The following is a 288358-nucleotide window of genomic DNA, read 5'->3' as shown; positions in this document are numbered from 1 at the left end:
CCTGTGCCCAGGACATTTAAAAGAAGATCACAAGAACAAAAGGCAGACTGCTGGTGCAAGTGGGCTGCAGCTCTTCGAGAGGCCGGAGAACCGAAATAAGCACTTTGGAGCTAACTGGCTCATGCAGTAAGCAGAACAGGACGCAGAGAAGATTTCACGTTGGAAAGCCAGAAGCAAGAGCAGTGCTCCTGGCCAATCACCGGTGAAAGGACACAGAAAGAAGCTTACAGGAAAGCCGCGAGGAGAAGAGAAGCCCACTGAGTGCCACGGGAGACTTTGAAAGCAAAAGCTGAGCAGCATGAAGGGGAAAGAATCCAGTGGCTGTCATGGGCGAGCCACAGACAGAACAGGAGACACCACGAAGAGCCGGTGAGTCCACACTGGGATGAAGGGAGCACCCGGGTGTATTGGCAAATACGCCATATGTTAAACATTGAAAAAAACAAAGTCAGAGAAAGACAGAAAATTGTTTCTTGATACTGAAAGTAAGACGTTAAAAGTATGTTTGCCTCAAGAATTTAATGGACAATGCACATTAACCAACACTGCTAAGGTGGTGAATGATTGGAAGTGCAAGCAAAACACTAATGAAGAAATAGACTATGGAATAATGGAATTAGCCAGGAAAGCTAATGTAATAGACTATCAAAGTTGGAGAAACAGACAATTACAATAATACCTGGCAGGAGAATATACCAGGCAGTTGCAAGTGTATGAAACAAGAAGCCCTGGCAGGAGTGTATACAGGGCAGTTACAAGTGTGTAAAACCAAGAAGCCCTGGCAGAAGAGTATACCAGGTAGTTGCAAGTGTGTGAAAAAAGAAGCCATGGCAGGAGAGTATACCAGGCAGTTGCAAGTTTGACAAAACAAGAAGCCCTGGCAGGAATGTATACCAGTAAATCTCAAGTCTGTGAAACTAGAGGAACCCTGGCAGGAGAGTATACCAGGCCAAAGATAGGCATAGAAGTGTCTTTGATAAGAGGAAAAGACAAGAGTTATTATTGAGAATGGGAAGAAGAATCCAGGGTAAGGGTGACACCCACTGGATTAAAGAATTATATCTATAAGAGACTTTATGCTGGAGTTATTTATTTCTTTTTGAAGACTTTGGAAACGCTGAAGGCCAAAGATATTACCCGTTTCACCTTAAGATTTATTTCATTGGAATGTAAATGTCAGAATATTGTTTTGGACACAGGACAATTTTGTTTTGGACACACTGACACTGACAGATCCTTAGTTTATGGTTTTAGTACAGGGACAGAGAGGCCTTTTCCCAACCCCTTTATTTTTATCAATAAAAGTCTTTAGCCAAAACCATGTCTAATAAAGTGTGTCTGACTTTCATTCTTGATCCTTCACAGTGGACACAGTGAAGTACCTGCCTGAAGCTGCTGTCATGCGTACTGCCTGTATTCTTAAAAATGGGCTCAGTAAAAAGGGGTTTCATTGTGGCCTCCACATACCCCAGGACTGTGATGTACATCCAAAAGCTGTGGTCCCGCATGTCTAGTGTGCTCAAAACAGATTCAGTAAAGGTGCATGTCATTGTCATACCACATCCCCTGGACTAATATAGTGTTTTCGTGTGTGTAATGTCCAATGCCCCATGAATATATGTGATCAAAGAAATAATTTGTAGTGTATGTGTTTGGAGCTGTACCTAATGGTCTGTCATGTCATTGTTTTACATTATACCCTTGGCATAGGATGTTGTGACCTGATTCCCCTCCCAGGGCTTGTGCGCTCTCACGTGTTGGTGACTCCTAGGACACCATGTGATGGTCCCAATTAAAGGGGCATACGGCTTCGCGTGCACCAGTTATCAACTTAACTCACCGGCTTCTGTGTTGTGCGCTGTGAGCAATCTGAGGGCATCCTCACATATACTCCCCTTGGATCTTTCTCTCAGGTGGCCGTGGAAAGGCCATCGCTTTTGGATCCTGACCCTGGGGGTGGATATGCGAGTGAGGCTCACCTGGGTGGAGGGACCTCGGGGAGTGGAAAGAGGATGTCTGCAGGTAAGACATGGTATCCGCTTTCCCTGACGAGAATGAGTCCTACCCTCCCCCTACCTGCGTAGGGTATTGTAAGTCACACACAAACACACACACACACACAGTCCCACCACCATATGCCTTTAAGACTGGGACGAGGAAGAGGCCACTAGGAGTAATGCACACTTCTGGTCAATTCCAACACTGTGGTGCTGGGACGAGGAAAAGGCAACTAGGAGTAATGCACACTTCTAATCAATTTCACCACTGTGGTAATGAGATGTGGAAGATGCCTATGGAGGGTCAGTCAGGTCCAGTTAATTGGTGCAAGTGGAGTCAGGTAAAGTGCTTGCACCTGCAACCCATTGACAGCCCACAGGTGCTTAAAAGGAGGGTGTCGCAATGTGGAGAGGAGAACCTGCCTGGAGGGAAGACAACAGCAGCAAGGCGAGGAGTAGGCTGGAGCGGGGCCAGCAGAGAGAATGCTGTGTGGTGCCAGGGAGAAGGAAAGGTGATGCGACCTGAGTGGGCTGGTGAGAGGACCAGTGCCCCAGAAATTCCCAGAGCCACGTGTTTGTAGCTGGGACTGGGAAACACGGAAACCTCCTAACCACTGCAGGAGGCTGCTAGAATGTTTCCAGAGAGCGAGCACTGCTTGCTGGATCTCCTGACGTGTACGCAGCAGGAAAGTGGAAGACTGAGCACAGACAGAAGACGCGTTTGAGTGCGAAAGGGAACACTCGTACCGGAGCACTCTAGGGGCACGTTTTGGACAGTTAAAGCTATTGATCGAGCAGAAGCTTATGAGGATGGGTTTTGGAACCTGAATGAAAGAACATTGAATAATGAACAAGTGGACAAGTATTTTGGGAAACACAACAGTGCATATTCACAATGGCATTTTCATCCAGGTGTTGACCCAGGTGAGTATGTTGCCATCGACCTTTCTTGGGCCTTGAATCTTTAATTTGAAATAAGCTGTGAGCCCCCACTGGCCCAGCGTCCCCGCTTGCCACCCCGTTCCCTTCCACTTTCTTCTCCCTCCCGCCTCCCAGCCCACCCACCTACCCATGGCCTTGGTTCCTTGTGTGCCTAGCCTTGCTGCCAGCACATTATTCGCTCACCATTTCCCCCAGGCGTCGGCCCAGGTGAGTGTGTTGCCCTTGACCCTTCTTGGCCCTTGAATCTTTAATTTGAAATAGGCTGCAAGCCCCCCTGGCCCCAGCGTCCCCGCTTGCCTCCCCGTTCCCTTCTGCTTTCCTTCTCCCTCCCACCTCCCGCCTCCCAGACCACCCACCTCCCCTGATTGGCCACCCTGTTACACTAAACAGACCCTTCCAGGGCGCCTAGAGGTGGCTCCAGCTAGTGTCTGCAGGTGTCAGCAGGGGAAGCCAGTGGCCAGCCGTCAACCAGCAGCGACTAAGTACAGTAGGAGTGGCCATGGTTAGGAAAAGAGACTTGACTCTACCCTGAAAACCTGGCCACATAGCATATTCTCAGAGTTAGGTGTGTTTTTCCTACATTACTTGCATTGCACTGTGAACGTATTTAAAATTGTATTGCGAAACCTAGGCCTTTTTCCCCACTATATACGACTCTCAGACGTAGGTGTGTTTTTTTCCTTTGTTATTCAAATTGCATTGTGAAGTAGTGCTGTTCTGTGGTTTTGCCTCCTAGCAAAGCATTCATCCAGCAATCTTTTCTACCATTCCTTAGCTCCTGTTGTCATGTCCAATTTCTCCTACTGTTTCCTCTCTCTGTTCTCGTCTGCTTGCACCCCTCCCTGTGTCCTTCCCTAGTGTTCTCCCCGCCACCTCCCCCAGCCCCCTCCTACACATTTTGTCTTCTCTCCTCTCTCTACCTACTCTATGGTGCTCTATGTCTCTCCTATCTTTTCTAACTGCTTCTCTACCGACTAACTTGATCTCCTCACTAAATCTGGTACCAGTGCTTCCTCCAGACAAACCTTCACCGACATCATCTTTGTCGTTCACTTGCCAGACCTATGGACTCGGCATGTGGTCTCTGTGCTCTCTCCTTTCACTTCTTCTCCCATTAATGGTGGCACCTGGGGGGCCCTCCTGTCCTTCTTTCATTCATCTAAGATCATCCTTAATGTGTACTTAAATGGAGCCGTCTTGGTCCAAGGCCCTCAAGCCAATCTTCTCCTCTTTGATAGATGCTTCCCGCGCCTCATCAATTTCCTTTCTTCTGCTTTCCCCTCCACGGCTTCCTTGCCTCCCCCTGCTGACTCATCCTTGGCTAACTTGCCCTCTCCTCCTTCCTCTTCTGCCCCCCCTCTGGCTTCTTCTACACCTCTACAAGGCGTACCTCTGATTTGTACCCCTACTCGGAAGTCTTTCAAGGACGGCAACCTTCTCCATATTGCCACTCTAAACTCTCGGTCAGCTGTCAAACACTCCTCTGACACCTGCCACCTTCTGGAGGAACTTGACCTCAATGTTCTCGGTCTCACAGAGACATGGTTCCCAGCCAGCTCTGTCATGAGCTTGGATGCTCTCCTTCCAGATGGCTACAAGATCCTCTCTGCGCCCAGATCCAATCGTTCTGGAGGTGGTGTAGCCCTGGTCTTCCCAGAGTGGATTCCTGCCTCTGTCATTCCTACGTAGGCCTACTCATCTTTTGAAAGACTCATCTGCAGGCTCTCTCTTTCTCCTGGCCATTCCATTGCTTCTCTTTCCTCTCTGAGTGGGCGGACCTCTCCTCTTCTCTGCTGGTCTTGACCACTCAACTCCTCCTTCTTGGAGAATTTAACATTCACCTGGATGCATCCTGTTCTTCCACTGGACTGTTTTGCAACTCTCTCTCACTCTCGATTATCCCCCCTGGCCCGACTCACTCTGCAGGGCACACTCTGGATGTTCTGAACTCCTCTGACCTTCCCCTTTCAATCCCTCTCACCACTCTTCTCTCCTGGAGCGATCACTTTCTCCTTTCCTCCATCTCACCCGATCTACCCCTCAGGCCAAGCCAACTCCAGCACTGCCACCTACCTTCTCGGTTATCGGACCCATGAAGCGTGCTCTATCTGGCACTCTCAATGTTCTTGCCCCTGTCATGAGGATCCGCTTGAAGCCCAAATCCAAGTGCAAGTGAATCAGACCTTGTCACCCTTAAGCGCAAGTGCAGGGTGGCTGAGAGAAAATGGCGTGCTTCTGGGACAACCTCTGACAAACTGGCTTGCCGCCTGCTTCAAAGGTAATTCCGGCTCTCTGTCCGCACCAAGAAGAGAGCCCACATCCAAGCCCGTGTCTTTGCGGCATCTAACAACTCGGCCATACTCTTTAAAATCTGCAAGGAGCTGGCCAATCCTGTCACAGTCTCTACCTCTCATGTCCCCTCCCATGCCCCCTGCACGCCGCTGGCTTCTCATTTCATCTCTAAAACTCAGCATATCCTGTCCTCTCTCTCTTCCTCTCCTCCTCTTCCCTCTACTCCCTGCTTTTCCTCTGACCCCTCTTCGGCCACCTCTCCTAACTCCTTCTCTGCCTTTCCCCTGTTCTCCCCAGACAAGGTTTCTAGAAAATTCAGGTCTATAAAAGCCTCGTCAAAACCCTGTTCCTCCAAAACCATCAAGGACCACATTGACACATTGGCTCCTCCTGTGGCTGACTTCTGCAACCACTCCTTCGCCACTGGAGTCTTCCTTTCCCCCCTGAAGCACTCCATTATGCACCCTCTTCTTAAGAAACGCTCTGCCGACCCTTCCTGCCCGGCTAACTATAGCCCAATCTACATCACTCCTTTCCTGGGCAAACTCTGGTAGAAGCTGGCCATCTCCCAGCTTAATCTTCACACTATTGGTTCTCTCCATGGCCATCAGTGTGGCCTCAGAGCTGCCAGAAGCACGGAAACAGATCTCCTGAACATCTGTGAAGACCTGCTCTCCAACCTTGATTCCAACACACCCTGTGCCCTGTGTCCTCATCTCTCTTCTGCCTTTGACACAGTCAACCATGCCACCCTGCTCAACCATCTCTGTGATAACCTGGGTATTACTGATCAGGCCCTGGCCTGGCTGACTTCTTTCCTCTCCGATCGACCCTCCCAGGTACAACTTGGGTCCTTCTTCTCCTCTATCTCTATCTCTATCGCTATCTCTACATGTGGTGTTCCCCAGGGGTCTAACCTCTCCCCCTGGCTTTTCAACCAATACCTGGCACTTCTCGCCCACTGCATTGCTGCCCTCTGCTCCAACTTTCAGTGCTATGCGGATGACACTCAGCTCATTTTCAGGCTACCCTCAGCCACCTCTTCTCCTTCTCTCATCTATGACTGCCTGTCTACTATCCAGGAGTGGCGTGCCGACAATGATCTCTGACTTAATGCCAGTAAGACTGAGATTCTCCTCATCTGCACACCGGCCCCCTCCTTTCCAGTCGCTCTCTGGCCGGTCTCTCTTGGCCCTCTTCCTGCTCCCACCTGTGAGGCAAAAAACCTTGGGGTCATCTTCGACTCCACACTTTCCTTCTCTCCTCACATTTCTGACGTTTCTAAGAAGTTACACTACCAGCTGCACCTCCTCAGAGGTATTCTTCCTTTCCTCTCCTTCCCCCAGAAGGTCACTGTCTTCAGAGCTCTGGTTCTTTTTAGGCTGGACTACTGCAACAACCTCTTTTTTAATCTACCTGCCTCTACTCTCTGCCCTCAGCAACTCATCCAAAACAGGACTGCGAGACTTGTCCTTGGCCTCAAGCCCAGGGATCGCATCTCTCCAGGACTGAAGTCTCTGCACTGGCTCCCAGTGGCTGTGAGGATTAAATTCAGAACCCTCTGCATTGTACACAAGGCCTTCTGGGGTCTGGAGCCACAATACCTTCAACTCTCTCTTCCTAAATATCTTCCTTCTTGAACTCTTCGCTCATCCGCCTCCAACTCCCTCAGGGTTAGTCGCTTCTCCAAGCAAAGAGTTGGGGGCAGATCTCTTTCTTTGGCTGTGGCCTCCCTCTGGAACAGCCTCTCGGCCTCTCTGAAAGTTGAGGAGAACCATCTCCTGTTCCGGAAGCACCTCAAGACCTTCCACTTTGCTTCTACCTTCTCTCCTCCTCTCCCCTGCTGATCGCCCGACTGAAACTGTATCTGCACTGGTTTCCTGGCTACTCTCTGCTCTCGGGCCAGGTCCCCTCCACATCAGTTGCACACATGCACTGCCCCCCCCTGGAAAACCTTGCACTTGGGGACTGTTTCTGTATCCATACAGCCCCCTAACAGGACTTGACATTGACACCTGAGGTCTGCACTTACCCTTGCATTTGCCACCAGCCGGCCGCACTTTTATTTATTGCCTTATTTATGTTACTGTCTATCCTATGCACAGCACTGCCCCCTCCCACCTTCCCCCTGCACTTGTCCCCTTCCCCCCTACCCTGCACTTGCACAATCTCAATGTCACCTGGCTTAGTAAGATCGTTCTCTCTGTCCTCCCTCTGTTTCCCCTCCCGTGCCTTGTCGTCCCTTGAAACACTTGTGTATAGGCACGTTATAAATGCCATATCATATCATATTGCATACCCGACTAAAGAGAATATATGGAAATATTGTGAAATTACAGCACTAGTGGAAAGCAAATGATGTGCTATGGTGAAAGTAATGAAGTCTGCAAAAAAGCACTGATTAATAAAGTGAATGCCTGTAATGAATATTTATGAACTAAGTGAAAAGCAAGTGTGAAAGACAAGTTGCTGAACTTGAATGGATACAGTGAAAGCAAGGTGGTGGAAGAGGATATGTAGCACAGAATGAAGTGAATACAAGTGGTGGCCAAGTTGTGGCAAAGCCAAAGCAAATAATATCACTAACATTGATAACTGGCACAGGTTCAAATAGAGGGGTCTATGCTGAACAAAGGCTTGACAGAGGGTCTGAAATTCAAATTATATCAAGGCAACACAAGGAGACTGATAAGAAAAAGTGGCATTAAGTGGTAATACATGATACAGGTTGTCAGAGAAGATACCCAAATTAAGGACCAAGTATCATGGGTCATCAGTTGTGTGACCTGTAATGGGTGAACTATGTGGTTCGACAACTGCGCCTAGACCGAGGATCCGCTCTCATATTTTGGAACGAGCCAAAGGAAACTAAGAGCATCACAGAGCATTCAGAGTTATCGGTTGTGTGACCTGTGATGGGTGGACCGTGCGGTCTGACAACTGCACCCAGACAGAGTAGCCCAAGAGCCAAGAGAAGTCAAAGAAGAATGCTGTGTGGCATAAGTGCTGAAGTGAAAGAAAGCATTTGTGTCGAAAACTATTTTTTAAGTATGAGGCCCACCCCACCAGGACATGTGGGGGCGGGGCCCTCCACTAAGCCAATGCTGTCAGCCTCTTGATGCATCTCACTGGTGACTGTGGACAATTACAGATAATAACTGAATGACCACAGAACTTGGGCCCAAGAAGGGCCCGCTGAAGAAGTGAATGACCAGAGAACGTGGGTCCCAAAAACAGGCCTCTACAGTAGTGAATGACCACAGAACATGAGACTCAGACAGAGGGTCTCTGGGGTGAGCGAATTACCAGCAAACGGAACATATGGCTCCCAGACAAATGGTCCCTGCAGTTAGTGAATGGCCACAGAACATGCATATCCCAGACAAAGGCACCTGGAGAAAGTGAATGACACAGAACATGTGGGTCCCAGATAGAGGATCCCTGGAGTGAGTGAATGACCACCAGACATGTGGGTCCCAGGCGGAGGGTTCCTGGAGTGATGGAATGATCACAGAAGACACAGGTCCGAGACAGAGGGACCACAGAGTGAGTGAATGACCACCAAGCATGTGGGTCCCAGACAGAGGGTCCCTGGAGTGAGTGAATGACCACAGAACATGTGGGTCCCAGACAGAGGGTTCCTGGAGTGAGTGAATGACCACCGAACATGTGGGTCCCAGACAGAGAGTCCACAGAGTGAGTGAATGACCACAGAACATGTGGGTCCCAGACAGAGGGTCCCTGGAGTGAGTGAATGACCACCGAGCATGTGGGTCCCGGACAGAGGCTCCCTGGAGTGATTGAATGACCACAGAACATGTGGGTCCCAGACAGAAGGTCCCTGGAGTGAGTGAGTGAATGACCACCGAACATGTGGGTCCCAGACAGAGAGTCCACAGAGTGAGTGAATGACCACAGAACATGTGGGTCCCAGACAGAGGGGCCCTGGAGTGAGTGAATGAACACTGAACATGTGGGTCCCACACAGAGGGTCCACAGAGTGAGTGAATGGCCACAAAACATGTGGGTCCCAGACAGAGGGTCCACTGAGTGAGTGAATGTCCACCGAACAGGTGGGTCCCAGACAGAGGAACCCTGGAGTGAGTGACTGATCCAGGATCTCAAACCCAGCTTCTCTGGGCGTTTCAGAAGACATGGACATTTGAGAATTTCCTAAACCAGGCCTCCACCCATATCTATGTAGTGCTTCATGCTGATGTATAGGCCTTGTACATTGTTGGGAGCTGTGACAGTTTTGTATTGCTCAATAATACAATCTACACTCACTGAAAAAAGTGTGGGTAGTGTTTGGCGTCCATTATAATTATAATAATTAATATATACACCACTCTCATTATTGCCGTATACTTTTAGATAACACTGAAGCACAGAGGCAGACACCTACAATGCACACACACAGATAAGGAAAAGGGATACACACTAACCTGCTTGAAGGGGAGGAGAAAGATAAACATGGACATTAGATAACTGTGTTCCAAACATACGACCCATGCTAAAATAGTAAGAGAAATGTGCCTCCAATGCAATTTCTATTTCAGCCACTAGTTTATAATATCTTGTTCCCATGGAGATACAACACCCCTGCGTCACTCCTCTTCATCATAGTGCTATAACAGAGAGAGGTGGAGTCTGCCACGACAGACACCCACATTAGCAAATCCGTGCTGTTCATTTATTTTTTAATGGTCCCTGTAGCACGTGGCCTTTGTGGGAGGTACTGTAAGGGACTCTTCCACCCCCATATCCCGGCTATTTCAGTCTGCCAGTGTAAGTGCAGTCCAGACTCCCAGCTAAGGGGTGTGCAGAAGCAACGTACGGGACTCTTTGGTGGCAAGACCTTCTGTCTAAAGGTGCAGGCGCTTGTTCATGGTCACCTTGCTAGACATGCAAGGTGTTAGAAGTTCCTGTACGTGCAGGCCTGGAGCAACCCCAGATGTTTTGTCGCCCCCCCACCCCCTCCACGATTTAGTTTCCAACAGACAAGAAGTTGCAGGTTAAGTGGCTGTATGTTGCCAGAATTGCTTTTGCTCTTGGGATACTGTATGCTGCTGTCTTCTCTACGCTTGCCCCATTACTGTCCTGCCATCTCAAAGACTCCACCTCCTCCCTAGGCACAATCCCCTAGAGGTGTTTCTCCTTAGCTGTGACCCCATGACTACGGTGTTGCAGAAGTATAGGGATGAGTAGGGACTAATACCTCACACTACTACAAAGCAACAGTGATGCCAATCATACAAGTTACCTCAGCCCAGTTACCTCAGGGTTCGGCGTGTGGTGTAAATAAAGAAACTAAACTAGACTAAACAAGTGAAAAAAGCACAGCCAAGAGCTGCACCTCCTTTACCTTTTATGGTCTTGTGGGCCGCGGGAAGTCTATACTCTTGAAAGGGGTGCATAAGGGTGGCTTATCTGTCACTATGGTTCCACAAATGGACCAGAGTGTCTTGGCCTCTGTTCTTTGGTGGTTCGAGAGCATCGACCAAGCTTCCATGGCACTGTTATTGTGGGCCAAATTGGGTGTAAGTGTAGTGCGTCTTGATGATTCGGGCGGCAAGCCGGCATCTTTGTGGTTCAATGGTGCGTTCAAGCAGGTGCAGCTCGAAGAGTCCGCCAGGAGCGATTTGATGTTCGAGCTGGTTCAAGATAATGGGTACCGCTGGATAGAGCTGGTGAGTGATACAATGATTCCAGCGTTTGAATTGAGGTTCGATGCAAATGTTTTGTGGTTGTTTTGCTTGAAGACGCAATGGTTCAAAGACTTCCACAGTGGTGAGCTGTTGTTGAAGCCAAAGCAGCAATGACAGCTTCGGTGTGATGCAGTGTCAAGTCAGTGCAATGGTTGCCAGCATCAGTTCAAAAGTCGACATGAGTGACAAAGGCAGCAGCATGGGTTTTGAATCTTTTGAAGGCTTTGAAAATGGTTGAATCATTTTGAGTAAAGTTCAAAGTAGTTGAAATAGGGGTTTGGTCATGGTGCTGTGAGTCCCACTCCAGGTACTCAAGGACAAGTGAGCCCTTCTTACTCTTCTCTACCAGTCCAAAAAACCTTCACGTGCCCTGAAGGGGTTCCTTCACCTCACCTGCAGAGCCTGGTCCAAGTACAGCTGGCAGGGAGGCAGGCCTTGCTTTAAACATCAGTCACCCCAATGTTCCCTGGGGGTGGTTAGGGGACAGAGCTCCCCTCTGACATCAGTTGCAGTGAAGGTAAAGGAACCCCCGTCAGGTGCAAGCCAAGCTCTCTGGCAGAGGACTTCATAATGGACAGGACTACCAAGGATTCAACAAATTCGTATCTTACAGAATGTCCATAATGAGAGACGCCTTCCTTGTAACGGTTAAAGCGCACAGGCGCTGCACAAAAGCGTGCCTGCTGTAAGGGATCATATCCCTGTGACAAGTGACCTTTGCATTCATGCATCATAACCAGAGTGTGCTTTTCTACAGGAAGTGCAGGGAACAGAAAGGAATGAGATCCGCACAGAAAAACAAGATGCTGAAACCGTCCTCAGTTCCCTTCTTCATTATTTGACTATCCTTATCCCACCCCTTCTCAAGTCTGCAGTTTAAAGGCCCCTTGGTATGCAACACCCCAGAGTGGGACAGACCTTTGTCATGTGTGTGCCTATTTGAAGTACAGTTCCCAGAAGATCTCCTGGCGAGTGCTCCTGTGCAAGAAGGAGTAGTTTGTTTAGGAATAGTTTTGGCCTATATGCACCACCTAATAGCCAAAAGTAAAAGTAGTACTCTCTCAATGTGAAGCTCTGCCCGGGACCTGGTGGGTCAAGACCAGGGCCAGGTGCTATCACACACTCTGCTCGCCAGATCTGCGGCCGGAGAAAAGGCCCAGACGAGAACCGAGAAACCCCAGAGCCGAGCATAGGCAAGGACCGCTGCAGCGGGATCACAGTGTAGAGTCTGTGAGGTCACCGGAAACAGTCATGATATCCAGGGACGTCATTTCACAAAAAGGCCAGGGGTAGCAGAAGTGACATCACACAACCCCTGACCTCTCATGACATCACAGGAAATTATGTAATTTGGCCCCACCCAAAGTGACATCACGGAAAGCGATGAATCACAACCTTTCACCCCTTTAATAAATTTAGCAATTATTGTATAGAATTCCAGAAAGACAGATTATTTGTAATTCCTATTCTTTCTTATTTAGAGCCACTGCACTTGTGGAACCCCTTGTTTTTTAAGAGGCCTGAACTAAAAAGCCAGCAATTCCAGTAACAAAGAGCCACATGGCACTGACCACAGTGCTGGAGCTTCAATTTAAAAAAAAAAAAAAAGAAAAAAGAAATTGTGATCGCAAGGGAGACCACAGGAGTAGCAAGGGAGACCCCAGTGGTTGCAGGTTTAACCCCTGGCAACCCCAAATGACGTCCCTGATGACATCATGTGTGATGCCATAAACAGTGCATAGCCGAGTGGGGGGCAGCTGTTGGAGTGAAGTTGCACAGCTCACAAATTGGAAATCATTCCATATTTTAGGGGGAGTCACAGACACTAAGGTTAAACATATTTTCTTTCCTCTTTATTTCTCAGTGCAGCAGGACTCCACACAGAACTCTGAATATGTTTTAAACATTATTTCTGCCAGTATCTTCACGGTCCTTGAAAGGGTCTGCCTTCTTTGCAGCTGCTCACAGCGTTTGCATTTCCCAGGGGTGCAGTTTCCCTTGCATTTTCCTCTTTGCATTTAATCTGCGACATATACATTTTTGGTTTTGGCAATTCTGTGTTGCACAAGCCATACGTTTGCTAAAACCATTGTTAAACGAGAAGCAGAGGGAAATGGGGCTCTGAACTGAGAATATCTGGTTGGCATAAAAACCAGGAATGAAAAGGCCAACTCAACAAAGTTTATTTTTCAGAAATCCTTTGTACTACCCAATGAGGATCTCCCTAACAAGATTTGCTCCAATCAGCAGCTTTGTAAGAAGCAAGTTGGGTGCCTGGCTTTCCATTTCCCAGCTGCACAGTGACTTCATTTCGGCTATTTTGGCCTATTTTTCCACAGACAGTTGCACTGTTTTTGGGCTTCCTTTGATGGCAGATCTGTTTTTTGTCCTCCTAAAGCTACATTTCAACAAACACCCAACCGACTAAAACCCACTCTCTCCATCCCAACCCCACACTCTCTAATCCGTCCACCCTATCCTACTTTCTGTACCCCTACATACCCCACCCCAATTATGTGAGCTGTTTGGGCTACTTATGACAAGTAATTCCGAGTCGGCTTTGTTCTTCATGTTTTTGTACCCACCCAACTTCCATTACCCACCCTATATTCACCCACTCTCTCTACCCTGACCCTAACCCCACCCTCTCTACCACCCCTAACCTCACAATCCCCATCCACCAACCCTACCCCAAGCCTCTTTACTGAGAACCCACCCACACAAACACCACTCCCTCTACCTGCATACACCCACCCTACTCCTACTTTCTTTTCTCCCAGATACTCACCATACCCCCACTTTCTATACCAAAGCCTCACTCTCTCTACACTGACAGCCACTCTCTACCACTATCTCAAACCCACTCCACCCCCCTACCCCCACTCACTCTATGCCCACCCACCCTACTCCCACACTCTCCACCCCATCCACCCCACCCCTGCTCCGTCTACATGTAGCCACCCACCCTACCCCACGCTCTGTACACCACCAACCCACACTATCCTACCCCCACACACCATACCCCCACCTGCCCTACCATCAATCTATCTAACCCCACCCCTCCTCTCTACCGCCACCCTCTTTATCAAATAATAATAATACAGTCCTAGTGGTGTCTTAGTCAAATACAAAGGGCCTATACTAAAACACCTATTGCCAATCCTTATCGTTATGCTACAAAATATTGTAGGAAAATGTTCACAGGAAAAGAAAGAAGTGCTCTCGAAATGATCAGGATGGTATGGCCGGGGTCTCCTCTCCACACATTGTTAGCACAGGACAAGGCGGGACTCTTGTGCAAAGCACACTCCTCGGCTTCTCCTGCAAAAGCTTACAGTTTGTTTACAAAATATCAGGGCCTTCTGTGGCCACGTCTCATTCACACAAAGTCTCTGTTACCCATTCATGCAATGAGGAGCGGACGCTATGCATGTCTTAAACCTCTTTATTCCTTTACAAAACTGCCTTCTCTCACGCTTTCCCATCCCTTCCGCCCGCCCCTCCGTCTCCCCCCCTTACTTATCATGGAGGTTCAGGGCCTACATTTCTTCAATGAGGCGGGTGGGCTTCCTTGAGACTTTCTGGGGTCGACCAGGCGGGCTGCCCGTGTCATCATCCAGCGCCTGTGGTGGGGGGTCCTCAGGCAGTTCGGGGGGTGTCTCTTGGCTTTCGGGTTCCTCATCCTCCAGGGGTACATCTTCTTCCGGGTCCTCCTGGAACATCTTGAGAAAGAAAGATGCATTCTGTGTTATTTCCCTGTGCTCTCCCATGGCGGTGATCATTGGTCCTTTGACTTCCGTCACCACTAAGAGTTCTGGCCTGTATCGGGAGTCTGTTTTCCTGTTCTGGGCCTGCTTGAATAGCACTATTTCACAGATGGGAAATTGGGGTTCTCTGGCTCTCTGTTTCTGTTCTGCCCATTCTTTGGCTTTCCTTTTTTTTGGCTTCTCGCTTTCTTCTTTCAGCATCCTCTGCTGGGGTGTAGTCTTCCAGTTGTGGTAGTCTGGTTCGCGGTTTGTATCTGATCATCAGTTCTACTGGGGTCCGGCCTGTCGCTTCATGGGTCGTGTGTCTATAGCTCCTCAGCATTTGAGAGATGGCTTGAGGCATGGACGTTTGATCGGCCAATGCTTTTTGGCACGTCCGCTTGATGTTTGCCATAAAGCGCTCCACCAAGCCATTGGCTTATGGCCAGTGGTGTGATTAACTGACGGTGGAACCCGTGGTGTGCTGCGAAAATCCCGACCTTGTGTCCTTGGAAAGGTGGGCCATTGTCGGTTTTTTCACTACGTTGGGGACATCCAATTTGCTGAACAGTTCATCTACCACAGCTACGACTTGATGGAATGCCATAGACTATACGTGTTTCACTAGGGGGAATCGCGTGTATTCATCAATCGCCACTAGGAGGTAGCCTCCTTCTTCCAGTGGGCTGTAGAAATCAAGCGCTACTCGTTGCCATGGTCCCTCAGGGAGGGGGACTGTCTGGAGTTGGCATGGGGGTGAGCTTGCCGCGTTTATCTGGCATGGGTCACAGTGTCTCAGGGTGTCCTCGACTATGGTGTCCATGTGTGGGAACCAGACCTGGTTACGTAATACCTTTTTTGTGTTGGATATGCCTCAGTGTCCCTCATGTGCGATCTTGACAAGGGGTCTCCTGAGGCTCTTGGGGCCGACTAGTCGATTTCCTCTCAATAGCATTTCTTGGCGTGTCGTAGCCAGTTCTCTGTTTATCTTCGCCATTCTTGATAGGTCTCTCCTGTCTGCTTCCCCCTCTCCCCCGGTTCAAAATGTTCTGTGGCTACTTGCCGCCAACGGTTGGTGTTTGTTAGGTGGACGGCTGCCCTTATCGTAGGGTCAGCTCGGCTGCGCTCTATGAATTGTTTCATTGTGATTGCCGGGGGGAGGGCGTTCAGAGACAAGTACGCAATATATTCTTCTGCTTCACCCTGCATCTCAGAGTCTGGGGGCTTGTCTGGGTATCTCGATAGGTAATTGGCTGGATTTGCTTCGCCTCTGGGTTTGTAAACGATGGTATAGTCATACTCTTGGAGGAGGATGCCCCAACGTTTTATGTGTGGTGGCATCTTTATCTTGGGGTTTCAGAACAGGGCTAGCAGTGCTTGGTGGTCGGTAATCAGCACGAAGGTCCTGCTGATTATGAAGTGGTGGAATTTTTAACACGCCCAGACTGCCGCCAAGCTCTCACATTCCGCCTGGGAGTAGGCTTGCTCCACGGGTCCAACGCCCGGCTGGCGTATGCGACCACACGTGTTTCAGTGTTCTGTTATGGGTTGGTCTGGGCCAGTATAGCTGCTAGGCCCACAGGGCTGGCGTCCACCGTTATTTCCGCGTCCCACTGTGGGTTTAAATATGCCAGCTGGCGGTTGGTCGCTAGTTCTTGTTTGATCGTCGAGAATGCTTGTTAGCTCCCAGGGGAAGGGTTGATCTTTCTTTAGCAGTTGCCTCAAGGGGTTGGTGAGTGTCACGGAGTGGGGGGAGGTGCCGTGCACAGTACCCTGCCATGCCTAGGAATGAGCGCAGTTTGGACACGTCTTTTGGGCTTGTTAGGTTGACGATGGCGCTGATTTTGTCAGGGTCAGCCCTGATACCTTGGTCTGAAAATATGTGCCCAAAGAAGCACAGGCTGTGTTTGTTCTCCTCACACTTGAGGCTGTTAAGGGTGAGACCGGCCTCTTGGAGTATGTGGCATACTTGCTTCAGCGCCTAGTTACTCCAAAGACCAAGATGTAATTAATGCGTTGGTCACCGGGCTGATCAGTTTTCAAATGGTTTCTTGGAAAATTCCGGCTGCTGATGAAATTCCGAAATTCCGCCTTTTGTAGCGGAAGAGCCCTCCATGTGTCATGAATGTTGTTATTGGCCTGGATTCAGGTCGATCACCAGCTGGTGATAGCCTTGGTTCAAGTCCAACTTTGAGAACCTGGTGGCCTGGTTGAGTCTCACCAGCATGTCTTCAATGTTTGGTCCTGGGTGTCTCTCCCATTGAATAGCCATGCTGGGAATTCTCATGTCGACGCAGTGGCAGATGCATCCGTCTGCCTTGGGGACAACTACTAGTGGGGATACCCACAGGGTGGGACCTTCTGCTCTCTCGATGATGTCATTGTCGAGTAGTAGCTGTAGGTCATGCGTCACCTTGGCTTGTAAGTGAAACCCTATTCTTCTGGGGTGTCGCGGTACGGGCCGCACAGAGGGGTCAATATGTAGTTTTACCACAGTGTCTTTCAATTTGATGACACCTTTAAATAGGTCGGGGAACATGACTCTCAATGTCTCAAGGTCGAGCGCCCTCTGGGATATGGCCCGTATGGATTGGGCTGTTGGGGGGAATCCTTGAATCTTCTCCGACTGGTCGTAGCGGATGTCTATTAGGTGTAGCACAACGGCTGTCTTAGAGCTTAATAGGGATCTCCCTTTTACTGGGCTGTGGAGGATGTGTATTGTCACTGGTGCTCTTCTGACTCGGTGTACTAGATCACACAAGAACTGGCCCTTGGAGGTCAGTGGTATGGTCGCACCCCATTGGAAGATGTGGGCCTGAGATGGCCGTAGGGATATGTTTCGGCGAGTGCTTCATATGTCTTCTGGTTCATTACATTGACCGGTGTCAATAAGAAATGGTGTGTCGAGCCCTCCCAGCTGGACTGTTACTCTTGCTGATGTGCTGTCATCAGACGAGTTGGATATGAGCCGGACATATTCTCTGTAGTACCGGTCTAATCTGGGTACTGCTCCTTCTCCGTTGGCTGCTCCTCGATCAGAGGGTTTTCGTATGGGTCACAGGCATTGAATGCCCTTCTTGGATCTTCCTCGGGAGCGGTCTGCACCTGGTAGATTTGCTCCAGGTTGTTGTATGTTTCATTTACTGGCTCCATTTGCCGATTCTCTATGGCTCGGATGAATCCGGGGTTCGTGATGTTTCTGGGAGTGTTGTTTCTGGTGGTGTCCCTTTTGGGGAAGGGTTGCATGTTGGGTGGTCTTGGCAGTTCATATTGTCTGTTTGGTGCCAGCTGAGTCGGGGGCCGGTAGGTGTGAAGGACCGGAGGGGGGTGTCTGTACTTCTGCTCTCTATATGGTAGAGGAGAGGCACAGAGGACCCCAGCCAAGATTCTCTATTACGGTGGCAATGGACGAGCAATCAAAGCCTGGCTTCTCAGGAGGGGATGCGGGCTGGTTCTTAAGGACAGTGTAGTCCCCAAGCACCCACAAAGGAATGTCCACACACTGTATTAATTAAAACACAGTCTTTCTATAATTAATATTCAAGGTTATGTACAATATCACGATAACTCACTTTGTACTCAGTTATCTAGAATGGCAAATATACAGTTCTACGTGGTACCACAATTACTATTAGATCTCTTTAAAGTGCATCAACTGTATGGTTAAATGGCACACAAATCAGTTTGTAACGGAAACCAACAATAGATATAAGTGGAAACAATTGGCAGAATACTGGCCCGATACCTAGACACAGTTCTGTGTGGAGATCCCCCCACCTGGGCAACCTGTAGAATAAAGGTATATCACAAGCCCAGTCCATATATTGTTCACATGAGACTTTCCAATAGTTCTCCAACCACAAAGTACCTGGCATTGTAGCGTTCCTCGTCTGGGAATCGATGGCCCTACTTAAGTGCCCTCCCTTTAAGGCAGGAGTCACGTGTCGTCGAACCTCCGACGGAGAACAGAGTGACCTGCAGCGGTGAAGTGGCAGCTTCTTTCCTAGCAGTGCTCATCGACGGGGAAGCGTAAACGTTCTGCAAGGAAGAGGCATGCAGGGCACCTTGATGTTGATAGTTCTGGACCGCAAAGCATTTGAAGAACTGTGGCCCAGCAAGGTCGTCATGTCGTCGGCGTCTCTGTGGTCTTTGGGTGGCGGGAAACCTACCGGCGGTTCCTTCTCAGCACGTTGATTGCCTGGCCTTCTCCAGCGGGGTCAGACGGGCGATGATGCAGACGAGAGCGTCCTTCGATCAAAGGTTCTTAGGCAACGGGAGCATGGCAGCTCCAGTCGGCGACGGTGGTCGTCGACAGTGGCGGTCAACAGTCCGGGCGCTTCTCTTTGGGATTCCGCAGCAGTCCCCATCTCCGGTCGGCAGCCTGTCGTAGGTCTGTCTACCAGGGAGCTTTGGCAAAGATCAGCTGGTGCACGATGGTCCCTCATAGCTCGGGAAGAGGGTGCATTACCAGGTCCTCGCTGGATCAGTCTTTGGAGACACAGCAGCTTTCAGATTGATGAAGGAGAGCAACAGCAATTCTTCTCTTCCGGCAGGGCTTCAAGGTCAAGCGTCAGTTTCACTCCAGTTACTCTTCGTAGTTTGGACTTCAGCTCTGAACACTTCTGAACACGATTCCTAGCAGTGAGAGGTCCCCAGATATACTGTTGATCTCCCATTCATTCCGCTGGGTCACACTCGAGCATCCAATCACTATGAAGGGCATTCAGCAGTCTGTCAGCCAATCAGGCGCACAGTGCATTCAGGCCATTAACTTCTCTCCAGACACTCACAACAAGTTATGTGTATTGGGACAAGTACCACGCCATTCAACACTACACACTGCATTCATTCCAGTTTCGGACAGGACTGTCTCAGTGTTTTGTCAAACACCAGAAACCAGACATGCACAACAAGAAGTACATATTCGTCACACACTCCATTCACTCAGGTGCCACCCACAGGTGTAACCACACCCGACCAGCAACACACACTTCGCGTTATTCTGCATCCAGCAGCGTAACACTCACCGTGCCTGCAGCCTGCATCCAGTTTTCTGCCACGCCCGCCTCAAATCCGGAGCTCCTAAAACAAAGAGGAAAGAAAGGGACAGGGTTAGAAAATTAACTTATTTCTATTCCACACCTGATTCTGGATCCATCTTGTCTCCGGACCTGTAAAGAACATTATTTCTGCACGCGCCGCACCTCCAGCTGCAGTGCCGCACCATACTCACCAGTCTTCACAGCATCCTTCGGGTCGGCGCTGCCTCCATCATTTTTTTGCCGAACTTCGGCACCTAGGAGACAAAAGAAAACCACAAGGTGAGCCGAGGGAACCAACAAATATAATTCTTACCACCATAGACTTACCTGATTTACCACCGGAGGCATCCTTTTGTGACTCTCCATATTTTCACATGCCACATCTGTAAAGAGAGACAACACGTTTTCCTCGTGCAACATTTACTGGACAGCGCTGGGTAATACAGACTCTTACCTGAGCGCCACCAGCTGCCACAAGAGCATCTTTTCACGAGCCAGCTGCAAGACAAGAAAGGAAGGGGGGAACAAGAGTGAACATCGGACATATTGTACTCTATGAACATAATACTTACTGGTCCTCACCAGGAACCTCAGAGTCAATACTCTCCGGAACTCTCCCGAGCCTTCAAACCAGTGAAGTAACTGGAATCGACACACCCCTGCAAATCCACGCAGGATGGAGAGCTCATCTTTCAAGAATATAAGGTGAGATTGCTGTGAGGGCATTTCGGAGGTGATTAGTTGGGGAGGACTGTGGGGGTGCCATCACTTGAATCCACAAGTGGCTAAATCCATCTCTCCACTTGCAGGACAATATTTCTACGGGTTAAGCAGACAAGATTAGCAGATCCAGTCAGTCATCGCTGCACTACGCATCACGTGGGTGGAGACCGCAGCTGTCCGGGTCCCACCGACGCCCCTGTGGGAGCCATGTGAGCGTAACAGGTAGGTAAGGGGAAAAGGTGTCATAAGGACTTATATTCTTCCTCATAGGGGGATTGGTTTGTTTGTTTGTTTGTTTTATTCACTTATAATGCGCACCAGACCCGCAGGTATCCGGTGAATTCGTAAAGGTGAGATTTGTAAGGTTTGTGAAATGAATAGGGGGGATGGTGTTTGCTTAAAGCAGAATGGGAATTCGTAAAGTAATAATCAGACGGATGGGGAGAAAAATGACTGGGAGAACTCAGGTAGGCAATAGGAAAACAGGGATGCTGGGAGATGTTTCTCACAGCAATGGGGTTTGGGTTCCTAATGAGTTTACTATAGGCGGAGGGGTTGTTGGATTCTGGTAAGGGAGATTCATTGGGTGGAAGGGAGGTAGATTTGGAACAGCCTACAAAAGCTTCAGGGACTTCGTCCTCCTCACCTTCTTCCACCGGTATAATACCGCATCTCACCTGGGGCATTCCCCCGAGCATAACCCCGGGTTACCCTACCCAGGTGATCCTCCCTCGCTTGTCTACCCCCATGGTTGGGATCTGAGAGAACCAGCCTATCGCTAACCACCTGAATTAGGGATTCTCGGGAGAATACCCTCAGGTTTCTCACACCACCCACCCTTCACCCACTCTCTCTACCCCTCAATCATGGTACCCCACTCTCTCTAGGCCCCACACACCCTACCCCCACTCTATCTAGCACATCACCCACCATGCCCCCATTCTCTATTCCCCCACCCACCATACCTTTGCTCTCTTTACCCGACCTGCCCACTCTACCTCTGCTATGTCTTTCCCCACCTACCAACTCCTGCTTTCTCCACCTCAACCCCCACCAAACCAGCTTCTCTACACCATCCACCCTTCCCCAACTCACCATACTCCCAATATCTCTACCCCACCCTCTCTACTCCCATCCTCACGAATGCACCCACTACCCTACACCCACCCACCTACCCTATCCCCACTGTCTCTACCTACACGCTATGTAAATCATCCCACCCTACCCCCACTCTCCCCCCTGAACCCCCACTCTCTCTACCCAATTCATCCATCCTACCCCCACTCTCTCTAATCCACCAGCCCACCCAATCTCCGCTCTTTCTACTTACACTACCCACCCTACCCCACTCTTTCTCCCCACCAACTCTCTCTTCCTCTACCCACACTACCACCACTGTCTCTACCCCAACTACCTACCCTACCCCACTTTCTCTACCCTCACCACACTATCCCTGCTCTCTCTACTCAAAGCCACCCAACCTACCCCATTCTCTGTACACCACAAACCCACACTGTCTTGACTCTTTCTACACCCACCCTACCCCCATTCTCTCTACCCCCACCCACCCTAGCCCCATTCTCTCTACCCCCACCCACTCTACCCCATCACTCTGCCCACCCCACCCATCTACCCCCCCACCCACCCTCTCTACCCACACCCTCTTTACCTTCACCCTTTTCTAAACCCACACGCCCTACACCCACCCTCTCTACCCCTCAATCATAGTATCCCTAGTATCCCCACTCTCTGTACCCCCACCCTCCCTAACCCCACTCTCTCTACCCCCACCCACCCAACCTATCTATCTATCCCCACTCTCTCTCCACTCTCTTTAGCCCCCATCCACCATACCCCCATTCTCTCTACTGCCACCCACACTACCCCCAGTCTCTCCAATCCCCACTCTCTCTACCAAGACCAACCACCCTACACTCATTCTCTCTACCCCAATGGCCAACCCTACCCTTGATATCTCCACCCCTAACCACCCGCCGAACCAACTCTCTAAGAAACATCCACCCTACCCCCCACACACCCTACCCACACCCACCCTACTCCCACCATCTCTACCCCCACTCTCTATACTCCCATCACCACAACCCCCACCCACTGCACAACCCCCACCCACCTACCCTACCCCCACTCTCTCTACCTACATGCTCTGTAACTCAACCCACCATACACCCACTCTCTCTACTGAACCCCCACTATCTACCCACTCACCCATCCTACCTACACTCAATCTACCCCACCAACCCACTTTATACTCATTGTTTCTATCCCACCCAACCTACCCCCTCGCTCTACCCTCACCCACCCAACCTACACCCACACTCTCGACCTCACCCACCGAACACCCACCCTGTCTACCCCACCCTCTTTACCCCATCCTCTCTACCCCTTCCCACACTACACCCACTATCTCTATACCCAATTACCTACCCTACCCTCACTCTCTCTACCCCAACCACCATACTCCCACTCTCTGTACCACACCCAACCCCAACCCCAACACACTCTACCTCCAGACACCCATACTACCCCCAATCACTGCAAGACCCACTGACCCTGCCCTTACTCTCTCTACCTCAACCTGGCCACTTTGTCTACCCCCACCCACTAGGCCCTCATTTCTCCATCCCCAACTATCTACCCTAATGCTCTCTCTACCCCATCCACCCTACCCCCACTCTCTCTACCCCCTACTCACTGTACCCAGTCTCTCTCTACCCCCACCCACTGTGAGAAACCTGAGGGTATCCTCACAACTACTCCCCTTTGGTCCTCTTCTCAGGTGGCGAGGGAAAGGCCATTGCTTTTGCACCCTGACCCTGGGAGTGGAGATGCGATGGAGGATTACCTATGTGGAGGGTCATTGGGGGTTGGGGAGAGGATATCTACAGCTGAGACATGGTATCCCCCCTTTTCTTGTGAGAACCAACCTTACCCTCCCCTTGCTTTATAGGCTGTTGCTAATCATTTCCCCTCTTTTCCCCTCATTTGTATCACAATAGTACTGGGACAAGGAAGAGGAGACTAGGAGTAGTGCACATTAGCTTGTCATTTCCCCACTCTGGTACTGAGACGAGGAGGAGGTCTGAGGACTGTTTTGAGGGTCAGGCATGTCCCAATAACTATGGTCAGGCAATTGGAATTAGGAACTCACACCTGCAACCTATTAAATGGTTGCAGGTGTATAAAAGGAGAAAGAAGCAGAGAGATTCTGCTGGGCAGGAGAGCGCAGCAATCCGAAGTGGAGCAATGCAGAATATGGGCCGGTGAAAAGGACGCTGACTGCAGAGAAGAGAGGAAGACACTGAGGCCCAAGTGGTCCGTGAGCGAGTCGGGAACTGAGCAGAGCCCCATTGGATTGCTGTGTGTTCCCCGTTGGGAGTGGGGAACACAGCGATTTCCCCGATGCAGCCAACCACTGCCAGAAGGTCTGGAGGAAGCCAGCGCTGATCGCTGCGCCTCCTCAGGAGTGAGAGTGGAGCAAGTAAGAATCTGAGAGCGAAACCAGAGCACCCAGAGAAGCAGCCACACACTGTTGAGTGACAGGGATACATCACTGAGGCCGGGGCATCCAGGGGCATGGTGTGTGTAACAGAGATGCAGATCAAGCAAAAGTATATGGAAAAGGGGTCTGAAGACCCAACGTGAACTATTGAATTCCGAACAAGTTGGCAAGCAAGTAATGAGTTTTGAATGCTGACAAATGGGTCTGAATACCAAATATGAACTATTGAATACTGAACAAGCTGTCAAGCACATAATGAGCTGTCAATGCTAAACTATGAAAGTTGTGAAAATATCACATGAATCAAACGGAAAGTGATGGGCATTTGCAAACGAGATGAATTTAAAGAGACAGCATTGGCAAACAAAGTGAAAGAAGTGAAAAGCAAAACTCTATTGAATAGTTTGAAAGCAACGTGGTAACAAGGAGAAATACCATGAAGGAAAGTGAGAGTCACATGTTGGTCAAGGCACGAAACTGTTCAAGTGAACCAGAAGCATATGCAGACTTACAACACAGATGCAGAAAGGAAACCTGTGCTGTCAAGGAAATCCTATGAGAAAGAAATGAACTGTGGTAAAGTGCCATGGGTTATTGGTTGTGCGACCTGTGATGGGTGGACCGTGTGGTCTGACAACTGCACCTAGACCAAGGAATGCTTACTTGGAGTAAATCAAGGGTAGTCAAGAGGCTGAGGCTGGTCGGCCTAAGATTGTTCAAGTGAAAGACAAACTAGGCAAGTTGATTTGATTGTGAATTTGAAGCCAGTAGAGCTAGCTACTTGGGGAAAGGAACCCTAAGACCATGTTGTGTAGAACTGTGTTGAACTTGGGTAAGGGAGCCCAGAGATGGAAGAAGCTCAGAACTTTAGTTTGAACATTGTTTTTTTGGTTACTGTCATCCCTGCACATTGTCTAGCTTTAGTTGTTTGGGCGAGTATAGGTTTTGAACACAGACAGACTTTTAAGTTGAACTTGCTGACTCAGACTATCCTTAATTTATTTAGGTGGGGAAATCCAACCTTATTACAGGGCAAGTTAGGCCTTAGACCATCTTGACATTTGGGTTAATAAAGATCTTTAATTTGAACTTTTAATCTGTTGTCTGTGTATTGCTTTGTGATGCCTTTAAAACACCCTACCCCCTCTCTCTATCCCCAGTACCCCTGCACTCTCTATCACCCTACCCCTACTCTCTCTACCAAGACCCAATCATCAACACATGCTCTCTCCACCCATCCTAACCCACCATCTATACCCACATCCCCTCTACACCAACCCTTACTTCCCCCACCTACTACCCTACACCACGTACCTACCCAAACCCGCTCACTCTACCCTCACTCCTTCTAACCCCACCCACCCTACCCCCGCTACCAACCCATGATCTCTCTAGAGGTAACCTCCCACCCTACCCCTACTCTCTCTACCCCACCTACTTTAACACCATTCTCTCTATCCCCGTCCACACTCTGTACTCCTGCTCTCTCTAGCCCCACTCCCCCACTCTACCCCTGATCTTGATATCCCATACTCACCCACCCCCACTCCCTTTACCCCCACCCACCCTGCCCCCGCTCTATCTAACCCTACACAACTATCCTACCCCTGCTCTGTCTACCTCCATCCACCCTAACACTGTTCTTTTCTACCCCCCTCCCATTCTAATCCTGCTCTCTCTACCACCGTCCACCCTACCCACACCCACCTACCATACACCCACACTCTCTACCCCCACCCACCTACCATACCCCCATTATCTCTACCCACATCATTTTTCTTCCACCCACCCAGCCACCTTACCCCCTCTCTACCAACCCCCACTCTCTCTACCCCACCAACCCACTGTAACCCACTCTCTCTACCCCACTTACCCACCATACTACCACCACCTTTAGCCCCACCCACTCTACTCCCATCTACCCTAGTGCCACTCTCTCTACCCTCACCCATCACCCTCCCTACCCACAGTCTCCCTAATACCACTCATCCACCACCCTACCCTACTCTCTCTCCTCCAGACCCCTACCTTCTCTTTCCATAGCTGCACTCTCTATCCCCATGCTCTCTACCCTCCCCCACCCTACCATCACTCTTTCTACCATAACCCCATTCTCTCTACCCTATCCACCCAGCCTACCAACTCTCTCTACCGACACCCACCCTAACAACTCTCTCTACGCCCACCCACCATACCCTGAACCTCTATATCAACACCCATCCTATCTTCTCTCTCTCTCCACCACCCACCCCCTATCTCTACTGCCACCCATATGACCCCCATCTTTCTCTACTCACCCTACCACCGCTCTTTACCCCCACCACCCACCCTACTCCATCATGCCTCCTCTATTCCCCCACCCACCCATCTTTGCTCTTCCCGTCCCCTCTCACACCCTTGCTTTATTTCTTACCCTCCCACTCTTTCTTGCTCATATTTCTTCTTGCCCATCATCAATGGCACCCTCTAACAATGGCTTCCTGCCCACTCTGTTCCCCTTTTATTGCACACGTGCATCCTCCTTTGAAAATGTGCACTCTCCTGCCTATAAATGCAAAACGCAGAGAACAGCAGTAAGTGGCAACACTATTGGCATTGCCAATGCTTGTTGTTTTTCTTCTCGTATTATGAGTGCTTAACATACCATGAAATGCTTGCAGTCAACTACTTGTGTCTTATGCCTTCCTCATATTGTTCCCACTTGTTGTTGTGTGCCCAACTGGAGAATCCTTGCCTTGCTGTCATGTCGCCCATGGTTCCGCCATCATAACGCTCATGCTATCATATTAACCCTTTCAGTGCCCTGCAGGCCTCTATTTCCATCTAAACAGAGGTCTCATGTGATCGACAAGATGTGTTTGACGTGTTTTAAATTTGGTTGAGTTGGCCCCTCAGGTTGCAAGAGCCCGGGGAACCCCTTATTTTTTGCCTGGGCATTCTGGGCTCCTGCAGGGCGAGGGGGGAGGAGGGTCAGGCACCTCCCCCCATTCCATTGCCCCACTGGATACTGCTTGTGTTCAAATGCACGAGATGATGCCATGCCCCTCTGTCCAATTTGACTGCAGCTCATTACCATGTCCATGTCCAAGCTTTTCCTTGGTATTGTGGAAAAGGCCTCATTTCCAGAATGTTCCAGAGTGATGCATGTTGTCATGAGTCTGACTGCAGTGAAGTGGTGCAGCACCTTTTGTTCCCAAAGCCCCAAGCACAGTCCCCTTTACTAAATGAACTCCCCTGTGGTAATCCCCATTACAATCTTCCCTAATCGCTAAAACAGGAAAGGGGTTGTTTTAATGGTAATAACTATCATTATAATAATTGCTATTACTATGCTGGCGCCTTTGCCTCAAGGGAACCCCGCGCTTTAGAATATTGCTGTGATAATGATGTATTCTCAATTTATTCAGTAATTTGAAGTTTTCAATGTAGCCACTGTTTTAGTATTTATAGCTTTTAGAAACTTACTTTTTTATTTACAGTTTTTTATAGACACTTTTTATATGGATGATTTTTATGGTTTGTAATATATGTGTATTTATTTATTTTAAGCTATACAATATGTAACTGTTGAAATTGACTAAAGGTTTGCAATTAACAGCGCTAATGAAAAGAAATGTTGTTTTACCAGTTGCTTGGCCGACATTTGCCAATCAATCTATCTGGTACCTATCTGGTACCGTTCTTGGTGTGACGGGTAATTTACATGCGAGTAAAGCCTTCAACTATTTCTATTGCTATTTTGTTATCGCTTCTGTACTTTGCCACATGTTTGAAGCTGGCCCCGCTGACCCATACACACATTCATTCAGGCCTTACTGTCGCACTGGGAGAAATGGTTCTTTATTTTCAGCTTTTGTGAAGCGCTGCATGCCTGTGATTGAAGCCTCCCAGTGCTTTGCATTGGGGGACAAGTGGGTGGGGTTGAGTTTACAGGGCAATTGCTCATACCCACAGTAATGTCCAAATGAAGTTCCGAGGATGTACTCCTGGTTTCCCTGATTGATCACCAAGAGGGTCACTGGAAAACCCTTGAAGCTAGTCATCTATGATATGATATGATAGTTTATTTATATAGCGCCTATACACAATGTGTTTCAAAGCGCTTCAAGGCGAGGGAGGGAACAAGGGAAAATACAATGACATTCTTACAGGCCATGAACAGTAAGGATGTGAAATTAACTATTGCACTCGGCCTGACAACATTTCAGATAGTGCAAGAGCTAAGACATAGATAAGGAAGGGAGGGGGAGAGTGGGAAGCAAATCGAAACAGACAAGCGACTATCACACTCGGCATGACAACATTTCTGGTAGAGTCGGTTAAAAACAAAAGGTGAGGGAGAGGGGTGCAGAAGGGGAGGAACAAAACAAGCGACTGTCATACTCGGCCTGACGACATTTCTGGTAGAGCCGGGGAAAAACAAAAGATGAGGGAGAGGGGTGCAGAAAGGGAGGGGAGGAACAAAACAAGCAACTATCGTACTCGGCCTGACGACATTTCAGATGCAGAGGGAGGGGGATCAAACAGGGGGAGTGGGGGAGACAGGCGAGGTTGCTATCATACTTGTTCCAGAGACAGTTCTGATTGAAGCCAGTCATCTATGAGGATAGGTCATTGATGGGCCGCTCTTCACCAACTGACAGAGAGGTTTCTGGAACAGAAAGGATGGGCCAGTGGGTCCAGAATATAAGACCTTCAAGAGTTATGCATGTGATAGGCTACTGGGGAGAGTTGAGTCTTCGGGGTTCCTCCAAGCCATAGGAAATCGTTGAGTCTCTAATGCTGTGCAGAGTGCGGACACATAAGTGTGAAGAGATAAACCCCAGCTTTCTTGCATCTGGCTGGATGGCTGGATTTCAATCAGGTTCTGTGATCCTAAGTGTTTGGAGCCTTGGTATGGCTGGAAGACCATAGACGGAAAGCTTAGGGGTGAGCAGTCTGACCTTAACATCCCAAGTACACCAGAAAAACAAAAGCCAGCTGTAGGGATTTGGTATTATCCTGCATCCTAATGGAACCTTTGGTCAGTGTACTGATTGACAATGGAGTGTTAAGGGTTAGAATGTTTATGTGTGACTGGGGTTCTATGTGGTCAGTTGGGAGATGTAAGCCTACCTGGGAGGGTGCAGGTGTATGTTGCCCTGAACCCAGATGTACCTGACATTATATGACCATCATAATGTACTGGAACTAAATAAAGAAGTTACTGAACTTCACCTGAGGTCATGGTCATCTGTGGGGAACAAGGACTTCTACACCAGCCCTATCGAAACACATGTCTGTTCAACGATGTGGGGGACAAACAGGAAACTCTCAAAGTCCCCCTTGTAAAAGGCTGATACAACTTTAAGACCTTGACCCCAAAATGAAAAGAATGATTTTGAGGTGACATGGGGCAGCAGGTCCATGTAGGCATTCATGGGCCAGAAGGATACATTTGAAGTCAATGTAAGCTTCAATATGAGCACAGTGAGCAGATGTCTCTTTACGGTGGACATGAGGTCACACCGGTGAGCAACACCCACCAGTCTGACTACATCATTTGGTGCAATTGGAAACCACAACATGCATCTAGTTTCATTCTCTGTATCTATGGCGATGCAGGAGTCCTGGTGAGAATACGCTAAGGTGCTCAAGGCATATCATCCTCCAGAAATAAAGCACATCATATATCTCACCCAGTGGAGTTAGTCCTTGAGCATGCAGTGCCGTCCTGAAGTCGAACCTGACACCCGAGATCTTTACTGATTCCTTTCATAGAATGGTTACAGGGTAACAGTCTAAAAGGCAGAATCTCTGTGGCAGCTGGCGCAAGGTTGTCGATCTTCCAAAGCATATCATATATTTTGGCAAATCTGTGCTTCAGACATGTGGTGCTTATCTGTTCTTTAACCCCGGCTAGATAGGCAGTTGGACTTGGCTGGCCTGTCCTGTCAGAGAAAGCCGAGTGTCATCTGTATTCGAGTGAAAGGCTACGCCAAGTAAAGATGGACGGTTGTGTAGCAGACACATGACAGTGTTAAACAAGATCAGGCACAGAGGTGACGGCTGGCCTGCGCCATGGGTGGACATGTTCTCTGCTGACAAAGGGCCCTCAATGGACAACATTGTGACCTTCCCTTCAATCAAAGAAAGAAAGCACAGCAAAATTCCACCCCGAAACAGCTCTTGTGACCTTCAACAAAGGAAGTCTATGGTGTCAAAGGCCACCGTGAGATCCAGGCGGACAAGTAGGACGGTGATAAAGGGACAAGATGGAAAAGTCTATAGTGCCAACGCAACAGAGAGATCAAGGAAGACCAGTAGGAAGGTACAAAAGGATATGATGGACATAATGGAAAGGTATATGGTGTCAAAGACCAGAGCGAGATCCAATAGGAAGGTGACAAGAGGACATGATGGATAAGTCTATGGTGTCAAAAGCTACAGAGAGATTGAGGAGGATCCATAGGAAAGTGACAAAGGGACAAAAACGGAAATGTCAATGGTGTCAGAGAGATCCAGGAGGGCCAGTAGGAAGATGCAAAGGGACTCAATAGAAACAGCCATGGTGTCAAAGGACACGGGGATAACTCTGAGGAGCGGTAGCAAGCTGACAAAGGGACACAATGGAAAGGTTTACGGTTTCAAAAGCTATAGAGAGATCAAGGAGGACCAGTATGAAGGTGACAAAGGGACAAAATTGAAAAGTGTATGTTGTCAAAGGCCACAGAGAGATGCAAGAGGACCAGTAGGAGAGTAACAAAGGGACACAAGAGAAAAGTATCTATGGTGTCAGAGGGGCCCAGGAGGTATCCCAAACATCTTAAAGGGCATATGATGTGCCATGGTGAGATCTAAAGCCTAACTAAGGCGAGACAGGTGGTGAACCTACCAGTGAGTTTGCAATGTCTATACTATCTCGTCCCCAGGTCTGGTGTTGGTCAGAAGACTATGGGTGAGAAATGTGTTGGCGTGCATTGTTGGGCATTCTAAGGTTTTCTGAGTAGAGGTTGAATCAGTCTTCATTCATTAAGGAAGCAATAACCTACTTGTAGGTATGTATGCTGCCCATCATTAAACACACCATTTAGCAGGCAGAGGCCTGCAAGGCCTAGGCAGGCAGGGTTCCACTACTGATTCCAAGGGATTTAGAATGGGGAGTTCCAAGCAGTGCAGGCAGCATCCCCCGAAGTGGAGCTGAAAGGGACATCACAATCAGGATTGATGAAGGGGTGCAGAGCAATTCAGAGGACACCAAGCATATCAGTTATGTCAATACCATCTCTTTTAAGGTGCATTTGCTAAGGAAAACCCCATACAGTCCTTGTCAGAGATAGCCTCAGGCTTGGGAGAGACTACTTGTAGATATGTAGGCATTATATGTTTCAGAAGTAATTGGGAAAGCATGCAGGGATGCTACTACTCTGAGAAATCACAGCCTGCCAATGCTCGGATACCGTAGATAGCTTTGAGGCCTATTGTAGCGTTTCCTCTAGCTTCTATCAGAACATCTGCAGCAACTTTGGAATGATGGAAGCTCAGAAGTAAACCAAGGGGTTTGGTGGGTTTACAGTCAACCTTTCTTGAAAGGTCTTCCCAAGTTCAGTGTGGCAACGACTAAGTCAACCCAGTAACCCAGAGTCTGTGCTCATCCCTAACAAGGATATTTGCTAATGGGCATAGCCCAGATGTCATTGATGAACTTGACCAGTAGTGACGGCAATGCGAGAAAGAGGAGGGAGAATCCTAATATATACCTAGATGACATGCTCATCCTAGCGGCAGACAGAAGTGCACAACAAGAGCAGGTACGATAGGCTTCAGATCGTCTCGTGTCGCTCTGGTTCCTCATCAATCAAGAGAAATCAGACCTGGTGCCAATAAAGAGAATAGCGTTTGTGATAGATACCACAAATGTGACACTGGAACTGCCAGCACAGAAAATGAGGACAATAAAGAAGAAACTACTAGTAGTTGTCAGGAAGCCAGTGATTTCACTCCTGAGCCTAGCGAGAGTATTGGCATTGCTATCGACCTCCATTCAAGCTATCTTTCCAGAGCCACTGCATTGCAGAGCACTACAGAGGGTGAAAATCAGACACCTCCCGGTGGGTCTGAAGTACCATCAACTGGGGCACTTAGACCGAAAGGGAAAGAAAGAACATAGAAGCATGGAATGGACGTGCCATTTACGGGGACGTTCCGGAGCTAGTGATAGAGTCACACGCAAGCAGGTCAGGTTGTGGAGCCAGGTGCGGTGCGCTAAAAACAGGTGGCAAATGGTCACAGGAGGTGCTGGTCCTGAATATCAATTGCTTAGGGCTCTTAGTGAGGTCATTTGCAGGGAAAACCTTTGCGATGAACAGAGTGAACTGTTGTATCCTCCTCAAGACAAGATGGGCAATTTATCAGTGGTGGGGTATATCAACAACCTAGGAGGTACAAGGTCCAAAATGCTGGTAGAACTAGCAAAGTATTTCTGGCAGTACTGCCTGGAGAGGCGAATATCCATCACAGCGCAATACCTCCCAGGAGTGCAGAAAGTGGTATTGGACGGGAATCCCTGCTAACCACTTGATTCCAGCGACTGGGTGCTAAGCAAGGAGGTTTTTGCAAGCAAAGTAAAGTTATGGGGTGCATCCATTTGCCTGCAGGTTAAATGCACAGACTCTAGATTTTTCAACTGGCAATTGGACCCAGAGGCATTGTGCATGGATGCATTGCCGCAGAAATGGGGAGGTGCAGTATGTTACGCTTTCCCACCCTTCATTATGCTGGGCAGGACGTTAGCCAAGTTACGCTGAGAGAAAACAGGGGTGGTGATAGTAGCACCTGACTAGAAGTCATAAGCGTAGTTTCCAGTTCTGATGGAACTTTCCACTGATACATCCCCAGCGCCAGGCTTTCCTGACAGACCTGACTGGGCGGTTTCAACCTCTTATGACTGAAAGCCTTCCACAGCTGGCCTGCATGGTATCCCCAGTAGACGGAATCTGCCTGGAATTTCGGGACAGGCTGCCAAGTTTATCAAAGAATCATAGGTCCCTTCTATGCTCCAGAGCTATGACGCGGCATGAAACAAATGGGACCACTGGTGCAAGTGGCAGGGTTTTCATTCCATTTCAGCCCCTGAAGCGCAAATATTGAACTTCTTAGAGTCTCTAACAGAGGAAGACAGAGCCTTCAAAACTAAAGGGGTATATGGATCAGCCATACTTGTGTATAGGCGAGTTTTAAATGCCATATCATATCGGCGGGACACAAACAAGTAGACAGAGCATCAGTTGGAGAACACCCAGCAGCGGTGCGGCTACTTCGGGGGTGAAGCTCTGAAAATCACTATTACCATTTGTGAGATGCCAACATAGTATTGGACCGGTTTGTCAGATATCCGGTTAACAGTGACTGTCTGTACAATAACTGTAAGCAGTGGTCGAAGTGGGCGGGAGCGGTCGGGAGCGGTGCTCCTCTACTTCTTTTAACGAAGTTTTACCGTTCCTATACTTTTATTTTAAAAAGAAACTGTTCCGGAATGGTTTTGTTTTAAAATAAAAGTGTATGAAGCAGTTGAAACTTGCACTTTCAGTGCAGTGCACTGAACAGTCCCTTAAACTGCAGGTGCATGCATTTGGAGGGTTATATTGTGCATGGGAGAGGGTGTGGCGATGGGGATGCTGGGTGCGATGTGGACCAGTAGGGAACATAGCTCCGCTTCTTCTTTTCATACACTTCGACCACAGACTGTAAGGTAAGTTGGCAATGCTGCTTTGCCTCGTATCTTGCAGGAGAGTAGCTGATGCGAAAGCGCTAGATATAGACAGGAAGTGTATTATCCAGAAGGAATAGCGTTTACCATTGCAAAAAGAACTAAGTGTACTTCAGCCATCATTTTATATCCTCATTTTCCAACACAAACTAAACTGTGTGTGGCCAACTACATTAAAGTATATGAGCGAATGACAGAGGAAGATAGGCTACAGGGTGTGACTCAATATCTTATAGCGCATAGGAAGCCTTTTAAAGCAGTAGCAGCAGCAACAACAGCTAGATTGGTGTGAGAAGTGATAACTCTAGCCGGCACTGAAATGTCATTGTTTAGGGCACATTCGGTGACAGGAACTATAGTTTCCAAAACCTTTATGACAGGAGCAGGCCTTCAAGACATCTTGAAGTCGGAAGACTGGTCGAACGACTACCTTTAAGACGTTTTACTTCTAGCCGATGTCAACAGTTGCAACTAAAGTATTAAAGAGCTTTGAACAAGCATAATGCTTGCCTCCAGTCTTGCCATAGAATAAAGATTACCCAGGCTTACATCTCAGGGATTCTTGATTCTATTAAAGACACAGAGGCAAGCATTATCCCAACTGAAATACACAGCATGTGTAGTGGGATTTGGAGTTACAGCAAGATTGTGCAATGTGATCACAACATTGTTTCTCCCACCCTAACATACTTTTTATGGTTTATAGTCATAATGTCGACAAAAAAATGTCGACAGACAAAAATGTCGAAAAAAAAATGTCGAAATTAATAATGTCGACATCCTATACTTATAATGTAAAAAGTCATTTTTTCGAAAAAAAAATGTCGACTTTTTTTTTAGACATTATGACTATAAACCCTTAAAACTATCAACACCTCACCCAACACCCTCCTGCAACCCCCCCACACCCCTCACCACCACCCTCCCACCCCTCATATGTAACACATTCTATTTATATATTTATTTATTTATTCAATAATTAAATAAATAAAAATAGTATCATTTACTATGGGGGGTCCCCTCCAACCCCCCCCTCACCCAACACCCCCCTGCCACCCCCCACACCCCCCCAACCACCCCTCATACTCAACACATCTTATATATATATATTTATTTATTTATACAATAAATTCAAAATTTCGAAAAAATATCGAAAAATGTCGACATTATTGTTTGTCGACATTATTTTTTTCGACATTTATTTTTCGAAATTTTGACTGTCGACATTATGACTGCACACCACTTTTTGTCGGCATGCAGGTGAAGAACAGAAGAACAGGTAAGATATGCAAGACTCAAGGAAGATGAATGGTCAGATTTTCAGATGTCTTGCCAAGAGCTAATAGAAAACTGTCTGGGTTTGCAATTCGGTTCAGCATGGATCATAGGCGTCAGTCTCAGTTGCTAAAAGGGACTATTAGCTTTGAGGTGCCAGTTTCAGGACATCAAAAGTAGAGGAAAGGACCTGGGCAGGAAGTAACCATGATCGTTCGTGGGAACCCTGAGTGGTGGAGAGGCCACAAGAAAGGGTTCTCGGACCCACAGCAAGTAACATGCTTCCTCCAGAGCAATGTCCATACTTACAGTAACTGGCAGGAGAGTATACCAGGTCACTAGAAGAGAATTTCATGAGTCTTGGGCCCGCACCATTTAGTAGGAATGGCCTCCGAAGCATTCTTTAAAGTCACATTACCTGGCAGGGTAATGAACAAGGTGGGCGGTGAGGATTGAGAAAGGCGGGGGAATAACCATACACACTGGCGTGTTCAACAGTGCAAGCCTGAGAAAGGCCAGGAGAAGAGCCATAACCCCAGGCATTTTGACCTGTGAAAGCCTGAGAGAAAGCAGGCAAATGGGCATAGCCCAGAGGTTGTGACGGGACTTGGAACCCATTTATAATAAGCCACTGTAAAGGGGTTGGGAACCGGCAGATAAAGAGAACCATTATAAAGGGGTCTGGGACCAAAATAAAGAGAGCCAGGGGAAGAAATTAATTGTTGCTGGAGTTTGTCAGCATTGTAATAACCGTCTAGATAAGGGAGTCATTCTCTTGGCATTGCAAGAAGCCTAACGAGAATCAGGGGAAGAGAGTCATTCCCCCTGGGGCTTGCAAACATTTTGAGAGACCTGAGAAAACCAGGAGACATGAGTCACTCTCTTCGTATCAAGGTTTTTGAACTGTAACTTTGCTTTTGAATGAAGACGTTTTCAATCGGGAACTCTGTGTGCTGCATTTGACAAGTACTGCAGCCTGGGGAAGGGAGTCTTTCCGCAGGGAGAACCCCTTCCTGATTACTGGAACTTTGATTTTGAATTAAGACTTTTCAATCTGACTTTGCTTCTGCATTTATTTATTTTGTTTATTTATACATTTGTGGGGGAAGGAGAGTCAGGGAAGAGGAGGAGCGCAGTGGATGGGAAGCCACTTTTCTGGCAATGAGAGTGTTGAGGTAGGAGGGTGCAGAATTGTGTATGCATCGATTTTGAAGTTGATGCGTGCATTAATCAGGACCCAGTGAGCATTGTGACCGGCTTGAAAGATGTGGTCAGAGTGTTTGAGACCCAGTGCAGCGATTAGGGCTTTGTTTTGTAGCAGTTGCAGTTTGGTAAGATGTGTGCATGGTGTGCCTATGGGGAGGGTGGTGCAATAGTCTAGTTTGTTTCCGATGATGGCCCTGGGAAGTGTCAAGCAGTTGTCGACTGAGGTTAATGAGCTTGGAGGTGTAGGCTGTGAAGGAAGCTATGGCATTCACATGTTTGGTCATGTTAACCTCAGAGTCTTAGTAGACGCCAAGGGTCTTGACATGTGAGGAAAGCATCAATGACGAAAGAGGCACTGTTTTTGAGGACATTTTTACTAAGGTATGCTTGAACCTGAGCATTTTGGTAATGTTTTCGTGGGGTTGTAATGCTGTTGATATTTATTTTCCTTTTTATTAATTGATTGTAACAATGTTGTTTTTATGATGTTTTGTATTTTTGAAATAAACTTCTGACTGAAGTAGCTCTGTTTTGTCGTTGGTGAGAAAGAGTTAGTGATTGGCCATCCAATTTTATATGGTGTCGAAGATCTGGTTAGTGGCAACAGAGTCACAGGCATGGTGACTGTGGTCTGGGTAGGAGAATGTGGGTGTCATCAGCAAAGTTGGTGCACAAGATTCCAAGGTGATCAAGGCAGTCAAAGAGAGGCTTTGTGTAAATGTGGTAGAGTGTAGGGGAAAGGCACGTAGCTGGGAAAACACAGAAGGGAACAGGGATGGGATTGGCAGCAGCAGCATCACTGATGAATACTCTTCAGGTATGCTCACTAAGGAATTAATATATCAAGGTGGCAGCATTCTTTGAGAAGTGGAACCTGGTAGAGAGGTGTTGGCAGAGAATGTTGTGATCAACAAGGTTAAATGGCCCAGAGAGGTCAAGGAAGATAAGTATGGCAAGATTACCCAAGTCTCGAATGTTGTCTAGCTGAATTCTTTGGTTGAGGAGGGCTGATTCAGTACTGGGCTTGGGGCAAAAACCAGACTGAACAAATACATAGTGGATTACAAATTTTGTATAAACCTCAAACATTTATTTAGGCTTAATCACAGCATGATTAAGATTATTCTGTGAAAAGCTAGACTTAGCAGAGAAGTTGTCTTTCTTATAGTTCATACGGGTAGTTTTTGCAGCAAGACAGGAAACATGATTTGTTGCTAGTTTTTCTTTTTTCGAAAGTCCTTCTTGAGGACCCGAAGAGAAATAGAATACCATTTATTGGTTTTATTTTTAGTTAGTCCGATTATTAAAGGGGCAATTCTATTACAGACATTACGCAGTTCCATCATGTTTGATTGGAAATAATCCTAGTGTAGTAGTTGGGTTGGAAGAGACAAAGGTGGAAAAGAGATCCTGTCCTGCTGTTTAGATCATTAAAACTGCACCAGACATGGCCGACAGGGCACACTGTTTTAATGGTTCTCAAAAGGTAACGTGTAGTAAATATCCCTGCAAAGTGGTCAGACCAGGTGATCGGTAGGTTGTTAAGATAATTGAAGTATTAGGTCCAGATAGTCCAGATAGTGTCCCTGGCGATGAGAGGATGATCAAACAAGCAAAGATATGCTGTGCGTATAAAGTGTGACATTTAATTTAACCGTACCAGGATTGTCTTGGGCATCACCATACATTTGAATCTCCTAAAATGAGTTGACAAGGGCTTTCGTACAGAGGAATTCCTCTAATATAACTAGAAAATGTTTAGCGGAGCCTGGAGGCTGGTAACACAGTATGATTTAAAAAGAGCAGTTGGGGATCAATGCAAATTAAAAGTACAGATCTGTGATAATTCATCACAGGTCTGAGATCCAAAACCCATTGAGGATGGGGAAGACTTAAGAAGGACTGCAACTCCTCCACCTGAGTGGGTGTCACCCTTGAGCCACTTAATTTGAAAATATTGGGACATAAACAGATGGTATGGAAACAGACCTTTCATTGGACGAAAGGTTTGGTGATGAAAGTCATGTGCAAATTGTGAAGTTCAACAAAGTCGGCAAGTGCTCTGGCATTCCGACGGGCGCTAACTAATGCAGCGTGTATATCACAGCTAAGCTGTTCTAGGGCCTTTATGGTAGGAGAAATGACAGTGTGATTTTCTAGAGATCGTAAGTAAAGGAACCTTGATTTGCGCACCTGCCTGATGCAACCCTTTCTAGACCGCAACGCTTGATAGTGACAGTATAATGCAGCAACACAGAAGACGTCGGGGGTTGTAGTACCCGCTATATACACTTGTAGGTTAAAGTGCAAGCAGTAGAGACATAGAATAAACAGAATGGCAAAATTAATACTAAAAGTGCTAAGAATTGAGACCCAAGTAAGAAAATTCAACTATTCACTCAATCAGCAATTCATATTACAGAAGGATTAAGAAGTACATATTTTGGAGTGCTAGATGGCGGTTCAGATACATAGGGCCTCATTACGACTTTGGAGGTAGCCATGGTACTATTGGCGCTATGGCTGCCTCCAAAATCGGGTCCGGGCTCCCTGAATGGGGAATTACCGGCCCATTCCGAGTTCGGAGGGCCCGGTAATTCCTCCTACAGGGAACCCGGGCCCGGACCTTCCCCATTCCCATTTGAGCCCCCATAGGGCTCAATGGGAATGGGTGCGGGAGCTAACAATGGGCCGATTACGACCGGCCCATTGTTATCTCCCTGGACCCCTCGTGGGACCGCTATGGACGTCTTGTTACCAGACGTCCAGATTGGGTCCTGCGAGGGGGACTCGTAATATTGCGGAATGGGTTTAACCGCGCCGCCACCATTAGCGGCGCCCGTTAACCCATTCCGCAATAGTTACAATGGGGCCCATAGTAGCAAGCTGCAGGCAATGAAATGCAAACCAAGGTTCGCACTGACAAGACCCTTTTCAGGCCCAAGGCACTTGCCATTGATGTTCCAAGGCAGTGACGCAGATGAAATTGAGAGTTGTAGTACCAGCTATATACAGTTGTAGGTTGAAGTGCAAGAGGAAGAGAAGTAAAATAGATGTAACAGCTAACTAACTAATATTAAAAGTGGATTGGTATCCAAGAAAAGCCAATCAACAAGTCAACAATTCATTCAATCTGCAATTCATAGGACAGGAGGGTGTAAGAAGTATATATTTGCGAGTGCAAGGCTGTAGTTAAGATACAGACTAGTAAGTCCTGTGCAAAGGAAATGCACAGACCTTTGACCGCACGTTATTAGCAACCTGAGTAGGCAGTGAAATAACTTCTGCCACACCTGGAGGTTTCCCTTAAATAACAGTTTCGAGCACATGCAAGGAAAACACATCAGGGTATAGGCGGGATTCCATCAAGCAGGGGCCATGTTTAAAGGCCATGTATGGTAGCAATTTTAAAGAATGCATGTGAATTTGGAAGGATGAAAATTTGGGGGTAATTCATAGAATTCAGTGCACAAGTGACGCACGCGGCTGGTGCACAGTGTGCCCGTGCGACAGTCTGCTCCAGCCGTGTGCGCCAAAATCCATTTCCGCGCACAGTGTCTTCATGGATTTTAACATCCATTACCAGCCGTTTGGAGGAGAGTGGCGCAGCGACCCTGCAGCAGCGCCAGCTATGCCCCAAACCCCTCCCGTGCGTCATGTACAGCGCACAAATCCCGTACATGGCGCACAGGCCCCCAACCACGAAAATGCCTGTAAAACTCCCCGCGCACCCTTCCGAATACACGTACCCCACTGCGTGGGGAGTTTCACACGGGATTGGCCCAGTGCGAGCGGGGTACGTGTATTTCAGGGGTGCGCGGGAAGTTCCACACGCGATTGGCCCTGTGCGAGCAGGGTACGTGTATTTCGGGGGTACGCAGGAAGTTTCACACGCGATTGGCCCTGTGCGAGCAGGGTACGTGTATTTCGGGGGTACGTGGGAAGTTCCACACACGATTGGCCCTGTGCGAGCAGGGTACGTGTATTTCGGGGGTACGCAGGAAGTTTCACACACGATTGGCCCTGTGCGAGCGGGGTATGTGTTTTTTGGGGGTGCACGGGAAGTGTCACACGCGATTGGCCCTGTGCGAGCAGGGTACGTGTATTTCGGGGGTACGCAGGAAGTTTCACACACGATTGGCCCTGTGCGAGCAGGGTACGTGTATTTCGGGGGTGTGCGGGAAGTTCCACACTCGATTGGCCCTGTGCGAGGAAGGTACGTGTATTTCCGGGGTACGCAGGAAGTTTCACACGCGATTGGCCCTGTGCGAGCAGGGTACATGTATTTCGGGGGTGCATGGGAAGTTTCACATGCAATTGGCCCTGTGCGAGCGGGGTACGTGTATTACTGGGGTGCGCGGGGAGTCCCACACGCGATTGTCCCTGTGCAAGCGGGGTACGTGTATTACTGGGGTGCGCAGGAAGTTTCACACGCAATTGGCCCTGTGCGAGCGGGGTACGTGTATTTCGGTAGCACAGGAAGTTCCACATGCGATCGGCCCTGTGCGAGCAGGGTACGTGTATATCCAGGGTACGCGGGAAGTTTCACACGCGATTGGCACTGTGCGAGCGGGGTACTTGTATTTCAGGGGTGCGCGGGAAGCTCCACACGCGATTGACCCTGTGCAAGCAGGGTACGTGTATTTTGGGGGTATGCGGGAAATTTCACACGCGATTGGCCCTGTGGAGCGGGGTATGTGTTTTTTGGGGGTGCGTGGGAAGTTTCACACGCGATTGGTGCTGTGAGAGCAGGGTACGTGTATTTCGGGGGTATGCAGGAAGTTTCACACGTGATTGGCCCTGTGCGAGCAGGGTATGTGTATTTCGGGGGTGCGCGGGAAGTTTCACATGCGATTGGTCCTGTGCGAGCAGGGTATGTGTATTTCCGGGGTACACAGGAAGTTTCACACGCGATTGGCCCTGTGCGAGCAGGGTACGTGTATTTCGGGGTGCGCAGGAATTTTCACACGCGATTGGCCCTGTGCGAGCGGGGTACGTGTCTTACTGGGGTGCGCAGGGAGTTTCACACGCGATTGGCCCTGTGCGAGTGGGGTACGTGTATTTCGGGGGTGCACGGGAAGTTCCACACACGATTGGCCCTGTGCGAGCAGGGTACGTGTATTTCCAGGGTACGCGGGAAGTTTCACACGCGATTGTCCTGTGCGAGCAGGGCACGTGTATTTCGGGGGTGTGCAGGAAGTTTCACACGCGATTGGCCCTGTGCGAGCAGGGTACATGTATTTCAGGGGTGCACAGGGAGTTCCACACGCGATTGGGCCTGTGCGAGAGGGGTATGTGGATTTCCGGGGTGTGCGGGAAGATTCACACGCAATTTCACTGTCAGAGCGGGGTATGTGTATCCAGTGGGGTGTGCAGGGAGTCCAACACGTGAATTGGCAGTGTGGGTCCTCCCAGGTGTGCCCTCTACCCCCTCCACGGCCCCTGCACGCAAACCACACCACAGGGGACTACCCTGCACCCCTGGTCATGTCCCTTAGGCAGCCCATCCAACATGGGCATGTCCCCCAGCACCACCACCCCCAGCAGTGAGGGGCACCTGCCAGCAGGCCCCGACTCATATCCCCCAGCACGCCCACCCCCCAGCCGTGAGGGGCACCTGCCAGCAGGCCCCGACTAATGTCCCCCAGCACCCCCACCCCCCAGCAGTGAGGGGCACCTGCCAGCAGGCCCCGACTCATGTCCCCCAGCACCCCCACCCACCCAGCAATGAGGGGCACCTGTGGTTGCCCCTGTGTGTCGCGTACCCCTTCAGAGGTCATTGTAGGCTGCGTGTAACACGCGGATGCTTATTTATGTGTTTCTGGGTGCCACAGCATAGTGCGGGTTTATTTTTCCATGCACGTGGTCTACCAGGGGTTGCGTGCATGTGTGCTTTTGTTTTTGGGGTGCCTGTGCGTTGTGTGACCCGTCATCTTCCCACAGGGGTCACATACAGCGTTTCTAGAGCACTAAGGTATGAATTCCATCTAGTACTGTACCCCTTTCACCCCAATTGCCCAGGACAATTGTTCACTGCAACTCCCATACGCACAACAACATCAGTGCCATAGTTGGGAGGCGACCAAGCAGTAAGGGAGGCAAAGGTGGCCGACCTCCAAAAGGTTGGCGTGGTGGGCGCGGTAGGGGACGTGGCCAGGATTTGCAGGGTGCCCCTAGAGCCTCATGTGTGGAGGACCAATCGGGGACACCCATGCCCCCCCAATGGTTGTGGGAAACGTAGCTGACACCATCCCAGCTCAGCCCTTGTTGGACCGGCCCATTTTGGCACCTGAACCGGCACAGGATGACTCCCAGGATGACTTCCAAGTCAGCAAGTCTAAGCCATGTGTGGCGGTGACAGTTGCTATCACCAGGCCACGTGGATCTGGGGCAGCAATGTCATCTGCTGCCCCAAGTATGCAGGATGGGGAGGCTGCAGGGGCAGCTGCAGCTCAATCCACCCCAGCTCCGAGTCTCCCAGCCAGGACATTGTCAGTCCAGGTCCATCAAACCGACGTTGGCCCTGCCAACATCACCCTGCAGCCAATGCCTGCACCAAGACCTAGGGTCATTGTGCCTTTACAGGTTTCTGTTACCCAGTCCACCTGCGCTTCTGCCCCTACTGACCAGATTGGCGTAAGCCACTCAGGATCCGCACCACCTTCCAAGAAGAAGAAGAAGGGTGCTCTGGCACTACAGGCTGAGACCCCAGACATGGCTACACACTCCGGCACGTCAAGGAAGCCTAGTTTTAATGACGCGGAACTTGATGCACTTGTGGCCTATGTGTCGGCACATAGTCGGGAAATGGTGGTGACTGCAGGGTGCAAGACCACATCTGATCAATTTAGGGCACAATGGCAGACCATTGCAGACCACATTAGTGCCCTTGGATTTGTGAGGCGCACAGCTGATGATTGCTACAAGCGGTAGAATGACCTGAAACGCAGAGCAAAAAACAAGCTGGCTTCCAATCATGCCTCTACTCTGGTGACTGGCGGTGGGTCTCCACCAGAGGACAACCAACTCACTGAACATGAGCCTGTTGCTGGAACCTTTGTCACAGAGGAACATATCCAAGGCGGGAGACCTACCAGATTACGAAGAATTGTCCGGTGAGTGCCCATGCATGTGTGTGTAATCCATGTGTATGTTGCATGGGTGACGTGTTCAGATTGAGTGCCAGGTGAGGGTGTGTAGTCCTGAGTGGTATGGGTCACCCATGTGCTTCCTCCAAAACATTCAGCGGCCTTGGATTTGTGTATGACAGTATCCCTTCTGACCACAGTAGCCAATTAGCGCAACATTACTGCAGTTGCCCTTGAACTGTCATCTTGCAACAACATTGTTCTGAATTTTTCAGTGTTCATTCAGACTGATTGTTTCAATTCTCCCATTTTTGCAACACATTTTTCAGCCCTAATGCCACATATGTGACATGCTTCTGTCATTGATTACACCCCACATTGGGCCACATTTATTACCTTGTTATGGGAATGATTAGACCATTCAAGCTGATTGAAGGGCCTACTCACAAACATTTTTGGGGCCTGTTTGAATGTGGAACATGATAGTTTTTTCGTGTCATGTTGAAGTGACCAACCATTGATGTAGCCATCTGCATCACTGTATTATTGTACACTGGATGTGTTGCAGTGTGTGGCACATGCGTATTTTGTCACACTATTTTGCATTTTTCATCTCATCATGTCCATCTCACATGGATGGGTGACAGTTCTCATTCACTGACATATGGCTGTACTTGTCAAATGTACCATGGCTATGCTACATGCCATCTATGTCCTGGCATGTGTCATGTATGTGTATTGGATATGCCACTCACATGCTAATGTGTGATGCCAGTGCTACCCAGCATGCAGAAAATGTATTGCTTTTCCATCTTGGTGTCATCAGTGTCTGCTTTTTGCCTCCCCTTCCAACTCATTGACAGTGCATGCATGCCAGGGTTATAGTCATGTGGGACATGTGTAATTCATGTACTGGATCTCTGGCTTGTCAGGCCTATGTGTGTGCTATGGTGTTAATGCCTGTTTCCATTTGTTGTCTTTCATGTGTTTGCAGGGGATGACGCACTTGATGCTGTTGAGGTGGAGGAGATGGTGCAGACCCAGGAGGAATCTCAGCCACGACCGGGCACCAGTGGAGGACGTGGTGTGGTGGTGGGTGAAAACCCAATCTTACTGCAGACTATACTGTCCAGGGGTGTCTCTGGTTGCACCTCCCCAGACCTCTATGATTCAGGTGCTGAATCGGATGATGAGACTTATGTGCTGTCGCAGGTGAGTGTTTCTGGAAGGGATTCTGTTCTGTCCAACCCACCTGCACCAGGGGTAGGACCCTCTATGGGGATGTCAGTGTTGGTAAGTCTGCCTTTGGCGGTTACAGATGCAGGGTCACACTCCACAACATCTGATAGTGTTCCTGGGCCAGCAGATCAGAGGGGGAATGCAGTCCTGCAGCCTCAGGCAGTGCCAGCACAGCAACATGCAGATCCCCTTGCCCCAAACAGGTGTGGTGCCCACTGACGCGGTGGCTGTACGTATGCCACCAGGCAATACTGTATGGGAAAACTCCATGTACAGTATAGCAGCACAACAGGGAGCATCGGTTAAAATGATGGCTCAGGCAATGGAGAGGGTGGCCACTTCCATTCTCCCCCCTGAAAGGCAGATGTAGCAACAACAGCAGGCAAGAGACTCCATTTGCCAATCACACAGGGAAGACATGTTGGCGTCCAACAGGGACCGACGGGCGGCACTGGACACTCTGCGTGAAGCCATATCTCTAGAGTCCCAGGGCTACAGGGAAGCCCTGAGCTTAGAACTCCATTTCCTCAGGGAGAGTCTGGTTGAACTTGAGGCTTCCCGAAATTTTAGGGCAGAACAGCAGCTGGAGCAGCTCACACGTTCGCTCTCATCTGAGCTGCAGGCAACCCGTGAGGAGATCTGGGCATCACATGAGGCCATGCGTGCAGAAATGCAGGTAACCCGTGAGGTGCTGCATGGGGATCTCCGCACTATCATCCTCCAGAATCAGACCTTCAACACCCGCATGCTTGCTGCCATGGAGGGCCATACCAGGGCTTTGCGTGGGCTGCCTCCCATAGCACCACCACCTCCTGATGCAGCAGCAGAGGGTGAAGAGAGCGACAGCAGTTCTCCCACATTGGCGTAGCCGTGCAGGCCATGAGCCCATGGAGGTATTTTGTTTTTTCGCAACATACACGCAGGTGGGTGTTGGTGTGCACCCTGTCCTCGAACCTCCTGTGTGGCCTCCCTCTATCCCCCTGGCCCCCACGTGGGATTTTTGATTTGATTTTTTTTTTTTAACAGTGTGTTGCCTTATGTGGCTCCCGTGGGCATCCACTGTGTATTCCAGCTGGGCACATGCAGGCTTGTCCTGTGTTTGAGTTAGATGCTTGGGTTCCTGACAAACTCACCCCTCCTGCTTCCCCTTTCCATGGGCTTGCAAACAGTGTGACCAAGTGACAGTGACTTACACAGTGACATTGGGCTCCCATGAGCTGTGTGGGCAGTCTGTAGTCAAAACTGTGTGTACATCCCTAGTGGGGATTGTTGTTGTATTGAACACTACATGGTGTATTGATATGTGCCTGTGCATCCATGTCTTCCTCCTTATTCACAGGTACCTTCTTCATGTCTTCACAAGGCCGTCTCCTTTGCAGATGCAGGTCATGTTGTATGCAGTACGCTGACACATTTGCCTGACAGCAACACTCTGCAGTTGGAAGGGGTCGATGTGCTGGCTTATTCAGGTTGTAAAACTTGCACTTCTTTAATTTTGTACTGTCATATTTTGGCAATGTTTCATCCTGTGTTGCTGTATTGTGTTGCTGGTAAGTATTTGGTCATGTGTGCTGTTTGTTATTGATTACTGGGAGCATATTGTCTGTGGCCTGTTTCCATTTGGGACAGTGCACTTTGTGACACTTGTGTCATGTGTTGTGCATTCCTTTGTTTGATTTCACATTGCATGACATGCCATGTTGTGTTGGGTAGCGGAGATGGGGAGAGGTTGGGTGATATGGCGCTATTTTCATGTTGTATTGTGCAAGGGGGTAGTCATTCATGCAGCATAAATGTGTGTCTTTTTGTGACACAGCATTGGTTGTCTTTCGGTAGGTAGGGATGCACACAATGTAACACTTCCAGGTGACCAATCCTAGGCTGGTATGGTTGTGACAGTTGACTGTCCCTTATGTCATCATGATTGATTGTCTGCTCTTATGTGCCAGGACTGTGTGCACTCCACAGGGGTGTGATTTTAGGTGAAGTAATTAGCCACCAGCTGTGTACGGGATGCCTCGCCACGTGCCCTTTCCCCTCCCATGCGCAGTGGCAGTGCATGTGGTTGGGGATGTGGGGGCACTACCATGTCCACCGGCAGGCCCCGGCAGGGTTGCAACGCTGTGCAGGACACATGCTGCCACTATGATCCTGCACACTACTGGGGGCGCGTAGAGCAGCTGCCCACCAGAGTGGTCAAGGGAGCGAAAGTGTGACTTGAGCACTCTGAATGTGCGCTCCACTATGCCCCGGGTTGCAATATGGGCTGTGTTGTATCTTACCTCGGGTGGTGTGGTGGGGTTCCAAATTGGCGCCATCATGTGGGTGCTCAGAGGGTAGGCACTGTCCCCTGGTGAGGTGATGATGGGTATCATTAGTGAGGTTGTGACATTACTCAGTATCTGACAAGCATGCATGTGCAGAGGCATTTATACTCACCAAGCAGCCATGTATCGCCATGCCGCCCAGCTTCTAGGTCCCGGTTTAGGGTTGACATTCTGTAAATGAAGCTGTCGTGGGTGGACCCTGGATAGTTGGCATATACTGAGGTGATGATTCCCTTGGCATAACATACTACCTGCACGTTGATGGAATGCCAGTGCTTGCGGTTTCTATAGATGTGCTCCGTTGCCCTGGGAGGACGTACAGCCACATGGGTGCAATCAATGGCACCTAGCACTTTGGGGAAGTGTGCCACCCCGTAAAAATCCTGGACGGCAGCCTGCCTTTCTGCAGGTGTTCTGGGCAGGTATATGTGCCTGCGGACTGAAGAGCGTGCAGTCATGATGGCCAACACCTGGTGCACCGTGACTGCGTGGCCTGTGACACCACCCCGACTATGGCACTTTTCTGCTGACATGAACCAGTGGCCAAGAAATGCAGTACATTGAGCACCTTTTCCAAGGGGCTCAGTGCTTGAGAGTACAGGGTGGGTGATGTGAGGTCATCCTCCCACTCACTCACCAGGTTGAGTATTATGTGAGGTGGAAATCTGGACCTCCCATACACCTGGTCATCAAGCATCCCAAAAAGGCTGGTCCTGGGTGTAAAAATTCTGGGCCTGACTATCATCCTCTTCCTGCGGTGTCCCATGACCACTGCTTCAAGGAACGGTATATTCATAGTAGCGTCTCAGCTTGTTTGTTGTTTGTGTGCACTTTTATGCTGCGCAGGGCCGCGTACCCCTGCTTCCTGCTGGCGTACGTGTTTCCGGATTAGCGTATCTTTTTTGGCGCACGCATTTCCCCTGTTCGATTCCATGAATACGTGTTGTAGGCGCGCGTGTAGGCGTTCCACGCATTTAGCTCCTGTTCTTCCCCGTAACACCCACATTTTCACACGTTGTTCCCCATTCTGTGTGTTACGCCCCGTGTTACGCCCACTTTTGTTGTGTGCGCATCGCTATGTGTGCTTTCGCTGTGTGCCTAGCACACGCCATTTGATGATGTGTGCGCCCGCGTGCGCCATGCAGGATTTTAGCGCACATCCCTGGATTTACACGCGCACAGACTTCCATGAATCAATGTGCGCGGCTTTCGCACGCTTGCGCTGCGATTTTCGCACTTGCGCTGCGATTCGCACGCTTTGCCATGCTTGCGTGGAGATTTTCGGCACACATTAATTCCATGAATCGGCCTGTATATGTGCTTGCCCATCCACCAGGTCATGGATCATGGATTGAGTCTTAGCAATCAATTTCAATTAGATTTTTGGTACAACGCTGACAAATACCTTAGTAATATCACTTGTAAAGAGAACAAAGTGAGAAGCATGCATGTAAAAATGCCCTCAATTTCAATCATCAATGACAACTTTAAATTCTTGGATGTCTACACCAAGCCTAACCTCCCATCTTGGCACAGCAATAAGGCCTCATGTACAAAGTGTCTGTTCCATCATGTGGATGTCTCCTATGACACAGAAGCCGTAGTCAAACATGTAATTTAAAGCTAAAGATAGATCTGAATTCAGCAAGCTGAATAACACCAATCACATTCCTATAAAAAGGGAATATTAAGATGTATGAATCATTTATAAAATTAACAAATACATTCACATATGTTAATAACTCTGGTATGCATGCATCACACAAACATAATGGATGTCTCCGGACTTGCAAAACTGAATATATAATTCTTAGTAATATCGCATGTCCATGCTAGAGAATATAAGGGAAATAGGTATTCAGTCCAATCTTGGTTTTACTTTTCTGAGGGAAGGACTAACTCATGATTGCGCATCCCCTTATGACACAAAGTATTCAAAGGCTCAGTCAAAGCAAGGAGTATACTAATGAAGGGAGCCTATCACAGGCACTGTTCAATCCATGGAGTATATCCATGGAGGATGGAGTACACTGAATATTTAAACTCAAGCACATAAGAAGAAGGGAGCATTTTTGGGAAAGCACGAACAGAGAGACTTTTCCACAAGAGAATAGCAGATTGGGGCTCTAACTGGAAGTATCTGCAGTAAATTCACCTTCAGAAGGTCTTTTCAGATGGAAATGAATGCAGAAGCCTTTCTGTAGACATAACCAGATTACCGGAGAAGGATTTTGGGAGCAGGTGGACAGACACAATGGGAGAGCCTATCTGGCCGAGATGCAGGAAGCTGGTTGATATACCTACCTGGCCTGCACCTTTGAAAGACAAACCATAAGTGAGTATAATAATCCCTGATCATTTAGATAAATGAGACAAGAATTAATGAAATACCTGTTGACAAGCTATGTCACACAAGGTTGGACTTGGCCTTTAAATGAAACTGTGACCGTATATTTTTATTTTATTGTCTAAAGGCGGACCTAGCTCAAGAGAAGCAGAGTGCTGTACAGAATGTGGGTAGACAGCATTTGGGCTGGCATTTTTGAACAGTTGTGCAGTACTATGACGTCTGTGCGTTGGTCTGTACGTCCATTAGAATGTGTCCTTGGTCAGGTGTTGTTGAATGAGCCATGTTTTGAGAGGTTTGCAAAATTGGAGAATTGTGGGTGCATTTCAATCCGGCACCAGGATCCAGATCCAGACCCAGAGGGTGAGTGTATGACAAGAGAAGGATTGTTTCTGCGTCCTGCTCCCATACTCCCATAATAAGAAGTGCTGCAGCGTGGTGAACTGCTTTTAAGGGAGACAAAGGAGCAACAGGAGAGCATTTCCTTCATTGATGTCCAAGACCACAAGGGCCTGCACTACGGTCCGAAAGTCCTGCAGTGAGATGATAGGTTTGATTTTTCAAAGGGTAGACATTCTGAGCAAGGCTATTTGGGGCTTCTTGGCTATTTATTTTTGGAAGGACAGATTGCTGTCAATGATGAAGCCTAACGATTTTGCTGAGTCTGAGAGCTGTAGAACAAATCCTTCTAGGTGCATATCATTGAGCAATTGTTGGAAAAGTTGTTTTTAGTGGGCGTACTGATGAGGACAAATTAAGTCCTGGATGGGCTTAGTTTAAGGTAGGCAGTCAAAATCCAGGACTGGATGATGGCTAGGTAATCACGGAGATGAATTATGTCCTGCGTGCTATTTACTCTCATGTACAACTGAGTATCATCTGCATATTGGTGGATGGCTATGTTGGAATCTTCGAGGAGAGTGCCCAGAGGCTTCGTGTAAAGGTTAAAAATTATTGGTGAGAGGATGGAGTCTTGGGGGACTCTGCAGGAGACCTATAGTTGGTTAGAATGCAACAAGATAATCTGGTCAGCCTGGTGTTTGCCTGAGAGGTCAGAGCTAAACCAATTCAGCAGAGTGCCAGAGAATCCTATCCTGTCAGCAAGGAGGGCAAGAAGGATGCAGTGGTCCAGGAGGCATGAGTCACCCTTATCCATTATCTGGAGAGCATCATCCACCACCTAGATAGTGTCTGCCTCAATGCTACCCTTTGGGCGGAAACCTGACTGATAGTCATTTAAGAGGTGAAGTGGTTCAATTCTGGTGAGCAGTTATGTAGCAACTACTTTTTCCAAGATTGTGCCAATAAGCGGGAGATTCGTAATTGGTCTGTAGTTGGCTAGGTCATCTGGAACTAGGGTTGGTTTTTTCAAAAGGGGTCGCATGAGAACAGTCTTGAGGTTGTTCAGGAATTATCCTTCTGGAGGTAGGCATAGATGATGCATTGAGCACCGGGCCCGTCAACTGTGTAATTATGGAGGCCGGAAATATATTGTCAGAGTAAGAAGTAGGAGGCAATCATTTTTATGAGATCCGGGGTACAGAGATGAGAGAATTACATCCAGAGGGGCAGTGTGTGTGCCGGGGTGTAGAGGATGCTAATACTGTGGGAGGTTGATTCGATGGTCTCTAGTATTTTGTCTATTTTTTCAATAAGAAATGTGTTGATTCTGTCTACTTTTTCCTGAGTTGCTGGTACCTCTTGGTCTGGAGAGGGTGTGGTACAATGCTTTACTACTTCAAAGAGGGATTTGCTCCTGTTAGAGGCTGCTGCAATGGTAGTGGAGTAGCAACCAGCTTTGCCCTTGGTCATCAGAATCCTATAGTTTGTGCAAAGAGATTTGAGTTTGGTGAGGTCTTTCTGGTTATATTTTTTGCACCGCTGTTTCCCTAGGGGTTTGATTGAGCTTTTGATGGAGGCTAGCTCGGAGGTGTACCATGAGGTGGAAAGTTTGGTCTTAGCCCAGCTGGATTTCAACATAAGTGACCACCAGTTTCATAGCAAGTTGCTGAATAATTCCAGACGAAAAATCAAAAACAAAGAGGTGATGACTGGAAGGTTTAGAATGAATCTTAACCACTAGCATTGCTCTGGGCCAGGAGGCCTGAGGCATTCACTCTGTTAGGGATGTCTTCAAAGTTTGCTCCTAGCTCATTGACCGGGACGTTTTTGAATGAGCACCACTGAATGAAGGGGCATTTAGCCTTACCTTTGTGAGCTGTAGTTTAGTGGGTGACGGATAATGGGATGGTGGAGTGGTCAGACCAGTCAAGTGGGATAGGGTCTGCACAGGTGATGCAGGGGGATGATGTGTAGACTAAGCCCAGGGTGTTGCCTTTGTTGTGCATGGGAGAGAGTACAATTTGCCTAAGGTCAATGAAAGCAGTCAGTGCAAAAGGCGTGCTTCAAATGTGGTTGTCTGTCTGTGACTCAGGCACGTTAAAATCACTGAGAAAGACATTATTTGAATGTGCTAATTTGGCACAGCAGAGTAAGTTGGAGATGTCTGCAATGAAAGAGTCACTCCTGTAAGGTAGTCTGTAGATGAGGTGGAAGGTGACGGATTGCTTGTGTGATGGAGGAAACCAGCAGGCAAGTAAATTAAATGAGCTTGTTCAGTGAGAGAGGATAATGGCACATGGCCAATCGCTCTTGTGGATGATTTCCACATCACCTTCTGCCCTTCCTGCCCAGTCGGGATGTTGGAGGCAGTAGCCTTGGGGTAAGAGGATGTCAAAAACATGTAGGGAGACTGGGCAAACAGATTGTCATAGAATCTACGATTGTGCTGGCCATATTTGTCTCTGCCATTAACACATTATAAATTAATGCCCTGGGTTGTCATAGAAGTAAATTGTATCTGTGTTTGCAAGTAAGGTGTGCAATGTATCTCATAGATTTTCAGAGATTGATAAACAGCTTAACCTGTGAAAAACATAGTTTATCCAAAATAAAAACCCTGAATAGAGATTTCTAACCTTCAATCAAAAAGGGAAATAGCTCAGTTCTTCCCAGTGATTCCCAAGAAAATAATGTACATTCAAATACCAACATCATTTTTCCAAACAGCAATGCACAGAAATTAGTCTCCTAATACAGAAGGAAACCAGAGCCTATTCCAAAGGTCCTGATCATGGTATTGATGTAAAAACATTTGCTCAGAAAAATGATTAAGAAATGATTATGTGAGATATGAGAAACATATCTCTTTATTATTAGACATAATAGGAAGCTGGTATAATTCCCTCATGTTATGGAACTGTGTATTTTGCTAATTAAAAAGAGAACATGGTATTTAGTTTTGAAAATCAATGGATATTTTTGTCTAGAATAGTCACTTATATTTCATTATTAATAAATACGTTTGAATGCAGGTGGCATTATGAACAAGTAGTTTGCTATGGCATTGTGAATGGCAACTTAAGTGAGACAGCAGAATGCAGGTTGCATTTTCCTTTGTGTAGATAGTCTGCCTGTATTTAGCATCTTTTTTTTTAATTAAATTGAATGTTTAGATTAAAAACATCTTGTTTCTTGCCCCAGATATTTGGGTGGGATTGTCACAGTGGGGAGTGCTTTCTCAGGGATATTTCTCAGTAAACAAAACTCACTAGAAAAGATAGAAGTCGTTACATGGCCTTTTATCTGTTATTTCCATTATTTGTTCAACCACTTTTAGATATATTTATATATTTTCTATTTTAATTGTTTAAGTTTTTACTAAAATAGTATTTTATACACCAAATTGTATACAGCAATTGAGTTCCAATCAGGCCCAATAAAATGGATAGTTACTGTGAAGGTATCATGAAGTAGACATAGACAACTGAATTCAAGCTTTTGGCTATACACTTTTATTCAACAAAAGCAGGTTGGAAAAAGGCCTAACTTGCCTTATGATAAGGTGGGAATTTCCTACCTAAATAAACTAAGGAGTGTCTGCATCAGGAAGTCCAAAGTAAAAGTCTGCCTGTATCCAAAACCTAAGCTTGCCTTCCCAGCTGTTTGCATACAATGTGCAGGGATGCCAGAGTCAAAACAAGAAGTGTTCAAATAAAAGTTCAGAGCTTGATCAAGCTCGCAGATTGGAAAGGGTTTTCCCATACCCAAGGTTCAAGATCGCTCACAATTCAAAAGGGGTTCCCTTCCCCAAGCTTCAAGATAATTCACAATGTAAAGGGGTGCCCTTCACCTCGCTTTCAAGTCTTTCAGCTTTTGCAAAACACAGTTCTTTGTGATCCTTTTCACCTCTTCTGGTGTGGTTACCTTTCACCAATTGCACAAAGTACAGTTCCTTAACTTAAGTTTACACCAAACTTCCTTTATATTCAAATCCAAGCTTCTGTGCAGGTATTTTAAGTGTCTTTAACATAGGTAGGTGTCATCAGTCTAGGTGCGGTTGTCGGATCACATGGTCCACCCATTACAGATCACGCAACCAACACACCTGTCTTATGATATCATATGATAGGTTATTTATAACGCGCTTAATACCTAGACATTTGTAAGCACGGACCCAAGGATCGAACATGTGGTGCTCTGTGTTGTCTTGCTTCGAAGGCGAGCACGTTGTCCCTGAGCTATCCTCTTGCCTCTTCTACCTTTTATACATGTTGCCACTGTTTCAGCTCTACAGTGGTGCTTGGCTTATTTCCATTTCACATCCTTGTGAGGCTTTACCATTGCTTGTATCGCCACTATTGACTTGTTGCACTTTCACATTTTTGTCTGCCTTTTGCCAATGCTTGCTCTCTCAATTTACAAAGTTCCTTTATAGCTTTGGAGTTCACAAAACAGCTTTTATTCAATTTGGTATTCAAAAAGTGCTAATTTACTTGCTTTCGTTCTCTTCTTCTTGGCAAGGCTTACAACCTCCTTTAGGCACTTGACAAATGATTGCTTAAACTCACATGTTCATGTAATTCACACTGGAGTTATGCTCGGCTCCAGGTTAGCCCAGGTTAGCCTCTTCATTTTCATCCCAAAACCTTTCACTCAGTTTTCATGGCAGTTTCATGTCACCATGAGTATTCAGTAATTGCAGTGAGTTCAAACTTGACTGGCATTCATATCACCCAAACTGCCTCTCGCTCACTTGTGAGCAACCCGACCTGCAGCAACCACGCTGTCTAGACCTCAGCATTCCAGAGTCACTCAGGCTTCTCTGACTCACCGGGTACGCTGTTTCTAGGTGCTCTTTTCCATGATGGTAGGCTCACTGTGTCTGTCGCTTCTCCCAGTTCAGCTTGTATTTCATCCAGGGATCTCTGACTCAAGGAGGTGTGCAGACCAGCTCTGCTACCAGAGATCTCTCGATTGCTCCTGCTATGATCAGCTTCCGCTGCAACGACTCTGCAACTTGTCGGCACTTTGGGCACACGTCTCTCTGGCTTTACTGCTAGCATCTCCAGCAGGCGTTCCACTGATGATTTTCTTAGCCTCAACTGAGAAGGCATTTATACTGTCCCCTTGGCTTCATGTGTAAGCAATGTTCATTCATTACATTGCGATCTTGCTTCTCAGCAACCTGCTTCTTCGTTCCAGTACCAGAGTGGTATTTTTTAGGGAAAGATTTTTGTGAAAACCATGGAAGGGTCTGACCACAGCCTATAAAGGATTGGAGGACATTGGACTCATGGTGAAAGGGAAATCAGGAAACCATGTCTCACCCAAGGGTGCCTCATCTCCACTCCCCAAATCTCTTCCATCCAGGTAGTCCTCTGTCGCATATCCATCCCCAAGGTCAGGATCCTAAAGCGACTGCCTTTCCCTGGCCACCTGAGGGGAGTATATTTTGGGGAAAGAAGTGAGGACGCTGACAGATTCCTTACAATGCATACATGATGAATAAAGTCTCCCATAGTTCAGCTACCAGACTTTGTAAATTGGCTTGACCATGGTGGACCAAAGGAAACCAACCATGAATCTTCTGATGGATTGGCACATGCTCATAGTTCTTCAGAGAAAAAATAATTCTAATGATATAATATGATATGACATTTATAACGTGCCTATACACAAGTGTTTCAAGGCGCGAAGAGGCAAGGGAAGGGGGATCAGAGGGAAGACAGAGACAACTATCTTACTAGGCCAGTTCACATTGAGATAGCGCAAGTGCAGGGGAGGGGGGAAGGGGAAAAGTGAGAGGGGAAAGGGGAACGGGCAGTCCAGTACATAGGATAAACAGTAAAAAATAAAACAATAAACAAGAAGTGCGGCAAGCTGGTGGCAAGTGCAAGGGTAAGTGCAGACATCAGGTGTCAAGTGCTGGTAGGGGACTGTAGGGAAACAGAAACAGCCCCCAAGTGCAAGGGTTGCCAGGGGGGCCATACTTAATTGCTTTTAAAGGAGTAAAATCATGGACTACGGAGGAGGCCACCAGGAGGCGAAGGCCAGATGGCAGCCTGATTCGTATGCTCCCCAGATGACCCCGGGAAATCAGTGAAGTAAATCCATCTAATGGAATGTGACCCACCTCAGCCTACGATATTTGGAAGGAGGACCTGTTGAGGAGCCTGGAGGTGTTGGAGCGGCCCCTAGGGGGGCCCCCAATAGGAAGATAGGTGCGTGTGGTCCTCGGAGCTTCCCCTCCCCCACGCGGCCCTGAAACACTTGCAGCCTGAGGACCGCGACGCAGCCTGCCGCTCCGCAGGGGGAGGACACTGGCGCGCCATCCACGCTGCTTCCTTACCCACTGTTGAAGGCCCCCAGTACCCTGCGGTGGATCTGAGCCCATCCCCCGTGGGCCCCCGATCCTTGAGGACCCGGCGGAGAGGACCCTTTTCCGTCCCCCCTGCCATTGAAGGTGAAGAGACCTGTGAGGCGCCACTGGGAGAGGCGGCGAGCGGAGACGCTGCGCAACCCGCCACCAGCCTGGGGGCCTGCGTGGAGTGAGCGCTGGCGGCAGGGCTTCCCTCGCTCGCCCGCCTACATCAGTGGACTTAATTGCTGACCCGGGCCGAAGCGGGAGCGTGCCCGTGCCCCTGGTTCCTCCTTCTGTGTCTCTGCCCTGTGGCGTGGGATATGCGGGGCCTACACAGCTGCAGTGGGGGCCCACCCTGGACGATTTAGGGAGGGGCGACGGTGGCGGAGAGGTGGTGGAACCACAGCCCCCGGAGAGACTGCTCTCCCCCAGCAGTCCCCACGGCAGGCTTGGGCCGATGCGGGAGCGTGCCCAGGCCCCCCGTCTACTCTCACCTGCACAACTGAACATTCATCTGCCGGGAACCCGTCCCATGGAGGAGGTGACCACAGGGCCCCAATCCTGCACCACGGGCCCACAACAGGATTACCAGACCCCAACTGCTCTGCCCTGCCATATCGACAGGGGTCGGCCTCGACTGCCCACCCGCACAACTGAATCTAGGTGAGCACACGGAGAGCCCCCAGCCCAGCGGGCCCCCCAGCCCAATCTGTACATTCAGTGGAACTTTGCTGGAAGTGGTGCCCAGCGCCGGGCGGTAGCACAGACAGGCCCCTGGAAACACTCTCCTTCCTTTCCACATTGGGGAGGCACAGGGAAGACGTGCAGAGTGGTCTGGATCAAGGAAGAGAAGTCTGACCCCAGTCTCTGCGGCGCTAACAAAAGACCACCTGGGCCCCTGGGTGGACTACCAAGGAGGGTACCAGCTTGCCCCCAGGGCACCGACCCACAAGTACCATACCACTGGCGCTCAACTTGGGGTTATTAGAGAAGCAACTTGTAAGGTGGGGTCCAGGGACTGCTGCATCCGGAACACTTCAAAGATCCGCCCCTCACATATCCGTATAGACAGACCACGGCGGTGGTGGGCGAACATACCTTGACACCAGGAGGACATCAGAGAGCACGCTGAGAAGCCACAGTGACCTGGGGAGAGTGGAACCTTATGAGTTGTAAAGAGTCCCTCGCGAGATATCAGATATGACAGGACATTCAGAGATGGAATCCGTACGCCCCTCCATGCCAGCCCCAGACATGAACACCATTCAAAATAACATCCAGACGATCCTTGACAAAATTAGAGGAATGAGGACTGACATGGGGGCCAAGCTGGCCGATCTCACGGCCAAGGTCTCCACACTGGAGGACTGGATGGAGGGGGTGGAAAACAACCAGGTATCAACGGACCTCCTCGAAACACAGATGGAAACAAGGTTTAGGGAACTACAACGTCGTGAGGAGGACCTCCGACTCAAAGTCGACGACATGGAAAATCGGGAAAGGAGAAACAACTTTAGGATTTTCGGCCTGGCAGAGACGGAGTAGGGAGACCCCAGTGGCCCTGCAGGGTAAAGTTCAAGACATCATCAGAATTGTCCTGGGGTCTGACTCTGGAGAGACGCTCCTGCTCGATAGGGTCCATCGGGCGGGCAGTGGTGGGAGAGGTCCCTGTTCAGTGCTGGTGAAATTCCACTATTACAGAGACAAAGCCAGGCTTCTGGAAAGGGCAAAGACCCTGAGAGACATACAATATGGAAACTCCAGGGTGACAATTTATCAGGACCTATCAGCACTCACACTCCAGATGAGAAAAAAATACAGGGCTTTCACCAGATGGATACAGGAAAAAGGGGTCCGATACCGCTGGGGGCACCACTTCCACCTGGCGTTTGAATAGCAGGGAGAAAGATACAGCTTGTTACAGAGGAGGACATTCAGAGAACCATGGGTGACCTGGTGGGACTGCGCCCGGGAACATCCAGAGATCAGAACGGAGACGACAGGGATCTCAGCCGAGCCCCTCAAGGCCCGGATCTCACCTAGGGGAAGCTTAAAGTCAAGGGCCCTCGAAAGTTCCAGAAAGCCAGGCATCCCCCAGTGGATCGTGGAGGTCCCACATGAACACACTGAAAGGGTTGAATGCTTAACCATTGTGCTGAAGTTGGTACACACAACTCTCTGGGGACCTTAATGACCGGGGTAAACTGCATGTTATCTTATGTTCTCACAGCGGTGGGCGGGTTTCTGTTTAAAGGACATGGTTTAAAGTTATTGAGTTGCCTGCCGAGAGGCTAGTTTAGTGGCAAATGTCGGGTGCCCCTCTGTTTCGCCCTCGAGAGAGGTGGGGGCTTTCGGACCCGCGCCGAATGATATTCGGCAGGGGGGTCCCACAGCTGTGAGGAACGGATCATATATCATGGGCGTGGGGGGGCGTGGGAAAAGGGCCTTTATTGCGACCGCGATGTTGGCCGAAAAGGGGAAACATTTTTGAGTGCTGGGGTCAAGGGAACGTCCTATATTATTGCATTTCCCGGGGGCGGGTTAGCAACCTTGGCGGTTTGTTGCTATTTTCGATCCTAACTGGGGTGATGGCGATGAACGCCTTACGAAATGGGTAAGGAAACTAAAGGAGGGGGAGGGGTGAGGGTTGGGGACAACGGGTTATATATAGGGATCGACCAAGGGAACCACACTGGAATCTTTAAGGCTCTGGGTAGCGACAATCATGGTTGAAGGCCGGATTGGTACGCTCATTGTTAAGGGCCTAATCTCCCAGAATAAGCGCTCTCTCACAAGCAATATGTTCCGCAAAGAAAAACTACTGGTCCTCTTCTTACAAGAAACATATTATAGGAGGGGGGCTGAGTCGGCGATTAAGGGAAGGGAGATAGGCGGGAACTTTTGGTGGGGTTGGCATCCTCCTTGGAAAATCGTTGCATATCTCTGGGGTAGAGACTAAGAGGGGTTTTGAGGGTCGATTTCTAGGGATCAAGGGATTCTCCCGTGGAATGCGGATTACACTGGCCACCCTGTGTGCACCCAATGTAGGTCAGGTCAAATTCATCCATAGGGTATTGGAGGTCATGGATGACTGGGCAGAGGGGGCGAATGTCCTGGGCGGGGATTTTGACCTCATCTTGGAGACCGAATTAGATTGGTGGTCTGCTAAGGGAGCTGGGGCAAGAGAACCCACGAAGGACAACCTCACCTTGAGGGATCGCCTACAGGCCCACTACTGGGTAGATGTTTGGCGAAGGTTTCACCAAGCCCCCGGCGGGGTACACATTTTTCTCCCCCCCCACACCAAACATATACCAGAATTGGCTTACTATTAGTGTCAGAGGAGGGAGGAGGGGAGATTGAGCCCATCAGTTGAATCGGTTACTTCGTCGGATCACAAACTCCTAGTAACGGATTGGTGACTCCAGAGCACCCCGAGTTCATTCAGATGGCGGTGTAACGATACCCTCCTGAGAGACCAGGGGTTCAAGGAAATCTTGAGGAAAGAAATGGAGGCCTATTTTGTAACGAATGACAGGGGCGCGACACCATTGGGCGCAGTTTGGGAGGCGGCAAAGGCCACTTTCCAAGACCTTCTCATTGCAGAGGGGGCAAGAAGGAAACAGGGGAGGGCACTGATCGAGACCAAACTCCGGGGGGAACTGCGGGCCATGAGAATGCAGCTCACTAAGGGGGATGTAGATCGGGAAACCCTCCGGGCGCAATGAGGGAAAAGAGACAAGCCCACATTCAGTTTTAATTGGTTAAGTGGTCAAGAAAATGAGGTACACCAAGCAGAGATACTATGAGAAGGGAGATAAAGTCGGGACCCTGCTGGCACATAAACTGAGGGGAAACAGAGCAGATAGATGGGTCAAAGGCATCAGGGATGAGGCAGGTAGCATCCAAACTAAAACGGAACACATAATGGAGTCCTTAGTGGGGTTCTATAAGGAGCTGTACGCAAAACAGGAGGGTGAATCTCCGGATGCAGTTCTAAAATATCTTGAGGGTCACCCCCTGCCCAGACTTATTGAACCTGAGTGGGAGGCCTTAGAAAGAGATATATCTGAGGAGGAGGTGGAGGGGGCTATTAAGCGACTTAAGGTGGGTAAGGCCATAGCGGGGGACGGATTCACGGCCGACTTCTTCAAACAGTACCAATGAGCCCTAATACAACCATTAACCAAGCTGTTCAACCAGATCAGGTCCCCGGATACCATCCCACCGACATTCCTGCAGGCCAGGATCACGGTGATACCGAAGTCTGGCAAGGACCCAGCGGAGTGTGGTTCTTATAGACCCATTTCACTTTTAAATGTCGATGCAAAGATCAGGTAGGTTTTGTGCTCAACAGGCAGGCTCAACAGGCAGGGGGCTGATAGCATGCGCAAAACCATTCATATATTGAGCTTGAGGGTGGTTAGAGCGGAGGGTGCTCTTCTCCTGTCCCTGGACACAGAGAAGACATTCGATAGGGTGGGGTGGCCCTTTATGGAGGGGGTTCTCTCGTCCCTGGGGGTGGGGCCAAAGTGGCGGGTTGGATTTCTGCCCTCTATTCGAACCCCTCTGCAAGGGTAGTGGTCAATGTTGGTGAGTCAGCAACATTTCCCCTAGAAAGGGGCACGAGACAGGGGTGTCCCTTATATATGCATTGGTGATGGAGCCCTGGGCCATAGCCATCTGGGGAAACGAAAATATTAAAGGGTTAAGATGGGGAAGTGAATTGTAAGGTGAGCTTATTCACAGACGACCTGCTGCTCTATCTCACCAACCCATCCCAGTCGGTCCTGGAGATACTGAGTAGTTTGGAGCGATATCGGGCCCTTGCAGGTTATAAGGTGAACTTGGGGAAGTCGGTTGCGTAAGTGGCAGGCCAGCTCAATGCGACCGAGAGGCAATATGTTGAAGACCTCCCATTCTGCACACAGGTTGAGGGACTCTGTCATCTGGGAGTCCAGCTCCCGCAGAACCTGGCCAAACTCTTTGCTGTCAACTATCCACCCCTGTGGTCAGCGATTAAACGTGACATGGAACGATGGGCAAAATATGGCCTGTCATGGATGCCTCGCCTCAACTCAATCAAAATGGTAATTCTCCCTAAATTCTTGCACTTATTCCAGATTCTGCTGACCTCAATACCTAGGCCCTTCTTCCTTGAGATCAGACGGGGCCTCCTGCGCTACCTCTGGGCAGGAAAGTCCCATTGAATTGCCTAGAAGATCCAAGGATGAGGGGGGTGTGAACTTCCCAGACATGGAGACATACTATAAGGCATCCCAGTTGAGAGTCCTGGTCGACCACTTTGTGATGGGCCCAAAGAAGCAGTGGGTAGTAATGGACAACATGCTTTTTGCCCCGGTCACGCTGGATGAGTGGCTGTGGGTTTCCAGAACACGTATCCCGAGGAGGATCTTGAATCACCCGGTCCTGGGAGTACTGTGGGTCATATGGAAAGAGGGGGGTTACTTTAGATGGCTCATGACGTGGCCCTCATCCCTGAGCTGTATTTGGGCCCCACCACTCACGGACGGGATCGATGAACCATTGGCCTTCCAACAGTGGTACGAGGCGGGTTTGGTCGGGGCGGGACAGCTGTGGACGGATGGAATATTCATCTCTCTAGGTGATTTGAAGGAGGCCCTGGGTCTGTGTGACCTCTACCCTTTTCGATATCTCCAACTGAAAGGGGTCCTAACTGAAAATAAATGGGGGGACACACTCAGGAGGAGCCGAACAGACTTTGAAAAATTCCTGATCACGTACAAGGTAACCAAAGGGGTGATCTCTAGGCTATACGCCCTTTTGTTGCTGTCCATCCCACGGGACCCCCCCCGCCCAGGTGCAATGGGCCAGAGACCTAGGTGTTCCCATCACCGACAGGAGATGGACCAAAATGTGCAGGCAGGCCAATCGCTCAACAGCTGCCCCCCATTACCGTCATCAGGCCCTGAAACTAATTCATAGATGGCACTACCCTCCATAAAGGATCGCTAGGATGAGGAAAGGATATGACCTGCACTGTTGGAAATGCCATACTGAAAGGGGGGATTATGTACATATGTGGAGGAAATGTCATGTGGCACAGACTTACTGGAGTGAGGTCCTGTCCTGGATAAAGGAGGTGGATGGAATCGAAAGAACCCTATCCCCTTAGTTATTGTTGTTTGGAATTTGGGAGAGGGGAGGCCCGAAGGTAACCAGCGACCACATATTACAGGTCATGCTGGTGGCTGCCAGAAGTTGTTGGTCACAGAAATGGAAGGCTGCCCGCCCCCTGGGGGAAAGAGAGTGGGTCACCAAATTGATGAATCTAAAACTAATATTGAGGGTCTATGGCTCCCTTTCTTTGGCAAATATGGGAGAGACGATTGAGGTTGATGAAACACCCACAGAACACCTGACCTGAAACTGACTTCGGGGTACCCTGCCTAGCAGAATTGTAGGACCGGAAAGCGGGCCCAGCGTTCTGAGCACCCGTTTGATGTTCACCCTTTGTTTGCAATGTATCATAACACAGTGTGTTGGACCTTGGTTGTATTTGTAATATTTCAATCCATGACGCGATGAGGATGGGGGAGAGAGGGAGGGAAGGGGGGAGAGAAGAAAGGTTGTGAATAGTTTTTCCGATTATCACTGTGGTTATATCCATCTTGGACCATTGTCATTACCTAAAACTTTAATAAAATTAAATTTTCCCCAAAAAAAAATCATGGACTACATTATTTGTGTCTTATTGGGCAAATGCACTAGATACACCTTTGATATTGTGATATACCGGAATGTAGGTAACAACTACAAGACAATGTTATTTTGCCATGGTTGCATAGGTTTGCATATTGCTATACTTACGCAGGTACAGTGGTGACTGTGGTAGATCTTTTGAGATCGCAATGTGATGTCACTAATGGTCGATTTCCATAAAGAAACACTGCAATGAGCAAAAAGCTCAACAAAGTAGCAAATTACAGTGTCTCAAGTGAACTTGATCCACAATAGGCAGATGATGTTTACAGTAGATAGGTTAGGTTACGCTGGGACAAGATCGGACCAAATACCCATTGATCGCTTTGCATTGTAATGTAACTTAAATATACGATATTTAAGCCATCGCACGTGATGGATAGTAGCATGGTCTATTGATATATTTTACACCTATCTCTTGATAAACAATTATGTATTTTTGTTGAGCAATTATTTTATTATTGCCATTATAATTATTAGTAGAGCATTTATTGAGTACAGACATAGCTCCAGAAAGCAACAGAGGACTTTAAATGTCATGGGGAGGACGGGCAGCAGACACAGAGCTCAATACAGGGGAGCAGGGAGTAACAACAACGGGGCAGTAGGAGGTCTAGTTAAAGACATACCAACACTGATTGATGGCATAGAAAAGTAGAAGGTTTACGTTACTTACCTGTAACTATTGTTCTCCAGCATGGGTCTGGCATGGATTCACATGCTCATGAATATTTTCAGTCATTAGGCTGGGAATCAACGGTAAAAGAACTTTAAAACTGTATTTCTCCTCTAAACCAATCACTGTCCTCTGAGTCATATTGCCCCCTTTCAACGGCAGTCCTCTCCCTAAGCTCCACCCCTAGTGGCCATCTTCAGATTTGGTAAGCACATAAATAGGCAGTATGAACCAAGACTAGCCACAGAGGGGAGGCATGAGGGTTTGCATGTGAACCCATGCTAGACCCATACTGGAGAACAATAGTTACAAGTAAGTAACTTAAACCTTCTCCAGCATGGCATCTGGCATGGATTCACATGCTCATGAATAACGATTACATAGCAGTACACATACACAACCATGGGAGGTAGCAAGGCTCAATAGAAGCAATAAACATTCACCTCTGGAATAGACTCACCTCAAACAAACAGGTTGCGTAGCACCACTTGGCCAACTCGGGACTCCTCCCTGAAATCCCTGTCAACTCGGTAGAACCTTGTGAAGTTGTGCGTGGACCGCCACGTCACAGCCCTGCAGATGTCGGGCAGGGGCACACCAGAGAGAAATGCTGTCATTGCTGCGATGGCTCTGGTGGAGTGGGCTCTCGGCCGGCCTAGCTAATTGATGACAGTGCATGATACAGCCGGAGAGCCACCTGGAGATGGAAGCCATTCGACAAAGCCTTCCCTTGATTTACAGGTCCAAATTTGATTAACAACTGAGAGAGTCAATTCTTTGTACATGCCACATAAAACTTCAAGGCACGAGCAACGTCCAGCGATTGCAAGGTACTTTCCACTGGTGACAACGGATTCAGGAAGAAGACACGTAAGACCAAAGGTTTGTTGAGGAGGAATTCTGACGGCACCTTTGGCATAAAGGTTGGGTGTGTACGCAGTACCACCTTTGAAGCATGGAAAGACAAGCAAGGCTGCTTGCAAGACAGGGCCTGAATCTACCGACCCGCATGGCCGCAGTGATAGCCATGAGGAAAGTCGTTTACCATGAGAGAAACTTGAGTGGGGCTAATGCATAGGTTCGAAGGGCACTTCCATGAGTTTAGTCAGCACAACATTGAGCTCCCAAGCCAGGGCAGTGGCCTTCACTGGTGGAAAAGTCCTGAAGAGACCCTTGTGGACCTCTTTGACGAGCCTGTGAGAGCACCGAGAAGCTCTGCCAGGGGACCTGGTGTACCTGGATATGGCGGTGAGATGCACCTTGATAGAGGCACGAGTCAGTCCCACTTTGGCCAAGGAAAGCAAGTATGGTAGAAGTTGCGGGACGTGACAAGCTGAGCGGTAATCCTCCGAGTCCGGCACCACACAGTGAAGCATTTCCAGTTGTGTCTGTAGCACTTCAATGTTGACGAGGCTCTGGCCCTGGCCAAGATGTCCTTACATTCTCAGGGAAAAGCATAGCCTTAAACTCTAGGACTGAAGGTGCCATGTCCTCAGGTTCCGGGAATGCATGTCATGATGTAGAAATGCTACCTCTTCTCTGGTGAGAAGGTCCGGGAACAGCAGCAGCTGGATGGACCGGGCCACTGACAGATGTAGCAGGTTCCGATACCAGATTTGCATCGGCCATGCCGGAGCGACATGTATCATCCTGCAGTAGCACTGTCGGATTGTGTTTATGACATGTAAGGGGGGCGGAAACGGCGGGATGGCGTACAGAAACCATCCCTCCAACGGGAAAGAGAATGTGTCCCCCATACTCCTCGGTTGAGTGAACCTGCTGGCAAACCTCTGAGACTTGGTGTTCGCCGCTGTCGTGGAGAGTTCGATCTGGGGCTGGCCCCATTTGCCGAACAGGAATTCCACCTGGTTCTGGTGAAGTGCCCACTCGTGACAAGAACGCAGTTCAATGCTAAGCGAGTCCGCAATGGTGTTCTTGACTCCTGCTAGGTGAAAGGGAACAAGGAACATGTCTTGATGAATGGCCCAACGCGACAGGAGCTGGGCCTCCTTGGAAAGTGCCAGTGAGCGGTTCCTCCCCTGTTTTCGGATGTAGAACATGGTGGTGGTGTTGTCGATGAAAATCCTCACTGCCTTTATTTATTTATTTGTTTATTTGTATTGCGCCGGTAGCTCGCAAGCCTCGGGCGCTGAAACACGGATGCAGGTACGGATGTAGATGAGGATAAAACACGAGACAAGACGTGCATAATAAAAAGGCCTAAGGTGCGTAGTGGCTTAGTTAAAGATGTGAGTTTTCACTTGTTTGCGCAAGCGCATATAATTTGCTTCCATTCTTATGTGTGCGGGGAGATTGTTCCACAGATCAGTGGCTAGAGTGGGGAAAGATTTTCCTGCACCAAATTTGCACTTGTGTGGAGCCACTGTAATCTTGCCTTGGTCAGACGATCTGTGTATTCTACTGGGTGCGTACAACTGGATTTTGGATTTTAGATAGGCTGGTGCTTTCCCGTGGATGCATCTATGCGCCAGTGGCAAAATGAAATGGACTCTGTTTTCAATTTTAAGCAAGTGTAGCTCTCTGCTCGAGTCGCTAATGTGTTTAGATCTAGTTATTTTCTTAATGATCCTCACTGCATTATTCTGAACGACTTGATAGCTGTGAAGACATTGTTAGTTGGACCCCAAGATTAGTACGTTGCCATAGTCCAGGGTGATAGAATGGTGGCCCTTGCTATGATAGCGTAGTTACCTTCTGACAAATAGGGCCTGGTGGCTTTTAATAGTCTAAGGTAATAAGTGCATGTTTTTTTTTATATACAGAGCTTGAGCTTCAGACCCGAGCTTCCAGCATCATTCCCAGGGTTTTGACTTTGCTCAAGACCTTGCCTTTCAAAGACGGGAGAAAAGACTTGAGGGCCCAGAATACATCCTGAAGTTCCAGGACGTTGATGTGTAGGTCCCTCAGTTGCCAGAGGCCTCTGGCGTTTGTTTATTTTATTTGTAGCGCGCGCCAGACCCAAAGGTATCAGGGCGCAGAGACAAAGGATATTTTCGGCTTACAAGGTTACATAGTGTAACACAGTAGAATTTACAAATGTACATATTACGGCATGCAACTGTCTGATGTGGGCTACCCATCCATCTAGAGAGGCATTCATGATGACCATCTCCTGGTGAGGAGGAACCTGAAATGGAGCTCCTGCGACGGGATGAAGCCATACACCCCACCACTCAATCGCCCAACAGAACTCTTTGTTGAGCTAGATCTTGTCTGCAAAATTCCCCGACAACGGCATCCAGCTCACATCCATGAACTCCTGGAGAGGTTGCATGTGAAGTCTGCACGGGCTAGCGAGGCTGATGCAGGAGGACATCATGCCCAGCAGCGACTTGATGGACCAAACCATCGCCGTCTGCACTGATGACATGCGCTGTACATTGCTTGGTATGGCTCTCTCCCTCTCTTCCAAGGGCCACGCCAAACACTTCACAATGTTAAATCAGGAAACTAGAAACAGTGCTTCCTGAGATGGTATCAAGCAAGACTTTGGATAGTTTATGGAGAACCCCTACTCAGTCAGCAGATGTGCGGTCTTCGATGTGTGCTCGCCGGCTAGAGCGCCTGAGTGGGAACGCACCAGCCAGTTTTCTAGGTACGGTATACACGCGGATGCCTTATAGACGAAGATGTGCCGCTATTGGTTCCAGGCACTTCGTAAACACCATTGGGGCCAATTTCAGGCCAAAAGACCAAACCCATAACTGGTAATGGACTGGCAATGCTGATCTTGAACTACGAATAGTAGGAACTTGCTGTGTTTCTTGTAAATGGGGATGTGGAAGTAGGCATCCTCCAGCTCCAACGATGTTAGAAAATGGCCTTGCTCCAGGTAGCTGAGCACGTGTTGCAGCGTAACCATCCAGAAATATTGGGACTTCAAGTACTTGAGACGATGAAGATCTAGAATTGGCTTCCACCCCCCTGTTTTCTTTTGAACCAGAAAGTATCTGGAGTATACTCCGGGGCAACAGAGACACTGGGGTATGGGTTCTATTGCCACTTTCTGTAATATGGCCTGCACCTTCTGCAGAAGCGGTGGTCTGGGTTGTTCTTGTCGCTGAATCAGCGGGATATGAGGACACCTGCATTGAAACTCCAATTTGTGCCCCTGTCCGAGAGCATCCAGCACCCATCTGTCCGTGGTGATCTTCTCCCACATGCCGAACTTAACCTGCCGGCCTCCCACCAGGTTGCCTAGGTAGGGTCCGCAGGCCACGGCAAGTTCAGGCCTGCTTGGGGTCAGAGCTCTGTCCTCCGCTGCCTCGACAATGACTCCTGTATGCTTCTTGAGAGGAGGAGTGTGGAGGAGTATTATATCCTTTGGGGGATCTTCCTGGTTTACCTCTGGAAGAGCGAAAGGACAACGGCCGTCGCTACTGCAAAGTGCCCAAAGATGGTGTCATCTCGGTGTCGGTAGAGGATCTCCCCTTCAAACGGCACATCCAGTACATTCATCTGAACGTCTGGGCAGAAGTTAGTTGCCTTCAACCAACATTGACGACACAGGGACACCCCGTTCCCCATCTGGCGGAAACCTGTGTCTGCAATGTCCACTGCCACTGTGATGGCGTGATCCCCTTCCTGAAAGAGTTCCAGTGCCTTGACCTTCTGGTCTTTGGGCAGGAATTTCAGAATAGGGCCCTTCTTGAACCAAAGTTCCCGGTCATACCGGGTGGGTCCAGATGGCTAGGGCATTAGCTGCCTTGATGGTGCAGGCTGATGTATAAATTATTAGCTTGCCCATGGCTTCCAGCTTCTTTCCCTCCTGTCGACTACAGGTTTGCTCAGCGCTTCCTGGCTGCTGCCGAGACCACCAAGTGAGGCGAGGGGGGAGACCTTAAGAACATGGGGGCTGAATCTGGGACCCTGTACTTGTTGATTGGGGCCATACTCTGTTTTTTCCTTAGCACCAGGCCTCCCTCCCAGATGTCGTCCAGAAAGGGAACAAACATGATTGTCTTTTTTCTTGACTTGCATCGTTGATATCGGAAACCTTCTTTCTTGGCCTCTTCAGGGGTTAACTGAAGCAGTTCTGAGGCCCTTGATATGACGGAATGTTTTGTCGGGTGGGGAGACTGTATGGGGCTTGTCCGCGTGCAGCGTCCTCGTTGGTGCCCATGGCAGCAGTGTCCATGCCCATGTCTGTGTGTGGGTCCAGAGCTCTTTCGTGACGAGGTGGTGGAGTCGTCGGATGAAGAAGACCAGCACCTCCTTTGGCCTTTCTCTTTCACAGGGGCGAGCTTAGCCTCGGAGGCTCCTGCATGACCCGTGAACCCGTAGGTCCTGGAGGCATCCTCTGCTGGATTTCGGTGACCAGTGTGTTCAGGGTCGTTAGAATATCCAGCGACACGCCCGTAGGTCTAGAGGTGAATAGAGCCGGCAGAGTTGGGGTCTGGGCTGAAGCGCCTCCTCTTGCGAGCAGGGGACCCTTTGTGATCCGTGCAGCAATCGTCCTGCAGATCATTGTCCTCATCGGTACTAGAGTATATCTGCTCCGGTCTGTTTGGGACAGCCACCTGGTTCACGTACTGGGGGAGCTCTACTGGAGGGACCATCTCTCTCTCATTCTCAGGATGCAGCTGGGTCTGTGCGGTCGCCGGGTCCTTCCCTAACCCCGGAGCGGCCACCACCTTCATCGCTGCTTCCGCAGCCCTACCTTGCCTCGAGGGTAAGGACACCCATGGAGTGGCCACCACCTTCTTCGCGGACCCACTATCCTTCAGTATTAGTCAATTATGAGCTTGTTGCCGCTGGTGTCGACGGTGCCATCATCAACTTTGTTGACCTGGCATGCTGCAAGGTCTTTGCCAGCTTCAATGAGTCCTCTCCGGACTTGTCCTTCATCAGCTGGTCTGCGGACATACAGAGTTTTGCCGGGTTTTGCGGACTTCTTCTTTGAAGATGACTCTTTCGATGATAGGCTCACTGTAGAGTCCGATGGTGATGGTGATCGCCTTTTGCCCGACTCAGGACCCGCATCAGTAATGAACCCAGCGGTGCTAGCGTCACTGAGTTTGGCCTTCTCTTGGACCCCTGTGAGCGGAGGCGTCGTCAAAGGATCTCAAGTTCGCTCCTTGGACTGGCCTATCCTAGATGAGCCTTGACTCTGCCCAGTGGCTGAGTCTGTGGCCTTGCTTGACTTGAGCCATGCTGACAGTCTGCTGTAGCAGTCTTTTTTGGTTTTCTTCTAGAAACCATGGCACACCTTGCATCCCTCCACATCATGGTGTCGATGAAGGCAATATAAGCATTAATGATGGCGATCTTCCACGGACACGTTCCTTAATCCACACTTCTCGCAGAGTTTGAAGTGGCTATGACTTTCCTTCTTCTCTTCACTCATGGTTGAAAGGCATGAAATTGGCACAGGGCCGACCTTATCAAAAACTTTGATGACAATCCGACGGTGGATTAAGATCTTTGCCAGTAGGGGATCCCCACTGTTGGCCTCTGTCCTTCGTTGAAGATAATTAAGCAAAAACCAGTCAAAATATGAACTAACTTAATATATAAAATTAGCTCAGAGAGCAACTTGAGGACTCCCAACACTGAAGCGTGCAGTAAGAATCTGAAGATGGCCACCAGGGGTGGAGCTTAGGTAGAGGACTGTCATTGGATGAGGGCAGTATGACCCACCGAACAGTGATTGGTTTAGAGGAGAAATACAGTTTTAAAGTGAAAGTAAAACTGTTTTTTCTTTTACCGAGGATTCCAAGCCTGACGACCAGGAATATTCATGAGCATGTGAATCCATGCCAGACCCCATGCTGGAGAAAGTGCACCTTTTCCTGAACAAGGACCCAAGGTTACATGCGGCACGTAGATAGGTGATTCATGAAGGACTTACTGTATTGATGAGAATTTAAAGCATGCTGCATGAGCCTGGCAAAGCAGAAATGAGAATGCAAAGGACTGAAAAGCACTCCAGAGAGAGATGTAACTATGCAGGTACAATGTTCCTGTGCAGTGTAGTGCATTAGGCAAAAAGAAGTATCGGGACATGCAAAGAAGTGGTGCTCATCTGGGACGCTTATTGTGTTGCCATTCCAATGGAAGTGAAGCTATCTTGGGAGGAGGACCCAAGTGCTATCGAGAAGGAGGACCCATTTTAAAGTTGGCCAAATGTACGGAAAAGCACAGAGTGATTTTAGTTGCCTGCCACAGTGTAGGCAGTGGGGGTGTGCAGTTTGCAAAACGTGTAACTGGATTCAAGATAAGGAAAGTAAGCAACAGTGAGGCGGCGGCTCTGCAAAGTAGCCATATCATTTATGTCAAAGTGTTTGATGAGAGACCTCTTGTCTGTGTGAAGACTTAGGTACTCATACTCATATAAGTACTTTATGACCCAAACATCATACATCCAAAATACTACAAGAAGATTACCCAGTGTATTTTAAAGAAATTACTTCATGTGATAGCTATGGTAAGAAGTGTTGGCATTTTATCATTTGGTACTTTTGCTGCCCACAGCACTCTACAATAAATACATAGAAATAAATCAAAGGCAGCAAACAAATGAAACAAACAGAATGACACATAAGCAGTGATATAGGGATTGTCTTTAAATAGTCTTCTAAAATGAACATGAAGTTTCATGAAAAGATTTCATTCTTCCTTCCAGGTTTGATAAAATCTTAAAAGATAAGGGCAGCCGACAATAGAACTACAGATGTCATCATCTTGGGTCTCCCTGACCGCAGGGTAATGCAGGACGCCATGTTCGTTGTCTTTCTCCTGATTTACACCATCACTCTGTTGGGTAATCTGGCCCTTATGCTCTTGATCGTGGTAAGCCCAAGACTTCACAAGCCTACATAGTTCTTCCTCGCCAATGTGTCCTTTGTTGAGCTTGGCTACCCCACTTGGGTTGTCCCAGAATTGCTGGTGAGCTTGGCCACTTATAGTCAATCTATTTCTTTGGTTGTCTTTGTTTTGCATCATTTTGTATTTGAGAATTGTACGTTCTGGTGATCGTGGCTTTCGCATCTTAACACACATCTGCATAGGATAAATCCCTCAATACAAGCATTACTTCAGAGCAGCCAAAGAAGTAGTGGATGTGAAGAAGCGACAAGAGCACACACATATATTTAGAACCAGGAACATCGCCCAGTGAGAATATTTAAAGTAGGTGCATAAATAACAGGAGCACCCTCTTGCAGTGATGTTCAGATAAACACATTGAGCCTCATTACGAGGGCGGCGGTAAATCGCCTGTCGCAGACCTCATAACACCGTGTCCGGCAGCTAGCTCCCCGGTGCCCTTGGGACATTACAAGTCCTAGTGGACCGTGAATCTAGGTGCTGCAAAATGTTAGTCCCCATCCGAAAGGACTCCATGGGAATGGGTTCCCGGAAGCACCGGCACCGTCAATACTTCCATGATGAGTCTGCCTACTGGGGCAGCTGCACCCACCAGGGTCATGCCTGACGGGCACAGCAGCCCCGGTAGGCAGACTCGGGGAGTAGAGGTCCGGAAACAAGGGTGCCGGTAAGCTTACCTGCACAATTGTTTCCGGACCACCACACTCATAATGAGGCCCATTGTGCATAGGGGCATTATGAAAACCCAATAACTAAAAACAAATAAAACAAACATGGCTTTTGATGTCTGATGGTTTCATCTTGTCCATCATATCTCTTGCCATAGCTGTGTCCTATATTTTTATCATCACAGCCATCAGCAGAAGCGAGGCGCAAAACCTTCTCCACTTGCTCCTCCCACCTGATGTCTGTCCTCCTTTTCTACGGCACCCTCTACTTCATGTACCTGCGGCCCAACTCTGTGCATTCTATGAATCAGGATAAGGGGGTCGCTGTATTTTATTCTGTTATTATACCCATGTTAAACCCTATGATCTACAGCCTGAGAAACCAGGAAGTGAAGGAGGCCCTCAAGACGTTTATTCTTAGATAAAAGCCTTCCTGAAACAGCATTCACCAATAGCATAGGGGTGATATATGGCAGGCCTTTCAAGTCCAGTTGTCACCAGAGGATTTGAAATGGACCAAAACAAACACGCTCTGCTCCCAGTGCTGCATGAAATAAGTACCAAATACAGCGTTCAAATGATCTTTAGTCATTATGTTCTGATTAGTGTCTGGTCAATTTCAAAATGTAATCTAATCTCATATATGTCAAAATCAGTGAACCATATTAAACCAGAGGGGCACTCAATTTGCTTAATAGGTTTAAACATTGCCTACACTTGCGAGCTACCATTTTGTAATGCTTACATGACTTTCTATGCTTCACTGCTCTGGCAGAAATAAAGTACCAGGGTGCTTGCAGGCACTCAGTAGCTAGACAGAGCTTGTGTTTGTTTTAATTCCATCAATGCACTGAATTCTGAAGAAACACTGCATTGTTATAACTTTCATAAAACTGCTGTGTCTTCAGAATTGAATTCTGAACACACGTCAGTCTTTTTGAAAGTTATAACACAGCAATTAAAATCTAAAAACACAGCAATCCTGTCCTCTACAGCTGAAGGTAAGTAGAAATGCAGCTATACAGGACATGTTTGCTGTGCAGGATCTACAGCTGAGGCTAAGTAGAAATGCATCTATACAGGACATGTTTGCTGTGCCGGATCTACAGCTGAGGGTAAGTAGAAATGCATCTATACAGGACATGTTTGCTGTGCAGGATCTACAGCTGAAGGTAAGTAGAAATGCAGCTATACAGGACATGTTTGCTGTGCAGGATCTACAGCTGAGGGTAAGTAGAAATGCATCTATACAGGACATGTTTGCTGTGCAGGATCTACAGCTGAAGGTAAGTAGAAATGCAGCTATACAGGACATGTTTGCTGTGCAGGATCTACAGCTGAAGGTAAGTAGAGATGCAGCTATACAGGACATGTTTGCTGTGCAGGATCTACAGCTGAAGGTAAGTAGAAATGCAGCTATACAGGACATGTTTGCTGTGCAGGATCTACAGCTGAAGGTAAGTAGAAATGCAGCTATACAGGACATGTTTGCTGTGCAGGATCTACAGCTGAGGGTAAGTAGAAATGCATCTATACAGGACATGTTTGCTGTGCAGGATCTACAGCTGAGGGTAAGTAGAAATGCAGCTATACAGGACATGTTTGCTGTGCAGGATCTACAGCTGAGGGTAAGTAGAAATGCAGCTATACAGGACATGTTTGCTGTGCAGGATCTACAGCTGAGGGTAAGTAGAAATGCATCTATACAGGACATGTTTGCTGTGCAGGATCTACAGCTGAGGGTAAGTAGAAATGCAGCTATACAGGACATGTTTGCTGTGCAGGATCTACAGCTGAAGGTAAGTAGAAATGCATCTATACAGGACATGTTTGCTGTGCAGGATCTACAGCTGAAGGTAAGTAGAAATGCAGCTATACAGGACATGTTTGCTGTGCAGGATCTACAGCTGAAGGTAAGTAGAAATGCAGCTATACAGGACATGTTTGCTGTGCAGGATCTACAGCTGAGGGTAAGTAGAAATGCATCTATACAGGACATGTTTGCTGTGCAGGATCTACAGCTGAGGGTAAGTAGAAATGCATCTATACAGGACATGTTTGCTGTGCAGGATCTACAGCTGAAGGTAAGTAGAAATGCAGCTATACAGGACATGTTTGCTGTGCAGGATCTACAGCTGAGGGTAAGTAGAAATGCATCTATACAGGACATGTTTGCTGTGCAGGATCTACAGCTGAAGGTAAGTAGAAATGCAGCTATACAGGACATGTTTGCTGTGCAGGATCTACAGCTGAAGGTAAGTAGAAATGCAGCTATACAGGACATGTTTGCTGTGCAGGATCTACAGCTGAGGGTAAGTAGAAATGCATCTATACATGACATGTTTGCTGTGCAGGATCTACAGCTGAAGGTAAGTAGAAATGCAGCTATACAGGACATGTTTGCTGTGCAGGATCTACAGCTGAAGGTAAGTAGAAATGCAGCTATACAGGACATGTTTGCTGTGCAGGATCTACAGCTGAGGGTAAGTAGAAATGCATCTATACAGGACATGTTTGCTGTGCAGGATCTACAGCTGAAGGTAAGTAGAAATGCAGCTATACAGGACATGTTTGCTGTGCAGGATCTACAGCTGAAGGTAAGTAAAAATGCAGCTACACAGGACATGTTCGCTGTGTCTTTAGAGTTGTACGTTTCTTTAGAATTCAACTTTAAAGACACAGCAAATATATCCTGTATAGCTGCATTTCTACTGACATTCAGCTAAATATGACATGTTTGCTATGTCTTTAGAATTGAAATCTAAAGTGAACTTTCAAAAGACTGGGGGCGTGTCTTTCGCGCCACTCTTCTGAAAGTTATAACATTAAGTACCTTGGCAAGGAACCCCTGTGGTCTTGTGGTTAAGTGTTTCCTTCAAAACCCCGTATTTTGTTTTGTTTTTCGTGCAGCAAATTGTGTTTTTCCCAGCTTCACGTACCATCAAACTAAAGGAGAATAAGGCGATCAATAAGCACAAAGCAGAAATAGATTAGCTGTCAGAGGGTGTCAAGAAAGGTTGCACTTCAGAGATATGCCAGCTTAGTGGCCTACCGATAGTAAAATACACAGAGGCAAGGGGGCGATGGAGAAGGATTTGAGAGGAGCTTGAGCCACTGGATGATAACAGATGGAGGAGGCAGAGAAGTCACTGGTTTTGCAAGGGAGGGTATCAGGAAGGTGCAGAAGTAAGGATAAGAAACATAAACTTCAGGGACATCAAACTATATGAAAAAGGGCAGAATCCATACGTGAGTTACTGATGTCCCTCTATCAAGCATACCAGCTGAGGGATGGGGCAGTAATGAGCTGAGGGGAGGCTTTCTCATGCATGTTATTGATAATGAATCGCAGGAACTAGACATACATGACATGCAGCACTTTGCTACCAATTGAACCAATTCAGAGGACAGGGAAAGAGGGACTGCGAGTAAGCCTGGATACAACAAGAATTCATTTACGCTAACATGAACTATTGGCTGGATTCGCTCTTAGACAAGAGCATCCGAATAGACCACGGTTTCGAATAATACCATTTTTGAAGGCAAGGCAGACAAACACAGTATCTGTGCAGATTTGCCCAGATAGTCCAGGAGGAAGGAGACCGTAGGACAGTTGCAGTGCAGAAGGGGGACGAATAGGATGGATAGGGAAAGATACTGAAATGGGAGAGTCAGGAACATATGAGCCATAGAAAGGTTGCATCCCAGTGGGAATACAAAATGTGGGCAGAAGGAGGATACCCACAAGGTAGCTCAGAAGGCGATGATGCTAGAGCTACGAGCAATGTACTAGTAGAGGGATGGAAAGAAAGAGCCAGGGCCTCTCAGAAGAGAGAGGCTTTTGGAGTACAAGAATACAAGAGGGGGGATGGAGAGGAAGTAGGCAGAGAGTTGGTAGAGGAATTATCATCTTGGATAGAAAAGTTGAACGGAACCACAGAATGCAAGTGAGATTATGGAAGAGCTTTTGCAAACAAGAGAAGGAAGTTAATGATGCCGAAGAAAAGGTTAAGAGAGGCAGGGGCATTACCAGGAGCAGAGATTATACTACAAGAGCCAGAATTGGCCCCATTAGCAAGCAGATCCAAAGACCAGGAGGAGGCCCAACGAATGCTAGAACCGGAACAAAACACTTGCAGAAAGAGACACCCACAATATTCTGCTGCCACAAGGCCATGAGATAGGACCAGAGTACAGTGCACTTTCCCAGCCATTGAGGTTAATTGTTGTAACAAGAGGATTGTAGGGTTGCAATATTTTACAATAGTTGAATTTCCTGAAGTAAAAAAAAAAAAATCACACACTTATTTAAGTGCAAGGTTTTGGAGGTGCCTCTCTTCCTTTCCTAATTAAAATATTGAATATCATATGTGCTTATTTGCCTTTGCACTGTTCCATGTGATAATATCCCCGCAAAAATATCGCCATACAAAAATGTCGATATTACCCCATGGAACCTGTGGGAGACACCCCCGCAACCCCCATATATTTTTAAAGGGCGCGGGGGACACCCCCGCAACCCCCCCACCCATTTACCCCATAAATTATCCCCACCAAATATATCGCCTATGGCCGTTCCCGACAACCATATGTACGGTGATATTTTTGGTGGGGATAATATTACCCGATACCCCTTTGCACATGTTTGTGGAGGAGGCGATCATGGGAGTTATTGCAAAAAGAATGTAAGGGTTAATTTTGGATTTTGCTAATGGGCCGCTGTGGAAGTCAACAATTAGTTGATGACTGTGGTTCCAATGTTCCAATGTGCGCACTCATCGGGTGTGTAATGGAGAACGAAGAGTTAACGAGTCACACCGATTTGTGTGTATTGCAGTAATATGGGCGCAACCCAAATTAGATTTTGGTAGTATTGCATAGTTACACATTGTCAGAAATCCAAAACCTGAAACAATCCAGTGTGCCACCGGAGAGCTGATGCATTTCTACTGCATTCAGCCATTGCAGACAAGATAAAGGAATTCTCGGTGACGGGTGTCAATTTGAAAGCAGAGTAACAGATCAATTCTCTGACCCCCAAATGGGCCATACAGTTGACAGATGGGGGTAGATTATCAATAGATTACGAAGAGCTGAAAAAAGGATTAAACCCGCTACAAAATCAGTCCTTAGCATAAATGCTTGCATGGGTGATGCCAGATGCAACATGCAACATCTTTACTGTCTTGGATGCAATATATTGGCTTTTGGGCTTGCTCCCTACACAAAGACAGTTAGAAAGATACTTCCCTTGTACGGTAAGGAGAACACATTTTCTAGGGAGTATTATCCCAGTAGTAAAAGGACATCCCCATACGTTTCCAGAGAGTAAAGAAAGCTTTGGATGGCCTAAATAGAGTAATACATGTGGTCCAGTATAAAGGTGATGTTCTGGAAAAGTACAATCACTTGAGAGAAGGTTTACCAAGACTACAGGACGGGGTATTGAAACATGTTGGGCATGCTATATACTTGATATTTTAGGATTTTACACAATGCTTATTGCAAATGCCGTGTATGATTTTTTGATGCAAAAAAAGAGTTACAAAGTGGAGGAGTACTCGCAAGAACTAACACAATTGAAGAAATCCTTGTACATAGCAGTGAATATTGTGACATGGCCCTTTTTAAAAAAAATGTTAATTACTTGTATACAATCAAAAAGATTTTTACAAGAGCGATTTCCACTCAAAACATTTTGCGATGGCATCACAAGACTGACGACAGTTTGTAGTTTGGTTAGCAGTCTTAGATGTTAGATAGGCGAGATCCCGACGTCCGTGCTCAAGTTTGTCCTTTCCATTGCGAGATTCAAATGTTTTGCAGCTGCCATATGCCATCGAGTCTTATCGCCTGTAATGAGGCGATTCCACCAAATAGCTTCATTGCCAGTGAATGAGTTAGCCATCAGAGGACTAAAATAGGCAATCCTGGCTTGGTGCAGAGCATCAGCAGATGTCTAATAGATTCAATCTCTTCAGGATTTTTACAAAGTCTGCAAGCTTTTTCCTTTGATCCGGCTCTTATCGCTAGAATTTCTTGCGTTGGAAGGACGTTAAGACGGGCTTTCAAAAATGTTCTCATCAGTGATTTACTGGAGTAACTTTGACAGTATGCCATTCGTTCTTTCAGTTTGTTAATGTTCGTAGGGAGATGGGCTAATAGTTTGTTGGATGATGCTTTTTCCATAGTAGTGATCCAGTCCCACCATTCCAATTTTGTTTTTATCCTGGTCGGATCATTCTTCAGTTCTTCTTCAGTACAAGCGATTGCCTGCAATTTTAGATTTTGGTCCGTGGCCCACAGATTCATAGAGTGGTTGTTGCCTTTTTCAATCTCTTCTGCTATCATATGGTAGATTTCCAGACTCTCAGGATGGATGACTTTCCTGTATAGCTGAAGGATACTGTGGTCCACCACTGCTTTCAGGGAGACGAGGCCGAGTTCTCGTCTTATCGGTGCTACCGCTGTGGAATTGGGTAAGCCCAGCACCACTGTCCAGATGAAACCTTCGAGTTTTTGACAAAGTAGAGGGGGAATTGAAGGTGTGGCATCCATGCCATATGTCAACGAGGGAATAATCTTGGCCTTGTAGAAACTGATCGCCGGTTGAAGTGAAAATTTGTCATATTTTTGATCAACTGCTCTCAGTTGTGCGGCTAGGTTCTTGGCCTTAGACCACAAAGTGATTTGCATTTTCCGGGATTTCTTGGTGCTATCAAGTTACACTCCAAGATATTTAAATGAGTCAACCACTTCGATGTTTGTCTCGTTGAGGTACCATCGAAAGCGTTCTTTCTTTTTGCTTCCTGGTTTTTGCAAGATCATTATTTTGGTTTTTGCTTTATTGATCGGTTGTTTTCATTAGTGTAAATTGAGAGGTTGTCAGGTTGTCGTTGCAGACCGACCTGAGTGAGATCAAGTAATATCAGGTCATCCGCGTACAGTAGTCTCGGGACCCTTGTGGTGCCTATTTTTGGTGGAGATGACCTGATCTTGCTTTGGCTGTCTTTGAAATCTCTGAGAAAAGATATGAATAGGGCTGGTGCCAGAGGGCAACCTTACTTCACTCCACGGAAGGTCGGTATAGAGTTCGAAATTAGACCTTGGTTGTTTAGGCGGACTTTTATACTGGTGTTAGTGTGGAGATTGATTATGGGTTCCAAAATGCTTTCCGGGCAATGCCATGTCCTAAGTTTGGACCACAGTTTCGGTCTATCCACTCTGTCGAAAGCTTGGGACAGGTCGACAAATGCTAGGAACATCCGAGGTGCTCCTCTCAGGACTCTTTCCTTAAGTAGATTCAGGCACATTATGTTGGCACTGGTACTCGCGTTTTTCTGGAATCCTGTTTGTAAGGTATCGAAGCACAGTGAGGTGAAGGCCCATTTACGGAAATGTGACAGAAGAATTGAAGCAAAGACCTTTCCGATGACGTCAAGAAGGGCTATTGGCCGATAGTTAAAGGGATCTTCTCTGACTCCTTTTTTGAATATCGGGACGATCACCGCTTTCGTCCAAGAGTCCGGGATCGTTATTCTTTCTCTACAGACTTTGAAAATTGAACTGATAAGATTTGCCCACTCAACCGGATGTTGTCTTAAGTCATAATTCGCAAGCCCGTCAGGCCCAGGTGCTCTTGACGACTTCAATTTCATGATTATGGTTTTGATATCAGCGATATGAGTCTGATCCACCCACACGGGGTCCTTTGGTCACCTGATTTCATCGTTGTTGCCTTTTGCTGATTCAAACAAATTCAGGAAATGGGTGGTCCATTTTTCTTCTGACACTGGGTTGATCATGTGCGAATTTGGGAACTTGTTTGGTCTGTTGATAAGCGAGCAGAAGTCACAGGATTTTTTGTTGGAGAGAACCTTCAAAATCTCTTCGGCGTCCGATTGGTATAGGAGACATCTTGAGTGTCTCAGCCATTGCTTGTAGTTTCTTGTTTCAGCTTTAAGATTTTCCCAGTATATTGGTAGATTCAAAGTTACTGCCTCTCTTTTTAGTTTTCTTACAAGTCTGCGTTTGGCAACCAGGGTCGCATTGTATTCATGAATGTGCTGATTACTTTGGTGGTTGAAGTTCTTCTTGGGTTTTACAAAAGCAAGAAGAAGGGGGATATAGCTCGATCTAGCCAATCCGTTTTGCGATGCGGGATCAGACATTAGGCTGGTAAATTGATCTGTGAGCTTGCAAACATCAGAAGCAATCATGCAAAGTTTGTTGCGAGTTGGTCTCAATAAGTGGTTCATAAAATTGTAGTTGGCTCCCTTTATTTCTGCATGTAAGATTCAGTAAATTATGATCACTGTGCTTTGTTTTAATAACGTCAAAAGGCACTATGTTGAAATACACAAGTTCGGAGACAAAGATGTAGTCAAGAGTGGCTGATGACATACCACGTTCCCAGGTTGGAATCAAGGCATCTGAATCTGTGGTAGTGGCGGAATTGAAAAGATTTCGGGATTTCATAATTGCACTCCACGCAAGTCCCCTATTTAGAGCTGAAGAGTTGATAGATTCTTTTCTTTCGGGTGAGCTAGACATAGTGCAATTCGCATTGAGGTCTCCGCAGATCAAAATGTTGGAAGATTTATACTTGATTGCAATTTCATCGATTGTGCTGGTCACTTTCTTGCACATGTTCACTGTTGAAGTCTTTTGGGGATTCCAGTAAATGTTTATAATCGCTACCGAGTCAGGTCCTGGGAGCTTAGCCATTGGGGTTTCAGAGTTCCACATGGTCAAAACGGCCAGAATTTCGTAGCTGCGAGTTATGACCTTTGTAATGGATATGCCGGATCCTATGCGGGTAGCTGTTAATAAGCCCGGCGAAGGACGACCCAAAGGCCCTTTAAAGACCGTAGATATTTCAATGCAATAACCATCAATGGCCGGTTTTTCACGCAACTACGTTTCCTGAAAGCATATGATGTCATAGGAGCTCAGGTCGTGACTGTCGGACTTGGTAAAATGAACATGACCTCTAGTGTTCCATGACGCTATACTTAAAGTTTCTTTCGAGGGTGTTTGCTGGAGTGGTTGGGATGTGAGTTGACACCCCCAGATGGTTGCTATCTATTGATCCCCGGACATGGCCCTTTACCTTTGGCCCTTGGTAACAAGAGGACACCATGGCAGAGTTGTTGACATAACTGTAAGGCCCCATGAAAGTGCGGATATCATGTAATTCAAAGAGGTAGAAATGGCTGATTTGAAAAAGGGCAAATATCCCAGTATATTGGGCACTAGGGAATATTAAGTAACTAATGGAAGGTCAGAAGGGGACCATTAAAACGAGTCATACACACCGATGGAAGTTTCATTCTCACAAAATGCACGTAGGGAATGCGTCCGCTGCAAGAATAGGTAAGTGGCTACCAACCTCATCATTATTGAAGTGGTAGTGCAGGACTATAGCAAAGCGGAAGCGGCCATTGTGTTAGCTGGGAGGTCAGAATAGCCACACAAATGTGGAGTTCCACTTACAGAAACTCTGTACCTCGTAATTATGACTTGCACATAAGACAAGAGTCATAGTTTTGGCTGCAGTTTATTCTGTGTTAGCAGTTCTCACACGGCTGGAGTTACAACAGGTATAGGTGTAGTGATGAAAATAAGCAACTCTCTAGATCACTGTTGACCACTTGAAAAGAAATTCAGAAAACAGAGTGAATAGTTTGCATATGCACACCTAGTTTACACAGCTCTTGTGCACGCACACAAACATGTGTCACCATAGGATCCGGTAGCATTGATCATAGATTCAGATTTTGTGTTCAAGTCGATGGCCATCTATTCCTAGTGTTGGGAAAATATACAAACAGAGAGTTATGGATGTATTGCCAGTAAAGATTTGTTAATTATGACATAAAATTTAGCATTTGATTTGATTTTCTTATTTATAATACGCATACCCTAGAGGGTCTACCAAGAATAGCATTGAGGCACAAATGTGAACTAACCAATTTGAAATTGCGCTGCAACAACTCAAAGATGGGTTTTTAATAGTTTCCTAAAAATAGACAGGTCATCAATTCATTGAAGGTCCAAGGGGAGAGTGTTCCAGGCTTGAGGTCCAGGCAGAAAACCGCCTCTCACCCCATGTGTTTATCCTAACGGATGGGACCTGCAAGATGTGCTGGTCAGTAGAACGCAGATATATTATACACTTAAATACAAGGCAGAGCACCTTAAACAGCACTCACTGATGAATCGGAAGCCAATGAGGATTCCTTCGGTATTGAGAAATAGCTGTTCTTCTTGGTAGTGAGAAAAGAAATCTAATTGCGAAATTTTGAGTGTCCTGCATTCTTTTAATTTGGAATTTGTGAGCCCTCATAAAAAGGCTGTTGCAGTAATCCAGCCTGGCATGGGTAAGTTTTCCAACTACTGTTGGTCGGTCCTTCTCAGCAATAAGTGGGATAACAGGTTTTAGGAGTCTCAGTTGGTAGTATACTGATTTGACCATTTGATTGACCTGGGAATTGCAGTCCATACTTTACTTGACTGCCAGATACAGTCCAAGTTCTTCACTACATCCGAGTATCTTGTGGGGGAACCAAATAGAGAGAGGTACGGGTTGTTTTGAACCATATTTCGTACCAGTCTCTTGGGACCCAGCACAATGACCTCCATCTTTGATGGATTCATCTGGAGCTTGTTCTCCAGCATTCAGCTCTTAATCTAACTAGCACAAGACAACACCAGATCTATTGCTTCCCGTGGATGGTTGAGTCGCACATAGATTCGGGTGCCATCTGCATATGAATGGAACGACAGGGTGAATTCAGTGAATATAGTAAGCAATGTTTGAATGTAGCTATTAAACAACAATGGCAAAAGCGAGGGCCCTTGAGGTACCTCTCATTCCACGGGTATGACGCTGGAAACACGGGCTCCCATTTTGACCATTTGGTCAACGTCACAAGTAGAGTTTATGTTATTAAAGTCAGTCACATTCTAAGTGTGGAATTTGAAAGGAGAGCAGTGATTTAGTAAATGATGCAACAAGAAAGGCATTGCAAGCATGCAGCCTGGTACATTACACAGATGATCACTGGCCTATGTGTCCTGCAGAAGTGTTAATTTCTCTCCCAGATTTACAATAGGAATGTGGATATTAGATCAAAATTCACACAAATCACATGTATGAATTGGCCGGTAAAATGATCAGAGTTTTGGAACACATAAGTAAGGTGACAGTGTTGGTAAAAAACATTTAAGAGGAACTGTTGTTCTGTGCTCAGTCTACTGTATTAAATATCAGTCATTGGTACATTATGCAAAAATTACTAATTATCACATCATTCTCACGTGTTTTACATTTTATTCAAGGATTGTTGATTTTAATACAAAGTTCTTTATCTTGACTATTGATAATCCCTTGGCTGTTGACAGTGTTTTGAGATCAATTCTTTCTTAGCAGGACAACAAATTATCTATGCTTCTCCAGTCTTAGATGGAGGTTAAATCTGTTTCTTCTAGTGGAACATTTTGTAGCTTTCAAGACCTAATCTTGACCTGTTTGAACTTTGACATCAGGGATGTTCTGCATGTATATTATTTTCGATAGTTTCAGTGTTTTAGGTTATAGATTGGATCTAGTCTTGACCTCAAGCGCCCTCACACTGTGTCCAGTTAGTGAAGTTGTTTTCCGGTTGTGGTCAACCTGGTGCTTCCAGAAGCTCTTCGGCTAGAATGCTCTGCCTAAGGAGTGCCTCATTTGTGTAGGGATGTGAGGATTGCTGTGTGCCAGCTGTAGCAAAATGTATGATAGACAACAAGACATTCAGAAATAGAGCAACAATAGACTGGAGGAACATCAAGTCATACATCTGTGTTGGGGACTGTTGCATAGAAACGAGATGCGTTTGCCAAACTGTTATCATCAGGAGAACAAATCCATGTCGTCTTCGGACTAAAGGGCCTGAGAGTGGCTTAGAGAGCTATGGCCTTTTTGCTTTCTGATACACTTAAAGGGAAAGGCATAAGGAGAGAGTTATGGAATAATACAACAGTTGTAAAAATGTGTATTATTATAGAGTATAAGAATAAGCTGAAAGAATCAGAATGCACCTATGCACATGTGTTGCATATTCGACCCTTCGATATGATCTGGGGCCGTATTATCATTAGATGCACACGCATACGCTAATGTGTTCAATTCAGAGATGAGTTGTGTAGGTCAGACAGCACAAAGCTATCACAAGTAGTGGCTTTTGCAGCTGGAATGCTGTATTATTGTTGGGGACAGGGGAGCCGACTTGTGAATTTCCCGGGGGGGGTCCAAATACAGGAAGTGACATCACTGGCAGTTATATGACCTCAGATTTGCATGTAGTCGTCAACTTGGTGCTACGGCGCGCAGGGAGCGGGTGTTGGCGCGCGCTGCGCAGAACAGTGGAAACATTGGCTAGCATGCACTGCATATACTAAAGTCAAGAAAGAAGGAGATTTAAGCCTTCGAGTTGCATTCCAGTAAGACATCACTGTCCCTACTCCACCGCTCTATAATCGTCCAGCAACACAACTAGGATGGGAGAATGAAATGCTTGCTAAACAGAAGGTACAGCTACAAGGTGGAGTACCACCACCATCACCAAAAAAAAAGTCCCCAATTCAAGGGAAACGAGAAGTAAAGACGTTTCCCGATTAAAAACTACCAAGCAAGACGTGTGTGGTGCCATAGTTCAGTAAAACATCAACAATTCAAACTTACAATAGTGCTGCTGTAGATTGGCCAGCCACAAGTGACATTTGCTAAAATGTTACCTCTGGGTAACCAGATAGAGTTAGGGATGTAGCTTAATCTTAAACCTTTCAGTGGACACATCAGATGTGCTGCTGAAGTATAATGCAATCCTGGCTGAAGTATAATGCAATCCTGGCTGAAGTATAATGCAATCAAGTGTGGTTTCAGACTTGGGGGGAAGAGTGTTAACTGCTTTTAACATTGTAGTTTACCAGAAATTCTGGTAAAGTAGTGTACAATGTTAAAAAGCAGTTACCCAGGCTCACCCTGCACCCAAGTGATGTTTTGGACTGATGGAAGCACTCGCGTCTAAATGTTGTAGCCATGGTTGTCTCCATGTTTTAAAAACTCCCACTTTCCGGGTTTTCAACATTCATTTGAAACACCCCTTATTCAGAAAATGAAGGAGTCAGTAAAAAAGCCAATGCTGAAAAGCCTATTTCGCACAAGTAGTAAGACCCAAAGGGTAAGAGCGACTGTATAGCAGACCATGCCAATGTAGGATGCTCCAGGATTACCTTCAGTCAAAATTCACCCACTGCAATGTTACTAAATTCAGATTGCAGAGTAGTGTCCGACTGAACCTCAATCAGTTCTTCCTGGGCATCAAATGGATGATGCACCATCTCCTCTGCCAAAAAAGTCTGCATCACCCAGTCATTAATGCCAGCATTTACGTCAGGGAAGTATTCATCAAAGATGGACCTTAATGTTGCTAGGTGGCTTGCCCTGCTCCAACTGTTCTTTTGCAAAGCTCTAGCTTCCTCTTGAAGGCAAATACTTTTTTATTCATACTTTCCTCTGTGTTCTCATGTCCACAGGACTGCCCCCAGAGGTGGGATTGGGAGTTTCTGGGGTGGTGAGTTCTAGTGGTCTTAGTTTCCTTTATAAAATACACAAATCACATAGTATGTCAACCAGACAATGTATCATTGTGTACAGCTTAAAGGGGGCCACCTGACCCAAAGCAGCACACTAGGAGATGTATTTTGGAACAATCAACATTGTAAACACACCTCTAGTTTAGATTGTAAAGAGTGCTTGTGCTGCAATTACAAGCACCCAGTTAATAAAGTCCAGACTTAAAACACTTGATCAGCATTCAGTGAGTAAAATAACCTTATAAAAATAAAATACAGCTTTGCATAAAATTACAGAGAATTTTGGGATTATCAGGCACTGGCAAGCGGGCTCTGCTGTTGCTGTGGGAGAAGTGAGACTTGCATTGGCGACAAATTTAAGGTTAATATCTGCCGTTTATCACAAGATGGCAGGCCAGCATAGATCTTAAGACTGAATATGCTATAAACCCTTCTATGTCAGCAAGAGGCTGATGTAGAGGAACCAGTGATAGAAAGCAATGAGGTAATTATACTGTACCATATCCTGTGGGAGGTGATGCCCCCCCAAGACTCAGGGAAGGCCCCTCGTGTCAAAAGGTTGAAAAAGTCCTGCTGTCCAGTCCCCACAGTCCTAACTTCTCCCCCACTTAGAGTAGAAGCAGTCTGCGGCACACAGCTTGTAATGAAAATCACACATTTTAAGCGTCAGGACAAAACACAGAGAACTGAATACATTGCTGAGGTAAATGAGTTCTGACTGGCAACACTGGTAATGCCGTATAGAGCCACATTATTGCACCGCCCAACTATGAGTTTGAGGGCAAAGGTGGAGGAAAATTCTCCAGCAAGAAGCTGGAGGTATTTCCTCCACCATACCGCCCAAAATAGAACAATTTGGGATATTACCACCAGCAAAATTACTACCAGCATTAATACCACTGAAATCCACCATAGAGTCGTATGGACTCCAATTAATGGGGACTAACACTGCCTACCACCACTTGTAATCCGGCAGTAATACCGCCAGACCAAGTGGCAGTAATGATAGTACAGTTTGGTGGTATCTCGGCAGATTTACAGGCCACACAGAGACATCACCTCTCTCCATGTTGTCTTTTATTGTAAAGTGGATTACCATGTTTCAGACCCGTAAGATACCCCTGTCTCCTCAGGTGACTCAGACCTCTACCATTCCATCCTACATAAACTTGATGCCCCCAGGCTGTTCTTCTAGTCTACTTTTATTCTCCCCATGTAGACCCAGGAACGTCATACTCCTGTTACTTTCATGGATTATTTTACTTCCTGTTCCTTAAAGCCAGGGGTCTTAAACATGTGGCTCTCCAGATGTTTTCGACTACGACTCCTATGATCCATCACCATTGACTACGCTGGCTGGGGATGATGAGCATTGTAGTCCAACACATCTGCAGAGCTAGAGGTTGCAGAACCCGGCGTCCAAGCAGAGGCCTGGAACTCCATACTGCCACAAGCACTTTATCATTTGACTCTGGCTCTGAAATAGAGACTTTATGCTGGCCCTTTACCCACAAACACTGGTTGTTAATATTATACCTTGGAGCTGCACGCGTTAATAGCACTAGTGCAAGAAACGTTCAGGACGGGCGGTAAAAAGACTTCTGTGGGTCTTATGCGGCCTATGAGTTCACAGGGTTTGGTTGACCAGGGAATAGCACACAAGGCATGGAGTTGGGACAGGATGGCAGGTTAGCTGCTGGCAACCTTTCAGGTGGCAACCGTACACCCATGAAGAGGGAGTGGAGATGTGCAGTGCTTCTTTGCCCCCCTGATTCTCTGATTTGTCAGAGCTACATTTTCAAAGCCTCTCTCTGAATGGAGCATGAGTGCATTCATCTCTCAGTTGTATGGTACAGTAGCACAGATAGGAGAAAGTGGTTGGTTGGCTCTCCACTTACATCTACCTGTTCAGTAGCACACCTGGGAGTGGGTAGTTGAACTGGCTTTGGGGTCCCCGTTTCTCTGTGATAGCATACTCTTGAGGGCATACTTTTTTAATGAACATTTAATTGCAACTGCATGTGCATACCAAGTGCTTAATTTGTAAAACAGTAGGTGCCTGTGCCCAAATATGTTCTAGCACTTCTGTGACACTTGGGCAGTTCCACACCACTGCTGCCACCCAGGGTTGGACTGGGACAAGAAATAGGCCCGGTCACCCAAAAAAAAGTGGCCCACCCCTCGCCTCAAAAAAGTTACCCACCCCTCGCCTCACGACAATGACCTCTGATGATATCACCGGAAGTGATGTAATTTGACCCCACACCAAAGTGACATCCTGGGAAGCGATGAAACACAACCTTTCATCCCTTGACAAAATAGGAAGTGGCATCAAATAGCATTGTTCCTAAGTAAACTACACTACGAAAAATATGGTTATGATTTCACTAAGGTGATATACATTTCATACAAGAATGGATCACCATACGCATCATTAATATCTGTGTGTATAGATCCATATTGTCAAAATACTGACTCCAAGCAGACGTCCAAGGCCACAAGATAATATGGTATTATATAGCACTTACCCTTAAGCTCTTTTTTATAGAACAAATATGCATACAATATCACCCAACCTGTGTTGGTACTCATATCGACCCAAGAAGGATGAAAGGTTTTTGAAGAATAAAAAATGAAAAACTAAATTTGAAAAAAATGAATTTTTCCCAAAATATTTTTTCAAACCAGCCCAAGCATAGCCTGAAACCGGCTTACTCCCCAGGGATGATTTCAGCCCGGCCAGGGGCCAATCCGACCCTGCTGCCACCACCCATAGTGTGACAGAGGCCGGGCCTTTGTGGGGCCTCAGGCTCCATTAGGAGCCTATTCATGAAGACAAAAAAAAGCACACACATTCTTTTGCCACGATGACCATCATCAAGGAAAAAGAAGGTGTGCGCTTTTTCTTTCGTCTTCATAAATAGGCTCCTAATGGACCCTGAGACCTCAAAGGCCCGGCCCCTGTCGCACTAAGCATGTGTGGCAGGGGCCGTGGATCGGGCTGCTGCTTGTTAATGAAGCAACAGCACGACCCTTTGGTAATTTATTCACTTTTTTTTTTCTTTTCAAACTGTGGATGCGCGCCCCCCCCCGGACATGAGGCTGCGGCCCACCAGAGGGGCGCGCCCCACAGTTTGAATACTGCTGCGCCTAAGCCCTCCCCTCCAGGACCATACACCAATGAGTCCTAGAGGGGAGGGCTTAATCGCACATTTTCGCAATTATACCCGACCGGAGAGAAGTGATGCAGTATCGATGGAAAGGGCCATCGATGCTGCATAACTTCTCTCCGGCCAGGGGTTCGGGGGGGCTCAGCCCTGACTTGATTTTGCCAGGGGGGGCTCGGGCCCCAGAGCCCCCCGTACTCGCCGCCCCTGGTTGTGGATGTGTGAGCATTCAGAGAAGCTGCTCCTGTCTTTTGCATATTACACAAGCTATTTGATTGAAGCAACTATCTATTGCGGGAGACCCGTGACCCGCAATAGGGTGACATTCTTAGTTTTACTCTGCACATTTTGTAAAAGGTTGGCAACATTAGCCTAGTCTCTCTGAAATAGTATTCATCGAATTTATAGAACACAAAATGTGTTTCTCGCCTTTGAAATCATTTTGCACTGATGATAGCCGTCACGTGGTGTGAGCAAGTGACTCAGTAACGTGCAGTATGGTTACTGACAGACGAATCACGTAGTGTATATTGTGCTGCGTGGTGTGGAGCTCCTCTCAGCCACATGAGTTACAAGATGGCACTGTGCATATAATTGACAATCATTTTAGGAGATTGTACACCTATGTGGCACTGAGCCAGTGTTTCCAATTAATGTACATAAAATAGCCTGCGTGGAACGGGTTTTGTGGTGTAGGCATAGGGCCCGATTCTCAGACGCGTTTTACAATGGCACGATCCCATTGGAAAATGCTCTGTGAATCAGGAGGCAAAATTTCTCTGAGCAGGGGAGTTGTTGTTTCTAGTTGGTGTTGTGGGCTGCCTCCGATCCTCCGGTCCAGCGAGTCGCGGTAGGGGTTCACCCTACGGCGCCCGGATCACCGGGAGCGGTCTCACCAGTGCCGAGGGGGGTCACCCCCGGGCATCAGCAACCACAGCTCCGAGGGCACTCGGGCCGCGCTGCACACAAGGCCACGACCACGTGGCACTCCACAGACACACAGACACAATAATGCAGACACGAGTTGCCACTTCTTGGGGCTCTGCTGCTCTGCCCTCGCGGTGCCAGCAGAGCCCCTTTTATTGTTACAGCGTCATGACGCAGTCATGACACGCACGCAGCGGGGACCACTAGACCCGCACACAACATCCCTCCTTTATTATAAAGAAAATAAAACAAAACCACACTGCAAACAAGTACTTTCTACTGTGTTCCACATGTTGCATTCTATTCCGGGCACCCACCGTGCCCCTACATCATTACAGCAAACATTGGGTGCATTCTAGTCCAAGCACCTCTTAACGGCTGCTAATCCTGAACCGTTGACCACTGCAAACAAACAGGTGTCTGCACACCACGGGGCCCGACCACGGGCTGGGGGAGTTCAGAAGATTTCCAGATCAAACTGGCCACCGGCGCCGCTGCAGGATAAGAAGAATATGTTCTCTTCATATTCCTCCTCCCCCACATCATACGGTTCTTCTCGGGGACCCTCCGCCACCTGGACCACCGCCACCTTGGGGGTCCTTCTCGCCTTTGCCTCCTTCCCCCCTGATGCCCCCACCATGCCAGCTGGGGCTGGGGAGAGGCACACCCATGCGAAGTGATCCCCTTTCCCGCACCTTCCACAGATTTGTCCTATCGCCGGGCAGTCCTGCGGGTGTGGAAGATCCCACCCACACTGATGACATACGGTGGCATTGGGGTCTCTGCTCGGCCGGTCTCCCCTCCTTATCACTCTTCCTCCTGGCCACCTGCCGACAGCGGCCACCTCCTCAACCTTCACTCTCTGCGTGGGGAACTCCATCTTGTTGTGGTGTCTAGAGGAATCCATGACTGAGGCCCGCACCTCTGCCAGTTCCTGGGCCCAGCCAAGCTCCAATATTCAATCGAGGGTCAGCGCTGGGTCCCTCAGAACCTGCTTGTGCAGTTTGGCGGAGCTGCAGCCATAGATGATTTGTGCCCGGATCTCGTCCTCCTCGAAATTCCCCAGGGCACAGGACAGTGCAATGCCGCGCAGCTTCCCATGGAATGCATCGAGGCTTTCCCCTTCCTCCTGCCTCACTCATCTCATCCTGAACCTCTCATAGTCCCTGTTGACCTGGGTCTGAAATACTCGTTCAGGGCTGCGATGGCTGCATCGTACGACTGATCTCGGGGCTTTAATGTCTTGAACAGTCTCTGGACGGCCAGCCCGGCAGAGTACAGGAGTGTCGGGCGTTTGGCTGCATCTTTGATCTCCATTGCAGCGAAGTACAACTCTAGGTTCTCCACCCAGGCCACTCACCGTGCCCCCAGACTTGCAGGCGCACCTAGGACATCGAAATGGGGTATTGGTGCCAGCTGACCCCGATATACCCTCTCGTCGTCCGACATGTTTAGTATTATTGGGGATGCCAGCCGCAGTCACCGGTGTTGAGGGATGCCCGCAGTCCTGGGCCTCAGGTAGCTTGACCCCTTTTTCCCCGCCCCCTGGTTGATTTCACCGGGGCCTCCTGGTTTCTCCTGCCCAGGACGCACGAGCACTCCGGGTGGAGCCGCAACCCCTAGGGCCCCGGTTGGGTACTACTGTGGGGGTTGGATGACACCCCTCTTCCCGGCAGTTCTCTTTTTTTTTTCAGTCCTTTGCTTTCACCCAGATGCAGCCCGGGCACGAGGGGTGTCCTCTTTTCACTCGCCCCACGTGGGATGTACTACTTGCCGACGCCGGTGCCGAGCTCAGGCAGCTCTGCCCCTTTTCTTTGTCCACGGGGCTAGGCCAGTGCTGTGGCCACGCCTCTTACTTGTTGCTGGACGCCGCTGGGCCACGCCCCTTTTCCGGGGCAACCTCTGGTGTGTTCTCCGCCTGGGGATTCTCCTGGCCGGTAGGGTATTGATATTTTTTTTTCTGAAATATGAACTTTTCACTGACGGCAGCCCGGGGCACAGCGGATGCGCTCGCCGCCCTGAAGGAGAGCACCGCCATGGGCTGTATCTCATGGGCCCGCCCCCTTCCTTTGTTCCAGGGCCTTGGCTTCCACATGGCACACGCCGCAGGCCAGACCTCTCCGGCCCAGCGGAAAAGTGCACTGCTTCTTCCAGGTGGGGCAAGGCGACCTGTGTGGCAACACCCCTGCAGGTCCCTGGGCCCCTGCAATGCTGCCACCACCACGCGCTTCTCCCCACACGGCCGCCGACTGTGGCCGCGTGTGCAGGTCCTTTGTCCGCCCGCCCGCTGCGAATGTCAGCAGGCGGTGCAACTTCCTCGTCGTCAGTGTTGTGGGCCGCCTCCGGCCCTCGGGGCAGCCCACATATACAGTCGGGATCACCCGACAACACTGAGACGTCGGTGGGCAACCGGCGAGTCGCGGGTAGGGATTCACCCTACGGTGCCCAGATCACCGGGCACCGTCTCACCAGTGCGGAGGGGGGGGTCACCCCTGGTCATCAGCAGCTGCGGCTCCAAGGGCACTCAGGCCGCGCTGCACACAAGGCCACGACCACGTGGCACTCAACAGACACACAGACACAATAACTCAGACATGAGTTGCCACTTCCTGAGGCTCTGCTGCTCTGCCCTCGCGGTGCCAGCAGAGCCACTTTTATTGTTACAGCGTCATGATGCAGTCATGACACGCACGCAGCGCGGACCTCTAGACCCGCACACAACAGTTGGGTTAAAATGTCTCTTTTGTTGGGCAAGTTAATGTTTCACCAGAGAATGCACCATAGAAAAAGACGTGCCGATTCGTGCCAAAGACCAATGTTTTGGGCCTGACCAGAGATTAAATAATCCAGCTGTACACATTTCCACTGATATATTAGTTGATATATTTAAAACAAATACAAAGTTATTTAAATAGCTATCCACAATGTCTGCATGCTTTGAGGCCTTTTTTAAAAAGTACAACCTCCCTATATATGTTTGCAACAGGTTTATTTATTTATTTATTTATAACATTTAGGTAACTCCCAAACCCAAGGGTATCACAGCGTTTGGTACAATATTAGAAATATAAGGTATACAACAGAGACAGGCGACAGACATGATTAAGAAGTAGAATAATTAGGGTTAGTCGTATTTATCGAACAGCCACCTTTTTACGAATCTTTTGAAAACTATACAGGACTGTTCATTTCTGAGACCCAGTGGAAGAGTGTTCCACAGGGAGGGGGCAGCGACACAAAAGCCAACACCTCCAGCTCTGTTGCTCTTGAACAGGGGTATTGCTAGGTCTGGAAAAGATCCAGGGCTACGCTAATGTTGTGACTGTCGCGACTTGGGGCTAGCTAGCCTTTTTGGTTGTAACCCCTGAGCTTCTATACGGGGCTACCACCAAAAGACCCGGGGCTATAGCCCCCTCAGGCCCCCCCCCACCCCACTGCCCAGCAACTCCTCTGCTCTTGAATCACGGGGTAACCAGCAGGGTGCTGCATCTAGATCCAAGAGAACGTACTGGGAGATTTTGTGAGATGCTGTCGTTGAGGTAAAGTGAACATTCCTTGTAGATACACCGGTGGGCAATAGACAATGTTTTGAAATCAACACTGGGTAGCCAGTGCGCTTCACGTCTGACTGCTGAAAGGTGATCGGAACACTTAAGTCCCCTCCAAAGAAGAGCGGGGAAATTAGGCAGAATCTCCCAGCCTTCTGCCTCTTTGACTTTACACCAAGTAGTACATGTCTGGAACATGAAATATGCCGATATAGGGCGACTCAGAGTTAAAATAGGTTTTTATGAAGTGGCTCAGAAGCCAAACACAATCTGAGCCAAATGTTGCTCACCCTGTAATATAGAGACACCGTCATTCAATACATTAATCAGGAAGGGCTGCCAACTGTCAGTGTACATCTTATTCCCAATGCCAAGGGTAGAATCATGAATGTGACTAATCATTTCCCTGGATCCACCCAGGACAGCTACACTTTTTATTCATAGATGGTCCTAAAAAAATGTAAAATGTTGAGGAAGAGAAGAACGGTGAAGAGCGGGAATAGGGCAAGTGCAACAGATTTGCTGTGTCCATTATTTAGATGTTGCTACGTGTGCGCATATGGGTTGGAGGTTGTGAACATTAAGTTGTTCAACATATATGCAATCTGCTCGTAGTGCAATATTCTCATTAGCCCTGTCTGGACTGACATGGGGATGTAGACTGAGCAGCCTTGGTCACTTTGCTTTTAACATATTATCTCGTATCCTCCACTAAACAACGTAATTATGATAGGTTATTTATAACGCGCTTAATACCCAGATGTTTCTAGGCGCAGACCCGGGGATCGAACCAGTGTTGCTCGAACCAGTGTTGCTCCGTGTCGTCTTGCTTCCAAGGCGAGCACGTTGCCCCTGAGCTATCCTCCTGAGACGTGCACCGTTGCCTAGTTTGCGGATTCACCTTTGGTGCTTGTTAGATTGGTGTGCAGTGTTTTCTGCTGTGAGGTTGCCTCAGGGAAGCTGTGCATCACAATGGCCCTAAGAGGGGTCCTCTGTGAGAAATGGAAGCTGATGTCTACAACTCTTCAAACCTACCTATTTTCCAGCCTTACCCTTAGTGCTTGCTGGAATAAATACTGGTGTGAGTTCCTGTGAGGTTGCTTCTTAGCAGTGTTGCATCCCCTGGGTTGGCACAGGAACCCTCTGTGAGAAATGTTAGCCACTGGTTAACACACTTCTTCCCTCCTACTTAATCACCAGCCCTACCTTTGCATGCCACACATTGTTCTGTGGTTCCATCCGTGTGAAGCATGTGTGTTAATGTGTCTAGACTCACTTTAAAGATATTGTCAAAAACAACAAATTAGTGAAGTTACTCATACACAACAAGCATGCTATCTGTGCAACATAAAGCCCACATTTGATGTGGGGTTAGGGGTTAACCTGATGTGGTTCTGACCGCTGAAGTGACGTCTGCAGCACGTGTTTTTAATAAAGTAATCGAATAAGGCTTTTTGTGATTGCTGTAGGACACAGTGAGTTTGGGTCAAGCAAGGACTTACCAGATGACCTTGTGAAATGTCCCCTATCAAGAGCAGAAATAAGATACAACAACGTTCAGGATTTTGAAATCACAGTTCTGTGGACTGCACATTTCTGCTCATGCCTAACAGTACACTCCAAAGTTTGCAGGTGAAATAATACTGGCATGCTGTATGCTGCCACCTGACGTAGACACCTATGAAAACCACAGTGAAATAAGCAGCTCTATAGTTTACTGAACACTTTATTTGGTGAAACATTTGGCACAACATAATTAAGCAAAATATTGCTATTAGTAACCCGGGATAGTAATAGTGCTTTCATCTTGAGTTGAGAAACAACGTGTTTGCCGTTTCTCAGCTCGAGATAAAAATTACAAATTAAGATGGCCACCATAGATCAGGTAGAAGGGAACTACATGTGGTCCTTTCTCCCTTTCCATAGCAGCCATTGCCGGATCGGGGCCTCAGCAGCGCAAGGTAAGGCGGGTGGTGAGGGTGTTGAAGATGTGAAAAAGGGGGTAAGGGGCAGGAAACGTGTGGGGCCAGCACACTTAACGGATTCCTAGCAAGGGAAGATGGCGGCCTCCGCTCTGAGAAGGTTTGGTGCGGGATTGTTAACGTGAGGTATAGACCCTATTCAAACCTCCTCATTGGCTGGGAGGCTGCCACATCCCCCTCACCGGGTACTAATGAACAATAAGATGAAACTAATAGCATGCAACTCCCTGTGCTTGCACCATGAGAGATTGTATTGCTCAAATGCAAGTGTTAAATGCAGCCACATTAAGAACTTTTCAGAATTGATGCTTTAAAGAGCACAGTGCCAATGTTTCCATAAGAGAACCGTGGAAACTGTAGGTTGATGCAATGCTTGATTGCTTTGAAGAGAGCTTTAGTTTCATTGTATGGCGTTTGGTAGTAGTTGGCCTTGGCAGTGTGTAGCACTGAGTTGTGTGAGCAGGACAAGGTAGATGTGCTGCAGGTCAAGTTTCGCCCAAGTCGTTTCTTCTTTTTTTGATGGTTTATTTGTTGACCTTGAGTGTACCAGGTTGCAGAAGGTTTGCAGCTTGAAATAAAACACAATGGGCCTCATTAGGACCCTGGCGGTAGCCGTGCCCTTATTAAGAGCACGGCTGCCGCTGGTAATGATTTTTTACCGGGGCCCAGAAAAGGGCAATGATTATTTTATTGCATTTATAAAGCACACAAACTGCCCTCGGGCATCGAGGCGCTGTTACAGGTACTCACACATAGGTACAATATTTACGATGCAGGTAAAAAAAGATTGGTTACAGACATTGCTCGTGTTCCATGGTTACAGGGAAACAGTGGGGCAGGTGCATGTTTATTAGAAAAAAGTGTTTTTCAGTGCCTTTCTGAAGGCCGTGAGGCAGGTTTCAGATCTAAATATAGGTGGCAGTGAGCTCCAGGATTTTGGTGCTATTACTGCAAAACTCGACCCGCCGGCTTTGGCTCTGTTGAAGGCAGGAATTGAGAGTTGGTGTGTGTACATGTCACGGTTTGGTCCGAGTGTCTGCACTTGGCGTATTCGTTCTGTTAGGTAGGTGGGGGCAGATTGGGATAGGCATCTATGGGTGATGGTCTTGAACAAGATGCGCTCTTTCACTGGGAGCCAGTGGGCCTTTTGTCTTGCTTGGGAAATGTGTTCCCTCCTGGGAATGCTGAGAGCTGCCCTCAGCGTGTTGTTTTGTGTAATTTGCACTCTGTTGATGTTTTTGGCAGAGGTGCCCAGTAGGAGGACCAGTTTTGCACCTATAGTGGCCCTAGTAATGTTGAGGCAGTTCTCAGTGGAGAGGTGGGCTTTAACAGCATTGATAATTTTGGTTGTGAGTGCTGCTGCAAAGGAGGTATAGCTCACGTGTCTATCCATAGACAAGGTTGAGTCTAGGTAAACTCCCAAGGTTTTTACAGGAGTGGCAATATTTGCTGTCTAATTTTCTGAGGATTTCCTTGGGGCCAGCCAGTAGGATCTCTGTCTTGTCCCCATTGGGACAGACACCATTTGCTGCCATCCATGCCTTTGAGGTGTTTCTTTAAGACCTTGTGGTCCACCAGGTCGAACGCTGCCGACAGATCGAGAAGTAGAAGGATTGAAGATTTGCCCTTGTCCATATTTCTTAGCAGTTGGTTTTTTTAAGTCGAGCAGGGCTGATTCAGTGCCATGCCATGGCCGAAAACCAGATTGTCTCTTTCCCAGGATGTTGTGTAATTCCAGATAGGCTTGGATCTGTATATACTCGGCCTTGTCCAGAATTGTCAATAGGAAAGGCACAGTGGTAATGGGCCTATAGTTTTTTGGTGAGTCAGAGTCTAGAGTAGGCTTTTTTTAGTAGTGGCCGAACCCATGCTTCCTTGAGGGAGGCGGGTACCGAGCCAGTGGCAAATTAAGCATTAACAAAGGTTGCAATGAAGGGTGCTAGTGCTTCAGAACAGTCTTTGACTATGTGTCTATTCTGTTATCCAGTGTCACTAGGAGGAAGGAAGCAGAGCAGAACACCACAACACCAGGAGTCATAGCCCAAGGTAGAGTAGCCCACGATAAATCAGTTTTCCTTTATCGCTGGCACCTGCCATTCTTGGGGCCAGAGGTAGTAGAAGAGCAGAGTCTTGACATCCCAGTTACATGGTGGCCCTCCTACATACCTGGTACTAAGCCAGCTCCAAAACATCTCTTTCTGTGAGAGGGCAGATCTATGGCCGCAGAAATATGTGTAGCTCATACCCACAGCTGGGGCTGCTCGTCAGAGACTCCAGTGAGTCAAAGTTCTACAAAGTGTCCTATTCCAATGAGGGTGTTAGCAGTGGGTAGTGGGAAATAATACAATCCCACAACACTGATATTGTGCATTTGCAATATGTCTGCCCCTGAGTGCTTATCCATCTCTGCCAGAGCTCGCTGGAAATCTCTGCTCAAGACGAAAGGAATAAGCCCCGGGGAGGGTTTGCTTCTAAGCAAACGGGTAAATGGCTTTGTTGTACTATAGACCCAACCTTAAGAATATGAAGGCGGCCATAAGCGCCAGTTGACAGCATAGGTAGCCAAAGGCAAAACGCTCTATACGCTAGGTCCATGAATTCTGCCAAATCTATGCAGGAGACTGGGCACAGCAAGGCTGCAGAGATCCAAAAGAGGAAGATGCTCAAAATATGAGACCAGATATCACTATTCTGAGACCAGACCAAGTTTACATGAATTGTATTTCAAATAAAGTAAACAATCTCTGTGACTAACGTTAAAATACTAGAAGAACGGTTGTGGCAAATGTGGGATGTTTCACCCACGCATCCAAGCCCTGCTACATCATTGTGCATTACTGGCAGCGGAAACATCATAATGGCCGCCGGGAAGCATGCTGCTGGCCAGAAATCACCAGAAAGTGCGCAGTGAGAACCTGACAGACAGGCTGCCATCTTCTTTTGCCTCTGTCAGTGTTAATACAGGAGACCATTGCCAGCCCCATCCTTTGGCTGCCCACAGAACAAAAGCAGCAAAGGAATACAGAGCTGTTCAACAATTCATTTTCTTGATTGTCAAAATTGCTAAAATCATGGGCATGAAACCACCAAAAAAATCCAACTTCTGGTTGGGTGTTCTACATTACTCCACTGCAGAATCCACATCAATACAATGTTAGGAAGGATCATATGCTATCAAGTAAAATTTCCTTTTTGAAATGTATTAATTTAAGGCAGCTGTCAAAAATGGGTGCAATACCGGTGCCCGCCACTGACCGGCGCTAGCGATCTAAAATCTGACAGGAGACTGTATTTCAGGAGCTAAACAGTGAACCTGAATTAGCTGGGACTTCAAAGGTTTGCTTGTCCATGAGAAGTCCTCACACCTGGTCATACCAGCAAGAAGGCAGGAAATCACAAGGTTCTGTTAATCAAATGGAGAGTGGCACCCTGGACTGATGCCCTGCTAGCAGGAAAAACCAGACAAAGGATTCTTTCAGCTGAATATGGTATGCTGATTTTGGGTGTGAACTGTCAACACTGCTCTGGGGGAAGGCAAGACATCTGATCTCCGAGTCAAGCCAAGTTTCTAGGGGCGGGGACAAACCAATGGGTGTCCTGCAGTGGAGGCAAATCTATGTTTTATTAAATGGCTTATAAAATATTGTATCAAGTTGACAGAAATGTACAATTTGGGGATTCTTAATATGAAAAATGCACCCATGATTTGAGACTAAGCTGGACGTTGTGGGATGTTCTGAGGCCAAGCCCTGTAATTATTAATATTGTAACGTCTGTGTTTATGCTAGAGACCTAAAAACTTACTGTAATATGCCCAGAGAGGGTGTGTACCTCCATGTCAGATTTGAGGAAAAACCAATATGGCAAAACCCACTAAAAGCACAAAATGTTGTCATTTCTGAACCCAAGCTCGTGGAAACATGTGACTTGAACCGAACTCTAATTTAAGCAATCTGTCATGCAATTTAGGTAATATTAACAAGTTGTGTATCTTGTAATTATGTGTTTTATGAAAAAGAAGATATGTTGTATGGACACAAAGGGGAGTGTCCTTTCCTGGAGCCCTAAAGATGACACCGGATGACTCATTCTGACTCACTCCTCCATTCTCCAGTCAGGTCACAGTAAATCCTTTAACCTATCAAATCCTCAGTGGGTTGGGCATAGAAAATCAGCCTTCCCACCCACTTTCAAAAGACATAAAAAGAACCACTGAGACCCAGATAGGGATATTCATTTTCCACGCTTCAATCAATTTCTGCGCAGCACGCTGCCCGACCATATCCAGAACTTAGACTCCAGAACTTGAAGCAGAGAGGCCTGAACCAAAAGCTGAATCCTTCTCAGCAGGCCTCAGAATCCAGCAACCTAACTAAACTATTGAACAGTCGGGCGAGCTGTTTTGATTCTGGCTAGAACCCTGTGCCAGAACCATATCCAGACCGCTGTGCAGTGCCGATAGCAGACCCAGACCAGACCACTGTGTGCAGAACCAGTGCCAGAGGCTGTCTGGAGAGAGAACCGCAGCCCAAACCTGACCAGATCCGTGACGAGGTTGCATTCCTTCCAAAATTAGGAGTGAGTATCCAGCCAGAACTGTACAGAACCAATCTCTTAGTCTAAAGTGTTCCTATCCCTTCCATTTCAACCTAATTAGAACTGCATAGAAATCATGTGTCCATCCTGTGATTTCAAAGCTGTAAAAGTGTCATCTGTCATTCTGAAATCTTGACTTCATTTCTGAAAATCTACCTCCACAAAAACGTCCGTATCTTTTGAACCGTATGTCCTAGAAGCGAGATTTAACTGTCATTTTAAAGCTAAGATCCTGAGCTTTCGCGATCGACGCACTCGAAAAAGTGCCGCGAATTGCAATTTGACTCAATTTCACCACTTGTAAAAATAGCTGCTTCTTGCTTTCCCCTGCTGAAATTCATTTTCACTCTGATAATCATTCCTGAATCATTGCTAATGTTGACTTGAACTAATTCAAAGTAGCTATCACCTACCCTGAATCTCCAATAGGGAATTAAAATCATTTGCAGCATATTTTTCACTTCATTGCAATCACATTTAAAAGTATTTGGCCTGTGTTTTTTTTAAATCATCCCTGTTTCTCTAAGCTTGCTGGGGGGGGGGGGGGGGAGAACGGGAACTGAACTGCTTTTGATTGTATTTCTGAAAACCTGTGTGCCCTCATTTCCATCTCTTCATATTGCATAGGGGAGGAGTGAGTTGTCACAAGGAAAAAGTGATGATATTATCTCTTGTTGAAACGATATTGAGTGTTATTTCTTTGCTGCATTCTTCCCCCATCATTGCTTTTCCTTGAAACCATACAAAGTATTCTCTGATACCTTATCCTTTCTATACCAACCCCTAAGTAATTAAAGAATTTTGCTACTGTAATATTATCCATTGTTGATCACTGTTCATATTCATAAGTGTGCTATCAAATATTAATGTATTCATAAAAGTGATATATATATATATATTGTTTAATTTTCCCAATAAACCTTTTAATTTGCAAACAAACTTACTTCTTGGCTCAGTGAGGTCAGGGGGGATTCAAAGAGGGGCGTTATAGAAGGGTTTATCATTCAGATTTAAGAACTTGACATAAAAATATATGAATAAGGGCTTCCATTGGGCATCCCAGACTAGGCATTGACTTAGTTGGAGTGCTTGATTGAAGGCACTTACACAAAGGAAGGACCAACATCCAGTGGCTTAACTCCTTTTTACTGTGGTGCACTGTAAAGGAATTATTTCCAATCTATAGGGTCCCTATAAAAATAAATAGATGGCACAGCCATGGGTGCCGTTATCCAACCCAATCTTACCAATCTAGAGATGACACATGAACATACAGGGATTTATGCCAAAGGCAATCCTTATAAAAAAAAACATGTAAAACCATGGTTATGTATAAAACACTATGATAATTATTTGGGTGGGTAGTGAAAGACAAGTTGTTTGTAAATAGGATGAGTTCTAAAAATCAATATTTGATGTTCAACCATGCTATGAAAAATGTCAAGGTAAATCATTCCGATCTTACTATGTATCAGCATGCAAGGACACTACAAATAACAACATTTCATACTAATGCCCCAATACATAATCAAAGCCATCATGTGAAACATATAAAAGGGAATTTAGTATTTGGACACAATGGAACAGCTGTACCATTGGAGCATATATAGAAGAAGCAAATACACTGGGGGTTAGTATTACAGAACGGTGAGTCAAATGGAGAGAGTTTTTTAATCATAACAGAGAAGATTTATTGGGGAAAAAACGGACTTAACAATGAGATAATCTCTCCGACCACATTGCCAATTTAAATTATAAAATCAGGAACACAATATGAAATAATTGGGAAATGTTTGACAAAGAAGGAGGAAAGCTAGAATAACCCCTTTGCTGGTAAAACTTAAATTAAGAAGTACCAGCCTCCAGAACATAGATACAGGAAAGAATACCAGAAGTCACTGACACACAGTTAGGTATTGGAACCTATAAAACGACATTAACCATGGGGCAACAAAAACACATAAAAAGACCACAGAGGTTAACATTGCATTACAGCACACATGGACTTGAAAGAGGCTTATGGATTCTGAAAGTACACATGTTTGTATGTGATCATATGTCACTGTTTCATAGATGTAAGTAAAACCAACAGACATGTACAATTCACATTACTGAACACAAGACCTGCTTACAAAACAAGATCGAAAGTTAAACGATCTGGGAGTCATATTAGAGTGAGTGGAACAGAAACAGAAAGCATAGAATGTCATGTATGTTTTATTTTCCAGACGCCCCGAGGTGTAGGAGGGCAGCAAAGTGGAGATAGCATTTCAGCCTTGCTTTCCTACACGTCTCAGAAAAGCGCATCCTGTTACACCTGCATGAGCATTTCATTCAGGCTTAAAAGGAATGGATTCCCATGGAATACACCTCGCATTATCACCTGCTAATGAGTAGGCGGGTTCCATTGGAATCCATTATAAAACACCACCTGCAAAGTGTATTTGTAGGCAATGCTTTATAGCTCACAAAGGGGAGAGTAAAAATGAAGTGTAAAGGCGAGTTCACCTCGGTTTACTCTTTAGTTTTACTCTCCGCTTTGAGAGCGAAAAGAAATCCATGCAGAGGAACCCTCAGTACGTAAGAGCAAATGTAGGCTGTGCCTTGCATGCAATTGCTGGCTATTTTTTAAATGACACCCCGTATCACAGAGGGGCATAAGTATGCTGATTTCTGTTGGGCAGCAGTACAACAAATAAGCGGCACCGGTCAGACGACTATCAATCGGAGATTACTGAAGCAAGAACAACATTAAAAAAAATGTAATCCCGAGCCACAAATGTAGGTTTGAATGGGTGATCTAAATGGCATGTCAAGTCAGAATAAATAAATACATCTTCATTTGTTTTAAGAGGCGTGTCACTTCGCATGATTGTGCATTTTAAATAATGTTGTAGATACATATTTTGTATACATTTTTCTAAGAATGTTATTTATAAATACTATAGGATGAATAGATGCTGGAAAAGGTAGTTCCCTGGATAGTGAGATCAGATCACTCAAGATGTAGAAGTAGATTACTTGACGCTGAAAAGACTGCATGCTCATGCACACACATTTTAAGGCATTCATCATCCTACAACACCCTCTAAAGACAATGGATGTTCAACAAAAATCCAAGTGGGTGTCAATTTAAAGGCACATGAATTGCCATGTATCATTTGCTAAATTTGTATGAACTAAAAACTATTTACAAACCTGGTAAAAAAAAAGTCAGTCACCCATACCACCATACAAATGCAACCCTAACAGCAGATGAGCTTTCTATCTGCCACACAAAAAAATCAATGTGACACCTTAACACAAAAGACAAATTAATTTTCAATACCAAAATAAAATGTTTTTACTAAAATCCCAGAGTATGACCTATTGGCTTGACAACATATTTAAATCCAACCTAAAAACAGTCCTTTCTTTACTTTCCTACAGGCTTCTCTTCAATGCAAGACACATGTCAATTAAAGGCAACTGGTCCCCGAGTCTCAGCAGGTGTCCCCCACTCTTTCTTCGGTCTACTAACATTGTCTGCTTATCTCAGCGTCCAGGAAGATTTTGGCTGCAAGGCATTCTTCCAGTACTGCTGTGTCTGTATAGACCTTATGGTTTATGTTTCTTACCTGTAACTCTTGCTCTCTAGCATGGGTATTGCATGGATTCACATGCTATGAATACACTCTGTCGTCAAGCTTGGAATCCTCAGGAAAAAGAAAGTAGTTTTGCTTTAGGCTGAAAACTGCTCATCTCCTCTATATCCAATAATTGTCCTTTTGGGTCACACTACCCCTGCCAATGACACACGCCCTCCTAAACTCCACCCCTAGTGGCCATCTTCAGATTTGGTCGCTTATGTAAAGAGGCAGCATGAACCAAGAAGAGCCAGAAAGGGCAAGGAGGGAGGGTTCACTGTGAATCCATGCAAGACCCCCTGCTGAAGAATAGGAGTTGCAGGTAAGTAACTTCTCCAGGGGGTCTTGCATGGATTAACATGCTCATGAATACGATTACACAGCAGTACATATACACAACCACGGGAGGTGGCAAGGCTCAACAGAAGCAATAAACGTACCCATGGAACAGACTCACCTCAAACAAACAGGTTGCGTAGCACTGCTTGTTCAACACAGTACTCCTCCCTGGAATCCCTGTCGACGCAGTAGAATCTCGTGAAGATGTGGGTGGACCTCCACGTAGCAGCCCTGCAGATGTCAAGCAAAGGAACATCAGAGAGAAATCTGTTGTCGCTCTGGTTGAGTGGGATCTCGGCCGGCCTGGAAGATTCTGTTGGCCAGACGATGACAGTGCATGATTCAGCCAGAGAGGCACCTGGATATGGAAGCCTTAGATAGGGCCTTCCAAAATTGACAAACAGCTGAGACGTCTTCCGGAAATCCTTTGTGAGTGCCACATACAACATCAAGGCAAGAGCAATGTCCAGCGAGTGCAACGCCCACTCAGCAGGAGTAGAAGTGTTCAGAGAGAAACCTGGCAGAACTAAAGGCTTTTTGAGATGGAAACCCGAAGGAACATTTGGCATAAAGGTGGGACGAGTCCACTGCACCACCTTTGTAGCATGGAAGGTCAAGTACGGCTGATTGCAGGAGAGGGCCTGCATCTCCCCAACTCACCTGGCCATGGTGATGGCCACCACGAAAGCCTTCATCCACGAGTGAAACATCAGAGGGGCCCGATGCATCAGCTAAAATGGAGGCCCCATGAGCTTAGTCAAAACGACTTTGAGCTCCCAAGCCAGGGCAGGAGCCTTCACTGGCAGAAAAGTCCTGAAGAGGCCCTTGAGGAACTCTTTGACGAGCTGTTCGACCACATGGAGGGCTTGCCTGGCACCCGGGTGTATCAGGATATGGCAGCCAGATGAACCTTGATGGAGGTGGGAACTAGCCCAGCTTTGGCCAGCGATAGCAGGTAACAGAAAACTGAAGAGCCAGTATCCGCAGAGGCATCCTCTTCCGATTCCAGCACCACACTGTGAAGCGCTTCCATTTGTAACTGTAACAAGACAACGTAGAGGAAGCTCTGGCCTTGGTCAGGATCTGCTTGCACTCCAGCGGCAGAGAATAGTGCCCAAACTCTAGGCTGCAGGAGCCAGGCCACGAGGCTCAGCAATGCGGGGTCGTGGTGCAATATGGTTCCGTTTTCTCTGGAGAGAAGGTTGGGAAGTGGAGGCAGTCAGATGGCGAAGGTCCAGGTACTAATCCTGCCACTGCCACACCGGCATGATGAGGAACATCCTGGAATGGCAATATCTGAGTGTGTTGATCACATGTAACAGGAGCAGGATTGGAGGGAAGACATACAGAAAGAGAACGTCCCACTGGAATGAGAAGGTATCCCCAGAATCCTCGGCTGAGGATATCTTCTAGCCACCTTCCAGCATTTGAAGTTGACAGCTGTCACAAAAAGGTCAATCTGGGGAGGACCCCACCTGCTGAAGAGATGAGACACCTGCGCTTGTTGAAGTTCCCACTAGAGGCAAGACCAGAGCTCCCTGCTGATTGAGTCCGTAATGGTGTTCTTGGTGCCTGCCAGCTGAAAGGGGACGAAGAACATGCCCTAAAGAATGGCACAGCACCACAAGGACGGGGCTTCCAGGGAGAGAGTGGGGGAGTGCGTCCCACCTTGTTTCCAGATGTAGAACATGGTGGTGGTGCTGTCCGTGAAGACAAACACCACCTTACCATGTAGCTGAGGCTGGATTGACTTGATGGCCCAAAAGGCAGTCTGGGGCTCCAGGACGTTTATGTGCAAGTCCTTCTCCTCCAGGAACCAGAGGCCTCTAGCGTGAGACTGCCCTGTGTAGGCTCCACAACTCTCTAGAGAAGCGTCCGTGGTGATCCTGGCCTGGTATGGGGGATCCGAAAGGGAGCTCCTTAAATGAGATGCAGACGCACTGCCCACCATTGCAGAGCCTGCAGGAATGCCAGATTGAGGGCGATCTTGTCTGCCCATGTACCTGTGACCTGTTGCTACCTGGCGTCTATGAATTCCTGGAGAGCCGCATCTGGAGCCTGCAAAAGGGGACCAGATGGCTGCAGGTATACATCATGCCCAACAGGGACTTGATGGGCTGGACTGCTGTGATAGACCCTGCTGACAGCCGCTGAACTTTTCCTGGGATGGCATTGTCGGGGAGTTGTCGGCAGACATGCCACTGTGTTGAGACGGGCACCCAGGAACAGAGAGTTCTGTGATGGCACCACACAGGACTTCAGATAATTAATGTAGAATCTAAGTAAAGTCAGAAGATGTATGGTCTCGGCTGTGTGCTGGGTCACCAGCGCATAAGAGTGGAAGCGAATAAGCCAGTCGTTCAGATAAGGGTAGACGTATATGCCCCTTTAGCGTATGTGGGCTGCTACCGGGGCCAAGCATTCTGTGAATACCCTCAGAACCGATTTCAGGCCAAAAGGAAGGCCTTGAACTGGCAGTGCCGTCCCTGGACTAAAAAATGCAGGAACTTCCGAGGTTTGTGATGAATGGTGATGTGGAAGTATGCATCCTTCAGGTCCAGAGTTGCCAGAAAATCCCCTTCCTTCCACTGGCCGAGCATGTAATGCAACACGACCATCCTGAACTTTTGGGACTTTATGTACTTGTTTAGGCATCGTAAGTCTAGGATTGTTGCCATTTTCCTTACTTCTTCGTCACCAGAAAGTATATGGGGTACACTCTTGAGCCAGAGGCAGAGGGACCGGCTCTATTCCCCTTTTCTCAACCTGGCCTGTCACTCCTGCAGTAGTTGGGACATGCAAAGTTCTTGAGACACGACAGGAGGAATGCAAGGGCACCTGTTTTGAAATTTCAAAGCATGCCCTTGCTGAAGAACATCCAGCACTCATTTGTATGTGGTGATCTTTCTCCACTGCTCGACAAAGTTCGATGGTCTGGATCCCACTGGAGTGCTAAAGTGGGGGCAAGGATCCACATCCGGTTCAGGCCTGCTTGGGTATCTGCGTCATGGCCTACAGATGACGACGATGCTAGCCTCCACTGCCGTAGGCCTGGGAGCAGCCTGTGTAGGCTTCCTGGGTGGAGGAGCGGGAGGGCTGACAGTAGGGGGCGGAGTACCGCTTGAAAGACCAGGAAACTCTCCCCCTCAGGGAACAAAAGGAACACCTCCTTTGCTGCAGGGTCACCAGAGAGAATGCCATCTCTGTGTTGGCCTTGATAGCCCCGAGAGTCTCATCCACTGCTTTCCCAAAAGGGTTGTCTCTATCAAAAGGCATGTCCACAATCTTGGACTGCACGTCTGCTCGAATGTTTGTGGTCTACAGCCGCAGAACCCTGAGCCCACTACTTCCAGTGCCACTGTAATGGCATGATCCAAAGCCACCTCATTTTCCTGGAATATGGCCAGGGACTTAGCCTTCTCGACATCAGGAAGGAATTCCAGTATAGGCCCAAGCTTGTAGCAAAGCTTCCTGTCGTAATGAGACAGGATGGCAAGATCATTGGTAGCCATGATGGTGGAAGCTGCATTGTAGATGCAAACAACATCTAGCTTCTTGCGCTTCTGGTCTGCAGACCCCATGGGCGAAGACAAGGGGTTGGACGATAATTTCCTGGCGGCAGCAGACACCACTGAGTCCGGAGAAGGCTGTGACCTTAGACATCTGGAAGCTGAGCCTGGGATCCAGTACTTCTTCTCCAGGCTGTCCCGCTTTGATGGCGTGGTACTTGGAGCTTTCATGATGGCCAATCCATTCTTCAAACATCGTCCAACAACTGAACCAACACAATTGTCTTCCTTGAGGACTCACGTCATTGAAAGATGAATCCTTCCTTCTTTTACTTCCGGCACCAGACTGAAGAGTGTGGATGCCTTTAAGATGATGGTGTGGAAGGAGCCAATTTCATCGGGTGTCGAAGCCCTGGCAGGCTCATCAATTTCCGGGGGCATAATCCTCATACTCATCAGTGTGAGAAGTCGCAGTATAGCGTCAGTGCCAGTGTCTGTGCGCACTAGGTCCTCCTCCACTGGGTCAAGGCCCAAAGTGCAGAATCAGATGTGACAGGCGCCCTATGGGGGGCCGCATTGGCTGACACCCTGGTCTGTGGCCTAAGAGGACTTTATGCCTGACCAGGCACACGGGCAGTAACCAGCTGCTGTTGAATTTCAACCACCAAAGTGTGCAGGGTGGTGAGGTTGTCCAGTGACATATCCCTTGGTGCCGGTTGGTGTGCAAACGGTGCAACCGGTCTAGAACCAATTGGAGGGGCAAATGGTTGTTATGGCACATGCGATGGAGATCCCTTCTGTGAGATTGTATCAGGATAAAGTGGAGGACAAGGTACTCACCAGGAGCAATGAATGATACTTCAAATAGGTCTCTGTCGTGTAGAAAAACTTGGACCTAAAAAATGTCCAAGTCTCCTCACCAGAGGGAGATCTTCCCAATGATACACCTCACTAGCCAATAAAATGAGAGAGGTAGGGGAGCAAACCACTTGAAAGAGCTTGAGATCCCAAGAAAAACATGGGGACACACCAGGTTGCAACAATAGGAGAGGAATCCAGGTCAGAACCATTTTAAAAAATGGAGTACATTAACCACTGTCATAAGAAACACTAACCTGGATGAGGGAGCGACAAGGTCTTCTATGGACGTATCTGGTGAACCTCTGCCTTTGCGTCTTCATCTAGGAAAACGCAAGAATAAATCACTAACTGAATGACTCACCCCAGCCAGAGTAACAATCCTGCCACCCACCAACCCTAATGCAGTGACTAAGGAATAATCCTTACCGTATAGAACTGCTTGGGGTGTCCAGGAAGGTATTGTCCAGAGAATAAGTTGGGTAGAAGGAATAAGGAAGGGAGAGGTAAAAACAAAGGAGGGAAGGTTAGTTAGGGACTTAACCCGGGCAGCATGAGGGACGCACTAGTTTTGGGTTGTTGCACAGATAGATGTTGCATAGCGTCCAAAGTCCTGTGCATGAAGTAACAGTGGGAGTCTGAGGAGATTGCAGCAAGCAGAGAGGAAAAAGATGTATGCGACAGTGGATCTCAGTAAAGGTGGCTGTCAAGGGAAATGACCTTTACAACACTGCTTCCGGCACGTTTTTATGCGCTATGATAAAAACGGGAGTCGGTATCAACAGGTCCTGCTTATGGGTATACAAGAGTACTCCAAAGAACGGTCCAAGGTCGTTTTGATGTGGGCAGGTTTCACACACAGAATCGGGAAGCAAGTACAATGCCTGGGGACAAGTCGGGGTCGTTGCCGTGTGGGCGATAAGTCAGAGCCAAATCGGGAAGCAGAAACAATTCCAAGATACAGGCCGGGGTCGATGCAGTGCGAGCAGTATTCCAGGTACCAAAAGCAGCAGACAGTCAGAGATCCGTGGGACAGGCAAGGTAGGCAGTGGGTAGGAAGACAAAAGTACCAGCCAAAAGACATAACAAGGAACAACCAAGTATGGAACCAAAACAGAGTTTCAAACCAGAATTTCGCAATCAGAAGTGCTGAGCAAGGTGGCATTTCCTCCTTTAAGCAAATAAAGGGAAGTGGCAGTTACGTGGCAAGACGGAGCTCCGTGTCACATGACCACGTGCGGGCGTGGATCCCAATACTGTCGAGCCGCGTCCTGCTTGCTTACAACGTGACCATGGAAACCTCCACGGCAACTTACAATGCCTGAAAAAGGAATGTGCAATGGACCTGGAACCAGGTGGTACACGCACTCGCTGAGGTACAGGTGGAGCCCGCGGTCTGGTGGTGGTAAGTGGGCCTGGAACCATGACACATTGATCCCGGGCCCCCTTCATGGTCGGAGTAAATATCGTCCGGCAGGCTATCCTCAGAACAGGTATAGATGTGTATTTTCTCGGCAACCCTATGGGAGCTGAAGGAGACATCCTCGCTGGTCTTGACAGGAAGTCCGATGGAAGTCCAACGAGGCATTAACTCCCTCACACTACCAGAGTCCTTTATGAAGGAGGTGACGATGGGGATCTGCAGAATGGGCACTGCCGTCGACGAGGTCATAGTCGGTATCACAGACATTAGCCCTGGGGGTTAAGAGACCCTTGGCGGTGTCGTTGTCATAAAGTTCGAAACGATAGTAGCTGCGGAACTCATCGACGAAGTAAGAGCCGATTTCATTTATGGGGTCATCGACGAGGGGGTCGCTGATGTAATGATCATCAACAGTGCCATGGTCACTGACGAAGATGCCGTAGACAAGGTGGTGGTCTTGGTAAACAAAGTGGTTATCAATGGGGCCTGTGCTGCTGATGAAGACGAGGAAGCTGCTGACAGGTCTCCCGCAAGCCTGTCCTTTGATGATTTGTCCATCGAATACTTGTGCTAAATTGGGGACTTCCTCACAGATGGAGGAACCCAACAGCCGGTAGGCTGACATTCGAGGGAGCAGGCAACGGGGACCGACACCTTCCCGAACTTAATCCTGCAGCTGGGGCGACCTGTGAGGGAGCAGATGGAGCACTGTGTTTCGCCTTCTTTTGGATCTCCTCAGAAGGAGCATCCTTAAAGGACCTCAACCTCTTCTTCTCAGAGGAAGCACACTCATGGGACCTGCAGGCCCTGGATGAGGCATGACTGCACCCGGAGGCCACATCAGAGGCCTTCTCGTGGTTGATTCAAGCCACTAACCTGCGGTGGCGATCCTTCCTGGTCTTTGACAAGAAGCTGCAGCAGATATGTTGTGATCCAGGTGAAGACAATAAAAGGTACCTGAAGTGCCGATCATCGATGAAAATGTTCTTCAGGACACAGGATTCGCAGACCCTGAAGAGACTTTTCTTAGCAACAACGGACATGGTCAAGGTTTGGATAGAGAGGCAACAAGCAGTTTTCAGTCTAAAGTGAAACTGCTTTCTTTTCTACCAAGGATTCCAAACCTGACGATGGGGAACATTCATGAGCATGTGAATCCATGCAAGACCCCATGCAGGAGAATACTGAGCTTTCAATTATTTGTATATCCAAGTGGCAGAGATTTGTTTTGTGTTGTTTTAAATGTAAACTTTTAATGTTAATATCAGATTATTGTATAAACATATTGAATCATATCCTGGAGTTTATTTAACCAAATTTGGCATTTGCCATGGCACAATAAAGCCCAAGTTCTTAAGGCATGCTATGATATTGTTCCAATAGCAGATGTTCCTACCAGAGCCTGTCTTGTGTTATAAATACATTGTGTGGATATCACACCGTGAAAACATTATTGACATTCTGATGAAGCCTACGGCATTTCTCAGGATAAGATCTTTTGCATAATTGTGCAATATAAGTGTTTTGTTTGCAATGCAATTCAAAATTACTGATCAGAGGAAATCCCTGGGCACCTTCCACTTGTACACACCAAGTCTAAAGTGCCTACACTGGCTCCTTATGAAGGAAAGGCCAGAGGTTAAGACCTTTTGTTTTGTCAGCAAGATCTTTCATCCATACCCTTCTCCTATACACCAGAGATACTGTAACCTGAAGGTGCAGAAAAGAATCAGGGGCAGAACTCTATTCATGCAGTGCTCCAGAGACGAGCTGGAGACCAACTTTGTGAAGTTCCAGAGACACTTAAAGGATTGTCTCTTCTATTCGGCCTATGACCAGTGGATAAAATCATCTCCTGACTGCTCAATGCCCTACTAATTTGCAAAGTCTCTTCCTACTGAACACCAGTACCAACCCTCACTGTCCACTGAAAAAAGATGTTTATCATTGATTGATTGATTGATTGATGTATTGATTTATAGAGCGCTTTACACCAAGGCGCTGTGCCTTAGAAGAGAGGATCTCCTCATCTACTTCGGCCTCAGGCATATCTGTCCCTCTCCTGAACTTCCCAGGACAAAACTCTGCCCGAGTACGTTATCCAACTGCTGACGGTTTGCATAACCTATGTTCTCCTCTTCCTCTGTACCCATTCCCCTTAGTGCTGGGATGCAGCCTGGCCACATGTTGCTGTGTATCCCTACACATAAACACATGTATAAAAAAACCAGACCGCTTGGCTGCACCCCTTTCCTTTACTTTATATTGACATTTTAACTAAAACTGGTGCCTGAAACCCTCATCAGTGATCTGTTGTGTTCTCAGCACCACTGTTTATGATGCAAAGATTTCAAATCTTAGAGGCAATCGTTGAACAACAAAGATATACACAGTGCTAATAAATGCCATCATTTGCACTGGACAAAGAAACACCAACATCTAACAGCAGAGGTAGTTACTTTGGGAACGTTGAGGTGTTACGATGGACAACAGGACCGTTTTACACAGTGGGAACCATTAACGCCGGGCTGTTCTAGTTTTCCTGCACCTAACATTCCTACCCAGTATTGGTGCTAACCTAAACATATTTTTGTTAGGTTTCGTAATCTAGGTAAATATTTGTTGAGCAAAATAGTTCCTCTTTTTTTTTCGGGGACCAGTCTGTGTGAGGAGAGATCTGTGTATAAAGAACAATTACACCACTGGTTACCCAACTTACCTACACTAGGGTACTGAGATGAATACTCCTATGAGTGATATTTAATTACACTCAGCTGCATTAAGGACAATTACATCGGTATCACAAAATACATATTTTTATTGGCGTATGCATGATTAAAACAAAAGTCCATACGTGAGCGAAAACACTTCCGTGGTCTCACTAAAAGAACCAAAAAAATTAGCATTTTTTGAGCGTGCTTGTTAGAAATCAATTCAAAGAGTACCAACACATATTGCATCTGCCTAGTTGTGACATCTATCTATTTAGGCATAAGCAAGTTGAAATCAATGTGATGTTAGTACCATAGGTGACATTTATTAGCATGATATCATAGTTATTAGTCATGCCCCTTCGTCTAGACCTATTTGTGTTTCTGGGGGTAGAAAGCACAGAGACTGAATTGATCTCGATATTGGCTGTCTCTTCAGCCCCCTTCTTCAGGACGCTATCAATCTTAATGCAAACAAACAGTAGGGCGGTGAGCACTAGACCATGGGCTCTACTCATGATACCTAGAAATAAAACCAAAAGCTATATTCAAAACAGCGATACCTGTGTCCTAATTGTCAACCATCGTAAGTTGGATAACCAGCACTAGGGATAGACACTCAATTAACCTGCTACTTGTGTAGCTGCTTTAATGTGTGGGAGTCAAAAACGTCTTATTTGGTGTTGAAATGTTCACCTTTGAATCAATCCATACTGCAAAACAGCAAAAGAGCACAGAGACTTGTGTTTACTCTTTTGTTGTTCTATATCTCTTCGTTATATTTGAGGTATGTCATACTTATATATAGAGGTCATTGATAAATGTACCTTTCAAGGTTTGAGAGTGTCTAGTACTTCTCAGAGTGATGTCGTCACGGGGAATTGTCTTGAACCCAGTGTAGATTAAGTTGTGTCAGCCATCCCTTCACCCTGACTGTTCGGTGAATCTATGAAGAGTTGAGGGTGGAGAGTGAAGATTCGCAGATTCTGTGGAATGTGTGGCACCTTTCAGGAGATAGATATTAGGGCACTCCACACGATTCTGATAATTTTCTGAAAAGTGTGAAGTTCCAAGCTTGACCTTTGGATTAGATGGACGGAGGCTTAGGGAACAGAGCACCACCACCTACTGTGCAGTGTTAAGCCCAGAGGCGGTGAGGAGAGGATCCCTCAGCCTACCCCACCATGGTCTGGTTATGGCCTCATCACAGCAAGAACCAATATATAATTTCACCTTTAAAGGATACTCCAAGTACAAAATGATGCTTCAAAACACCAACCATTCGAGCAGGTAATTTGGTCCAAGTCATGCTCAGTTCAGCGATATGAGCCCTTCTCCACAGATGGCAAGAGATTATTGAAGCCTATGAGGACACTGCAGACTCCAGCTCTAAAGCAGCATGATAAATAGTTAGGAATAATGCACATGACCACCATTGGAAACACTGCCATTTATAATCAATCATCATCTGCAAGTAATCGTGATTGAGAAAACTGCAGACTTTCAAACCGCCTATTTGGTTATGGAACGCTGAGTGGAGCAGTCCGCCACAAGCGTACCCTGACCATTCAAGATGAAGAGTGGCCTAAATAAAAGAGGGGAGAAGGAACAAGCACATGACAGAGTGTCAATGAGGTCTAAGAGTGTGAAAGTAAAAGCGGAGGAGCAGATAACGAGATTCAGACTTTAGAGAAGCAAAGGCGGCCTGGCCTCACCTGGCGTGAGACCGGCCTTCTTTCTACAGCTACTACGGCCTCATGTCCACATGGAGTGATATTTCCGGTAGCCCAGGAGAAAAGCAGAGGGTCTGAATCACAGAGCAGGAGTCATGAAAGAGATGTGGGTATAGTCGTTTGAGGATAGGGGATTCCAGACATTGTTTGTGGATCTCAGAGACTTTTGTAGACCTCTGAGATGTTTTGATGAATCCCGAAAATGTGTTGTTTGGGACTCTAAGAAGAAGCAATCCGGTTTCAAGGTTTTATTTTTTTCGAGTGTCCACAATCTTTATGGTCAGAAATGTTTGGGGTGTCCGGGGTATGGGCTACAAACCTTAACTGAACTCTGGGAAAATCTTCACCCAATTTGGTTCTGCTATCCTTCTGTCAGTTATGACTTTTACTACAAAAATGGGGCCCAATCCACTCGCTCTGAGATGCCTTTGTTAATTATAATACTCAAGAAATACAAGAAAGTCATGTAAGATGGTAACTATATTGGACACAGCTGTGTATATGCGCCCATCATGTTCCATCAGTATTTTCACCACTGTCATAATTGCAGAAAGTACTGTGAGAAAGCCAGGAAATGTATGGTCTGCAGCATGCTATTCTTTTCCAGGGAAATTGCCAGTACTTTCCCGGGAACCTCTGGCTAATCTTCCACCTTGACAACAAAATTAAGTTTGGTTGATTTTAAAAATATGTTATACTTTAGTTCTGGAATCTTCCTATTTGTCCTGTTTCCTAAATTGTTGCTTTGACAGTTCTGCTGCCAGCATGTTTCCTCTGGTGCTGGTTAAGGTCACTCTTCCGAATGAAGCTTTTCTCACACTGTGAACATCTATACGGTCTCACTCCAGTATGTATTCGTATGTGTTCATTGAGATAATCTTTGCGGTTGAATCGTTTGTGGCAGAAACCACATATGTATGGCTTTTCACCTGAATGTGTTCGGTGGTGTGTAATAAGATGGTCCTTCCGGGAGAAGCGTTTGTCACATTCAGAGCAGGCATACAGCCGCACTCCTTTATGCATTCTCATATTTAGAGTCATTCCTCTTGTAAGGCTGTGGCTGTTGTCAACCTCAGTACGCAAATGTGTCCTTCCGATTTGCTTTTCAAGACACTGCACATCCCTTGGATTACGCTCCAATTCATTACAATCACTTGATTTGCCCAAGGTTGGGATTCCCTGATGACAACTGAAAGGTGCAAAATTTCTTAAATTACTTTCAAGTGGAGGTGAGTTCTCGCCTGCGAGTTGACAATGCTGTTCATACCACTCCTGTCCTCTTGAGAGTGTTTCCATGTGAGAGCTCTGGAGTACTTCCCTTTGCATTTTCCTGGAAACATATTTATGTGTTGAAACAGTTTCAGAACATTTAGTGGAATCTTCAAGTTTCTTTTTTCTGCTCTTTCTTTCATTGCCTGCTTGAATGAAATGATAGTGAATGATTAGTTTTAGCTATCAATTTTAACAGGATTTTACATTTTTTATGAATTATACATTATACCTGACACAATTCAAGTAAATGAGAATTTTCGATAGATATCTTCCTAACTATCTTAGTTACATATTGTACTATTTAAGTTAAAGAGGGTTGATATTAGAGTTTTGGAAGTGTTTACTTTGTGATAAAGACAATAACAGATTGATAATTTGCAATCATCTCTGAGCCACTGAAGAAAAACCAGCAGTAATTGCGAAATTCTGAGGATGAACCATATAAATCTTCTTGTGTGAAGCATTTCTAATAACTGTAATTACATTTATTTTTGTTGACATCAACTTAGCAGAAAACATAAGGGTGCAACTATGCCACGAGTTGAGGTTTTATGAGTAGCAAAGTCGTTCTTGATGAATAATGGCAACATACAAAGTCCTGACCTCCTCAACAGGAACAGAGTTTGAGATCCAGTTGGCCCTAGGACAAAAAGGGACCCATCCTGGAGTTTGAAGATCATCCAAATACCATATGTGACAAAGGCAAACAGCTGATGAAAATGCAAAAAAAGTTGTTCTATGCCATTGGATGACTTTACTCAATCAAGGAGGATCCAAATTTTTTTTAAACCTTTATTTTGAATTTGGTCTCACAGGATAAAATGACTAATGCAAACTGAAGCAGATACAGGATATGCTTAGGGTGAACAAAGAATGAAAGTAAGATACAAGGAGGGGGGCATAACTCTGCAAAAAAAAGAGAGGTTGGAAAGAGGGCAGATATTAACAGGGATGTTACGATTAAGGGTTCTATTTTCATAAATTTTATTTTATTGTTTTAAATAATCTAATACACTTTACCCCATTGTAAAAACATATTTTTTTTATATTTCCCGCAAATGATATTCAAGAGCTAATAAATAGCTAAATAAGCACACAGAGAACATCTCATAGGAAATTAGACATATTTTATAATTCAGGAAAATCTTAACAAAATTAATGGAATGTCTCCTCATTGCCATTCATTTTCACTGCAATCCACTCTAGAATGGACAGATGTGACATTCCTTGTGCCCATTAAAGGTCCACGTTCGAGCTAGGATCACAGAATCAGGCACCCTGTACTGGCATCAGCGATGGCTGTAAGGATAAGTCTTAAAATTAGTCACAGTGAGAGCGTTCTACTTGAGGAAATGATGAGAGCAGCAGTCTGCCAGTAAGTGGGAGTAAATACGAGGATTGTTTTTTTTTTATTACTATTTCTGGGAAATATGACAGAGAAAATGGGCTCCCATCAGTGACATCAGAAAAGGACCTAAAGTAAAAGCGTCATTGCCAAAGCCAATTAAACTAAACTTCCCACCTAGGACAGAGAAAAACATGCAAATGTGGTAAAGAATTAACAAGATAAGAGGAAATAAAAATCTGGCTGCAAAAGAGCTTAATGTACTTATCTATCGGTCACATCCGAAGGACCAACCAACAGCTCAAAGGCACGGTCTGAGGTTCAAGGGTCTTTATTGAACAAAACAAACAACCAAGGGATTAGGTTTAATGGAAGTTATATTGTTCGAACACATGCAACATAAACCAATCCACCTTTATCTCTAGGACTGTAGTACTCAATTACATCCACCCTCGACTCTTCACCTGGTGAATAAAATACCATTCACAGTCTTTTTTGCACCACTTTCTTTGCTCTTGGAGTTGGATTCTTGGCTTTTGCAGACATTGTCCGAATGGTGCCCTTGTGTTGTGGTAGAATCTGCTCCATTGCCTCCGGTGTTTAAGCTGTCTAGATGTTGGCTAGGCATCAGACTCTTTTGGAACTTTAGCAATGACTGTGGTGGGCTCTGGGGCTGTCAGGTGTAACCTCCTCTGTGCTGGCTGTATACTCTGCCACAATCTCTGAAGGCACCCGAATCTCAACGAGCCATCTAGCTAACTGGCCCTATACTCATGCATATCCTTCTCAGATCCTTCCCCTGCAAGCTGTCTGGTATTTACATCCTCTGCTACCTCTGTCTTCTATCTCAAATTAACTTCTTAAGGATTTGCCATGCCCTGCTCTTGGGCTTTTCCACTCTGGGCTTCCCTCCTCTTATCTTCCCCTCTTTGCCCGCCATGCTTTCACTCGTCTTCTTCTACAGTCTTTAGTACAACCACCTAATCTGTTATCCACTTTCTTTATACTGTTCTTGCATCTTCCTCCCCATCCTTATAACTCTTATCAGCCTCCTTTGCAACCCCTCATGCCTTTTGCCTTAATGTTCTTTCCACATCCTCCTTACTGGTCCTCAACCCTCTGTAGCCTTCGCTCCTCCTCTCTTAGTAGTTACTCCTCCTCCTTAATGATCCTCTCCCCACGGTTGCTTATGATCCTACTTCTCCTTTAATGGTGTTCACCACCGCCTCCTTATTGTGCCTCACACCCTCCTTTGCCTCAGCTCCTCATTCTAGCTTATTGGATATCTCCAATTCATCCTTATTGCTCCTCTCCCATCTCTCCCCCTCACTCTTACACTCCACCACCTCTTTCCAGCTCCTCTGAACATCTGCCAACTCCTCACTTCTTCTCTTACTCTGAACCTCGTCCTATCTGCCTCTTTCCTCCTCTCTGCACTGCAATGCACTATATTTCTCCTCATGCCTCCAACCATTGACTCCCACACTTCTACTTGCCATATTCCCTCTTTCATAGCTCAAGGGCTCCAACCCCAACCTTGTAAGCCCTCCACTGGGTGTTCATGGTGAGAAAACTGTTCTTTGTTGTTGTGAAAATTGTGCAGGATGCAGACTTGAATTTGTCCTCACAGCAGACACAGAGGGCAAGATCCAGTGTTGGCAGGTAGATGAGATGAGAAGGAAGGTGGTAAGAGAAATGCAGGAGGAGGTTGAATGAGATATTGAGATGGGCAGAAGGAAATATGATTACAGGAGGCAACATGGACATAGAGGAAGTCGTGACCACCCAGAGAATATTAAATGAGAGCATAAAAAGCAGGAAGTTGGAGGACAGAGAGGTGAGAGAAAGAAAGCCAAAAGGAAACAACAGGAGATCATTGGAGGAGGCATTACAGGGTGAGAGTAGGTGGATGAGAAATATGAGAGAGGCTAGAGGAGATACTGGAGATACTGGAGTAAAGAGGGAGGCTAAAGAGAAATATTAGGTAGAGATTGGAAGAGAGCAGAGGGGGGTTGGCCAGAGCACTGCAAGGGAAAGGAAGGAGGTTGTAAGGTGACATCAGAAGGAGATGGAAGGAGGTATAACATAAATGAATGAGGCTGGGAATGGGGCGTCAGAAGGAGGGCCATAGGAGCCCTACAGTAGAGTTAGAGGATGGACAGAAGCGGCCACACTTGGTCATGAACAAGGGTGAGCATGACGAGGGTGGTGCTACATGCATTGGCAGATCTTCAAGGATGTGTATAAGGGAACAGATGTGGAACGCTGGTACTAGAATGTTCCCCATAGACATGGGTATATGACATCCCACTGAGGAGTAGGATAGGGGCAGAGTATTGGAAAACTGTGCCAGGACCCTGAGAATGTGCCTTTTGACCGAAGATCTGGGGTTTGCTCACTACTATCAAACCTCAGCAGCCGCTGTCATAACTGAAGCCTTGCGTGCGTAGCATGTGGGGACCGACAGATCACATGCAGAGGGGACCCCAGCCCGAGGATGAGTAGCAAATGACCTGCACAGTGGTCAGTGCTGTGCTCTTCATCAGCATGAGGAGGTCCCATCAAAGTTCCAAACATCCCTGCTTCATTTCCTAAACACATTTTAGGTGCGTTATGTGAATACGGAGTATGAATAAAACAGGACTACATGCATCCGGGATACAAGAAAGAATATCAGAAGTCAACAGAGTGTGCACCAAGGATACAAGAAAGAAGTGTGGGGGCTCTTGGGCATTGAGTAACTGATCTGATCTTCCAATGGGGAGGAATCCTATATTGGGACTATTTAAGAGACTTGAGCTATTACAAAAAAGGAAAAGTCATCACTTTGTTGTCACTATTCCTTTATGTAGTGCCTGTTCCGGATTTAGCCCAAACTTGAACAAAGCCCAAATAAACCTTTCTGAAGCCTTGTCTCTATTCTATGTTTATACTACATGGCTTTATGGAAAACCATGAAAGAAAAATAATTCTGCCAGAAATGTGGTTGCTTCTATGTAATGCCTGTTGTCAGTCATTGGGTGACAGAATGTTTTCTCTATTTGATATTTGTATTAATTCCAAATATGCCTTACGGATGTCCAATTCCAGGTCTCGAGAGCCGGAATCCTGGTCGGATTTCAGGATCCCCGTATTAAAATTCATGAGAAGAAATTTGCATAGATTTAGCATCATTGCATCAAATTTAGCTCATAAATGTTATTGAGGGATATCCTGAAAACCCGTAGGATTCTGGTCCTCGAGGCCTGGATTTGGACAACACTGTACTCCATGTCAACAACAATTATAACCAACATTCAACATTACACAAATGATTTCAACAATCTGATTATCAGATCATGAAAAACCTGATAATAAATTACCAGATTTTTCCTCCAATAAATAATTTATCAGAGGAACATTATTACATTTTCCGCTGATAAATCAGCACTGGCTGTTCCTGATTATTCAAGTTATTCCTCAGGGATTGAATAGAAATTGTTCAGACAATTTATTTTTGCAATTGCCTGTACAGCCATGACACAGGTAGTAAAACGATAATTTACAGTTAACAATGGGAAATGCAGAATCAAATGGCGGTCTCACATTTTTATGCTGAGCGATATAAATTTACATCCTATTAATTATTATTATATTTCTTTTGGACTTCAGTGATTCTTGTCAGAAAAAAAGTGAATTTTCTTCTCAAAAATTAATTCTCTAGTTTCTTCTTAGAAAATCTATGAAAAAATATATACTCAAAAGCTATGCAACTCAATTGGTGGCCTTCATCTCTGGACGGTTCATTTACAAAATGTTTATAATTTAAAATCCTGCTTCTCCCCTAGGGTTAGTTTTATTTGTAGGTTTATTTTATTTATTTGAACACAGATGTCAGTTTTGATCAGAAATAACTTTCAATAAAACAGTGGAGGCATTTCTCCGAAGGCTGCCTGCCCAAGCAAAAAGATGAGAACTAGTGGTGAGCCAGTCTGAGGGTGCAAAAAAGTGGGACTTGCAAAGGTGACATTAACGTATGGGGCAAAGTAATTCAAACTAAAGAGGCGTAACATATAAATATACAAAATTACATTATTAAGCATCACTTGAGGTGGTGACCGGGCTAAGTAGGGGGTTTAGGGTAAAAGGTAAGTGGAATTGGGCCTTTTGGTTAAGAGTTAATGTAAGCCATATCTTCAAGAGATCCACAGTAGGAATGGTTTAGATTTTGAGAGGCTGGGTGAGTAAGGAGCAAGAGCGGGAGCGAGGAGGCGGCACGGGTGGCGTGGGATAGGGAGGTTGCATGCAAAGGTAATCAGAAATATAATCAGTTAAGAGCAACACCATTAATAGCTTTATAAACCAGGAGAAGGAACTTGAAAAAGGAGTGGCTCTAAACTGTGTGAGAACCAGCACGTTGTCATTATGTAGAAGTGGGCGAGCATTTGGGTAAGTTGTCGAGAGGTTGGGTAGCAAAATTAAGGACTTAGTCTGGAGGGAGGAAGGGTGGAGAGGAAGGCCAAGGGGCAGGCTCAAGCAGTAGTCAAGTTTGCTGAGCACGAAAATAGAGATTAGAGGTTTTTGTAGAGTGGTTAGTAAGAAATGGAAGACATTTCCAAATGTTGATAAGGTTAATATGTGACAGTGACAGGGATGAACTAATGCAGTTGCAGGTCCCAATTAGAGAGAATCCCATGGTTGTGACCCTTGGCAGAGGGATCCAGAAGGTCAGGTGGGAAGCTACCAGAAGAGAGAAGGTGAAAGATGACACTTGAAGCATTTGTTTTTAATCTTGTTTTGCTTGCACACCATTATGTCTCAAGATGCAATGTTTGTGGCCCCAGTAAGGATGCCATTGCTGGGTTACCATTACATTAAGCAATAAGAACATCTATTATTCCAGCACTTAGAGGTGGGATAAATCCAACATGAAGCGACAGACAAAAGAAAGGTATTGATTAAACTTCAGGAGGGAGGATTTTTTTTTTTGTGGGACTTTGTGCAAACCTGTGACAACACATGTGCAAAGGAGTACAACAGCACCCAAATAGGACACATGTAAAAAGAGATATGACCCCAAGCATATTTTTTAAAAGAGTATACCAGCACCCACAACTACTGCATGTCAAGAGGTTTGACAGCACACCAAGCACATGAGTGGAACAGACAAACCTGTGATATAGGTTTAATGCTTTATGAATATAATTGTTAAGCTATTTATAAATCTGTTGTCATGATTAGCATTTTGGTCTTGCATCTTGTTGGGAATGATATCCGAATTGATGGAATTTTTGTGTTTGCCTTGGTTTATACCTTTATGGTTTTTACCTAAATAAAGTTGAAACTGATTGAGTATAACAGTTTATACAAGGCACGGTGCGGCACACACACTGCAAATGTGTACAACAAATGGAAGCACACAATTAAGTTAGTGTGAAGACAATGCATATGTGCAATTGTGCAATAACACACACAATGTGCATATGTATTTGGGTATGAAAGCAGACAAATTAGTGAAAAAATTATTTTGAATCTGTGTATATATGCTAGAGTGTTTGACAGAGAGATGGAGATGGACGGAAAGAGGGAGAAAGAGTGAGTGACAGAGACAGAGAGAGTGAGAGAACAGGAATATGTGTGTGCCAGCATATGTTATTTAAGTGGAGACTTTGAAGATTTAAGGTACAATATCACAAGAAAAGCAAGTCGAACTGACTGCTGCTGTTAGAAAGATATTTATGAATTGTGCCCATTCTTCGTGGTAACCACCATGTTGGTGTATCCTGCAGCAAATCACATGGTGACACGTCAATGAGCCAGTCTGCAGGGATTTTGCAGGGATGTTATGTGCAAAGGTTGAGGGGAACGTACCAAGATATTCTATAAATGTGGAGCACAATCTGACAGTGCACTCACACAGTCTTGCAGAAAACTGAGCAGAAGCGAGAGATGTGGTGATCTTTACCACATCATCCAACATCCTCGCCACTGCTTTCTGGATGGACTAAACATGGGTCACTGAATATGCCAGAAGACGCTCAGAAAAAATACAGCCAGGTGGTACACGCACTTGCCGAGGTACAGGTGGAGCTGATTTATTGGGTCATCGACGAGGGGGTCGCGGATGAAATGATCATCGACAGTGCCATGGTCACTGATGAAGACGCCGTAGACGAGGTGGTGGTCTTGGTAGACAAAGTGGTCCTCAATGGGGCCTGTGCTGCTGACCAAGACAAGGAAGCCGCTAACGGGTCTCCCACAAGTCTGTCCTTTGATGACTTGTGCTTAGAAGGAGTTAGGGACTTCCTCGCAGATGGAGGAACCCACCAGCCGGTAGGCTGACATTCGACTGAGCAGGCGACGGGGACTGACATCTTCCCAAACTTGATCCCGCAGCTGGGGCGACCTGTGAGGGAGCACATGGAGCATTGTGTTTCTCCTTCTTTTGGATCTCCTCAGAAAGAGAATCTCAAAGGAGCTCGACCTCTTCTTCTCAGAGGGAGCACGCTCATGGAACCTGCAGCCGGAGGCCACATCAGAGGCCTTCTCCTGGTTGAATCAAGCCACTAACCTGCAGTGGCGATCCTTCCTAGTCTACGACAAGAAGCTGCGGCAGATATTGCATCCGTCTGTGTCGTGATCCAGGTGAAGACAATAAAAGTACATGAAGTGCCAATCCTCAATGAAAATGTTCTTCAGGCTGCAGGATTCGCAAGCCCTGAAGAGACTTTTTTTAGCCACATCGGACATGGTCAAGGTGAGATATAGGCCCAATCCTGGACCTGTGGAAGTCCTGGCGAGAAGATCCAATGATGGGAAAAAAATTCTTTCACCCACAATGAGTCCCTGGTGCCAGTAGTCACTGCGTGATGGTAGGCAAGGAAGAGATGGAAGAAAACTATCAAAGTTATCCAAAAGCTGAAGAAAATACACACATTTCAAGGAGCGATGCACGAGGACTACCCACACTGGAAACGTGCAGTACAAATCTGAAGATGGCCACCAGGGGTCGAGCTTAGAAGGGCGAGTGCCATTGGCTGGGGGCAGTATGACCCCCAAGGACAATGATTGGATAGAGAGGCAACAAGCAGTTTTCAGTCTAAAGCAAGTTTTTACCAAGGATTCAAAATCAGACAGTGGGGAATATTCATGAGCATGTGAATCCATGCAAGACCCCATGCTGGAGCATACTGAGTGGGCTGCAGAGTGGTAGTGCAGACTGTGCAGACCGGAGTCTTTCCACAGTGGACACTGTTTACCCAGCTTTCCCAACTTTTTCAACCCTTCAAAAAGCCTCTCCAGCCGCGGAGCGGCCGCGGAGTGGGCTGCAGAGTGGTAGTGCAGACTGTGCAGACCGGAGTCTTTCCACAGTGGACACTGTTTACCCAGCTTTCCCAACTTTTTCAACCCTTCAAAAAGCCTCTCCAGCCGCGGAGCGGCCGCGGAGTGGGCTGCAGAGTGGTAGTGCAGACTGTGCAGACCGGAGTCTTTCCACAGTGGACACTGTTTACCCAGCTTTCCCAACTTTTTCAACCCTTCAAAAAGCCTCTCCAGCCGCGGAGCGGCCGCGGAGTGGGCTGCAGAGTGGTAGTGCAGACTGTGCAGACCGGAGTCTTTCCACAGTGGACACTGTTTACCCAGCTTTCCCAACTTTTTCAACCCTTCAAAAAGCCTCTCCAGCCGCGGAGCGGCCGCGGAGTGGGCTGCAGAGTGGTAGTGCAGACTGTGCAGACCGTGTCATGACCGTGACACCGGTCTCCACCGCAGACTGCCTGGCCAGCATGAGCAACTATAACGAGGAGGCGGATATCGCTGCCCTGAGGACTTCTCCACTCATGGAAAACTTACAACAGCGACCGCGGGCCTCGGCCTCAGCCATAGACTCAACTTCGTGGCCCGGAACGTCTCCATTGAACAGCCCTAGACCGGGCACAGGTACGGTACCTCCCCCACTTGTGTGTGTGTCTCCTATTACCCGACCTATTACCCGACCTGCGTCCGTGTCTGAGTCTTTAACCCCTCCCTCTTGTTTTTCTGTTTTGCTCTCCCTTCCCCCCCCTTCCCTTTCCTCCGATCCTTCCCCTCCACTGCCATTTTCCTTACCCGTTCTTCTTCCCCCTCCCCTTCACATCCCCCGTACCTCTGTGCCGGCGGGCTTGGAGGTAGAATCCACTCGTCGCGTTCTCCGTCCACTGAAGGAAACGCCAGTGGGGAGAACGAGTTCGAAGAAGAAGGGCGAAAAGCAACCAGTGCCGAAACGGGTGCCGAAAAGGACAATAACTTCATCCCAGCAGGATACGCTCGAGGAAAATAACGCAAAAAGTGCGAGACTGTCGCACAATCAGAACAACAGCAACATACTCGCCGATGCCGACATCGCTGTGACATCTCCTGCAACGGCACCGGCTCTAAGAGAGAATCCATTCCACCAGACGACAGATTCTCCCATTCGAGAAGAGGTCAGATTGCAAACAAACGAACGGCCATGCTGCGAAAGTACGCATTTGCAGGAATTGAACATGGTGACACAGGTGGATTGTGCCCACCAAAAAGAAAGCACCTCCGAACCTGAAACATCTAAGCAAAAGTCCATCAAAAGAACGGGTCAATTGCCCGTAAGTACAGAAACATACAAGCCGAAATGTAAATCACCTTCAAAGATGGACGGCGAGGAATTAGTTTGTGCCGCCCAAATACATACGGCCAAAAACCTGGCAACGCGGGAACGTACCGTAGAGGATAATACTTTAAAACTACACGATGTAAACAGTATGATCAAAGAGCCTAAATGGAGAAGCCAGCCTCAAAACCCAGCTGTTCTGGACGCCACATCTTGCAAATTGAAAGAAGTGATTGAAGTCTTAACAGACTCAATCACCCCAAACGGGAACATCGAAATACCAGAGGTAATATGCCCTCAAATGGTAATTTTGCCGAAAAAGAGAAAAGAAAAGCAAGGATGTCAAAACGATGATCAACTTAAAATACCTTCACTGACGTCAATGAAAAGCCAGCGACACACTCACAACAAGGTCAGAAGGGGACAGACCTCCAGAACAAAGGTCCCCCTAAATAAGAAAATGGGCCCAATGAATGGACAAACTAAGCCTTGTACAATGTCACTTCTAAACGACTTCTTTAAGAAAAAAATGGAAAGGGGAATTCATCTCCAGCAAGATCTGTCGGACAACGAAATGTTAGAAAGCCTTACTCACTTAGAGACAGAAACAGCAAGGGTAAGAGCCACCCCCGAGGACCCACTGGAAAACTTAGGCCTCCTGGGAAACACTGCAACCAGGATCGAAACAACGGGTGTCTCACCCCTTAGATGGCACTACTCGAACAAAGCTACATCTTTAAATACAAATGACGCACAGCAAGACGGGCCAGGTGTTAAGCCCAGTCAAGAAAGACTGCTCGACAATATTGAAGAGGAAAACATAAGTTTCGAAGGCAGGGGGCAGGCTCAACAGTTAAGTACTAATTTGACGGAGACCTCACTTAACCAAAGTTGTCACGCCATGGAGCAAAAAAACACTGTGACGAATAGTGGCGGAAGTCTTAAACAGCACCATGTCTCTTTACAACCACTTAGACTAAAAAACTCAGACCAGATCAACGTGACGAATTCAAGCACTCCCATCAAGGGAACGTCTCCTGAACCAACAGAAACAGTTCCAACGATTACTATGCCTACCGTAACGGGTAGTTCAAGTAAAACTGCGCACGTTTCTCTACAGTACCCGGACCACCAGAAGTTGGACTTACCTTCCATAATGTCAACAGTAACAGTGGCACTGGCCCCGTTCTCCAAGCTCTACGAGAGCATTAATGACACACTTCGAGACCAGGTGACCATGCTATCTATAATGCAATCGAAACTGCAATATTTAGAAGGGTTTATTTTGGGACGTCAAGGATCGAAAGACAGAGATAGAACACACGGGAAAAGTCATCCCGAATGTGACCCTCCGAACCATTTGACAGAGGAATATCTGCTCGTCGAGGAAAGTACCAAACGACAGCTACAACATCCGAAGGGTACCGCAGCTACTTTGTTTACCACTCCAAACGAATCTGATAGAGCGTTAACCACACAAGACACTGAAATCAAGACCTCAGTCAGCAACTCGGCGAATGAACCTTTGGACGCCATCATAGCCATACTGGAGGAAGACGACGTCCGTGCAGTGCTCAGTCAATTCGTTGCTGCAGAATCAGGGGTGGAACAAGCTCCCAATCCCTTCTCTTACATAAAAAGAGTAGAAAGTACAACAAAATCCAACAAAGGTTCGGGAAAGAACACTAAGAAATTCACGTATGGAATATTCAACCAGCAAAAATCCATAGTGAGTCAAACTCCTTCTAGGAGTGCCAAGTCCCAAGTTCAAAACACACCTTCCACAGAGAGGGCGAAGAAAAAAGACGCTCCTCTTAAAACAAAAGAAACGAAAAATATACATCAGAAACATACGATGGAAAAAGGACCAGCTTGTCCAAAAGAAACCGTGCCCGTTCTTATGGTTGAAGACGGGTCGGATTGGAGTATACAAACAATTGACGAACCTGGATATGAAAACCGCCCAAAAAAACAAGCAAAGAGAAAAGCAATTGAATCAACTCTTGAAACTTCAAATAGCGAACCATCAAAGAAAGTCCTAATCGTTGACAATTCCGTTTCGTCGCCAAAGCCCTCGAGGAAAACCAACAACTCACAAAAATTGGAGTTAGAGAGGAATTCAAAGTCGAGGATAAACATTATGGCTGAGAAAAGATCGGACCCAAAACGCAGTGAAAGCCCAAACATTTGGAAAAGGAACAAACCCCGGAAGGCATCTCCTCCTTTGCGGAAACAGGAGATCAGACCTGACCTGAGAAAGAGCCCCAAATCCCTAAGAGAAAAAGAACAAAAAAAAATCTCAGACTCATACTTACGCTTCATTTCGGATGAAAACGAGAAGAGAAAAGAGGAGAGAAGATCCGCCATAGAAAGCACGCAGAAAAGCGCAGCAAAGCGTATTGTCAGCGATTTTACTGTCAGGTTGAAAAACATCAACCCAGAACATGACGACCTGATCATGAATAGAACGAACATTATCAGAATCCTAAGCAAAAATACCAATTTGAAAAACATTCAAAATAAAGATTTATGGATAGTCGAACCTAGTACATCAGGCCGAACAGACTATTCATACATACACCTTGATTCTGAGAGTATTAAGCTGCGCCTACTGAAAGAAGCGAATAACCTTCTGGCAGGGGGTTTCGAATTACTGGACATTGGGAACTCAAACACTGAAACAGAGAAAAAAGTTAAACCCCGTGGAGAAGTAAATAATGGGAAGGAACTTGCTCAACCGAACAGGGAAAACCGTGTCCGCTATATTAGCCGGATGCCTCATGCCTGCCCTGAGCAGAAAATACAATCAATAATTAAACAGAGAACTCAGAGGTCTAACCGAGAGGAGAACGGAAAAACGGGGAGAAACTATGTAGCAGAAAACAACCAAGAACCGTCCCAGGGGCGAGGCCAAAGATATCATGATCGACCAAGAAATGACCCGATACTGAGGAGCCGTGAAACATCTAGGGAGAATAAAAACATGGCGCGGACCTGGCAAAAACCTGAGACCAACCGTAGGCAAAACCATTAGCAACGATGGTTGGGACAGAAATGCGACCCCGAAACACCCAAGAAGAAGATCTTAGATAAGACCACGGATCTACTACAACCATTAAGACTGGGATGTTGGAACACAAGGGGTTTTACGCACCTTACTAAAAGGACTGACGTTAACCTGGGCACCTTTGATGTCCTTTGCCTCCAAGAGACGTGGCTGACTGCCAAGCCGCAATTGGATGGTTACGAACTTATCTTCAAGAGCGCTAGGAAAGGAGAAACAGGGCGCCCATCTGCGGGACTCATAATTGCAATCAAAATTGGAACAGGACTTGAAGTTCATGAAATTTCGTCGCCACTGCACTGGATCCAAGCTGTAATCTTGACAAGAAAGTCTTCAGCCAACGAACATCAAGGGATCACGCTGCTCTTAATAAACGTTTATTGGAACCCGGTGACGACAACAAATGAAGACTTTATCAAAGAACTTCATAGTCTTTGGGAAGAAACCCAAACAAACTGGCCGGACCATAGTAGTATCATCAATGGAGATTTCAACGCAACCTGCGACGGGATCGATATGTTTTCTAAGCAGTCGAGTCTAAAGACCCCAGCACGGGAAAGAGGGATTCTCCTCGATAAATTAATGGCTGACAGAGATATGCATAATCTCCACTGGACTCGCTCAAAATTAAACTTGGAGATCCCGTCATGGCAAAGGGGTGACCAAAAAGGGACAATAGATCATATCTTTGTATCAAGAGAAATTCTGTCAAAGATCCACTCTTTCAAGGTAAGGCGCACAGAGTTCAGTGACCACAACCTCTTAATCCTAGAAGGTTGGTCATCAAGATCGAATCTAATTAAGAGCTCCTTGCCGCTTGAGCCTTCAGAGAGAGGTAAAAGAGTGAAGATCTCACAAAAGGGATTACAGCAACTTGAAGCGCAATACGTAAGACCCGGAACTAAAAGTCCGACGCAAGGGCTAAGGGATGAGAATGTTTTGGACTACACGCCCCTGTTAACTAGATTCCAGATGGATCCAACCAAAACAGCTAAATCACAGACTGGGCATCGACATTCTTATAACAAGGACCTGGTAACGAAAAGGTTGGAACATAGAAGATTGAAGAAACATTACCAGAAGTTTCCTTCAACTGATAATAAGGCACAATGGTCAAAGGCTGTGCAAGAATATAGAAGTTGGTTGCTTCACTACCGCCACAAACTGTATTCGAACGACTCAGAACAAATGCTGATGGCAGTTTGTGGAAACAAACCAAAAGAATTCTGGAACCTGATCAAGGGGACCCAAAGCAGCGCCAATGATAACATCCAGAACAACGTGGGAGAAGCAAACTGGATTGAGCATTTTTCCAAATTATTTGCTCCAATTATAGACGAGAATGACCCCTACTCGCCGATTAGGAAAAGTCGCCCCAGGGACACAACGTGGAATATTCCTGTTGACAAAGAATTAATTCTGAACAAGCTCACAAAATTGAACAACTCCAGGGCGCCGGGGCCTGACGGCATTAGCAACCTAGAACTTAAAAAACATCCAGAGCTATGGGCAAGCTTCATGAGCAAGCTCTTCACAAATTGCAACCAGTCAAAAGATATCCCACCAACATGGAAAAAGGCGAACATTGTCCCGATCTTTAAGAGAGGCGCAACTGACGATCCGAACCATTACAGGCCGATCGCTCTTTTGGACGTAATGGGAAAAGTGTTTGCGTCCTTTGTATTGGATGACTTTCAACAATGGGTCCATTCCTCTAAATCTATGGATCCTTTCCAGAACGGCTTTGTTAGGAATTCAGGGACAACCACAAATATCCTGCTCATGAGCGCCCTGAAAGCGAAAGCGCTACAAGGAGACCTGCCGATCTTCGTCGTATTCATTGACCTGGTACAAGCATTTGACCAGGTCAATAGACAACGTCTTTGGTCGAAATTAGAGGCAAAAGGGTGCCCGGCCTCAACTTTAGACCCTATAAAGGCCCTGCATCAAGGAACCTCTATCCAAGTTCGGCTCAGTGCCGAAGGAATTTTATCTGAAAAGATTGCGACAGCTAGAGGAGTGAAACAGGGCTGCCCTCTGGCACCCTCTCTATACAATGCATACATCGCAGACTATGGGGAATCAAGTCTGGCAATCAGACATTTCCCACCAGAACTGGGCGGAGAGAAGATCAACCGTCTACTATACGCTGACGATATTATCCTGATGGATATGACGCCCATTGGTCTTCAGCGTCAGTTAGACAACTTGGTAGTATATATGTCAAAAAACAATCTGCGGTTAAACAATGAAAAAACCAAAGTACTTGTCCTGGGGAAACCATCTAAAAAGATCCAAAAATGTTCCTGGCACTGTGAAGGCAGGAAACTGGAAACAGTACATGCTTTCAAATACCTGGGAATCACAATTAGCAACGAGAAAAATGAAAAGACCATGCTAAATGCACTTTGGACAAAATTGAAGAATCTTACAGCCCAAGCAAAGGCAGTGGATAGAAGGCATGGCCGCTACTCGTTAATCCCCACTCTGAGGTTCTATAAGGCTAAGGTGGTACCAGCATTGATATACGGCACAGATGCTATGCCTTCGATCCCGAACCCAATTTGGGTGAAATACGAAGGCTACTTCTGGCGAAGTGTCCTGGGTTTAGCGTCATCAACCCCCATGGCATTAATAAGGAGGGAACTCTGTATTTCATCACTCCTGGCAGTCAAGATGAGAGCATCAATGATGCTCTATCGTAAAGTTATTAATAACCCAGAAGCACGAGTGCTGGTCCTTATCCGCAAAGAATTGACAGAAGGAGACAATCGGATGCTTGCGGAATGGGAACAAGCAAATCTAGCCCTCCTGAAAGAACTGGACTTACCGTTGGAAACTTTAATTCAAAACCCAAACAGAGCGGTGGCAAAATTGTTCGAAGCGGATTGGATCCACACACAAGAACTGGCAACCGACCACTCATTAACAAGCAATCTGCCGAACGCTCCCATGAAGCTAAATGCAGTTCGAGGATATCTCCACAAATTCCCGGATAAGAATCTCAGTCGCCTATTTCTACGATTTAAATTGAACCAACTGAAAACCAATGAGATCTTGGCAATTCGTAAACAAGTGCAAACGAATCTATGTCGGTTCTGCAAATCAACTGAACACATAGAAACTTTAAAACATCTAATAATGGATTGCACAGGCTTGGTGACTGAAAGATTCTGCTTCCTGATGGACCCATTGAAGTACTATCAAACATTAGACCGGGAAAATCTCTGGTCATTATTGAACAATGGGAACAATAAAAGATGCGTGATAGGCGTAAGCTTGTTTCTCAAATCACTGAACTTACAATGAGGGAAGATTGTAAAGATGGGTATGCCGCATTCAAACGGAGAACCACGTTGGGATTCCTCGATCCTACATATGAACAGAGACTTATTATTATCATCACTATCAAACAAGAGACTTGGCGAAGGGAATTAGGATTTGGAACTAACACATAAAGATTAACGGAGTCGAGGCCCTCTCATAAACTGTAAACAGGAGTTTACCTACAGCTTTCTGTTTTGTAAAAATTGTAATACAATTAAATCAAAATAAAAAAAAAAAAAAAAAAAAAATTATTTGTATATCCAAGTGGCAGAGTTTTGTTATGTGTTCTGTTTTAAATGTAAACTGTTAATGTTAATATCAGATTATTGCATAAACATATTGAATCCTATCCTGGAGTTTATGTCACCAAATATGGCATTTGCAATGGCACAATAAAGCTACATTTTTTAAGGCATGATGTGATATTGTTCCAATAGCAGATTTTCCTACCAGAGCTTGTCTTGTGTTACAAATACATTCTGTGGATATCACACTGTGAAAATATTATTGACATTCTGATGAAGTCTACGACATTTCTCAGGATAGGATCTGTTGCATAGGAGTTTGTCTGTGCAATATAAGTGTTTTGTTTGCAATCCAATTCCCGATTACTGATCAGAGGAAATCCCTGGGCACCTTTCACTTATACGCACCATGTCTAAAGTGCCTACACTGCCTCCTTATAAAGGAAAGGCCAGAGGTTAAGACCCTTTGTTTTGTCAGCAAGATCTTTCAGCCATATCTTTCTCCTATACACCAGATATACTGTAACCTAAAGCTTCTACCTATCTGGATGACCGTGTACAAAAGAATCAGGGGCAGAACCCTATTCATGCAGTGCTCCAGAGACTAGCTGGAGACCAACTTTCTGAAGTTCCAGGGTCACTTAAAGCATTGTCTCTTCTATTCAGCCTATGACCAGTGGATAAAATTGTTTCTTGACTGCTCAATGCCCTACTAATTTGCAAAGTCTCTTCCTACTGTACCAGTACCAACCCTCACTATTCACTGAAAAAATATTTTTATCATAGTGCCCTAGAAGAGAAGGTCAGCCCTGCGGAAGGATCTCCTCATCTACTTCGGCTTCATGCATATCTGTCCCACTCCTGAACTTCCCAGGACAATCCTCTGCCTGAGCACATTATCGAACTGCTGATTGTTTGCATAACCTATGTTCTCCTCTTCCTCTATACCCATGTCCCTTAGTGCTGGGATGCAGCCTGGCCATGTGTTGCTGTGTATCCCTACACAAACCCAACCCATCTATAAACAAAAAAAAACAGACTGCTTGGCTGCACCCTTTTCCTGTACATTATATTGACATTTTAACTAAATATCGTGTCTGAAACTCTCATCGGTGATCTGTTGTGTTCTCAGCACAACTATTTATGATTCAAAGATTTCAGATCTTAGAGGCAATCATTGAACAACAAAGATACACACAGTGCTGATAAATGTCACCATTTGCACTGGACAAAGAAACACCAACTTTTAAATGTCATGTTTGCCTATCTTTGAATGTTAATGGAATTGTGATCTGCATCCCTGCATTTATCTGACAGCAGAGGTAGTTACTTTGGGAACGTTGGGGCTTAATGATGCACAACAGGTCAGTGTTACACAGTGGGACCATTAACGCAGGACTGTTCTAGTTTTCCTGCACCTAATATTCCTACCCAGTATTGGTGCTAATCTCAACAGATTTTCGTTAGATTTCGTAATCTGCCAAGTACTCTTTCCAAATGGTTGTGCGAGCCTTCAAGCGGCATAGGATGCGTGTTTTAGCCAATTGGAAGAGATGGTCAGGTATGTTCTTAAAAATGATTTTTAAAGATGATGTGTGCATCTCTTGAATCATGATGATGGATTACACGCATGGCACATATTTCTGTGGAATGTGTGGCACCTTTCAGGAGCTAGATATTAGGGCACTCCACGTGATTCTGATCATTTTCTGAAAAGTGTGCCCTTAGATGAAGTTCCAAGCTTGACCTTTGGGATAGATGGGAGGGGAGGCCTAGGGAGCAGAGCACTACCACCTGCTGTGCAGTGTTAAGCCCAGAGGTGGTGAGGAGAGGAAGCCTCAGCCTACCCCACCATGGTCTGGTTATGGCCTCATCACAGCAAGAACCAATATATAATTGCACCTTTAAAGGATACTCCAAGTACAAACTGACACTCTAAAACACCAACCATCCTGTCAGGTAATTTAGTCCAAGTCATACTCAGTTCAGAGATATGAGCCCTTCTCCACAGATGGCAAGAGATTATTGAAGCCTATGAGGACACTGAAGACACCAGCTCTAAAGCAGCATGATAGTTAGGAATGATGCACATGACCACCATTGGAAACACTGCCTTTTATAATCAAACATCCTCTGCAAGTAATCGTGCATTGAGAAAACTGCAGTCTTTCAGGCCACCTATTTGGTTATGGAACGCTGAGTGGAGCAGTCCGCCACAAGCGTACCCTGACCATTCAAGATGAAGAGTGGCCTAAATAAGAGAGGGGTGAAGGAACAAGCACATGGCAGAGTGTCAATGAGGTGTAGGCGTGTGAAAGTAGAAAAAGGAGAAGATAACCAGGTTCAGACTTTAGAGAAGCAAAGGCAGCCTGGCCTCACCTGGCGTGAGACAGGCCTTCTTTCTACAGCTACTGCGGCCTCATGTCCACATGGAGTGATATTGCGGTAGCCCAGGAGAAAAGCAGAGGGTCTGACTCACAGAAGCAGGAGTCATGAAAGAAGTGTGGGGATAGTCAACCCCCCGGACTGTTAGTGATTGAGAATTAATGGCAAATCGTGCAAAGGGGTCCAGTCCGCATTTGAGGATAAGAGAATCAAGACATTGTTTGTGGACCCCAGAGATTTTTGCAGACCTCTGAGATGCTTTGATGAATCCGGAAAATGTGTTTGGGACTCTAAGAAGAAGCAATCCAGTTTCAATGTTTTATTGTTTTGGAGTGTCAACAATCCTTATGGCCAGAAATGTTTGGGTTGTCTGCGGTATGGGTTACAAACCTTAACTGAACTCTGGGAAAGTCTTTGCCCAATTGGTTCTCCTATCCTTCTGTCAGTTATGACTTTTACTTCAGAAATGGGGCCCAATCCACTCGCTCTATGAGATGCCTTTGTTAATTATAATACTCAAGAAATACAAGAAAGTCATGTTAGATGGTAAATATATTGGACACAGCTGTGTATATGCGCCCATCCTGTTCGATCAGTATTTATGCCACTGTCATAATTGCAGAAAGTACTGTGAGAAAGCCAGGAATTGTATGGTCTGCAACATGCTATTCTTTTCCAGGAAAAGTGCCAGTACTATCCCGGGAACCTCTGGCTAATCTTCCACTTTGCTTCCATAATTGTATGCTGTTTTTATTTGAGAACAAAATTAGGTTTGGTTGTTTTTTAAAATATGTTATACTTTAGTTCTGGAATCTTCCTATTTGTCCTGTTTCTTAAATTGTTGCTTTGACAGTTCTGCTGCCAGCATGTTTCCTCTGGTGCTGGTTAAGGACACTCTTCCGAATGAAGCTTTTCTCACACTGTGAACATTTATATGGTCTCACTCCAGTATGTATTCGTATGTGTTCATTGAGATAATCTTTGCGGTTGAATCGTTTGTGGCAGAAACCACATATGTATGGCTTTTCACCTGAATGTGTTCGGTGGTGTGTAATAAGATGGTCCTTCCGGGAGAAGCGTTTGTCACATTCAGTGCAGACATACAGCCGCACTCCTTTATGCATTCTCATATTTAGAGTGATTCCTCTCGTAAGGCTGTCGCTGTTTTCAACCTCAGTACGCAAATGTGTCCTTCCGATTTGCTTTTCAAGACACTGCACTTCCCTTGGATTACGCTCCAATTCATTACAATCGCTTGATTTGCCCAAGTTTGGGATTCCCGGATGAAAACTGAAAGGTGCAGAATTTCTTAAATTACTTTCAAGCGAAGGTGAGTTCTCGCCTGCAAGTTGACAATGCTGTTCATACCACTCCTGTCCTCTTGAGAGTGTTTCCAAGTGAGAGCTCTGGAGTACTTCCCTCTGCATTTTCCTGGAAACATCTTTATGTGTTGATACCGTTTCAGAACGTTTAGCGGAATCTTCAAGTTCCTTTTTTCTGCTCTTTCTTTCATTGCCTGCTTGAATGAAATGAAAGTGAATGATTCATTTTAGCTATACATTTTAACAGGATTTTAAAATGATTATTAATTATACTTTACACCACACAATTCAAGTAAATGAGAATTTCGATGCATATCTTCATAACTATCTTAGTTATATATTGTACTATTTAAGTTAAAGAGGGTCTGGGGTAGTTGATATTATAGTTTGGGAAGTGTTAACTTTGTGATAAAGACACACCAGATTGATAATTTGCAATCTTCTCTGAGCCACTGAAGAAAATAGCAGCTGTAATTGGGAAATTCTGATGCTGAACCATTTAAATCTTCTTGTGTTAAGCATTTCTAATAACAGTAATTAAATCTATTTTTGTTGACATCACCTTAACAGAAAACATAAGGGTACAACTATGCCACGGGTTGAGGTTTTATGAGTAGCAAAGTCGTTCTTGATGAATAATGGCAACATACAAAGTCCTGACCTCCTCAACAGGAGCAGAGTTTGAGATCCAATTGACCCTAGGACAAAAAGGGACCCATCCTGGAGTTTGAAGAGCATCCAAATACCATATGTGACAAAGGCAAACAGCTGATGAAAATGCAAAAAAAAGTTGTTCTATGCCATTGTATGACTTTACTCAATCAAGGAGGATCCACATTTTTTTTTAAACCTTTAGTTTGAATTTGGTCTCACATGATAAAATGACTAATGCAAACTGAAGCAGATACAGGATATGCTTAGGGTGAACAAAGAATGAAAGTAAGATACAAGGAGGGGGGCATAAAAAAGAGAGGTTGTGAAGAGGGCAGATATTAACAGGGATTTTATGATTAAGGGTTCTAGTTTCATCAATTTTATTTTATTAGTTTAAATAATCAAATACACTTTACCCCATTGTAAAAACATGTTTGTTACATTACCCACAAATCATATTCAAGTGTAAATAAATAGCTAAATAAGCACACAGAGAACATATCTCATAGGAAATTAGACATATTGTATAATTCAAGAAAACCTTAACAAAATTAATGGAATGTCTCCTCTTTGCCATTCTTGTTCAATGCAATCCTCTCTAGAATGGACAGATGTGCCATTCCTTGTGCCCATTAAAGGTCCACATTCGAGCAAGGTTTACAGGCTCAGGCACCCTGTACTGGGATCAGCAATGGCTCCAAGGATAAGTCTTAAAATTAGTCACAGTTTTCCTTGAAGAAATGATAAGAGCAGCAGTCTGCCAGTAAGAGCGAGTAAATACAAGGATTGTTTTTTTTTACTATTTCCGGAAATTTGACAGAGAAAATAGGCTCCCATCAGTGACATCCGAAAAGAGGAGGACTAAAAGTAAATGGATCATTTCCATAGCAAAGTGAACTACATTTCCCACCTAGGACAGAGAAAAAAATGCAAATTTGCGAAATAAGAAGATAAGAGGAAGTAAAAACCTGGCTGCAAAAGAGCTTAATGTACTTATCTATCGGTCACATCCGAAGGACCAACCAACAACTCAAAGGCACGGTCTGAGGTTCAAGGGTCTTTATTGAACAGACCAAACAACCAAGGGATTAGGTTTAATGGAAGTTATGTTGTTCGAACACATGCAACATAAACCAATCCACCTTTATCTCTAGGACTGTAGTACTCAATAATTACATCCACCCTCGACTCTTCCCCTGGTGAATAAAATGCCATTCACAGTCTTCTTTGCTCTTGGAGTTGGATTCTTGGCTTTTGCAGACATTGTCCGAATGGTGCCCTTGTGTTGTGGTAGAATCTGCTCCACTGCCTCCGGTGGTTAAGCTGTCTAGATGTTGGCTAGGCATCAGACTCTTTTGGAACTTTAGCAACGACAGTGGTGGGCTCTGGGGCTGTCAGGTGTAACCTCCTCTGTGCTGGCTGTATACTCTGCCACAATCTCTGAAGGCACCCGAATCTCAACGAGCAATCTATCTAACTGGCCCTAGACTCCTGCATATCCTTCTCAGATCCTTCCCCTGCAAGCTGTCTAGGGATGTAACGGTATACCGTTAAAGATACCGTGAACCAATTAATTGAACAATAATAACCGTCACATTGTTTATACCGTTATACCGTTCATACCGTTAAGTGTGATTTTCAATCTGATTTGGAAAGGCTGCAGTAAGCAAGTGCTGCGCAGTCTTGGTCTTGCACTGTTGGATGTGCCGTCTGCCAAGTAGTTTCAGTTAGAGCAGTTTTTAATGCCATTCCATAAACCACACGTGCCTGACACAAAATCAATATGTTAGCAATAGGAAGAATAGATACAGTGCCAAGAAGGAAAAGGGTTTACTTTGGGGTGGCGGCTTTTGGGTTTATATATTTATAATGGATAATGTTCTCTAAACATATGGCAATGGGGGATTTCTCTGGTTCGATCATTGAATTTACATATAATAAGTCACACTGCGAAATTCACTCATCTGTCGGTATTCCCTGCTGCCGTACCAAAACTAAAGGCTGTAACGTGTTGTGTGCGTGTGCACGTGCGCGTGTGAGTGCGCGTGTGTGTGTGTGCGTGTACAAGCTTATACTACCATCATCCTCCATTGATCTGTGGCATGCAGGTTATCAAGATGGCAACATGTTCATTTTCACCAGTAGCCAGTGGGGGAGCAAAACGCCTAAATGACCACAAGAAAAGCTATTCAGTTTGCTTTGCCAGTTGCAGCAGCCCCCCCCCTCTCTCCACACGTGTGTTTGTGTTTGGTGGAAGAAAGCCTTTTCGGTGAAAAGTATGTTGAAATGCCCAATACTGGCCCTGGGTGCCTGGTTTTGTTTGTGATGATAAATCTGTCAATTTATGACCTTTTAGAAATATTTGTTAAGATTAGTTAACTCCACCTGCTATACCGCGATAACCATGATATACCGTCATTTGGCAAGAAGGTTATTGTACCGTCAGAAAACTAATACCGTGACACCCCTAAAGCTGTCTGGTATTTACATCCTCTGCTACCTCTGTCTTCTATCTCAAATGAACTCCTTAAGGATTTGCCATGCCCTGCTCTTGTATTATTCCACTCTGGGCTTCCCTCCTCTTATCTTCCCCTCTTTGCCCGCCATGCTTTCACTCGTCTTCTTCTACAGTCTTTAGTACAACCACCTACTCTGTTATCCACTTTCTTAATACTGTTATTGCATCTTCCTCCCCATCCTTATAACTCTTTTCAGCCTCCTTTGCAACCCCTTATGCCTTTTGCCTTAATGTTCTTTCCACATCCTCCTTACTGGTCCTCAACCCTTTTGTTGCTGTAACGCTCACCTGATTCCCGTAGAGGCGCCGGTCTTGACTGGGCGTATACCGTATCTTCAAAGGTGATGTGTAACACACGGCTGGCTCTTTGGGCTGGACCTCTGTGCACTGTATGTTTGACTCGAAGGGTAAGATGTCTGCAGATAGAAAATATGGGATTAATGAACTGGGTTATTGAATTTCTCTCTCTTCCCTTTCTCTTCTCCTGTAGAACCCCGAAGGTTAACGCTCTCACCTTAGGTAAGTGAACGCCGTGCTCTCCATCTGCCTCGGGGCAGGGTGCTGTAACCAGTTTCTTCACTGGATAAAGGGAGCAGGCCTCTTGACTTCAGAGGACTGCTGTCCGTTGTTTACTGCACGAACGGTAAGTTTCAAGTAATTCTAATGTCTTTAAAGTCTTTAGTAATGATGTTTCTTGTTTTGCAGGGTTCCGGCGATGGTGGATGACGGGCTGAAGTGAGTTGAAGATGGAGCCCGTGTGATGAATAGAAGCGCCTGGAAGCACGTAAGTAAGCGCTTGTTGCCTGCTTCACAATGCGCTCTAACTGTCTTTTTATTTTGCAGGTACAAGTTCGGAGCGGCTGCAGGGTGCCGGAATACCCACTGGGTTAGATGTGGAAAGGAGTAATGGCACGTGAGTATTAAAGTTCCCCAATGTCTTTAAACGCACCTTGTTTTGTCTTTCAGATGCGGGATGCAGCGCCGAAGGCCTCCGGAGCGTGCGAAGAGTTGGTAAGCTTTTGTCTTTCAGATGCCGGAATGCAGTGTGAAGACCTCCCGAGCGCACGAAGAGTAGGTAAGCCTTTGTCTTTCAGAATGCAGCGCGAGGCGTTGGTGACAGCCGATGGCCCAGGTAAGTGAAGAGCTGTCACTGAAGACCGTAATGCTAACCTGTTCTTTCTTGTCTTTATAGGTGTTGCTGAAGACTGGATTCAGGATGGTAAGCCTTTTTCCTTAGGCCCAGGATTTGATGCAGAAGACACGATGAGCGTTCTGCTGCAGAGGATGCAGAATAACACAAAGCAAGATTCATCCATCGGGTGTGGTTTAAATAGCCTCCTGTAGTGCTTAGGTGTCTCCTTCCACAGCCACGCCTAGGTAAGAAAAGAGTTCCTGCTTTCCAGAAGAGTTCCAGTGTTCTGAACCTAGGGAGTGGCTCCTGCCCCACCCAACAGGAAAAGTAGTTCCAAACAGAAGAGGATCAGAGGCTCAACTGGCAGGCAAGTAAGCAGCATGGTCTGCTGCAGGTAAGTCCACCCAAGCATTATGAGCCCGGCGCTTCCAGCGCTGGGACTGGGCATATTTATGAGCCTGGTGCCACTGGCGCCAGGACTGGGTCCAAAAGGTCCCAATTGGGACTGGTTGGCACTCGGAACCTGGGTTATGAATCTGCTTCCAAGGGAGTTGGGAAAACCCTGACCTTTTGGAAGCAGAGATCATGACAGTACCCCCCCTCAAGGCCCCTCCCAAACCGGGCTTCTCCGGGGGTTTTGGCTTGTCAGGAAATGTTCGGTGAAATCTTTTGATTAGGCGAGGAGCGTGGACATATTCAGCAGGTTCCCAGGATCTCTCTTGGGGGCCGTAGCCTTTCCAGTCAATTAGGTAAAATAGATCAGATTTGGAGATCTTAGAGTCCAGAATGCTTTTGACTTCAAACTCGAGTTCCCCATCAACTAGGATAGGTTTTGGAGATTTAGTTAGTCGGGTTTGAGGTTGCACGGGTTTTAATAGAGAGACGTGGAAGACCAGATGTATCTTCATGTGCGGGGGCAAGTCCAACTTGACCGCTACTGGGTTTACTACGGTAGTGATGGAATAGGGACCAAGGTATCTTGGGTTGAATGTGCGTGGCCCTTTTAGAGGTAGATATTTGGTGGATAACCAGACTTGATCCCCTACTCGATATTGAGGGGCTTCCTTCCGATGTTGATCTGCTCCTTTCTTGTATAGTTCTTTAGCCCTTTGAAGGTGAGAAACAGCTTCCTTAAAGGCTTGGGTGATTGTAGAATGCAGGTAGTCTACTGCTGGTGTTTCAAGATCTTGGAGGGGATCCAACTCCGAGGTTCGAGGGTGACTGCCGTACAAAAGAAAAAACGGGTTTTCCCAGTTCCCGAATGGACAGAGTTATTGTAGGCATATTCGGCTATCCAAAGGATGTCTTTCCAAGTTTTTTCAGTTTGTTGCAGCATGCAGCGTAAATACTGTTCCAGAGTTTGATTGGTCCTCTCGGTTTGTCCGTCGGTCTGAGGGTGGTGACTGGTCGATAGTCTCACATCAATTTGAGCCGACCGACAGCAACTTCGCCAAAAATGAGAAATAAATTGACTACCTCGATCCGAAATTAGAACCGAAGGAAAACCGTGCAGTCGGACGATGTTTTCGAGAAATTCTCGGGCCAGAGTTGCTGCTGTTGGCAAGCCTTTGAGCGGAATGAAATGCGCCATCTTGGAGAATAAGTCCACGATTACTAGAATCGTATTGTATCAGGAGCATGGAGGTAGATCGGTGATGAAGTCCATAGAAAGCGTATGCCAAGGGCGAGGTGGGATGTCAATAGGGCGTAAGAGGCCTGCTGGTCTGTCCTTTTGACTCTTGTTTTGGGCGCATACTCCACAGGACATTATAAAGTCTCTGATATCTTTTTTCCAAGACGGCCACCAGAAGTAGCGCTTGATCTTTTCTGAGGTCTTCGCTATACCGGGATGTCCTTCCATTAAAGAATCGTGATAACAAGAGATTACTTCTTTCTGTAAATCTGTGCTGGGTAGGTATAATCGTTCTTGGAAATACAATAAGTTGTCCTTTACTGCAAAGTCCTTTCCTTGCAGATGCCAATTCTGTATGTCTGCTGGAGTTACAAGTTGCCTGGCTTTATCCTTAACTTCCTCTATGGATTGTGTGGCGATTACACCCAGAATTCTTTGTTCGGGAATGATTGGTACAGGTTTAGGGTTGATTAAGTGTTCTTCCACTCCCATCCGAGAAAGGGCATCAGCTTTACCGTTTTTTGTACCAGGTCGATAGGTAATTATGAAGTCAAACTCGGCAAAGAATAATGCCCAACAGAGTTGTCTAGAGGATTGGGCTTTTGCGGTTTTCAAATATTGCAGGTTTCGGTGATCCGTAATCACAGTAACGGTGTGTCGGGCCCCCAGCAGATAATGCCGCCAAGCCTTAAAGGCAGACTTGATAGCCAGAAGTTCCTTGTCAGTAATCGTGTAATTGATTTCAGGAGGCGAGAATTTGCGGGACCAAAATGCCACGGGATGCAACTGATTGGTTACCGGGTCCTTTTGTGATAGAACTGCCCCCATGGCAAGGCTTGAGGCATCAGTTTCCACGATGTAGGGGAGTTCGGGGCGAGGGTGTTTTAAGATTGGTGCAGAGATAAATTTAGTCTTCAAATCCTGGAAAGCTTGTTCCGCCTCGGTAGACCATTCAAAACGTTTGTTTTTCTTTAACAAGGCAGTGATGGGCTGGACTATTCGAGAGAATTCGGGGATAAACCTGCGGTAAAAGTTAGCGAAGCCTAACATGCTTTGCACACCTTTTACGGAGGATGGTGATGGCCATTTGAGAACTGCATCGACCTTCTTTGAATCCATACGCACTCCGCCAGGTGATAATATGAATCCCAAGAATTCAACTTCAGTCACGTTGAAAACACATTTTTCCAACTTAGCGAAAAGTTTGTGTTGACGCAATCTTTCGAGGACCATTTTCACGTGTTTCCGATGTTCAGATTCCGATGAAGAATAAACGAGGATGTCGTCAATGTAAACAACAACACACACATCTATGAGCTCTCTGAGGACATCGTTCATAAAATATTGAAAGGCGGCCGGGGCATTGCAAAGTCCGAAGGGCATGACCTGATATTCAAATAGCCCATACTTGGTGCGGAAGGCCGTCTTCCATTCATCGCCCTCTTTTACTCGTACCAAGTGGTAAGCTCCTCTAAGATCCAGCTTTGTATATATGCATGCTTTTCTGACTTGGTCCAGGAGTTCAGGGATCAAAGGTAACGGATATCTATTCTTAACGGTGATCTGGTTCAGGGAGCGATAATCTATACAAGTTCTAAGGTCTCCTTCCTTTTTTGGAACGAAGAACAAAGCTGAAGAAGCAGGGGACTTGGAGGGACGAATAAACCCATTTGCCAGGTATTGATCCAGGTATTGTCGAAGGTGAAGGTTCTCAGGCTCGGTGAGGGCATAAATTCTACTACAAGGAGGAGTAGATCCAGGTATCAGGTCTATCTGGCAGTCATAAGACCTATGAGGAGGTAGAGAGTTAGCCTGATCCTTCTGGAAAACATCTTTGTATTCTAGGTATTCGGGAGTTAACTGGGGAGTCTCTGAAGAAATTGCTGCCAGTGCAACACCAGGTGGAGGGTGACAAGTAGAGACACATTCTGGAAACTGGACCGTTCTTGCTCGCCAATCGATCAGAGGATTGTGTTTCTCTAACCAAGGTATTCCTAGAATAATCTGAAACTGAGGGGCCTTGATCACATCGAACACGATCTTCTCATGGTGTCCATCTTGACTTATTAGCGTCACTTCTTGAGTGGTATGCGTTACTGGCCCGGAGGCTATCTCCGTACCATCCACCGTAGTAATGACGTCCTTTACAGCCTTGGGACAAAGAGTTAGATTCATCCTCAAAACCATTTCATGATCCACATAATTGCCGATGGCACCGCTGTCGACGTAAGCTTCAATTGCATGTAATCGATCCGGATTATCAGGGCTAATGAGGACCATAGGTATCACGAAATGCGAGGTCACGGAACTGGTTTTCACGCTCGGCAAGAGGACCTCTATTCTTGTCGGGCGAGGTCGTTTCCCTGCTCAGAGTTTGTAACTTTGGTAACTGCAGCTCCTACTGCCTTCTTAGCAGGTTTCACCGGACAGTCTCGAAGAAAGTGCCCTGAGTTTCCGCAATAGAGGCATAATTGCAACTGTTTTCTCCTTTCCCGCTCCTTTTGTGTTAGAGGACCTTTCAGACCCCCTATTTGGATGGGTTCCCCGGAGTCTACTCCTTTGGAAGGAGTTGGCGGTTTGGAAAATACTCGAGCATCAAACTTGGAACGATCGGCCTTCCTGTTCTGCAGTCTGTGATCTATTTGAACGACTAAGTCTATATAGTCCGAACAATCTTGTGGGGGATTCACCACTTGGGCTAACACATCTTTGAGCTCTCCACGTAGACCTCTATAAAACAGCGTAATCCTTTTGTCCTCAGGCCATTGAGTTTCCACTATCAGTCTGTTGAAAGACGCAATATAAGCCAAAAGGTCATGATTACCTTGTCGCAACGAAAGAAGCTCATTGTCCAAGGCCTGCCCCTGTGAATGTCTTGCGAACAGTTTTTCCATACTGAGCTGAAAAGCTTGAAAATCATGGAGGACCGGATCATCTTGATTTACTAGAGGGATCGACCAGTCTGCCGCATTGCCACTAAGGTACGAAAGCACGAAAGCTACTTTAGCTTGATCAGTTGGAAAGGCTGCTGGCCGGCATAAGAAATGCAACCGGCACTGATTGATAAATACTGCAAACCTCTTTGGGTCACCAGAAAATCGTTCGGGCAGAGCCAGAGGTACATTCCCAGGTAGGTTGATCTGCACTGGATTCATAGAGGATGTAGAAGGAAGATTTCCCCCAGATGCGGGTAACGGGGTCTGTCCGGCTTGTGACTGTAGCAATTGTCTAGCGAGATCATCTGTTCGCTCCTTGGAAATAATCAGTTCCCTTCTTAGAGCGTTCGTTTCCTGACGGGCTGCATGCACTTCTGCCCTTAGTTCCCCAAGTAACTGGGCTAGTTGGTCGGTATCCGAGGTTTCCATAGCGCCTGGATGGGAGTTTTGTGGTAGGCTTTGTGTTCTGTAACGCTCACCTGATTCCCGTAGAGGCGCCGGTCTTGACTGGGCGTATAACGTATCTTCAAAGGTGATGTGTAACACACGGCTGGCTCTTTGGGCTGGACCTCTGTGCACTGTATGTTTGACTCGAAGGGTAAGATGTCTGCAGATAGAAAATATGGGATTAATGAACTGGGTTATTGAATGTCTCTCTCTTCTTCCCTTTCTCTTCTCCTGTAGAACCCCGAAGGTTAACGCTCTCACCTTAGGTAAGTGAACGCCGTGCTCTCCATCTGCCTCGGGGCAGGGTGCTGTAACCAGTTTCTTCACTGGATAAAGGGAGCAGGCCTCTTGACTTCAGAGGACTGCTGTCCGTTGTTTACTGCACGAACGGTAAGTTTCGAGTAATTCTAATGTCTTTAGTAATGATGTCTCTTGTTTTGCAGGGTTCCGGCGATGGTGGAAGACGGGTTGAAGTGAGTTGAAGATGGAGCCCGTGTGATGAATAGAAGCGCCTGGAAGCACGTAAGTAAGCGCTTGTTGCCTGCTTCACAATGCGCTCTAACTGTCTTTTTATTTTGCAGGTACAAGTTCGGAGCGGCTGCAGGGTGCAGGAATACCCACTGGGTTAGATGTGGAAAGGAGTAATGGCACGTGAGTATTAAAGTTCCCCAATGTCTTTAAACGCACCTTGTTTTGTCTTTCAGATGCGGGATGCAGCGCCGAAGGCCTCCGGAGCGTGCGAAGAGTTGGTAAGCTTTTGTCTTTCAGATGCCGGAATGCAGTGTGAAGACCTCCCGAGCGCACGAAGAGTAGGTAAGCCTTTGTCTTTCAGAATGCAGCGCGAGGCGTTGGTGACAGCCGATGGCCCAGGTAAGTGAAGAGCTGTCACTGAAGACCGTAATGCTAACCTGTTCTTTCTTGTCTTTATAGGTGTTGCTGAAGACTGGATTCAGGATGGTAAGCCTTTTTCCTTAGGCCCAGGATCAGATGCAGAAGACACGATGAGCGTTCTGCTGCAGAGGATGCAGAATAACACAAAGCAAGATTCATCCATCGGGTGTGGTTTAAATAGCCTCCTGTAGTGCTTAGGTGTCTCCTTCCACAGCCACGCCTAGGTAAGAAAAGAGTTCCTGCTTTCCAGAAGAGTTCCAGTGTTCTGAACCTAGGGAGTGGCTCCTGCCCCACCCAACAGGAAAAGTAGTTCCAAACAGAAGAGGATCAGAGGCTCAACTGGCAGGCAAGTAAGCAGCATGGTCTGCTGCAGGTAAGTCCACCCAAGCATTATGAGCCCGGCGCTTCCAGCGCTGGGACTGGGCATATTTATGAGCCTGGTGCCACTGGCGCCAGGACTGGGTCCAAAAGGTCCCAATTGGGACTGGTTGGCACTCGGAACCTGGGTTATGAATCTGCTTCCAAGGGAGTTGGGAAAACCCTGACCTTTTGGAAGCAGAGATCATGACAGTTGCCTTTGCTCCTCCTCTCTTAGTAGTTACTCCTCCTCCTTAATGTTCCTCTCCCCACCGTTGCTTATGATCCTCCTTCTCCTTTAATGGTGTTCACCTCCTCCTCCTTATTGCGCCTCTCACCCTCCTTTGCCTCAGCTCTTCATTCTCGCTCATCAGACATCTCCAATTCATCCTTATTGCTCCTCTCCCCCTCACTCTTACACTTCACCACCTCTTTCCAGCTCCTCTGAACATCTGCCAGCTCCTCACTGCTTCTCTTACTCTGAACCTCGTCCTCTCTGCCTCTATCCTCCTCTCTGCACTGTCATGCACTATATTTCTCCTCATGCCTCCAACTCCTGACTCCTACACTTCTACTTGTCATATTCCCTCTTTCATATCTCAAAAGGGTCCAACCCCAACCTTGTAATTATGTAATTACCCTCCACTGGGTGTTCATGGTGAGCAAACTGTTCTTCGTTGTTGTGAAAATTGCGACACACATCTATAATTGGAGCCTTTACCACAGCAGGGTGCAGACTTGAATTTGTCCTAACAGCAGACACAGAGGGGAAAGATCCAGTGGTGGAAGATAGATGAGAAGGAAGGTGGTAAGAGAAATTCAGGAGGAGGTATTGAATGAGATATTGAAATGGGCAGAAGGAAATACCAAAAGATAATTACAGGAGGCAACATGGAGCGAAAGGAAGTCATGACCACCCAGAGAATATTAAATGAGAGCATAAAAAGCAGGTCAGCAGGAGAGAAACTACAGTAGGAAGTTGGAGGACAGAGAGTTGAGAGAAAGAAAGCCAAAAGGAAACAACAGGAGATCATTGGAGGAGGCATTACAGGGTGAGAGTAGGTGGATGAGAAATATGAGAGAGGCTAGAGGAGATACTGGAGATACTGGAGTAAAGAGGGAGGCTAAAGAGAAATATTAGGTAGAGATTGGAAGAGAGCAGAGGGGGGTTGGCCAGAGCACTGCAAGGGAAAGGAAGGAGGTTGTAAGGTGACATCAGAAGGAGATGGAAGGAGGTATAACATAAATGAATGAGGCTGGGAATGGGGCGTCAGAAGGAGGGCCATAGGAGCCCTACAGTAGAGTTAGAGGATGGACAGAAGTGGCCACACTTGGTCATGACCTCGATGTGAAAGTATATGTGTCAGAAGCGAAATTGGAGACTAGAATCTACACCAAACAAACGGATAGAAATAGTCTATTACTTGCAACAAGTTTCCACCCTAAACGTACGATTGACAGCGTACCCTTCAGCCAGTTTTTGCGCTACAGGAGGAACATTTCGGATAACACGGAATACGACCGCCAGGCCACTACATTAGAATCCAAATTCACTGCAAGAGGCTATAACCCAACTATGATTTCCGAGGTTGCTGAAAAAGTCTGAAACATCGACCGGGAAACACTCCTGGTACCTGAACCAACTAAACCCGGAGAACCATTGGTATATGTGACTACTTACTCGGTTCAGAGCACGAGAATAAAGAGAACGATTAAGAAGAACTGGCCAATGCTACAACTGGATCCACAGTTACAACATCTCTTTCCAGAATTACCAACATTTGCGTATAGAAATAGCAAATCTTTACGCAAAAGTCTAATAAAAGCAGAGATTTTGTCCCCCAGCAGCTCTACTCAACACAAAGGAACTATTCCGTGCTACAATTGCCAACATAGTGGGAACATTATTAAGGGCAACTACATCACATCCACATTCAGGCAAACATATACAGCTACGTCATTCTTGTACCTGTGATGCCCAAAACGTGGTATACGCATTGAAATGTCCATGTGGCTTCTACTATGTAGGTATGACCACTAGAAAAGCCAAAACTAGATGGACTGAGCACAAGTCCAACATTCGTACAAAAAGCTTAAAATCCCCTGTGGCAGTTCATTTCCTAGAGGCACGACATACAGTGGCACAAGACAATGTGTCATTCTTGAACAAATAACAGCTCCTAGGAGAGGGGGCGATGTACAAAGAAAACTAGCACAACGTGAGATATTGTGGATTGAACTTTTGGACTCTCTTAACCCTCGAGGCATGAACTCAGAGTTTGACCTTATGTGTTTTTTATGAATTCCACCCACCCTGGCGGATTACGAACAGCTACATTGTCAGAACACTACTGTATGCTGTCATTTTGCAAGTTTGTATGTACCTTGGAATGATGTACAATTCTTTTTATGTTGCTGTGTTGTATCACATTTGTTGATCACTTGATGTAATGGCAGAAGTTGTCTAATGTGCATCGAATGAAAATGTCCAATGTCATTCCGTTGAGCGACAGAATTAGGTTACCTTGAAATCCACAGTTACCCACTTATCTACTAATGTGAGATAGGGGCACCCCGCGGTTACTGTTACGTGCCGCGGTAGTGCCCCCACTCACATCCATTTCACCATAATCAGCGAATCACAATAAGGGCCGGGTTTTGTAGTAGGTAGGGGATCTCTCCCTACGTGGCCTATTTGCAATTTTCTGAACTACCAACACTGGTAGGGACATACGAATATTGCTTTGAAATCCTCTGTGAATTCCTCCGAGTCAGATGTGAGAGGGGGGCACAGTACATTTGGAATTGTGTGCTTCCTCTCGGGCACACCTACGAGAATTACCAACTACTTACATTTTCGCTTTCCTATTTATCGAACCTCGGTGCCCTTCGAACTTGGAATTTTCCCTGGTAGGACGTGTCTACACACTCACACTCTAACTTCCCTGCAGCAACGGCGTGGATGGTCGCCATGACTACTGCATGGTGTACCTGCGCCCACACCAACATGGCCGACTCCGTACCGACCTCACGCGCATGCGTGAGGTTGCCGTGACTACAGTGGACGCTGCCGACACTCGGTTAGCCATTTGCTACTGCCATTCGGCCAACGGACACTGCAGCAGCCGGCACGGAGCAACAAGCTTTGCTCTACAGGTGAGCCTCTACTAACCCCCTTATTAACCCTTTTAGCGATCTCATTATGTAGACGCTCCAGGGGACCATATATACCGATGGGCATTTTCTGCGCCTCCTTTTACATTGTGACACTACTTTGGCCCATTGAGGGACCCCACATTGGCCTGAGATCTGCCTCTAGCCTTTGTGCTGCTTTACTATGCACTCTTTCTAAATACTCTTGGGTAATTGACACTATTTGGATTTCTAGGGCTTCTGGAGCCGCTTACTGCCGCTTCCCAGTCTCCGGAGAGCTCCATTCTGAAGACTGCCTGAGTCAATGGAACATGTTAAATAGGACCCTTCAACCATGTGAGTTTAACATTCACAAATGAGATTTCTGGGCTACTAGTTACCGTTGTATTCTCCTTTAAATAGGTCTTGATCCCGGATCACAGCCACCCTCCGGGTAAGGTCAGTGACATTTAATCCTCTTATGTAGACAATTTAGTTTTGGGAATCACCATTCAAAATAAATAGATGAAAATACTTGTCATTTCTAAATTTCCCACAGAGGAAGACTTGAATGAAAGACAAATTACTATTTTCCTGTTTGAACACAAGAACAGTGAAGCCCCACCCTGAAGATGGATCTTTAGGATCTGAACCGCGTTGGTTATTTTTGCAACATCCTTTAAAGGGCTTCCCTGGAGGGTGCTGCCTTCTTGTATAAAAACTCCCACACACTTTCCCAATGGGGATCGTCACACAGATGTCAAGTTGTTTCTAATTGTTATATCTGATTTTGCTTGTTTTTTACAACGCACAGTAACGACTGCATGACTTAATGCAAGTACATGTTATGTGAAACAACCGTATATAATTTATTGTTTGTCAATACATCCTTATGTTGATGTTTTATTTTCATAAAGAAAAGAAAGATGGGTTAATTAAAATGAACTTTATCACTCAACAGTGTTACAGATGTGTTGGTGACATTTCTGGTTACTTTGCCTGTCTGTTCTAAGGATTTATTTGAAGTAACTGCTTCTATATTTATGAAAGAAGTACCATCTCATTGAATGTTATTTATAATAATGTTATAGTTTGATACTTCTCAGTGAATTTACATTACCAATATGGTAAATGAGTGATAGAACGTGTGTTCTCGAAGAGTGCATCTGGGCTTACTGCTTAGCAATAGGCAGTTCTGGCTCTGGTCATGAACAAGGGTGAGCCTGACGAAGGTGGTGCTACATGCATTGGCAGATCTTCGAGGATGTTTATGAGGGAAGAGATGGGGAATGGTGGTACTAGAATGGTGCCCATAGACATGGGCATGTGACATCCCACTGAGGAGTAGGATAGAGGCAGAGTATTGGAAAACTGTGCCAGGACCCTGAGAATGTGCCTTTTGACCGAAGATCTGGGGTTTGCTGACTACTATTATACCTCAGCAGCTGCTGTCATAAACCAAGCCTTGCGCGCGAAGCATGTGGGACCAACAGATCACATGGGGATGGGACGCCAGGCCAAGGATGAGTAGCAAATTACCTGCACCGTGGTCAGTTCTGTGCTCTTCATCAGCATGAGGAGGGCCCATCAAAGTTCCAAATATCCCTGCTTCATTTCTTAAACACATTTAAGGTGTGTGCTGTGAATACAGAGTATGAATAACACAGGACTACATGCACCCGGGATACAAGAAAGAGTATCTGAAGTCAACAGAGTGTGCACCACGGATACAAGAACGAAGTGTGTGGCCACTTGGACATTGATTAACTGATCTGATCTTCCAATGGTGAGGAATCCTAGATTGGGACTATTTAAGAGATTTGAGCAATTACAAAAAAGGAGAAGTCATCACTTTGTTATCACTATTCCTTTATGTAGTGCCTGTTCCGGATTTAGCCCAAACTTGAAAAAAGCCCAAATAAAACTTTCTGGAGCCTTGTATTTTTTCTCTATTCTGTGTTTATACTATATGGCTTTATGCCAAACCAGGAAAGAAAAATAATTCTGCCAGAAATGTGGTTGCTTCTATGTAATGCCTGTTGTCAGTCATTGGGTGACAGAATGTTTTCTCTATTTGATATTTGTATTAATTCCAAATATGCCTTACGGATGTCCAATTCCAGGTCTCGAGAGCCGGAATCCTGGTCGGATTTCAGGATCCCCGTATTAAAATTCATGAGAAGAAATTTGCATAGATTTAGCATCATTGCATCAAATTTAGCTCATAAATGTTATTGAGGGATATCCTGAAAACCCGTAGGATTCTGGTCCTCGAGGCCTGGATTTGGACAATACTGTACTCCATGTCAACAACAATTATAACCAACATTCAACATTACACAAATGATTTCAACAAATTACCAGATTTTTCCTCCAATAAATAATTTATCAGAGAAACATTATTACATTTTCCGCTGATAAATCTGCTATGTGTTTATTGTTTTCACAAAGGAAACTTCTTTGTCAAATAATGTATAAATATGGAGTCACATAATTAAGTATTACACATGTCTCGCTCTCAAATTGCTTACAGTACTGCCTGTTCCTGATTATTCAAGTTATTCCTCAGGGAATTGAATAGTTGTTCAGATAATTTTTGCAGTTGCCTGTACAGCCATGACACAGGCAGTAAAACGATTATTTACAGTTAAGGATGGGAAATGCAGAATCAAATGGCGGTCTCACATTTTTATGCTGAGCGTTATAAGTTTACATCCTATTAATTATTATTATATTTCTTTTGGACTTCAGTGATTCTTGTCAGAAAAAAAGTGAATTTTCTTCTCAAAAATTAATTCTCTAGTTTCTTCTAAGAAAATCTATGAAAAAATAAATATATACTCAAAAGCTGTGCAACTCTATAGGCGGCCTTCATCTCTGGACCATTCATTTACAAAATGTTTATAATTTAAAACCCGGCTTCTCCACTAGGGTTAGTTTTATTTGTATGTTTATTTATTTGAACACGGATGTCAGTTTTGATCAGAAATAACTTTCAATAACAGATTTGGAGGCATTTCCCCAAAGGCTGTCTGCCCAAGCAAAACGATGAGAACTAGTGGTGCATTTGGGTACGTTGTAGAGAGGTTGGTTAGCAAAGTTAAGGACTGGAGGGAGGAAGGGGGAAGAGGAAGGCCAAGGAGCAGGCTCGAGCAGTAGTCAAGTTTGCTGAGCACGAGAATGGAGATTCAAGTTTATGTAGAGTGGTAGCAAGATATTGAAGACATTTCCAAACAGTGGCAGGGATGAATTAATGCGGGTGCAGGTCCCTATTAGAGAGAATCCCATGGTTGCGACCCTTGCCAGAGGGATCCAGAAGGTCCGGTGTTAAGTTGCCAGAAGAGGGAAGGTGAGAGATGACACTGGGAGCCTTTGTTTTTAATCTTGTGTTGCTTTGAAGCACCAGTATGTCTTAAGATGCAATGTTCTTGGCCCCACCAAGGATGCCATTGCTGGGTTACCATTACATTAAGCAATAAGAACATCTATTATTCCAGCACTTAGAGGTGGGATAAATCCAACCTGAAGCACCAGACAAAAGAAAGTTATTGATTAAACGTCAGGAGGGAGGATTTTTGTTTTGGGACTTTGGGCAAACCTGTGACAGCACACGTAACACATGTGCAAAGGGGTACAACAGCACCCAAATAGGACACATGTAAAAAGAGATATGACAGAACTCCAAGCATATTTTTAAAAGAGTATACCAGCACCCACAACTACTGCATGTCAAGAGGGTTGACAGCACACTAAGCACATGAGTGTAACAGACAAACATGTGATATAGGTTTAATGCTTTATGAATATAATTGTTAAGCTATTTATAAATCTGTTGTCATGATTAGCATTTTGGTCTTGCATCTTGTTGGGAATGATATCCGAATTGATGGAATTTTTGTGTTTGCCTTGGTTTATACCTTTATGGTTTTTACCTAAATAAAGTTGAAACTGATCGAGTATAACAGTGTATACAAGGCGCGGTGCGGCACACACACTGCAAATGTGTACAACAAATGGAAGCACACAATTAAGTTAGTGTGAAGACAATGCATATGTGCAATTGTGCAATAACACACACAATGGGCATATGTATTTGGGTATGAAAGCAGACAAATTAGTGAAAAAATTATTTTGAATCTGTGTATATATGCGAGAGTGTTTGACAGAGAGATGGAGATGGACGGAAAGAGGGAGAAAGAGTGAGTGACAGAGACAGAGAGAGTTAGAGAACAGGAGTATGTGTGTGCCAGCATATGTTATTTAAGTGGAGACATTGAAGATTTAAGGTACAATATCACAAGAAAAGCAAGTCGAACTGACTGCTGCTGTTAGAAAGATATTTATGAATTGTGCCCCTTCTTCTTGGTAACCACCATGTTGGTGTATCCTGCAGCAAATCACATGGTGACACGTCAATGAGCCAGTCTGCAGGGATTTTGCAGGGATGTTATGTGCAAAGGTTGAGGGGAACGTACCAAGATATTCTATAAATGTGGAGCACAATCTGACAGTGCACTCACACAGTCTTGCAGAAAACTGAGCAGAAGCGAGACGTGGTGATCTTTACCACATCATCACCACTGCTTTCTGGATGGACTAAACATGGGTCACTGAATATGCCAGAAGACGCTCAGAAAGAAAACAGCTTGACAGCTGTATTGTATTGGAACCCAGGTATGATCATGGTCTCAAATTCCTGATGGGAAATCCTATTTCAACTTCATCAATACATATTGCTGCTATTAACCACGGCAGAAACTTGGGGTGTTTTCCCATCAATTAGAAATTCCCTTGGTCTGTCCTGGATCACACAGTGAATGGGGCATTAATAATCCTTACTACATGATTAGAAGGATCATCGTGGGGTCACAAAGGGCTAGACCTCCTTTTGGCCTGCACATCTCAGGAGGATAGCTCTAGGGCAACGTGCTCGCCTTGGAAGCAAGATGACACAGAGCACCACAGGTTAGAACCCCGGGTCTGCGCTTAGAAACCTCAGGGTATTAAGCGCATTATAAATAACCGATCATATCATAGCACATACATATTTCTAAATGTATTTACATATGTTTATATTTGAGGTGACAAGAAATACTCTCAAGAACCTAAAAAGCTGTGAACCTGTGAGGGGGAATACAAATAATAATAATAACAGCAACTATTATTAGGTTTCTAAATAACATTATTATTTAGCATGCACTACAAGCTGAATTGTATACTGGCGCGTGATGATAGATGCTATCACGCGCCAATAGCAGAGTCTGTTGTGCCATGTTTCACACCTAGGTCTTAGCTGAGTGCTTAACTACCAGAACATAGAAGCTACTTGCCAGATGTTGCTTCTTTCAGTGACCTTCTAGATCACCTTTATATTCGATTCCAAACCGGATAGTCATACAAACGCACCTGTTTTGCATGTGGGGCTCCATCTTCGCGCGTCCTGATGGCCGATGACATAGGTCTCTTCCTCTTGTTTAATGTGCACAGGTGACAGTTCTGGGTTGAGCACAGGTCCTGTAAGTAGTAGAGTACAACATGGAAACACATGTTCAACAAGGGCTTTCTCAGGGGCCTATATACTACTGTCAGCAGGTCTTACTCAGGGGATTTCTACTTTTTTCTAGAACCATTATTTATAAAAATTTCGGCAGACAATTTGTGCATCGATAAAATAGCATTAGAGATAGAGGTACACATGATTACATTTACCAAAGCACAGAAAACCACACCGCAGTACAACACCCATCATTACAGTTCAAGACCGAACATTTGCATTTAGAGTGAAACTAATAAACCATGAAACTCGCTGCAGATATCTCTAGGCCTGGAGTTCACTGGCTGAAATGCAATGAACATCTCCTCAGAATCATTAACCCATATCAATTCCTTTAGCCAGAATTTCCCTTGCAGGGGGCATTGATCTTTCCATATTTTAAAGATACATTGTTCAGAAATTGTACAGAAACATGTTGCGAAAGAATCTTTTGCAACACACCGGGACCCCTCCCCAGATCCCAAAAGACCGCTCAAGGGCATAGACACCAGTTATGCATCTACCACTGGGGACATTGTGCTGTATACCTGACTCCAGATATCTGAGAGCAGAGGGCTCCCCACAGCATGTGGAGATAATTAGCATTAACACCTTTACATCATGGGAAAGCGCCATCTTGATTAGGGTATAATTGTTTTAACATACTAGACAAGTAGTTTAACATTATACTGGATTAGTGTAAGCCTGGTTTTCATGGATACCAGTTTAGTGAGAGCACCCATCTTAGCCCACAGCTCATCTGGGATCTCCATAGCAATTTTGTAGCCCACTTATCCATACTCTTTGCCATTGCCACTGTCATAGAAGTTTTAGCAAGAATCATCGTATAGAGAGAAGCAAGTATCCCCCGGTAGCCATAAGAGTTTGTTACATAGACCAGGAGATCATTTCCCATGGGTTTAATCGGGTAACACTCCCAATTCTGTGACACCGCCACCATCAGCCAATAGAACTGCATGATTTCTGTGAGAGTATCCTTGTGTCCCTCCTTCCAGGATGGCATATTTCAGGAAGCGGCTGTTCAGAAGCAAATCTGCCTGTGTGTTATATCCCACTGTCTCCTAACGCAAGCAGAGTGTGGCGTGCCATGTGGGTCAGAGATCCGGATACTTCCACAGGAGAAGCCATTTATAATAAGGGTCCTGCATGCCTGTTTTTAGAACGATAGCACGGCAAGCCTTTTGAGTGGTCTGCACTGGGTCTTATGGGCAATCATCAGTAACAGAGTTCTAAAATCAGAGGACTCTGCTGTTGACCGCTTCAATTTTACATATGGCGGCACAGTCTCAGTTCCATACCAGTAGGCTGCAAATTGTGCCTCTGATGCCAGCCAATATATTTCAAAGTGTGGGTGCATGAATCCTGTTTCACAGCCACAGCAGAACATTTGCTAACAGATACAGGAGCTTGGGCAGAAGCTTCATCTTTATCTTTATCAGTGCTTGCCTACCAGCAAATAATAGCGGTATATTCTTCTATTTGTTCAGTTTAACAGACACGTAACTCATGTGCCCCATAATTGTTGGCAGATAACACGTATTTACTCCTGGATATCATAACCCCTGGATGTCATACCATGAGGCACCCATTTTAAAGGGTATATTCTCTTGGATTTTGAGGAGCTATCCGTCAACGGAAAGATCTCGCATTTCAAGTAGTTCACTGTAAAGCCTGAGACGTTGCTAAAAATATCAGCCATTATGGGATCTAGGTTCACCTGTGGGTCTCTAATATATAAGAGGACATCATCTGCATAAAACAAGATCAACTCAGGAGGTCACATTATGCAAATCCCACAACACCTATGCCGTTCCCAGATCCTATCAGTCATAGGTTCTATGGCGGGTGCAAAAAGAATAAGTGATAAAGGACAGCCCTGGCGTGTCCCCCTCTCAAGTTCAAACTTCTCTGATGTTACAGTATTGATTCAGACTCGGTCAGTCGGACGTGTATGCAGTAGTTGAATGAATTTCACCATTTGTTCTCCCAAACCGCATGCACGTAAGACTGCCAAAAGGTACTCCCAAGACATATCGAAATATTTTTGTGCATAAAGTGTGACTGCTACTGCCGTTGACTCTGGTGAGATGCAAACCATAACATTAAACAGTCACCGAATATTTAGGGAGGTGGACCTACCAGGGACAAAACCTGGTTGGTCCTTGTATATCTAGAAGGGCATCAATGGCAGGAGTCCATTCGCTATGACCTTCGCATAGATTTTGGTGTCTACATTCATCAGCGATAATTGGTGGTACGAGCCACACTCATCCCTGGGCTTCCCAGGCTTCAGGAGTACAGTAATAACTGCCATTGTAGCATCTCTGGTAGCAGACCATTACCCACAGATTCCTCCCATACACTCAGTCAATAAGGGGAAAGAGTCGTGCCAAATTCTTTGTAAAAGTCAGAGGTGAGTCCGTTCGGGCCCATGGCTTCATTTCGGGGGAGCTCTTCAACTAAGTGCATACTTTCCTCAACAGTAACAAGAACATGAATCTGTATTCTAGCATGGTTACAGACAGCGGGTGATTGCTAATGAGGCATTAACAGGCACTGATTGGACCGAGACAATTTATGGAAGACCTTGTTAATGTCGTGGTCAGTATACCGTAATGTGTTTGTTTTGATCGTCATAAATAAGAGGTTATGTATGCAGAGCCTCTCTCTGTAGTAAGAAGTCTCGATAGCACTCTACCCAGGGATCACCCTCCTCTTACTTCCGGCTGCAGCTGACTTTGCAAAGTATTTCACTTCCCTATTGGCGTGTTCCCTGAATTGTTCTAGGTGTTTCTTTATACTAGCAAGAAAAGCATGGTCTGGGCTTGTCACATATCTGCTCTCTAAATCCCTTAATTTGTGCTCACTCAGTTCCAGATCCCTCCTAACAGTTTTAAACACACCACATTCCCTAGACATGGCCATCGCTCGAATACGGTAAAGGCCTGCTAGAGCTTTTTCCAGCTGATACTGTGTCCTTATCCTTGTGTTTGAAATAGTCTCTGATATCACCTTCTACATCTACTCTAAATGTCAGGTCCTGCAGCACTGCCGACTTAAAGCTTCTGGCTGCACAACCATGTGTCACGTCCCCCAGCCTCATCCATAATAATATAGGTGAGTGTTCGTAGGAGGTGCGTGGTAGTAGGTCAGTCCCCACTACTGCTCCCAAGAGGCCCCACGATAACAGGAAAAGGTCAATTCTAAATGACATATCATGTACGGTAGAGTAGAATGTATATTCTCTGATGCCAGAGATTCCCCTCCAAACATCACATAATTTCAGTTTATCACCTTGGGCCAGAATACTTCTCGCTACTCTGGAGAGTGGTCTGGGAGCAACACCCGTTCTATCTATTCACTGATTGAGTATGGTGTTTATGTCGCCCCCATATGATCGGTTTAAGTGGGAGTATTTCCAGTAGTTCTGTAATAGTGACATACAAGCTAAGGTCATCAAGGTTTGGACCATACGCGTTTACCAGGAGTACTTCAGTATTTGCTAAGTAACAATACACTATGACAAATCTCCCATAAGGCTCTATATGTGTGCTTAACAATATGAATTTAATAGATTTATGGACCATGGTTAGGGTCCCCCTGAACTGAGAAGAGTAAGTTGTGTAGAGCCTATTTGGCCCCCACACTAGTCCCACTCAGAAAAAGGACATTCACTTTATGTCTATTAACGTTGGCAGCGATTCTTCTAGCCTTAGAGTAGTTACCTAGTCCACGGATAGTCCCGCTCATAATTCTAATGTCAGGCACTTTCTAAGAAATAGGGAAGAGAACATCTTGAGCGGGGATAGAACCTATGGTGTACCAAGCGATGTATGATCTGTACCTTAAAGAAAAGACGCAATGTCTGCCAGAAAAAGAATTTGAAATAAATGATTCCCACACAAAACTCCCACCCTACCGTCCCTCATTTCCCTGCCAAACAGGGTGATGTCAATTTCCTTCCTCCCCACCGCATTGTGAACCTCAAAATCAACTTCCCTATAAAATTGACTCATTTGCTGCCTGATGTCGCCGCCTGTAACATGAGGTAAGGCTTCTCCAGTCTGTGTACATACACACCATCTTACGTCTGTAACTATATGCGTATTCTTGCACTTCTCCAATGTACCTTGCACTTCCTGTAACTAGTGCCTAGATGCCTCAGGGGTTTGTGAGCCGAAATAAATGCAAAAAAGTAAATACATAAATAAATTTGCCAACCTTGCTTTGGGGTATCAGCACTTTATCCACCACCCAACCACAACTCTGATCAAGAGACATAGCCATATAATATGTACCCCCTACCAATCTCCTGCCAAGTGACAGGAATAGTAATTATACACAAGGAACAAATTAAAGCACTAAGGATCTTGCAATGGCCCCTCTTAGATATGTACTGGTCACACATTGTGGGTGTCAGCTGAGGCACTTCAAGTCATCAGGGCCGAGCAGACAGGGCCCGTAGCGGACCCACCAGGGAGTGGAATATTGGCCTCTATGAAGGATAAAGCTTCCTCTGACAACGTAAAGAAGTGTGCTCTGCTCCCGTGCTGAACCCTCAGCTGCGTAGGGGAGAGCATTGCTTACTGTGTGGACTTCTCCCTCAAGCTTTTTTATGCCCAAGAAGAATCTCCACTCCAACTGGACAGCAGTAGAAAAATCAGGGTAAACGTGCACAGTACCAAATTCAAAGCACAGCAGGCCATTTTCCCTAGCCAGCTGTAGAATAGTGTCCGGGTCTCTGTAGTTAAGTAATCTCGTGATGACTGGTCTAGGGGGAGCCCAGGTTTTGATCTAGTCATATGCGATCTGTGGGAGCATTCAACTACAAATGTGTCGGAGAAGGACAAGTTCCCTGGCTGATATTTGAGGGGAGTTTCCACTGCAATTTCCATAGGACCATGACCAAATTGTGCTTGTAGCCCTACAATGCGTATATTATTCCTCCTAGATCGAGACTCAAAATCATAAACTTGCATTTTAAGTGATTGAAGGTCGCCTTCCGCCATCCAAGTACGGGTCTCCGCCTCAGTTACCCTGGCACACTCCTACTCCTTTTTTAAATTGAGGGTAGTGATATTCAACGTAATGCCATCAAGTTTGTCATTTACAGAAGCAAACCCCATCCCCATGCTATCTAGGATTTGTTGAAGGTCATGCACATCATGCTCCTGCAGTCTCGGTCGCGACTTACCAGACTGATGTGTAAATGGCTCCATATTGCTTTGCCACTTGGCGCTGCCACTACCCTTCGTCATGGGCGCTACTTCATACACCAGTCCGTTGAGGACTCCCCAAACGTGTTGGATCAGGGCACCCCTGGGCCTATACTCTGCCAGACTCCAAAGAGGGGCAAGAAGCACGAGAGGGCCAAGCTTGGGACCTGCACCAGTTATGGCATTGCAGTATGCATGGCATGGCCCATAGTAGCCGATGCCATCGGCGAGCAAGGACGACTACCTAATGGCCATGTCTGCAGCCATGTTTGCAAAACTAAGGCCTTTCAATGAAGTATGGCAGTCCTCATAATATACAGGTCTGTCCTCCACCAGCAGCAGGGCCCAGCTGCGAAAACGAGTACAGCTCACCCCCAAAGACGTGTACTTCATGTGCCCCACCTTCGGCACCGGTTCCAGAGAGGGCCTGCAGAGCCCCCACACCTGCAGAAGGAACCTGGCAGGAAACCACCACCAGTCACAAATACTCCTCCAAACGATCCACAGGAGGACTATATGCCCGCTGTCCCACAAAGGCCCAGCATGGTCAAGAGGCAGAAGCAGCACCACTGCACTACAGCAACAGTCAATTTCGGATTGATGCAGCGACTGGAGGAATCCTCCCCTTCTGTCCAAAGAGGCTCCACAAATCTCCCAAGGTCATTGTTCTCAGGGATGCAGCACACTGTCTAGCCTCACCAGCTATCAGCTACCCACCACACCTGGCTGCTTTCACCGGGCTTCCATCAGATATCTCTGCCGGGAGCGCAACCCGGACTCTCAGAACAGCACAGCAACTCTTTGGGGCACTCCACTCCAGGATGATGCACTCTGCTTGAGGTTAGCGCTCACTTACATGGCACAGGAACAGTTGTCGTGGTTTGCGAGCACAGAGGCTTAGAAGCATGTAGCCATCTTGTAGGCTGCTCAGCAGAGCCACCTCAGAGATTACTTATTACCATCCATATAGAGCTTTATGGAAAAGCACAAACAGATTGTGCCTGGAGAACACTGGAGTCGAGTCCAAGCAAGATGTAAAGCCTCTTCGGGAGGAGGACAATGTTTTGCATCCTAGGCAGCCAGTGATGCCCACATACTGCTACCTCCTAAGCGCTTCATCCTCCAGAACCACCAAGCCTTTTCTCTGCTGTATGAACCCCTCGATACATGATACTGAGGTTCTGGGCTGACAATATGGGTTATCAAACCATTCCTACTCAAGAGACAACATCCTTAGAGATTAATGAGATATACGCAGGTTGTCTTTCTTAAAGGTACAACTGACTGCACTCAATAGTGAGATAGTGACTATCTGGTGGCTCGTCAGAGAACATAAATGGAAACTTGATGAAGAAGCTGCATAGTAACTAGTAACTAAGCATGCCTTTGAACTAGTCATAGTCCCATGCACGTAAACAATGAGACTTAATAATACTAGTTTGGCAGTAGAAAGCTCCTGCTACAAGCAGATTTGTATAATTCAGCAGGTCCTTGCTGTAATATTTGTTATTGAGACCTGTCTCACTGACAATAGCTCATCAGTCCTATAACCTGCATGGTTCCTAAGGCCATCATCAAATCCTTGCATAGAGAACATAGAGAGCTACAGCCTGGAGCAGGCTTGGCAGTCATTTGCAAGAAGGCACCCTCTAATAAACTGGACTATGGCTGGAGAGACTCTTCGGTTAAAATACAATTTCTTCAATCATATCAACATCCAAATACTACTCTGCTCCCATCCGCATGACCCATAAAAGCCTTTTGCACCTTGACTCAATCTCATTTCTTTTAGCCTAGGTCCATACCAAAGACTGGGTAATGTGATCCCCACTGTTTCCTCCACTGGTTACTTGTAGATCCATTGCTGACAATTGCCTCCTCTCCCTGTTATCTCTCTACTCCCTTGTTTCTCAGCTCCCTGACCTTGTTCTTGACCCTATGATTGTAAAGCGCTTCATTCCTTCTCCAAGCTACGTCTGCGCTCAATAAATACTCTAATAATAATACTAATCATCCTCCTCATGGGATTTAGGTGCTCACCATTTATTCATCTTAAGACATTTTAATATTTGGCTTCTGGATTTCTGCACATCTACCATCCCATGACATTTCCTCACTTATGAGCTACCCCTCCAGCAAAAACACCACAGGAAAATAGATGGACTTTATCTTATGTAAATATATGGCCATTAAATGAAGGGCCATGTCTTGAACCGGTCTTATGGTGAGACATTTTTTCATTCAGAGTGAAATTCCAGATAAAAAAGATGTAAAGATCATGTTCTCATCATCCTGGCGTCATAGATCAGAAGGCCATCCATGTTCCTCTTGCAATCGAGAATCTGGTGTTGAATGTTGAAAATTGCAACACAAAAGCAATTACCAAAACGTTGGCAGTCATCAAATTAAGAAATGATCACTCTTGTTAAATATGGACAAACTCAGGCTACAAAAAGAAAAAGGGTTCCCGATTTACCAGTTGCACATGTTTTTCATGAGAACACCTGAAGGCACCTCCTCTTCAATGAAACGCATGTACTTGTATTCTTATCTGAAGAAGCCCCACGTGCCATTTAGTCAAATAATGTTTCAGGACTTAGTCCCTCCCACTGATCAAAAATTTATTTTTTAATATGTTAACTGTAAACAGCTGTGATCCTTTGCGACTGGCTAACAGGACGAGCCATTCAGTGCTACTTTGGAGAATAGGTCAGGAGTGTAAGGGAGGCATGGTATCATAAGTATGACTGCCACAAGAGATTCAATTTGTAAAACCTTTATTCAACTTTCGGGGTTTCGAAAAACTCCTACTTTGCCCTATAGCTATGATGGAAGTAGTCTCTACCATCAAATAAAGAAAACACCGTCCTAGTCCGTTTCTGTCAAATCAAAATGATCTCTACTAACAACACCTAATGCCTGCCTTATTTCTCATACATAAAGTGTGTAAAAGGGAATATATATGCAAAGGAAAATCAGTTTTAGAAAATAAAGAATCAATGTGGCTGAGTCAGCTCTCCTCTCCACGTTGGACAGCACGGAGTAAGGCGGTCCCCGTTGACAGGGGCTCAGGTTCTTAAAACAAAGGCAGTTCAAAACATGGATTAAGGCCCGTCTGGCCTTGCACGTTAAAGTCTCTAATTCCCACTTTCACAAGTTCCTTTGTAATTCAACAAAAAGTGCACGTAGATCTCCCTCCGTCAGGCTCTGACCTTTCAATCACAGCACTTGCAGGGGTTCCCTTCCTCAAGCTACATTCACATACTTTAGGGGTTCCCTTCCCCTAACTTATCGCACTTTCAGTCTCTCTCAGTCGTGCTCAGACCTTTTCCTGATGTCGGAGACTTTCGAATGTATGAGGCTTTTACTAAAATCCTCTGCAAGACCACTTCGACTTTACCTTCTGCTCATACTCTTGTGTTCTTTTCTCCATTGTCTCTTGGTCTGCGTAGCTCAATATCATATACACAAAAGTTCAACATTCACATTTTACTTCCCCTTTTTCCCGGTGTTAATCTTGATTTTACGCCTTTTAAAGTTCACTCACTTTGTCACTTTATAACAGAACATTTCACCTTTTGCAGATTTTCGAGTGGGCTACTTCCTTTCGCCGGACCACTATGCGACTCTGTATCACTGGCTAACGGGTTATAAGTAATTTAAAGTTCACCAAAGGTCTACCTTCCTTTGCATCTCATCCACACGCGTGCAGCCTTCAATTATGAGATAGACTGTTGCAACTTCAATCTTCTCTTAGAAGATACCAGTCTTTCATATTGCTCACCAACTCACTGGCTGTGCACCTTCCTTTCTTGTCTTCACGGTTTGAATTTACAGTTCAAGGTTAGTACCACAGACTTGGCCTCACCTCCCCAACTCTGTCGTTCACCCGGGAGGGTCACTGGCAGCCTTGAAACACAATGCAGTCTTCTTGTCTAGTATTTGGCCTTCTCCACATATCTTTCACGGATCTTTGGCGGTAACACCCTGCAGGGAACACCTGGGATTCTCTACCCTTTGCTCAAGAAGGAAAGGAACCATTTTAAAATTAGAGCCTGTCCCTCGGTCTGTCGCTCTGTTCCAGTAGGTTCGCCTTCGCCCCAGAAGTTCTGCTCGTGATCGTGTTCCATCTTGCTCAGAGTGTGTCTCTATGTTCTGTTATTATCCGTGTGGGGAGAGCGAATGGGTATCAGATGTAGGTGATTAAAGTCAAGTGCCTGACACGATTATCGGGACATGTCGAATAAGATATGTACGGGTTAGCCTTGTTACTCTCTTCCTCGGTCCAGTGTTTGTGTATAAAAGGGAGGGGGTTGGGACATTGGAGAATCCTATAAAATAGGATCGGTCATGGGTACGGGAAAGGGCGGAATACCGCGTCTCACCATCAGTCGTCTTACCCCCATCCCCCGAAGACCCCTCACCCAGGTGATCCTCTCGCACTTATCCACCCCCAAGGTCTGGATCCAAAGGCGATGGCCGTGCCTAGGCCACCTGAGAGAGAGATCCCCGGGGACTTGTAGGTGAGACAACCTTTGGTTTTGAACTTTCTGAAAATACTCAACTGGCAACAGCCCACATCACCCCCCTGAACAAAGGCACCAAATGTAGTGGGTACCGCATATATGACAGGAATTCATTTTAGAATTTGGACCCTCCCTACAGGTCTGGAAGAAGAGCTTGACGAGTGACAGCTTTCACGCCCGAAGGCCGGCCGCCTTGATAATTCTCAACTTAACATACAGAATATATGCCCATCATCTGAAGTACACAGGTTCTGTCACAACACAAAGGTGATCATAAGACTCCTGTCTAGAACGCAGGGCCTCAGTGCAGTTCTACTAAACTTTTACAGGCTCCAATTTTAAAATGGTTCCTTTCCTGCAATAGCTGCTTCTTGCGGATTAGTTTAGCTAAAACGGATACTTCCATGTAGCTCACGGTCCCTGGAGAAGCATGTCAGGCAACCCATCACTGCAAGTGCTTCTGGAGACCAGCTTTCTTCGATAGAACAGGAGAGACCCAGTCCAGTGCCTTCTTCCCATGACCCAGTTGGATCATCATAGTTACACTCCCTCGAGATTCCCTGACCTGAGGAACCAGGTTGCTATCAATACATAGATCCTCCTCCAAGAACACGAGAATACTGCAAAACCAAGAGAAATGGCTGTCAGCGGCATCTGTGACCACTGGTTGGGCAAATCTTTAAAGAGGTGTGCAGTCATAATATCGAGAAAAAAAATGTCAAAAGACAAAAATGTCGGAAAAAAAAAGTTTAATATTTTATTTTTTTATTTATATATATTTTTTGGGTTTAGTAAGTAAAAAAAAGGGGTAAAATAAAAACAAATAGAAAAAAGGGGCTGTGGGGGGAAAGCCCCCCATTTCGAATAAAAAACGTAATGAAAAAGAAATTAGACTTTTTTTTCTCGATATTTTGACTTTCGACATTATTGTTTCGATGTAATGACTATAAACCCTTTAAAGAAGCAGTCCAGATTGTGGGAAGACAAATCTAATTCTTTGTTGTAGGTTTCTTTTTTCTTCCGTTTTAGGATGGACAGTTATACAGATGAATTACAAAATTAACACAAATTATACTATGACACTGCGGCTGTTAGGGGTGCTGGTGCAACAGCAAACATTATGAGGTATATAACAAAGTCCCCTGCTTGGCCTTGTGAGCCGGCTGAACAGCGACTCTAGGAGATGTGTCACCTCCTCAGCCTCAGGATGCTGGTCCCAGAGGACTACACTGTGGCCTTGTTACTTAGCAGTCATATGGAGACTTGTAGGGGCTTGGGATGCTTGGGAGGTTCTAGAGTGGCAGGCAGTTGGAGATGTGAGCGAAGAGGCGAAGGAGGCAGGGGCCCCATTCAACCATGTGGTGCACGCAAGTACTGCACCTTCAATAAATCAGAGTGCTTCTGATGTCCTCCTTATAATAATGGTGACGAGGATGTCTTGGGGGGCCCCAGAGCACCATCCTCCCTTCAGAGAATTATCTACCATTTTGGAGCAGGACTGTCCAAGTGGGTGGGACCCGACTGATATGCACATGGATATTTTGCCTCTGTGAAAGGTACAGGAAGCTAAAACATGGACCCTCCCGAGTGGGCACCTTCCCATAGAATGGGTTCTTGGTAGAGGGGCTCCCAGACCTTACTGTAAAACAATCATCTGAAAGAGGTCAATGAAAACCAGGACTTGTACACTCAGCAATGTTATTGGATACCTGCAATGTAGTCAGGGCTGCGCTCTTCTTCAGCAGTATGACGAGGGCTCACCACAGTTCCAAGCACCTCGGTTTCATTTCTCAAGCACATTTCATGATATGAATATTCTGAAAAAGATAACAAAACTCTATTATTAAGACAGTACATTTGAAAGAGGTGTAGATCTTAGACACATACATTTAACAAACTGTTTACTGTTCCAGCAGGGCTGGCAAACATACTTGACTGGTGCAGTTTAAGAGTGGGCAGTCTGTTTTTTAGTTATTATTTTACTATTGTGGGCATCCTGTTCTTTGGCCTTTTTTTTTATCTGGCCCCGTCCTCATTTATAGCAAGAGTAGAGAGACATTATGGGCTCTGAATGCTGGCATATATGAGGGGACAGAGAAGGAAATGGACAGGTAACGAGAGAACTAGGTGAAGGAGCAGAAAAAGAAGTGGACAAAAAGGTAAGAGGGAGCTCCGAGAGTGAGCAACATTAATATTACAGTGAAAAGAGAAGGGAGTGAGATGGAAGGATAAAATAAAAGAAATTGGAACATGGTGGTTGAGAGGCAGGCAAAAAGTGACACAGAAGGACTGCTTTTTGCATGCAACTGAGCATGTGTGGGACGTTCGGCACTCCCTCAACAGGGATAGTCATCAAGCGCTCCACTGCAACTTCAAAGGTGCAGCTGTATTAACTGGCTAGGGTTCGTTTGCTGATGACTCCAGCATCCAAGGGTCAAGGAAGGAACAAGTTACTTACCTGTAACTGTTGTTCTCCAGCATGGGTCTGGCATGGATTCACATGCTCATGAATATTCCCTGTCGTCAGGCTGGGAATCCTCGGTAAAGAAAAAACCAGTATCAGTTTCGTTTCTGATCTGTCTTTCGTAGTAATAACCAATCACTGGTCTCTGCGTCATACTGACCACAGCCAATGACTGCCCTCTACCTAAGCACCGCCTCTGGCAGCCATCTTCAGATTTGGAAGCACGTAAAAGTGGCAGTATGACCAAGTGAAGAGCCGCAGAGGGGTAGGCGGGAGGGTTCGCATGTGAATCCATGCCAGACCCATGCTGGAGAACAACAGTTACAGGTAAGTAACTTGTTCCTTCTCCAGCATGGGGTCTGGCATGGATTCACATGCTCATGAATAAAGAATACATAGCAGTACACACATGCACAACCACGGGAGGTGGCAAAGGCTCAACATTAAGCATTACATCAAACTCAACATTAAGCATCTTACCTCCTCACCAGGCTCACCTCAGGCGAACAGGTTGCGCAGCACTGCTTGGCCGACCCTGGACTCCTCCCTGGAATCCCGGTCGACGCAGTAGAATTTCGTGAAGGTGTGCGTCGACCTCCACGTAGCAGCCCTGCATATGTCCAGCAGGGGCACACCAGAAAGGAACGCCGTGGTAGCTGCGATCGCTCTGGTGGAATGGGCTCTCGGACGGCCAGGCAGCGGTCGGTTTGCCAACCGATGACAGTACATGATACAGCCGGAGAGCCATCTGGAAATGGAAGCCTTCGAGAGAGCCTTCCCCTGATTGACAGGTCCAAAGTTCACAAAGAGTTGTGACGTCTTCCGAAAACACTTCGTGCGGTCCACGTAGAACTTCAGCGCTCTAGCCACATCCAGCGAGTGCAAAGTCCTCTCAGCCGGCGACGAAGGCGACGGGAAGAACACAGGCAACACCAAGGGTTCGTTGAGATGGAAGTCCGACGGTACCTTGGGCATGAAGGAGGGGTGCGTCCTGAGCACTACCCTCGTGTCGTGGAAAGTCAAGTACGGGGCCTTGCAGGAAAGGGCCTGGATCTCTCCCACTCGTCGTGCGGAGGTGATGGCCACAAGAAAAGCTGTTTTCCACGATAGAAACTTCAACGGGGCCGAGTGCAGAGGCTCGAACGGAGGTCCCATGAGCTTGGTCAGCACCACGTTGAGCTCCCACGCCGGGGCCGGAGCCTTCACCGGCGGGAACGATCTGAACAGTCCCTTCATGAACTCTTTCACCAGACGATGAGACCACAAGGACGTCCGCCCCGTGGTTCTGGTGTATCGGGAGATCGCAGCAAGATGAATCTTGATGGACGCGTGTGCCAGACCAGCTTTGGCCAGCGTCAGCAGGTACGGCAGTACTTGGGGAGCCGTAATCCGTAGAGGGTTAATCTTCTGTGCGTGGCACCAGACAGAGAACCTCTTCCATTTGTGTCCGTAGCATTTAAGAGTCGAGGACGCCCTGGCCTTTGCAAGAACCTCTCTGCAATCGGCCGGTATGTCGTATCCTCCAAACTCTAGCGCTGCAGGAGCCAGGCCTGCAAGTTCAGCGACTTCGGGTCGTGGTGGAGGATGGCGCCTCCTTCCCTGGAGAGTAGATCCGCGTCCGCCGGCAGCTTGATCGGCGGGGACGCTGACAAGTCCAGCAAGTCCGGGAACCATATCTGCCTCGGCCACGCAGGTGCGACGAGGATCATCCTACACCGTGACCTCTTGAGCTGGTTGACGAGCCGGATTAGCAGAGGCAAGGGAGGGAACGCGTAGAGGAACAGGCCCTCCCAGGGGAACGAGAAAGCATCGCCCATGCTCCTCGTCTGGGGAAACCTGCTGGCGAACCTCCGGCACTTGGTGTTCGTCGCCGTCGCAAACAGGTCGATCTGGGGTGTGCCCCACCGTCGGAAGAGGCGATCCACCAGATCCTGCCGTAGTTCCCACTCGTGGCACGAGCGCAGCTCCCTGCTGAGTGAGTCGGCGATGGTGTTTTTTATCCCTGCCAGATGAAACGGCACCAGAAAAATCCCTTGGGCGACGGCCCAATGCCACAGGTCCTGCGCCTCCTTGGACAGCGCTGGGGACCTGGTTCCGCCCTGTTTCCTGATGTAAAACATGGTGGTGGTGTTGTCGGTGAAGATCCTCACCACCTTGCCCTTGAGGGACGGAAGGAAGGACCTGAGGGCCCAAAACACTGCACGGAGCTCCAGGACGTTGATATGCAGGGACTTCTCCGTCGGGAGCCAGAGTCCCCTTGCGTGCAGATTTTCGGTGTGCGCTCCCCACCCTTCCAGGGAGGCATCCGTGGTCACAGTCTCCTGGTGGGCTGGGGTCTGGAAGTCCATGCCCGCCGTCAGATGCGCGCGGGTGCCCCACCACCGTATCGCTCGTCGGAAACTCTCGTCGAGCTTGATCCTTTCCTCGAAGCTGCCCGTCGTCTGGATCCAGCTCGCATCCAGGAATTCTTGCAACGGGCGCATCCGGAGCCTGCACATGGGAATGAGGTAGATGCAGGAAGACATCATCCCGAGGAGGGACTTGATGGACCTCACTTTGGCCGCGTCGGCCACCAACATCCGTTGCACCTTGCCCAAGATGGTCCTGGTCCTCTCCTCCGACGGGGAGGCCAGAAGGGACACTGTGTCGAGCCTCGCTCCCAGAAACAGTGCGACTTGCGCGGGCACCAGGTGGGATTTGGCGTAGTTCACGGAGAATCCCAGGTCCGTGAGGAGTTGGACGGTCCTTGCCGTGTGGACCACGGCGAGCTCCCTCGTCTTGGCGCGGATGAGCCAGTCGTCCAGGTAGGGGTAGACGTGAATCCCCTCGCGGCGCAGCTGCGCCGCCACCGGTGCGAGGCACTTGGTGAATACCCTGGGTGCCGACCGTAGTCCGAAGGGAAGGGCTTTGAACTGGTAATGACGCCCCTGGACCACGAACCTGAGGAATTTTCGGTGCCCCTTTAGGATGGGAATGTGGAAGTAGGCATCCTCCAAATCCAACGACGATAGGAAGTCTCCTTCCTCCAGCTGACCCAGGACGTGCTGGAGGGTGACCATCCGGAACTTCTGCGCCTTGATGAACTTGTTCAGACGTCGCAGGTCTAGGATGGGGCGCCATCCTCCCGTCTTCTTCTTCACGAGGAAGTATCTCGAGTAGACTCCGGAGCCCCGAAGCCTCTTTGGGACGAGTTCGATGGCGCCCTTTCTGAGCATCGCCTTTACCTCCAGGAGAAGTTGAGGGACGTGAAGTTCTTTCCTGGCCACGGGGGGGACGCGCGGGCACCTTGTTTGAAACTCGAGCGCGTGGCCCCGGGCCAGGGCGTCCAGCACCCAACGGTCGGTGGAGATGGACTCCCACACGCTGACGAAGCCCGCCAGCCGGCCTCCCACCGGGGTGCTTCGGTGGGGGCCCGACCCCACGGCCGGTTCAATCCTGCTTGGACGCGGCCTTGCCGCCTTGACCTCCTTGGCGACGACGGCGGGGTCCGCTAGACTTGCCTCGTCCTCTGTAGGCCTCTTGCGACGACGAGCGGGCCGCTTGACGGTAGGAAGCGAAACCGCCGCCGGAACCTTTGGAGGCGCCCTTGCCTCCGCCGCTCCGAAAGGGCGTCCGTCGTTGCTGCAGAACTCCAAGGGCCCGGGCCGTCTCAGTATCCGCCTTGATGGCCTGAAGGGAATCGTCCACTGTCTTCCCAAACAGGTTGTTCCCGTCGAAGGGCATGTCCAGGACTCTGGTCTGGACGTCCTGCCGGAAGTCCGTAGCTTTGAGCCATCCACGACGTCGAAGGCAAACGCCGTTGCCCAGCTGGCGGAACCCAGTGTCGGCGATGTCCGTCGCCACGGTGATGGCGTGGTCCGAGGCCACCTCACCTTCCTGCAGGATCTCCAGGGCCTCCGCCCTCTTGTCGTCCGGCAGAAAATCCAGCAGGGGAGCTATCTTGTACCACAGCTCCCTGTCGTAGCGAGCCACGATAGCCAAGGCGTTGGCCGCTTTAATCGTCGTCGCTGCCGACGAGATGACTCTACGTCCCATAGCATCCAATTTCTTTCCCTCGCCGTCCGGCGGGGAAGTCGATGTGGAGGCCGCACCCCCCCCCCGCTTTCTTCCTGGCTGCCGCGGAGACGACGGAATCCGGGGTAGGCTGCGCCCGGAGGCATAGGGGGGCCGTGTCAGGGACCCGGTACTTTTTCTCGTACCGGTCTCTTCTAGCTGGCGTCGTGGAAGGGTTCTTGAGGAGGGAAAGGCCCTCATCCCAAATGTCGTCCAACAGAGGCACTGCGAGGACCGTCTTCCTCTTGGCCTCGCGCCGCTGATAAAGGAAGCCTTCCTTTTTCTTCTCCTCAGGGCAGAGTTGGGAAAGCTCGGAAGCCCTGGAGATCATGGAGTGGAAAGATCCGATCTCGTCGGGCGGAGAAGCCCTGGTGGGAGGCGACGACGGAATATCCTCGTCGTATGCCTCGTCGTCCGTACCCGTCGCTGCCGTGTCAGTCCCCGTATCATCCCCTCGGGTGGATGGGGAGGAGGGCTGGACGGGGCGCGACGGTTGAAAAGGAGGTGGTGGATGGATCCTTCTTTTGTTGGTAGGGGGAACACCAGAAGGTCCCGGTTCTGGATCCCCCGACGGGAGAGGTTCCTCCGTCGGTAACGGTAGCCTCGTCCTTATCTCGGAGCATAAGGACTGTATGGCCAACAAAATGGCCGCCGAGTTGTCTTGCGGCGCTGGCAGAGGGGAATCCGACGGGCGAGCAGGGGCCCCGTCGGTATCCTCGACGATGTCGTCGTCGTCACCTGCGTCGGGGTCCATTCCGACGGGCTGGCCTTCTTCCACGCCTAGGCCGTGGCTTAAGACCTCGATCAGCTCCTCTTCTGAGGTTGAGGCCGAATCTACGACGACGCCCTGCCCCCCCTTCTTCTTCCCCACGGAGGGTTTCACGGGGGTCCTATCGATGGGCACAAAAGAAGACTCCCTCCGAGGAGGCAGGGAGATTCTGGGCCCTGAGGTCGCCACCACTGGTGCAGCCTCCACAGGCTGGGCCAGGGCCGCCGCGACCGTTTCGATAGAGGGCTTGGTCGGATGGATCAAGGCCTTCACCACCCTAGGTGCGCTCACCGCCTTATCCTTGAGGGAGGGGGCACTGCCACGCTCCTCCTCTGCCTTAGAGCTCGACCGGGGCCTCTCCAGGAGCTTCGCCGGGTGCTCGGCCTTCCTCTTACCCGACCCAGAGCGTTGGCTCGTGGTTGATGGTCCTGGGGAGGGTGTGCCCTGCCTGGCGCCCGTAGAGCCCGACCGTTCGGCGCTCCCGGTGCCAGCGGACTCGCGGTGCTTGGCCTTATGTTGGGCCCCCGTCGCCGGGGCGCCCTCAAAGGTCTTAGAAGACCGCTCGGATTTCTTCTTCTTCTCGCCAGACGGGCTCTTACCCTCCAGCCAGTTGGCGAGATGTTGATGGCGGTCCTTCATGGTCCGTTCCAACATGTTGCCGCAAAACGCACAGTCCTTCTCCACGTGCGTCTTGTCCTCATGAAGGCAGTAAAGGCAGAAAGAGTGTTCGTCCTCCTTAAAGACGTTCTGCAGCTGGCATCCAGGGCAGACCCTGAACAGCTTTCCGGGCGTCGAGCTTCCCTTCTCCTGGGCCATCTCCGAGACCGGGCCTGAGAAGCTTCTGGAGTCCTCCGAAGTGTAGCTCGACGAATCTTCACCCTTGAGGGGCGCAGACGAATCCGACACGGGTCCCCGTTGATCGGATGTAGGATCGGTGGAGCTTGAGGCTCTTTTGACCGAAAGAATCGAAGTTTTTGTGAAAAAAAGCGCGAAAAATAGCACTAACGCTCGAGAGCAATAGCACGAGGATCCCAACACATGAACGTGCGGTAAAAATCTGAAGATGGCTGCCAGAGGCGGTGCTTAGGTAGAGGGCAGTCATTGGCTGTGGTCAGTATGACGCAGAGACCAGTGATTGGTTATTACTACGAAAGACAGATCAGAAACGAAACTGATACTGGTTTTTTCTTTACCGAGGATTCCCAGCCTGACGACGGGGAATATTCATGAGCATGTGAATCCATGCCAGACCCCATGCTGGAGAAGTCCAGCATCCAAGGGTCAAGGAAGTGGATTGTTAAATGCTTACATCACTACTATATTGGTCCATGTTAGGCAGAAACCTGGGCAGTTCCCTTAGGGACTACTGCAAAAAGTTTAAGACTACAGGTGTTAGCAGTAAACCCAATTGGTAGCAGTCTGCACCACCCATATTTACCTGGTAGCTGTGGCTGAGCAGTCAGAGTTCTCTCAAGAAGAGTTAGGCAGTATATAGAGTATACACAATAGGGCTAAAAATACAGTAGCACAAGCAAACATTGACCAGAGCTTTGGTATAAAAGTATATAATTATTTATTTAAAAACACACTTGTATAAAATACACTGGCACTAATATGTCAAGCAAGTTCAAACACTGTCACTAGATTTATATACACCACCCTGATTAATTATTTGACTAGTCTAGGTTAAGACACCACTTATTTAGCAAAACAGAGGTGAGCGTGTAACCATAGATGGCACTCCAATAATTTGTTTAAAAAGGGAGAGAAAAGGCAGAATAGGGAAAACACACAGTACCAACACTTTTAAGAAACCACAGCAAGTCAAGAAAGGCAGGGTCTACTGTAGAGCAAAAAGTTCATAGACCAGGCCCACTCTTGGAGAGAGCAAGGCGGAATGTGCCCAAGATCACACAGTGGAAATGCACTCAAAGTCTTTGCAGAAAAGTCAAAAGAGGTTGGGTCAAGTTAAAAAGGTAATGTTAACAGGTCCAAGTTCACCCCAGGATAGAGAGTCAAGGATTTACTGGACACCTTGGACAGTCTGTTGCAAGGGAGACCAGGCATGTCACAGTACCTGAAATGGTGAGAAAGCGGGGGCATTTGTTCCTGGCAGCAGATGCAAGTCGGAGCTTCGTCCAGGGGAAGAGATGATCTCGACGTGGAGGAAAGCTGGAGGTCGTTGCACTGCCAGGGAAGAAACCAGCCACGAAGTTTCCCTGTTAAAAGGTACTACCCTTTTATTCACGGTAGTGGTGAAGCGTGGCTATCTGGCCGCCGGGGTGCTTGGCATGGGCGATTCGACCACGAGACGATCCAGGGAGGCGAAAAAGGCGAACTGGTTGGTCCCAGCAGCTCAAAGGGAAGAAGACTCTCCTGGAAGAAGATCTTCTCTGTCGTCAGGAAAGTGGTGAGTTTCGTACAGCAGGGCTCCACCGGTGGTGTCGTCGTTGTAGATGGCTCAGCTTCACCCCTCTTCCGATTCTTTAAGTCCTGTGGCGACTTCTGAAGTTCCAGTCCCCAAAGCCCTGCTTTTATGCAGAAAAGCCCCATTCATCAGCCTAGCTGTCAATCAAACATGCTAAGTGGTGAGCCGGGCGGCTCACCACTGGGCCAATCACACAAGAGTGTGACTTGAGTTGCCAAGGCAACTCAGTCCAGGTTGCCTACCCCCCCCCCTCCCACACATCCTGTGGACCCAGACAGAGTGGCACCACTTTTGGAGGGTTCTGTGCAGAAGCCTGCCAAAAGTGGAACAAAGGGCTCGACTTGGGTTAGGGTTTCAGAGGCGAACACAAATGCCATTTTAAAACAGAGTCCTGGAAAAAAGACCCAACCGGGGAATAAATATTAAATAAATAACCCGGCGCTATCTTTAACATTGCACCAAAAAGTGGTGTGTTTAAAATGAATGGGAAAATCCCATAGGAAATATTCCGGTGGAATTTTTGGCGCGGTATCCACTGCCACCAGCCAGAAACTCGAGAAGGGGGGACTGGACAGTGCCCCCTTGGACAACAGACTGAGGGGCAATTGAATTACCCCTACCAGTACTTCCACAATATGATGGTTTGTACTGGTTCTGTTCACAATTTGAGACTAGTAAAGCCAATGGTGACTTTACATGCCCTGGGAGACAGTAGTCAGTCCCAGGGCATGAGTCTATGTTTGGGGGTCACTATGACACCCCTGTGTTACTGCACTGAGGGTGCTGTGTAACACACATACCAAAAACACATGAAGCCCTATGGAGTAAAAGACCCCATAGCCCATAAAACACATTACAAAGTCAAAGGACATTCTCAAATCATGTCTAAGAGTGGGAGAAAAAGAGTCTCACTCTTAGCAGGGGAAAAAAATAAACCCTAAAAATCCAGCAAAGCTGCTGGGGGACTCACTAGGTTTGGGAAATTAGCCTCTACAGAGAATTCTCCCTAACAGTCCAAAGCACTAGTCAAGTGTGAGCCAATCCAAACTCATCAAAACAGCTAAAGTATGCATGATATGCATGATATGCATGATATCATTAGTACCTTCACGTATGGGTCCCCCCACTCAATGCAGCGTGGTGGTTTAATACTGGAGGTGGTGTCTGTTGTACTACCCACTATATGTTTGGGGTAGAGACACAAAGGCACCACAGCCAAGGCTCTTAAAGGATAGCAAAGGACGAGCAACCAAGGGCGAGACTCAAGGGAGATGATGCAGGCTGGCTCTTAGATAGAGTGAATCCCAAAAAAAAAAAACACAATGGAATGTCCACACACCATGGTATGTGTTAATACAGTTCTCTTATTAGATCAAATTTGGTTTAGGTGAATATGTACAAATGAATATGACTCACTTTGTACTCATGAAACTCTACTCTAGTTATGATCATACAATTTACAGTACTATGTGGTACCACAGTTATTCTTAGATTCAGCAATAATGCACCAATTGGTATATGTTACAAAATGTTTAAGCACTGTTTAACTTAAGAATACAAAAGTAGAAAGAAATACAGGCAAATTACTTGAGAACACTGGCAGGGTAAAATACAATCATGTGTGGAGATCCCCCTACCTGGGCAACCTGAAATAAAATAAAGTTAGTTATACTTTGCTTTTATGTTGAAGCCCAGTCCTTATATGTTCATTGTCATCTTTTCTCTTTACAGGTCCCACCACCCCAAAGCACCTGAGAAGCAACAGTGGGAGCTGGGTCTAAAATGAATCTGAGATCCCAGAAGCCCCTCTTCCTCGCCACAGTACCTTGGGTGCCTTGGAAGGCGAAGTGGTGGAGTCTCTCAGCTTTATTCAACGATGCCCCACAAGGATGGACCCCTTCTGGAAGAAGTCACTAAGTCATTGCTGTCAAGTAGGAGAAGGGAACCAAGCAGTGTCAGAAAGGCAACTGTGAAGGTCTGTCATGGTGGCCTCCTTGGCCGTGTTGCTACGCCGGCTGTGGATGTGCTATGAAGTAGAAACTCACTGTGGTCCTCGACAAGGCTTGGGTGGTGAGGGTGAGTCCTTTGGTGTCTGTCGACGACCTTTGGTGCCAACGGGTGCAGTGACAGAAGTAGGTGTCGGGTTATGTCAGTTCGTGGTTTGTGTCAGGAACTTGGATTGGAGGGTCTGGAAACGCTGGAGGCATTGATTGTCGCACGCGCGTTTCAGTCCTCACCCAAGATGGCGGACGAGTCCTTATATGCTGACTCCTCCCACCGACCGATGCGTTGTATCTGTTTACCAACGCTACGGTTCGTGAGGAAGTTTTGTCCGTGAAATTCTCATTGCCTCTTCCCGTCTTTTCCTTTTCAGCCTTCCTGGTCCGTCTCGTCGGATCGTCTACTTCCTTTCTACCTTTCGTATCCTCCCGTTGCCTGCTCCTTATCCGTTGCAATTCTTGCCACCTCCAGTCTTTCCTGTATAGATTTTTGGTTTCCTGTGTCCTAATAATTTACTTCCTCCTGTTTATCTCTAGTTCCTTTCTAAGGTGGTTTGCACACTCTACCTGGTTTTCTGTCTTCCCATTTTGTACATTGCTAGACTACCTTTATTACGCCCTTTTCGGCAGCCGGTCCCGGCACCTCTATTTCGTTTATTGAGCGGTTCCCGCTCCGTAAGCACCTTACTGCTCCTTGTTCGGTACTTACTTACGGGCTCTGACTGTTTCTCTCTATTCCCTGGTCCCTGTCACTATCGGGTTTTTCTTCTACTCCTTTCCATTTTCGTTAACCCTCCTTTTCCAGCTATTCATCAAACTCCTGCCACAATCAAACCTTCCCTTGAATTCTACCAACACCGGCTGCCTTCAGGTCATCAAGGAAGTTATCACAGCCAACTGAACCCATCTGAAATTACAGGGTTTTTTCCGCCTTTGTGCTTTTTCCCTGTTTAGGGCTGGCCCCCTGGGGGTCCCCGCGGTTAGGGTTTCTTATCTGCCAAAGTGGCCTCCGGAGGGGCCAGACCCTACTTGCACGAAAAGAAGATCAGGACACCCAAGAGAGACACCCCTACGTCACGGAAGGAAGGAAAGAAAGAAGACCGAGACCATCCCAATAGAGTATACCTCTGAGGAGCCAGGTGAGGAGGAGGGGGAGGAAGTTCTTAAGCTTGACAGTTTGCAGCCACAGCACAGATAACAGGATTGCTTCTGGCGAGTTGAAGTTGAGCACTGGACTTCTCGGTGGGTCACCACCACTCTTCATTCTTCAGTTTGGAATGGCAGGAAACCCACCGGCGGGCACTTCTCTGCAGGCAGAGACACTTGACTGGAAATCCTCAGCCGTGGAAAAGTTGACCAAGGACGGGTCTGCAGTGCCACTTGAAGATTTCTTCCGTTGGTTGGAACTTTGCAAGCTCCAGTGTCAAGCAGCACTATGCCAGGGTACCCCCCTCATCTGGGCGATACACTACCGTCTGTCTAACCAACGGTCACAGATAGCCACCAGACCCAGGATGACACTGGTGGACTTCTTGGGCTCAAGATGTCCTGTCACTCTTCTTCAGGACCTACGAAGATACCTCTGCAGAACAGCAGGCACACATGACTGGCGTCTAGGCTTCCAGGACACATCAGGTAGCTAGTGCCCTCTCTTGATCAGTCATTGAATCAGCACAGCAGCTTTTGGATCCGATGAAGATTTGTAGCAGAAGTATTCAGGATACGCCTCCAAGAAATATCCAATCTTCTGAAAGAGGTAATTGAGGGGTCTTTTGATATACACAAATGACCCATTCACTCATGCTGAGCTATGCTCAGTCAACCAAACACCCACAAGTGCATTCATGCAGCCACCAATCAGGCTCACAGGTGTCGGGGGGGAAATTCTGCCGGGGTCGGCCGGGCCGTCCGCAGACCTCCGGGCAGGGAGGCCCCAACTCCTCCCGTATATCCCAACAGAGATAGAGTATGAGACACACGCAAGAAGCAAGGTGACTCTGCTGTTTATTAGACAAAACGGCAGGGATGGGTCAAGGATCGTACGCGTCCGTCCTGACACACACACACTCGTGGGGCTCGCAGGCCCTTTTTACCTTAGTATGACGCGCTACTTGCGTCACCTTAGAAAGTTTAGCAAAAAACCTATTTCCACTCTGGATTGGTTACTCGAGTGGTAGGGTTAGTATAGCATACATATAGAGAACGGTGTTAGTAGTTGAGGGATAGTCAGGTGATATACTTGGGCTGTCCCTTCAATTTGATACATGAAAATTGTTACATGAAGACCTCTGAGGATTGGTCAATGTTAATGGCGTCAGTGATAAGAGCCCCATGTTTTGATTGGTCCGCTCACGAGCCTCCCAGTCTGAGACTATCGCTGTTCCCAGCTTGCGGTGCACCTGTCATTTGCAACAATGTTTTACTATGGGTAGGTGTAAACAATGTGAGGATTTATTCATGTGTTGGGAGGTCGACTACTCCCACTGCTGCAGATGTCCAATGAGTCTTTTAATTGTATCTGCCTGTGTCTTGAAACGTGGGATTCAGGCGTCTCCTTCCTCCTGGGCTTGGCATCCTGTCAGGTTTGGCTTTGTCACGTGAGGTGGGACCGTGTTTGAGGCAAAATTCAGCACAATTAATATTGTTTTTCCCACTGTGTGTCTGGTTTATCTTGCAGGTGCGACCTTGGCGTCGGCTTGCGGCGTGCGAGATTGCAACATCGTGCCCTTGGCGGTGTGCTTTCGCCGGGCTCATTCTGCAGGGTCAGCAACCGAGCTCTTGCTCATTCACTGTTCATGGAAGCTTTTGCTTGCGGCCTACTTGGGCCTGGTGCATAGGTGGAACCGTTTGATGCAGAGCGCTTTAGGTTACAGTATCATATTGCTCTATCCTCAGTATCGTGTCTCCGTTATATTCTTCATTATGGTACATGGTTCTTAGAAGAAGCGTGAGCAAGCCTTTTTAGATAAGTTCATTATGCGTCTTGCGTTTCTGCATTTTGAGAGCCTATGTGGAAAATAATAAAGATGCACGTCCGTGGGTATGTCTGTCGCCTACGTCATAGCACTGAGTATGTTCTTCGTGTGGATTGGTGTGGGAGTGTCCAGTGTGCATGTTTGCACAGGTGTGCTGACCGTTGGCTAGGTCGTCATGGCATCTCTAACGATGTGTTGATTTAGTGCTGGATGGTTCAGTCAAGTCCATCCATGCCGCAGGTGTCGGCATGTGCAGGGCAGGCTGGTGGGCAGGCGGGTGGGCACATCCGTATGTTCCTGTACCAGGGTATTTGATCGTCTGGTAGATGGGCAAACTCCTCTCGTGGCGGGTGTCTGGGCCGTGATCCTCTAGGCCAAGCGCGAGAGGGGAAGGGCGGGAGCTTGTTCTTCCATTCTCCCACTTCAGTCCCCCCTCTGGTCGACTTGTCGACCACAAAAATATCCTTTTCTTTATCTCCTCTTACTCTCCATGTTTTAGTTATTCCTCCCAAATGTCCATAGTGGTTAACATGGTCTTCAAATGACCAATACATACATGCACAGGTTCCTCCAGGAGTGCAGTATACCCATTTCCCTATGTAGCTCCTTGGGTTTCTTGGGTTTTCGGGCATCACAGATGGTGGGTCCAGGTGGTTTGTGATGATCTGGTTGCGCAACTTCTCTCTCTCTTTTATGATTGTGCCTGTGTGTTTGCCGTCATCTGTTGGCATCAAGAGGTGCATACCAACCATTTCGATCATCTCGTCTGTGGTGCGTGCCTTCCGGGCCTTCCAAAATCTTATTATGATCAGTGTAGCTCCAGCCAAAATAGTACATCCAACTATAATCTTCAGTCCATCTGACAGCCAAGATGGCATCCATGACCATAATATTGAAAACCAGCTCTCATCCTTTTTCACACCTTTACTTTCATCCATCATTTTTGAGTGCATCTGGGCCAATTGTAAAACTGCTTCTGTCAGTGTACCATTGTCAGCATCGTTGGCAGGGATGAATGTGCAGCATGATTGTCCTATCTTAGCGCAAACTCCTCCTTCCATTGCTGTGAGAAGGTCCAGTACATAGCTGTTCTGTAGTGCTACCATCCTCACTGCTCGCAGTTCCTCTTTTATTGCGTTGAATCCATTTACTGTAGAGTTAATTGTCATCATTAGTTCCCACCTAGTTATCTGGAGCCATTTTGCGTTTGCGTAGGCCTGTAGTCCAGGATGTATTATTGAGGAGAAGAACATTGCTGCTCTGCTGAATAGTCTATGTTCCGGCGGAATTGAGGTGAGTGCTGTTTCCGACCTTCCCCATAGGTAATTTCCTGTCAGAGGTTCTCCTTGTCTTTTCTTTCTATTCAGGACAGTATCATTGCCGTCGGTTTTGCTCTCTGGCCCCTTCTGAGGTTGTACAGATCTCTTCTACCTTTTGTTCCCTTCATCCATTTTGGGGAAGTTCGCCATATTGACATGTTTCTGGGGTACCACTAGTGATGGTACATTAACGTGCACCATTGTGCATATACCATTCCACAGAGGGGGCAGTGTGTGGTATGCCTTTTTTCCACAGGCCCAGTAATGGTCCATTACTACTGCTGTTCCTGCTCCCCCCTCAGGTAACTCCATCACGCTTTCACAGTTGGTGTTGTATCCTACCTCCACCTCCCCTTTATGTTGGTAGCATACCTTAGGCGCAGTTAGCGGGAGTATTGTTATTGGGTCTTCATCCTTCTCCATCCACGTGAGCATGGGTACGTACTTGACCCAAGTCATCCAACATCTATGGTTGTGTCCATCAATAGTTGAAATATTTTCTCTTGTTACCATGTTGCTGCCAACCACCCCTATGTCCCATTTGTTGTTCATGTACACCTTCCCTGTTATTATCACCAGTGGTCTTTCCCAACATCCGTTTTTACCAGGGACTTCAGTGGCGTACCAATCACATGGTAGGTACTGTAGTGTTACTTTCTTTGTTTCTCCTTTTTCAGGGCCACTTGTTATGTATCTGAATCCTTCAGCATGTAAACTGCTCTTGTGGTAACTCAAATAAGTCTTGAGGAAGTTGTTTTCATATGGATATGTATCTCGTGTTTTCCACACCAGTTGCACAACTGTCCCTTGAAATCTTCCTTTCGTCTGGAACAGTGCCAGGTATATTATACATTGTGCTACTTTTTCATCTATCTCCGTGGCAACAAATGTTCGAGAAGCGCTCATGGCGTATGGGATTAATGAGCAAACGTAGCAGCTGTCTTCTGTTGTCTGTTTACCTATGTGGGTCATGTGTTGGTACCATATGTTGTTTGAGATGTGTGCTGAATCTTGTATGTAGTTGTCAATACCTTTATTATCTGAGTATGTGCTGCGTTTAACTCTATTTTCCTTGTGTGGGATTTTACTAGTATCACCTGACGTAACACCTGTTGCAGCTGGGGGTGGGGGTGCATTAGGTTTGGGTACAGCAATAATATCGATAGCATAGCTGTACTGCCATACAGAGGCAGCCAAGAACCCGGTGATCATTAAAATCCCTATCAATTTTATTACAGATGCTAATTTCACCGGCATTTTGCTCTTACCTTGCTGCAGCCCGGCAGCTTATTCTTGCGACGTTACAGTTGCCCGCCTGAAAATTCTTAATATGCTTGTTATTAGTGTTAGTTGTCGTTTTTAAGCTCTCCCTATCAAGTAGTCATTCAGTGCCCAGGCGAAGAGCTGTTCCCACGCCAATCTAAGCGATCTATCTCTTAGGGCAGGCAAGTATGGTTGGAGGTGGGGCATTGAATGTTCTATGGCCAAGAGGAATGCTGTGTAGGAGACACGTACCCTCCTTCGTTTCAGGTACGTTGGCCTTTTTATTTCATATACAAATTGGTGTGACAATTCTTCCAGGTAATTATCGTCTGAGGGTACCATCTACTTCTGGGCAGTGAATTGGTTAGTTATCTACTTTCTTAGTAGTACAATAATACGCTGTACCTGCATGTGCGAGAGAAAAGAAAGAGAACATTCAGGTGTCTACATGTGTATATGTGCAAGACAATGTCCTTCAGTTCAGTTATTACTACAGTGGGTAGGGGGTCAATGGGCAGAGGGTTTGGGGCTCAACTGGCGGAAGTCTCTTTACTCTTTAATCGTGTAACCATGGGGTGGGCGGTATGGGGATCACCCTTTTCTTTTCTAGTAGTTGTCTCTGGGGAATCTGAGGGGTGGCAAGGTATGGGGACACTTAGGCCGTTAGTTGTGGTAGAAGTCTCTTCCTCCGTTGGTGATGCTGTTGTTGTTCTTCCAGTGGCCCTGTCGGTGGCGCTGGGGCGGGTCTGGAGTTTGTAGATCTTTACGTCGTGTAGGTGGTTCCAGGCACGTTTGTCATGTAGCTTTACTGCTCTCGTTGATACCTCCTCTACCAGATGGGGGCCAGTGAAGCGTGGGCTGTTCCACTTTCTGTTGAAATTGCGAAGTAGTAGGTGGTCACCTTTAGCAACTTTGCACCGTCTTTCCTTTTCCAATTCTTTATCCGCGTCTTCTTGTTGATCGCTGTTAGACCCGCCCCGCGTGCGCTCGAGCTGTTGAGACACAAACACTACACTAGTAATCAAAGAAGACACATATTGGTACATTTCATCACCAAGGACATTTGCAGTACTCTCGTGGTCGGTAAATGCTCTTGATGTTGGCGTTAGGGGAAGGCGCTTTTGACGTCCGGTAACCACCTCGTGAGGGGTGAGGTGGTGGTCGGAACCTGGTCTATTCCTTAGCTCAAATAGGGCTAGTGGAAGGCAATACAACCAACTCTTCTTTGTTGTTTGCTGTATTTTTGCAATTGCCTCCTTTAATAGGCCATTCAGGCGTTCACATATACCGTTGGCCTGTGGGTGGTATGCACATGCAAATTTATGCCTGATGTTCAGTAAGGATGTGATGTGCTGGAACATTTCGTTTGCGAAATGTGGGCCATTATCTGACCGCAGTACCTCGCACACTCCCCACCTGGGGAAGACCTCCCTCACTAGGAATTTAGCTGCTCTGAATGCATCTGGGTGTGAACAGGGCCCTGCTTCAATCCACCTCGAGAATGGGCATACTACTACAATCATATACCTATTTCCTTGACATACGTTGATCATATCAACATAGTCAATATGGAGATGTCGGAAGGGTCGCTCTGGTCGGGGTATAGTACCTCTTATCACCTTCAGAGTGTGACCGGCCGTAAACTGTTGACATGTGAGACAATTGCTGATAAAATTTGACACATGAGAATTTAACTCGGGGCAGAACCAGTCTTCCCTAATTCGTGCTGCAATTACTTCCTTGCCTGTGTGGGCTGGGTGGTGTAGTTGGCTCAGGGCGGTGTTCAATAGTGCCAGTGGCATTACAATCTTTCCAGTGTCACCCTGGCGCCATAGTGCGTCGGTTGGTGACATTGTGCATCCTCTTTTTACCCATATTTCTTTTTCTGCCATTGGTGCAGCCGCTTGTAGCTCCATTATCTGTGTGGCTGGGAGATGGGTGTACCCTTCTCTTATCAACATCTCCTTAGCCATTGCCCTCCCTCTCCCTCTCCCTCTCTTTGACTCTGGGGGGTTCCATATCTCACCAAAATATGCAGCATACTTCGCATGTGCGTCTGCTGCTGCATTCCCTTTTGAAATGTGGTCTTCACCATTGGTGTGTGCGGTGCATTTGACAAAAGCTAATTCTTGGGGGTCATTTATTGCTTCAATTAGTTCAGCCAATAGGAGGGCATGTTGCACTGGAGTGCCATCAGCTCTCCCAAACCCTCTTCTTCTCCATTTCGACAGCCCTGAGTGGACAGTGGACGTAACATATGCGCTGTCGGAATATATGGTCACTCGTTTGTCAAAGCTTTCCTTCAACGCCAAGATTAGTGCAATTAATTCTGCTGCTTGAGCGGAATAATGCGGTGGTAGTTGTACACATTTCATTGCCACACACACCGGTACCTCCATCATTTTTACCACTGCTGCCCCAGTCCTCCTTATACCATCCCTTTGGTCGATAGTTGATGACCCATCAATGAACAGGAGCTCACCTCCCTCTAGTGCGTTTTCTTCAATCTTTCTAGTACATGAGTACATTTCAGTTATTTGCGTACAATCGTGGGCATAATCTCCTTCCTCAATTACTTCTGCTAGGAACCTTGCGGGGTTGACCGTGCTACATCTAACAATTGATAGTTCAGCTCTGGATAAGATGATCTCATAACCTGATGCTCTTTGCGTGGTTAGGGTGGACTTAGGTTTATTCAATATTGCAAATAGTGCATGTTCCACAAACAGTGTAGTTGGGCACCCCATGGGGATTGCTGATGCTTTCTCTACCGCAAAAGCAGCTGCGGCGAGACCTTGTTCGCAAGGGAAAAGACCTAACATCACAGGATCTAAGTGGCCGCTGTAAAATGCTACTGGTTTGTAGCCCATGCTTGTTTTTTGAGCCAACACTGCTTTCATTACTGCTGAGTCGCAATGTGAAAATATAAAGAATTGTCGCTCATAGTCTGGGGTTGCCAGTACCGGAGCAGTTGATATCGCATCTTTCAGTTCATCAAAAGCCTCTTTCATTTCCATTGTCCACCCCAACTTTTTCTCCCCTTTATTAGCTTCCTTTAACGCCTCAAGCAGGGGTCCTATGTATGAGCTGTAATCAAATACCCATGCTCTACAGTAGTTGCACAGACCTAAGAACTGCTGCAGTTCCCTCACTGTTTGTGGCACTGGCGTTTTTTAAATGGCCTGTGCTCTTTGTGGTGTAATCTTTCTGCCATGTTGGGATATGAGCTGACCAATGTAAAGTACCTGTTCTTGACAGTACTGTAACTTTTCCATGTCTACCTTGTAACCTTTTTCAGCCAATATTGTCAGCATATTTAATGAGTCCTCTCTGCATGTTCTTTTGTTTGTACTGCAAATTATTATGTCGTCGACATACTGCAACACTGTGCTTTCCACTTCAATGTTACCCAAATCCATCTGTATTACTCTGTTGAAGATTGAGGGTGATTCGCAGTACCCTTGTGGCAATCTGGTGTGTTTCCACTTTGTGTTTCTGTAAGTGAAGCTGGTCAGATCTTGTGAGTCTGGGTGCAATGGTGTTGAGAAAAAAGCATTTTTAAGGTCGATCACTGTAAATCGTGATGCTTCTACTGGAATGCCACACAATATTGTGGCCGGGTTTGCGGCTATGGGGTATTCTGCTTCTACTATGTTGTTCAAGGGCCTGAGATCCTGTATGAAGCGCCAAGACCCCCCCTCTAGCCTTGCGCACTGGGTATACAGCCGTGTTACATGGTGATTCTGAGGGGACCAATATGCCATTATCTATAAGGGCCGTTATGGTTTCATATATGCCCTCATCTGCCTCTTTTGATAGTGGGTACTGTTTCACTCTGGGGAGTATTGCACCTTTTTTCAATTTTATCCTTACTCCCCCTATACTTTTTATGCACCCCACGTCATAGGGGCTAGTAGTCCATAATGATGTGGGTACTTTAGTCATATCCTCCTCAAAGAAGGGAACTGGGGTGGATGTGGGTGCCTCAAGTGCCATTGCAATTTTCTGTGCCACTTGTTTGTACGCCACTCTTAGCCATATTTCCACACTCATCATAAACACCATTTCACCTTCCTCCTTTTCTTCTGAGAACAGCTCCTCATCTGACACCTGGGTGAGTCTACATATTTCTGGCCATGCTTTTGTTTCAATTCCCACCATTTTCTTCAGTCGTTTCAGAACTCCTTCTGGGAGCCCTTGTACTAGTATATGATAAAATATTGCTGGTGTTTTGTCCCATTGTTCTCTAGTTTCCATGCGCCACTTCTCTTGGATTTCCTGGATATAATCAACAGGATCTTCGTTCTCACGCATCTTGCGTGAGGTAATTGCTCCTATGTCTGATGTGTCTGGATACTGTACCCTCAGTGCCTGCCATAGTGCATGTCTGCAGTTTGCGAATGGTGCCCCATCGTGCGATGTGTTTGCTATTGTTACCCCAGGGAATCCCGCTCTCTTCCAAATGTCATCCGCTGCATCCCCTAATATCGATATTAGAAGGCCCTTTACATCTCCCACTGCCAGTTTCTGTCCTGTGGTGTGTTTTTCCATTTCATATATCCATTTACCCGCACCTCCACTTAATGATGGGAGCCTGCACTTTATATTCTCTTTGTCTGTATGCTTCCAAGGGACGTACTGTGGTCTAACCCCTCCCCTCTCCAGAAGTGGCATTAAGTTGTGTCTCATTTTACCCCTTGGGTTCCATAAAATCGAGTCCTCACACCCCTCCTCTTCTTCCCTCTCTCCTACATCTTCAATTTCGTCCGTATTTCCCCTGCTCGTAACTCTTTCTTCTCCATCTTTTCCCCTTCTTCCATCATTTCCTGTATTTAATGTGGGCGTGTGTATTCGTCCTTCCTGCCTGCGTCTAGGGAGGTCTCTAAGCCGACCTGCATAGGGTGTCAGTTCGTTTGTGAAGGGCGCAAGTTTGATTGCACGTAATGAGCGTGAGGTGGTTGAGCATATAGGGTGGGATGGGAGAGGGTGTGATGGTGACGGTGTGGCTTCATGTGTCTGTCTTTCCGCTATTCCTTGCTCTTCCTCCTCACTTCTCTCCAGTTCATCCTTTCTCCTACAGATCCATGGTGAGTCTGTATTGGTCCGGGTGGTGTATAGTTTATCTAGGCTTTCCCTTTCACTGTTTCTTCCTTCTTCTTCCTCACTACAAAAGTCATTTATAAACGGCAGCCCCCACTCTGTCTTTTTCCCCTTGATTGTTACTGTTCTTAAGTCTATTAGGTCCGGTTCTCCCTTTTCTCCTTTACCAACCGCTCCCCTTTGCGCTGATGTTGGTGCTACTTCTGTGTCTCTATATACATACCCCCTTACTTCACTCTCCCTTCTCCTATCTTCTCTTTCCCCTTCATTTCTCTCCTCCATCTCTCTACCAATTTCCTCCCTTTTCCTTTTTAATTCCTCCATTACTTCACTACTCACCTTTTCCAATATCCTTTCATCCTCTTTCTTCTTTTCCCATCTCACCCTCTCCCTTTCCAATATACTCTCTATCACCCTCCCTTCTTCGTATTTCTTAAGTCGTTTCTGATAGTAATCTCTTCTTCCACATTGCCATTTCTTTTTCTTTCTCTTCTTCTTCCCTTTTCCTCTCTCGTAGCACTGCTCTTGATACCCTTTCTGCTGCTCCTTTTACCCTTTCAGCTTCTCTCCTTTGCTCCTCAGTTCGTTCCCTTATTTTTTCCAATTCGTTCTTACCTTCTTTCCTTTCCCTCGCTCTCTCTCTTTCCTCCCTCTCGAGCTGTTTGATCAGTTCATTCTGCTCATCCCTTAACTCTGCTAGTCGTTCCTCCCAAATCTCTTCCTTTTGTCGTAACAGCTCTTCCCCTCTCATTCCACTCTCCCTGGTATTATCCTCGTCTATTTTCCTTACTACCTCCTTCTCTTCTCCTGTTAATGAACCTCGTAATTTTAATAGTATCTGCGCAGCTACCCACTCATCATGTCCTACTTCCACAGTTTGTCCTTCTCCAGTCCTCCCCTCCCCTGCTGGCATCTTCCTATGAGCCACATATGGTGGCGGGCTGTATGCCGGGTTCGAGTACCCCTCAGCCGCCCTTAACTGTCCTCTTTCTATTTCTCCTAATTCTCTTAAAGGGTACAACCCCCCTCCCTCTGTTTTCACTACCTTTGCTAGGGGTATATCATTGCTCTGTTCCTTTTTTATTTCATTTTCTTTTGAGTTATTATTCTTTTCTCCTCCCTCTTGTCCGTTCCCCGTGTTCCTTGGGTCTTCACTCCCCTTTTTCCCATTCTCTCCTTCCTCCTTAATCTCTTTTTCTTCCGGTATTTCCCCCACAGTGAACATTCCATTTGGTCCTGGTCGGGACCCCTGGAACATCCTCCATAAGTTAAACACCTCCACGTGGTGTGTCAACTTCTTCCCTTTGTATGTATTATGCAGATGGTTTAATAGTGAATGTTGGGTATATGGATCGAAGCTACCATTAGGCGGCCATGGTGTTATCATTTTGTTGTCCGTCCCCTGTGTCCATTCTATGCTATACTTGATCAGTTTCTCCCTATGGGGTGACAGTGTTGTACATATGTGTTGTAGTGGGGTAGTGAGGGTGTTCCCCCACCCTCCCGATCCTGTCCCGTATGACATAGTAGCGCTTCACTTGTTATCCTTCCCCTATTTGGTAGCTATTATCTTACTAACACTTACAATACACAGCCTTATACCTTTACCTGACCCTGTAAGTTTGGGGACTTGCGATAGTCCGCTAAGGAAAATTATTAAAATATAGTATTTACATTTGTATATTTTCTTCTTTCTTTCTTTCTTCCTTTACACAACACCCTTACGGCCCCCTGCGGCCGAGGCGCACGTAGCCCCCTGCGGCTGCGTACCCCTTGTGACGTTCTTATACGGTCGTCCTATTTTCATTTGCTCCTCCTTCTTCTACACTTGCCGTGGCCGGCGTTCTCCGTGCGCAGCCACGTCCCCCGTTTCGCCTTTCCCCGATCAACTCATTACCGTTTATCTCCGTTTCCACTCCCTTACCACAGTTCTCTTCCCCACCACTCTCAGAAAGAAAGATGCCTTGTGCTCGGGATATCCTATGAAAGCCCTACTGGTGACGTCACCGATCTCTTCGAACTACTGGTAAGTTCTTCATATATTCTTTAAGGCCAAAATACACTTGCAATCTACCCCCGTTAATCCTCACAGCTGTCTTCCTGTCACTCCTGGAACAAGGTAATCAATAATATAATCGGACTGCGCACACTGCGTCGCCTCGCGTGTGATACGCCCCTCGACAGGAGGGCTTAACCAGCCAATTATCTTCCGTATTGGGCAACTAACTAGCTACCGCCTACAGGGAAACGTCATCTACCTATCGAGTTTCTTGCTCGAACAATAGGGATCCTCATCTACTCATTGATCAATAAATGCCAAATCGTAGGAAACCACACACACACACACCCTTACACGTGACCTAGGCCAATCAGTGTCTATGAGCGGCCGCACGTGATGTTTTCGTGCTCCACCTCCCTCTCTCGCGTAACGTAGCCGACTGCTCTCGCACTCGTTCGGCTACCATTCATTTCATTGCCTACACTAAATTGTCAAACCTTCGCCGCGCACCTGTACAACACCTCCCACCTCCCGTATTTAATTCCTCCCCCCTCCCTCACAATTTCACATTGCTTGTTGTGCGTGGCATGCTCACCAAGTTCTCTTGATGCGGGGCCGCTCGACTGCATGCACCCCTCCAAGCGGCTCGCCACCTCCCCTCGTCTGGACCACGTCTGGACACTCGCCAACCGCGGGCGGGATACTTCTCAACCGGCTCCCGAAGGCCAATATCCGGATTGCGAGGAGGCCCGGATTGCTCTGTACGGTCTTCTCGCAGTTCCGCGATGGTCCTGTAGTCTTCAGAAGGGGGCAACGGCAGAGGGGCTGCGCCGCCGGGCCTCCTCGCAACGGGAGTACCTGGAAAAAAATAAAAATAAAAAAGCAGATCTTAAACAGATCTCAGCAGTGCCTCCAACTTGTCGGGGGGAAATTCTGCCGGGGTCGGCCGGGCCGTCCGCAGACCTCCGGGCAGGGAGGCCCCAACTCCTCCCGTATATCCCAACAGAGATAGAGTATGAGACACACGCAAGAAGCAAGGTGACTCTGCTGTTTATTAGACAAAACGGCAGGGATGGGTCAAGGATCGTACGCGGCCGTCCTGACACACACACAATCGTGGGGCTCGCAGGCCCTTTTTACCTTAGTATGACGCGCTACTTGCGTCACCTTAGAAAGTTTAGCAAAAAACCTATTTCCACTCTGGATTGGTTACTCGAGTGGTAGGGTTAGTATAGCATACATATAGAGAACGGTGTTAGTGGTTGAGGGATAGTCAGGTGATATACTTGGGCTGTCCCTTCAATTTGATACATGAAAATTGTTACATAAAGACCTCTGAGGATTGGTCAATGTTAATGGCGTCAGTGATAAGAGCCCCATGTTTTGATTGGTCCGCTCGCGAGCCTCCCAGTCTGAGACTATCGCTGTTCCCAGCTCGCGGTGCACCTGTCATTTGCAACAATGTTTTACTATGGGTAGGTGTAAACAATGTGAGGATTTATTCATGTGTTGGGAGGTCGACTACTCCCACTGCTGCAGATGTCCAATGAGTCTTTTAATTGTATCTGCCTGTGTCTTGAAACGTGGGATTCAGGCGTCTCCTTCCTCCTGGGCTTGGCATCCTGTCAGGTTTGGCTTTGTCATGTGAGGTGGGACCGTGTTTGAGGCAAAATTCAGCACAATTAATATTGTTTTTCCCACTGTGTGCCTGGTTTATCTTGCAGGTGCGACCTTGGCGTCGGCTTGCGGCGTGCGAGATTGCAACATCGTGCCCTTGGCGGTGTGCTTTCGCCGGGCTCATTCTGCAGGGTCAGCAACCGAGCTCTTGCTCATTCACTGTTCATGGAAGCTTTTGCTTGCGGCCTACTTGGGCCTGGTGCATAGGTGGAACCGTTTGATGCAGAGCGCTTTAGGTTACGGTATCATATTGCTCTATCCTCAGTATCGTGTCTCCGTTATATTCTTCATTATGGTACATGGTTCTTAGAAGAAGCGTGAGCAAGCCTTTTTAGATAAGTTCATTATGCGTCTTGCGTTTCTGCATTTTGAGAGCCTATGTGGAAAATAATAAAGATGCACGTCCGTGGGTATGTCTGTCGCCTACGTCATAGCACTGAGTATGTTCTTTGTGTGGATTGGTGTGGGAGTGTCCAGTGTGCATGTTTGCACAGGTGTGCTGACCGTTGGCTAGGTCGTCATGGCATCTCTAACGATGTGTTGATTTAGTGCTGGATGGTTCAGTCGAGTCCATCCATGCCGCAGGTGTCGGCATGTGCAGGGCAGGCTGGTGGGCAGGCGGGTGGGCACATCCGTATGTTCCTGTACCAGGGTATTTGGTCGTCTGGTAGATGGGCAAACTCCTCTCGTGGCGGGTGTCTGGGCCGTGATCCTATAGGCCAAGCACGAGAGGGGAAGGGCGGGAGCTTGTTCTTCCATTCTCCCACTGCACAGGCGTTCAGGCCATTCACCCAAAACCAGACACCCAAAACAGTGGATGTGTACTAGGGACAACTCCCAGCCTTTCAGAGCACACAATGCATTCATTCCAGTTGCAGACAGGGCTGGTTCAGGAAGACCACAGACATTGTGGGACACAGCCAAAATCAGACACCCACAACACAGAATAAGAGTTCACTCCTCTTTCCATTTATTCAGGTTCCACCCCTAGGGTGTACCCAAAACAAGCAGTCTCTGGGAAAGGCATTCCCAGAAACATATCTGATCCTTCCACCAAACATCCAATTAGGGAAAGGGTACAGGGTGAGGGCTTCTCAGGACCTTGAGAAACAGGTAGGAAAAGGCAATGGACAAGGCCATTTTACCTTTGTTCAGGAATCTATTGATTCCTATGGCAGGGCCTGGGTGTTTCAAAATGGGGAGACCCAGAGCCCCTACAAAATCAGAATGTAGCTGCCACCAGGCCACACAGAGGTGCCCAAAAACACACACCTGGGTGCCAGGGCATACCCTACCCATCTGTGTCATAGGGATATGGCATGGGTATTGTTCAACAAAAAATAAAGACGAAGAGCTGCACTGCCAGGGGTCCACACTTGACTCTTGCGCAGAAGACATACAGAAAAACAAAAACAAAATATAAACTGGGAAGTAGTGGGACAAGGACAAACAGGCCATTTCCATCCCTAGCATTTCAAGCATCACTTTGGGGAGGGAAAGCCTATAATATCACATCAATATTTAGGAAGGTCAAGAAAATAAGGACCACACACGTCTCCATGTTGATTCCCAATTCAATGCAGGATTCCTTAGTCAAGATTGTGGGCACTCATAAAACCTCACAATAAGAGCAATGCCGATTCCTTAAATGCATTAGCAAAGTTTGATCATTGCAAAAGCAATACATTTATGTGTGTTCAAAATTTACTGTCCAGTGTCAGTGTCTCAATTATTAGAATATCGTGCATGAAGGAAAAGGGAGTATTCCCGACTCCAATAAGGATCCAAAAGCTGCTACAGGTCCTTTTTGCTTCACTGCGTTTGCTAATGCACTAACCCTTCCAGGCCTTCCTAAAATTGATCTTTTATGTTGAAGCCCAGTCCTTATGGACTTTAGTGCTGGATGTGAATAGCTCATTGACAAGGCTAATACCTGGCAGATTCATCACCTGTGTGAGCTGAATCTCCAGACAGTGGCAAATTGTTCCTTAAAGAGGGAGAATGACATTGAGGACTGGAAGGCACGCATAAAGAAACCTATGCACTGCTTGGGGGTGCCTTAAAGGTGTGTGTGTGTTGATTGGGGAATGTGGAATGGAGAGAATATCTTCTAAGGTGACTTAATTATTACATTTTAGTAACCAACCATTTTAGTAACCAACCACAATTAGCATCTTCCATAAAGTCCCCAACTCAATCAATGTCCTCCACTTATCATCTACCCACCAGTGAAAGAGACACTTGCATTGCCCAAAAAACCTTCTGGCAGTCTGAGCTGTGTCATTACTCAAATTAAACCTCATGAATAAGAAGAACATGCCCTTGGGTTTTGTGGTCCCAATGGTTTGCAGTCTTGAACCCAGAGATGACAAATGAAGTAGTTCCAGGCATATGTTTAGTGTATAGGGCCCATCATGAAAGTGACTTCTACCTGGGGTTGATTGGACCAATGTACATATTTTCTTGGGAAACTATGATCTTGTAAAGCACCATGTCTTCAGTCCAAGCTGGGAAACTTTTCAACTTTATTTTAAAGGTGCATTAAATGGAGACATAAAAGCGAGGTGTAATGATTTGACACCTTCATTTAAGGTGCCTTGCCATTTTGGAGCAGTGACGAAACGGAGCACAGAGAAGATCTCTGGTGTGTAGTCTTCCTCCATCTCGTGCCTTGAAACACTTGTGTATAGGCACGTTATAAAGGTCATATCATATCATCATATCTCGTCATGAATTGATGTAGTAACCCTGTGGGAGACTACACAACCCTTCTCCTCTTGGTATTAGGTAACCCACCTTTTGGTATAGGTCAGTACTACACAAGTTGGTAGTGTGACTGAGCACCCAGGCTTACCTCAAGAGAGGTAAATGAGAGCTGTAGAGCTGTAGCCATGAAATCCACCAATACGAATAGCCAAGTAACACTTACGCTCAAGGTTTTTGTTATAAATAATTATTTATTCATTTAACAGTAGTTTTTAAACGAGCATTCTTTAAAAAGGGCAATGTATGTAACAATCAATTATACTAAAATCAACACAAAGCTAGTAGATACTCTTTAGTGATGCTTCTTACACACTTCCTACACCCGGAGCTGACATCACTAACTAGGACAGTAATGACATTTATACATCACTGTGTAGATGCTGAGTTTAGTCGAAAGGAAGGGTTAAGGTAAACAGGTTCTCAGAACATGTGAGCACTCAAGTGTTCCAATAAAGTCAAGAAAAAACTTCTCCCAGCAATAATAGTTAGAAATCAAGTTATCACCTATGAGGGACAGTAAGTATCAAAGTCCAATGGACTAGGAGTCTCTGCAGGGAGCCAGCACAGTCTATGGAGCTGAGGCCCTTCTTAGATAGCAAAGTCTTGCACAAAGTTAGAGAGTTTGTTGAAGAAAAATCACTGTAGGTTGACAAGCTGTTAACTTGTGAAGGGTAGAGCTGAAATAAACTCTAGCAAAGTAGCTACTGCAATTCTCAACTAAGAAGAGCAAAAATAAAGACACTGAGGTAAGTACCCCAAGTCAGATCAGTACCTTTGGTTAGAAGAAGAGTGGTCCAGCTGACTTCTGTCTAGTTGCAGCGATGCAGATCCTGGGTTCCTGGGCCTCAGTCGTTGGGACAATAGGGAGGACATCTGGAGGACTTCTGTGGCAGCAATTTGGAGGTCGGCGGCAGCTACAGGCTCTTTTCAGATTGGCTCCACTTCGAGGTTTCAGCGCTCAGTAAACAGCACCACCGCGGATCTTGGTTACCAGTTGGGCTTCCCTTCACTCCTTGAGTCCTGCACTCTGGTGAGGGGACTCAAGCTCTGGTCGTCCTGCTTCTGGATGGTCGTGGGGAGACTCCTGGAACTTCACAGACCTTGCACTCGACTACAGATTTCTCGACTCCTGGCACTCGGTTCCTGCAGCAGAAAGAAGTACAGATAGTTGGGGAAGATGGTCCAGTGGAGTTCGTCTCGGGGTTAGTTGGTCCTGCTAACCCAAGGGGAGAAGTCGTCCCTTCAGGAGCTTCTCTTGTCGATTAGAAAAACAGCACAGCAGCAGTGCTTCACCGGGCAATTCAAAGGTCCAGGAGGATGCAGCCAAGCTTTGTTCACGCTTTCATCGTCGGGTTGTTCTTCCCAGTGGTAGACTCTGTCTTCAGTCCCAAAACATTAGGTCTAGCATGGTGGTTTCTGTGCTGTGATGAGCCCTGTAACCTGACTGTCGAGTGCCTAAGATGTTTTGCTCTTCGACATGGGCCTGAAGTTGGATATATGCACGTTTGTCCAATATCTTCAGTATGAAGAGTACATTGGTTATCGGTCCATAGTTGTCTTGGTTGGTGGGGTCTAGGTTTTCTTTTTTCAGTAAGGGGGTTATCCAGGTGGATTTGAGTGCACAGGTACAATGCCTTCGTCAAAAGAAAGGTTGATCAATTTGGTAATCCAAGGGGCCAAAAAATTAGTTGACTCCTTGAAAATATTGGTGCGGCAGTCATCTCCAGGGCAGGAAGTGGTTTTTAGATCTTGTATAACCTAGAGCACCTCCTCTTCCGAATTATCTTGCTGCGTGCGTGCAAATCTAAAATGTATCAACTTAAACATTAAGTAACACTAAATATAACACTTATCCATTCCTTATTAAATACATTAGATACATGCTAAATTACAACATCGTCTCAACTTTAAAATCACTCCAGTCACCAATATGGCACGCACAACGCAAACCCCTCATTGGGACGTTACTAACCACCCCAACATTTCATCCCTTTAGTTAATATATTACCTAATAATCCAATTTTTGTTCTTTTGAACCATCTTCTCAGGGAAATAAAACCCTACAACCATGTCTCGCATCGGTCCCATTATCGGCATACTCCTCCGCTGAACAAACCCAGATCGACCGCCCACTATTTTCGTAATCTACCCGCTGCTCCACACAATCATCCCAATTTGGTGGAGGACAAAGGACAGCTTTAGTTTGAGTACCCATGGGATATGAAATGGTAGTGGTTCTAGCCTTGGACAGGGTCACAGTCATCATGGCAGCTGTTTTCGGTACTTGGGAAGAACAGCATTTCACAAGAATGAAAGATAATAAGAAAATAAAGACAGAAATTGGCATGAAGATCTTGACTGCTAAGCTCATTCAAGACGGTACCCCCCAAAAAAAAAAAAAAAAAAAAAACAGAGTCCAACCAACGGTCATTGCGATACCCGATTCATTCTCGGTGACAAACCTAAGATTGTGCAAGGCGACAATTGTCTGAGTCAGAGTTCCAGGATGGTCCTATACAGCAAACTCCTCCGGCAGCGCTGACCGGCTCACCCATCACACCCGTGAACACCGGAACACTTTGCGTGCTTCCCGTAGCTAATATATAGTTGGCGCTAACCAATATATGCTACTCACAGCTCAAAGAGCTCTAAGTCTCAATAGTCACAGCAGCTTACGTCCAAACCATAGCAGGCCAATGTCAAATAATTGCCAGGCCCAATAACCAAACAGCTGATACGGGTTAGCGACCAAAACAGCAGCCCCATTTTTCCTCACGTCAATAGGGCTATGTTGCACCAAATTACACCATTCTACTTTCAAACCACAACCTCTCCCAAGACACTTCAAGTGGGGCCTGGCACAAACCAAACCCCCCCCCCCCCCCCGATGAGTATGGTTGTAACTATAGTTTCAGATTAAGAATAGTGAAAAAAGCAAACCGGTGTAACAAGTTCACCACTTGCTTACACAATCCTGGCAGGCTGACTACACCCGGCTCTGCGGCTCAGCTACATGCTTCAGAGTTTCAGGGCATCAGTGCTTTTGACATAAGGGGCAGGGCAGACACCCAACTGTCCCCAGCTGCCAGTCACAGCAGAACTGAGCATGGAGCCTGTCGCAGGATACACAGAAATGGGAGAGCAAGAAGTGTGCAGACTCAGGCTAGAGGAAACAAACTCACACTGTCAGAGCATCTAGCCGCACTCTTGGATGAGCCGCTTCCGACACTCAGCTCTTAGAACTTACTTAGTATTTAGAGCTTACTTAGTGTTTAATGTGGAGCAGAGGTCTAGCGTGATAACGTCACACGATACGCACATCATGTAATGATGTTACACATTGACTGCTCCATGCTTAGTTGTAGGGTAAATAAAAAGTTTTCTGACGTACCTAGGTCCTGAAATCTGGTTTGGTTAAACAATCACAGTGTCTGGTTCCACACCTGTGTCAACTGATAACAAACTTTAACAGACCTGTGTGTTGGGTGTAGTAAGTTTACAGATTGCTGGTGGGTGACTGCCACTGTCTTCACCAGGGCTATGGGCACTGCAGGACACCAACCCTGGTCCCGACCTAGCCCCCTTCACTTCCACTCTGCACTGTAGCTTATCTTATTTCCTAATGATGTCCCACAATGACCAGGCACTGTCTATCTCCCCTTCTAAACTCCCGTCTCTCCATCAATATTCCTTTTCTCTGCTGGTAATTGCACGACTGTTGTGGAGGGCTTCCCCTGCTCTGCTTTCAATCTCCTTCTGTTGCATCTGTGTTCTTCTCCTCTTGAACTATATTCTCCATTTTGCTCCTTTCCTTCCTCTCCTTCAACACTTTCTTCCCAACCTCCTCCTGTATGGCTACTGAATGCCCTTCACACGAATCACCTTCTCTCGTTCTTTTTCTTCTGTTCTCCGCTATAGCATCACCATTCTCCACTCTCCACTCTCCACTCTCCACTCTCCACTCTCCACTCTCCACTCTCCACTCTCCACTCTCCACGTCACTCTTTCCAGCTGCTTCCACTCTCCCCTTCCTACTTTCGCTTCCTTACTTCATCCTGTTCCTCACCTCCCCTTCTTCTAGCTGCACTTCTCTCAGCTGCTCTCCTCTCTTCATCCCTGTACATAATTGCCTTACTCTGAGGCACTCAAATACACGATCATGAGCATTGAGTAATTTTATACCTTGCCAGACCCAGCTCCGGAGCCCCCACAAACCCTTAATTATGCTCAGCTGTGTGGCACAACCCACAAAATACAGGAATTGGTTCAAGGAATTCAAACTGTTCATTCTTTGTTTTAATTGGACCGTAGGCACAGGCGCGGGTCTGTGGACTTCAAGAAGTCACCATCTTGGTTCTCCCAATCCAAACAGTTCCTCTCCCATTAATTCCCAGTGTACCGGGAAACAGTTTTTCCAGCTACATTCACAACTGTTTTCTCTCTTGGTTTACACAGGATTCACAAGGAAGTTACCAGCCGCCTCCTCTACTTTCTGTATCACTGACTGTGTCCACCTAAGTGACCCTGAGCTCTCCTGGATCATCCTAGGTTCTGCTGCTCTGGGCGGTCCCTCCCCACTGCCACCAGGTCCAAACCGTTCAGAGATTGCTAGGAAGCTCTCAACATTGCAGCTTGGATATACAGTCTTTTCTGAAAATGGCTGTTTCACAAAATCCTTATAATCGGTCTGAGACCCATAGGAACATGAAATACTAGGTTGGTTAAATCCGAGAGATTTAGGACAGTAGTGCAATAAGCCAGGACTGACTGCGATGACACCAGAGGTTAGAAATGGGATATGAAACCTGGTGTATCCTCCATGAACCTTGTTCAGACCCTACATCACAGAGCGGTTAGTGTCACTCAGTCAAACTGGTCTCCCCAGCCTCATCAACTAACCAAAAATATGGGTCTTTGTTACAAAATATAGTTCACAGAAGAAATGGCACAGCTAGAGGCAAGAGAGTCTGGCCTGTGGAGTTCAACTATGTCTGAGAGAAAGGTCTGTATACAGAAAGCTTATCCAAAGGAAATGTATGTAAAAGGAAAGAACACATACACTATGAATTATTTTAATTAAAAAACTAAATTTATAAAAAGTTGATGAATATTTTCTATATTTCCACGGTAATCAGAAATGGTTCTCACCTGTGGGGCGGTTAATGATTTCTGCTTCTTGGCTGTCCAGATGTGCCATGCACACAGCTTCCTCCTTTATGCAGAAGGTGGGACCCAATGACATAACTGCATTACCTTCATTAAAATAGACAGCTCAATTATAAACACACAATGTCAGCACTTAAGACTACTACTTTTAGCACAGTGATAAACAAGCTTAATAAAAGCATGTGGCGAAGGTACTTGTAGCTTTTGAACGCCTCAAAAATTTTGGATCCCAACAAACCTCTGTATAAACAGTGGTATTCCGATTCCTAGAGGCAACCCAGTCTTTAAATGAAAGGTTCCTACAGGTGAATGATTTAATTTTAGCTTTCATTGGCATCATTGCTCTATTTTACATGTTGAGTGAACCGTGTGAATGTGTTCCAGGATGGGTTGGCAGAAAACATATTTTTCAAGAAATGTCATACCTACAAATGATGACATAGCAAAAAGAAATACTAAATCAAGACAGGCGGCCTCATCCAACCTATGCCCAATTAAGCCGTTGTAGAATGACCCACATGGTAAGATTCATCATTTGCACTTGTTGTCGTAAGGTCACCATAGTCCTATCACACTACCAGGATTCAGGAGCATTCAGGACTTACCCGAACTGGAGTCGTTGTTGCCTTCTCCTACTTTGACTTGAAAATGATCCATTAAACCAGTCGCCTGCTTGTCATCCTTCCGCAAAGGAACATATGCATTCAGTAATGGAAATCCTAAAAGGCAAACATTTTAATATTTTAAAAGGTAATGACATTTGGTTCCAAGTATGCAGAAATCCTACAAAAAAAGTAGACGCACTATTATTTTTGAAAAACATATAATGAGTTTGTTTAAAGGGTAAGAAATCATATGAGAAGGGTCTCTTACTTCATATAACAATGTAAAGCGCATACACCATCATACAATTATTGTACATCAATGGAGCAATACTATAAACAACTACATGTGTGTAACTACATGTGTGCGGTGCCATGGTCCTGTTGGGAGATCATAATATTTCTACTGCATCATACTCTGTGCACTTAAGTGAGAGTGCCAAGTTGATCTCCAACACAGTACACAAACCTTTTCCCAGCAGTAAACATTAGCTAGAACACCAAGACATACAAAAGATTAACATCAGTCAATACAACCGTAACCATTCAGACCCATTTAAAATGTGTATATAATGTATGCATGGACAGAGTTCCCACTAAGAACATCTCAAAATGTATTTATCGGAATTTCAGAAATTACAAAATGAACGTTAAAAGATGGCTGCCGAGTACACAGACCTGTTTAGCAAACTGGCCCCCATGGTGTAAGCATGCAACCTTGTTAGTCATAGTTTTAATAAAAGTGAGTGTTTGCCACATAACAAATAGTGTTTCCCAAACAGAGAATAACATTTAGGATATCAGGTAAAAGAAAATTGTGGAGGTTAACTAGGGCTAATCTAACGAATACGTACCTGTGAGCTCTGAAAAGGACCACTATTATAAAATGAACATTGAAAAGCTGCAGTGAGCATTAATACTATGTCTGTTTAGAAAGATGGCTCTCGTGTTGTAGCCATGTGACCTTGAGTAACATAATTGTGGAGCTTAAATAGGGAATTTATTTTAAAAAATTCCATTTGAACAAACCTATTCCAAGGTGGCCAGAGTTGAATAATCATGCAACCACTAAATAAAAAGCCTTTCAAAATGGCACCCGCCCACTCCATAAGTGGATGACAAGGAAGAAACCATTACTATGTATGCAAAAGTAACTTTCTCTTACAATAATCTCTCCTCGAAACATAGCAGTTATACTGACCTAGGGACGTGATATTTTAAGGAATGAGTCATACAGGTGTGGAGATACCACTGACACTATTGCTTTGATAAAAGGATGAAGGAAGATATAAACCAATAAAATGATCAAATAATGCAAGGTAATTTCCATTATGTTTTGTTAGAACATATTGATTGGCTAATTATGGACCATATTTCATAATATTAAATCTGTTTAGGTCTCAGAAAAACAATTGACGTTCGATAACAGACTTAAGATTAAAAAATAGGTATGCCAATTCCCTATGGGCCTACAAGAACAGTACTTTTGAGAGAGCCACCCCTTGTCTAATACATTTTCCTCTCTCCTTATTGGAACATGGAATCTACACAAGTACAAGCTTGAAGACGGACTGCTCAAAATTAACAAATACAATGGCACTGACCACATGTGAATTTGGGCCAGATGCGCAAAACTAGTATAGCTGGTTGAAACATGTCATGTCTCAAATTACTAAAATACATATGAGTAAACAGATTTTTTTGGGAGTTTGGCAACTAATTTTGAGGATTAGTTCCCCATTTCTCTTCATTCAATTTTGAACAACACATAACAATTTTTTTCTTTCTTTCTCAATAAAGCCATAAGAGAATGAAGTTACCCTTTTATGTATGTGAGTGATAGGATTTATTTTTTTATTGTGATCTTTATGTTTTTATAAATGTATCAGCCTTTATATTTCTTTCTGCTCTTATTTAGTCATTTTGTATGCATTATTTGTCATTAATATCTATCATCTGTTTCATTATAAACTGTATGCATTTATTACACTTTTTCGCAACATATTGTTGAATTTGTATTGTGTCCTGACTTGATACATTCCTATACACAGTTTGAGATATACATAGTAGCAGCCCTGTCTGTTCACATATGATTTAACACCCACTAGTTCCTAGAAAAAGGGCACCCGTGTAACGCATAATATAATGTATGGAACAATGTATGAAAACATGACCATGTAACAGTGGGATACTGACAAATAAGCACTAAATCATTGTGTAGATCTTCATAAAGCAAGACGCTGTATAGTTGTTCCACCTGTGTATGGCAATATAATGCTATCATGGAAGTTGTGGATGAAAATAAAAATGTACCACTAGCCCATTAGGGTAAAGTGAAAAAATGATAGCTGGGACAGATGGCTCAAGGAGGGAGAAAACACTGTTCGTAAGTGGAGCAGGTGGTTGGATATAGGGTCATGTCATATCAAATCTCATACCAGTTTGTAGTGGATCACATAGAGTGAGCATATATCAAAGTAAATCAACAATGATTCATTAGTGTATTTTTGCATGTACTGAGACATCGACCAAGGGGGTGGACTTATCCAATCTCTCCTTGAGGGACTCTGCAGTTCTTTGAGAGCAGATGAACATTTCAGCCAAAGCCGACAAGAAGATTTGGTCCATTATGCCCTGAAAATTCTTTGCAGTCTATTATGGACTCTTCCATGTATTTGGTGGGGCACACCAAAACCCAGCTGGTAAGATTGTGAATATTATTGGGGTCTCGCCAGTTTGCGCCAGTTTGAGTTTATGACTTTAAAATCCAGAGCCAGAAGACCTATATCCTTCTTGCCCTTTCTTCTCAGGCTATCCTCCTGCGATCTTAATCTGACATTTAAGGTGTTCCTCTACCATTCTTCTATCTTTCCTCCTGGTCTCCTCTAGTACTTTTAGTCTTGGGTTTCTGGGTTTCCCCAGATCCTTCCACTTCCACCCTGTTCCAGGTGTCTCTCTCTCTCTCCCTCTCTCTTAGGGTGGGGAAACCACAACACTACTGGGGAAAAGTGCGGACTCAATACTTTCTGTCAGGTTTACGAGGCGAACAGGAGGGCTTCTCCACCTCCCTTCCTCCATGGTTCCACGGTTCCTACGCCTTACTCTCCCAACCAGTCTACTCTACTCTTTAACGCCCACTGGCTTGGTGATCCCCAGTTTAATGGGATCTTATCTCCTCTCTCTCCAAGGGTGCTAATTTCTTCCTCCCCCACAACCACGCCACTTTTCGCCTTGTATTGCTCCTCCATAACACCAGGCCACACGCTTGTTCCTCCTCCCAACATGGGTGCAATCGCTTCAGAAAGGGTTACCACACCAAACCCCTGCCTTAGGCCAAGCTTGCCATCTTGCCATTTCTAAGATTGCTAGCCACCACCTCACTCCATTCTCCTCCTACGAATGTTCGACTCCAACCTCATCCTAATATGTTCAGCTAGACACCTCTTGATGCCCAACCTCATCACCACCCTGGTATCCTACTCCCTCCTCCTTATACTGCGCTAAACCAGCCACCACCTCAGCCACCACCTCCTGATTATCAACCCCCATCCCACATCCTCCTGTTTTTCTAACCACCTACTTGTGATGACTTTTCTCCTTCTCTTGTTTCTAGCCACCTCCTCCCACCACCTCCTTCAAAAATTGACAACTCACTCAAAACTCCTTCAACAACCACCTTTATCAAAAGAAAACCATGCCTGACTTGGACTCTGAGATAATATAGGTCTCTAAGCCCTCCGACTGGGATGCGATTTTATGAGAGGTCACCCCTGTGGATTTAAATGGGTAAGGGACTATGAATGGTGACTTTAATTAATTCACCTGTGATTGTGATGGGGGTTTGATATTAGACCAATCCATCAGAATGATAATCTGCCATCATGGATGTCAGGCTCATCAACTGTGATGATTCTGCTGCCCAAGCAGTCCACAGACCTCTTTTGGTTTGCAAACAACATAAAGCCAGTTCTCGCGCTTTGCAAAAGTATAGGATGGTGAGCAAAGTAAAAGCCTATTTGGATTCAGCACAGTTTCCATGCGTGAGCTTTTGGGCCCCGTAAATGTTTTTCTTTGAGCTCAGAGATGTGCGCCGTTACAGACACAGTCTCTCAAAGTCTATCTGCTCTGCAAATACATAACTCACTTACGTTTGAGGACAGGGGGGGACATTGCATCCCTAATATACATTCTTTTTCAGCTTGGCAAGTTTGGAAACTGTCTCCCTAAGGAGTCAGTGCCCCCAACTTGCCTCATGTAACTATCGCCTGTACTGCGACATGGGGAACACGTTCAGATGCCTGGCCATACAAATCCCTAATCCATCACCAACTAGGTCGTGGAGGCTCTAGGCCCCGCAGTCACCCGAATATATGACCTCCGGGTTAGGCAGGGAACTTCAACACACAGCTAACTGTCTGAGGTGACACTCTGGGCAACTGTGTACGTATATGGAATATAAGACCAAATAACAACGCATTGGTGGCCCAATCAGAAACAACTCACAATGTACTTTCGGATAATGTATGCAGATTCCTGCCACAATCGAGGGAGAAGCATGACCGGCAGAAATGACCATTTCAGAGAACATCTTTTTGGATACATTAATTGGGTACATTTAAAAAAAAAGAAATCAATCATAGTTAATGAACAAATGGCAATCTCTGAGATTAATCATGAACTAGGGTTTATAAATGATGAATGTAAATAATCTCATGGACAGTCAATAGTCAGACTAGTGAAACCTTTCATAAAACCATTAACGGTTTTATCAAGAAGAGATGTGTTTTACAGAGGCATTTACCTGGTAAACCTGGGCAGTTTTCTTTACCTTTCAGTGAAAGCAAATAATGTGATACCACATTTGAAAATCCAGTTTCCGGGGGTAGCATGCCATTACCCCCCGTAGTTTTGCAAGGATGAAGGACTGGGGTGTGGTACACTCAGTATCAGCACACCAACAATCTCCAAGACATCGCTGCTCACCTGGGTCACGGCCATCCTGGCGGTCTGCTCGTTCTGCACGCTGATTCTCCAGCTTCCTGACCGGTTCTTCTTGGACCCCATCACTCCGCTGAGCAGCATTGACAAAAGCGCTCCCTGCGACTTAAGTACAGAATTATATAACTGAAATTCACACATAATGGATTTAATATTGGGTTTTCAGTCCTTGTTCTATTTTGAAGAATCCATTTGGGGTTACCTAGATGTTCCATCTGTCTAGACATCTTTGTCTTTTCTTATGCTGTACATCACTATTGCAAGTGAGGGAACATGAAAGACATCCTTTGACTGAGTTTTCTTATTGACATCTTGTCATTCTTCTCTTCTCTGTGAGATAGCCACTGTCCATAATGTTTAAATGTCAGCATTGTGGGCACAGCATAAGTCACATATATGACATGCGGTTTATAAATTCGAGCTAGCGCATGCCAGACTTTTGGAGCCATCAATCTGTCAACAGTACTCACCGAATAGAACAGCTGTATCCCTTATTCTGCCAGCTTAAATGTTCTCAAGCACTATTAGCATTACTCATGCGGGAAAAGTACCTGGCTAAGGTTCCAGAGCTGTGGCCACTTAAACAGAAATCGGAAGGCGCCACAGCCCCCACACATTTCTTCATCGATTATAACCAAGGAACTCATGTAGTGGAGGACCTGGGCGTTCGTGCCTCAGCTACAAAATACTTCACGGAGTGGACGGATTAGAAGGTGTTTATGGGATTAGGGACTCAATGCTGTACTGCAGTCAGTAAAAAGAACTCCATGAAGTGACTCTTTACATGCTTGAACTGTAGGTACCCCAGATATTAGTGTCTCGTCTATGGGGAACCTATTGTGTGGTAGGTAATCCAGGCTTTACTGTCTTTTATATGGGGACCTTCTTGAATTGTACGCCCCAGGTTTAACTGTCTCATCTAGGTGGGACTCTCTTGAATTGTAGGTACCCCAAGCCTTACTGCCTCTCTATGGGGGACCTCTTGAATTGTAGGTACCCCATATTTTACTGTTGCACTATGGGGAACCCCTTGGATTCTAGGTGCTCCCGGCTTTACTGTCTTGTCTATGGGGAACCTTTTCAATTGTAGTTACCCTCTGCCATAATGTCACCTCAGTGGAGAACTTTAGAATTGTAGGTACCCGAAGCTTTACTGGCTCGGCTAAGGAGACACTCATGAAGAGTATTTACAATCAGCTTCACTATCTCCTGTGGAGTCATCACTGATCCCCAGCCTAAGCTCTCCTCCCATGTGGCCTGGGGACAGCAGTGGATACCTGATCCTGACCCTGGCGGTGGTATTAGGAGAAAGGATCACATGGGAGGAGATGGTTGTCACAGAGACACTGTAGCCCCATCAGGAGAGACGCAGTATTCGTCTGTTAATAACGAAGAAGACCCTATGATTCCTAAATTCCTAATGGCATGTGGTCACTTTATGAGTCCCTCCAATTGTAGGACCCAAGGAACGTATTCTACAAAAAAATCTAGGCAGAGTAATGTTCACACCTCAGGTGCACATGACTCATATTTAACATCCTTTGTCTCTGATGGTTTTATCCTAAGTAAGGATCCCAAACAAAATACCATAACACATCAGTCTCACATAACACCTCCTGTTTCTAATAGTTTTGATTCAAACAAGTAATCAAAGCATTGCAGTTTTAAAAAGTCTAAAACTCCTATGGACTTCAACTCCCATAAAACCTCCAGTAATGGGATGAGGAAAAGAAGAAAGGAGTTACTGTGGAGCAAGAGAAACACCAAGCCAAATGTGCAGAATAGTTGCTGGAATGAGAATCATCTGCACCGGACACTTGAACATGGTGTGCCTTTTTAAGTTCAGAGTGAAGGGGGAGAAGAGAGATGCAGAGCGGGCAAAGCGGGAAGCAGAACTGGAAGACAGACACACGAGGGTGGACTGTGTGGAAGGAGGCAGGCACTTCCTACCTGCAAGGCGAGAGACTGGGAGAAGCACATTGGGTGATGCAGGTAAACCACTGAGGAAAGTGGAGAGGCTGCCGGGGACACGGTCTTGGGAAGAGCAGCAGTTCCACCATTAGATGAAGGGGAAGCCGGCAGGAGATACGCAGGAGGGTCTGCAGAGCAGGAAACACGTTCACTGAGCAAGGACTTTGCTGCAGTCATACGCCACAGGTCTGGATCACCCGCAAACAGCAGTGAGTATGCCCAGAAGCACTGGGAGTCCCCGGGGCATACCAACAGGTGTACAGACCGTTGGGAACTTATTTTGAATAGCAACCAAACGATATAGAAAGATAACGTTTCCCCAAGTCTCCATATATGAGATGTTGATATGGGGAATGCTGGAGGAAATGTCAAAAGCAAGTGAACATTAATGAAGCAATTTAAAGGCAAGATATTTACACATCTTCATATATGAGATATCAGTATGGGGTGAGTGCAACAAGTATTGCCACAAGCCAGTTAACACTAACAATGACGTTAACAAACAAAGCTTGAACAAGTCTCCATATATGAAATGTCAATATGGGGAAAGTTAGAACAGGTAATACCTGGAGCAAATAAAGTATAAACAATGAAGAAGGCCAACTGTGTTATACTTAAAGAGAAGGTGATTGAAAGTTATAAGAAGACCTGGTGAAAGAGGTGCATCAAGCAGCAAGCCTTTGGGGAAAAGATACTTGGCAGGAGAGTATACCAGGGGCTATGCAAAGCCTAGGGGGGGATTCCTGGCAGGGGAGCAGGGGAGCAGACTAGGTAATCCATGTAGAGTAAGTGAAAAGAAATGACATTGTGAAAAGGTGAAAAGGTGCCAGGCAGGAGAGTACACCAGGAGACCATCTTTAATAAAGTTGCTGTATAGAAGAGACACTTTTGCCATCCTTTCAAACACCATTGTTGGAAAGAGACACTTGTTCATTATTCTTATTCATTAACCTTAAGAGAGAAAATAAATGTTTCTTATCTTCCTTAAAGTGCTAAAAAGGCATTCCTTAAATTGCTGTGTAGAAAATACACTTTTGCCACCCTTTCCAATGCCCTTGCTTGGAAGAGACACATTTCATCATCCTTATGAAAGTGTTATGTTAAGGAGACATTTCCTTTCAACTTTCTACCTGAGACAGTTCAGGGGAAGGCAATCAATTCCTGGATACAAGGTTTGTTTTGTTGGATTTACATACTTAGTTTTCGCACACTTTTTGCTGAACTTTAACTAGAGACATTTACCTTGAATCTTTTGTTCATTTTTAGTGTGAGGGTTAGACACATTTTGGCCACAACGACAGCTTACTTTAGGTTTAGTTTTCTAGGCAGGGAAACTCTCTTTAGGATAGGGGCAGACAGGCCTTTATCCAAACCCTATTTATTTTAATTCAATGACCAATGTTGAAAACATGACAACTTTGTATCCGCCTCTCATCTCTGACCGCTCACACTCCTATATGAAGAACATCTTTAAGCGTAGGTGCTGTAGGCTTTATCGTCTTATCTATGAAGCTCCTCTCGAAATGTAGGTACCCACAAACATACAGCGTCCTCCATAGGGGATCTTTTGAAGTTTTATTACCTGCATATTTTCTGATCCATCTATTAGAAAAATATATTCATGTGCAGGTAACCCAGGCTTCACTGTCTCCTATTTATAGCTTTAAGTGTAGGTACCTGTAGCTTTACAGTCTACTGGCGCAGTGACTTTTAAAGAGTAGGTGCAGCAGGCTTTAATTTTTACATTCATTTATATTATGCAGATTTCTAAAGCACAAATACACTCAAGGGTCTATTGAAGCTGTTAAGTGGCAAGCAGCACGGTTTATAGGTGCAAAGTTGAGTCTTGAGTGGTTATTGGCAGAATGCAGATCAGTAGGGAGGGTGTTTCATCACTGTGCACCAGGAATGAGAATGCTGGCCTACTATGTCCTTTTTCGTAAAATCAGGGCATTAAAAGCAAGAGGGAGGTGTGGGATCTGATAGAGCGGAGTGGGTGGTATTGCTGCCATTTTGAAATTAAGCAAGGGGACGAGTTCTGTAGTAGGCATTATGGTGAGGCACAGGAGCTTGAATTGAATCCAATACTCCACCTGGAGGCAGTTAATATGGCAAGGCAGTGAGCAGATATGGTCATAACTACGTGTGGCAGGACGAAGCCAGGCTGTGGCATTCTGCACCATTTGTAAGCATTTAACAAAATAGGCCGATCGCCTAAGATAAGTAGCCAGTTTGCAGGCAGAATGTAGGGGATAACCCTGTGAAGAGTGCTTAATTGAAAGTGACACATATAAACCACTGAATTTACATGTGGAGCGTGGTAGAAATCCTGGTTGATTTTAACCTAAGGTTTTAAGCTAAGGGGCAGTGAGGATAGATTCCCCACTATTGAAGACTAAAATGTGATGTTCTATTGGTTTGTTGATACTGTTGAGTGTCGGCCAGTGGTGTCTTATCAACTAGTTTACAGCCAATAGCCAATTCCAAAATTAGGCTTCTAGTGGCAGTCTGTCCCCATCATTACAGACTTAAATTTGAGAGTCATCGTCACAGGAGCAGATAAAGAAGTAAATAAATCAGTTGAGACTAGCCAGTCACTGAGCAAATATATTGAGTAAAAGATGGAACAATGTTGAGTCCTGAAGCAGGCCATATTTTAGAGGAATGGGGTCTGAGATAAGGTGTGGAGTAATCTACGGTATCATATGCAGTTGATAAGAAACAAATCCAGGGCCAAGACAACCCGTGTAATACTCCACCATGTGCAGGTCATCCAGGACGGATACAAAAAGAGATTTGGTTCCGAAGGTGGGGAAAGTGCCAGCCTGTTGTGGGTCTAGGTAATCTGAGAAGGTAGTTTCAACCCATAGTTCAGTATGGCTTGGTGCTACGTGTGAGGTTTAACAGGAGACGTGTTGTGTAGTTAATGACCCCATGAGTTTCTGAGCATGTTTAACAGCCTTGATAAGTGGGAAATGCCATCTTTGTCCGGTGGCAATGTGAACTCTTACTCAGAGCTCACAAAGGCAGCCCTGGCTGAAAAGAAACTGGGTAAACATGGTCATGGTCTGCCAGAGACCTCTATCGACAACCATGAATGAGCCCATGCAGATGGCCTTTGTAAATAGGAGGCAGGCTCTCTTCGACTGATTTGGAAGCCACCAAAACTTTGGTCACACATTAAATGTGATCAGAGGGCGGGTGGGACTATCAGCAGTCTAAGTGCACATCTATAGAGACCATGGCTACCCAAAGTGCTACTGTGTACATGGAAGAAGGCGGCGACATTAAGGATCTAGCTGGAAGGTCAGTTGCTGGAGTCATGAACTTCCTGAAGATGAAGCCCAGATACCAGAGACACCTATCTACGGTGTTCTCTCTATTTTTCCTGGTGGCCATTTTTGGCTCTGTTGGGATGCAGATGCAACGTCCCAACAATGGAAAGAGGTTTAGGGTGCATAAATTGTATTAACAATGAGAGTTGGTCATTTAGTGTACGTTTGGATTGGCATTCCTGCACACATGTTATTTGTAGCTAACCTTTGAAAGCATAATTAAGCCTTGCATAATGAAAAAAGGAATAACAATGAAATAACGTTGCTCATTATTTAGAGGTTTGTGCCAGAGAATTGATTAATAGCTTGTAGCTAGCAGTATTAATTATGTGTGTTTTGGTTGCATTGAGGATTTAGGACAACTTTGTGGCCACTGGTAGGAGACAGTTGAAGTGCTTAAAGGCAAGATAGGGTAAAGGGTATTGTTTTAGTAACACAAGATCTGTGTGCCTCGGTAGCAAGAGTCCCACCATTTTGGATTAGGTCTCACCTTGATGTTATTTCCAGTAGCTAGAGAATTAGGCTGGTCATTGGAGCTTTTGCTTTTGTTCATTTAATTAGAATGTATGCATCCTACCCCCAGTGAGTGATCAAACATCCAAGGTCGAGGGATGAAGGGGAACGCAAAGCGCAAATAGCAAATGATGAGCAGTGTGCAGGAGCTTGCAAAGGATGTTGGTCTTAGCCAATTAGACTAGTGTTGCAGCTGTGAAAGCCGAGTGTCATGAGAATAGGGCCTGGTATCAGGCACTGCTAAGCGGGCAAGCTAGGTTTGGAGTATTAGTGCCTCCAGTGAAAAGCATCCAGACCATTTGAACTGCAGGTGTTTTTATTCACTTTATTTACTAGAACAAACAATTCAGAGAAATTAATTCCCAAGAGCAGTGCCTCCACTGTATGTTTTTATAGCACCTGGTCCCCAAGAGACAGAGTAGGGGCCTTGTTAGGGGTGCAGCGTGTTCTCAGACAGGAGTCTCAAGAGCCGATAGCAAATAGCACAGCTGCTATGTTAAATGAGCCATTTGGGAGTGCCAAATTGTCTGGTCTGTTGAGGAAGCCATTGTATCACTAGGCGGTTTGACCTCATTGTTCACACTAGCTCCCTGATTTTGTCCTCTCGGGGGTATGCACATCACGAGTTCTCCACACAGTGTCTTGACCAATAAGAAGAGTACATTATTGCAACAATTTACCTGGGTATAACGGACCAATCGTTATAGTGTTTCCTCCTGACGGCATAAACAACATCTTGCAGGGGTTTGTATTTAGATGAGCACAACCAATGGGGCAAAGAACTATAGGAGATGTTTAGATTCTTATATAGGTGTTAACCAATGGGGAACATGGCATTATGTTGTATCTGATATGTTTTGCGTATGATAATTTGCATTCTTCCTTTATAAAAGACGTAACTTAGAATAGGCGTTGTGAGACAGGCTTGGTATCAAATAAGGCACAGACTCAAAAGCAACAGTTCAAACACATTTATTTATAAACTTTGTTGGGTTGGTATAATGCCTAACTTGCCCTAACTCTAAAGGGGTTGTTTCCTCAACTGATGTTTCTAAGGGCCGTCGATGTCTATAAATCCAAAACCAAAGTCTGCCTGTGTCTAAAGTGTGCGATGAAATGTGATCAGGGGTCCTCTTAAAGAGAAATGGTGGCTCAAAAAGAAATGTAAACCAAGACTGGATTCAGATAGCCTTACCATCTGGTGTAGTTCTACCAGTATCAAAAATAGTTCAGCTCTAAAAAAAAAGATGGCCCTTGGAACCTTTCACGTAGGTCTCTTGCACCAAGTCAATAAGGTTCAAAATGTCTCTAGGTCTCTTGGGGGGTTCCTTCCCCAAGCTTCAATCCTTTCAGTTACAAACAAAAAAAATCACAGTTCTTGTTAGGACTCTCTGGGATCCCTTCCCCAAGCTTAGACACGTCTGGTCTCACACAAAAGTTCACCTTGTCAGGATGCACCATTTTAACAAACAGTTCTTTCCATGGGGTAGTTTCAGAGACAATTTTGAAAATGCTGGGCTTTGGCTCCTCCCCTGCGCGACCACTCTGACTTCTGACCCCTCAATTTGTACTCTGTTTCTTCATTCTGGCACCTATCCCCCCTGTGCCCTTTTTCAATTCTGGCTTTGCTTCTCTTTCTCCTTTCTTTCCTTCTGTTGTGCACACCTGCAACCTCTTCTCTCTTTACTGTGCCTCTTGGACACTCCTCTTGGCTTTATCGTGCCCCTGGCACACTCTGTTCTTTGGTCGTGCACCCTTGCACCTTCCTTTCTTTGTATCGTGCCTCTTGCACTTTCCCTTTACAGCCTTCGGGTAGCCTGTATCCTATTTTCTGCTTTTAGGTCGCTTGCACCCTCTTTTCTGCTTTTGTGTCGCTCACACCCTTTCTTTGAAAAATTGAAATTCAAAGCAATAGAAAGCAATCTGTTGGGTCACTCCACCTTCTCTTCGCTTTCTTTGGCTCGCTTTTCAGTCTGTCGGGTCGCTCGCACCGTCTTTCCTGTTTCGGGTTGCTTGGGTCCTCTTTGCTTTCTCTCGCTTTGCGCCGCTTGCGCACTCTGCTTTTCCTTGCTTTCTTTTTCCCTTCTGCTTATCGCTTTACTTTCGGCTTTCAAGCCACGCTCCCACTCCAGCCATCCGCATGCCACTGGGTTTCCCTCATTCACATAGCAAGACTCACCCAGACAGCGCAGCGCTGGCGAGCAGGTTTCAGCGATATGGGGTGTGAGGTCAGGGTCTCACCACCAGCCTCTCAGATACCCCTGGGATTGGCACCTGTTCCAGGGAGCAGGCACTGGCCTGGAGACAGCCAATAAGCTGCAACTCGCCTTGCTCCGGTTCTCTGCACTGCGACCCCTCTGGTACACCTGGTCAATGTCTCCCCATCCCGTTCTCCTCCGGTCCTGCCAGGCTTCTTATGTTGCAGACTTCACATTCCAACCAGCAATCCCAGCTTGCTCATACTCTTTGGCAGAACCACACCTTTTTATACCTGAAGTAACTGTCAAGTTGAGTCAGGTGTGAATGGTTAGGGTAGATTGCCTGACCATCAGTGGGACAGCCTTATGGTGGACTAAAGTAGTAGGCCTCTCCTTGCCTTCCCATATTATCTTTATTGTTCTCTATCACCTCTTCCTCGTCCCAGTACATGTTGGAAATGGAGAGGGGGAGATGAAATGGGATTGGAAATACCCCATAAAGGCAGAGGGTAATGGGAAATGGGAAAAGGGGGAATACCATTTCACCTCCTTGGGTATTTTCCTCCAAGTCCCCCATGACCCTCTGTTAGGCAGAATCCCGTGCAGTGCCCTTAGGGACCACTACACTCAATTAAGACTACAGGTGGCAATATAAGTTTTACCTTTGGTACAAGCCTGTACTACTATGTTAAAGTGGTAGCAGTAGCGGAGCAGCCAGGCTTTTTTCTTTTTGATATTTTATTTCTATCGCGCTCGTACACAAGTGTTTCAGAGCGCGACAAGGCAAGCGAGGGGAACAAGGGAGAACAAAGCAGCGATCTTACTAGGCCCAGTGACATTGAGAACGCGCAAGGGCATGCGAGGGGGGGGGTTCATGTAAGTGGGGAGAAGTGGAAAGTGCGAAGCAGAGGAGAAACAGATAAATAACAATGAATAAATAATAAAGGCAACAAACAGTGGTAATGCAGCCAGCAATTTGCAAGTGCTAGGTTTAAGGCAGAAGACAGGGTAGGTCTGATAAGTGCAGGAAGAAAAAGGGGGGCTTTATGGGTACAGATACAGACCCCAGTGCAAGGGGTGGCCCGGAGGCAGTGCGGGAGGGTGAGCAGGTACCTGGGCCCGAAGGACAGAGGGTGGCCAGGTGCGCGGTGCCAAGAGAGAACAGATCAGCAGGGGCGAGGGGGAGCGAAGGCAGAAGAAAATACGAAGGTCTTGAGGTGCTTCCGGAACCGGAGATGGTTCTCCTCAAGTTTTAGAGTGGCAGGGAGGCTGTTCCAGAGGGAGGCCCCAGCCGAAGACAGAAATCTACCCCAAGCTTGTTTCTTCGGAAAACGACTGACCCTGAGGGAGTTGGAGGTAGAGGAGCGAAGAGCTCGAGAGGGGAGGTATTTGCGGAGGGATAGCTGAAGGTATTTTAGACCCAGGCCCCAGAAAGCCTTGTGGACAATGCAGAGGGTTTTGAATTTAATCCTTGCATCCACTGGGAACTAGTGGAGAGATTTCAGAGATGGAGAGATATGATCCCAGGGCTTGAGGCCAAGGATAAGTCTTGCAGTCCTGTTCTGGATTAGCTGCAGAGGGCGGAGAGTAGAGGCAGGTAGATTTAGAAAGAGGTTGTTACAATAGTCCAAGCTAGAGAGAAACCGAGCTTGGGATACCATGATCTTCTGGGGGAAGGAGAGGAAAGGCAGAGTACCTCTGAGGAGGTGCAGTCGGAAATTTGATTTTTTAGAGACCTCAGAGATGTGGGCGGAGAAGGAAAGGGTGGAGTCAAAGGTGACCCCGAGGTTCTTAGCCTCGCAGGTGGGGGTAGGAGGAGTGCCAAGGGAGGCCGGCCAGAGAGTGAGGGGAAAGAATGGTGAAGGTGTGCCAATGAGGAGGATCTCCGTCTTGCTGGCATTCAGACAAAGATCATTGGCGGCACACCAATCTTGAATGGCAGTTAGGCAAACAGAGATGAGAGAGGGAGAGGAGGTAGCAGAGGCTGTTCTCAAGAGTATATGAGCAGTAGCAGAGATTACACAAAGGGACCACAATTACTGTGACTCAAGCAAACACTGACTCAAGGTTTCAGTTAGAAAAATATAAGTACATTTATTTTTAAACCGTTTGTTATAAACACAACACTTCTATTAAATTCAAAACCACACGTAAATTACACTACAACTAACCAATTTACTTTGTACGGTATAAATCAAGGTAAGTACCCTGTGTTTGAATGGACCGGTGTTATGAAACAAGACACTTTACCGTGAATACGATTGCGATCACTTTTTGACAGTTCGGTCTACTAAATAAACGCGTATCCGCGGCAAGAAATGCTACCGGGGCAAAAACACACTTAGCAACCGAGATACCCAGAGGGAGTTGGGGGCACAAATCCTAGGCAATACATTAGTTAGGCAGACAGAATCGAAGAACACTCATAGACAGGAATTCAAGAGTCAAAGGGCCTGAGCCAGTGTCAAGTGGAACGGGGTTCCTGTTGTCTAGGATCACACAGTCGGACAGTTCACAATTCAACGTAGCCAAGAGTACTTTGATATTGTCAATGTTCGGAAGCAAAAGTTATAAGAAGTACGGAAGATTAAGGACAAGCCTTAAGGAAGAGAAATAGGGATTGACCCAAATTCCTCAAGCAGGACACAGTACCTTTCTCAAATGATGAAGCTGGTGCCACGGCAGTTGTTCCTGGTAGTTTCCTGCAGACCCACGTTTCCCGGAGCTTCGGCATGAAGGACGATGAGGGGGTCTGCACCACGCAGGGATGAGGCCGGCAGCAGCAACAATGAATAAAAGTTGCGCTCCTTAAAAGAACAGGAGATGCTCTTCAGGTGGCTATCCGGACATACTACAGCAGTGTGCAGAGATTTCGACCGCGAAGGGATTCCTCCGACTGAAGAAGATGAGCTGGTTATCCCCACCAGGCTCAAGGGAAGAAGACTCCGGACTGGAGCTTCTCTTAGTCGTTGAAGGGTAGATAGCTCAGGACTGCAGCAGGGCTTCACCGGTACGGGATAGTTGAAGCAGTCGACCTCTCCTCCGCTTCTCTTCGGTTCCTTGTAGTTCCAGTGGCGACTCTGACTTCCAGCCCAAGAGAGCTGCCTTTTATGCAATAATCCCCCATTCACATAGCCTGGCTGTCAATCACACAGCAGGGGGGTTGTCCAGCCCGGACAACCACCTCAGCCAATCATGAAAAAGTGGGACTTGGGTTTCCTAGGATTCCCTGTGCAGGGGTTGACTACACACCCCTCCCTCACATTCAGCCCACCTAGACACCCAGGCGCCTAGAGGAGGGCTTCTTGGCAGAAGCCCGCCAAAAGGCAGTGAACAAAGAAGGCAAATCTGGTTTGCCGCGCAAAGTAAAAACAAGAAGGACTTTAACAAAAAGAAATGGCGAATAAACCGCACCGGAGCCTAAAGAAAAAGTATTTGGTCAAGCGGATTTAAGTTCGAGGCTAATACAATAGCCCACAACAATACCACGTTTATATAGAATAATCGCGGTAGAAAAGTTAGGGTAGATACCACTGCCACCAGCCAAGTCTAAATGTTAAAAGAGCGAAACAATGCTCTAGGAGGTACAGATAAAAAGGGGTAAGGATTAACCCTTTCCAGTACTCCATGTAAGATGGGGTGTACTGGATCTGTGGTTAAATGACTAAGTAAAGTTAATGGCAACTTTACCCTTTTCTGGGTGACAGTAGTCAGCCACAGAAATGTAGTCGGTGGGGAGTCTAAAAGACAACCCTGTGTCACTGCACTGAAGGTGCTGTGTAACACACAAAAGAAGGTGGCTACTGAAGTGGTGTACTCCAGAGTCCACAATCACAAAAACAGATGAAATACACATGGCAAAACACAGGTAAGAGTGGAAAAAAGAGGTACACTCTTACCAAGTGGAAAAACAAACTCCAGAAATCCAGCAAAGCTGCTGGGGAACTCACTAGGTAAGGGAAATTAGCCCTAGAATGAGAATTCTCCCTAACACCCTCCACTCAGGTTATCCTCCCTCGCTTGTCCACCCCACCAACAGGGTCGGGATACAAAAGCGATGGCCCTTTCCTGCCCACCTGAATAGAGGATCCCGGGGAGTAGGTAGGAGAATACCATCAGATTTCTCACAGCGTGTCGAGCATGGTTTTAGTTTTCAGTTATACGGGACTGACTGATACTCCCGGATGTACTTTCATGTAATAAAGCTTTGTTTTTCCTTGCAAGCCGTGCACTGGTTATTGCCCCCTTCTAGAGTAATTTGTGATTAATCGGTTTTTGGGATTACCCTAAAGCTCCTCCAGGTCTGCATCTGTTGTGTGCTCCACAGAAGCACTTGACCATGCATATCACTGTCCCAGAAGGGGTTCACTGTTTTATTGGTGGTGACTCAACAGCATTGTTTCTACCAACATAAAGTGCCTGCTCCATCTCTAGACTCTTCAGGATGAGCTCTGCTGTCCTTCTTCAAGAGAACCTCAATTGTCCTGTCCTCCAGACAGAAGCATCTGTCGATTTGATCCGCTTCTGCTAGCTTTTTGCTGCTGCCGTTTCTTCATCCAGCTACCCGACGGTTGGTTTCTGTGGCTCTATCAACTTTCTCTGCTTGGGTGGTCAGATCTTTCTGATGCAAGGGGCTCTGCTTCATACCCTGCTGCCTGGAACGGGAAGCATGACCAGTGGAAAACCCTGCATTGGAACTCAACTCTGTCCAATGACTTACTCAAACAATGTCTATATTGAAATGCAGACTCTTTCCCACTCTCAACAAGAAATCACATGAAAATAAATAATCCTTTTAATATTGCCAGTGCATTTGTCACTAACATTCCCTTTAAGAAGCACCAAAAGTCCACTAATTGGAGGGAATCAAGTAACCCTTGATAACGATGATGTCCCTCCAATCTAATAGGAAGAGAAGCACAATCTCAGCCCTCAACTACACCTGAAAACTATATGTGCTGCCTGCAAATATCTGAAAAGTGGTGAAGATTAGTGAGTAAAGTTAATTTCAGCCTAACCCAATGCTGAAATTTTACCCGCAAAGAGTAAAAATAGAACATTCATGTAGGAACATCAACATGTATTATGCTCTCAGATGAATATCTATGCCATAATAAAATAATTGGCCAAAAAAGGTCAACCAAAACACATATAGGATGTCGCTAAATGAGTGGTCAACTGGTTTCTGCAACTACAACTAGTTTCCATTCATCAGGACCAGAGATAATTTTTCTTCTGTGCACGGTCAATACTGCAGATGTTTGTTTATCTGCTCAGTTCTTGTTTATGTACCGTTTTTTATTTCTTCCAATTTTCTTCTTACAGTTGAGATTACAACTGTAATGACTGCAAAAGTGTTTTCGCCATGATTGTACTCAAACATTGCTAACCAATCCAATCCAATCCATTTCTCTGAGCCTTAACTCTTGATGTTTCATGGCAGTTTGTGCATCAATACGTTTCACTTCAGTGTAGTTCAAGAGACCCTCTTCAGTGGAGCTTTCCACATTTTACATGATTTTAGTTAAATAGAATTAGTGGTGTTAGTGTAATCACTCTACTTCCAAATCCTCACCGCTGTACAGCAGTGTTAGGCAGAATCCCGTGCAGTGCCCTTAGGGACCACTACACACAATTAAGACTACAGGTGGTAATACAAGTTTTACCTTTGGTACAAGCCTGTACTAATATGTTAAAGTGGTAGCAGTAGCGGAGCAGCCAGGCTTATCTCAAGAGTATATGAGCAGTAGCAGAGATTACACAAAGGGACAAAAATTACTGTGACTCAAGCAAACACTGACTCAAGCTTTCAGGTAGAAAAATATATGTACATTTATTTTTAAATCATTTGTTATAAACACAACACTTCTATTAAATTAAAAACCACACGTAAAATACACTACAACTAATCAATTCACTTTGTACGGTATAAATCAAGGTAAGTACCCAGTGTTTTAATGGACCAGTGTTATGGAACAAGACACTTGACCGTGAATACGATTGCGATCATTTTTTGACAGTTCTGTCTACTAAATAAATGCATATCTGCGTCAAGAAATGCTACCGGGGCAAAAACACACTTAGCACCTGAGATACCCAGAGGGAGTTGGGGGCAAAAATCCTAGGCAATACATTAGTTAGGCAGACAGAATCGAAGAACAGGAATTCAAGAGTTAAAGGGCCGGAACCAGTGTCAAGTGGAACCGGGTTCCTGTTGTCGAGGATCACACAGTCGGACAGTTCACGATTCAACGTAGCCAAGAGTACTTTTATATTGTCAATGTTCGGAAGCAAAAGTTATAAGAAGTACGGAAGATTAAGGACAAGCCTTAAGGAAGAGAAATATGGATTCACCCAAATTCCTCAAGCAGGACACAATACCTTTCTCAAATGATGAAGCTGGTGCCACGGCAGTTGTTTCTGGTAGTTTCCTGCAGACCCACGTTTCCCAGAGCTTTGGCACGAAGGACGATGAGGGGGTCTGCACCACGCAGGGATGAGGCCGGTAGCAGCAACGATTAATAAAAGGTGCGCTCCTTAAAAGCACAGGAGAGGCTCTTCAGGTGGCTATCCGGACCACTACAGCAGTGTGCAGAAATTTCGACCGCAAAGGGATTCCTCTGTCTGAAGAAGATTAGCTGGTTATTCCCACCAGGCTCAAGGGAAGAAGACTCCGGACTGGAGCTTCTCTTAGTCATTGAAGGGTAGATAGATCAGGACTGCAGCAGGGCTTCACCGGTACGGGATAGTTGCAGCAGTCGACCTCTCCTCTGCTTCTCTTCGGTTCCTTGTAGTTCCAGTGGCGACTGACTTCCAGCCAAGAGACCTGCCTTTTATGCAATAATTCCCCATTCACACAGCCTGGCTGTCAACCACCTCAGCCAACCATGAAAAAGTGGGACTTGGGTTTCCTAGGATTCAACTTTACTCATTTAGCGACATCCTATATGTGTTTTGGTTGACCTTTTTTGGCCAATTATTTTATTATGGCGTAGATATTCATCTGAGAGCATAATACATGTTGATGTTCCTACATGAATGTTCTATTTTTACTCTTTGCGGGTAGAATTTCAGCATTGGGTTAGGCTGAAATGAACTTTACTCACTAATCTTCACCACTTTTCAGATATTTGCAGGCAGCACATATAGTTTTCAGGTGTAGTTGAGGGCTGAGATTGTGCTTCTCTTCCTATTAGATTGGAGGGACATCATCGTTATCAAGGGTTAATTGATTCCCTCCAATTAGTGGACTTTTGGTGCTTCTTAAAGGGAATGTTAGTGACAAATGCAGTTATCCGCTCAGTTCTTGTTTATGTACCGTTTTTTATTTCTTCCAATTTTCTTCTTACAGTTGAGATTACAACTGTAATGACTGCAAAAGTGTTTTCGCCCTAGAGGGAAAGTATGAAACCAACATCAGCCCTACTGGCAATATTTTGGGGCCGGTTGGGAAAGGCATGAGGGATAATTGGCCTGGACTGAACCAATAGAAGATAGCGATGTTGATGGTTTCCACCATCCACTCTCTGACTAAAGCTAAAGACATATGCCCAGAGATATTACTACGCTTCCCCCTCCAGATTCAAAGAAACATGAACATGTTAGGAGTATGCTTAATTGAACTCGATCTATGGGCATTCAAATAAATAGCATCACTAGTGCTGGAAACCACTATTTGATTTTATTAAGATAATTAAGGGCCTGGGTGGCAGTTGTGCATACCATCATTGGGGTGTACTGCAATGCCATTAGAGTAGTTGCCACCCAACATACTCTCCATCATCACATGGATTGATATGATAAGTCATTTATAACAGACCTTTACACAAGTGTTTCTAAGCGCGACAAGACAAAGGAAGGAAGACAGAGGGAGGACAAAAAACAATCTTACTAGGCCTTGTGTCATTCAGATTGTGCAAGTGCAATAACGCAATGTGCATGGGGAGGTAGAAAGGGGAAGTGATAGGGAGAAGGAAAGGAGAAGTACAACCAGGGCAACGTTGCTCTGAGTAAGTGCGCCAGGGCAGCGCGTCTCAGGAGTGTGCAAAGTGGCAGGGTACTGTAGGTTACAGATATAGCCCCTAGGTGCATGGTAGGCCTGGAGGCCATGCAGGGGTGCGTGGTCATGGAGGAAGCTGGTACCCAGCGAGACTCTGAGGGTAGTCAGGCCGCCAGTCAGCACAGCAGACATATAGAGAGAGAGAGAGAGAGAGAGAGAGAGAGAGAGAGAGGGAGAGGGAGAGGGAGAGGGAGAGGGAGAGGGAGAGGGAGAGGGAGAGGGAGAGGGAGAGGGAGAGAGCGCGCGCAGTGGCGTAAAGGAAGGTCTTCAGCTGATTCCAGAACTTCATGTGGCCCAGCTCAAGTTTTAGAGGGGCATGGTGGCCATTCCAAAGGGAGGCACCTGAAGAGTAGAGAGATCTGCCCCCCACACTCGGCATGGAGAAGCGTCTGACCTTCAGAGAGTTGGAAGCGGCTGTGTGAAGGGCTCGAGAAGGAAGGTGTTTTAGAAGAGAGAGTTGGATGTAGTGCGGGCACCGGCCCCAGAAAGCCTTGTGGAAAATACAGAGGGTCTTGAACTTGATACTTGCAGCCACTGGGAGCCATTGGAGAGATTTCAGGGCTGGAGAGATATGGTCCCTGGGCTTGAGGCCAAGGACAAGTTGTGCAGTCCTGTTCTGGATTAGTTGCAAAGGGCGTAGAGTAGAAGCATTGCTGTATAAAGTGGCTATAATAATTATTAACAACCCCAGACAGGGTCAAAGCCAAGGCCTGGAATATTTTATATCGTCTTAAATGGCATACTTCCTCTTGCCCTCAGTGAGCTAAAACATGGTGCATCATGGTTATCCTATGTCATTAACAGGCTAGAGTACTTGGCAGGTCTGTCACTGTCTTAGCTGCCAGCCAATGAATGTGCTACCTAAGGATATTCATTGCACTGAAGATGTTTACCTATGATCCTCTTACTTGGGGAGTTGCCCAGCACACTTAGAGACCTCACTAGATGGCTCCATAACCCGATTGCAGACTTCGTCACAGGAGCCATATGGTTGATCCGTGGTGATAAGGGGTTTATGGAAGTAGATTCCCCCCTGTATTACAACTGTGGCATGGACAGTGAACATTACAGGTCACTTGGGGGCAGTAGAAGCATGACCTTTAGCATGCCGCAGTATTACTATGAGTTTGTTTAGGTTTCTCACTCACTGTACTCGTATGTTCAGTGTTTCATTACAAATCTGTGTTCCTGAAACAATGTGTTTCCATGCCCATACACAAGAGGACCAACAAGTAGTCAAGGAACATAGTTATTGATTCTGGCAGAAGGGGAGAAGGAGAGAATGGCTCATCCCACAGCTTGACTGCAAGACTGATGTATATGGAGTGCATTGTCAAGTGCTGGATATATAGTATGTGGCACTTTTTTTATTTAAAAAAACATGCAGCCGCTACAAGAGCTGAATGAGGCCTGAGAGGTGTGCGACTGTGTTTCACAAATTGGTCAAGCCAGCACCGTTCTGATGACCTATTCTAATCAAGTTCATACTTGTTGCTGACCATCATCGTAAAAGCGGAATCCATTCAATGTGGTTGGGTGCCAAAATTGATGCCTAGCTCCAAAAGGCAAAACCGAAGAGTTTATGAGCTTTTTAGCCTCTGCGGAGGGCCATGTATCCTGAGCACCCACTTGGAACGTTGGACATATTCACACAAGCCCAGAAGAGTCAAGTTGGCTGTTCTGTGCCCTGACCATAGAATATGATGGTGATGTATCGTCAATGACCTCTCTGTGGAAGGTGCCCTGAAGGTGTGCGAGTGGATGCTTGGAGAATATCTCCATTTGTGGAGGGGAAGGTCTCTCTTGCTTTGGTGTCCTATATATAAAATGTCTAGCCATAACACTGCTCATCTGCTACTGAGTTACATCAGTTGGGAAAATGTCCTGAAAGGCCACTTGCCATCTGTGGAGGTAAGCTCCCCAGGATGGAGGTGAAACTACAACTCCACACACTGTCCGTATACATTTCCATTCTGGAAAGACAATGGGGATTATGACAGGGCTATTTGCCATGCTGATTTAAACTATTATTCTGAATGGCAAACCTCCACCTAAGCATCTCTAATGGTAATCAGTGAGTGTGAACTATGGTGAACAGGCGGGTGAGAATGTGTCTTGCTTCTCATCACTCTTATGTGGGTTTCTCCACTTGTATTCTTCTGCATCACACTTTAGCTTTACGTGTGCCTCTGACCTTTCTTTTAGGGTACAAAATACAGTAATGGGCATTAGGAAACTGGGCACATCAAGACATCCTGCCTAATTTACTGAGACCACCAAAACCCCTGCTGAGCTGTGGGTGACCACACCAGGCTCCATATAGGATCATGATCTAAATTCAAGATGCTTATGCACTGTACCAATGCATCAAATGTTTAACCCAGGTTAGGTTTGGAATACACAAACGATGTGCCTGTGCTAAGACATGTTTTTGCTCTTGTCTGTCTTTGCTTCTGTGTGCCTGATGTCAAGCACCAATGATTGTGTGCAAGTGTGTCTCTGTTACGATGCATTTGTGCTTTAGGGTCTCTGTGTATCAGTGTGTCTGTACTCCACTGAGGCTGTGCACTAGTACATCTGTGTTCTTTATGTCTGCTTTGTGTGTGTGTGCTCCTGTGGATCTATCAGTCTATACTTTCATGCAACTCTACTGTTCAGCCTCTGTGCGTCTGTGTGCCTTTGGGTGAGAATCTGTGCCGTTCTGAAAATGCGTGCAAGTATAGCAGACAGAATGCTATTACGCAGATCTATTTCCGGTGTATTTCTCTCACCTGGATAATCGATGTCATCTTCCTGTGGGTGCTCTTGTTGCATGAAGGAACCATCCTGGTGGTCTTTAGATCTCAATGAGAAGACACTGGTGGCGATATGCGGACCTGCCATTGAAAGAAGCAACATTATTGCACAGCACATCATGGACTCAGTAGCATGGAAACTGAGAGGACATGAAAGTAATGTGTACTCTATGTCATGGAGGGCTGAATGGAAAGTGCAGACGACTGGGCCCCAGAAGTATGGTGTATAGTCTTATTTATCTTATGCCTCGCTGTCACCTCAGGCTTCTCATGGTTTTGAAGTTGGAGCCTCAATCCCCCACTACCACTCACTATTCCCCAGGCCACTCATCCACATTCAGAACTCCAACTCTGGTTCACTCTCCTACATTCCTCACTACTCTGAGCTCTTTGCCTGGGTTTTGTACCTCATCCCACCTCTTCCACCTGCCTTTGCACAGCTTGGCCTCTTTGTTCCTTTCTTCTCTGCTGTTCTTTGGACCATCATCTTCTTTACTTACTGCCTCCCCCTTAGGTGCAGCACCTTCACCAGTTACCAGCTCCTCTAATACCTCCACCTCATAAAACCATCTCCTCCAACTCTTCTCCTCCTCTGCCTCTTCATGATATTACTACGTTTTCCAAATGCTTACCACTAACTCCTTAAGTGACCACATCCTCCAACGTATCTGTTCACTCTTTACCCGAGCTTTTTTAAACCATGCAAAGCTTTTCACACTTATTCATAGACAGATATAACACATTTCAAATAAAATGTGTAATATTAATGCAGATCATAAAATGACAACCATTTTAAACTTTGAGATTAAATTCAGACATCTTCAAAAGTAACCAATTTAACCCATTCAGTGACAACGACACAGCTGTGCATATCCATAGCTTTTCCTACATAATGCTAAGAATGTGGAAGTTCACATCTTGATCACACTCATTAAAAACCCATACAGCATCTCTGTGAAGACAATTGAGAGGTTAATTGCTTACACACTGAGCTACACATATTACTACGTTATACCAAATCCGGTCAGAGAAGCAGCCTTCAAAACCATCAACTGGAACCTACAAAAAAATGGCCAAATTCACTCCATCTGCACACCTTAACTGGGGCCATTTTACATGGGCTGGAGTGCAAATGTAAGGTATAAAAAGCAAGGAGCAAGCGGTTTACGCCCTAGTTTTACACTGCAAGGAATTTTCTAAATATTTAAAGGAGGAGTAAGGGCAAGAAACGGATATAGCATCTCCTCCATCCACTCCTCCTCTTTCGACAAATGCCTCCTTGTTTTACACCTGCATGAGTTTTTCATGCAGGAGCAAAAGAAATGGAATTGTACGGAATCCACTTGTATTTAGCGCATGCTAAAAGCAGGTGGATTCTGTAGGAATCCATGCATGCAAAGCATACTTTGCCGCTGGCCTTTACATTTTTTAGAAAACAAAGAGTACGATGAAAGAATAAAGGCGAGATCTCCTGTTTTTCATTTTCAGTTTTGCAAATGCTGAACATTGCATGCAGGGGCCCCTAAGGACATAGGTAATAGCATTGTAGGATCCTACAATTTGCACTGATTATAAAAGGACCCCCAGTGTATCATTTACTACTCTTAAAAGAAATGCCCACACTTCCTCGGTGATGAGTGTCTCAACCTTTAGAGGTTAGATGGAATACAATGGTCAATGTCATAAAATGCACTTCAACCACATTTAAATCGACACTCACTTCCGTTACATAAAAAGCAATTGCTACAAGGGCGAGATTGGTATTTAAATGAATCAATACAGGTCCACATTTTCATTATTTGGTGCAACCTACTGAGATATGTGTGACAATCTTTTGGTTTAAAGGCAGAAGAAGAATATTTTGGCTCATGGCATCAAATACGCATGATTTTTGGGAATTTCTAACCACTTATTCTGCCTTAAATTGAGCAGCAAGTAATTTGAAAAAGTTGTAAAAAGTTGTAAAATGTGTAAAAACTGGGCAGGCCAAGGAAACCAAGCAGAGCACCTAGAAGGCGATCAAACGGGCCTATCTCGTAAGGAACACTTGTGTTGTGGAGTAGGTAGGCCATCCAAGGAAGGTGGATTATTCTACTTTACGGCCATCTGGGTCATATCTGGGCAGTGAGGGAAGCCCCTGTGCACCGGATCCTGAGTATTGCCCTGTGGAAGATGTATGGTGCTCACCAGGTAGATCTTTCTGTTCCTGAGCAAAGGCTTCCGATTCTGGCCCTGTGAGTACTTGTTCAGTGGTCCCTGGATATTCAGTGGAATTCTCATCAGGAGGACCCTGGGACCTGGAGTGGTGGGGTGATGCAGGCTCCCTCGACTGCGATTGGCCATTGGAATCCATTAGCCTGAATCTAACAATGGAGCTCATCAAGGAGGTCTCTTCAGGAGTCTTCTGTGGTTGGTTGGACCTAGCTTTAACATAAAACCATGGCTCTGTGCATTGGAATTGGCCCGTTTAGTCCTATGGGGAACTTTCCACCAGTTAGAAACATCTCCAAAAGGGACTCAGAAGGGTATTTACCTAAACTGACTTTTTTCGTTGGTCCTTCATGGGTCCATGAAGATTTCGTTAACCTAAAACTATAATTTTTGCAATCAAACCGATTTACTACCAATTAACCTCATTTACATGTAATAAACCACTGCACTGCACCTCTTCCGTAGACATGTATTAGTATGCTGTTTCTAACTGTGGTTACATTATACCTAATCCTTTCTAGGAGAGTTGGCATGGGGTAATGTGTCTATAACCCGATTCTGAATTTTGGGAATGATATAGAATTGTTAAAACTCTCTCGAGGCCCTTAGTTGAGTACGTGGTTTATGCATGTGTATTGTGGCTAGTCAAAGGGCCTGGCATTGTCGAGAGGAATGGGAGACCCTCTCAGCAAGGGGTGGCCGGTCTAGGTAGAAGTCCCGAGCCAGTCCTAATGTTGAGAACAAGGGCGGTGAAAAGGGACCCCATTCGTTCTCCTTCCCCACGTACCAATATGTACATATGCATTCCACCTTTGCATCATATCATGCCTCTTCCTCAAGATGTTCATCAGTCTATTTCGCTCTATTTTAGAGACGACCAGCAAGAGAGAAGCCAGAGCTGCCAACACGGAAAAGACAACAACACTATGGGGCCACACATGGAATGAAACTGCTCCAGAGGGGCAGGGATCGATAGCTATGGCCACTAGTCCAGGAGATGATCTAGCATAACAAAACTCAACCCATGTGCCCATTCATGACACCACAGTAGGGTTCAACAATGAGACAGAAAATTATGACATCAGAGTGACATCTTAACAGGGGTTATTCACCCAAGAATGGGTAATTGGACTGTGTTTGTGCTGGTAGAGAGATTCCCAGACCCCCCCTTTGTTTTGCATAAATTAACTTTGGGTCTCACCCTAAATTACCAGGGCGATCCAGATGTGGACCCCTTGCTCACTGTTCTTAGAGAGGCACAGCTTCACCTCACTGATGATGCCCAACAAGGCTGAAACACGTGTATGGGGTTGCTGTTGGTACTCTTGTTCAGAGGAGAATTGCCTAGCATTTCGGTGTTGGACTGCCCCTGGGCAGGACAAAAACCGATATGCGGGGAAATTTCTTCCCTGTGAAAGGGACAGTGAGCTAAAGACTTTGTAGAGTCTCTCCCAGGGGTTATTCACCCAAGAACAGGTCATTGGACTGTGTTCGTGCTGGTAGAGAGATTCTGAGACGCCCTTTGTTTGACATCTAAACAGGCCCTCAGAGTTAAGATGGTCATCACTTCCCACACCCGCTTAATTTCATGTGACATATGGGATCATCTTATCTCGGTCTTAACTAAAGTGATATAACAGACACACACGTATATATATATATATATATAGTGATTTCATAAACTACAAGAGGATGTGGGGATTAATGGATTATTTGTTTGCTGTCATTAAACTGTGGTCTAAGGATTCCATTTTCTGCCTGGCTCTTAGCCTTTAATGTGACGAGTTTAGTTAGAAGTCATACATGTAGTTTAGGAGTGGAAAGGTCTGCATAGGCCCTTTACTGTTTTTATAAATGGTTTTGTGTTTTTCTGCACTATGTCTAACCCAAAGCAATTGTTTGAAATACAAGTTGAAATATGAATAATGCTAAACAAAGAATGTATATTTGTCAGTGTCCATGAGTAGCTTATGCTTTTGGGGTGTCATTTTGAGACTAAGCATACCTACCCACAAGCTTTTCTCCCTCCCGAGTGAAGCATAACTAGTCAGCCATGGGACAGTCCAACTAGAGTTTGGTCACAATCCTGTCTTCATTAGGGTAGATTATTACACAGCCCTCCTCAGAGGGCTGTGTAAAAATATCCATAGCACTCTTCTCTTCCTTCTTAATGTCACTTGCCCTAGGTTTGTATTCCTTTCAAGCTGATATTGGACTAGATCCAACACAATATATCACTTAGTGCTTAATATGTGACATCTAACATAACAATCATACCAAGTTCCAAGACCTCTACGATGCATAGATGGATAGAATGCCTACACACAGAGTCTGCACATTAACTTAGGTATTAGTTAGCTGAGGTCCTACAATTCTTAAAAATACTTATTACTTACACATATATGTATTCATGTTTCAGATATTTGAATAAAGTGTTAAACTAGCTAGAGGAACGATATAACACTTTGCACAGACCATTAATTGTAGCAGAAGCCATTTAAATGCAAGGTGATGAACATACCGGTTTAGATAAAGTGCTATATGTATATAAGATGTAATGTGTACTTTTTTTTGTTTTGTTTATTATAATGCTTTTTTAATTTGAGGTGCCCAAATGATGGTAAAGTGCTGAAGTTGGAACGGAGGTCCATGTTACGATGACACATTAATTCCAGTCCACATCCCACCATGTGCAACGAAAGATTGATCTCAGCTAAGTGCGGAAGCTAAACCTGACACACTAAGTCATAGAGTCTGCCATCAATTATAAAGGGCATCCCTTCATATTTACCCAGAGCAATCCAGGCCTGGTGAATCTCCTCCATCACATTCTTGTAAAGTTCCTCCTGCCACTCGCGTAAAAGTCTCCACTCCTCTTTTGAGAAATATGCAGCGACATCATGGAATGTGGCTGGCACCTGGAGGAGCAAAGACAATCCATAATAATAAGGAGGTGCATTCTTATAAAGCAGAGCTCTGTATACCCGCTCATGCATTTTTATTTTTGGATTTGTAAAGCGTACTGCAGCCCTCTAGGCAACGAGGCGCTATAAGAATACTTAAGGAGGCTTGCTTGTGGGTTACAATAAGCGGCCCAATGTGTGAAGCTTAAACTACTTACAGTTATTTATACAATTGAGTTACTGAGTAGAATGTTCTACAATACAGAGTATGTCGAGTTCAAGTTATAGCAGTAGTAGAGACATTATACAAGAAGAAAAGCCTCTTTAGACAAAAAGCCTTGTTTTTAGGGCTTTGCGGAAGGCGGCATGAGACTCGATAGATCTAATCTGGGAGTTTGTTCCAAAGAGTGGCGGCCATAGTTGGGAAGCTAGATCCTCCAGAACGCACTCTGCTGAGTGAGGTACTGTGATGCGGTTAGCATATGCAGTTCTTGCAGGTCTGGAGGCTGTTTGTCTGGAGATCCTTTGCGTAAGGTATCTGGGGGCGAGGCCGTGAATACATTTGTGGGTTAGGGCTAGTGTTTTGAAGATTACCCTTTCCTTAATAGGTAGCCAATGTGCCCGTCTTCTGATGGTGGAGATTTGTTCCCTGCGTGAAAGGCCAGTGGCTGCCCTTAAGGCGTTGTTCTGTGCTATCTGAAGTTTGGCCAGGTTCTTTTGAGATGTGCCAATGAAGAGGGCATTGCAGTAATCCAGTCTAGAGCTGATGAGGGCTCTAGCTATGGTGATACAGTTCAGTTGGGTTAGGAATGGTCTGACAGCGTTAATCAGTTTGGCGTGGTAAGCTGCAGAGGATGCGATGGCGTTGACCTGCCTGTCCATGGTGAGGCTTGGTTCAAGGTACACGCCTAGTGTTTTGATCGTTTGTGATACTGTGATAGGGATGTTATCAATTGTGAATGTATGGTATTCCTTGGCAAGTTTATTTAGAGTGAAGGGGGATCCCATCAGCAGGAGTTCCGTTTTGTCACTGTTTAAACAAAGCCAATTATCTGCCATCCAAGATTGTATGGTGGAGTGGATGAGGGTGTTGGAGTCAGCTATATAGTCTCCTGTGAGAGGTAAGAGCACCTGGGTGTCATCTGCATAATTTGTATATGAGATGCCCAGCGAGTCTAAGATTTTGAATAAGGGTCTGGTAAAAAGGTTATACAGTGTAGGGGCTATGCATGAGCCCTGTGGGACCCCACATTTGATAGGGCTCGGGTGGCATTGGCCGATTCAGAAAAGACCTTCATTACTCTCTCCTGAAGGAAAGAGTTGATCCAGTCGCAGGCCTTAGGAAAGAAGTTTGCCGTGGAGGTGAGATGGTGACATAAGGTTTTGTGCTCAACGAGGTCGAAGGCAGCGGAGAGGTCTAGTAGCAGGAGGAGAGCAGGTTTGCCTGCATCTCTGAGGTCATCTATTTGGTTTTTCAAATCTAGTAGTGGCGTTTCTGTGCCATGGCGAGGACGAAAGCCAGACTGGCGAAGTCCAAGAAGGTGATTGTCCTCAATGTATTTTTGAACTTGGAGGTAGGCTGCTTTGTCCAGGATTTTCAATAGAAACAGAACCGTGGTGATGGGTCTATAGTTCCCTGGTGTCATTGGATCGAGAGAGGTTTTTTTAGTAGGGTTCTCACCCAGGCTTCTTTAAGGGAAGCGGGTAAATGAGCTGTTCGGAAAGACGAATTGATGAAAGCAGTAACAAATGGCGCCAGTGCAGGTGCACATTCTTTGATGATGTGAGCCGGGCATGCGTCCCCCTTGCAGTTGGAGGGCTTAATGGATTTTATGAGGGCTGTGACCTCTGTTTCGTTCATGGCAGTGAATTTGAATTTGGGTGTCCGGTTGTCTGCATTGCATGTGGGGGGGGTGCTGTGTGGGAGGCTATGAGGGAGACGAGGGCTTCTTGATGGGCAAGGATTTTGGTGTGCAGGGTGTCAAGTTTGTCAAGCATGGCAGATTAGATTTGGTTGCACCATGATTGATCTTTAACAATTGTGGTGGGTGGGGATGATGGCGATTCCAGTTCCCTAAAAATCGCGAAGATTTCTTTGGTCCCTGATTTTGCATTGTTGATCCTAGTATTGTAGGAATCAGCTTTGGCATGAATGATGGCTGTTTTATATTCCCTCGCAATCGTCTTGAATGCGAGGGAATATAAAACATGCCCTATTCCATTTAGGAGATGGTAGTTAAGACCTGTATTTTCTTAGCATTCCGGGTCTTGTACTTCATGTAGTAATCCAGGACCACAAGTGCTAAAAGGAAAACAAAAGAAGAAAATATAGGACTAGACCACCATCTCAAGACTGGAATGGGGCATCAGGGCTTGCAAAAACAACTTCACCACTAGCATTGGTGAGTAGTTTTATATGCATTTTCATGATACTCAAACTTGCTGGTGAGTATGGGGATTGTAGAAACTTATTTTGAATTTACTGCAAACACACTTTGTTTGCAGTAAATGGCAAACACAGGTTTCACTGTGCATGCTTGCCAGAATTGCAGCAAATACCAAGTGTGCTTATGGAGACATGCACCATTTTACAAAAAGAACCAGTAAATATTGTGTCACCAGTCACCCTGGGGCAAGTGCATTTCTTTTAGGTCGAGAATGTAAATTAAAGATCTCGCCCTGCAGGTCTAGTGGGATTTTTATGAATTTGCAAGGCCTGGGCATGTTGTCTTTAATGACCTCTCCACACTCGCATACATCACCATAAATTAAGATAAAGCCAAATGCACTTCTATGGTTGAATAGCAATAGGCACATGCTTTCCTTTGTCACTTATTTGTCACTTATTAGCACAGCGTTGCAGCTTCATAGGATTTTAAATAATAGGTGCTCCTATTATCCACTTTAATTGCACTAAGTAAATTGCCAACACTTCAACCTGTAGCCTCTAGGCTGAACAGGCATTATCGCCAGCAACCACTTAGCTTAGTGACCAAACTGTGCAGATAGAAAATACCTCCTACTGCCTTTCAGACTCAGGAAGAGTCTTCCTTTAAAATTACAGGGAAAAGAGAAGAGTCGTAATATCCTTACAGAAGGCTAGAGGATTATCATTGAGCCTGATGCGCTGACGGAGGGAAGTACAGAGGAGATGTGAGAGCAAGTACAAGGGTTGGCTGCAGGGTAGACTTTAAAGTATGTCTCTCCTCACTATGGATCTTGTTGCCCAATGTAATAAACAACAAGCCTAGAGGCTTTTCAGCAGTTCAACCTTCTTAACCTTACTACCATAAGGGAGAACTCTCTGACATAGCTCACACATTTCATCCGGGTTCATGCACACTGCGTCGCTCACATCCATGTTCATGGTTGCAAAAATGCCCGATCAGGTTCATCATTTTGCAAGCAGACCAAACCGGAAGCAGGCGGGGTGGGTCACTTAGATGCAAGCGACGAGTTAGTTCAAAGCACTGTGGTATCTCATTGCAATGAACGATGCAATTCAGAATGTCTCACAAGGGTAGGTTTGAAGATCGGGCCCATTTTAGAAGAGGTAACTGTTGGTTAGGATTACCAAGTGATGTTGTAGCGGTTCCAGTCAAGGTACGGTGATGGATCCGAGCCATCAACTCGTATATTCAGATGTATGGTTCGATGAGATAGAGGTTTGATGTCACGCTAGTTCCAGTCTTTGGTTACCACTGGTTCCGACTGATGTGTGATGCAATGCCTCCAGTGGTTTGAGTCGTGGACAGTGATGAGTGGTTGTTTCGAGCCAAACAGGTGACAGGTTGGGTTTGGTACGATGCAGCATCAAGCTTTTTCAGAGGTGCAAGCAAAAGCGGTTCGAAAGTCGAGAGAGTGCCAAAAGCAGCACGTGCTGGTCCCATTGGTTTGACAAATGTCAAATGTGGTTTGAAGATGGCTTAAAATCATTTGGCAGCAATAAACAGGAATCCTGGTTCTCCGGATGCTGCAAGCCCCAATCTAGAAGCTCAAGGAAAAGTTAAGTCCCCTTCCTTGGTCACGTTATAGGCTGCCAAACACCTGCAGGGGTCCCTCACATCCAGTGAGGTTCTGGTATCAGAGTATCTGGAAGGGAGGCAGGCCTTGCTTCAACAGCAGGTCACCCTCAGTGTGCCTTGAGAGTGGTTAGGGAGCAGAATATTAACATTCACTCTTTACCTCACTGGCAGGAAGCTTTGGAAAGCTCAACTAAAAGAGATCCGAATGACTTCTTCCTTAAGGATGGATGGTTAAGCTTTGAAAATGTATGCTGAAGTGACTCTGCTGTAACCTCAGGTGTCAAAGGGGTAGGTGTTACCTCTGAACCTATTATGTGCCACTGGAGAGCAGGTGCTGCAGATTAGAAGACTGATGCAGCAGGGCACATGCAGCACTATGCTTTTGGTGTGAAGCTTAATGAAAGAAGAGTCTGGATAGCAGATCACCCTTTCAGAGATGGACTTACCTGCATAATTTTATTAATTAATAAAAATTCAAACCATGGCCATATGGCATTTCCTCACACTGTACAAATATGTTAAATAAACTCTAGGAACATGAACTAATATTAGGTTAATATTTTCCCAGTGAAAGTGTATCATGCTGCTTCATTTCGGCTTCTGAGTTGGTTCCATTTCATATTAAAATTGTACGTCACCAAAAGGCAAGGTTAATTAAAGTATAATAAAACTGGCTGTCTTATGAATTTTAAATAATGTTAACTGTCTGCAAGTGACATTCTAATGAATGGTTTACACAAAAACCTGTCGGTTTAACAGGATCTGTCATACAAAAAAAAGGACAATAGGTACATGTGTTGCAAACAACTATCTACTAAACGTAGGTTACCAACAGTAAAACATGGCAACAGCCCTCGGAATAAATGAGGCAAATGCATGGCCCACTGTGCCCGATGGCACTCAGATCATAGGATTCCAGAATATTTAAAATATTGTGAGAACGGAAGGTTGATAAGGGCAAAGTTTGGGACTCAAGGTTCACATAAACTGTGTAGTACGTGTCCTGTTTATTTCTACACATAATTGAGTCATATCACAAGGCATAAAATAATCAATGTTGCATAGCAATTTGCTAGGCAATTCTGTAGGTTTGCAAATTAAATTGATACTTGTCTAACACATCTAGCCATTTAAATTACTGTGCTCAATGAAAGCATCGCTGACCCTGCATTCCTCTCTTGCCCTCAAGCCTCTCGCCACCCTCTTTTCTCTGATCACTGCAGGTTCAAAGGGGCTAGTAGCGAGCAGTAATAATCTCCTCCACTTACAAGGCCTGTGTGGGAGTACTAAGCAAGAATCAAATTCCAAAATAATATGACCAATTCGCAATTAGCATTCACATAAAAAGTTAATGAGAATCATTTTTTCAGATGTTCCTGGGTAATTTCACCAATTCAGCAAGTATCCAGACAGGATCAGGTTCACTATCCCCATCCATTCCATTGACCAAAGTTCACTTACTTCGTCCCCCGGTTTACCTTCCTCTACCAAACTCCTCCCTACCACAGCTTAATTTCTCTGACCTGACCTTCACCCTCTTAATTCTTCCTCGTTTCTTTCATCACGTTCCTCCTGCTTGCTCCTCTCCAACAATTTCCATCGTCCTCTGCCGATCAAGAAGCATCTAATCTTCATTCTAATGTTCAGTTAACACTGGACTCCTATAATCCATCCTATGAATTTACTCCATCCTGCAAACCTCCTCAGCCCTGGCTAACCCCTTCCCTCATTCTGATCATCCCTCCATAAAGCCGAGCATTGGTGGAGAAAATCCCAGTCTCTCAAAGATTTGCCTACTCCAATAGCCCATTGTTCATCCTATTTCTCTCTTCTACTCTCTGCTATTTTCCATGACCAGATGCCATCCCCCTCTCCCCGCCTTCGTCATCTATTTCAGCTCTCAAATCACATCATCTCTCCTCACCGGCTGACCCCTCTCTTACATCTCCCCTTTCCTAAACCAAATTTGCTGACTATTTTACTACTATAATAGCCTCTCTATGGACATCTCTTTCATCAAGTGACATCCACTCTGATCAATCTTCCCTTCCTGCTTTCTCCACTCCCTTTTCTCCTTTAGCTGTCACTAACACTGCCTCTTTACTCACTTATGCCTATTCAACTGCCTTTCCTCTCGATCCTCTTCATCCATCTTCGGTACCTTCAACCTATCCTTTCCTCTTGCCACATCGGACTTCTCCGATAAATCCCTCTCTTTCTTCCTCTACCTTCGCTTTTGGCTTTAAACATGCAACAAGTATTCCTGTTCTTAAACAACCTTCTCTCAGTCCTTTGATTTAGTTTAATCTTAGACTGATTTCTTGTCTCCTCGTTCTATCTAAACTTTTAGAAAGAGCGTCTATAACCAGGTCTGTGCATTTCTCACTCTGCATACTATTCCTACCCCTTTTCAATGTGGTTTCCAACCATCCATTCTACAGAAACAGCTCTACACTAATTATATTACTGCATGCCACAATAAACAGTCTTTTGTCCTCATACTCTTAGAACTTCCAGTTGGTTTCTACATGGTGGGTCAGCCTACGCAACTATGCTCTTTGGCTGCCCTTCCACTTTCTGTCTGCTCCTCACCATCCGACCACATTTTCCAAACTCCTCTTAAAGCTCAGTACTCCTCTACTCTTAGTAATCTATAACATCTTTGTTTTTCTAATTTAACCACCATTTGAATTGTACCATTCTTTTTTTTTTTTTACTTTTGTACGGCGCTTTGGCAAGTGCTTTATAAATGTGAATAAATTAAAAACATCATTACAGGTCTTATAAATCAGTATGGACAAAAAAGCCAGTCCCCACATAGGGGCGTAAACCGAATAAGGCCTGAGCGGACAAGGCCCACCCAGATGGCCCCACAACTGCCTAAAACACTGTAAAAGTGTTTCAAATGGCTTTTTTAGCGCGCTCGGCGCTCGAGTCCCCTTCCTCCTTCCCCCCTCAGTCCCCCCTCGTTCCCCAGCCCAATCCCGCCTCCCAACCCTCCCCGGCACCCTGGTTGGTCTCCTCGACCAAAAAAAAAAGAAGGAAACAAACCCAGCGAGCATGGCGTCCTCACCACCACCATCACTCTCCAGGAGGATGCCCACGGTGAGTTTGCCCCCACAACTGCCTAAAACACTGTAAAAGTGTTTCAAATGGCTTTGTTAGCGCGCTCGGCGCTCGAGTCCCCCTTCCTCCTTCCCCCCTCCTTCTCCAGCCCAATCCCGCCTCCCAACCCTCCCCGGCACCCTGATTGGTCTCCTCGATCAAAAAAGAAAAGAAGGAAACAAACCCAGCGAGCGTGGCGTCCTCACCACCACCATCACTCTCCAGGAGGATGCCCACGGTGAGTTTGCCCCCAGATGGCCCCACAACTGCCTAAAACACTGTAAAAGTGTTTCAAATGGCTTTGTTAGTGCGCTCGTCGCTTGAGTCCCCATCCTCCTTCCCCCCTCCTTCCCCAGCCCAATCCCGCCTCCCAACCCTCCCCGGCACCCTGATTGGTCTCCTAGCCACATATCATACACCCTCCCAGGGCAGCCCTCTGCCCGGCAGCCCCTGTGGCTAAGGGCCCAAGGCCAAGGGCGTCTCCGACATTAGCGGCTCCAAGATGTGTCTGCAGGTGTCAGCAGGGGAAGCCACCAGACACCGAAAAAACTAAGTGCTGGCATGGGTGGGGGGAAAGAGCAATTACTCTACTCCAGAAAGCTCCTGCCACACTAACTTAGCTTACAATGGCCTAGACTGCTACAGACTTACACCATGCTTTATTAGAGAGATACGTGACCATCAGCCTAAACCTATTCATGGTTGGACAGCAAACACTGCCTGCAGTATAATTTCACTAGTACCATACCCCGAGAAAACCACAAAGTTTAGCTTGCGTCGCATCTAGATAGAAAGGCGACTGTTAGCATTTACTACTTCTGAACTTTAGAAGTGCATTTAGAAGATGAATCTAGAAGTGTGCCAAATAGCCTCATTGTATAAAGTTGAATTCAGAAGTGTTCCCAATAGCCTCTCTGTGAAAGTTGAATTCAGAAGTGTTCCCAATAGCCTCTCTGTGAAAGTTGAATTTAGAAGTGTTCCCAATAGCCTCTTTGTGAAAATTTGAATTTAGAAGTGTGCCCAATAGCCTCTCTGTGATTCTAGAAGTGTGCCCAACAGCCTAGCTGAATGTAGACGAGTGCCCAGTAGCCGCTCTGTGGATTTAGAAGTGTGCCCAATAGCCTATTTGTGAAAAGTTTTATTCAGAAGTGTCCCCAATAGCCTCTTTGTGAAAAGTTTTATTCAGAAGTGTCCCCAATAGCCTCTTTGTGAAATGCTGAATTCAGAAGTGTCCCCAATAGCCTCTTTGTGAAAGTTGAATTTAGAAGTGTCCCCAATAGCCTCTTTGTGAAAAGTTATATTCAGAAGTGTCCCCAATAGCCTCTTTGTGAAATGCTGAATTCAGAAGTGTCCCCAATAGCCTCTTTGTGAAAAGTTTTATTCAGAAGTGTCCCCAATAGCCTCTTTGTGAAATGCTGAATTCAGAAGTGTCCCCAATAGCCTCTTTGTGAAAGTTGAATTTAGAAGTGTCCCCAATAGCCTCTTTGTGAAAAGTTTTATTCAGAAGTGTCCCCAATAGCCTCTTTGTGAAAAGTTTTATTCAGAAGTGTCCCCAATAGCCTCTTTGTGAAAGTTGAATTCAGAAGTGTTCCCAATAGCCTCTTTGTGAAAAGTTGAATTTAGAAGTGCATTTAGAAGATGAATTTAGAAGTGTACCCAATAGCCTTGCTGTGAATCTAGAAGTGTGCCAAATAGCCTCTATGCGAAAAGATAGATTCAGAAGTGTTCCCAATAGCCTCTTTGTGAAAAGTGGAATTTAGAAGCGCATTTAGAAGTTGAATTTAGAGTTAAATGTGTCCAATAGCCTCGCTGTGAATCTTGAAGTGTGCCCAATATCCTCGCTGTGAAAGTTGAATTTTGAAGTGTCCCGAATAGCCTCTTTGTGAAATGCTGAATTTAGAAGTGTCCCCAATAGCCTCTTTGTGAAAAGATAAATTTAGAAGAGTGCCCAATAGCCTCTCCGTGAAAAGTTGAATTTAGAAGTTGAATTTAGAAGTGTGCCCAATAGCCTCTGTGTGAAAAGTTGAATTTAGAAGTGCATTTAGAAGATTAATTTAGAAGTGTACCCAATAGCCTCTCTGTGAAAAGTTGAATTTAGAAGCGCATTTAGAAGTTGAATTTAGAAGTGTGCCCAATAGCCTAGCCTCTTTGTGAAAAGCTGAATTTAAAAGTGTACCCAATAACCTCGATGTGAATCTAGAAGGCGCCCAATAGCCTATCTGTGAAAAGTGGAATTTAGAAGCGCATTCAGAAGTTGAATTTAGAAATGTGCCCAATAGCCTCGCTGTGAATCTAAAAGTGTGCCCTATAGCATCTTTGTGAAAGTTGAATTTTGAAGGGTCCCCAGTAGCCGCCTTGTGAAAAGTGGAATTTAAAGTGTACCCAATAGCCTTGCTGTGAATCTAGAAGTGTGCCCAATAGCCGCTGTTAAAGTTGAATTTAGAAGTGCATTTAGAAGCTGAATTCAGAAGTGTGCCCAATAGCCTCTCTGTGATTCTAGAAGTGTGCCCAACACCCTTGCTGAATCAAGAAGGGTGACCAGTAGCCGCTCTGTGAATCTAGAAGTGTGCCCAATAGCCTCTCTGTGAAAAGTTGAATTTAGAAGTGTCCCCAATAGCCTCCTTGTGAAAAGTGGAATTTTTTAAGTGTACCCAATAGCCTCGCTGTGAATCTAGAAGTGTGCCCAATAGCCTCTCTGTGATTATAGAAGTATGCCCAACAGCCTCGCTGAATCTACAAGGGTGCTCAGTGCCCAGTAGCAGCTCTGTGAATTTAGAAGTGTGCCCAAATAGCCTCTCTGTGAATTAAGAAGTACGCTCAATAGCCTCCCTGTGAAAGTTGAATTTAGAAGTGTACCCAATAGCCTCGCTGTGAATCTAGAAGCATGCCCAATAGCCTCTTTACAGAGATTGTCTGAAAGGCCACGTATGAGTGTGCCTTGGTTGAATTTTGAAGTGTGCCTAATGTCCTCTCGGTACAAAGTTGATTCTAGAAGTGTATATAACACCACCACTCTGGCATAGCGGGATTTGACAGTGTCCCTAATAACGTCACAGTGCCAAAGCCTTGAAAGTCTACCCTATATAGGGTGAGTGGGTGAAGTGGATGCCCTATATCGGGTGAAGTATGTGGATGGAACGGGTGAAGGGCGTGGATGGAACGGGTGAAGGGCGTGGATGGAACGGATGAACTGACGTGGAACGGGTGAAATGGTAGAACGGATGATGTAGGTGAATGAACGGGTGATGTGTTTGGAACCGGCGAAGTGGGAGGAACTAGTGAAGTGGGTGGAACGAGTGAAGTGGGTGCAATTAGTTAAGTGAATGGAACGTGCAAAGTTGACGTATGTGGATGGATGATGCATGGAGTAAGGATAACATGGGTAGAACGAATGAAAGGAGCAGTGTGAAGATGACTTATGTGTATGGATGATGCATGGACAAAGGATAACGTGGGTAGAACGAATGAAAGGAGTAGTGCATAAAATGATTGAAGTACCTGGAACGGATGGGAGTGCATGGAACGGATGGGAGTGCACGGAACGGATGGGAGTGCACGGAACGGATAGGAGTGCACGGAACAAACGGGAGGGCATGAAACGGGTTGGAGTGCACCGAGCGGATTGAGTGCACAGAATGGCGGGACGTACATGAAATGGTGTGGAGGGCATGGAACGTCTGAAAGAGCATTGAAAGGAGTCTGAGGGCTTGAAATGGTCGTAATGCACGGAACAGTCGGAGTACATGGAACGGATGAAGTTCATGGAACTATTGGAGTGGGCGCGATCTCTAGCACCTACAGTAAACCACCATATTCACATCTCCACGCTTACTCTCTTCTCTACACCACCACTCAAATAGAACACAGCGATACTATGACACCATTCGGTATAGCTGTTCTCATACCAACATCTGCCTCATACTCCCCATCACTCTAACTAAACACTGCTGGTTACTCACCCCCCAGCCAAGCGTTCTCCTCAGGCCTAACGCAGCCACGATCGGTCTGGATAATTCCTGCCAGAACAAACACATACTATTGACCTCTCAACCACCACACCTACCGCTAAGATGCAGCTATTACACAAACGCCACTCCAGCTGCACACATATCCGGTGCTCACACGCACCTTTGACTCCCTCTACTCTCTCTACTGACCTGAACTTCGGTTCCCAAGGGCGTTCAACCTACCAGCGCCTTCAGACCATACCAATGGTATATAAGGCGCTATATAAATGCAAAGTAACATAACATAACAAATATCTCCACTCAGGAGCTGTGCAGCAGTAGTGGCTGCGAGATGGAGATGCTCCAGCTCTAATGCGTATGTCAGGAACCAGGACCCCTCCTTCTTAATTTCTGTCTGCGTGGAACATGGGAACCAAAGTCTTGGAGAGAAGTGTAGAGTCTAGAGTTGGTTGGGAACCATGTACGATTGTTGTGTGTGTATGTATGTATGTATATATATATATATATATATATATATATATATATATATATATATATATATATATATATATATATATATATATATATATATATATATATATATAGTGCATGTGAGGGTATGTCGGAGTCAGTATGACAGAGCGTAGTGTGAATGTAGCTATGCATGGGTGGGAGTGTGCGGGTGAATGAGAATGCAGTGTGAATACTCTGGGTGCGCATTTGAGTGATTGAGAGAGAAACTTTATGGATAAGTGATGTGTGTATGTGTGTGTGGTCGGTCTTGGGCTATTGGAGCACATACCGTTTTTTACAGTGGCAAGGCATGGTTTACTGACAGTTTTGGGCAAAGTCAACTTGATGAGTGTTATTACATGGGGGAGTAGTTAGGGTGGTGGGCGTTAAACTATAAAAGGGCATGCAGCCTGACAATGTTCTTCTTCAGCTTGGCATGATGTTTCGTCTTACATGGGATAGAGGGGGCATTTGTGCAGCCAGCAAGGACATGTTTCCTTGCTGTGGCATTTCATTTTTACTAGTGTTAAGGGCAAAGTCAACATAATAGTGTTCTTACAATGGGCAGGGTATATGTACAGCCAGCAAGGAGATGATGTTTAGTTACTTTGGCAAGGCATTTTTCCTCATGTTAAGGGCAAAGCCAACATGATGAGCTCTCTTACATAGTAAAGGTATTTGTGCAGCCAGCAAAGAGGTGTTAGCTTACTGTGCCATGCCATTTTTTTCTTGGTGTGCCGACATGGCAGAAGGGCAATCTGTTCAGCTAGCAAGGAGATGTTGTTTTCTTACTGTAGCATGGAATTTTTATTGGTGCTAAGAAAAATGTCAGCATGATGAGTGTCCTTAAATGGATGAGAAGGCATTTAGGGAGCCAGCAAGAACATTATTTCTTACTGTGGCATGGCATTTTATTGGCATTGAGGGCAAAGCCAGTAGGTGTATGTTCTTAGGCAGTGATTCAGGCATGCACTAGCAAAGCCGACATGAACATGATTTCTTATAGTATCACTGGCATTAAGGGCAAATTACACATGAATATATTCTTATTTGGGAATATTTGCATAGATTGGTGCATCCAGAATGGCATATATGGGCAGAGTTAGCATATAAATATAATGTTTTGATATGATCGGCATATAGTGGGCAAAGGTGTCATGAAAATGCTACTATGAATTGTTGGTGACTTGGAATCTAATGGATTGTTTTCATGCGTTACCCAACTAAACAAATTGTATTTTACCCAATTTTTCACAGAACACCATTTCGGGCCATTATTTATAAAATAAATGTTTGGGAAACTGCAACCCTCCCCCAAAAACCTATTGTTGGTTTAATCTCCCTCATTACGCTCAGTTGCACGCACATATTTGGCAGAGAAAACTCCCTCTGCAGGTTCCCTCGGGATGGGTCAACTATATTAGCTTTAGGGCCCACTTTTAAACAATCCTGTCTATGCCTATGTGCACTATGTGAGAAACCTGAAGGTGTCTCACCCACTAGTCCCCAGAGATCTGTCACCCAGGTGGCCAGGACACAGCCATCAATATTGGATCCAGTTCCTGGGGGTGGCCAGTTGGGGAGGATCACCTGGGTGGGGGTCTTTGGGGGGTGGAAGTGGGATTCCAACGAGTGAGACACGGTACCTGCTTCCTTATAAAACCTTTTCCCCATCCTACCTCGTGGAATACTTAGAGGCACTACCCTGCGCCATTCCACCGTTTTCTGACATGACCACTTTCTTACACCGTGAAAGACAAATGACTAACACCAGAGCGGTTTACCTGACTTGTCCCAACACAAGGGTCAAGCAGAGTAAGGCAATTGACAATAACTACACACACCTAACGGCCGTTTCACTTCCGCACAGGGATAAAAGGCAGAGCACGAGAACACACTTTCATCAAGGATAAACACGCGAGGAGGCATCTATTTCGAGACGGCAGTTCAAACAGTGAAGAAAGGCAGCGAGACCGGAAAGGACAACAAGGAGGAAAGGGCCTTGCCCTTTTCGACCCAAGCCCATGAAGCCTCTGTGAAAGGATTCATAAGATCGGGAACTACAGCTGACATGTTGTGTACCAGATGTCCACGGTGCACAGGACACTCCAGCACTGATAACCGAGGCATGGAGGTGCACTTGCTACCGGGGTACCGTCATTGACTCCAGAGACAAGACACGACAAGGCCAGCACAGCCGGTGAGTCGGAGGGAGAACCGGACGGTGTTGAGCGAAGGTTGCAAACGGCAACTTATTCTGAACAAAGAACTTGTGTGCTAGTAAACTTTTAAAGCCCAGGAAAAGACCAGCTGCAGAGTGGTCTGACACCAGTGAGCGTCCATTCAAACGACTCTGGCTGGTCTCTTTTTAGTGCGAATAATATAGTAACAAGACGCATTAGCAAAGTACGGCATTCAGAGTTAAAGTGGTCATATACGAGTTGCGCCAAAATCTCTTGTACAATCGAAAGTCCTTAACCCATTACCAAAGGTGTGATAGTGTGAAACAGGAGTGTGCGCCCGGCTGAAGGAAACAGCTGTATAAATGATTAATGTTCTTCTCGTCGGCCCACCACAGAAGTCCTGCGAGACCGAGAGCGAAACATGAAGGAGATCCGACATCCTGCCCGAGAACTGGGACCATTGAGTCCGTAGAGGCCACTGAAGGGAACTCATTCTCAAACGGGCCTCTGGTACCAGAAAAATGCAGGATGCCATGAGGCCAAGCAACCTTAAGAATACGAAAGGCGGAAGACTCTGGGCTTGTTGAACTTTTGAGACCATCTGAAGAATGTGATGAGCCCGCACCTTGGGTGGCGAGCACATCCCCAAGCATGTGTTCAAACTGCACCTGTGTAGTGGAGTTGTTGGGTTGGTGTCATATGCGACTTCTTGAAGTTGAGGCAGAAGCTCAGCTTGTGTAGGGAATGGCAGGTGATGTTGAGATGATCCAAGGCTTGTTCGGGAGAGCACGCCCTGATCAGCAAATTGTCAGGTAGAGGTAAATGTGAATCACCACTCTCCTGAAGTGCGCTGCCACCACCACCATGAGCTTGGTGAAGACCGATGGGGCGGAGTTGAGCCCGAAAGGCAGGACCCGGAAATGGTAGTGGGATCCGCCAACTGCGAACCTGAGGCATTTTCTGTGCTCGAGATGGATCAGCACATGAAAATAAGCATCCTGCAGGTCCAATGACACCAACCAATCCTGAGTTGGAGGGCCTGAAGGATCTGAGAAAGAGTGACCATCTTGAACTTGTCCTTCCTGAGGAACTTGTTCAAGCACTGCAAGTCCAAGATGGGTCTCAGTCCCCCGGCCTTCTTGGGTATCAGAAAATAAGGGGAATACCCACCCTTGTTCCACTCCGCCACAGGCACCGGTTCTATTGCGCCTTTCTCTGGCAGGGCGAAAATCTCCTGCAACAGGAGCGGGTCCGGAACCTTTAAAGTGTTTCCCCGGTGGATTGTCATGAGGCCATTGGAGAAAAGGAAATCAATAACCGAGGGCAATCGTATCCAGAGCCCACACATCTGAAGTAATGGTTCGCCATTCTTTGAGATGCTGCGACAGCCTTCCCCCCACCGGAGAACAATGAGTCATGACCTCAGAGCTGTGTCGGAGCAATAGCGGCAGCTGCTTGAGCAGCTTTGGCACCCCTACCTCGTTGTGACAGCATTCCCTCCCCCAGGCCCCTCCCAAGGTGGGTCTCCTGCCTGGTCCAGGTTTAGTTGCGAAGTTCTGATGAAACTTCTTGATCGGATGTGGTGCATAGATGTTCTCACTGGGTTCCCAGGAGGCCCAAACCTCTTCCAGTCGACGAGATAGTACAACTTGGTTCTAGAGTACTTAGAGTCCAGGATGCCCTTGACTACGAATTCTGGTTCTCCATCTATTAGTATAGGTTGAAGTGGTGTCTTGATTCGTGTACCGGGTTGCATTGGTTTTAAGAGGGACACATGGAATACCGGATGGATTTGTAGATTAAGTGGTATGTCCAATTTGACGGCTGCTGGGTTGATAATTGCCTTGATGGTATAGGGTCCCAAATATCGAGGATGGAAGGTCCGGGTCCCTTTGATGGGTACGTATTTGGAGGCTAACCAAACCTGGTCTCCTACTTGATAGTCTGGGGCCTTTTTCCGATGCTGGTCGGCGAAGTGTTTTTGTTTTTCTTTAGCATGAATAAGATGTTCCTTTGCCTTTCTGAACGCCTGAGTGATGGTTGTATGAAGAGTCTTTACTGCAGGCATTTCCAAGCTGACAGGAAGGTCAAGTTCTGATGTACGTGGATGTCTGCCATACAAGGTGTAAAAATGTGTTTGGCCCGTGCTAGAATGTACGGAGTTGTTATATGCATACTCGGCTATCCACAGCAAGTCCTTCCAATCTCTTAATTCGTGATGCAGCATGCACCGTAAATACTGCTCGATGGTCTGGTTGGTCCTCTCGGTTTGGCCGTCTGTCTGGGGATGGTGACTGGTGGATAGCCGGACGTCAATCTGTGCCATTGCACAACATTTTCTCCAAAAATTGGATACAAATTGGCTGCCTCGATCGGTGACCAGAACTGATGGAAAGACATGCAGCTTGACAATGTTTTCCAGAAATACTTCTGCTAGGGTGGATGCGTCCGGGAGGCCCTTGGGAGGAATAAAATGTGCCATCTTTGAGAACAAATCCACGATTACAAGAATGGTGTTAAAGCCTTGACTCGGTGGCAGATCAGTGATAAAGTCGAGGGAAAGAGAGTGTGCCATGGAGTGGGAGGGATGTCCAGTGGTTGTGTTCTGTTTCTGTGAACAGACGCCGCAGGACTGAACATACTGGACAATGTCCTTACGCCAAGAAGGCCACCAAAGGTTCTTTTTTACTTTGGCTTAAGTTTTAGCGATTCCAGGGTGTCCTTCGATCAGAGAGTCATGATAACCTGAAATGATATGCTGTTGTAACTCCTTCTAGGGTACATATACCCGGTCCCTAAAATAAGGTAACTGATCCTTGATGCAATATTGTTATCCTTGAGTTTGCCATGCGAGGAAAGCAACCGGGTTCATTGACTGTCGAATTTAGTTTCGCAATTCGGCTTGTGATAACGCTGTTGTGATACCCAAGAGTTTGTCTTCAGGTATGACGGGTACCGGGTCTGGAGTTGAATACACCGTTTCATCGATGCCCATTCGAGATAAGGCGTCAGCTTTCCCATTCTTGACCCCTGGTCGAAAGGTGATCACGTAGTCATATTCAGCGAAGAAGAGAGCCCACCGTAACTGGCGTGAAGACTGGGCTTTGGCTGTTTTGAGATATTGCAGGTTCCGGTGGTCTGTGATCACTGTAATGGTGTGTCTAGCTCCCAGAAGATAGTGTTGCCACGCCTTGAAAGCGGATTTTATGGCTAGGAGTTCTTTGTCCGTGATAGCGTAATTAATTTCCGGGGGTGAGAATTTTTTTGACCAGAAGGCCACAGGATGCAGCTGGCGAGTTTCTGGGTCCCTCTGTGAAATGACAGCTCCCATTGCCATACTGGAAGCATCAGTTTCTATGACATAAGGGAGGTCTGGACGCGGGTACCACAGGATTGGAGTGGAGGTGAACCTTTATTTCAGTTCCTGAAAGGCTCTTTCTGCTTCCTCAGTCCAAGCAAACTTTTTATTGCTTTTTCGTAGCAGTACTGTGATCGGGTGCACAACCTGAGAGAAGTCTGGGATAAACCAGCGGTAAAAGTTTGCAAAGCCTAGCATGCTCTGTATCCCCTTCAGAGATGTTGGTGATGGCCATTTTAGAATAGCGTCAACCTTATGTACGTCCATTCTGATGCCTTTCGCCGAAAGGATGAAACCAAGGAATTCTACTTCGGTGACGTGAAAAAAAACATTTCTCCAGCTTTGCATACAAACGAGGTTGGCGGAGCTTGGTGAGGACTGAACGAACATGCCTGATATGATCTTGTTTTGAGGCTGAGTAGACGAAGATGTCATCAATACACACTAAGGGCAAACGTCAATCAGTTCTCTCAAGACATCATTCATGAAATATTGAAACGCTGCGGGAGCGTTACATAAGCCAAAAGGCATGACTTGATATTCAAACAAACCATATTTGGTACGGAAAGCAGTTTTCCACTCATCTCTGCTTCTTACCCGGACCAGGTGGTATGCTCCCCGAAGGTCTAATTTGGTATAGATCTGGGCATCTTTGACTTGGTCTAGCATTTCCGGGATAAGAGGCAAGGGGTAGCGGTTCTTCACGGTTATCTGGTTTATTGCGCAGTAGTCAATACAGGTCCTCAAGTCCCCTTCCTTTTTCAGTATGAAAAACAAAGGACTGGCTGCTGGGGACTTAGCTGGGTGGATAAATCCGTTTGCAAGGTACTGGTCCAAATAGGATCTCAGGTGAAGGTTTTCTGGTTCGGTAAGATCGTAGATCCTGCCGCAAGGGATTTGTGCCCCAGGAATAAAGTCAATTTGACAATCATAAGGCCTTTGCCGCGGCAATGTGTTAGCCAGGTCTTTTTGAAATACGTCCTGAAAGTCACGATATTCATCTGGCAAAGTATTAGTTACTCCCAAAGTAGAGGCTCTAGTATTGGAAGTCTTGGAGACACAGGAGTCGGGTTCCGGGTCAGGAGAGTAGCAAGTTAGGGAGCAGTTGCTGGAGAAGGTTAATTTCCGTGCCCACCAGTCTATCAAAGGGTTGTGAGCAACCAACCATGGCATTCCTAGTATCAACCAGAACTGAGGTGCCTTTATAAGATCAAATGAAATACACTCCCGATGTCCATCCTGGCACAGCAAGGTTACTACTGCTGTGCACCGGGTTACTGGTCCGGAGGCGATTTCTGTCCCATCCACGGTAGTCACCTTGTCCCTGGTAGACTTAAAACACAAAGGGAGTCCCATCTCTGCTGCCAACTCTTGATCTATATAGTTCCCAACTGCTCCGCTGTCGATGTACGCTTCTACGGCATGCATCTTTGACGATTGTTGGTGATTTATTAAGATCACGGGTATTGCAAAGTGTGAGGTCAGTGGCTCTTTCTTATTACTCGACAATCTGACCTCTACGGTTGCCGAGCTTGGTAGTTTTCCGATTCCTTAACTTCATCCTTTTCTGTGGCCCGACTGTCCTCTTTGGGCAGTCTTTCAGAAAATGTCCTGGTTTTCCAAAATACAAACAAAGTTGCTGTTGTCTTCTTTTATCCCGCTCTTGTTTTGTTAATGGAGGTCGTATCCCTCCGATCTGCATGGGTTCTTTGGCGTCGTCTGGCCCCCGTGGCGCATTGTCTTTAGGCCGAACATAAACTACTTGAGAGTCTTCTTTGGACCGGTCTGCTTTTCGGTCCTGCAACCGATGGTTTAGCTGCACGACCAGATTTAAGAATTCGGTACAGTCTCTGGGGGGGGGGGGTGGATCAACTACCTGGGCCAAGACGTCCTTTAATTCGCCTCGTAAGCCGCGATGGAATAACGTGGTTCTTGTTTTCTGGCCACCTGGCTTCAGCAACCAGTCTATTGAAAGTCGCAATGCATGTTAAGTCTTGGTTCCCCTGCCGGAGGGATAAAAGTTCGTTATCCACTGCTTGTTCCTGGGTATGGCGAGCAAACAGTTTTTCCATTTCTCTCTGGAACCCCCCATAGTCCTGTAACAACGGATCATTATGGGTCACCAACGGCACCGACCAATCCGCTGCACTTCCACTTCTCCATGACGGAATAATGAGTTTCACTGGGAGTCAAGGTGCGGGAGAGATAGGCGATGGGGTGTTCTAACTTGTCGCCCAGTTCCTGTTTCAGGGCTGCCCCAATGGCGTAGTTGGAGGCATCAGTTTCAACAAGGAAAGGTCAATCAATATCGGGTTGAGTTAGGATGGGAGCTTGTGTGAACTCCGATGTCAACCGTTGAAACGCCGAATCTTGGGCTGAGGTCCACTGAAAGGGGGGGGGGGTCTTTCTTTAATAATGTGACAATAGGGTGCACAATCTCAGAAAATGCTGGTATACATTTCCTTTAGAAATTAGCAAGCCCCAGGAAGGATTGAATTTGTTTTACAGTGGTTGGAACAGGCCAAGACAGAATGGAGTCAACCTTAGAAGAGTCCATTCCAATCCCCTTCGGGCTAAGAACCAATCCGAGATAGTGAACAGTAGATACATGGAAAAGACACTTCTCAGGTTTGGCCAGGAGCTTATGTTCACGTAGACGTTGTAATACTGCCCTTACATGCTCTTCATGTTTCAAATGGTCCTTGGAGTAGATCAGTATGTCGTCTAGATATACAATGACAAAGAGGAACAGCATATCAGAAAACACCCGATCCAAAAAACGTTGGAAGATTGCTGGGGCATTAGCAAGTCCAAAGGGCATGACCAAGTATTCAAAATGGCCAAAGGGTGTTCTAAAGGCTGTTTTCCATTCGTCACCTTCTTTTATACGAATAAGATGGTAGGCACCCCTGAGATCTAGTTTTGTGAAGATGACTGCACCTCTGACTGCTTCCAGGATGTCCGAGATGAGAGGCAATCGGTAACGGTCCTTGAGAGTGCATTGGTTAAGGCCAAGGTAATCCAGACATGGCCTGAGATCCTTGGATTCCTTCTTGGGAAAAAAGAAAAGTGAAGCGCCCGCCGGTAACTTGGATGGTCGAATAGTTCCATTTTCCAAGTTGGTATCCAGGTATTCCCGGAGGGCCCTTTTTTCAGGTTCTGACAAAATAAACATTCTTCCAAAAGGAATTACGGCTGAAGGTTCAGTGTCGATGGCAAAATCCTCAGGTCTGTGGTGTGGTAGAGCTTGAACAATGGCTGTTGAGAATACCTCTGTGTAAGCCTGGTAGGCCCTGGGAATTCGGATGATGTTAAAGACGGTGACTGGAATTTGCTGAGTTTTTCGAGAGTCTTCAGAGGACCTTGGTATGGTGTCTAGGGACAAACAGTGGGACATACAATGTTCTGAACCAAGAAAGAAAAAAGCCTGCTGTCAAATTGATGTAGGGGTTATGCTTCTGTAACCAGAGCATGCCTAGAACCATTGGATAGTGGACAGATCTTATTATATCAAATGTAATCCTCTCTTGATGGTGATTTATAGAAAGAAGAATCTCTTTGGTTTGAAGGATTATGGGACCTGAAGACAGGGGTCTCCCATCAATAGCTTCTACAGGTTGCATAGTCTCTCGTGTTTCGTGTGGAATGTTGCGAGTAGTGACCCAATCATGATCTATGAATATGCCTATGGATCCGCAATCCACTAATGCCAAAATGGGGTAGGATTCTTTCTTGAAAGGCGATAGAAAGGCCTGTAGAATCACAAGATTGTTTTGTCCAGGAGAGTTCAAGGAAGGAATTGATGTGGAGCAGACACCTTTCTCCCGAAACTGTGCCCCATCTACGATCGTGAGCTGGCGTTTCCCAAACGCCATGGAGGAGCGATAGGGCACTCTCTCACGAGGTGTTTATCGGATGCGCAGTACATGCACAGACCAGTGTGAATCCGGCGCATCCTTTCTTGTGGGGTAATGGGTCCATGGAAGGCCCCCAGTTGCATGGGTTCTGGATCCAAGGTTGGAGAAGCTGCGGGTTCTGGTCTGTATGAATGGTCTGTAGCAGCCTTTTGGAATGTTGACTTGGACTTCTTTTTCTCCGCCTTTCTTTCCTGGATTCGAAAGTCGATTTGTAGAGAAAGGTCCATGAGGAGCTTGGGCGAGCTACCCTGGCTAACTCGTCCTTTATTTCTTCATTCAGGCCTCTTCGAAAGAGGGTGAAGCTGACTTCTTGGGATCAATCAGCCTCCTTCACAAGTTGTTTAAAGCGGGTCACATAGGTAAGCATATCCAGGGATCCTTGTTGAAATTCAAGTAGTCATTCTTGAGCGCTGTAAACCTGCTCTGGACGATCAAACATGGCTTTTGGGGCTTCCACAAACCCATCATAATCATCCAGGAGGCTTTCGCCCGAATTGACTAGGGGTGTTACCCAGGTCTAGGCGTTACCAGTGAGGTGTGAGATCATAAACCCCACCTTTGCTCTTGGGGTGGAAAGGTAGTAGGGCTTGAAGGTGAAATGCACCAAACATGAATCAAGGAAGGCACGAAGGTTCTTTGAAGAGCCATCATATTTGTCCTCTACTCCTCCCAATAACACACTGGGCCTCATTACGAGTCCGGCTGTAACCGCGGCGGTAAAACTGCCTGGTTACCGCCGGACTCGTATTACCATTCCGCCTCCGTGATTCCCGGAATTACCGGGGCATTACAACCCCGGTTTTCCGGGAATCACGGAGGCGGAATGGTGTTAATCCCCATTCCCATTGGGGATCATGGAAACACCGGCAGCATCTCGTAATGCTGCCGGTGTTTCCTCGGCCCCCTGCAGGCGGGCGGTGTTAAACCCGCCAGGTCAGACCTGGCGGGAACATCACCTCCCGCCTGCAGGAGTCGGGATCAGGAAACAACAGTGGCAGCGTGTCTACCGCCACCGTTATTTCCGGACCGCCTGAGTTATAATGAGGCCCACTCTCTTTAATTGCAGAGTCACGTATCCGTATCGTTTTTTAGGTGTCTCAATCTGTCACAAGTCTCTCCCCTTCTCACCTGTTTTTCCTGTTTGCTTGTGACCTTCTTTGATGATTTCTTTCACACGGTCCGGGATTTATATAAACCCGTGTGCTGATCTTCGGGTTCCAGCGGGAGGATAGCAATCCAACTCCAGGAAACGTTCAGATGTCCGGGACGGAACCAGGAAATAATGTCCGAGCTCGGAGGCACGGAACACTGTGACCCAAGTGCAGGCGAAAATACAGGAAGAAGCTTGAAGGTAAATTCGAGGAAAGGAAGGGAAGGGAGGAGGATTCAAGGAACCGGGAATTAGGATTCGGAAGAAAGCCCCGAGCGAACTCCGGCAACACACGTCCAACTACAGCGAGCGGTAGCGTTGAGACGCGCAGAACCACGGGGCGTGTCTGTTTAGTAGAACATTGAGCGTGGAGCGCAAAGACTGGCAAGCTGCGTTCCGTATCAAGCAACCATGCTGGGAGGATCACAGCATTCAGTCCTCTATGGGTCAGGGACCACGAAGTCCAGACGCAGGCGACGGTTCATGATAATCAAGTGGGCCATCATCCATCTTAGATACTACCTATTAGGAAGAAAGTTTACTCGTTACAAACCACTCGTCCCTAGTTAGTTTGAGAACTAACTACCATCTTTACTTCGCCTTTTTCACTGCCCTTTCTACACAACAATTAAAATGCATGTATGCTAACTTCATCAATGTGATCACTGCAAACATGCCTGCAACTGGGAGAGGAACTTATCATTCTCCATACATCTGACATGCATTGAACTTCTTTATATTCTAGGTCGAACAACAGGGAAGTTTGTTCTTCAATTTTCAAAAATTGGCATAATTCCAGAGGTTCCTTATTGTGGATGTGGGTGTCAAGATGTAAAAGAGAGTGCACCCTTCTCCAACTATGCCTATTGCAATTCAGGATTGGATACCGAGAGTTGCTGGTAAAATATTATGATTAAAGGGGAAGGTAAATGGAGCTGGTTTTGTTCACAAAAAATGAAAACAAGCACCTGAACCACCATAGAAAAGACCTGGGTTCAATGCTCCATGCTCACAACCAAGCGAGGAGAAAAGATGATCGTAAGAACTGGACACCCCCTGTACTTGAAGAGGTTTCAAAAATGTGACTTTAGCATCATCCAATGGAGGACGGGGAAGTGGTGAGCCCATAGTGCAAGCTTCAGCAGATACCAGGGATTCATGTGCCAGATGCCACATCAAAACATCAGACGCATTTGCATGTTGATGGGGTTTTGCTTCTTTAAAGTCCTGGGGATATGTCATGTTGTGTAACAATGTAATGGTTCAGTAAGATAGGGAGTTGGATCCCAGGTAGTTAGGTAGAGCATGGAGTGGTTGCACTGGTTGGTAAGAGAATAAAGGGAGATATTCTGCAGAACCCGTCTCCAGTGGTTGCTTCTCCAAGCCAAATGTCCGAATAGGCAGAGGTCATAACCTTCAATGGCAACATCTGGCCCAACTACCTCTCACATCATACAATTTCAGGCTGATGGCATTCGCACTTAATATTAAGCATGGATTCCATAAAGAGAGGATGGTAGGATGGTTGTTCTGTAACCAAGTGGCTTATGGAGTAGTCTGACCATCACATGCAGTAATGAGTAATATTTAAAAACGGTGAAAGGAGAATATACTTGAATTTCATAGACTTCCTCTGTGCAAGGAAACAAAAAGGGAAGAAGGTACCTTTGGCGGGACTCAATCATGGAAAGGAATGCCTTTGGGGGACACAAACCTTTCATCCCTGAAAATGCCTCCGGACACGTCAGGGACAAGTTGGTTAACCCGTCAGGATGACATGCAAGATCTCAGGGTCCTCTCGCCAATACCACAGTTTAGGACTTTCAACCTCACAGCCAGCAACAGAATCAGCATGATGCATTTAAAGGCAAAGATCTTGCATCTGCAGGCTGAACAACATGGTACTCCTCGCTTTCTCCATGGGGAAGGATCTGGCTACCGCTAACTTGTGGTTGGGTACCATCTATAGGATCCGTCGGAGAGTAACTTGGGTCCCTGAAAGACATGCACCATTGGTGCCTTCTGTGCAGATTTCTTTTTATGCATCAGTAACTTGACCGACTTACCTGGAAGCAATTGAGATGCTCATTCGGTCTTGGAGGGGCTTTGTGAGTGTTGAACCATTCATGATCTGGTTTGCTTTGCAGATGAAATTGTGCGAAGTGAGCTGCAGCAGCAGCTTCACAAAAGTCATGTTGCTGATGTGGGGTAATGATAGAAACAACTAAATCATGCCTTTGCCTACAAAATTGCATGCATGCGCAGTGGCAGTGCACCATTGGCTCAAACCCTCATTCAAATGACTCCTTGTCACCAGTTGTTATGCCTCATTGTAGGTTACAGCAATAACGTGAATTATGTCCTGGGAAGCGGCGTGGCGATTTCCAGCTATACGAGGCAGTATGGCTCTCAAATTCCATGTAGCTGTGAGAATAGCCAATGGGGGAAGGCCTCACCATTCCCTGCGGGCTTGCTGTGCTGACAGCACGGCTCTCAACACGGCGCTCCCTCATCATAGTAATGCTGCGTGCACACAGCCATGCTGTGAGCACAGAATGGCTGTCAGTGCGGCGCTTCCTCTCATCATGGGAGCACCGCTCTGACAGCCATGTGGCCAAGATTGTCAATGCAACAATCCTTCAAAGAAGAAATGCGGTGACAGCATGGCTGTCAGCTCATCTCTCCACCTTGCTCGGGCCGTACCTGACAGGCGCGGGCTGGGCATGAAAAATAACCTGCTGCCTTCTCCAAATCCTTAACTTACTAGGGAGGGGAACAGAGACCCTCCTCCCAGTGCCGATTTCTACTACTGCTCGGGAAGCTCCTCAGAGATGCAGCCCAGGCATGTGAATAAATAGACCCCACTAGTTATCTTGTTAAAGCAGGACGGTTAGCCACCCAGGCCCCCCCCCCCCCCAGTTGTTGCCTACAGCCTTCGCCGGACCGCACCTGGCAGAGGCGGCCCTGCTGCCAATTAAACCATGCCCTTTTCCTTCTCATTACTTTTGGACGTGGTTGCTGGGAACTAGCCAGTTCCCAGCAACGATTCCAGGTGGATTTATAATCTTCCATACATTTTTTTTTAGGCACATAATAGCTTTATAGACCACACCCTCGGGCTGTAGTGTGAGTTATAGGTCCTGAAGAACAAGTTAAAAGCACAATCACAAGCTTAATTACACTGTGTGGGCTGCATTTACAGGCCCTAACAGAAATCCCCTTCACCTCAAAATCGCATTTATATGCCACGAAAAACGCCTGTGGTCTGCTTCCCTAGCACATGTGTGGCAAGCATTTGAACACTGCATTCAAGACGGCCCTGCTTTTGTGTTTTTGCTTTCATCTGAACCACCAAGTTATGTGTTGGCGTATTTCATCTGTAATCTGAATGTTTGCTTCTCTTTCATCGGCATATCAAGAAGTGATACACTGCACTGGAAATGGCCCTGCGTTGCTTTATTTCATCTGCATCACAAAACGTTATGCACTACATCAAGAAAACGGTCTTGTCCAAGGGTTCATTTACATGAGGGGCAAAGATTTCATCAAAATACAACTCGACACGGCTTTTGTTTTCCCTTTTATGAAAACCGCACCGCTCAAAAACACTGCAAATGAAAGAAATGGCTTGGGTTTTACTTTTCATTTCATGTCACATCAAGAACCCTGTGTCGTACCTCCCCATGTCCATGAACCAACAGTAATTGCAAACACACCCAAAAAGGTCAAACTAAAAGAAAATCCCCTGATTTACAGAACCACATGCCAACAGTAAATGAACTACGGCTTGCACACGAGGGAAAGAACACGAGGAAAAAAGGACGTTTAAAGCCAATGTGAAACAGTAACTTTTGCTTGCACAGAAATGTCAGTGTTTGTGTGTTTTATAATAATGTTTATAATGTGCGCCAGACCCGAGGGCATCAGGGCGCAGAGGCATTGTTCAGCTTAGGTTACATTGCTGTAAAATATCATACATTTTAGGTACATTTGTAGTCAGAGACATCATGGAGCAATTATATACAGTATGAGCAGACAGTGCATGACTACAGAAGGGTTGTTCAGCTTTGGTTACATTGCTGTACAGTATCATACAATGTATACAGGATATGGCAAGGGACATCGCTAGGCAATTATATACAGTATGTACAGATGGACAGGGTAGTTTGTGTGATCTAGGTGTGGTGGAGTGTCAGATGTCATTTTCCTTGATCCAATGGATGAGGTTGGATCTAAAGTGAAGATAAGGTATGTCTTCCCTTAAGAAGGGTGGGAGCGAATTCCAGTATTGAGCATCTTTGACTGCGAAGCTGCTTCCACCGGTTTTTGTGCGTTTGAATCTGGGCACAAGTAGAAGGAAAGCGTTGGCTGTTCTCGAGGGACGGTTGGAGGACTGTCTCGAAAATCTGGCAATGAGGTATTGTGGGGCGGCATGGTGTAAGCATGTATGTGTCAGGCAAACTGTTTTAAGGAGAATTTTGTCTTTTGTGGAAAGCCAGTTGTTGGATCTTCTGAGGTCAGATATCTGGGCCTTCTTATGAATACTTAAGGTGGCTCTGAGGGGATTATTCTGTAGAATCTGTATCTTGTTAGTAATGTATTTGTCACTCCCTACAGTTGTAGTGTTGCAGTAATCCAGTTTGGAGAAGACAAGGGCCCTTGCTAGGGTAATTCAATTGTTGGCTGAAAGGAATGGCTTGGCTGCTCTGATTAGTTTGCAGGTGTAAGCCGTGGTCCATGGAGTTGAAGTTTCAAGTAGAGTCTAGATAAAATCCGAGAGTTTTGACTTCTTTGGCTACTGTGATGTTGTTGTTATCTATTTTGAAATTGGAGTAGAGGTGGCCTAATTTGTTGAGGTTGGTGGGGCTGCCGAGAATGAGGAGTTCCGTTTTGTCATCATTCAGGCATAGACCGTGAGATGCCATCCATGCCTGGATGATGAGGTACACTCTATTCACAAAGGCTAAATCCTTGTCATAGTATGTGAGTGGGGGATGTTTACACATGTATAGTATGTTCTCCCTCACAAGACTTCAAGCACCTCGAGACTCAGAATACTAGTAAAACCAGTTTTTGGGCTCAATTAGAAGCCTGGCCTCCCCTGGAAGTCAACCGTCACTTATAAGTGAACTATTCCGCAATGGCATATGAGGTGGCTGAGGGCGTGATAATTACCTGTTCTGCCAGACTATCAGGCAGTCCGAGCAGAAAGACAAAGAATGCAAGTGTGGCTAGTGCTTGACCAAGAAGTGCAAGTTCCTTGTTGCACCCACTCTGAAGGACAAACTGACAAACTTCAAAGGGACAATAAAAGTATTTTGTTGGAAGCTGAGCCAGGGGGAGACAGTTTGCTGGGGGGAATGAAGCACCGCCCCCCACATATGACAGATCCACCCAATTGACATCAAAATAGTGAATTATTTTCAAGTATGTTTTCCAGCACTCAAAAAAAAAAAAAGTTTTTTTATGCTATTTTTCCATGCAATTTCCAGGCGGATGTTGTACATTTTGCAAGCACTTTATGGACTGAAATGGCCAGTCAAGACTAGTTTCTGGCTGGTTTTATAATGGGACAAATATGAATCGGTGGGAAGATGGAGATGTACATTATGAGTATTCGTCATCATTTGCAGAGTGATAACTATTATGCATTTCATGAAAAGGACTAAAAAGGTGCCAATGGGCCATGCTACCTCACACAGAGTCGGTGAACGGCTTGTCCAATTCCCAATGACCCCCTGAAACCGCCTTTCTATTTCTTGTGGCGGTGACTAGTATACGTTGGGAGCTAGGATACATAACTTAGTTTTGCTAAAAGGTTGGCCAAGAGAACAAAACTGTCATAAATGCCAAACAGAACAATGATTCTCTCTTCCCTCGAACCAATGACGCCAGGGGGTGGAGGGTACAATGGTTGGCTGTCCTATCCCAGGGTAGGAGTAATTCTAGAGTACTTCCCCCAGATTGAAAAATAAATGATGTCATTTGGGGCTAAATAAGGGGAACTGTTATAGACACAAAGATTAGATCTCTCACACACACACACAAGAATCCAGGGAGACAGGAGAAGGCAGCTGATCCCATCCAAGAGAGTGCAGAGACTAGACCCTTGCCTAGCTGTCCAGAGATTCCTCAGATCCTGCTGACTTTCCACAATCCCACACCAAGGCTTACTTTGTAAGTAGCAAACAACCCGTCCCAAATGGCATACCCATTTCCTTTTGTAACATAAACCCCATAGAAAATCCCATTGAAAGTCCCAAATTACCAGTATAATTCATTCACCCTTCCATAGAGGAATTTGTATTATCCTCTGTCTATGTTAGCGTATTGCTTAGATAAATATTTTAGTTATCTGTACAAATCCTTAGCATTATTTTGAAGTAAATCTATTAATTCCTCTATAAGATGTTTGTGGTGCGAGTTGGTTGAAATTCGAAATTAACCCCCTTGTGCCTAGTGTCTTTCTTTAATAACTATAGGCATTAAAATATAGTCAACAGAATTAGTCCTTGGGCATCATTACAAGTATGGAGGTAGCCATGCCGCTATTAGCAGCATGGCTAATCCCATTCCGGGTACGGGGTCCGGGTTCCCGAGAACGGGGAATTACCGGGCCATTCCGACCTTGGAGGGCCCGGTAATTCCCCTTCCCGGGAACCCAGACCCAGTACATCGCCATTCCCATTCGAGTCCCCATAGGGCTCAATGGGAATGGTGACGATGTAGACAACGGGCCTGTTAATGAAGGGCCCATTGTTTGCACCCTGGTCTGCTTGCGGGACCCGCTAAGGATGCCTGGTTTTACCAGACGTCCTTAGCGGGTCCCACGAGGAGACTCATAATAGGGCGGTAGAGGAATAACGGGGCCGGCATCTCTACCGGCCCTGTTATCCCTCTACCGCATACCTCGTAATGAGGCCCCTTGTCACTGAAAACCAAATTTGTCTGTGTATTGTGTGCATACCCCACGAATTCCAATTTGCATCTGTCCCATTGAAAACCCGAACCGTAGTTCCATTGAGAGCAATCCATTGTGCCTAGCATCTTACCTGTTATGAACCTCTATCCTTTTCCTGAAAGCCAATTTCCGATTTTGACAGCTAATCCCTTTGCTTAGCTGCCTGTCATCTCAAATTTGTGTAAAAAACAAAATTCCATTGTTGTGTGTCTTTTTCTTTTGCATTTGCTTTCTTCGCCAAAAACGATTTTCCTACCTTGTTTCCACGTTGCCCTGGTGTGCCGATTAGTAGTCCATAAGCTTTCCTATCTCCTTAAGTGTAGCAACACAAATTTCCTTTCTAGCTGTCCCACCACGGTTGTGAGTTGCTGTGCGAGTAATCAAGCAAATCCGATTCTGCCATTTTGCTCTATAAACGGGTTTTCATTTTCTTTTTTGACTTCCCATCTTGAGGTGGTGGCCTGTATTCTAAATCTGATTTTTTTCTCTTTATCCTTACTCCTTGCCACTGCCTCCCATTCAAAGTGAATTACGTTAGCTGATGTTTGGGGGCGAGTGTTGCAGGGGGAGTGCTTAACCTTAGTGCTGTCAGTTTCTTTAAAACCATTTTTCCTGTTTTGTCATTAAAGATCCCTGTGAACTGTGTAAGATTTTGAACCCATTGTTCTGTAGAAAGCTTTGCAGTTGTGTTGCCACAACACTGGTGGCTGCTGTAAAATTGTATTTTGAATATTTTCCTTTTTCCATTAAGTAATAAATGAATAAATATATTATTGATACCCACCGGCCTGGTTCCTAGTCCATTGTGACACGGGGTGTTTGTAAAAGGTGGGTGCCAGACGGGTTGGGCCCGACTCAAAACAAATCCGTGGTTTATTAAAGATAAAAAGCATTTTTATTGTGCGTCACCTTCATTGTCAGGGGAAGGAGTTCCCTGGCTGGAGTGTGCCGTGTTCTAAAACCGTGACAAATGGACACTCAGCTCGTTTTCAGGCTCCCCTCTGCTACCTCTTCTCCTTCTCTCATCTCTGACTGTATGTCTGTCTGCTATCCTCACATCCCAGCAGCAGGGAGGAGAGGGCAGGAGCCTTCTCTCCCAGACCCCTATTGCAGCAACACACCGCCGCCGAAGCCCATACTCCCCCCATACCCGGTGAGATAAAGCTCTTCCCCGAATAGAGCCCGACGACCTTTAATCCTGCTCTAATCAATCCCCAGCAGAAAAGCACTATCCAAGTGCAATCGCAGCAGTTTTGATCTTACTTTGTGTGTCCCGCGATACCTGGGACTCACTTTGTTGTCAACGGCAATGTGCGTAATGGCTGCGATGAGCTTTTTGCACCTGCAACGGAAGCATCTTTGAAATTGCCGCCACGCAACACCTGATTGGCTGCACGCTCGCTCATCCACCCGCCTCCCAAACCGGAAGGTGGAAGCCGGCCTTCAGGAGAAGGGCTGAGGAAAAGGGCCTGTCTACGCCTGTCCACGTCGGTCTGTGGACGGTCGCGGTGCTACCCTTCACGCATCAAGCTCCATTGTAAGTACATTTATTCAAAGTGATCCTGCATTACATAAGCGTAGCTTGCTACCGGTATCGGCACCTTGAACCCCCAAGTTTACTCTCATCACACACAACTTGTCACCAAGGCTTTGGGAGTGCCCGATCTCCACCATCTATACCCATCTTGGAACACCACTCAATGCCATGATCCCTTATGCCTCCCTGTGACCGACCAAACCATTCACAGAAAATGACTACCATCCAATGGCCTCCGTCAGTCTAAGGCTGACCTACTGACCGACCTAAGTCAGATGTTGCCAGTACACCACTTCCAGTACCTCTTGCCACTGTTTCGCTACGATTAACTTGCAGCATTTAGCACATCCAGCTCTTTTGCATTACTGCCAACTCATTGCATCTAGCCTACCCCGATATCTGTGTTGCTATGTACACTGCATCTAGCCTACCCTGATATTTGTGTTTCTAGGTACACTGCATCTAGCCTACCCTGATATATGTGTTGCTATGTACACTGCATTTAGCCTACCCTGATATTGTGTTGCGGCTTAAACTTAGCCTACCCTGATACTTGTGTTGATATGTACACTGCATTTAGCCTACTCTGATATCTGGCTGACAGGTATACTGCTTGCAGCCTACCATGTTATATTTAGGTTTTTTGATGGTATACTGTCCCTAGCCCACCTCACCATATCACGCCTGAATAGTTTATTGTACATCGAGCCTATGACTACTAAACTTAGCCACTCACACACCTGCTCACAGCCTCACCGCATTCTAAATATAGCGATGTTATAGGTAACCACCTATTGTCTTTCAGCAATGGCCTCCCAAGGTTAGCGTGTCCCAGACACTACCCCATACCGTGCCCAACTCCCTTCTTACCATCCACTATGCCTTTTGCAACCAGCATTGTCCATGCACCCACTCACATGTCCACCCCTAAGTTCTCAGTAGACCCCAAAACCAACCCTATTGTTGCCATTGTCAGGACATCTCGCCTAAGATCACGCACTAAACTACCCTGGGTTCACCATACCCACCCAATCTGGACGCCCAAACCATCCAAGTATAACGACTCTGGACATACTAAAAAACAAATGAAACTTAACACCCAGTCCCCTAACAGAACACCCAAGGACCCTAAACCCCAGTCACCCATTCACCCATTCAGGCCCCAATAGCCAATAGTGATCTATAGAACTCCTAGCTTAAATAGCCACCCAGAAACACATATCCCTCTACTACTCGCACCCATCATCAAACCCAATACAAAATGTATTATCCTTGGAGACCTGAATTTGGGATATAACGACAACCAAGACCACAAAGCTGCAATCCTACATTCAGCTCTCAAAGCTATGAATTTGACCGAAATGGTGAATGAACCCACGCATACCAAGGGCAGAATTCTGGACTGGATCCTGTCATTAAACACAAGACTATCAACCCCATTGGCTGGTCGGACCATTACTGCATTAAATTCACCCTCATGAGTGATGAATCCCACCCTCCAAAACCTAAAAAAAATGGACACCGTCAAAACCAGAAATCCTTAAAAGCTCACTGTAGAGAACTTCACCCCTACTCTTAATAAGACTCTCAAATCTAACCTAGTCACTAGTGACGACCGTAGCACCACTGCAGATTACAACCACAATTGCCTCACTAAAACAATAGACGAAGTAGCGCCTGTCACAACCAAAACATGTCGCACTGACAAAAGGGCTCACTTTTGGTTAAACGAAGAACTAGCCTCCCTAAGAAGAACTAAACGCTCTCTTGAACATGTCCACAATAAACTTCCCACCTCTGACTCGGCTAAAGCCTTCAAGGATGCTAACAAGATTTATAAATCAGCCATAATATCCCACAAAGCAAATGCATACAATACACGGATAAACAATGCCTCACCTGATTCCAAAGAACTCTTCTCTATCCTTATGGAATTAGAAAACCACACGCCCGCCACCACCTCGGACAAGGCCAGTACAGAATGGTGCACCACCATTCAAGACACACTCTCAGCCAAAATCACTCTGTTACAAAACAAAATTACTACCAAAAGACAGTTACTAGCAGATAAAAATACCATAACCACCAATTCCTCACCAACCTCGCATGAAAACCCAAATCCACTATTTCACTTCGCCCAGTCTCACAAGAACTAGTACTCAACACGATCACCAAACTCAAAGCCTCCAATTGCAACGGAGATATAGTGTCCCAGCTAAATAGAAAAAGCTTGCGCTGGCACTCTCACCCCCACCATTACCAAATTCATCAACTCCTCATTCTCCTCTAATACAGACCCAGCCAGTATAAAAAAAGCTTTGGTCACCCCTCTCCTTAAAAAACCTACATTGGACCCCAAAGTAACTACTAATTATCGACCAATAACAACGGTCCCATTCTTACTCAAAATCATTGATAAAATAGCATACACACAAATCCAAACACACTTAGAACAGAACCAACTCCTGGGAACAAGACAATTAGGCTTTAATCATAACCACATCACAGAAATGGCCCTTCTGGGCCTTAAAATCCAGATGGATACTATCAGAGACTCAGGTAAACTCTGCATCCTCTTGCTGTTGGACCTATCTGCAGCATTTGACCTTGTAGATAACGATAAACTATGTACTTCACTAGCCAAGGACTTTAATTTCTCGGATGATGCTATAATGTGGGTGAAATCATTTCTGGCAGAACACACTTCCAGAGTGGCCATAGGTAAGGAAGTTGCCGATCCCATACCAGTTCCCACAGGAGTACCCCAGGGATCATGTATTTCCCCTACACTCTATAACGCTTACGCAAAGCTCCTTTTCTCTGCTCTAGATGATATGGGTGTCATCTACACAAATTTTGCAGATGACACCCAAATCCTCATACCCATCTCAGGCAACTATGACCAGGACACCCTGGTTATCAACAAAATATACACAATCATCCAAAACTGGATGGCCGTAAATAGGCTCTGTCTCAACGATGAGAAAACAGAAATTCTCATTGTGGGATCACCAACCAAAATAGCTGCACTCCAACCAGACTACACCTATATCAACATTGATGGCTCAATGATACCAGTGCTCAAGCAAGTTAAGACACTAGGGGCCTCATTACACGGTAGGCGGAGAACCATGGCGCTATTAGCGCCATGGTTCATGCCGGTAAAATACCGGCACCGCCTTGGTGGAAAGGGGAATTACCACCCCATTCCAAGGTTGGCGGGGCGGTAATTCCCCCTTCCACCATTGCCCTTCCCCATTCCCATTTTTGCCCAATGGGGCATAATGGGAATGGGGAAGGCGCTAATTACGGCACCGCAAATTGTGGTACCGCGATTAGCTCCCAGGTTCCCTTTGCGGGTTGGTTTTTAATGCCTGCAAAAAGCAGGCGTTAAATTCCCCAACCCGCAAAGGGACCTTGTAGTAAGGCGGTAAGGATTTACCGGTACCGGTAAAATACCGGTACCGGTAAACCCTTACCGCCTACCGTGTAATGAGGCCCTAGGTGTTACGCTCACCTGGTATCCACGGGGGCGCCAAACGATACTGGATGGAGGTCTAAGCGTTATCCCAGATCCCTCTCTGCTTGATTATGTGGCAGACTTTGGGTAGCACCTTAGGTTTTTGTGCATTGAACTCTGTCCTGAGTCTCTGTGCAGGGGCACGTGGTTGGTGTGGGCGTTCCGTGGACCTAGTTGCTTCACTAGTCTGTGTGCCCTTATGTCAGGTCCAGACCGGCTGTGACTCTGACTCAGCTTGCTGTCTTCCAGGTGAGTTATACTGTCTTTTCCGTCTTTATTCTGTCTCTTTCTTTCCCTCCGTTTTCTCTGTCTTCTCTGAGTCTTGCTCCACTACGCTGTTCCCTAACAATGTCTCTTTTTGTTTTCACAGGGATGGTTGCGATCTCGGAGTTGCTGTGCCGATGGCGAAGACCACAGTGAGTTATTGATGCGCGGAGCTCTGCGCTGTTTATTGGCGTTAATTGCTAACCTGTGTTCTCTTCTCTTCTTTGTACAGGTTGCAGTGATGTTCCGGAGTGATGAGCGATTGAAGCACTGCTTGCCCAGGTAAGTGCTTTGTTAAAGCTGACTTTGTTCTTTCTCCCTTGCAAGTTGCGGTGAATCCCGGAGATGGGCGAGGTAAGAGAAGCGCAGGGTGCTGCCAGGACTCGCTGCTTGCCCAGGTAAGAATTGTTATAATGCTGTCCTTGTTTCTTTACCTTTGCCGGTTGCGGCGAACTCCGGAGATGGGCGAGGTAAGCGAAGCGCAGCAGGGTTTAAAGGCTGGTTACTTCACAGGTAAGTGTTCTTGCTTGCTAATGCTGTTCTTGTTTGTTAGGGAGAATTCTCTCTTTAGGCTGAATTTCCTAACCTAGTGAGTCCCCCAGCAGCTTTGCTGGATTTCTGGAGTTTGTTTTTTCCTCCTGCCAAGAGTGAGACTCTTTTTCTCCCACTCTTGGACATGATTTATGGTGTTCCTTTGACTGGTAATGTGTTTTATGGGCTATGGGGTCCTTTACTCCATAGGGTCTCATGTGTTTTTACTATATGTGTTACACAGCACCCTCCGTGCAGTAACACAGGGGTGTCATAGTGACACCCCACCATAGACTCCATACCCAGGGACTGACTACTGTCTCCCAGGGCATGTAAAGTCACCATTGGCTTTACTAGTCCCAAATTATTAACAGAAACCAGTACAAACCATCATATTGTGGACGTACTGGTCAGGGCAATTCGATTGCCCAGGGGTCTGTTAGTCGAGGGGGCACGTCGCCGTCCCCCCTGATCGAGTTTTGGCTGGTGGCAGTGGAAACTACTTTTTATATTCGACCGCGAATATTTCCCTATGGGATTTTCCCATTGTTCGAGGCTACCAACTTTAATTATTTAATTCTCATAGCCTCGAACATACCGCCGGTTTATTTAATTAATATTAATTCGCCGGTTGGTATTTTTTGCCAGGACTCGATTCTAAAATGGCGTTTGTGTTCTCTTCTCTGACTCCAACCCAAGTCGAGCCCTTTGTTCCACTTTTTTGGCGGGCTTCTCCACAGAAGCCTCCAAAAGTGGTGCCACTCTGTCTGGGTAACACAGGGGGTGTGGGAGGGGGTTTAGGCACCCTGGACTGAGTTACCTTGGTAACTCAAGTGGCACTCTTGTGTGATTGGCCCCTAGGCTGAGTGAATGGGGGTATGCTGCATAAAAGCAGGGCTTTGGGGACTGGAACGTCAGAGGTCGCCACAGGACCTGAGAATCCAACGAGGGAGAAGCTGAGCCGACGTACCACGACGACACCACCGGTGGAGCCCTGCGGAACCGACGCACCACATCCCGACGACAGAGAAGATCTCCCAGCTGGAGCGGCTTCTTCCCCTGACTGGTGGGCACAACCAGTTTCACCTTCTTTCTTCGCACCCCAGACCGGTTTGTGGTCGAACTGCCCATGCCAAGCACCCCGGCGGCCGGACAGCCACTCACCACTGAACCGCGAATCAACGGACCGCTCCTTGTACCTGAGAAACTCTGTGGCTGGTTTCTTCCGTGGCAGTGCAACGGACTTCCTCCACGACGAGATCCTCTCTTCCCCCAGACGAAGCACCGACTTGCATCCGCTGCCAGGAACAACTGCCCCCGCTGGAGTGTTCTCACCACTTTAAGGTACCGTGTCCGCCAGGCCTCCCTTTCTAAAGATTGCTACAAGGTAATAATAACCCCTTAACCTTCTGGACTGGGCTGGCCGCCTTGACCCTCTAACTGGTCCCTTTCTTTGGTCCAACTCCTTTTTGAACCGTTACAAGACTTTTGTGCACTGCAACCGTGTGACCTTGGACACATTTCGTTTTGATCCTCTTAAAGCGGATCCGGCCTACTGACTCTGAATTCACGGTGTTACTTTGCCTTCTTCTCTTGTGTGTTCGTGAAAAAGTGTTGGGTCTGTTTCAATGTATTCTCTGCTTTTCTCTCCCTTTTTAAAACGAGTTATTAGAGTGCCATCTACGTTAAGCGCTCACCGCTGTCTGAAAATAAGTGGTGCTTTACTTAAGACTTGTCTAATATTCTTTTAAGGGAGTGTATATCTTTTAGTGACCGTGTTTTTGAATTGCTTACTATTAGTGCCTGTGTGTATTTCTAGATGTGGTTTTAAATAAATAATTATATCTCTTTTACACCAAGCCCTGGTCAGTGTTTACTTGTTCTACTGTGTTCTCTTGACCTATTGTGAATACTCTGTATACTGCCTAACTCTTCTTGAGGGAAGTCTGACTGCTCAGCCACAGCTACCAAGGGAATCTGTGTGGTACAGACTGCTACCAAGTGGGTTTACTGCCAAACACCTGTAGTCTTAAATCTTTTGCAGTGGTCCCAGAGGGAACTGCACAGGTTTCTGCCTAACACTGTTCTTCCAGGTTATTAATGGAATCCGGATCTAGGGCTTCAGGATCGGGCCGCCGGAGAAGCAGATGAGCAGGAGCTGGACACGGTGAGCGTTACGCTGCAGGAGTGCAGAATAACTCGAATCGTGTTCTACTGTTCGGGTGTGGTTTAAATAGCTGAGCTGTGTAATAGGCCTCCATGTTGGATTAAGGTCCAAAACTGGTATTGCCTTACTCCTGATAATGAGCCTGGCGCTAAAGGCGCCAGGACTGACTTCATGTATGTTTCTTATGGAGTTTTAAAGCCGTTGGTGCCAGTGTGAAGGGCTTTAGCCCCACTGCTGCCAGGGGGCTGTTATACCTGAGGGTTTCACGGGCATGGATCATGACAAACCTCATGATGACCAAATATATCAACTCTCTCCTCCGCCACCGCATACACATCCAAATTGATAGCGTTAAGTCGCCTATTCCTGACCCCATTCAACTGTTTTACCTTGGCCAGAGCGTTGATACTATCCAAACTGGACTATTGTAATGTACTACTGCTAGGGATCTCTAAGGCCAACCTGATCAAATTGCAACTCATGCAAAACAAAGCCCTAAAAGCAGCATTAGGGAAAAAGAAATCCGACCACATATCTAAGACTAGGAGAGATGCCCATTGGTTACCCATTGAAGCTAGAATTATCTTCAAAACTCTCTGTATTACGCCCAAAAGTCTTACCAAAAAAGCACCTATTTTAGCAATGCAGTTTAGAAAAAAGAAGCCACTAGAACCCTAAGATCCAACGAAAATCATCTTCTAGTATCACCCCGCTATAATAATACCAGAGCAGGGGGTAGCAGCTTCAAACTTTTAGCTCCAAAACACTGGAATTCCTTCCCCATCAACATCAAAAAAGAGACCTCATTCAAAGAATCTACTGAAAACATGGTTATTTAACCAATATTAGCAGCCTGGCAATCCTGAACCAATAGAATGCTTATTGCAATTATGTCTTTACTGCAACTATGTTTCTCCTGATTGACTAGTATGACCTAATTAATTGTCTGTAAATATGTTACTCGAATGTATGACTAACTACCAAGATTTATGTAACTACGCCGTGATACCACAGGGTCCGGGCGTGTAACAAATTAAATAAATAAATAAATAAATATCCAGGAGTGGTGTGCCACCAACCTTTGCTGCCTTAATGCCAGTAAGACGGAGATTCTCATCGGCACTCCTGCTCCCTCCTTTCCTGTCACTCTCTGCTGGCCTCCCTTGGCCCTCTTCCTGCTCGCACCTGTGAGGTCAGAACCTCTGGGTCATCTCCGACTCCTCACTCCTCTTTTCTCCTCACATCTCGGTCGTCTCTAAGAAGTCAAACTACCAACTGCACCTCCTCAGAGGTATTCTACTTTTCCTCTTTTTCCCCCAGAAGCTCACTGTCTCTAGAGCTCTGGTTCTCTCTAGGCTGGACTACAGCAAACCCTCGTTCTAAATTTGCCTGCTTCTACTCTCCGCAACTCATCCAGAACAGGACAGCGAGACTTCTCCTTGGCCTCAAGTCCAGGGATCATATCTCTCCAGCACTGAAATGTCTGCATTGGCTCCCAGTGGCTGCAAGGATTAAGTTCAAGACCCTCTGCTTTGTCCACAAGGCCTTCTGGGGCCTGGGTCCTCAATACCTCCCACTCTCTCTTTGTAAATACCTTCCTACTTGAGCTCTTCGTGCCTCCACCTCCAACTTCCTCAGAGTGAGTTACTTCTCCTAGCAACAAGTTGCTGGTAGATCTCTTTCTTCGGCTGGGGCCTCCCTCTGGAACAGCCTCCCTGCCCCTCTGCTCCCTTTCATTTTTCCAGCTCTCATGTTTGCTCCCGCTGCCCCCCACCCCCTTCAATGCCCCGTGTTGCTCCCTTTGTCCCCCCCACCCCTCTGATCCCTGGAATTGTTCCCAATGCCCCCCACCCCGCTGCCCGGTGTTGTTCCCTCTGTCCTCCCACCCCCCTCCGATGCCCCTTGTTGTTCCCTCTGTCCCCCACCCCACTCCGATGCCCTGTGTTGTTCCAGCTGTCCCCCCACCCCTCCTATGCCCTGTGTTGTTCCAGCTGTCCACCACCCCCCTCCGATTCCCTGTGTTCCTCCCTCTGTCCCCTCACCCTCTCCGATTCCCTGTGTTGCTCCCTTTGTCCCCCACCCACCTCTGATGCCCCATGTTGCTCCTTCTGTCCCCCAACCCCTCAGATGCCCCGTGTTGCTCCCTCTGTCCCTCACCCCCTCAGATGCCCTGTGTTGCTCCCTTTGCCCCCCATGCCCCTCTATTGCCCCATGTTGCTGCTCCTTCTGTCCCCCACCCCCCTCTGTTGCCATGTTGCTCCCTTTGTCCCCCCCAGCCCCCTCAGTTGCCACGTATGGCTTCCTTTTGTCCCCTCGCGTTGCTCCCTCGGTTCCCCACAACCCACCCAGATGCCCCGTTGTTTGCTCCCTTTGTCCCCCCACCCCCCTCCGATGACCTGTGTTGCTCCCTTTTCCTCCCACCCCCCTCAGTTGCTCCCTTTGTCCCCTCATGTTGCTCCCTTTTTCCCCCACCCCCCTCCGATGCCCCTAGTTGCGCCCCTTGTTGCTCCCCTTGTACCTCCTTACCCCTCCCTACCCAACGCCCTCCCGTTATTATGTCCCTTTGCACCCCCTTGCCCTCTTCCTCTCCTTTGTATTGTTCTCGTCCTCCCTAACCCCCACTCCCTCTCTGTACCCTGCTACCTCTAATGTGCCTTTGCATAGACATGCTTGATGGCTTCACATGCTTGTCCCACCCCTCTTCTTGCTCTTCTCCTTCCCCTCTGTATCTTACCTTCCCCTTCGCCCCTCACCTGCCCCTCCTGCCTTTTCCAGCACTACCCCAATTGCTGTCAGGCATAGTAATTGTAGTTGCCTGTTTTTCGCAGCCACCCTCCCTCTCTTTCCCCCACTCCCTCTGTCCTTTTAGTCATTTGGCACTTACTCACTTGTCTCTTGACCTTTGATGGCAGCTTGTCTGTCCTCCCTGCCCTCCTTGTCTTCTCCCCCCTTTCCCCTCCTTGATCTCTGCTTGTCACCGGACCATACAGGATAGTCATTTGTTTGTCCCCCCCCTTCCCTCTCACCTCACCCTCCCCTTCCTCTTGTTATACTCATGCACTACATCAATTGTCGTCAGACATAGTAATGTTACTGCTCGTTTGTTCCCATTTTCTTTTCCCTCCCCCTCCCCTCCTTAATTGTTTCAGCACTTGCACTATCAGAAATGTCACCAGGCTTATTATGATAGTTATTCCATATTGTGAATTGTATCAAGGTCTTGTAAGAATGTAATTTGTTTTCTCCCATGTTCCCTCCCTCCTTGAAGCGCTTTGAAACACATTGTGTATAGGCACTATACAAATAAACAATCAATTCAATTCTGAAACCCACCGCTTCTGCAGAACCCATTCATGTGCCATGCGGGGTACCTCAGGGCTCATGCACTTCACCAACATTATATAACGTCTTCACTAAACCACTGTTTGATGTTCTTTATTATCTGGGTGTCACCTACACCAACTACGCTGATGACACCCAGATACTCATCCCAATCACAGGAGACTACCTAGTGGATACAAAAGCCTTGAATGACATTCATCAAGTCATCCAAGCTTGGATGGCCCAGCATGAGCTCTGTCTTAACGACGATAAGACAGAGCTCCTCATCCTGGGCTCCCAACAACGACTGAACAGGCTTGACTCTGCCTTCAAGACTTTCATCATTGATGGTAACACTATTAAAATCTCTTCCGATACCAAAACATTAAGAATTTACCTCGACTCCACCCTATCACTCAATAGACAAACTAATTATGTTGTCTCGGCATCCGCCTACACATGTAAGCTTATTACAGCATGTCGTCCCTTCCTTACCACACAGAACTGTACTATCCTAGCCAGGACATTGGTTATGTCCAAACTAGACTACTGTAATGCCCTATATCTTGGGACTAGCCAACGTAACCTGAACAAGCTACAGGTTACACAAAATAATGCAATTAGAGCTGCCCTCAACATCTCCAGATCCTCACACATCTTCGAGACTAGGAGAAGCTTACACTGGCTATCAGTGACACAAAGGATTGCTCTGAAATCTCTTACCCTCACACATAAATGTCTGAACAATCAGGTACCCACCTCTCTCTCCTCTCGCACTACACACCTACCCGATTACTTAGATCAGGCAGTGTGCTTAAGCCGACCATCCCCAGATACAAACTGCACAAAGCTGGGGGAATCAGCTTCCCTGTCCTTGCCGCCAAACTATGGAATTCGATTCCCTTACCTATTAGATCTGAACATTCTCCTACCCTTTTCAAACAAAGCACCAAATTATGGCTAGCTACCAATGTTGCCTAAATGACCAAATGTATTTCAGGACCCTCCCCGGCTCTTCAACTGCCTCTGCCTGTATGTTTTCTTGCCACTTGTAGATATTGTGCTCTGCACATTGTAAAATATGTACATTGATACTGTGACTTTTAGATACTCTTGCACATTACATTGTTTACTATGTATAACCTTATTGCATGTATATATTGCGCTAACCTGCCACTTTAAAATGTAACCTGTACTGTATTATACATTCTCTGTCAAGATATGCGCCCCGTTGCCCTCAGGCCTGGCTGCGCTATATAAATAAATAAATAAAATACAAACACAAATACAAATCATCTCCGGTTCCGGAAGCACCACAAACCCTTCCTCTTTGCTTCTGATTTCTCTCTTCCTCTCCCCTGCGGATTTGCTGTCTGATACTGCACTGGTCACCTGGCTACCCTCTAATTTCGGGCCCAGGTCCCTGCCAGCCCAGTTGCACACCCGCACTGCCTCCCAGCAACCCTTACACTTGGGTCTGTATCTGTAACTCTACAGTCTCCCTACCTGCACTTTTGGGGACCTGCTGTCTGCACTTACTCTTACACCTGCACTTCTTGTTATTGCTTTGATCCCATGTACAGCACTGCCCCCTCCCCTTTGCCCTGGCACTGTTCCTCACCCCCGCCCTGCACTTGCGCGATCTCAATATCACTTGGCCTAGTAAGATTGTTGTCTCTATCCTCACTCTGTCCCCCCCTTCCTTGTCTTGAAACACTTGTGTATAGGCGCGTTACAAATATATCATAACTCTGAAATAGCACAGTGGCTGTCACACAGGCTTCACGCCAGCAGGGTTTGGTTTCGAATCCCCAGCTTTGGCATAAAAAAAAAGTTGTTTTGTTGCTGATGGTGAGGGGCCCCTGCTCGACCAGAGTTTTGGGACACTGCTGGGGCTCAGCCCGGGCTAGCCTGGCCCACTTAAAGCCCTGACCACACTTCAGTATTGACACCATGACTGCTGCAAAGCACATAACTCACAGTGCCTAATTCATGCACAGCACATTTCTAACTGCACGTAAATCCCGCACTGCACGTTCCTTACATTTTAAAAATTCTGCCTATTTCTAGCATAAAGGCTTTGACTAAATAACGCCGTATTAAACATTTGAATCCTGTCCACACACTTCTGTGCCTGATTCTGCATGCTTTGCTCGCCTTGTCTGAATCTTAAACAGCACAATACTACACGTTACTTAAAAAAGGCTGGCACATTACTTAGTCTGAACTCCGCACGTTCATTTACAGGCACACATTAGAGCAAGATTTCCCTGCTGGTTGCAGCCATGAATGAGAGGATAGTGCACGGCACTTTACTCCCCTTACATTCGCTCCACACAGGGCTCACCTTCTCTGGGCAATGGGTAGACATGTCTCCTCGGCTTGTGGCTGTTTTTCCAGTAGGTCTGTCAATTAGCCTGTCCCAGAGGGGCATAGGTTGCAGGAACAACTCCCTCTGTATTACTGCGCATGCTCAGAGCTTGGAACACCTCACGCAGGCTGACGCTCCTCGGGAACGCACTCGGAGGAGAGACGCTGTTCCTGTGCACCGGAAGCAGAGGGCATACATACACATCACCGGAAGACGCGAGAGACGGGCAACGAGTAGAGTGCGCATGCTCCGCGCAGAGATGCCCGAGACGGGCAACGAGTAGAGTGCGCATGCTCTGTGCAGGGAAGCGGTACGAGTAAAGCGCATGCTCCGCACAGAGACGCGTCACCAGACGCGGACAGGAAGTATTCTAAAAAAAAAAGGAACACTAAACAGACACTGGTGACGAGAAACCAGCGAAAGTGTACACCAGTAAAGTGGAGGATATTAAAACAAGCTCACCACAGAGGCACGCGGGACACGGGGAATCACTGCAAAGCTGTTTTTGGTCCTCAGCAACTACTGCCTAGATACACATGGGCTTTGCACCCTTGTATAAATGTCTACATACATAAATCAGGGCTTGTTTAGCAGCACTCTTCTTTATTAACTCAACTGTTACAAAGAAAACACCTCAGTGTACATGCAACATTTTGTACATCAGAGAGTGAGCTTTTGGTAACAAAATTGGGAGAATTGAACGTTCCCGTTGGTTTGCATTGGGGTTAGTATTATTTTAGGAGGGAGAAAGTAGAAAAATAGCTACATTTTAAAAAGAAAAATGACGAGTCTCCTGTCTTAATCAGTAAATCACATTTTTTTCAGGCTTTAAAAAGAAAACACTAAAATAAGTGTTCATTATATGGACTAGGGGACATGGCCTCTCCAGCTGTAATCGCTATGACCTTGATAGGCTGCTGTACGCTATATAAAAGCTAATAATTAAAATAATTATAGAAATATACCGGTATTACCACCATGTCTTCTTTTCCTGTCCTTTACCTAACTACCCTAGTCAAAAAGGAATATCTTCTTGGAATCATTCTGAATTCAATCAGAGTCAACCATATCTAATTTTGGGAGATCATCCGAAGCCACCCTGGAGAACCTATGTAGGCCGAATTATTGAAAGATGTCTCTAGACTAGTAATCGCTATAAATACTCCATTATAAGTTCATGATTACTTGATCGGCATAGTTTGTATATGATATACCTATGGAGTCCATAAGGTCGAAGAGGGGTTTGGTGAATATATATTATACGGTGGGGTATAAACAGGATCCTTGTGGAGTACGGCAGGAGATGGGTGCTGAAGGGGTGCTAGACGAATCTCCGAACACTCTCATGGATCTGCCTTCAAAGAATGAGATGACCCAAGTTGTAGCTTCCAGGGAGAAGTTAGCGGAAGCCTTAAGGTGGTGACATAGTATTCGATGATGAACCAGGTAAAAGGCCTCTGGGAGGTCGAGGAGGAGGAGAAGGGCTGGCTTTCCCTCATCTCTGAGATCAACAAGCTGTTTTTTTAAAATCAAGCAGGGCTGATTCAGTGCCATGTCCTGGCCAGAAACCAGATTGGCACATTCGTAGAATGGGATCAGTTACCAGGAAGTGCTGAATTTGGTTGTAAGCAGCCCTGTCGATGATCTTTAGTAGGAAAGAAACTGTCATTATTGGACGATAGTTGTTAGGTTCTGCTGGATCTAGAGTGTTTTTTTTAACAAGGAGAGGACCCATGCTTCTTTTAGGCTAGATGGGACAAGGCTCGAGGCAAAATTAACCTAGTGATGAATGGGATTAGGGCTTCTGAACAGTCCATGATGATGGTGGCTGGTCAGATATCCCCTTTGGACCCGGGTGTTTCAAGGCTTTTGAGGATGTTGGAAGTTTCTGGTTCTGTGACTTCTCTGAAGTAGAATACTGTGGTGTTGACGCCGGGGGTGGTAGGCGGCAGGAGGTGAGGACCGACAGATGTTTTGATAGATACTTGTTTTCGGGCAATTATCAGATGGAGGATGTTACATTACCGTGCATGGTGTTTTGGGTGTTAGTACACCAAGTCCCAACTTTATTAATGGTAACAGGGTAGAGGCCAGGGTTTCCAGTTCCCTGAGTATTTTGAATATTTCTTTGGTGTTGGAATTGGCGTTGGAAATCCTGGTATTATAGGCTGCAGATTTGGCTGTCAGGATAGCCTGTTTGTATTGTTTGAAGATATTATTAAATAGTGGTTTGGTACGCTGCTCCTGGAGGTAAGCGTTAAACTAAGAGCTGATATGTCTAATCGTTTTAATCTTGGGGGTAGCTAGCGGTGCTACCGTATCAACTGCTATTGTCAATGTGCTCATGTACATGTCAGTAAAAATACTTGAATCATTGGAATGAAGGTGTTCAGGTTGAAGTGGCAAGAGAAGGGGCAAGATATTTTTGTTGGCCATCTTGCATGAGCTATGGGTCCAGATAGGTGGGAGAGGGTGCGTATGATCACTGCTTAGTGTGTGGGAAGGAGAAAGTCATGATATGATGGTCTGACCAAGGGCAAGGAGAGTTGGAGAAGATGGTGACCTGGCTGTTAAGGTCAGCAATCCAATTCAAGATGCAACATTTGTTGTGGGTGGGGGCCATCATGCAATGTCTGAACCTAAGGGTTCAGAGTTTGTTTGCCACATATGTGACATTGTGATCCATAGGGTCATTAAGGCCTAAGTTTAGTTCCCGTAACAACATTATTCTGGAGGTGGGCTTGATATTATGCCCCAAGGTGTGGAGGAGATCCTCCTCGAAGGATGCAGGAGAGCCTAGAGGACGATAATTAACTTGGTTAGTTAGGGAGTTAGTGGGGAGGTGGTTAATGTTACCAATAAGGCATCACAGTTGCCCTCTGTAGTAGTATTGGATGGTCTTATTTGGAGGGAGTCTTCGAAGATGAGAGTGACACCTCTGCCTCTGGATCAGACCTGTTACTTCTCAGGATGGAAAACCATTTAGGCATGGCTATGGACAAGGCTGGCCCAGATGCGGCATGTAACCAGAATTCATACATGGCTAATAAGTCAAGGTCTTGTGATGTAATGAGGTCATTTATATCTAGTACATGTGCTGGATGGATCTTACATTTATTAGAGCACCTTTTAGTAGAGGTTGTGCTAGTGGCTGGGCTCCTAAGGTGGTGATGTTAGGCATATAGAGTGTAGGTATAGTGCACTCAGTGACCAGCCTGACTAGTGTGACATAGGAAACATGTTTAGGCAGAGGGTTTAGAGTGGATGTCTGTGGTTGGTTGGATATAGCATGATTGATTGATGGTTGGACACTGGTAGGCCTATATGCCGAAGGGGGCAGGTGCGCTCTGGGGTTCACTTTGAGAGTGTTGCTAGTATGTTCCCTTAGTTTACGGTTCTTTCGGATGGTGCAGATAGGAAGGGAAAGGGGAGGAGGGGGTACTCTGAATGATCTTTGGCCCAGCCTATTGTTTCTGGTCTGGGTGGAGGTCCGATGCCTGCGTCCTAACTCTCTGTTGGTGGACTCTGTTGGAGTGGCAAGTAGAGACTTGTGTGTGCAAGTGGTGTCACAAATGGTAGGAGCAAAAATCTGATTTCTATCGGGACATTCAAGAGGCCTGAGGTCTGCGGCATAGGTGGAGCACCCTTGAGGCTTTGAGTGCAATCTTCAAATTGCCGGAACAGAGCGGATCGCTGGCAGCAGGCAATGGGAGGCAGACGCGAGTATTGGATGAAAGGGTTGTTGCCACAAGCGTGTAGGCATCAGAAGTGCTTGTTGGAATGTCGGCGGCATGGGCTTTATCCTACTATGGTGCACTGCAGGAAAGGTGGCGTACCGCGGTTCAGCTATCCTGTGGTAGGCCACATGGGGTGGCTAAAAGGGGCGCTGGTGGAATGCTTGAATTGCATACTGGTGATACGGGGATGCACGCAGGTAACATCAGAGGGAGATTATCGCATGCAACAGTATAAGTAACGTTTAGGACCCTGAATGCAGGTTTACATGTATGAATGCTTGGGTGTATGAATGCTCAGGTTTCTTGGTACTGGTGTGTGTGTCACAGTGAGATTCTTCCTGTATCTCACACGCTCGGCGGAGACCGGCTGTGATGAAACATGGCCTTATATCCAGGTCTTCGATACAGGCCAGCTGCATCACCCGGCTGGGGACAGGCATGTCCTTAACTGCACACAGCAGCCTATCAAAATTCAGGCTCTACGGAGCCTCAGAGCTGCATTTATTTGTAACAAACACAGCGGTGGCCATCTTATCATCCCCAAGCACTTTGCTACATAACATTCTACTTAACATTTAATAATTAAATATATACATATAAATACACATATACATACACTATATAACACTATGATAGAAGGGGGTGACTGCTGCAGTCAGTCACACCCTTGACAGTAGCTTGGTGCTGTCTCTGGAGGCTGGGGCCCCTTCCTTGATGTAACTTTAATATGGCCCCCTGTTCTTCTCCATTCTTGCTGACCCTGTGTCGAACCCTAGGGGTCACTTTACTTCACCCGGGCTGCCTGAAGGAGCAGCCTGGGACTTTGCAATTTGCATACTATCCACCCGGGATGGCCGGCAAGCCAGCCCAAGACTTTTCTTCAGCTGAACAAGCTAAAATATTAGTTTAGACCATCTTACTGTGAGCTTCTCCATCACTGCCCTGTGGAGTGTGGGATGTTTTTACCCATGCATCCAAGCCCTACCATACAACTGTGCAGTACTGGCATGGAAAACATCATGATGGCCAGAACTCCCCAGAGAGTGCACAGGGAAAACATGAAGAATAGGCTGCCACCCATTTTTGCCTATGTTGTGAGCACAGTAGGACACTGCCTAAAACCACCATTGGGCTACACACACAGTAGCCTGAAACCATTGGGAATGGCAATGCTGATTGCCAAAAAGCAACTCAGAACTGTGGGGAATTAATTTTCTTAATCACAAAAATGGTTGCAATACCGGTACTCACCACTATCAGAGCCGTCATTTTAAAACCACCAGACTTTTGTGTAAAACTAAACAGAGGAACCCAAACCAGACCAAGGAAAGACTTGCTAAGAGGTGGATACAATGTAAAACTATATTCTGAAATGACTTGAAGGAAGTCATTATTTAATGTATAGGTAAAAATTGTAAGTTTGATTTAAACTGGGAACTTAAGTGACATTTAGCTGAATTCTGCCTGACAACTACCCCCGACAGGAGAAACCTGCTCAGCCACTCTTCCCAGGCCTAGCTGCATCCTGCTTCCCCACCAAAAGGAGTTGACACGTCTCTGATTGAATTACCTGGGGACTGCAGGAAAGCGAACAATGGACTCAGGCAAATGTTACATTGGGGGGCCGTAAAGTGGCTTCCTCTTGGGAGAAGTGGGAGGAGAAGTGCCTCTGGGAGCCACCCGAGCTGAAGGCGGGGGCAGACAGAAGCTTCCCCCTTGTGCTTTGGAACCTAAACCATACCCATCTGGGCCAGAGCATAAATTTAAAAAGATAGATAACTCAAAGTGCGGACTTGTCAGAATTATATAAGTAATATCATTATTCTTTGGATTTTTATGTGCACGTTTTAAGAGGTGTTAGGACATTGTGGTGTATGCTGGGGGGTTGCTAGCAGAAAAGAGGGTCTTACTCCAAATGTCTGCATGTTAAAAATCTGACACTTCATCAATTAATGTCCATACTCCTTGCGCACATGTGTGTAATTTTTGGTAAATGTCCGATATTGGTAAACCAGCCAAAGAGTGCAACATGTTGTCATTTTTTAATGCAAGCCCCCAGGAAGATCAGAGGCGGACAAGCATGGACCATAAGGAATATATAATGTGTACATGTCATTTCAACAAATTGTGTATCTGGGAAATATGCATTTGAATCAAATATAGATTTGTGGGCAAATTGACCAGGGGAGGATCCTCTGGCCCATAAACAGACCTCATCATGATGACAATCCATTTCCTTCTCCCAATCATGGGAGAGGGGAGAATTGAGCCAATGACAAGTAGAGAGGGGCAGGCTCAGTTATGCCACGCACACACCCACTTCCAAAACACATAAAAAGAGACTGCTGGGACAGGTAGAGAGATTCAATTACATTTTCTGCGGGACGCTCTGCCGGGAGACTCCAGACTTCACATCCATCAATCTTCAGAGACCAGAAATTTACTTCAGAACTTAAAGCAAGGGCCTAAACCCACAAACTGAGAACTCGTCTCAGCAGGCCTCAGCATCCTTAAAATCATTTGCAAACTATTCCACAGCCGGGCGAGCTGTCTGAATTCTTTTGCCAAGAACATTTGCCAGTTCCCAGAAAGCAGTGTTACATCCAGAATCCACTTGATCCGGACCGGAAAGCAGAGCAGTATCCAGAACCAGAGGCCGCTGTATCCAGAGAGGCTAGACCAGCAGAGCAGAGCTGACCCAGACCGCTCTGAGCAGAACCAGAGATCTGGATCGCTGTGAGCAGAACCGGTGCCTGATTGACCCGCCGAGCAGACAGAACCGCCGCCGGACGTGTTGACCAGATCCGTGACGAGGCCTATTTCAAATTTATATTGTGAGTACCTAGCAGAACTGTGCAGAACCAATCTCTTAGTTAAAATAATCTAATCCAAACTATTTTAACCTAATTAGAACAGCCTCCTAGTAATCCTGTCATCTGTCATTCTGAAGCTGCAAACTGTCACCTGTCATTTTGAGTTTTACTTTAAATCCGAAAATCTACCTTTATTAAATCGTCTGTATCTCCGGAACCGTTTGTCCTAGGAACGTGGTTATACTTTTTCCGCAATCGCGATTTACGCACTCGCGAAATTTACCGCGATTTGCGATTTTGGCTCAATTTCTCCACTTGTCAAAATAGCAGCTCCATTCCTTCCTTTGTTAAAATCCGTTTGCAACCTGGTAATAACTCATAGAGCATTGCTAAAGTGAGCCTGAACTAATACCAACAAGCATCTCTCACTCACCCTGCATCTCTAGAGGGAATTAAAATCAGTTAGCACATTTTCCCATCCGTTGCCATCGCATTTAAAAGAATTTTGGGCCTGTGTTTCAAACTTCTACCTGTTTCCTCTAAGCTTGCTGGTGGGGAACTGAATTTCATATTGTATTTGATTGCATTCCTGAGAACTGTGTGCTCCTCTTTCCATCTCCTTCCATTTCTTACATTGCATAGGGGGGGGGGTGAATTGCCAGAGAAAAAGTGATCACATTGTTGTTGGTTGAAATCATATCAAGTTTATTTGCTGTACTGCATTTTATTCCACCTTGCATTTCCTTGAAACCATAAAGCATTTTCAGCTACCTCATCGTCTATACTACTCCTAAGTAATCAAAGTGTACCACTGTAACATTACCCATTGTGGATCCACATCAAATGTCTCAGTGTACTATCAGATATTCATTTATTATAAAAGTGTGATATATATATATATATTGTTTAATTTTTCAAATAAACCTTTTAATTTGCAAAACAAACCTACTTCTTGGCTCAGTGGCGTCAGGGGGATTCTAAGAGGGGGGTGTTATACAAGGGTTGTCATCCAGAGTACTGAACTGGACATAAAAATACATCAATAAGGGTTTCCCTCAGCATCCCAGACTAGGCATTGACTTAGCTGTAGTGTTGATTGAATATCGCTTAACAGCAGCAGGAACCGTCCTGCGGGCAATCCTGTGGTTTCTTGTAGATCAGCAAAGGACATGATCTCATGTTCATTCATCAGATCCCCTAGTGTGGCTACCCCGCAGGGCTCCCATCTAGTTCTTATTTCGGTGTGACCCCAGGGTCTACCTGCCATGGTCGCTGCTATAGGGATCTGAGGGGAAATCGGGTCTGTTACTTTTGTGATTTTACAGGCCCGTTTCCAAATTTGAATCCCGAGTTTCACCAAGTATGGACAGTTTTGTGTAGTGCTTGCAGGAGCCCAGAGGAAATCTCTGAGGAGCATTTGCGGGATGGCCGGTTGTAAAAGACGTGTGTCTGTTGTGATCTCATCCGCCATCCATTTTACTACATGTCTCTGTTGTCCTGCCAAAAAATACAGTTCAAAATAGGGGATTTTCAGGCCTCCTCTCTCGTAGGGTCCCTGCAGTACTTGTAGTGCGACTCTATGCCTCCCCCCTTGCCAGAAAAAATGTCTACAGAGCTTATCTAGATCTATGAAAAATAGTGGGGGAACGTTGTATGGAACGTTGCTAAAGCAGTGCAACAGCCGAGGTAATGCCACCATTTTGAGGAGCACAGCCCTCCCTGCCACTGACAGTGGTAGCTTGCTCCAGAAGTCCATTGATTTTTCTAGGCCCTCTCTAGCCCTTGCTGTGTTGAATGGGTGTTCTATTTTGGGGTTTCGATGAATGGCGATTCCCAGGTACTTGAATGATGTTTCTCTCCAATGGAGGGCAATGGCTGGGAGATTCTCGTACTTTGTCTCTCCCATGGCGGCCAGGGGGAAGAGGCATGATTTCTCTTTGTTTATATGGGTCCCTGTGTGTCTGCCGAACCCGTCTAGTGTCTCTAATATGAATGGCAGTATGTGTTTGGGGTTATTCAGATACAATAAAGTGTTTTCAGCATACATAGACACAATGGGCCTCTTCACGAGTTGGGCGGTAACGCCGGCGCTATTAGCGACATCGCTAATAGCCCTACCGCCAAACCCACGGCGCTATTAGCGCCGGATCACGGGTTTGGTGGAACGGTTATTGCCCATTCCCCATTGGGCCGAATGGGGAAAATTTGCGCTATTACTGCCGGCAGATTACCGCCAGCGGTAAATGCGCCGAAAATCAGCAAATCCACCAAGGTCATGATCTAGCGGACCCTTAAATGCGGCAGTAATAGCACTACTGCCGCATTTAAGGGTTACTGCCAAACTCGTGAAGAGTCCCTAAGAGTGGTACGCCATCTATCATTATGCCCCCGTCGCTATATTCCAGTGGTAAGTAGGTGGCTACTGGTTCAGACGCGATGATGTATAACATCGGAGAAAGTGAGCAGCCTTGTTGTGTGCCCCTGTGCAACTGCCACTTGTCTGAGTATGTCTGGCCTGTGCGCACTCTGGCCATTGGGCCCATGTATATGAGTTTGGTCCATTTTAAGAAGACGGGTCCGATCCCCATCTTCGCCATGGTGGCGTACAGCCAGTTCCATCTTACTGAATCGAAAGCCTTAGTGGCGTCTAGGGATGCCAGTGCGCACTTTCCGGGCCTGCCATTGGTGCGGCGAATAACGTGAGGCAGTCTGTGCAATTTTTCAGAAATGGTTCGCCCTGGCACATATCCCGTCTGGTCTTAATGGATCAGTAGAGGGACCACTTTCCTTAACCTACCCGCTAGAAGCACTGTCAACATTTTATTGTCTTGATTTAACATAGACAAAGATCTATATGAGCCACACTCTGCCCCATCCCTCCCAGGTTTTAGTAGTGGGATAATTACGGCTTCTCTCATGGAGTCGGGGAGGATAGCTTCTTCGTACGCTGCATTAAATACTTTAGTAAGGAGTGGTGCCAGGAAGTCCTCGTATGTAAAATTCTCCTGGGAGCCCGTCTTTACCAGAAGGGAGGGATATAATGGTGGCCAGGACTTCTTCTGGGGTGATGTGTTCGTCTAAGGCATCTGCCATGTGTGCGTCTAATTTGGGCAAATTAATGATGTCAAGTACATCTTCTATTTCGGTATATGTAGCTGACGGGGTGTTGGCATAATTCCTTGTAAGACTCATAAGACTGTGTTTATTTTGGCTTGTGTATGCACTGTCTTGCCCTCTGGAGTGAGGAAATGAGATATCAGACCTCTGTGGGTTTCTCGCTTGTAAAGCCAAGCTAATAGTTTCCCCGGTTTATCGCCTAAGGCGTGGTTCCTTTCCATATATTTCGTGTAGCTAAGTTTCCCTAATTTTTCCCAGTGTGTTAAACAAACCTGTCTAAGCTCCACCTCTATTTTCAAGTGTTCTGGGTCTATGTTAGCCCCTGCTTCTGGTTCTTTCAGTTCTCTTTCAGTGTGCGCTAATGTGTTTTCAGTGGTCTTCAGCCCTCCCCCCCCGGTAGCGGGTAGCGGCAATCATTTCACCCCTTATAACTACTTTGTATACTTCCCAAACTGTACCACCATGTTGTACACTATTTTCGTTTATCTGCATATATTCCTGCATGCTTTTCCTGATCTGTTTGCGGTAGGCGACATCTAGTAAAGCCTCGCTTCTAAGCCGCCATGCCGGTATGGGGGGTCTGGTGGGGAACACTGTCCAAGTGACCAGGAGTGGGCCGTGGTCTGATAGAACTCTAGCTAAATATTGTGCGTCACTGAACATGGGCTGCTGCTCTTCGCTTACGAATATACAATCTATCCTGGTGTGGACGGTGTGTGGGGGAGAGTAATAAGAGTATTCTCTGCCCTCTGGATGCAGCTCTCTCCACAGGTCTTTCAGCTTGAACTGTTGTGTCAATGCGGCTAGTATTTTAGCGGGTGGGATTGGGCTTTTGTGTTATTTGTCTGATCTATCTTTATGTGGATCTATGGTGCAATTATGATCTCCACCCCATATCATGATACTATCTCTGAATGGGCTCAGTCTTTTGTATAGTTAGCGGAAGAAAACTGTGGCGTCATGGTTGGGGGCGTAAGTGTTTATTAGACAGACCTCTTTGCCCTCTATTGTTCCATGTAATAAGGCCAGCATACCTTTGTCATCAGTTTTCGTGGTAATAATTATGAAAGGAATGTTTGGATCTACCCAAATCAGGACCCCCCTGGCATAGGTGGAGAATGTGGAGCCTATCTCTGTGCCTCCCCAGGTTCTCGAAATTGCTGCTGGCTTACATGCGTCTAGGTGGGTCTCCTGTAGCAGGGCCACCCCGATCTTGTTTCGCTTGATGTATGCGTATATCCGGCATCGCTTGACTTATTTGTTCATTCCTCTGACGTTCCACGTCATAACCCTGATCTTGTCAGCCATAATGTCTGGAAACCATAATATTCTTGTAAGCAGCGTGTCTGGTGGCACCTTTACTCGATCTGGCAGTTTTCGGATCCCTGGGTGTTCTTGTCTTCTTCCCCTTAAGTTCCCCAGTCTTTGTACTAACTCCCCTTTGCCCTCCCTCCCCCAACTTTAAGCTCCCCTTTAACCAAACTTGTCCAGTGGGGTTTCGCCTGTAAGGACTTACCCGTTTCCACTCCATTTGACCCTGTACTAGTCTCCTGGTGCCCTATGGGTGGGTTAATGAAACCCAGACCACTTCTAGCGGTGGAAGAGGTCTGCTGTGGACTATTCTGTGATCAGGAATAGTCCTACTCCCATGTGTCTCCTATATGTGATCAATCATGCTGTATGGAATGTGTGGGTTCCGTCTCTTACTTGTGCTAATGTGGTCTGAACATTTCAATTAGCATGCTTGCCATGTCCGAAACATCTCCAAGTAGTCCTTAGCGTGTGCTGCGTTCTTTGACTTCCACGTCTTGGATCTGTTCATTGTCCATCCATTCACAAGTTTCAGCAGGTGACTGGAAAAAAAATGCTTGGTTTTAATGAAGCACTTTTAATCTAGTAGCCGGGAACAGGAGCATGTAACGTAGACCTGCCTTTTTTAGTCTAGCTTTCAGGTAGATATATTGCGCTCTTTTCATTTGGACTTGAAAGGTATAGTCAGGATATATGACAATATTCGCTGAGTCTCTTTGGATCTGGCCTCCTGCTCTTGAAAAGGCCAAAATCTTTTCCCTGTCTTTGTAATTGAGCACTTTGGCTATTACAGGTCTCGGCTGGGCCCCAGGCGGTGGTCGTTTAGTGAGGGATCGATGAGCTCTTTCAATAGTGAACCCTTGTGAGAGCTCCTGTGCTCCGATCTCCTGGATTAGCAGGTTCTCTATATAGTTTGTGGGGTCGGTTCCCGCGATCCCCTCGGGCAGGCCTTAAATCCGTATGTTATTTCGGCATGCTCGCCCTTCAGCTTCTTCGGCCATGTCTTCTATTTGCTTCACTTTTTGTGCGAGTTCCTCAACGTCCTTCTTCATCTGCGTCTTTGCTTCTGTGTTTTCCCTAACCTGGGCCTCGAGTTCATCTGTCCTTCCTGCAATAGTACGGACATCCTGTCGCAGTAGGCCCAAATCTGTGGCCACTGCGTCAATCTTGTTCTCCATAGTTGTCTGGAGCTCCTTGATGGCCTCAAGGATCTGCAAATTTCTGGGCTCTGCCATGGCCTGGGGGGATCGGGGCAGTTCAACTACGGTGCTATTGCTGTTAGGTTCAGGTTTCTTAGTCCCCCCAGCTGCGAATGTTTCCATTGTGGTTTGCTTTTGTTTAGCCTTCCCTCCCTTGAGGACATTCCCCAGAGGGCGAAGGGTTCTTCAAATCCCAATGGGGGGCTATCTGCCTCTCGTAGACATAGTGCTGCAGGGGGCAGCATCGGGCCCAGCCACACGTGTCGTTTACTTTTGTTACTGGGGCGCCGGGCGCAGCTGCCATAACCGTTCTAGGGTGCTGAACGCGCTTGCTTTCTTCTTGTGTTTCCCCTGGCATACGCTATGCCCCCTCAGTGGGCAGCTGTTTCGGGTTTAGGAGCCAGTCGTTATGCCAGTATGGAGTCGGCACACCCGCCCGGGCTACACCCTGTGCGGGCGATGTGCGCCAAGCCACAATGTGGTCAACGTGGGGTGCGTTCTTGGGGCCGGCAGCGAGCAGAACAGCGCTCACACATGCCACATTTCCATTATTGCCCACAATCATAGTAGTTTAATAATACAGTCAGTGGGCACGCCACCCCTCCTCTCGTGCAGGCAGCGGCCACGGGGGACAATCGGGGCCGCAGTAGTGTGGCTGTCTATCACTCTTGCAGTCACAGGCGTAGGCTGGCTCCTCTACGCTGGGAGCAGCCTGGGGAGCCCTCCCCATCAGTGGGATCTTGCGTTATGAGCGTTCCAGTCGGGTTTCCCCCTCCCGCTAGCTCCTTACCTCGATCGCGCGGCTCAGCTGGGTTTTCCCTGTCGGTGTTGGTCCGCTCCCCTCCTCGCAGTCCGTCGCGCATGTCCTTTGGGTCTGGATCCTCCAGCTCAGTACGCAGGGGCTCCCCCTGCGGGCCAGGCAGCGGCACTCTGCCTGCTTCTCTTCACGTGCTCTGCAATTTGTCTTCACAGCTGCAGCCCGCTCCCACAGCAGCAGAGCCCCGGCCCTCGTTTCCACTGCTCTGGACCTTGTGAGCACCGTGGGCTCAGGCCACTCAGTGAGCTCTGGGTTCTTTAGAGCTTCTCCGTCCAGCCGAGTACCCACCGGGAGGTCTTGAGAATGTAATCATATTTGGATAATTGGTCCATGGCCTGCTTGTGTGATGGGCGTGAGGTCCATATCCTAGCGGATCCAATGATAAAAGGTGGCGGCGCCACAGCCTCCAGGCCGGCGCCTCAGCTACTCCGTGTATTGCAGGGCTGGGGCCACCATTTTTGCTTGATTCCGCAGCGCAGTTTCGCTCGGTGGTGTGGCCCGTGTTGAAGTCGCAGCACAATGTTATTTCAGGCGGTGCTTCTTGGTGCCTTAAGCAGTGATCTCGTCATGTCCCAGGTGTCTTTTCTTAGCCTTACAGCATAATTTTACAGCATATCATGGGCACATTTCACAGAGCTCAGAGAAGGTGCGTCCTCTCTACATGGCCGTTAGCCACACCCCCACACTCGAGATAAGTCTATCAATGAAAGTGTTTCCTTGTTGTTTGTCTAAACTGACATTAAGGATCCTAAAGATTATGAGCGATATTCCAGGGGCCGTTGTGAACCCGACGGAGGGAGGCCCGTTTTTACAAGGAGGATCCGAGTCTGGCAGCGGGAGATCCGAGGGGAGAAGAGCAAAAGCCCATGGTGCAAGAATACTGAGAGAACATTGGTCTGCTCTTCAGACTAGTCTAATCAGTGTCACATTTTCCGAGTGGACACAGAGAAGGTGAGTGGGGCTTTCGGGAGGCCTCTTTTTTTCGATCAAAACAAGGTGTCAGGTAATTGCTGGAGAGGGACCAATCAAGGAAGGCTTCTCATCTACTTCAAAGAAGACCAAGTTGGGGTATTACCACAAATGACTTTGCTACAGCTTTATGAGTATTGGGGCGCTGGTTTCTTCAATTGCTTTGGTGATGCTATTCTCCTGGAAATAGTCATTAAAAAATAAAAAAAATGTCCACTCAAGGGCATTCTTGCGTCGCTCCCTCTTGGACTGCCAATTTCCTTCACTAGAAATTATCAAGCCAACTGTCAATAAGAACAAAACAAGTCTCTTACCAGTGTCTCTGAACTGTTGTACTACTGCAGTTTGGGTTGTTATTGTGGGCAGAGATACGTGCTTGACCATTAAGGTGAAATTCCTCGCACAGATATCAATAGAGTCTCTAGGTAAATTCGTGATATGATCCTAACACAACCTGGGAATGCAGAAAAGGTGGTCCGGGGATCACATATTTACCTCCTCTGGACCCATTATCCACTATCCTGAGGTTGCAACTTACCTCTAAGATCACCCTGCTGCCTATTCCCAAGGTCAAACAGGGTACTTCCCCACATCACTTTTTTGTTGGATGTCCCATCGGAGGCTCAGCAATGGAAAGTGGGCTAGTTGTTGACTATGGAGCGCTCACACAGGATGGCCTGTGCAAAGCTGGTTATTAGTACAGGAAGCCAAAGAAGAGCCAAGTGCAAGCTAAGAAAAAAAAGTGTTGGCAGAGGGGGCTATAAGGTCACTGGGAGGAACTGTACATTCCAGATATATGACCACATGTGACATATAATTTAGCCTGGACGCTAGGGTTGAGCGGTATCTCAAGTCATGTGTTATATTTCAAGCCATGTAGTCAGCAGGCAGGAATGTACATAGTGCAATTGCATAAAATAATATTCAGGTAATGAGCAGAATGAAAAATTAATAACGGAGAACAAACATTTAGTTTGGATGTCTGGGCTGTGCGCCAACCTTATCTTTGTTTTGGAACATGTGAGCACATTGCATAAATAAAACCCGATGACTGTACTCCAACAGTCTGTGAAGTGTTCCAAATTGTTCTGAATGATACAGTAAATAAAAATAAATGTTCTCGTAAACTTCTGAAGAAACTACAATGAACTAAACATTTCCAGGCAAGCCAAGATATGTGCGAGAACGGGTGAATGTAGGCTAGAGGTTATTTACCAACCAGCTATGGCACGATAAGCTCGACACTCAGTGAAAGGTTTAGGCGTCTTGCATTGACAATGCTTTAGTGATAACACCGCAACACTACGCTGATAAAATAGATTTTAGAATGTGAGGGTTTGTTATAAGTAAAATGGTGTAATCGTGGAGGAATATATTACAGTTCTCCATCATTTGGCTTTGACATGTAATTTTGGAAATTCTTTGGATGAGCATCTCCGAGATCAGTTTATGATCCATTGCAGCAATAATAGAATTTGTGAAGTATTGTGATTGAAAGATGACCCCAAGCTGTAGGAAGTTATACGTATTGCCAAAGGAGTTGAACATTCAATGGCATGTGTAGCTAAACTGACTAAATCAGAGTGCAAGGATGTGGCTATGGAAGTGCATAAGATCGGCTGCAACGAGAAATCTAAAAAGAAGAATAAAGTGGGACAGTTTAGCCAATAAGGAGTGGGAGATGTCAGGATCGAGTGTCCTGTACAAAAAGGGGAAGGACACATGTACTGAAGAATGTTTGAGCTTTTGATGTAGAAGAATCAATTGGCTGCTGTGCCAATATGTCCAGGAAAGAAAGTGATTTGCTAGAAATGCAAGATATGGTGACATTTCACAAACTGTTGCTGAAACTTTCAAGGGAATTTTGGTCTCTCTAGGAACAGTGGACTCTGTGTAAATGGTGATGGTTATGAATCATATGAAGAGGATGCAGATGAGAACGTTGATATGATCAATGTTAATATGGTGTAAGGACTGCGAGGGTCCTGAGGCTCAAATTTAGGTGAATGGGCGAAGTGTGAAGATGATAGCGGATTCAGGTGCAAAGGTATCTCTCATGTCAAGGGAGGCTTTTGAGAAGGTGATCCTGGGACGGGTGGGCACCTTAACACTACCTGACATGAAGCCAGGGAGCTATAACATGGATAAAATTGAGTTGTTATGTTATTTTGTGGCAAATTTGAAATTCAAGGGTAGGAAGGCCGAGGGGACGGTGTATGTGGAAGGTGCAACGCTATTGGGGTGGTGAGAGCAGAAGAAGTTGTTTATAAGGTTAGATCCAAACACAAATGATCAGGTTCTCCATGTGGGCGTAACAAGTGGCGTAAGGGATGGGGAAAGTTATAGGTCTGTATTTGCACTGAAGGTGGGAAAAGTCAAAGGGATGAGGCATCAAATTGCTTCAAAGGAGGGAAGTGTTCCTTTTGCAACTAAAGTATGTCCCATTCCATTGGTTCTGCGTGAAAGAGTGAAGGAAGAATTGAACAAATTGTATACTATGTGGATAATAGAAAGGGCTTGTAGCGTAGATTGGGTCTTACCGTTGGTGGTTGACAAATAAAATAGTGGCAAGTTATGTCTTTGTGTAGACCTCAGACAACTGAACAAATGTGTTGTGGTTGAGAGACACCCCTTGCCAAATATGTCAGACATGTTGTCAATGATAGGAGAAGGGAAGGTTTTCATGAAATTAGACCTTGCTTCGGCTTACCATCAGGTGGAGTTGGAACCGCATGTCAGGGAAATTAATGGCGTTTGTGACACAGAGGCATTTTTCAATTTCAAAGGATGCCATTTGGTTTGGTCTCAGCGTTGTCTGTGTTTCAGAAGGTTATGTATAAATTATTTGATGAAATAAAAGGGGTCCACTGTTTCGAGGACGACATTTTGATTTGTGGTGAGAGTTTATAGAAGTGCGAGAGGTACTGGACATATTGGAGGAAAAAGAATGAGGCTAAAAAGTCTGTGTTTCAAAAGGAAGCAGTGGAATATTTAGGCATGGTTGATAGCATTAGTAAGATTGAGGCCCCACAAACAAAAGGGGAATTGCAATCATTTCTAGGGATGATATTCTACCAGAAATATGTGACACATTTTGTAGATAAAGTTAATGAAATGATGAAGATGTTGAGAAAAGGTGTGGAGTTTGTCTGGAACATCAATTGTGAAAGGGAATTGAAAGAGGGAGATTGATATGGCAAAGGTTTTGGAACAGTTTGAAATGGGTAACTAGTCTATGATAATGATAGATGCGAGTGGTGTGGGCATTGGAGCAGTTCTGATGCAGATTGTTACAGATGGGTAGGAAAAACTGATTGCTCATGATTCAAGGGTCTTGCAAGGTCCAGAGAAGCAGTATTCTGTATTGGAGAAGAGAACTTTGGTGTGCATTTAGGTTTAAACAGACCTCTAGAGGCTATTTTTGAATCGAAGAGATTACTTAAAGTGTCTAGGCGTGTGGCTATTTGGGTGGCAAGGATGCAAAGTCATGCGTTTGTGATGGAAGTA

The 288358-nt window shown here is 46.4% G+C and overlaps 1 protein-coding gene across 4 annotated transcripts; it reads right to left on the bottom strand.

Annotated features, from left to right (window-relative positions):
* Positions 1 to 112255: 112255 nt before the first annotated feature.
* On the bottom strand, positions 112256 to 271060 carry LOC138566119 (zinc finger protein 467-like). 4 transcript variants are annotated; one of them, XM_069643129.1, is made up of 9 exons: positions 270865 to 271015; positions 227907 to 228033; positions 222881 to 222985; positions 204019 to 204138; positions 199039 to 199152; positions 198416 to 198520; positions 166164 to 166271; positions 154565 to 154672; positions 112256 to 115314 (listed from the first exon to the last, which is right to left on the bottom strand). In XM_069643129.1, the coding sequence occupies exons 1-9, from the start codon at positions 270949 to 270951 to the stop codon at positions 114632 to 114634; spliced, it is 1557 nt and encodes a 518-aa protein (XP_069499230.1). In that variant the 5' UTR covers positions 270952 to 271015; the 3' UTR covers positions 112256 to 114631. The 4 variants fall into 4 exon arrangements, with proteins under 4 accessions (XP_069499230.1, XP_069499236.1, XP_069499221.1 ...); XM_069643135.1 differs by lacking the exon at positions 112256 to 115314 and adding an exon at positions 133847 to 135652 and having other exon boundaries at positions 270865 to 271060; XM_069643120.1 differs by lacking the exon at positions 112256 to 115314 and adding an exon at positions 133847 to 135655 and having other exon boundaries at positions 270865 to 271013.
* Between the last annotated feature and the right edge of the window lie 17298 nt (positions 271061 to 288358).

This window comes from Ambystoma mexicanum, chromosome 1p, assembly GCF_040938575.1.
Source record: "Ambystoma mexicanum isolate Mex_15411 chromosome 1p, UKY_AmexF1_1, whole genome shotgun sequence".
Lineage (NCBI taxonomy): Eukaryota > Metazoa > Chordata > Amphibia > Caudata > Ambystomatidae > Ambystoma > Ambystoma mexicanum.
Note: the sequence above shows the minus strand (reverse complement) of the source record. Positions and strands in the feature narration are given on the sequence as shown.

What these genes read in the sequence shown, in the direction of transcription:
- LOC138566119 (XM_069643120.1), bottom strand. Translation starts at nt 270,951, where the DNA reads ATGCCCCTCTGGGACAGGCTAATTGACAGACCTACTGGAAAAACAGCC. An exon ending in CTACCCATTGCCCAGAGAAG is followed by an intron (nt 228,034 to 270,864) that starts GTGAGCCCTGTG and finishes TTGCTCCTCCAG; the next exon opens with GTGCCAGCCACATTCCATGA. An exon ending in GAGCCCCACATGCAAAACAG is followed by an intron (nt 135,656 to 154,564) that starts GTGCGTTTGTAT and finishes ATTTCATTCAAG; the next exon opens with CAGGCAATGAAAGAAAGAGC.